At 44.1% G+C, this 288358-nt stretch overlaps 7 protein-coding genes and 1 long non-coding RNA gene across 15 annotated transcripts; 5 read left to right on the top strand and 3 right to left on the bottom strand.

Moving 5' to 3' along the window:
* Positions 1-31876: 31876 nt before the first annotated feature.
* PTDSS2 (phosphatidylserine synthase 2) lies at positions 31877-70511 on the top strand. The gene is made up of 12 exons (XM_032948955.2): positions 31877-32236; positions 39684-39785; positions 42823-42905; positions 48982-49049; positions 54111-54245; positions 54967-55017; positions 55124-55237; positions 57254-57372; positions 58567-58681; positions 59190-59335; positions 60130-60315; positions 65618-70511. The coding sequence occupies exons 1-12, from the start codon at positions 32046-32048 to the stop codon at positions 65823-65825; spliced, it is 1518 nt and encodes a 505-aa protein (XP_032804846.1). The 5' UTR covers positions 31877-32045; the 3' UTR covers positions 65826-70511.
* A 9653-nt stretch (positions 70512-80164) lies between these two features.
* On the top strand, positions 80165-89084 carry LOC116939913 (uncharacterized). 3 transcript variants are annotated; one of them, XM_032948953.2, is made up of 3 exons: positions 80165-80289; positions 80680-80802; positions 85271-89084. In XM_032948953.2, the coding sequence occupies exons 2-3, from the start codon at positions 80784-80786 to the stop codon at positions 85993-85995; spliced, it is 744 nt and encodes a 247-aa protein (XP_032804844.2). In that variant the 5' UTR covers positions 80165-80289; positions 80680-80783; the 3' UTR covers positions 85996-89084. The 3 variants fall into 3 exon arrangements, with proteins under 3 accessions (XP_032804844.2, XP_075921443.1, XP_075921442.1); XM_076065328.1 differs by lacking the exon at positions 80165-80289 and having other exon boundaries at positions 80644-80790; XM_076065327.1 differs by lacking the exon at positions 80165-80289 and having other exon boundaries at positions 80644-80802.
* A 3794-nt stretch (positions 89085-92878) lies between these two features.
* Positions 92879-111000, top strand: CCDC73 (coiled-coil domain containing 73). 2 transcript variants are annotated; one of them, XM_076065324.1, is made up of 18 exons: positions 92879-92935; positions 95367-95503; positions 95939-96091; positions 97834-97905; positions 99679-99750; positions 99981-100016; positions 100467-100541; positions 100725-100763; positions 101591-101726; positions 102071-102150; positions 103305-103433; positions 103792-103851; positions 104167-104271; positions 104783-104893; positions 105547-105687; positions 106176-108231; positions 108879-109012; positions 109653-111000. In XM_076065324.1, the coding sequence occupies exons 2-18, from the start codon at positions 95399-95401 to the stop codon at positions 109872-109874; spliced, it is 3726 nt and encodes a 1241-aa protein (XP_075921439.1). In that variant the 5' UTR covers positions 92879-92935; positions 95367-95398; the 3' UTR covers positions 109875-111000. The 2 variants fall into 2 exon arrangements, with proteins under 2 accessions (XP_075921439.1, XP_075921441.1); XM_076065326.1 differs by lacking the exon at positions 100467-100541.
* Positions 111001-111988: 988 nt separating this feature from the next.
* On the bottom strand, positions 111989-194754 carry LOC142924021 (uncharacterized). Its single transcript, XR_012941154.1, has 2 exons — positions 194668-194754; positions 111989-112771 (listed from the first exon to the last, which is right to left on the bottom strand). It is a non-coding gene; the product is annotated as an uncharacterized LOC142924021 (long non-coding RNA).
* Positions 131223-165109, top strand: NOSIP (nitric oxide synthase interacting protein). Of its 2 annotated transcripts, none has more exons than XM_032948945.2 (9): positions 131223-131350; positions 137604-137691; positions 138576-138681; positions 141815-141896; positions 142092-142239; positions 144324-144454; positions 151602-151789; positions 159361-159469; positions 164119-165109. In XM_032948945.2, the coding sequence occupies exons 2-9, from the start codon at positions 137622-137624 to the stop codon at positions 164188-164190; spliced, it is 906 nt and encodes a 301-aa protein (XP_032804836.2). In that variant the 5' UTR covers positions 131223-131350; positions 137604-137621; the 3' UTR covers positions 164191-165109. The 2 variants fall into 2 exon arrangements, with proteins under 2 accessions (XP_032804836.2, XP_032804837.2); XM_032948946.2 differs by having other exon boundaries at positions 131294-131424.
* WT1 (WT1 transcription factor) lies at positions 194736-227577 on the top strand. Of its 3 annotated transcripts, none has more exons than XM_076065323.1 (8): positions 194736-196046; positions 207507-207644; positions 210879-210993; positions 212602-212689; positions 214861-215029; positions 216974-217063; positions 218508-218600; positions 222403-227577. In XM_076065323.1, the coding sequence occupies exons 1-8, from the start codon at positions 195350-195352 to the stop codon at positions 222522-222524; spliced, it is 1512 nt and encodes a 503-aa protein (XP_075921438.1). In that variant the 5' UTR covers positions 194736-195349; the 3' UTR covers positions 222525-227577. The 3 variants fall into 3 exon arrangements, with proteins under 3 accessions (XP_075921438.1, XP_032804834.2, XP_032804833.2); XM_032948943.2 differs by having other exon boundaries at positions 194737-196046; positions 214858-215029; positions 218508-218591; XM_032948942.2 differs by having other exon boundaries at positions 194737-196046; positions 214858-215029.
* On the bottom strand, positions 227501-246338 carry LOC116939909 (alpha-parvin-like). The gene is made up of 13 exons (XM_032948940.2): positions 246192-246338; positions 245277-245348; positions 244528-244598; positions 240978-241080; positions 240624-240767; positions 239752-239867; positions 238707-238762; positions 237605-237633; positions 237417-237478; positions 234667-234735; positions 232030-232131; positions 229691-229763; positions 227501-228395 (listed from the first exon to the last, which is right to left on the bottom strand). Exons 2-13 carry the CDS (start codon positions 245341-245343, stop codon positions 228295-228297), a joined length of 993 nt encoding a protein of 330 aa, XP_032804831.2. The 5' UTR covers positions 245344-245348; positions 246192-246338; the 3' UTR covers positions 227501-228294.
* Positions 246339-251793: 5455 nt separating this feature from the next.
* On the bottom strand, positions 251794-280476 carry LOC116939908 (beta-parvin-like). Of its 2 annotated transcripts, none has more exons than XM_032948938.2 (13): positions 280303-280476; positions 268569-268658; positions 265916-265986; positions 264961-265063; positions 262745-262885; positions 261361-261476; positions 259957-260015; positions 259165-259184; positions 258193-258254; positions 257832-257900; positions 256355-256456; positions 255338-255410; positions 251794-254220 (listed from the first exon to the last, which is right to left on the bottom strand). In XM_032948938.2, exons 1-13 carry the CDS (start codon positions 280433-280435, stop codon positions 254144-254146), a joined length of 1116 nt encoding a protein of 371 aa, XP_032804829.2. In that variant the 5' UTR covers positions 280436-280476; the 3' UTR covers positions 251794-254143. The 2 variants fall into 2 exon arrangements, with proteins under 2 accessions (XP_032804829.2, XP_032804830.1); XM_032948939.2 differs by lacking the exon at positions 280303-280476 and adding an exon at positions 271571-271733.
* Positions 280477-288358: the final 7882 nt, after the last annotated feature.

Raw genomic sequence — 288358 nt, 5'->3', positions numbered from 1 at the left:
GATGCCCGACTAAAATAATTGGGAGACATTCGAGGAAAGACAACATTGTATTTTAGTGCCTCTGAACATCCCCCCACCAATCTTCAGTACGCATTGGTAAGTATTTCTATACGCTCTTCTACCTAAGGTATGGAGCCATTGCTTTTGCAATGTTAAATCAGCTGTTGCAAAGAAAGAGGATCGTTAGAAATGTGTGGGGTATCTATAAAAGAATCACACTGTTGATGTTTTGCACTGAGAATGTGATGGGCATGCCTCATACCCTGGGATGTGATACAGTATTTACATTTCGATTTAAAGCTTTCGTGGCTGCAGGGATTTATAGTCTTGGTTCTTTCGGTAAAGTCACGTAGAAGGGAAATAATAAAAATAAAACATCATTAAATTATCACGAGGTTTCGATTGCAACACAAGCAATCATCATCAGGTGTCGTTGTAAGAATTTTATTGTTGAATTTTTATAATTTTATTATTTCCCTTCTACGTGACTTTACCGAAAGAATCAAGAAGAGTATTTACATTGTCAACTCTTATTTTTTATGTAGATGTTAATCGGAAGTAATTGTGAAGCACACCCTGATACACATATCACATTATATTATAAATGATCAATTAAGTCCAAGCCAATTAAATGGCCAGTGACCAAATGCATTACAAGCTAATTAGACCTGTCACATTTGGGAGGTTGATCCTTGATTCCAAAGTTGATGAAGATTTCTCTTTTGCACGCACATTATTACGTTTATACGTTCATTTCTTTACATTGCACTTTAAAACCATACGTGTTTTAGTCTATTTACACGATTAGGATCCTAGGATGGAATGCACATAAAAAATACAGAATTCTAATTATAAATTTGAATTATTATCCAGCACTGTAGAGGCGTGGATTGGTGGATTGCACAATGTTCCGATTCTACCTTCCCGTGTGCACGAAGGTGCGATACCCTGACTTGCCAGAGGAAGGTAAAACAACCAAGTATGGACTGATATAATCTGTTCCTTATCTTTGGGATAGAGTGTTGGCCACTCATATCCGTGGTTTTTCTCCGAGTGCTCCGGTTTCCTCTTACATGTAGAAATACTCACTAATTGGCTGAAGACAACTTTATGTATAGAGGACTGTAGCGCTCAGGCAATTGTTGTTGCCGTCTCACTGCCTGGCAGCCTTCTAGTGTGTCTGTAGTCCCAACAACCATTTGCATAAATGATGCTGTATGAAAGTAAAACATTAAATTGTGATGATTTCAAAGTCTTACCTTGGTTATTGCAGGTCAGTGTTTCCTGCATACATTTTACTGCTCAGAGAATGCAATCTGTGAAATTTTTACTTAATTGGGAATTGCATTTTTTTCATCACCAGCCAAATTATAAACTGTATATGCAAGTGTACAAATATATATGTATTTGACTATTGCTTTGCAGGATTGTGATGCAATGGCAATGGCTTGGGGAGGCCTTCATCCAGCAGCGAATTAATCATGGCTCGTGATGCTGTATTTATTTACAAAAAGTGTATCTATTTCACTTTAGTAGACCTGTAATCAATGTTATTTAGACATAGGATTTTGGCCACCATACATTTAATTATCACTGGGTGTTTTTAGTTTTCGTGGCTCTGGGAATATATTTGTATCAGCTCTTGCAAACAATATGGAATGTTCCAAAGTTAAACTCCCCCACATCTGCATCCACCCATTCTGTGTAAACAATTGTCTTCGTCGCACTGAATGTGGAATGCAACAATTATTTTGCACACATGTATTTTGATATGAGAATTATTTTACACAACTCTATATATCTGGCTCTCTAAGTATCAAATGATTGTTCCTCGGAAGTAAGTTTTACTGTCATCTTTATTTTAGTTTTCCTACTGTAAGATTATCCAATTGCATAGTGACATCCCAGAGCACATGGGACACGTTTTTTTTTTTCCAGAAGCAGAGGACACACCAAACAGCTGTCCTCCGGTACATTGTTCTCCGGCAGACGGTCTCCTTAGTGCCTCCGTTCCACAGCGCCGACCTTTGCAAAGTTACCCCCCCCCGCCCCCCCCAGTCTTTTGCCTTGAGGACGACCAACAGCTGATTTCGATCAAACGGAAAAGGCTCCGTGAGAGACAGGATGCGTGCAGTCCCATGTTCATGCATAAACCCCGCAGGAGCGAGGTCTCTCGCTAATTGCACCACAAACAATTTTTTTTTGCACGCGGGGGGGGATGGGGAGTTATGATGGTGGCTGCGATGAAAGTTTTCCTTGAAACCGTTTCATCGGCCTTTTTGTTGTCGTTGCTTAAAGGCCGCCTGCAGTTAACATCTCCTTCGAGTGGGATGAATGCAAGGTTAAAGTTTGTTTTGCAGTTATCGAGTCTTTGAAAAAAAAAAGGCTGAAAAATTATTTTACAAGCCATCGCACCATGAAAAAACCCAACTGGATCAATTTAACCAGTTGAAATATAGGAGACAGCGAAAAGACCGTTCATTGTAGAGTCTTAATTGTTTGGATAGAATTCTCATGACCGTTGTTTGTACAAGCACCGATTTCAGCCAACGTGCAATTAAAAGCCACATTTTATTATTCTAATCGCAGGGTGTGTGCACATCGGCTTTCAAGGGCTTCCTGCAATTTTATTAATTTTAAACAATGGCTTGTGGTATCTCAATAATCAGTTACTGAATCTTCTTCCTCTTTGCCTATTTTATTATCACTCACAGAAGGCTACAGTGGCAGGTTGTATTTGAAGCAAATATAATTACCGGTTAACATGTAACGTGCCCCTTTGTAGCCTAATAGTCCAATAATGCAGATGTAGATTATCACAGTCTGCCTTTCATTACAAGGACAAAATGAATCAAAGTTTGTACGTCATGTGGCTGTTGGCAAAGATAAATTTGGCAAGGGAATTCTTAAATGAATACTGTTTTATGATCCATAAATATCAGCTAAACCTTCAAATGTTGGCAAACAGAGCAATAGCTTTTTCTGTTTAAACTGATGGTACAGTATGCAGCAAGCCCTCGTCAGCTAAACACTTTCACTGCACATAAATAACACCATGGGAAGTCATATTTACATCTTGTTTATCGACAAGCCTTGTGCTGTCATGACTGTATAGAAAATATGCATCAGGAACGAGTACATTACTAAAATCATGAATTGACAGCCCTTCGTCCACCCACTGTTGGATAACACTGCCCATGCCGTGTCAATCATGGGGATTGTTGATATTACTTCACCACGCTGGTCATTGTGAATGAAGTTTGGTCGGGGGGCTCGGGACTAGTTCTGATATCATTCACCACTGATGGTCGAGTGGTCTGGAATCAAACTCAGGTCATCAGTTTAATAGCGCAGTGAGTTAACCACTGTGCCACTGCTCCCTCGATTACAATGCTCCATTTATTACCACAAATTACTGCAGATAATAGCAATTGACAATGCTCTATGAATTTAATTTTCTCTGCTGCAAAACATTTTCGGTGAAAACACGAAGCACCGTGTGCGATGCACCTAAGAATTGAATACACAAGCAAGTGTGGCAGACGGTGGAGATTGTAAATGATTTTATATTCCTGCCATTTTTCGAACACTGACGAGGAAATAATTCAGAAACGTCAAACCTCGAGCAAGGCTGCGATTGAAAATTTCTCTAAGGATCGAACCTCCCCAGTAGAAACAGTCAATTAAAACTCCATCTGTTGCACAGTCAATGCAAGCGGCAGTGATAAATGTCAATTTGCTTGCCGCGTGGAGGCATTGCATTCTTTGGGGAGGGGGACTCCTAGACTGAAAAGGAGGCTAAGGAGGTTAGAGAGGTAGGAGGGAGCAGATGGACGCCATGGTGGCGAGATGTTAACTGCCTCGCCTGATATACAGGAGGTCGTGGGTTCAATCCCAACACTATGCCTGTGTAGTTGGAGTTTGCATGTTCTCCCCGTGGTCACATAGATTTTACTCCAGTTTTTCCTATTTAGAAACATGCATTTAGAGTCATAATAAAGCTTTTGGGTTAGATCGCGTTATTTATAAATGTGTCGTAACCCTCCACCACCCGACACGGCCAATCAGCAAAAAAAGTGTCACGTTGACAAAAGACAAATAGTTCACTACTTTAGCCCACCGGTGTGTTGAAGAGTGAATCCACAACATTTACAGTTTGAATACGACGTTTTGCTGGTAATTGCATCCAGCATCATCGGGCAATTCGCCAGAATGGTAAAGCCCTCACTTGCTCTCGGTCTTAAATAGAACAGCAGGGTGACGTCATCATTTGACTCATTTCAGGTGCAGTGATTTGAGGCGGAGGGGGGGTATTATAATTATATAATCGATTGGTAATCAGTCAATGGTTATGATTAGTAATGAGTTATAGATTAGTAATTAGTTCTAATGTATGTTATTGTGATTATATGCTACATTAGTAACGTTGAAGTGTTGTGTAAAACTATATTTTACTGGCAAAGACTAATTAGAGAAACCATTGAAATTGAGAGGAACAGAAATAACTTTAATCGTTCTGATAGCTATAGGCTTAGTGCGGCTTGGAAGCGTATTATTAAATAATACATATTACAATTCCTTATAGGGGAAACACATAAATTAACGGATTACTAATGTAGCATATAATCACAATAACACACAGAACTAATGTCTAATCTATAACTCATTACTAATCATAACCATTGACTGATTACCAATCGATTATATAATTACAATAACCCCCCCTCCGCCTCAAATCACTGCACCTGAAATGAGTTAATTGATGACGTCACCCTGTTAATCTATTTAAAACCGGGAGCAAGTGAGGGCTTTGCCATTCTGGCGAATTGCCCGATGATGCTGGATGTAATTTCCAGCGAAACGTCGTATTCAAACTGGAAATGTTGTGGATTCACTCTTAAACACACCGGTGGGCTAAAGTAGTGAACTAATTGTCTTTTGTCAACGTGACACTTTTTGTTGCTGATTGGCCGTGTCGGGTGGTGGATGGTTACGACACATTTATAAATAACGCGATCTAACCTAAAAACCTTTATTATGAATAATATTGGTCGCCAAAGCCTATGTGTTAAAATGCATTTAGAGTATTTGGCTACTGTATATATCCACGTGATAAGCCACTTTGTTAAACTATCATTTGTGGTCAGGTCGCTTCTGAAAAAGAGTGATATATCTCAGTGGGCTTTACCTGGTAAAATAAAAAAAATGTAATTTACAATGGCTTTTCAGACATAGGATCTGTTATTAACCATCGTTGTGTGTATTCTAAATTCAAGCCTTGTAGGTGTTGGTGGGATGAAATAGATGCAAGTAATAGCTCATGCTATGTGATCTTATGACCTCTGGTCATTCAGGCCAGCAGTGTGTTACAGGCTTCTGAGAGCCTGGGCAAGTGTTTTAGTGGAGTGCCTCGCCAACATTGACTGTTGCCGTGTTTGCTCGCTCTCTGCCTTCCTTCCTGACTTTGTGTGTTTCAAAGACTTTGTGTGTGTGACGCACGAAAAATCATTCGGAACTCAATCTGTGGCCCCTCGCACCCAGTTACGTAAGAAAAATGTATAAATATTCCTACGTAATAACATGCGTTCTTTTTAATTTATCATAGGAAATAAGTGGATAATTGGTACACTAAATCAGTCCCATATAAATTCCATTCCAGAATTTAAAAAAATGCATTAAAAACACACAAAATTGCCCAACTGTGATTTCATGAACATATTTGGTGGGGTTTTTTTTGCTTACACAATTTCCAAGTGGAATAAAAAGCAGGTGAACCCATTTATAATCTAGCATGTTCGGAATAAGCCCCAAAACATTCTACATTCTTCATGTTTCGATTTACAAGCGCTCGCCCTGCACGTACGCAATCTAGATTGAATGTGCGTGTGCTTGCTCGGTGTGTTGACGACTCGTGAAAAACCACTGCAACATCTGTGACGCGACACGTGGCCTGAGTGACATGGCTTCGTGGCCGTAGTCAGGAAGCATCCAAGCTCCAGAATACTTGTTAAATAAGAACACTGGTAAAGGCCATAGCATATCCTCTTGACCCTAATGAAGCAAAGAGGATGTCCATTGCTGTCAGCTTTTGCTCACTTGGCCTTTCATATATGTGGAGTTTTTTTTCCATGACATCTGCATAGCTGCGTTTAGCCTACATAAATAAATAAACAAGCACTCACGTTATATTTTTCAATATAAAGTCCTGCTGTAAACATTTGATATATAAAGTATATTTCTGAAAATGTCCTTCTGGTACTGACCAATGAATTTGTGGTATTATGTAGGTCCTTTGTTCGGAACAATAAACTGGTATTTATGTACCATGTGTATATGTCTATATGTGTGTGAAATAGTGTACTGGTCTGCCTGTGCAGGTTCTAACAGTAAAACATTATATTGTATATATACATCTACAGTGTTGCATATTTCGGGCAGAACAAATATTTTTACTTGTGCAACTGTGCAATGTAATTCAGCGTTTATTTCCTGCACACATCAGTGTGTTTTGCCAGTTATATTTGTGCTACAAAGGGCCTTTGTGAAACAAAATAACAAAATGCACACTGTACAGCCCACGTTTAGAGTCCTAAAATACTACTTTATTGTAACATTGAAAATGATTGCTTTTTTATTTGTCCAACAGGAATGTGCTGTCAACGTGCTAATAAATTAAATAAATAAACAAACACTTCTGTTTCAAGTCAAAGTTATTAAGCGCAAAGACCGCTACGTGTAATACGAAGTTTATTGTTTCATTGCAACGTGTTTACTTACCTGCATGATACCAAAAACAAGCACCTGCATCAATACGCATTGAAACGTGGCGTTAAATATCGATGGGGGGGGGGGGATGAGTAGGTTCTCCATTGATCAACGTCGCTCTAATAATGAACTCACTCGAGTAAAAAGGACGAGGGGACTCCCCCTAAGGGACTGCCCATGAAAGCGTCCAATCTCTCTCTCTCTCTGGGTATGACGGTGATTGAGCCCAGAGGCAGTGCGCTGTCCCAGTGGTGCTTAGTGGTGGGGGGTTGTCACCCCTCACCCAACCTGGCAGTTTCAGAGAGCCCCTGGGATCCTTGGTGTTTATACTGTGCGTATTGGTGAACTTCTTTCGCACCGTACGTGGCCAACCGTGTTAATCGGAGGTGCGGGGGAAGGACAACAAGCTGAACACTAAAAAGCAGTTATCAAGAAATGAGTTCTCAATCTCGATTACTTAAAAGGGCATAAGCTCAAGTGGCTTCCTAATGTCGGAAGGGAAAGCGTGCCAGACGGCCGCATCATCAACATCACCACCATCCCCCACTTCCTCATGATGCAGGTACCTCCTCAACATCACCACCGTCATGTATGTATGTTGAACTTCTTTCCCACCGTACGTGACCAACCCTGCTAATTGGAAGCGCAGGGGAAGTACAACTAAACACAAAAAGCAGTTCTAAAGAAATCAGTTTTTTTAAATCTAGATTTAAAGGGGGCAAAGCTACCACAGTGGTTTCCTAATATGGGAAGGAAGAGCATTCCAGACGGCCCCAGGAGCACACCTGAAAGCACGCAATGTCCGATGGCCAAGCCAAAAGCTGCTGCGAGGATGACCGGAGTAAGCGTGGTGGTTTGTGCTCCTTGACGAGATCAGCAGGGTGTTGTGGTTCATTTGTTGCAATCGCTTTGTGTGTAATGAGTACGACCTTATGGTGAGGGGAATGGGGATCCCTGAAAGAGATGTCGCTCTAAAGTTACAACAACTGACGTTCGCAATTCAAACATAACGTGACAAACGTATCAGAGCACCTAATATTGCCCTTTTAATGCCCTTCAACTAAGGTTGAACGCATTCACGCATCAGCTCTGTCCGTCAGTCTCTGTCCATCTGTCTGTAACAGGGAGGCGCGATAACTACCTGTACATGATCCAATGTGGATGATGCGTGAGTATAAAGTTGTGTTGCTAGTAGCGATGTACCCTTAATTGATTGTTCACGCTTACGGTGGCTTTCAGACCGCATCCATTATTTTCGTCTCCCCCCTCCTCTTTTCCGAACATAGATGGACTCGTCCATCTGAACAAACTGCCAAATCGCTCTCCGTAGTGCTAACGTTAAAAAAACTGCCACTTTTTTCAAATTTTCTTGCTGTGGTTTTCACACCTGATGATGATTGCTTGTGTTGCAGTCGAAACGTCGTGATAATTTAATTGTTTTATATTTTTATTATTTTATTGTTTCCCTTCTACGTGACTTTACCGAAAGAACCAATAATATGAATCCCTGCAGTCACGAAAGCTTTAAATCTAAAGTGTAAGTTTCATTGCAACGTGGTGCCATGGGGGCGAGATGTTTTCCACCTCGCCTGGTATGCAGGAGGTCGTTGGCTCGATCTTGACCCTGATGCCTGTACATTTGGAGTTTGCGTGTTCTCCCGAATTTTTCTCCAGGTCCTCCGGTTTTTCCCTCCACATTTTAAAACATACGCTTAGAGTATTTAGGTGATATACATTTCCACATGAGAAGCCACTTCGTTGAGCTAACTTTTGTTACCATGTCGCTTCTCAAAAAGAGCTATATAGCTCAGTGAGTCTTACCTGGTAAAACATTTTTTTTAATCATTGATACTAGTTTAAGTGGGCACGGACACATATTAGATGCAAACAATCCAAAGGCAGCTCATGGCCCCATATCATTGCATTCCACTGGGGACCCTTACAAACCCAAGCACCATCCATGCTCATTAACTGAGTGAATTTCCAGCCAGGGGAATGATGCAGGCATTGACAAATCTTAGCAGACCACGCTGGGCCACTTTGTCGTCCGGTGTGCGTTGGTCTTATCATCTATTTAATCCAATTGTCTAACACGGCACCGCCTTTGTCTACGAAGAACGTCGATATTTCCAGTGGCCTTAGCCTTTCAGTAGCCGATTATTCACAGAGTGATGGATGTTCTGATCTCTACCCATTGATTTGTATTCAGATAATCTCAAAGCATAACATAAATGTAACGATATAAGGGGCCGTCCATAAATGACGTCTCGCAATTTTGGACGATTTTTGACCACCCCCCCTCGTCACAGACCCCCCCCCCCCTCAAATATGACGTCACAAAGCTCTGCCCCCCCCCCTCCAAAAAAAAACATGCTTCAAATCGCTTTAAACTATTGTCATTGTAGTGCGTCTGTAATGTGGCGCTGCACTCTGATGTTGTAGGAGAAAACATTTATTAAAAGGTATATTTAATTAAGTAGAACGTGTTGTCTATATTTATTTAAAGTTGCACATTTTGATGTGACGTCACATTTCTCAACCCCCCCCCTCGTCACACATCGTCACAAATGTCTGACCCCGCCCCCCCAGGTGCGTGACGTCATTTTTAGGAACCATTCGCTAATATAACGTGTCCAGCCTTTTTGTCAATCCACTGCTGGATTAGGGTCTACCTATGCCGTGCGTGTCGTGATAGCTGTTTGACTAAACTTCACTTCGCTGGTCAGTGCGGATTGATGAAGGTGGGGAATATTGATGTGGTATCGTGGGGCATGTGTAGTTTTTTTTTACGGCTCTTGCTGTACATGCCCCGATGTTTTCAGGTGTAATGCAGTGGTGTTCGGCACGATGGCCAGCATCTCACTGCATGTACTGGGAGCTTTCACACACATGGGAGAGTGTGACCATAGGACTCCCGTACCACAATGGATTTTTTTTCAATGCCCTCTTGTTACATCAGTATAATAATTATAATAATCTACAGTCCTTTGTCAAGCCAAGGAATTGCCCTGTTGTATCAGTGACCAATGTAGAAGTAAGAACACGGTCGCACGTAGAAGAAGACAACCTGATGATGATGCAGGCAGTGATGAGAAGGAAACCGACACTATTTGGACACATATGTAGGATGGACAACAACAAGATAAATACAATTGTGTTGTTCGGAAAAATGGAAGGAACCGGAAAAAGGAAGACCTAACAGAGAATGGTTGATGACATAAGACATTGGTTCCAGAAAGATGTGTGCACTACTTGAGCATATGGGCACAAGACAAAGGAAGGTGGAAACAAATGGCGAAATGTGCAGTGGACACGTACGGGCTATATGCCCATTGATTGTGATGATGATGATGGTCACTCGTGTGTTTTACTATACTTCAGCACACTGGTCAGTGCGAGTTGGTAAAGGAGAGGCCCAGTTGCAGTTCAGATATCACTCCTCACTGATGTTAGCCATGGCTGCATGATACTCACAAATTGTTCACGGCACCAACAATAATTCTGTGTACAATGGATTGCTATTTTACAGTAATGGCACTAACTTGGTTTGTCGTGTGCCTTTCAGAACAACCACTCTGTTCCTTGGCAACCAACTTCCCATTAAACTAGTGCTGCTCTGAAGGCACGTCTTATCCTGGAAAATTACCCAGTAAATTAACACCCTGGGCCTTCCTGATCTACCACACATATTTCATGGGAAAGTGACGCCAAGAAAATGGGGAGTGGAAAAAAGGAGTTTTTGTAATCGATACAAGATCCAGTTTTAAGAATTATGGCATTGATTTAAGGCCGAGTAACTGAAAAATAACTGACAAAAAAGGAACGGACACATTTGGCACAAAATGGGTGATTGTTACTGCTGCATTGACAGTGATTATAGGGTCCATCGAAGTGGAGTGAACTGCCGAGGATCATTTATCTCCAAGTGCACCGTGTCGGATGGGTGGAGCTGATGACGAAATCGAGCTCCAACCAGGAACTCAAGTAACGAAAATAGAACTCTGTAGAAATCTTGAGTGGCTTTAATTGTACAGTTGTGACATTGAAACTGATTTACCAGTCAATATTATGTTTGGGAGATTGGGGGTGGAGTGTTTAGCCTGCTGTGCTATAAACCTGGTGATCTGTGTTTGATTCTCAATTATAGCCCAAATTCAATGGAACATAATGGCTGAGCAGCCCTTTCATCAATTCACATGACCAGCAATGGAATTGACAAAGGGCTTTACATTGTAAAAAATATATTAATTTTCAACAGGCAATTACTGTCATTTAAATTCCCCACTTAAAATTAGATCCGAAACTAAATATAAACAGTATCCAGATATGAAAGGCAGCAAACATAATTTGAAAATAATACCCAAAAATGTTCACCATCTTAATTGACTCTTTTTTTAAATCATATCGTAATACATTAGTCCTGCTGTATCATATTTTAACCTCTTATAGGCTGCTATTGAGAATGATAGTAAGAGCTGTAAATTATTATATGTTTAGTTTAAATTAAAGTTTTTGCAGCCTTGATTATAATTCATATTCTAACCTTATTCGGCTATGAGTGTGTGTCGTACCCGATTAGAGTCAGAATATTATGCTTATAACACCTTATTTTGATACTTTATTCATAAAAATGTATCAAACCTTGAAAATGTGTTCTTCATCTACTGTTATTTCAATATACAGTATCCATAAATCTATATTTTTGTGCATAGCCTTGCTGATAGCCTGACTCCTATTCTGATTTGCATTTTACAACTCCCTTAATATTATTATCCCAATGTATCGGTTCATTCTTGATAAATAGTTTTGATTGTGTATATTTGTATATTTTGTATTAAGACATTGGCATATAGGAGCTTGCATGACTTCATTAGTTTCCCCGAGTCAATAAATGCCAAGACATAGTAATCATAACAAGCAATGAACATGCATTACAGGAAATTACGTGAGAACTTTGACAAAAACAAAAGTTACGTACAACTGGTCTGCCAATCAAAATATTGTAGTTGGAGGTGCATAAATTAAAAATAGTCGTGTGTATGTATATATACTGTGTACTTAGGGCACTTAATTAAAACTCATTGGGATTAAAATAATGAAATAAATAGACAAGAAGAGTGGGGCGGAGTGCTTTTGAAATCCTGACATTGATTTTTTTTTTAAATCACCATACAAATGTGACCGAGGAGGAGAGTTTTAAGTGCGTATTGCCACCTTGAAGCATTGAACCAAAACATGGACACTTACAAAGAAAAAACGAAACACTGAAAAGTGTGTAAAACATGGAGCGATGCATGATTGTTGTTACAATCGGATACATAAAGTGGAACTCATGGATCAGAGAACAAACCCAAATCAGAGACATGTTGGCTACTGAAACAAAGAAAAAATTAAGAACGAAGGAGGTCGCATGTCTCCTAAGTGGCAGTTGCGGGATCTGGCGCAGGCTAAAAAGCATGGGCGAGGTGTGGAGACAACAATGGCTTCGTTAATGATTTTATGTTGATATTTACTGTTGAGAAAAGTAAGTAGACTTGAGCAGGACACACTGCTAGCAGACCTGATCAATGAGACTGTTGACAGAATGGCGGGCAAAGGATAGAACGTGCATGAGAGGAGGGCCCAATGTGGAGATGAGGCAATGGGATAAGTTGATGAGGCAATGGGATAAGTTCAAGCACAGGATAGAGAAGGCAGTGTAATATTACAAGAGAAGAATGTGGCATGGTGATGCCTTCATCCAGTGGATTTATAATGGCTGTTGATGATATTCTATTTGTCTCATTGGTATCATGTCATGGGACAAATACATTTCCATTTTGGACTCACACAGATAAACAGTGCATCGCCCCATGTTAGAGAACAGCAGGAGGAAGATTGCACAACAGAAATACCTCTTAGATCCCTTTAATTGGAATTTAGTTTAATCCCCTGAAATATAAATACTCACAATGAAGAGAAAACCTATTTAATGTGATGGGGTTTTTGTATTCATTGGTAACCAGGCTGAGACCATCAACTGAATATATTTTACAACTCGGTTAAGTTATGGTTGGCTGAAACCCAGGTTCAGTCCTATGATCCCAGCAGCTCAGTACTCTGACATGGTAAAAAATCCCTCTGAGCCACACAGTCACCACATTAAAAAACACATTTTCAAACATTGTATTATTTCCACAGGAAGGCAACTCGTGTTCTAAAAAATATTGTTGAAAAATCATAATTAAATAACAATAACAGTGCTTAGGTAATCAGAAAGCAATGTAAGTCAAACATCAAACAATATAAAATACTGTTATATGCATGGAGATACACTGATGGAAAAAAGTATTTGATCCACTGCTGATTTTGTACGTTTTCCCACTGACAAAGAAATGATCAGTCTATAATTTTAATGGTAGGTTTATTTGAACAATGAGAGACAGAATAACAACAACAAAATCCAGAAAAACGCATGTCAAAATTTTTATAAGTTGATTTGCATTTTAATGAGGGAAATAAGTATTTGACCCCTCTGCAAAACATGACTTAGTACTTGGTGGCAAAACCCTTGTTGGCAGTCACAGACGTCAGACGTTTCTTGTAGTTGGCCACCAGGTTTGCACACATCTCAGGAGGGATTTTGTCCCACTCCTCTTTGCAGATCTTCTCCAAGTCATTAAGGTTTCGAGGCTGACGTTTGGCAACTCGAACCTTCAGCTCCCTCCACAGATTTTCTATGGGATTAAGGTCTGGAGACTGGCTAGGCCACTCCAGGACCTTAATATGCTTCTTCTTGAGCCACTCCATTGTTGCCTTGGCCGTGTGTTTTGGGTCATTGCCATACTGGAATACCCATCCACGACCCATTTTCAATGCCTTGGCTGAGGGAAGGAGGTTCTCACCCAAGATTTGACGGTACATGGCCCCGTCCATCGTCCCTTTGATGCAGTGAAGTTGTCCTGTCCCCTTTGCAAAAAAACACCCCTAAAGCATAATGTTTCCACCTCCATGTTTGACGGTGGGGATGGTGTTCTTGGGGTCATAGGCAGCATTCCTCCTCCAAACACGGCGAGTTGAGTTGATGCCAAAGAGCTCCATTTTGGTCTCATCTGACCACAACACTTTCACCCAGTTGTCCTCTGAATCATTCAGATGTTTATTGGCAAACTTCAGACGGGCATGTATATGTGCTTTCTTGAGCAGGGGGACCTTGCGGGCACTGCAGAATTTCAGTCCACGGCGTAGTGTGTAACCAATTGTTTTCTTGGTGAGGATGGTCCCAGCTGCCTTGAGATCATTGACAAGATCTTCCCGTGTAGTTCTGAGCTGATTCCTCACCGTTCTCATGATCATTGCAACTCCACGAGGTGAGATCTTGCATTCAGCCCCAGGCCGAGGGAGATTGACAGTTCTTTTGTGTTTCTTCCATTTGCGAATAATCGCACCAACTGTTGTCACCTTCTCACCAAGCTGCTTGGCAATGGTCTTGTAGCCCATTCCAGCCTTGTGTAGGTTTACAATCTTGTCCCTGACATCCTTGGAGAGCTCTTTGGTCTTGGCCATGGTGGAGAGTTTGGAATCTGATTGATTGATTGCTTCTGTGGACAGGTGTCTTTTATACAGCTAACAAGCTGAGATTAGGAGCACTCCCTTTAAGAGTGTGCTCCTAATCTCAGCTCGTTACCTGTATAAAAGACACCTGGGAGCCAGAAATCTTTCTAATTGAAAGGGGGTCAAATACTTATTTCCCTCATTAAAATGCAAATCAATTTATAACATTTTTTGGCATGCGTTTTTCTGGATTTTTTTGTTGTTATTCTGTCTCTCACTGTTCAAATAAACCTACCATTCAAATTATAGACTGATCATTTCTTTGTCAGTGGGCAAACGTACAAAATCAGCAGGGGATCAAATACTTTTTTCCCTTACTGTATACTATATATTTTAGACTCATTACATACTTGAATTTTCATACAAACCCACAGAAGACACAACCAAAAAAACACATGCGTGTGACACAATAGACCGGATACTGTTACTAGTATCTGGACTCTCATGACTTTTTAATGTCAATCATAAAGTCAAATGTCACGCACACAATGACAGCATACCATTCACAATGTGCTGTACGTGACTAGAGAGGAGGTGTCGCTTTTCTGCCTTTTTCATTCTGCTTTCCGGTTAAACGACCCCTGTTTGGGTCGTTATGGTAGTTAAATTAGATTCATCCAGCTCAGTCTTCACTCGATACCTCGGGGTTGCAAAGACTCCGACCCCGCACATGGTGTGGTCTTGCGCGACTTCGTGACAGATGAATCACGCACTCAGAGACGTGAGCCGGAATAGCACCACTGCGTCATGCGTGCCGGCATGCAAAGTGTATCTGTCACACAGGGACACAGATGTTGGCCTCTCGCTAATTCAAAGCGTCAGGAGCCCAGCATCGTCCACACTGCCCGGATGTGCGGTGATCACACCGGGGGTTTTATATGTTTCAGATAACTGTATATTAAAAAATGTGTTGCTGGGTGAAGATGTTTTAAAATATATAGATTTTTACAAAAACTCATGACTTGTATTGTCCCAGAAGTAAGGCTTTATTTCAAGCGTCCGAGGTCCACATTTTCAACAAATGAAATGTGTCTTTGAACACACGGTGAGGAGTGTCCGCACGGTTAGCTAAGACTCTGAACAGAGGGCCCACTGGTGCCTAATTTGGCAGTGGCGAAGGCGGATAAAAGAGAGGCCCTGTGTTCGCTATGGGCACTCGAGCTTTTGAAATAAGATCGGCAGGGTCAAGTGTATGTCACGTGAATGCAAATCATCAGCTGAGATAGTTGGTGCCTTCCTCGCGTTTTTTCCAAATAAATCGGGCTGACTTTCCCCACCTAGGCTCTTCTCGAATGTAAATGTGGCTGAGCAATTCCTGTGCGAACATCACTGCCATGTCCAGGTGACCGTGAAAGAGAATAAACAGACGGTGAAGGTGAGTGGGGAGCTCTCACGGGCTGCGTTGAAGCCAGCTGCTCTTTATTGACCCTCACATTTTGCTCTTAAGGGCTCTGGTTGTTGGTAAGGGGCGTCAACACTGGGCATTCATCAGGGTCATTGTTTGTATTCACCCACGGTGCATCACCGTAGTTACAGCAATTACTTGCAGCTGTCAACGTTTATTTTAAAACGTGATGTTGTGCGAAGCTGCTTTGAAATGTTTACACAGGGCAGTGGGCTAAATAGTCGAAAGAAATGGGTAATGATGATAAAATGATTATTATAACGCCTAATCTATTTATTCAATACAGTAACGTACAATACATTCGAGTGGGCATTGCTTAACATTCAATTTTCCTCATGGCTTTACCTCTCTGTGTGCATTATATGCGCAGTATATTGTGTACATCAGGAACTGCCCAGAGAAAATTGAGAAACTTTGATGCATTTTTCCATCATTGTAAACCTTTTATCAGTAGCTCACACTAAAATGCCTTGCTTGCCTTCTCAACAATCACTTTACAGGAGATGTATCAATCAACAATTGCATCAGAAGCATTAAAGACATTCTAAGCGGCAAGTCATTGTAATATTAATGCAGTTGCTAACCCAAGTGTCTAATTAAGTTAAACATAACGTGGGGAAATGCCAATTTAAAAAAATACACGTCATGGCCTTTAGTAGCCTTAACATTTTACAACAAATGCTACATTGTGCTGCACTAATATTCAAGTACCAGCATTACTGAGGTAAATTAGTGTGCCTATCTCGCACATCTTGTGCCAGTTTTGTAACCACTAAAATTAGAACATTACCGGGTTTCCTATTCAGTCTTTTATCCATTAAAATGATATATTTTTATTTTTAAAATCGGAAAATCTGTTGGGTGACTACAAATATAACCTCTATGAGCTGCCAATAAACGAATAGGATGGAAATGTATTATTCATATGTTGTCATTTTCATCTCTGATGCAGTGAATGAGTCAACAAAATAAGCTACATTACAGATGTTATCAAACTACATTTATAATCAGGAACAAACTAAAAGGATGCATAAAACACAGTGCAAGATTCCGGTAGTAGCCATTAAACATAAATGATACCACTTTTCAAAACTGTAAATGTCACTCAAAGCTAATTGAATGACATCTGAAAATATCATCACCAAATTAATGGCAGGAAAACGGGATTACATTTTGTATTTTCACAAAAAGTAAATTAGAAATGTTGCTTATGTAGTCTCTTCTAAATAATGCATGCAGTACACTGTGTATTGATGTACAAGGCACATAATATGTGCAGTTTATTTTTGTGAATTATAGGAATCATAGCTTAATGGAGACATGACATATATAAAGATAGATATTTCCATCATATGAACACATATACTATATATGTAATCAACCTAAATGTGAGTGTACCATGTGACAATATGTACACTCATATATAAATATAAATACATGTACAACTATCTTGGCAGAGCCAGCAATCCAAATGTTCACTGTCACATGTTCATGCATATTACAAGGTAGTCTTTAACACGGCGACATGAGACCGAGACAGTATCTCAGGAGCCTTTTTTGGTCCTTGCAAATAGGTCCTCCTGCACATGGGCTATAAATAATCTGCTGCCACAACAGACGAGCGCTTGTAAGTCATGAAAGCATGCATGCCCGGTTTGTGCCAGGGTTAAATATGTGTGTTCTCACTCTCTTTTCTGGCCCAGAGGCCATATGTTAACGTCTGCTCCTTCGTTTATTAACATTTAGATTTGGTTTTTTTTTAAGACAAAGTAACGGCATGGGTGACATCTTCTTTATGGGATTCTTAATAAAAAAAATTCTGTACACAGCCAATATAAGCGTTTGTGAACGCCAGAGAGGAAATTGTAATGGAGATACAGTATAAAAATCAGCTCTGCGATTGTGCCCTCCAATGCTGCCACCTCTTGGCGGCTGCTCGAGAAGCCATGCTTTAGACTTTAGAGACTGCCTAATGTTTTGGTTTTGGTAGAAGCTTTTCGGATGATTCTAAAAGTCTGACGTAGATTTTTGGCAAAACCTATACAGTACATTGAGGTAGTGGGGATAAACTGCACTGTTATAATTGTGATATGACCACTATTCCTATATGAAACAAATTATTTGGTGGTGTTGCGTTGGCAATTGTGCACAAGTCCAACTAACGAAAAACTGAACACATTCGTCAATAAATGTCTTAAAATAAATGATATGTAATCGGCGACGTTGTGGGCACTGGCCCTTCTTAATTGCATATAAATAATTTACGTACTGAGTTTTTTTTATTGTAACTGGCTACATGCAAGTTCAACTACACGATTAGTCCATGCATGAATAAAATAAAACGTATACATCTTCTTTGGTTCTTTCGGTAAAGTCACGTAGAATGAGAATAAAATAATAAATTGATAAAATAAAATAACACAATAATATTCTCACGACGTTTCAGCCACAACACAAGCGGCCTTCATCAGGTGAAGGGACGAGACTGTCTGGAGGACAGCGCTGGAGTGAAAAAGCCACGCTCAGATCGCGACCTTTAAGCTTCAAAGCCTCTGCGTCTCCCACCAATGTCAATACGATTCTTAAATATTTTAACACGTCCCTGGTATAACGTAGCCGCTCTGTTGGACATGTTCAAAAGAAAGATAATAGGGTCAGTAGAAATCATTGGGGTATCTATATCTAAATTTTACTGCCTTAAAATCTGTGTCTGGGAAAGATGTCCCTTAACACTTAAGCTCTAACTGGCCCTGTGTTTGTCATAGCGTTGGCTAATATCAAATTGGTAGGGAGCAGTGACACAGTGGTTTACACACTTCCTCCATGAATCCGGCAACCTGAGTTAAATTTTCAGCCACGGCTACCATGAATGGCAAATCATATCTGAACGGGTATTGGATGCCCCATTCACCACCCTCCACCACGAACTCACCAGTGTGGTGAAGTATGGAGCCATATTATAACTTAGATATACAATGAAACCCCCATGACCAATACGATATGGGGAGGCCTTTATCCAGCAGTGGATTGCCAGAGGGGATGTAAATATATTTGTATTATTGGCATCAAATTACAATGTTATTTTTCTTGATTTGAAGCTTTCGTGACTGCATGAATCCATACTCTTTGGTTCTTTCGATAAAGTCACGTAGGTAGAAAAATAAAATTATAAATAATATATCACGGCGTTTTGAATGCAACACAAGCGTTCGTCCGCAGGGGGAAAAAATAATCCAGCAGTGTAACTGCTGAACCAGGAAGAAACACAGCGAGAGAACTGTTACAACAAGACGTCATGTATGTGGCGAAGGGCAAGCAGGCGGGGTCTGAGCTGGAAAGGAATTCCATCCCCCACGCAAGGACGTCAGTTGTGTTAATGGGGGAGATTAGGGAGAGAGATTAGCATGAAATCAGCTTCCGTCGCCACATAAGAGTATCGCCCCCGCATATGCGCACAACAGCAGTGTTAATGGGAGACTAACACTATGTTGATGGGAGATATTAGGCAGAGATATTAGGGGGATTAGCAAGTTAATGTCATGTCTATGTGTAACACAAGCTGCTGCGGCGCTGCCAACTGCGCTGTGAGAGGCAAGCACGTCCACGCAAGAGAACCACCGCAACGGTGGTCGCGCCAGTGAGACACAAAGCCCATCACACAGCCAGAACCATCGATACATCGAGGCTATAGGAGCAGAGGTGGCCATGTTAGTGAGACCCCAGCCCGTTAATGCAGCGGCACCTAACAGGGCAATGCAACTCAGAGAGTCGGAGACAACAGCCAAACGGCAGGAAGGATGGAAGCACCACAGCAAGTTACGACTTTGCTTGGTTAATAACGTCCTTCCAATGATTGCTGAGCTTGTACCCATCTTCTTGGTTTAAATGTTATCTATATATTGTTGAATTTGCCAGATAATTATCAAACAGTTCGATTTAAAGCTTTCGTGACTGCAAGGATTCATCTTCTTTGGTTCTTTCGGTAAAGTCACGTAGAATGAGAATAAAATAATAAATTGATAAAATAAAATAACACAATAATATTCTCACGACGTTTCGGCCACAACACAAGCGGCCTTCATCAGGTGAAGGGACGAGACCCCTTCACCTGATCAATTTATTATTTTATTCTCATTCTACGTGACTTCACCGAAAGAACCAAAGAAGAATTATCAAACACTTGACAGTATAAACACATGATTTTAATATTGAACATTGAAAAAATAAAGTTGAATAGCTTTTCTTGATACCACCAGCCATTATCTAGCCACTGCTGGATGAAGGCCTCCACCACCCATGATCCTGCAATGTAATAATCCACCTAGCGTCTGCACAAGAACTGATTTAAGCTCTCCATCATCTCCGACGCGTCCCATTCCTTGACCGCCACTCCCGTTGTACTTTTGAACGTCGCTCCTATTCGCAACACTGTACAGTACACACAACTAGTAATAAAGTTAGTTTTTTCCTCGACAGTGTCAATGCTTTGCTTGGTGTTCATGTGTTTGTTTCATTGCAGTAAGCAGCACCTTCGTCTCCACGTGTTAAATTATCAGTGCTGGGGGTCAATATCAGTGGCAGCTGCGTCTGAAGAATGTTGTGGTTTGGGGCGATTCCTGAGAGATGATGGATCGTCTCATTCGCAAAACCCCACGCCCAGGAGGGAGGGATTTTCATTAATTCTTCCTGGGAGCGCATTAGCATTGAATAGACACTGTAGTGAAAAATAAGCTTCTTTCTTGCCCTGTGACAAAAAAACTCAGGGGAGTGGGGTGCATGACACAATTGGTGTTAAACACATGTTAAACGCTAAACAGAATGAGTAATAAATATGATCGGCAGTTTAACACGTAGACTTTCGCGACCAATATCATCCATAAGATAGGTTTTTCTGGGTTAGATCGCGTAAAAATGTGTCGTTAAACCCGCCAGCACCCGACACAGCCAACTAGTAAGGTTTGCCACGTTAACAGAACATGCCAATTCGTTACTAGTACAGCACACCGGTGTGTTGTTACATGACAACCCTTACGAATTGCCTCTCTCGGGTAGTGGCGGGTTTAACGACACATTCATATTTATGCTATCTAACCAAAAAAACCTATATGGATGATATCATCTGCTTTTGTTTTGTCATACAGTCTGCTCTAGACGTCACCCCATATATATGTGTGGCCCACCACTTAATTGGGCTAATTTTGCATCAGCGTGTCTTTTTTACTTAGTTCAACATTGCTCTCCTATAAAATCCCTTGAGATGGAAAATTTCGTTTGGAAGATGTCCAATGTGTCGATTAATGCATACATAGAACACACGTAAATGACACGTACACATTTTAACTCTCAAACTTTTTTACAGTTGCAGTGAATATTACACACAACCACGTAATAGACACGTACATTATGAAATGTTGAACACTATTCTCATGAAAGGCATCCTATGCATTCTGGTACGAGTATGTTTTAAATAAAGTTGTGATTGGGTCTGGTGACATGCGAGTGAGTCTGGGAGATCGTTCCATGTTGAAGAAAATCCCACAACATACGCCCGATCCCATTAGTTCTCAGAAGGTAAGCATGGGTTGTGCCTGGATATTACTTGGATGGACGACGACAATCCATAAAACAGAGTGCTGCCTTGTGTGCCGCAGAGGACGGTGCACCAAAATACATTGTTGTACTGCACTATGCCCCCTTGCCTTCACCAACCTCCTCTAAACGATGCTTAATTGACATCCATACTTGGTGTGTACCATTCAAAGGTCAGTCCCCTGGTAGATGGGGGGGGGGGGTTATCTGACTACACTTCACCACGCTGGTCAATGCTTCACGGGTTGGTGAAGGCGGGGAGCATAGATGTAGGAGCATTGAAGCGCAGTCCCACCCCTACTGGACATCTCTGAAAAAGAGTTTCACAACTCATCGAATTCCTCCAGGGTAAATAAATGAATATCAGTGGTGGCTCGTCACATTTCCACGAGGTGGGGCTGTTGTGAGTCACCTGAAAATATGGTGTTCTGATTAATAAAAAACCTTGTCATGTTAATTATTGGCCTTCCGGTGAAAGTGATGTAACTGTCTTATCAACCGATGGTAGGCAATTTATAAACAATACGAAACAACAAAGCACTCAATTGCTATCCCCATGACCCTCAAAGTCCCAACTACACAACCCCTTTGACACTGCCAAAATCCGTGACTTGCTATACAGGGTGCTTTAAAAAAAATGTGTAACATTTATGAGAATTTGCAACAGCACCACAAGAAATGTGCTGCCTCCGGGCTCTGGAGACCACCTGGAGAAGATTCCAGGCACGTGTTGACAAGGATGGTGAACAAGTGGAGACTCTTTGAAGCTATTAACATACATTTGTTATCATGTTACAGTGGATGATCCGTTCTTTTTTCATTAAAAACGAGAGTCACATATAAGTGTTAACATTTTTTTAGCACCCTGTATTTGCACAGTGCAACCTACCGTTGTGACATCGCCATTACAGTCATGAGCGCCTTTTTCACCGCCCTGAATTATTCTCAAACGGCGTGGCTAAAATGCGAAGCCTGATCGCAATGAATGAAGGAGGACCTCTCTCACTCGGACGCCTTCACAGCCATCCCGAGACCTCCCCAAGCCACAAATCAGTCTGGTGTTGCGGCAGCTTCTAATACGAACAACTTAAAATGTTACCTTCATTAGGCAATTCGCGTTGAAAAAACCATTATACGTATTAAAACAAAAATTTGAACACAACAAAACAATTTATAGACAAGTATTTTTTATTAGAAAAATAATTTATCATCTCCAGCTGTTTGGTGGGACGACGCCCCAACGCCCCTAGGCAATTCGCGTTGAAAAAACCATTATACGTATTAAAACAAAAATTTGAACACAACAAAACAATTTATAGACAAGTATTTTTTATTAGAAAAATAATTTATCATCTCCAGCTGTTTGGTGGGACGACGCCCCAACGCCCCTAGTGGACGAACCGCGCCTGATGAAGATTCTGATTCATCTCTTGTCATCTGCAGCAGGAGGACGTGTGTCTGTTAATCATCTTGGCATTCTTGGAAATAGTCGCGAATGAATGAGAGGTAACCATGTGTCGGAATAACATACAGTCAATTTCCTCGGTTTGTTTCATTACGTTGAGTTTTTTTCTTCTTGGTTCTTTCGGTAAAGTCACGTAGCATGGAAATAAAATAATAAAAATAATAAATAATAAAATAAAATTCTCACGACGTTTCGGCCACAACACAAGTAGCCTTCTTCAGGTGAATGAACAGAACTGTCGGGACGACAGCGCTTCAATGAACGCTGCTAAGCTTCGCAGCGTCTTTTAAGCTGGGTGGGAGGAGCAGAGCTCCTTGACAAAGGAGTTTACATATCAACAGAAGAATTTAGCATTGAAATAGCTGTGTTAAAGTGTTGGATTAGCAGGGTGTTAAAGTCAGAAATTAGCATGTAACTGGGAGATTAGCATGATGTTAATGTGAGGGATTAGCATGTAACTGGTCACGGCAGTAGCTATGTTAGAAAACATGTTTTCATGGAGAAATTTGAATCAGACGCCATCCAGACATCCACCCTTCGTCGTTCCCTGTGGAAGAAATATGTGGATGACACTTTCGTCATTTGGCCACATGGCCTCCCAGCTTTGAACCATTTCCTAGACCACATCAATTCCAGACACCCATCCATCAAATTCACCATGGAAGTGGAGAAAGATGGCAAGCTGCCATTCTTGGATGTTCTGTTTGAGAGGAGGACTGATGGCTCTTTGGGACATTCTGTTTTCAGGAAGTCCACCCACACAGATTCATACTTGAAGCCTGATTCCAACCACCACCCGGCTCAAAAGAATTATCTCATCAAAACATTATACCATAGGGCTCATTGCATTTCTGACCAACACCACCTGACCAGTGAATTAAAACATGTACATCTGGCCCTCAAGATGAACGGATACTCTGACCGTACTATCCGCCAAGCTGTTTCTCCCACCATACAGAAACAACCACCTGATACTCCAATGAAAACCATCACACTGCCATACATAGAAGGCGTTACCAAAAAGATTTCCAAAATTCTAAACAAACACAAGATCCAGGTCCGGTTCAATACAGTACACAAAATCCGTGATCTGATCCCATCCGTAAAGGATATCATTCCTGACTTACAGTACCCCGGTGTTTACCAATTGAGTTGTACCTGTGGTGACTGCTATATCGGGGAGACGAAACGACATATTTCTGACCGAATTCGCGAGCACAAATCAGATTTGAAACACGGCAGAACGAATTATTCGGCCGTTGCTGATCATTGTTTCAACACAGCGGGTGCTCATGACATTATTTTCTCTGATACCAAAGTACTATGCAAACCTCCCGGTTATTACCAAAGATTTGTCCATGAAGCCATCCAGATATACAAACATAGACACAACTTCAACCGGGAGGATGGTTTTAAATTGAGCAACTTTTGTAAAGATGTTATCAACCAAGTCAAACTTTAGCTGGCTTATAATTATACAGCCATTTCGTTTCTACCAGGATTTTACTCGCTCTCGTGCAGCACGCCATCACCCTCCCCATGAACCCCCTGGAGCATAACAAAAGGGGGTTGTACCCGCTTTCGTGCAGTGCACCACCGCTTCCCCCGAACCCCCTGCAGCATAACAAAAGGCGCTTAACTTAGCCCTCCCCCCACCCACGTCCCTCCCTGGCTCCTCCCCCCCCCCCCCTTAACCTGTATATAATCCCGTGTGTCCCAGAGCTGTTCTCTTGATACAGTTAACTTGGCTGTGTCTGTTCCACCTGAAGGCGGAAGCTTGTGTTGCCTCCGAAACGTCGTGATTTAATTTAGTTGTTTTCATTTATTTTATTTTACCTACGTGACTTTACCGAAAAAACAAAGAGTATGAATCCTTGCAGTCACGAAAGCTTCAAATCTAGAATACATTGTATAATATCGTATACACAGCCCAATGTAAGCTCTAACATTATGCATTATATTGATATGTCTCCAACTAATTTTTTTTCTACATTACACGACTATACACCGTAATATACACTGCCATAGACAAACCCCACCCTTGAATTATACAATGCGTTACTATACACTACCCTCTACTTTAGACTATAAAATATTAGACTTGTAATATTACACTATGTATTATTCTACCAACCCTACTGTATACCACACTGCTGTATATTCACTATACAATTCCGATACTATATATTGCCTTATGAATTATGTTAAAAATTACACTGTTATACTATTTATTATTATACAACATGCTATAAACCATACCATTGACCGTCGTGTGAAAGGTATTAAGAGGCAGTGCCAGCGAATGGACTTCGGTCTGAAAGTCACCGTAAAATACAATCAATTAAGAACCGAAATGGTTTATAGCGTCTTTTCAATGGTTACTAAGCCAGAATTCATCTTCTCTATGCCCGACCTTATGGAAGAGGTACGTGGATGACACTTTTGTCATCTGGCCACATGGCCGGCCTGCTCTAGACCAATTTCTCGACCACATCAATTCCATACACCCAGCCATCAGATTTACCATGGAAGTCGAAAAAGATGGCAAGATACCCTTTTTGGATGTCTTAATTAAAAGGAGACCTGATGGTTCAATGAGCCACTCTGTCTACAGGAAAGCTACCCATACGGATGCTTACTTAAAACCGGATTCCCACCACCATCCATCCCAGAAGAATTCCCTCATCAAGACTCTATACCATAGAGCCCAATGCATTTCCGTCCAGGAACACATTGCCAGTGAACTCAAGCACGTACACCAAGCTCTCAAGGCTAATGGCTACTCCGACTACACAATCCGCAAAGCCATCACTCCAGCCATGAAGAAGGATCCTCTTGAGGAGCCATTCAAAACCATCACCTTACCCTACATTGCGGGGGTCACAAAAAAGATCTCCAAAATCCTGAATAAACACAAGAACATAAAATCCGTGATCTGGTTCTGTCTGTAAAAGATGTGGTTCCAGACATACAGTACCTGGGCGTCTACAAACTAAGTTGCCTCTGTGGTAGCAGCTACATTGGAGAAACCAAATGACATATCTCGGATCGCATCCGTGAACATAAAGCAGACTTCAAAAAAGGTAGGACGAACACCTCAGCCGTGGCAGATCACTGTTATAATTCAGTGGGCTCACATGACATTGACTTCTCCAAGACGGAGGTTCTCTGCAAGCCATCCGGCTACCATGAGGCCATCCACATATACAAACACAGAGACAATTTCAACCGAGAAGATGGATTCTGGCTTAGTAACCATTGGAAAGACGTTATAAACCATTTCTGTTCTTGATTGATTGCATTTTACGGTGACTTTCACACCGAAGTCCATTCGCTGGCACTGCCTCTCAATACCTTTCACACGACGGTCAATGGTATGGTTTGTTGTATAATAATCAATAGTATAACAGTGTAATGTTTAGCATCATTCATAAGGCTATATATTGTATCGTAATTGTATAGTGAATATACAGCAGTGTGGTATACAGTAGGGTTGGTAGAATAATACATATTGTAATATTACAAGTCTAATATTTTATAGTCTAAAGTATAGGGTAGTGTATAGTAACGCATTGTATAATTCAAGGATGGGGTTTGTCTATGGCAGTGTATATTACGGTGTATAGTCGTGTAATGTAGTAAAAAGTTTAGTTGGAGACATCAATATAATGCATAATGTTAGAGCTTACATTGGACTGTGTATATGATATTATACAATGTAGTTTAGATTGGAAGGTATAACATTGTAATGTATAGTATTCTAGTTTGTAGCATAGTTGTAACGCAACACAGGACAGAGCAGCGCATCGTGGCTGTTTCTCCCCCCTCCTCCGTTCCAAGCATAGATGGACTCGTCCGTCTGAACAAAGCTCGTCGCTTTCCGTGGTGCTAAAGTTGAAAAGAATAAAATGCCACCTTTTTTTTCGACATAGAATTGTAATGTATAACGACTTATTGTTAGTAGCTCAGCTGATTGAAGAGTATATTGAGTTCATTGATAACATTGATGTAGTTTATATTTTAGTTTTTTATCAGTTTACTATATGGTTTTCATTATATAGTGTAGTGTATGGCTTGTTACTTTATGTTAATAGCTCAACTTATTGAAGAATATATTGAGTACATTCATTATATTGATGTAGTTTATACTTAGTTCTTTCACATTGGCTTATTGTATGATAGTTGGGTAGTTGCAGTTCTTTAGCGTCAATATACTAAATGCCTCTGATGATATGTAAACTCTGACTTTAACATAGCTACTTCCGTGACCAGTTACATGCTAATCCCTCACATTAACATCATGCTAATCTCCCAGTTACATGCTAATTTCTGACTTTAATACCCTGCTAATCCAACACTTTAACACAGCTATTTCAATGCTAAAATCTTCTGTTGATATGTAAAAGCCTTTATCAAGGCGCTCTGCTCCTCCCACCCAGCTTAAAAAACGCTGTGAAGCTTAGCAGTGTTCATTGAAGCGCTGTCGTCCCGACAGTTCTGTTCCTTCACCTGAAGAAGGCTACTTGTGTTGTGGCCGAAACGTCGTGAGAATTTAATTTTATTATGTTTTATTTTTATTATTTTATTTCTATTCTACGTGACTTTACCGAAAGAACCAAGAAGATGAATCCCTGCAGTCACGAAAGCTTTAAATCAAAATTTAGTTTTTTTTGCAATTGGCCTTGTTGACGTTATTTTTGTTCATCAGTGATGTGTAGGCGATGGCTGGACCTGTTGGCTATGCGAGCCTAAATAAAGACCCATGATGCAGCAGTGCTCACGTGGCTTTTGCTCTGCTGTCGACCCCTGTTGCTCCCTGCTGCACCGAGCGCTATCCACGCTCAAATCCGCTCACATCTGCTCAGCTTCCGAACTTATTGGGGTCACATTCCGTGTGATTGTATCACAGGTCTCATAGGCGCACACACACACACGGATGGTTGGGTAATTTGGCATTATGCTGTTTGCAAGCATCGATTGTAAATCATCGCGTGCAGAATTTTCGCAGCTATGTCGCCTGCCAATAAGGAGGCGAAACTTCCTACGCACTAGACGCGTAATTCCCTTTTGATTCATTTGTGGGCCAATCAAATGCTATTTTTTATGCTAATTCCTTTGTCAAGGCACCTTGTTTCCTCGCACACAGCTTAAAGGTCGCGGTCTGAGCATTGCTGTGTTTCACTCCAGCGCTGTCCTCGAGACAGCCTGGTCCCTTCACCTGATGAAGGCCACTTGTGTTGTGGCCGAAACGTCGTGATTTTTGTTGTTTTATTTTTTTCACCTACGTGACTTTACCGAAAAGAACCAAAGAGTATGGATCCTTGCAGTCACGAAAGCTTCAAATCTAGAATTGTGGGGAGGAGTTCGAATTTGGCAAATAAAGACGCGCGAATCGTGGTGGCTATTTTGGCCATACTTCACCACGCTGGTCAGTGTAAGTTGGTTAAAGCGGGACGCATGGACACATAGCGTGTGTTTTTCTCCGGGTTCCTCCAGCTGTTCCCCTCCACATTTAGAATCAACGTGCGTTTAGAGTAATTTGACTGCTATAAATGTCTACATTGGCAAGTCACTTCGTTGTGTTGTCAGTTGTGGGCAGGTCGCTTCTGAATAAAAGCTCTATAGCTCAGTGGGCCTTTACCTGATAAAATAAAAAATATATATTTATTGTTGCAGTCACGAAAGTTTTAAGTCAAATAAAAAAAAAGTGTTGGCTCCCACTAGCCTATAACACTTGGTATGCACTATCCAGACTCAACCCTGCTTAGTGTCCGATGGAGACACAGACGGGATCTGGTGCATTTCTGGCGATTTTGTCAGAGCCTCAACATGTAGCCCTAACCATGGCGAATCTTCGATGTTGCACGAGGACCAGGCTGAATCTCGGGATGACATGAAGGATCGGGTAAGAATGAGAAATCTACAAATAAATCGCCCTGCCTGCTCCCATCATTGCAAGCTCCTTCCCGTACGCGACACCACACGCCTCTTGACATCAATACCCAATCGGTAAATTACATCCCACAAACCCTGTCTCTGACTGATATGGCATCGTGTCGTGAGATAAACGTATCCATCCGGATATTCCGCGGAGCAGAACATTCCATCGCGTTAGGTGACGGGGCTCGGGGAAGCGGCTCATGCACGAGAGGGCAGCACTTTCACATCAGCTCTACCACTGTCACATGACCGCGAAACTCACATGAAATTATATCATCGCTGGCATTTGGCCAATCATAGAACCTAATTTAATGCCGTTCGTGCATTTCTTGGCGACTGGGTTGAGACCATCAAACTCACTACACTGGAATTTTTTTTTATCAAGGCAGCTACCTGGATTCAAACCCAGGGGTGTAGTCGTGGCAGCTTTGCACTCTGACCTCTGAGCGACTATGAAACAAAAGTACAGTACTATGGTTTTAATCTCCACAGTATACATCCATCAATTATCCAATTATTTCATCAACAACAGCCCTCTGCTATACACCGTACCTTAGATTCCACCACTCAACTTGCCCATCCACACCATGCCTCGCCCCATGAGGCAATTGAACCACGCACCTCATGGCTAAGTCAAACTACCAATGCTATCTACATCTCTCACACTATCTCCAACGTGAATCGATCACCTCCACATTGCACACACTGACAACTTGCAGTTTTACGCATATGTCTATTTTCACAATGTAACTGGAAAGTGGAAAACTATTCTTATACTAATGCCAATTAATTATTTATCCATCAAAGACTCACTGATTCCTTCGACTGACTATATTTTAGGAGGGTCCTGCATTGATATGTTTGGCCAATATCTTTAGTGTGTGGCTTCACGTGGGTGAAACCCGGAGTCTAGCCAGTACACACACGATGGTTGATTCTCAGCACTGCCATCTCGTGGCAACACATTGTAGCTCCATGCCTGCATCACCTGCAAAGCCCTGGTGACAACCCATTCCAGTTATTAATCAGTCTCCAGCCTGCTTAGCTTTCGAAATGTGATTAAATTTAGAATGATGATAATTATGATTGTGGTGCTGATAATTGCGATGGTGATGTTTGTGATTGTGTTCATGGCGATGATTATAATATTGGTGATTTTGATTGAGATCATAATTATTCTCATGCTAATGAAAATGATCATGATTGTGATCATAATCAATTACACATTTTCAAACTTAAAACATGTAGGAAAGAAATTTACAAACGTTGAGAGACAAAAATAGATTTACATAAAGACCACATCCTGCTGGCCGTACAAAGCTAAATCGTACGTTTGTAGCAAGTTTGCGATGGTGGTGGACAGGACGGTAAAAGTGCGTGGTCGGGAGTCGGAGCCATTTCCTGTTCACCTTGGGGTGCGATAGGGATGTTCTCTGACCCCTGCACTACTTAATACATTTTTTGACCACGTAGTTCCAGAAGCTTTCCATGGCTGTACCTGAAGAGGTTCCATCTAGCATAGATACAATGGGAGGCTGATTGATGCCTAGGTACGGTCAAGGGATGGATTCTTCTTGGTCAACCATATTATGTATGCTGACGACCTGATAATTGCTGCTCACTCTGAAGCAGCAGTTGTAGACTCTACTACTAAACCTGGAGCATGTCACAAAGAGATTGGGCTCGTAATGGTTATATATGGTGTAATGACAAATTCGTTAAGTGGGGTAAAAATGCATTACTTTATATAGAACTGATGGGATGTGGGTAACAGGTGTGTGTTGTTGATTTAAAGCTTTCGTGACTGCAGTAATTCATATTCTTAGTTTTTTCGGTAAAGTCACGTTGAAGGGAAACAACAAAATAATAATATATATATAAAAGAATAAAAAAAATCTCACGTTTCGACCATAACTCAAGATGACCGTTTGAGTTATGGTCGAAACGTCGTGAGAATTTTTTATTGTTTTATATATATTTTATTATTTTGTTGTTTCCCTTCAACGTGACTTTACCGAAAAAACTAAGGATATAGGTGTGTGTTGCTTTGGAATGTGCAATCAGGTTCGTTCGTGGGGTGGTTGATGTCAGTTGGATGGATTGCTCTGACATCCATTTCATGTATTTGACAGTGTTGGTGGATTGGTGTGAACGGTGGTAATTTTTTGGTGCCTGCTAGGTTTAGAATTGTGTAAAGAGGAGAGATGGCTGCAGGTGAAGGAGTATGTTGTTAGCAGATAAGAGATGCATCATAGAAGACCCAAGGCGCAATATCGTCTCGAGTCTGTTATAATAAGGGTGAGTGTACGTATAAATATACATGCCACAAATGTGTATGTGTAAGAGTGATTTCTTTTGCGTGATTTGTTGTGTAAATAAAAGCCATTTTAAGTTAAGTCTTGCGTCCACCTGTCATTCCAAAATAAATGAGTAATGTATTCAATATGGAGGGTCCCTGTTGAAAGTGCCCAGGAGCCTAATCTCTAAACAAAGCCATTGCTTTGTTACATGGGATCCCATCATTTCAATGGAATGCTCGTGCCAAAAAAATATTTGGTACTGCAGCTGCATTAACAAACAAAAAATTAGATTGACCGATGAGACCCAGAAAATCGAAACAGGTCAAAAGTTTGCTTTCTTAAAAAAAAATGCTACATTATAATATTGCTCGCTAAAGCCACATAGGCTGATGGGATTTTTTTTTAAAAAAATATTCGTATGTGGATAGATGATTGCTCATGTGCCCTCTCAACTCAACAGCTCTCTCATCGGCTGATCCAACTCATTTCACAACACTGCTCAACCCGAATTCAGCACGCAGACATTGCACGTTCGATTCCTCATTTTTTTTAAATTTACACATATCCCCGCCGACAACCGCATTACTGTTGAGCGTCACATCCAACCTAAACAAATTATAATTTAATTTTATTAATCTGAGCAGAGCACAGCAAATAATCAGCCGAGACACCCAACAGCAACACACACGTTTAACTTCGCTCACCATATCCCGACCGCGATCCGATTCTACGCGACTCCAATCAGAATCGATCATTCTCACCACCGCACCAACGACGTGCAGGCGAATCGGCGCGCTAATCGATCCTGCCGTAATCGACTCACGCACGTGAAAGTGTGGTGGAATCGATTCCGCAGGTGGCGCGTGTGTGAGCAGTCAGCCCCGGGGTCGTCTCGGCACCCCCCCCCATCACCACCACCACCGCGGTGTCCGTGTCGCCACCTCGCGTCTCTTCTCTCAGTGTGCTGCCCCCCCCCTCCCCGCTTGACATGGAGGGAGTCCCCCGCAGGCGCCAGGCGAGGAGGGAGCACGCCGAGGCGGTGGGGAACGGCAGCTGTCCCCCGGGTGGGGATAGCGGGCGAGTCGGGGGTGCCCACGGGGCTGTCGGCTCGTCGGCCTCCCGGTGCCGCCGCTCGACGGAGTCCGAGGTCTACGACGATGGCACCAACACATTCTTCTGGTGCGTACACGTCTGTCTGTATGTGTGTGTGGGGGGCTGTGTGTGTGGGGGGGGCTGTGTGTGTGTAGGGGGCTGTGTGTCAGTGGGGGGCTGTGTGTCAGTGGGGGGCTGTGTGTCAGTGGGGGGCTGTGTGTGTGGGGGGGCTGTGTGTCAGTGGGGGGCTGTGTGTCAGTGGGGGGCTGCGTGTGTGTAGGGGGCTGTGTGTGTGTAGGGGGCTGTGTGTCAGTGGGGGGCTGTGTGTGTGTAGGGGGCTGCGTGTGTGTAGGGGGCTGCGTGTGTGTAGGGGGCTGTGTGTGTGTAGGGGGCTGTGTGTGGGGAGCGATAGTGTAGCGGTTAGCGCGCTGCGCTATGAACCCGGCGACCCGGGTTCGATTCCCGCTCACGGCCAACACCAGTGACGATTATCTGTACCGGTCCCGGGCATCCCCTAGGTCGACTCAGCCTCAAATGAGTACCTGGTGCGGTGTGTAAACATTGCCACTAGGGAGACAAAGGCGGTCGGGCGTGGTGCTGGCCACCCACCCCCTCGTGTACCGTTCCGGCCTTCAAAGGTGCTCGCTAACAGCACTTGCCCCTACAGTCTGTTAAGGCTATATGTCTTTGTGTGTGTAGGGGGCTGTGTGTCAGTGGGGGGCTGCGTGTGTATAGACGCTTGGACCCCCCCTAATGGAACATCTTCGCCGGTTGGAAACAACGATCCATCCTGGGTTTAACCAGGCTGGATTGTGTGAGGAGCTCACAAATCCTTGAAAGATCTGGGCAAGGTCCCATCGGTGAGCTCCTCCGGCAGGCAAGGCTGCGTTGGCTGGGTCATGTAGCCCGCATGCCCAGCCACCGCATGAAACAGCTTTTGTTCGGCCGGATCGAGGGGGCTAAACGGGCGGGGCACGGGCTAGAGAAGAGATGGAGTGATGTGGTACAGGAGGCACGGGCTAGAGAAGAGATGGAGTGACGTGGTACAGGAGGCACGGGGCTAGAGAAGAGATGGAGTGATGTGGTACAGGAGGCACGGGCTAGAGAAGAGATGGAGTGATGTGGTACAGGAGGCACGGGCTAGAGAAGAGATGGAGTGACGTGGTACAGGAGGCACGGGCTAGAGAAGAGATGGAGTGACGTGGTACAGGAGGCACGGGCTAGAGAAGAGATGGAGTGACGTGGTACAGGAGGCATGGGCTAGAGAAGAGATGGAGTGATGTGGTACAGGAGGCATGGGCTAGAAAAGAGATGGAGTGATGTGGTACAGGAGGCACGGGCTAGAGAAGAGATGGAGTGATGTGGTACAGGAGGTACGGGCTAGAGACGCGATGGAGTGATGTGGTACAGGAGGCATGGGCTAGAGAAGAGATGGAGTGATGTGGTACAGGAGGCACGGGCTAGAGAAGAGATGGAGTGATGTGGTACAGGAGGCACGGGCTAGAGAAGAGATGGAGTGATGTGGTACAGGAGGCACGGGCTAGAGAAGAGATGGAGTGATGTGGTACAGGAGGCACGGGCTAGAGAAGAGATGGAGTGATGTGGTACAGGAGGCACGGGCTAGAGAAGAGATGGAGTGATGTGGTACAGGAGGCACGGGCTAGAGAAGAGATGGAGTGATGTGGTACAGGAGGCACGGGCTAGAGAAGAGATGGAGTGATGTGGTACAGGAGGCACGGGCTAGAGAAGAGATGGAGTGACGTGGTACAGGAGGCACGGGCTAGAGAAGAGATGGAGTGACGTGGTACAGGAGGCACGGGGCTAGAGAAGAGATGGAGTGATGTGGTACAGGAGGCACGGGCTAGAGAAGAGATGGAGTGACGTGGTACAGGAGGCACGGGCTAGAGAAGAGATGGAGTGATGTGGTACAGGAGGCACGGGCTAGAGAAGAGATGGAGTGATGTGGTACAGGAGGCACGGGCTAGAGAAGAGATGGAGTGACGTGGTACAGGAGGCACGGGCTAGAGAAGAGATGGAGTGATGTGGTACAGGAGGCACGGGCTAGAGAAGAGATGGAGTGATGTGGTACAGGAGGCACTGGCTAGAAAAGAGATGGAGTGATGTGGTACAGGAGGCACGGGCTAGAGAAGAGATGGAGTGACGTGGTACAGGAGGTACGGGCTAGAGACGCGATGGAGTGATGTGGTACAGGAGGCATGGGCTAGAGAAGAGATGGAGTGATGTGGTACAGGAGGCACGGGCTAGAGAAGAGATGGAGTGATGTGGTACAGGAGGCACGGGCTAGAGAAGAGATGGAGTGACGTGGTACAGGAGGCACGGGCTAGAGAAGAGATGGAGTGATGTGGTACAGGAGGCACGGGCTAGAGAAGAGATGGAGTGATGTGGTACAGGAGGCACGGGCTAGAGAAGAGATGGAGTGATGTGGTACAGGAGGCACGGGCTAGAGAAGAGATGGAGTGATGTGGTACAGGAGGCACGGGCTAGAGAAGAGATGGAGTGATGTGGTACAGGAGGCACGGGGCTAGAGAAGAGATGGAGTGATGTGGTACAGGAGGCACGGGGCTAGAGAAGAGATGGAGTGATGTGGTACAGGAGGCACCAGGCTAGAGAAGAGATGGAGTGATGTGGTACAGGAGGCACGGGCTAGAGAAGAGATGGAGTGATGTGGTACAGGAGGCACCAGGCTAGAGAAGAGATGGAGTGATGTGGTACAGGAGGCACCAGGCTAGAGAAGAGATGGAGTGATGTGGTACAGGAGGCACGGGCTAGAGAAGAGATGGAGTGATGTGGTACAGGAGGCACCAGGCTAGAGAAGAGATGGAGTGATGTGGTACAGGAGGCACGGGCTAGAGAAGAGATGGAGTGATGTGGTACAGGAGGCACGGGGCTAGAGAAGAGATGGAGTGATGTGGTACAGGAGGCACGTGGCTAGAGAAGAGATGGAGGGATGTGGTACAGGAGGCACGGGGCTAGAGAAGAGATGGAGTGATGTGGTACAGGAGGCACGGGCTAGAGAAGAGATGGAGTGATGTGGTACAGGAGGCACGGGGCTAGAGAAGAGATGGAGTGATGTGGTACAGGAGGACGTGGAGCTGAGTGGACTTGCCGATGACTGGTACCAGCGGTGTCAAGATCGGCCTCTGTGGAGGAGGCTCGTGAAGGACGCTACTGGGCTAGTGCCAGGCTAGGTGCACCTTGAGGCTACTGGGCAGTTGGAGGCAGTCGCCCTCCAACAACAACGGAGGGCGGAGGAGCGACGCGCACAACAACGAGCAGAGCGCCGGGTGGCTAAAGCACAGCAGGTTGGCACAGTAGGGGGCACAGGTGGTGCATCAGCCAGTCATCTCAGTCAGTCGACCCGTGGCACCTGGGACTGCCCCGTGACCTCCTGCCAGCGGGCGTTCGACACTTCACGTGGCCTCAAGGTGCACATGGCCTGGCACAAGCGTCGTGGTGACGTCACCGCCACTTAGTGACGAATGGCGGTTGTTGTTGTTGTTGTGCACGTGTGTGTGGAGGGGCTGTGTGTGTATGGTATATGGGTTACTGTTAATGGGGTTTTCTGAGGGTATGTGTTGAATGTGTATGGCGTGTATATCGGGCGGTTCACGTGTAACTGTGTATCATGCTGTGTGGCCATATCGTGTGCGATGTGTATTGTAGCCCGTAGAGTTTTTCTTGAAAGTGCTGCGTGCACATGACATCTCGTAAGGGGTGTATAGGCGGCCGCTCGGTCACGTTGCCAGCAGAGGGCAGTGTAGCAAAATCTATTGGACTGTACTACGCTGCGACACCCATGCTCCCCGAATATCAGTGGCGAGTGAACTGTAATTGTCAGTCGTGCGTTCACAATGGGTGGGCATCGCTGCTGCGTGGATGACTACGGGCACGGCTTCCCCTGCCATGCCTCGATGTGTTGTGTGGACACAGCTACTGTACGCGTGTCTGCGTTGTGACCTTGTGTGCAGTGTCATGCCATTGCCCCACGTGGCGTGGTGCCTCTAATCGCACACCACGCTGCTGTGGGGGACCCTCTTTCGTAATAGAGCCCTCGGTCTAGAATTCCCGTGCCAATTTTTTTCACATATAAAATACTTGCGCTGGAATTTACACCCTGAGTTTCTCATGATTAAATTAGCACCAACGTAACGATAATAAACAAAAAAATGTATTTGTCCCCCATCACCAAGCTGCACCGTCCCACGTGGTGGAATATGGTACCAAAACAGCCCCATGACCGACATGGCTTGGGGGAGGCCTTCATCCATTGGTGAATTGTTATTGGCTGGAATTAATTGATGTGCTTTGTGCAACCGACTACCGTACTACCAAATTAGCTAGAATACATTCCTTTAATTTCAAGCACATGAGGAATGATTAATGCAATACTGTACCGTATGCCTTGTTTTTAGATACAGCTTTGCCAGGTTAGATTTGAAGATCTGAACTGTTATCTCAATCTGGCCTGGGCCTCCTTTATGTGGACTTAGTCTAAAATGATTCCATGTGCATTTGTGTCAACACCAGCACTGAGGAGGCATTGGTGCCTGCATGTGCTTCATCCCCGGGTGTGCTATGCTGGCCTTAATAGGTGCTCGCAAAATGTCTTTCTCCAATAGTCTAAGATTGTTTTTAAAATGTGGACTAGGAGATGGCAGTACAGCAATGGATTCTTGAATCTATCTGTATAAACTAGTCAATCGAATTGGCCAAATATCCCAATTCGTGACCCTCCTGAACAAAAGAGCTCTGAAACTCCGTAAGGTATTCATCAGTAAATAAAGGGCATTATGTTTGGACGTAGAAGTGTTTTTGTATATTGCTTGCAATTCTAAATAGGGCTTAATAGGAATCTTTGTGTGAACATTTGAATGGAAATCCGTTGGTATTTTTCGCTTTGATAGCAGTGTCAGTGACACTTTGTATGGATGGAGGGTCAGCATCTGCTGCAGTGGGTGAGAGGACGCTGGGGCAGATTATAGGAGGACATAACCGCAGCAGCTGTTAGGAAATTGTGCATCAAGATTGAGCATTGTCACCCAAGGCAAGCCGGAGACAAACTAATGGCCGTGTGATTTTGACAGGCAGCATCCATTATAGCTGCTTCCAAATATAATTTGATCCTCCACTATCCATGCTTCTGAAATCAATACCAGTAAGGTAGCGTATAGCTTCACTGCCAGGGAAATCATTCCTAAGGCTATAAAACCAGTCCTAAGCCGATCATATTATTGCTAAAGCTACCAATGGCATCTTCTACCATTAACTCAAACCATGTCCAAAACTGTGCTCATGGCATGAGCCCAGTCACATTTTGCCGGTCCCCCGGGTTTGTTGCTCGCAAGTAGCTTGGTTTCTGTATTGAGCTCTTGTGTAACAAAAAAAGTGTGCCCATGGCCTCTTCTTTAGCATAATGGGGAGTTGAACAGCAACATTTATATAATCATGTGATGTTAGTAAATTAGCCAGTGGATGGCTTCAGGAGTAACCTGGTGAATATCTGAAGTGCTATCCTGTGACTGGTCAAAGCAGGCAGTAGTGCTATTATGTGGTCCTCGGCTTGATATTGATGACCAACAATCGCACTGTAAACCATTCTTAATTGTCCATTGTGTTCTTGACCTGGCACCAAGAGTCTATCAAGTTTAAGTCATTAGGTTTGCTGCTTGATCTAAGTGATTAAAACAATCAGCTCATCAATAAACCCACACCACCAGTGTGGTGAAATATTGTCAAATAAAACCCCCCTTTAACCACACAGCATGAGTAGGCCTTTCTCCACCATTGAATTGGCGAAAGGGTTAATTGACCAAAGGGTAATTTTAATGTACGTGTTCACGGTGTGCATTTTCCCCAATGTACAGTATACTCTTGTATGAATAAAAAAAATGTTTTTTGTGCTGATGAACAATTTCTTTATCCACATTTTGTTTGCCACCGAATCTAATTTGTACATAACATCAAAGGTTCGGGTTTATAAACCCTTGGCATAATGTCATGGAAAGTTCACTTTGGGAGTGTTATAGAGTTCACGGCTTGCCACGTGCGTGGTTTGCGATCAACCCCCTTGGTAAAACAACTGAGAAAGGAACTTCAACCTAGTGCTTTTTATGTCAATTAGGTGAGGGATCATGTAAGTTTTGATGCCTTTTCTATGGTATCAAAGCTCATTATTGAGTTGAAAATAGCCAAATCATGTTTTGAATAGTAAGTCTCATGCTGTTGGCCAGTGGTGTTAAATTAGTGTTTTGATGTTTTCTAAATGATGCCTGAAATAAAACAAATCTCCTCTCTACTGACCCGACCCATGCTGGACGTCTGTGAAAAAGAGCTTCATTGCTCATCGGATTCTTCCAGTCTAAATAAATATTCTGATTCTGACTTTCTCCTCTGCTCATTCTATCATGTTTACCATCTTTTTTAAATGTCCATATTGAACTTGCCTATTTCATTCAAGGCTAAAAACTAAGACTACCTTTTCATAACTGGGATCGCAGTTTGATTCATGAATCTGTTCATCTTTCTATAGTTATTTGCTGTTTCATTTTAATTGCCTCATGCGGTGTCTCGTACTGTATTGTTCCATTGCCTTGTAACGTTTGCATGCATCTTAAGGAATTGGTTGTCTGTAAAAGTTTATTGTGTGTGGAAGGAACCAGGAGTACTGTACCTGGGAAAAATCCATGCCTACGGGGGGAAGGAGGGGGGGGGGATAACACTACAAGTCAAACACAAACGGGGTCCCGATGGCATCTCATGGCCACCTCACGACCCAGCAGCAGATTTTTCAGTTTAACAAATCTACACAGAAATCGCCAATCCTTGTCTTCTCTCAAAAATGCTGGCTTACAGGCTCAAGATTGCGCTGCAATAAATCGTGTTGATGATGTAATTTTAATGCATACAGATAGTCCCCGACTTGCGACATTTCGATCTTACGATGGCGATACGACACAATTGTCAAATATTTTAAATTTCGCGCGGCAGGCAAACACAGCAGCGTGCTATTTCGGTGCGATGCTGGACGTTGGGACGCTGCCGGGGATGTACGCATCTCCCGCCTTTAGCGATTTCATTTTAGGTTTACCACGATACGATACGTTCAATGCATGTTAAACGTTTTTAGAGCAGATAGGATAGTTTCCTGAAAAAAACTTTCTATTCAATTGCAGTTCATATAGGTAGGCTAAGAATTTACCTTGTGTGTTTTTTTACTTTACATTTTACTGTGCAATACAGTATTGTAATTAATAAATACATACAGTATATAGTTTCTACAGTACGGTACTGTAAATTGCTCTGTTTTGCTAAATTATCACCATTCTTTAAGACTCCTGGGTAGGCTAGGCCATCTTACGATGGGGTCGTCGTAACGCGTCTCCGTCGTAAGTCGGGGACTACCTGTACATCTTTTTTTAGCGCATTGTAAAGTCTGTAAATACTTGTGTACTGCTGCTGTTGTTGTTGTTGATTTAACAGTGATTGTGTGTGCGCGCGTGTTGCCTTTCAACAGGAGAGCACACACTCTCACCGTGCTGTTCGTTCTCATCTGCACGCTGGTCTATGTCACCCTCATAGAGGAGACCCCGCAAGACACAAACTACAACACCAAACGGTAACGTTGATTTGTGTGTGGGCACATGCATTTGTTCGCATTCCATAATTTTAGAAAAATGTGCTCTAAGCAGAAATAAGTCAGCCTGGCTATTTCTGTATCCAGTACTTGCCTGCGTATGCCTGAATGCACGCTGCTCTTTAGTTTACCCCAGTGTGTGCCAATAAAAGTTGGCCTGGCTCATTTTTGCCTCGGTTGCATACTGATAGCGTGCCTCTGTGTATGTGGGCTGGGCAGAAATGTGGTGTGCTGGTTGGTGAAATGCGCTACAAACATGGTGATCTGAATAAAATTTCCAGCCACTTTTAACTCCGTTGCAAATATAGGAATCGTTCCTGGGCATTCCCTTTGGCTTTCAGCCTTAAATGAGTAAGTACCTGGTGTGTTATGTAAACATCAGCATTGGGGAGACAAAGGCGTGGTACTGGCCACTCCACCACCCCGTTTGTGCGCCATTCCAGCCTTCATGTGTACTAGCAAATAGGATTTGCCCCAACAGTCAGCATAGGCTGCACAGGGGTCCTTTTGTATATTTGGAATGCTTATGTGGGTGAGTGAGTGTAACGGTGTGTGAGTGTGTGTTGGCCAAAGTGTTGTAATTCAAACCTTGCAAAAGAACAGATGCCGTTGGTATGCTCTTTCTCAAGGTCATCGCAGCCTTATATGAGTGAGTGTTCCCTGCTGTTTGGTGCTACAAATTTGAAGAAGTCCACATTGGCTTTGGGTACCTGGTGCCCCCACTTAGCTCTTGTGTCACCGTTTGCCCAATAGACACTTGCCAGCAACGTATCCCAGCATTGAAACATAGCTGCCCAAGGATATGAGAGGAAGGGCAGCAACATTTTCCTGCTGTCATATCTATTAGCTGGCAGGCATTACACGTCATAACAGTACTATATAATAGCAGTCCTTTGTGTCCAGAAGTCACGGCAGCTTGATCAGCTACTGTAAGTCATTCATCGTGAGAAACAGCTGCTCTATATTGGCTCAGCCACGTCTGGATTTACCTTCCACAATATTTTTTCTTATGCATCGTACAGTTGTAACACTTTATGTTAAATGATGAGAAACTAATGAGACCGAAGATGTGCATGCAGCATGGAAACAGATAAGAGTAATAACATGCGCAAAAGATGACTTAGAGACTGCAAGAGGCACAAATGTTGCCATTTTATCGGCCTTGCCATCATCCTTTGCGTGTCACATGACATCACCACACCATGTATCTGTGCACACAGCCCTATCCTTGATAACCAAATTTGTAAAAATTGTGGCCATTTAATGAGGAAGCTTCAAGACAATGAAACAACTGTATTGGTTTCATAATTTTTTTGATTCAATACAGTTTTCACAACTTCGATGCTTTTTTGGGTTGGTGGTCTTGAATAAGGCTGTGAATATATGCGCAATATGGTGATATCTCATGACATGCAGGACATGATGGAAAGACTGAACGTTTGTCACAAGTCTGCCTTTTTTATTTATATTTTTTGTTCATGTAAAGGTCATTTTGAATTAATAAAATAGCAAAAATTTAAACAAAAATCAGACTCCTGCACTCCTATAATCGACAGGACATGCTGAGAATAGGCAGGAAAGATGTATTATTTGTTTAATTCCTGCTACAGCTCAATGTAGAGTGATACATGCTTCAGATCATGAGATTAAAGAGATTATACATTTGATCAATCAGAAACCAATTCAAGTCAATCCCTAAAAAAAAAATTATTGTGTTTCCATGTTTTTTTATTGTGTTTACTCATTTCATAATAACTCATGGGTACATTTTATCTTAGAAGATTTATTTTTGCGATGGCATTTACAAAGGTCACAGTGAAAGATCACATCATCGTACAGATGAAGACAATTGCAGGGTTCACTGTGCACACAGCCCTGCTTCTCGTTAGATGTTAAACTAATGTCAAGGGGACCATGGCTGATGAAATATGAACGAGCTGCCGTGAGGTTTAGTGAGGCCTAGATGTTGGGGAAAAAGACATGAGGCAAACAAAAATTTGAAGACACTACTTGGCAACTTGAAGGTGATAAAATGAAGAATAAGGCTTAAGACCCAACGGGATTTTGGAAGTTTGAGCAAAAGAGCCGCCAATGGGCAGAGGAGTTGAGAGAGATGCAGAGCCAGGGTCATAGTATTTGTTTTATACATGCTGGGGAAGTAGAGCAAAAACACCACCTTACTCCAGCAGCAACTGAATTAATTTCAGCATTTCCACAGCCCTTTGTCGAGACATTGCATGGTGATGGCCTCACCTCGCCATGTCAGTCGTGAAGGTTGTTTTGACCATACTTCACCATACTGGTCAGTGCGGGTTGGTGAAGGGGATGCCCAGGACCAGTTCAGATCACTGATGTTGGTACTGTTCTTCACTGATGACGCTGATGTTAGCCCCCCCCCCCTTATTAGCACATAGTAAACTGTTGTGTGTTCACTAAATTTGGAGTGATGTGATATGTATTCTCTGCTTGTTTGCTGGGAGACAACGTCCCTGCGCTAGCCTGGGAGGAATATTTCCAACTGAAACACTGTGAAGGCATTCTCAAGCATGGCATTCTCAAGCATACAGATAAATAAGAATGTTATATTCACAAGAAATGTGAACTTTCAAAAGTTGATGTTAATTGGGTCTAGTGTCTGCTACAATGTCATAATTCTTATAGATTATGCAACGTAAACCCAAGTAATAGCGATGATTTACAAATTAAACTCCTATCTGGCTTAAATGTTTCACTACTAAAGCACAGGTGTATTAAAATCTGAAATCACAAACATGTTCATAATCTCATCCCAGCATTATTAAGAGGATATGCTTGGGGTGTAATGATACATCGATTCATCAGTTTCTGCAATGTTGATTCTTAAGTTCACAATACATTAATTGCATTGCATGCCTAGGTATTGATTGTTTGATACTTGAGATGTATGAATATGAATAATTTATCCCGTAATTACGCTTTTAAATTTGTTGCAAAAGAAACAAGTGAGTTCATTAACTTGGGACTGATGCTTGACTTGCAGGGGCATCATAGCCAGTATACTGGTGTTCCTTTGCTTTGGGGTGACACAAACAAAGGATGGACCCTTCACTCGACCTCATCCAGGTAACTACACCTCTGTGATTTTTTTTTTACTGTGTCATTAAAATAGTGCAAGCAGAGAAGGTGGCCCATTTTACTCATCTCCAGCTCATTCCAGTAACAATCGAGCCCGGTTACAGTTACGTTGTCTGCGAAGTGGCTGGGTTTCGTCATTCAACGAGTGCGTGATCGCCGAGCCATGCGATAGCGTCCTCGGTGGTCATGTTTAGTTGTCGTAGACCTTCGTTGAACTTGATCACTGGACAATTATCGACAATATGCAACATTGCTTGTATAGTGTCACAGCTGTAGTGTGGGTTGTCAAGAAGACCCCAACTGTGGAGGTTGGCTGCACAAAGGCCTTATACCCTGTCTGTAACCTGCTCAGCATGGGCCACTGACAGTGGCTGAAGGTCACAGTGCTGGGTTGAAAATGCTGATATGCAGGATTCGAATCTGGGCACGAAAATAAATTTAAATAACCCTAGCAAACATTTATTGTAACTTAACATAACTTTGACAAACATTTTTTAAGTAAATACAAACACTTATATTTGAACATTCTTAAGTACTTTTCGGCACATGCATCACATTTCCTCTTCTCAGACATAGCAAAAGGCGGAAAAAAAAATCTACATTTTAAGAAAAATTACAAATTTTATTTTAAAAAATTCAATTTCTTGTATCAAGCCCTCCTTGGGCACAGCACGCAGAGTCACACTGCACTTGGAGATTTCCAAATTGGTTCTTTGTCCAGACATTATGGCATTAGCGCACCAGGAATAATATTTGCAAAAGGACAAAATATCTTTACTGGAAAGTACAAATGCAATTTAATTATTTTACCTAAGACCAGGTAACAAGAAGCCATTGATACCAGAAATATATTTTGGAAGGGAAACCTAGGTAAAATATATATTGCAAAAATAGGGTTCTCCTGCAATAATGACCTTTAACAGTAAATGGTATGACAGTGTATCATTGTAGAGTGCTATAATTTTTTTTTAAATAGCCTGAAACATTGTAGACATTGAACATGAATTAACAGCAAACAACAAGCAAAGAGCAGACGCCGTGACGTAACAAAGTATTGTAACAAAGTATTGTATCAAAGTATTGTGCGCTGCTTAGGATAACAAATGTACTCAATTGAGCTGGGACGTAACGCCATTGGTACATATATTTTGTGGACCAGGAATAAAGTTGAGCTTGTAGTAAATCATGGGTTCTTATGCTCAAGATACTTTCCAAATTGTGTGTGATTGAATAAATTATGATTTCTATTAATTCTATGATAATATATTATATGGTCAAACAACCCCTGTGACTAAATTTCGATTTAAAGCTTTCGTGCCTGCAAGGATTCATCTTCTTTGGTTCTTTCGGTAAAGTCACGTAGAATGAGAATAAAATAATAAAATAAGACAATAAAATTCTCACGACGTTTCGGCCACAACACAAGTAGCCTTCTTCAGGTGAAAGAACAGAACTGTCGGGACGACAGAGCTTGAAAAAGGAGTTCACATATCAAAGCAGGAGAATTTAGCGTGAAGAGCCCTCACACTTCTCACCGAGCTTAAAAGACGCTATGGTTTACTTTATAATAGTTGGTATTTGGAGGCCTTTAGCGTCCATATACTAAATGCCTCTGTGGATATGTAAACTTTGACTTTAACACAGCTATTTCTGTCACAAGCTAATCCCTCAGTTTTTTTCAATGCTAAATTCTCCTGCTTTGATATGTGAACTCCTTTTTCAAGGCTCGCCACGCCTCTCACCGAGCTTAAAAGATGCTGCGAATCTTAGCAGCGTTAATTGAAGCTCTGTTGTCCCGACAGTTCTGTTCTTTCACCTGAAGAAGGCTACTTGTGTTGTGGCCGAAACGTCGTGAGAATTTTATTGTCTTGTTTTATTATTTTATTCTCATTCTACGTGACTTTACCGAAAGAACCAAAGAAGATGAACCCCTGTGACTAACTAGGCATGAAGATTGTTGGTAGACCTTCCATCCAGCATTGAATTGTGACAGACGGTTGTAAACTAACCATACTGTACATTTGGGCTAAAGAACAGTAAACATGAAACATTACAAACAGGCAGACAACGGTCACATGATTGCTCTCTTGCCCCTCTGTTAACATGCTTACATAATGCATGTGACATTACAGCAGAGAGTGATGCTGATAAGTGTGACTTTGATCAAGGCAGGACTGGGAGGAACTGTGGCAGCCTGTCGCATGTAAACACTCCACTAGATATGCCTTGGGAATAATGGAATTATTTATTCATGCACCTGTCCCATTTGCTCTTCATATATTAAAGCCTAAAGGGTAACGTTGTATGAAAAGTTAACTGCTGGCTCCTGGCTGAAATCCAGCCCATGTCCATCTGAATAATATTCTAAGATCAACGTTTCCTTTAGTGCACATGGACCTGATGTTATTTTCAATATATGAGTAAATATAATTAAGAGCCATTTTAAAATCCACTGTTGGATGAAGGTCTCCCCCACACCGTGTCAGTCACGGGGGTTGATTTACCCTACTTTATCATGATGAGTAATGCGGATTCGTGAAAGAGACACCCAAAACCGATTCAGATTTCACTCGCCACTGACGTTAGCTGTGGCGGTGAATCCAGCTCTTGGTGTCATCGTGCTAACCACTGTGCCACCGCTCCAGCTTATGTATAGTCTGACGCGTTACATTTAGAATATTTTAAGGTCAACTTACATAAACACATTGGAAGATTAAAGCAAGTTTGAAAACTGAAAGCTGGTTTTGTATTTGAAGAGTACTGTACAACATGAAAGAGAGACTGTTGATACATGCACACACATTATACGTCAAGGTAGGCAGTTCATCCAGTTATGTGAGCTGTGTTTGTACCCTTAACTGATTTGCCACAGCATTCAATACTAAGCTCATCAAAAAACATCAAATTACATGGAGCACCTGTGAACATATTTGAAGTAAAAGAAACATTCAGCGGTGCTTACAATAATTTAATCGTGAAGTTGTGCATCTGTTTAACTCATAATAAGCGTTTGGTAATTTCACAAGGATACTTGAACTGGCATATTTGACAGTGCCGGGGGATGGGCGTCTGTGCCTTTGCAATCATGACGCAATCTTCTTTCTCATAAATTATAACATGAATGTTTTGTCAAGACCTGGGAATTGCTGTCTGATTGATTGCAATGCGATATTTTGGCCATGTATAATTCATCGTGAAGTGTGCACCGAATCCAGCATCAGCAACAGCATAGCCAGTAAATAAAGAGACCCTCTGTAATGCACAGAAATTGTCGTGAAAGTAAACATTGGTTGTGCAGTATTTTGTTTGGGTGATCATGTTGCTTGGTTGAGGGATTTTTTCGAATAATTAAATTACTTTTTTCATGTGTTCTCTATTGTAATTCTTCCAGCGTATTTTCTTAACACATGAATATTCCTTTAATTGTAAAATCTGTCTGTTTTGTATTGTTCTCTAATTTGCACGTGTTAGTGTTAATTTCACTTCACTGGAATTATTCATATTTTTTGTATACATTTGGGATAATGCTGTTCGTTTAAACCAATGTCCAAATAACAAATACATGGGATGGATTAGCGGTACAAAGCATATACAGTGAGGGAAAAAAGTATTTGATCCTCTGCTTATTTTGTACGTTTGCCCACTGACAAAGAAATGATCAGTCTATAATTTTAATGGTGGGTTTATTTGAACAGTGAGAGACATAATAACAACAACAAAATCCAGAAAAACGCATGTCAAAAATGTTATGAATGGATTTGCATTTTAATGAGGGAAATAAGTATTTGACCCCTCTGCAAAACATGACTTAGTACTTGGTGGCAAAAACCTTGTTGGCAATCACGGAGGTCAGACGTTTCTTGTAGTTCGCCACCAGGTTTGCACACATCTCGGGAGGGATTTTGTCCCACTCTTTGCAGATCTTCTCCAAGCAATTAAGGTTTCGAGGCTGACGTTTGGCAACTCGAACCTTCAGCTCCTTCCACAGATTTTCTATGGGATTAAGGTCTGGAGACTGGCTAGGCCACTCCAGGACCTTGATGTGCTTCTTCTTGAGCCACTCCTTTGTTGCTTCGGCCGTGTGTTTTGGGTCATTGTCATGCTGGAATACCCATCCACAACCCATTTTCAATGCCCTGGCTGAGGGAAGGAGGTTCTCACCCAAGATTTGACGGTACATGGCCCCGTCCATCGTCCCTTTGATGCGGTGAAGTTGTCCTGTCCCCTTAGCAGAAAAACACCCCCAAAGCATAATGTTTCCACTTCCATGTTTGACGGTGGGGATGGTGTTCTTGGGGTCATAGGCAGCATTCCTCCTCCTCCAAACACGGCGAGTTTAGTTGATGCCAAAGAGCTCCATTTTGGTCTCATCTGACCCACAACACTTTCACCCAATTGTCCTCTGAATCATTTAGATGTTCATTGGCAAACTTCAGACGGGCATGTATATGTGCTTTCTTGAGCAGGGGGACCTTTCGGGCGCTGCAGGATTTCAGTCCTTCACGGCGTAGTGTGTTACCAATTGTTTTCTTGGTGACTATGGTCCCAGCTGCCTTGATCATTGACAAGATCCTCCCGTGTAGTTCTGGGCTGATTCCTCACCGTTCTCATGATCATTGCAACTCCACGAGGTGAGATCTTGCATGGAGCCCCAGGCCGAGGGAGATTGACAGTTCTTTTGTGTTTCTTCCATTTGCGAATAATCACACCAACTGTTGTCACCTTCTCACCAAGCTGCTTGGCAATGGTCTTGTAGCCCATTCCAGCCTTGTGTAGGTCTACAATCTTGTCCCTGACATCCTTGGAGAGCTCATTGGTCTTGGCTTTGGTGGAGAGTTTGGAATCTGATTGTTTGATTGCTTCTGTGGACAGGTGTCTTTTATACAGGTAACAAGCTGTATCAAAGACATCTGGGAGCCAGAAATCTTTCTGATTGAGAGGGGGTCAAATGCTTATTTCCCTCATTAAAATGCAAATCAATTTATAACATTTTTGACATGCGTTTTTCTGGATTTTGTTGTTATTCTGCCTCTCACTGTTCAAATAAACCTACCATTAAAATTATAGACTGATCATTTCTTTGTCAGTGGGCAAACGTACAAAATCAGCACGGGATCAAATACTTTTTTCCCTCACTGTAGGGAATGATACAGTGGTGTACATTTATAACAAACGAAACCATTTTAATTACAAGTATATTTTTTTTAAACTGTACATTTCAAAAACACTTTTTACATGGCAACTTAGAGATCCAATCGTGTTTACTTGACCACTGTGCAGACTTCCATAAAATAGAATATTATGTTGTAAAACATTGTTTCATTCGAGTAATTTTCATAGCTTAGAGTTTATTTATTGCTAGGCTTTTCAATGCCGCAAGTATGCTTATAAACATCAGCAGCCGCTAATGTGTTTTGTGGAAAGGGATGAGAGTCTTTCCAGGACCTAATGCCATAAATAGTCATGCATTTATTCTGCCTCTGCACATATTGGTGGCACATATGTAGGATGGGCAACAACAGGAAAAGTAAAAAGTCTGTTGTTTGGAAAAATAGAAGGACCTTGGAAGAAAGGAAGACCGAAAAGAGTGGCTTGACGACATAAGAGTTTGGTGTCAAAAGATGGGGCACTACTTGAGCATATTGGCACAAGACAGGAATGTGGACATGTACAGTGGACACCTACAGTCCATCTGCCCATGGATTGTGATGATGCACGGATTTATATCAACCCTTACAAAAATAATTCAGCCTCTGTAATTCATTGCCATTTATATCTTAAACTTATTTTATTTTTGTAAATATGCTGCATCATTCAACATATCCTGCATCTTTGTTTGGATAAGAAACAAAGATCTAGTGATGGCATGTCTTTCCAAAATAGGGAGTACAATTGAGGGCACATGATGGGGATGACAGCACGATTATAGCCACTGGAGCAAGACATTATGGTTACAGTTGGCACAAACATAGAAACACCTTCATCCAGCAGTGGAAGGATATCTGCTGCTGTTGTTGATAATATTGATGATGGTCGTGATTGATGATGTTTGTATCCATGGCAGCGTACTGGAGATTCTGGCTTTGTGTCAGCGTCGTCTATGAACTTGGTCTCATCTTCATCCTCTTCCAGGTAATCTCATACTTCACCAAGATGAGCAGTTATCAAATGTAGCAAATTTGCTGCTTCTGCCAAACCATTATCAGAAATGGTAAAGTGTTAGTTACCATTGTATGTGCAATGCACCTTGCACTTTACAAACGTAAACATTTGTGGGGAGGGTCATCTCGTGCATGACAGCTGCAAAGGGTTTGTCAATCTGCTTTCCTGCAGGGTGCGCTACTATTCACCTGCACACCGGTCAATAATAACAATGTGCAGTGATATCCGCGTAATGTGTATTCATGAAAACAGTCAGTTGTAATCCCTTCTATGGTTCCAGGATGCGCCTCAAGTTACACATGAAAATGGTGATAAATGCTTTCGCCACCCTGAAAGGCAAATTTGGCTAAAAAGTTTAATGTGCGAGTGTTTGCGCTGCACTGTGTCTCTGAGCGTTCGTTATAAGATGCCAATCATTGGGGCTCCAAATCTAAAATAAACACCTATGGCATCTGACTGTGAGCACCTGCCGACAGTAAGTTTAAAAATATATATGTTACATGGATGATCTCGTTTAGCCAGTTTCCAGGCTTTTTACAAGGGAGATCAGTGGTGCGTAAGCACAGCAGCAACAAGACAAAGACAAACATCAATATTGCAGAGAGCTAGTACAGGTTCATATTCTTAGTTCTTTCGGTAAAGTCACGTTTAAGGGAAACAACAAAATAATAAAATATATATAAAACAATAAAAATTCTCACGACGTTTCGACCATAACACAAACGGTCGTCTTCACACCTGAAGACGACCGTCTGAAGACGACCGTTTGTGTTATGGTCGAAACGTCGTGAGAATTTTTATTGTTTTATATATATTTTATTATTTTGTTGTTTCCCTTAAACGTGACTTTACCGAAAGAACTAAGAATATGAATTACTGCAGTCACGAAAGCTTTAAATCAAAATTTAGTACAGGTTCCTTTAGGAATATTTTGAAACTTACAAATGAGGTATTTAAACAAGCTCGGGGCCCATAAGAGATTAAGAGGCCCTGGATTTATGATGAAATTGGTTTATGCCAAAACTAACTGAGATTCATATAATAGAAAAAAAAGTTCATAATTATAATAACAATATTAAAATCATTGTCATTTTAATTCGCCTATTCAATAAGAATAAGAAGCAGAATATTATACTGGAGGAATCCGATGACCATATCAAGCTCTTTTTCTCACATGTCCAGTTGGGTCACCATACAGCTTTGGTATACTGTAATTAATTATATCATGTAGATTGTAGTCTTGGGAAATACTGAGAAGGTTATTTGTTCACGAACCCCAATGGGCAAGCACTGGTTTCAGCCCAAGCCTTTATTATTTCAATGATGACGCTGAATCTCTGGGTCAGGCTTACTGGTTGGAGCTTACAGTGAGGGAAAAAAGTATTTAATCCCCTGCTGATTTTGTACGTTTGCCCACTGACAAAGAAATGATCAGTCTATCATTTTAATGGTAGGTTTATTTGAACAGTGAGAGACAGAATAACAACAAAATCCGGAAAAACGCATGTCAAAAATGTTGTAAATTGATTTGCATTTTAATGAGGGAAATAAGTATTTGACCCCCTCTCAATCAGAAAGATTTCTGGCTCCCAAGTGTCTTTTATACAGGTAACGAGCTGAGATTAGGAGCACACTCTTAAAGGGAGTGCTCCTAATCTCAGCTTGTTACCTGTAAAAGACACCTGTCCACAGAAGCAATCAATCAATCATATTCCAAACTCTCCACTATGGCCAAGACCAAAGAGCTCTCCAAGGATGTCAGGGACAAGATTGTAGACCTACACAAGGCTGGAATGGGCTACAAGACCATTGCCAAGCAGCTTGGTGAGAAGGTGACAACAGTTGGTGCGATTATTTGCAAATGGAAGAAACACAAAAGAACTGTCAGTCTCCCTCGGCCTTGGGCTCCATGCAAGATCTCACCTCGTGGAGTTGCAATGATCATGAGAACGGTGAGGAATCAGCCCAGAACTACACGGGAGGATCTTGTCAATGATCTCAAGACAGCTGGGACCATAGTCACCAAGAAAACAATTGGTAACACACTAAGCCGTGAAGGACTGAAATCCTGCAGCGCCCGCAAGGTCCCCCTGCTCAAGAAAGCACATATACATGCCCGTCTGAAGTTTGCCAATGAACATCTGAATGATTCAGAGGACAACTGGGTGAAAGTGTTGTAGTCAGATGAGACCAAAATGGAGCTCTTTGGCATCAACTAAACTCGCCGTGTTTGGAGGAGGAATGCTGCCTATGACCCCAAGAACACCATCCCCACCGTCAAACATGGAGGTGGAAACATGCTTTGGGGGTGTTTTTCTGCTAAGGGGACATAACAACTTCACCGCATCAAAGGGACAATGGATGGGGCCATGTTCTGTCAAATCTTGGGTGAGAACCTCCTTCCCTCAGCCAGGGCATTGAAAATGGGTCGTGGATGGGTATTCCAGCATGACAATGACCCAAAACACACGGCCAAGGCAACAAAGGAGTGGCTCAAGAAGAAGCACATTAGGGTCCTGGAGTGGCCTAGCCAGTCTCCAGACCTTAATCCCATAGAAAATCTGTGGAGGGAGCTGAAGGTTCGAGTTGCCAAACGTCAGCCTCGAAACCTTAATGACTTGGAGAAGATCTGCAAAGAGGAGTGGGACAAAATCCCTCCTGAGATGTGTGCAAACCTGGTGGCCAACTACAAGAAACGTCTGACCTCTGTGATTGCCAACAAGGGTTTTGCCACCAAGTACTAAGTTATGTTTTACAAAGGGGTCAAATACTTATTTCCCTCATTAAAATGCAAATCAATTTACAACATTTTTGACATGCGTTTTTCTGGATTTTTTTGTAATTCTGTCTCACTGTTCAAATAAACCTACCATTAAAATTATAGACTGATTATTCCTTTGTCAGTGGGCAAACATACAAAATCAGCAGGGGATCAAATACTTTTTTCCCTCACTGTAACTCTGATGTTACGAACTGCTCATAATGACGCTCTTCCCACAGAACGTCAAATGCACACGGTTTAAAAGCATGGCAGGCACTTAAGAGTGAATACTGCCTACATTGGGTAATTGATCCTATTGTTTCCTTTGTTGTGTTCATCCAAACGTAAGGTCTAAGAAATTAGTGCTACGAGCTTGCTTTTGAAAAATGACAGCGAAAGCCTGATTGCGTGCATTTACTGCCACTTACACGTTTGTCAGAAGACCAATGTTTACTTGTGGAAGGTTTTTTTGGCCAAACTCTATTTGTTCATTATTTTTGTTTTCTAAATTGTGTTTATGCTATCAAATAATGTATTTTCTGTGCAGACATTGATGACTGTACTGAAGCTCTACACTTGACACCCCAATTTAATAATTGGTAGCTGCCATGATCTCCGTGCTCCGACCCATGAGCCACCCAGCCACCTCTACTTTAATGATTTTATGCTTTTAACAATTAATTGGGGCCTTGACTCATATGTAGTGGCATACTCTTTATATTTCATTACAGGACTTCCTTTACACCTAGATGACCTTTGATTACCTGACCCTGATGGCAGGTCAGCTGGGTCTTAGTACAATATTACCCCATCAGCAACCTTTCCTTATAGTACCGGTTCAATCAAAGGCCCGGCAACTGCTTGTGTGACACATGTAATATCAAGCTGGTGATATTTCCAACTGCCAGTCTCCACCATGTGCCAGGATATATCAACTCGGTTAACCCCTGCGTGCGTGGAATTTTCAACGTGTTGACTGAGTCCCACCGTTGAGTACAGCGTGTGCCTCCATGTGTCTGAACGCACAACAGTTTATTTTTAAATCCCTTTTACGGTCACCACTTGTATGCATGGTGTTCGTGCTGTTTTGGCAGCGGTTGTTCGACAGCAGCTCTTGCTGGGTAAATTGTGCCTTGTGAAGTCCGTACCTTTAGCAGCAAAGGGGCCTTTAATGTTGATGAGACAATGTGCTTCATCAATAATTCACGCTCTTTCCTACACTCTGGTTTAAACTGCCTTGAGACCAGTTTCCCTCGCTCCATCTATCATCCCCTGCTTCCTGTAGGCAGCATGTTACCTGCAGATATGCCTGCAACGTGTTTACGTTTGCCTTATTTTAAAACGATGAATATGATCTTGTTCATTCTTGTGAATCACAAATAAATTGCACTCGACTTACTGAAAGCTAAAACTCGTGTTATAAACGACGATTGATAAGTAAATGAGATGCATCAGGCCTGTTCTTGCATTTGCCATTCCAGCTTTGATAATTATCTGACTGCTCTTCATAAAACATGGCAAGGGCACATTCACCAGTTGACAAATCTACCCAATGTTTCGGAAACAGTTTCTGGATAAACTCGCCCAGGTTCACGTGATGGCATGAACGGACAATTGAGTCACTTTTCATCACTTTTCTCCAAAAATGTTTTCGACATAAAAAAGACAGCCTTATGAAGAGATAATCTACAGTTGCGGCACATGTGGATCTGCAGATCTCTCCACATCGTTGTTCTTTGCAACATCGCTACCTGCAGCCCACATTCAGGCGGCATCGGGGTTTTTTTCCCACGTGGAAATATTTAAAAAGTTAACACAGTCCCTCTCATGTCATTATTATTTAATTTTCATCACCGTTGCTGGGTACAGTCCCACAGGCCCAAAACATCAAGTGGCCAGCAACAAACGGCTCTATCAAAGTTATAATAGATACGACTTAATGTGTTTCTTGAATGAAGCGAGGTTATATGAACTTGGGAAATTGGCTCTCTGGCAATTGCACAGGACAGCACTGAACTTTAGGTTACATTTTTTCATCTAATCTTATTTCTTTGCTTCATATTAGTGCCTTTTTATTCCTAAATAAACTTCTTTAGGAATATTTTGACCAGTCAGCCAGGTGATTCTAAAAGAAAACCTGACATTCTTGGTGATTACCTCTTCAGTTGCTGCCAAGCATCTAAGGTCAGTCAAGGTCAAGTTTCATATTCATGTGCAGGTGATGATTGTGTGCTTCTTGATTGTGGTTTGTGCCTACTGCTCTCTTCCAGTCGGTGAATGACGGCCGACAGTTCATGAAGTTTATTGACCCACGGCTGGGAGTGCCTCTGCCAGAGCGGGATTATGGTGGAAACTGCCTCATGTACGACCCAGATAATGAAGAAGATCCCTGGCATAACATCTGGGTGAGACTTGGAGAGATAAACTCACCAAATTCTCTGCTTTAATAAATCCTCTGCTTTTATACCACTGGGATGATTTTGAAAATGTCCAATGCTTTCAAAAAAGATATTTTTTAGGGATATTGCGTAACCTGACATTTTTTTTTGTAAAATGTATTTTTAGAAAATATCCATCACATGACTGTGCTCTGCATTATTTAGCGTTCACGCTCAAACCAGATGAAATAATGAACATTATTTGGTGATACTGCGTTGGCAGTGGTGCACAAGCAAAAATACAAAAAAACATAATTCAAGTAATTCGTTCATAATATGGCCTTAAAAAGGGAGAGTATATAAGTGGCGATGTTTCGGGCAATGGCCCTTCTTCACAGCACATGGAGAGGCCACTCCACCACTCCACCACTCTATCTCTCTGCCCTCTGTGCATGCTGTAAAGAAGGACCATTGCCCAAAATGTCACCTCGTATATACTTGTTGTCTTTTTAATGCAGTGTTATTGATGAATGTGGTGAAATGAAATAGGCATTTTAAGAGAGCAGCCCTTTTTGAATGAAGACCTTTTTCACGTTGATTTACAGGGAAAACGTGCTTCATCTAAAATGCAATTATACGAATTAAATATCAAGTGCTACTTAATTTGGCAGCTTTGACATGTAAAGAAAATGTCTTGAAGAATAATTGAAAGGAATTATAATGATGTTTGTTTTTTTTTTTTATGCAGGACAAGTTGGATGGCTTTGTACCTGCTCATTTCATCGGCTGGTGCTTCAAGGTGGGTCAATCGCAGCTCACATCCGATGGGCAGATCTCGTCAAGGGATTGACGTTGCATTTCTGTACAGACTCACGTAAGCGCCCTGTGCCTCTCATCTCGCACAGACGGTGATGATCCGCGACTGGTGGATGTGCATGATCGTGAGCGTCATGTTCGAGTTCCTGGAGTACTCCCTGGAGCACCAGCTGCCCAACTTCAGCGAGTGCTGGTGGGACCACGTATGTACCGCCCACAAGTAGTACCTCTTGTTTAACACGTGTTCTGTTTTTAGCCCGTAATCATATTTTTCACGAAAGATACCTTTTTACTGAACGCATTTGCAAAGCACCCTTTGGCCTTCCCATCTGTGCAGATTTGTAAGTTGTGGATTATGATGTCGGTGTGCATGTACACACCTTTTGTCAATCCACTGCTAAATGAGGACCCCTCCCCAAGCTGTCATCTCTCGTGGTCTCGCAATGTAAAAATCCACATGGCACCTGTACATCCTTGAGGTGGACGTCCCCTCAAGTACACACATGTCCCCTTCCTTGACCGCCACTCCTTCATCATTCCCAACCAGATTGCATGCATTGCCACGTGTTAAACGCGTGCTCTGTTTTTGTTGAAATTTCAAAAACGGACTCCTTTGCTAAGCTCTTTCGCACGGCAGCCTTGTCATCTATGGAGAATTGACAGTTGTGGATTTTCTACCTGTACAGCCGTTTTGGCAATCCACTGCTTAGTTGAGGGCTTGCGCACCCCGTGCAGGTCGTAGATGTTATATGACCATACTTCACCACGCTGGTCAGTGTGGGTTGGTGAAGGTTGGGGGGGTATCATGGACATGGGAGTGTAGAAGTACAGTAGAGCAATAGATGTTGCTGCACTGCCCTCTGCTGTGGATAATTTTGTAGGAACATGTAAATATATTTGTCACACCATGATCATCTCTTTGACTGTATTGACATACCAACCATTGATTTGGATGACAATATAAATTTACCACTTTACTACTTATGTTAACGCGCAGCATTTGTTTTCAGCAGGCAAACTTTGGACCGATTTTCACATTTTGTGGTCTCGTCAAAAATTCTGGATGTTTTGGCCTGATACAGAAAAAAGGGAGAGATGTGTTTACTTAATGATTTACCAAGAATGTTCCACCAAAACGCATTATTTTTTTAATTACATATGTAGCGGCAGGGTATCGGCTGGAAGGGGCCGATACCCCTTTGTGCCAGGGACCTTGTGTTACTGTTGTTATAAATAAACGTGTTGCCTCCAGAGAAGACTTGGTTTCCATCCTTACCCACTACACATGTAAAATATTGCTTTATAAACTGACGGCCGCCCCACCGTGAAGGTGGAGTGCTTTTTCTGATAGCATCTGGAAAGCCAACAGTGCTTGTTTAACAAACCGGACTGCTGATGAGACCAAAACATTTTTAAACCAGTGTAGGCAAGAATTTCCTTTCTTCAACCAATGCTGATGGTTCATATATGACTAGAATGCCAGAAGAGGGTTAGACTGTAACATATTTTATTTCTGTGTGGAGATAAAGAACTGCGGAAAATTACACATGTTTACGCTCCGCATCAGTGCGTGATGAGGTTTTTTGACTGTAATTAGTTTCATGTCTTTAATAATGTTCCAAAAGGTTATTATTGTGCTGAACATCAGACCTGTAAGTTTGCTGGGCAGAAGGGGGAGTTGATTGATACATTAATTGCTTTGTGGAAAACAACAAGCTGAAATTTCACTCAGTTGGGGCACTTATGAAGAAATCTTTCTTTTAAAATAGAAAAATTAATGACAAAGACATTTTCAAATGTAATTTTTCTTTTATTTATTTTCTGGTACAAAGATAAAACAATTATACATCAAGTAAAAGATGGCTTCTATTGTCGCCAAATAATGTATGTTTTTTCCAATCTCATCACCTATTGTATTAAGTTTCTGACCTGTCCTTCCTGGATTCCACCAGGATAAATCAATATTCTGATTCTGATTAATAGATTGTCATCTGCAACAGTAGGACATGTGTCTGTTTAATCAACTTGGCATTCTTGGAAATAGTTGTTCATAAATGGAAGGTACAATGTGTCGGAATAACATAGTCAGCTTCCTTGGCTTGTTTCAGTATATTTAGTGTTTTTACCATTCATTTTGAAGACGTTTTTAATCAGTGATGTGTAGAGGGTGACTGAACCGTTGTTTATGTGAGTGATGAGTGGAGTTTCTCTCTTGTCAGTGGATCATGGATGTGATTCTGTGCAATGGGCTGGGCATCTACTGCGGGATGAAGATTTTGGAGTGGCTGTCCATGAAGACATACTCTTGGCAGGGGCTCTGGTGCATTCCGACCTACAAGTGAGCTCTCGCCAGAATGTGATTTACGTGTTTGTGTACGTGTAGAGCAGTGGCGTAGTGATTAATGCACCGCACTACAAACCCAGCGACCCGAGCTCAATTTCCATGGCTAACTGAAGTGGTGAATATTTTAACTGGTCCTGGATCTCCCCTAGGTCGACTCCACCTTAATTTAGTATCATAGGGGCGCCACGGTCGCGAGATATTTACTACCTCACTTGGTATATAGGAGGTCGTGGGTTCGATTCCGACCCTGAAGTCTATATATTTTGAGTTTGCGTGTTTTCCCTGGGGTCGCGATAATTTTTCTCCAGGTACTCCGGTTTTCCCCCCCACATTTAGAAACATGTGTTTTAGAGTATTTGGCTTCTATACATTTCCACATGATAAGACACCTTGTTGAGCTATCATTTGTGGCCAGGTCGCTTGTGAAAATGAGCTATATAGCTCAGTGGACCTTTCCTGGTAAAATAAAACGTTTTAATGGTTTATAGCTTTTGCAGTTTATATACATGGTGCTGCCCACACTTCCCCCATTTATGCTGTCCTCACTAACATGCAGTACATACATACATACGAAGCAAATAATCTTTGTGTATGGAAGATGAGCATCTGCATTGACAGCCAAATAGTCGGTAAAAAAGTGGCATTTCTGCAACTTTTGCCAAGTTACTCGAGTTATCATGGAAGTAGTGCAGGCCTTTCTCAGCATTACTTCCAAAAAATACTTTCCCAGATATAATTCTGATTAAAGTTGAAGACCGAGTTACAGAATTAAAGGTGCAATGTTAAATGTCAGGTTAAAATGGAAAATAATATGGTCCTTTCACCATCGACATTTTTTATTGTGACAAGGTTTTAGTCATGTATTTCCACTCAGCCTGTATGTATGTTGAACTTCTTTCGCACCATATATAGCCAACCATGCTAATCGGAGGTGTAATGTGTGAAATTCAGGTCAGCCCACGGACAAAAATGTAACTGGTATATTCAGGCTGCAGCTTGAAATGACAGCCAACATGGAAACGTGGTGCTTTGGTGAGGCGGGGGGGGAGGGGCAACTCGTGTACCTAAATGGAGTTCCGTGGCTCCACGGGAATGCGGTATGACAAGTGCAGCACGTGCATGAGTGCCCGCGTGTGTGCCGGTGCGAGTCGTGTACGTTCTGCTGCCGGCGCGTGTGTGCTCGCACAGGGGTAAAATCAAGCGCATGGCGTTTCAGTTCACGCCATACAGCTGGGTTCGTTTCGAGTGGAAGCCGGCCTCGAGCCTGCAGCGCTGGCTTGCTGTGTGCGGCCTCATCTTCATGGTGAGCCAGTGCCTGCCCACGTGCATTCTGTCACCACTGAGTTGTAAACAACAATACCAGGGCTGCCGGGTGGCCCTGCGCTTCCTGCATTCACCCTTGACCTCACGGTCGAGACGGAGGTTCAAATCCAAATCCAACGTCTGTCTCCACTCCAATCTCAACGTTAAGTTCTTCTTGGTGGGTGGTCGTCATTTATTTTTTTCAGCTCCCATAGTCTGGCCCTGCCTTCCGCCAGCCGTATCACTGACTCCCTTATCTTGTATATATGTGTGTGTGTTCATTTGTATGTTCATGTGTCTGTGTGTGTGTGTGTGTCTGTAACCATGACCAGTGATATCTGAACCGGCTCCGAGCCTCCCCTAGGTCAAATCGGTGTTAAATTAGTGCCTGGTATATAAACATCAGCACTGGCCCCTGATAGGTGCTCGCTAACAACACTTGTCCCAGCAGTCTATAAATCTGCACGGAGAATCATTGTCATTGCGTTTGCGTGCACTGATTGCCACAGTTCCTTCTCGCCGAACTCAACACGTTCTACCTCAAGTTCGTGCTGTGGATGCCTCCCGAGCACTACCTGGTGCTGCTGCGCCTCATCTTCTTCGTCAACGTGGGCGGCGTCGCCATGCGCGAGGTCTATGACTTCATGGATGATCCGTGAGTCCACGCCACACCGTGGGCCTCTTGTCCTCCACTCTCTTGCCTTCTCGGACATTCTTTATCCTTCTCACTGTATTGATGCACGCAACAGTATTGTTCGTTGGGTCAGGTTGCGCGCAATCGTATGACTGTGGCTTAAATTTGGCAATGTCGTGACGGATGGCACACGTTCCGTGGCTTTGAATTCAGTGTCCGATTCGCTCACGAGTGTGGCATGTGGTGGCTCGTGCCATCGCTTTCTTTTGAGGGCAGTTCCTCGCCACAACCGCAAGCTGTGTGGGGAAATCCAATGCAATGTGGGGTTTTTTTTGTATAGGATTTATACACTTTTGTAAATACGACCGCATATCAAGACGCCATACAGAAATAGTCGGCATAGTCATTTTTTTATGGAGATGGCAATGAGTCGTAGAAAAATAAGGTATTCAGCCTGGACTTGAACAGAGACAGAGAGTTGACAGCATGGATGGTTGGGAATGGAGTGTTTCGGACTATTGGGGTAGCAGAAGTGAATGAATGACCTCCGACAGGGAAACTTTTACTAGGAGCTTCAATGGAAGGACTTGGTTTGCTGGACTGTTGAGTACGTGGAGGGAGCTAGAATGAGATGAATATGAGATAAGTAGGAGTGAGTCCATTGAGGATCTTGAATACAGTGACTGTGACCTTGAACTTTATTAGGGATTGGATTGGAAGCCAGTGGAGGGATCGGAATATTGTGGCCATGCTTACGGGTGCGAGTGAGAAGTCTGGCAGTGTCACCATGCCCTTCCACGTCCTTCCCTCCCCAGGAGATTCAACAAGAAGCTGGGCCAGCAGGCGTGGCTGGTAGCTGCCATCATCGTCACCGAGTTCCTCATCGTGCTTAAGTACGACACGGTCACAATCCTGAAGCCACTGCCCTTCTACGTGTCGCAGCTGTGGGTGTGCGGCCTCCTCGGCATCCTCGCCTGGACTGTATGGCGCTTCTTCATCAGGTGCGGGAACGCGCACGCGTGAACGCATGAGCACCCACGCCGTCTCACGCATTCGGGCCGCGTGACGTTCACCTGTAACCGCGTGGGTTGGGGCATCCTCTGGAAAGGACAGACCAGTGATCGACTGGCCGTGTTTCTTAATGTCAACAAGTGGTGTGAGGCAATCAGTTTAACTTTGATTTGCATGGGTAGGCTGTCCACGTACAGAGTGTCTACCAAGTCCCAATACAATTAACAGGATGTGGCTCCAACAGCCGCCTCGAACCGTGTTGCACAATGAGACCCCAAACTATGGCTTAGTTTTCAGCTCTGCCACGACAATAATGGAATACACATACACATCCTTACAATTTAGCGTTGGACAGATGCTGTTAATTATATTGGGACTTGGAACAGTCTTTGCATTTGTCAATTCATTGCTGGATGATGGCCTAGCCACACAATGCAAGTCCTGGAGAGTTATTTGACTACGCCACCATGTTGGCCAGTGCAGGCTGTTGAAGGCAGGGAGCCATTGACATTGAGACATTGGATGTGGCCGCACTGCCCTCTGCTGACAACGTATGTGACTTTCATTTTCCTGCCCCTACTGGACATCTGTGACCCACCCCGACTGGACATGTGTTTAAAAGAGCTTCATAGCTCATCATGGGGGACCTCCTTTGCCAGTAATAAAATATGAGAATAGGTTTTCTCCTTTTTTGGCAACAAAACAGCTGTGTTAAGATGTTAAAACACCAAACTGAAACCTTTTACAAGGAATCATGTCTGCATTAACCACAATACTTGTGGTCAGAATGCAAACAAAAAAACACACTCTGACAAATATATGCATTGTCTATTAAACTGATTGGTCCACACCTTTGCCAGTACCAAAATATAATATCATATTTTGGGACTGACAAAGGAGGTCCCATGATGTAGCTGCTCACCCCGAGCTCTCATTACTCTGATAGTGCATTGTCTTTGTGCTGTTCGCCTTTTGGCGTCCTCTGGTCTAACACCGTTTGAGACGAGGCTCAAAAGAAAGCTGTCTCTGGTGTGGACCAGTCAGTTTAAAAGACAATGCATAGATTATCAGAGTGTGTTTATTGTTTGCAATCTGACCACAAGTATTGTGGTTGATGCAGACATGATTCCTTGTAAAAGGTTTCAGTTTGGTGTTTTAACATCTTAACACCTGTTTTGTTGCCAGAAAAAAGGGGAAAAACCTATTCTCAGCTTCATAGCTCATCACATTCCTCCAGTCTAAATAATAATGTTCAAACACCACGTGAATGTTTAACATATAGGCTTTCGAGACCAATATTATCCATAATAGAGGTTTATTGGTTAGATCGCGTAAATATAAATGTGTCTTGATTTAAAGCTTTCGTGACTGCAGTAATTCATATTCTTAGTTTTTTCGGTAAAGTCACGTTGAAGAGAAACAACAAAATAACAAAATATATATAAAACAATAAAAATTCTCACGACGTTTCGACCATAACTCAAACGGTCATCATCAGGTGTGTCGGTTTGCATAAATTTATTTAGAAAACGGCAGATTTATTTATTTATATAAAAATAACGTTTGCGTCACGCGCAACGATTGGCTGTTTGCCAGGACTAGTCCATCTATTTTTTGAAAAGAGGAGGGGGGAGACGAAATTTGTTTTTATGTATGCTGTCTGAAAGCCACTGTAAGCGTGAACAATCAATCAAGAACTGAAATGATTTATCAAATCTTTCCAATGATTGCTAAGATAGAATCCATCTTCTCGGTTGAAATTGTCTCTGTGTTTGTATATGTGGATAGCCTCATGAACGAATCTCTCATGGAAGCCAGATGGCTTACAAAGAACCTCCGTCTTGGAAAAGTCAATGGCATGTGAGCCTACTGAATTAGAACAATGATCTGCTACGGCCGAGGTGTTGGTCCTACCGTGTTTAAGGTCTGCTTTATGTTCACGAATGCGGTCCGAGATATGGCGTTTGGTTTCTCCAATGTAACTACTACCACAGAGGCAACTTAGTTTGTAGACACCAGGGTATTGTATGTCCGGAATCACATCTTTTACAGACGGAACCAGATCACGGATTTTATGTAATGTGTTGAAACGGACCTGGATCTTGTGTTTATTCAAGATTTTGGAGATCTTTTTTGTGATCCCAGCAATGTAGGGTAAAGTGATGGTTTTGAAAGGCTCCTCAAGAGGGTTCTTCTTCATGGTTTGAGTGATAGCTTTGCGGATTGTATAGTCGGAGTAACCATTAGCCCTAAGAGCTTGGTGTACGTGCTTGAGTTCACTGCTTATGTGTTCCTGGTCGGATATGCATTGGGCTCTATGATACAGAGTCTTGATGAGAGAATTCTTCTGTGATGGATGGTGGTGGGAATCCGGTTTCAGATAAGCATCCGTATGGGTAGCTTTCCTGTAGACAGAGTGGCTCATTGAACCATCAGGTCTCTTTTTAATTAGGACATCCAAAAAAGGTATCTTGCCATCTATTTCGACTTCCATGGTAAATCTGATGGCTGGGTGTATGGAATTGATGTGGTCGAAGAATTGGTCTAGAGCAGGCCGGCCATGTGGCCAGATGACAAAAGTGTCATCCACGTACCTCTTCCATAAGGTTGGGCGCAGAGTGGCAGTATGGATGGCGTCAGTCTCAAATTTCTCCATGAAAATGTTAGCTATAACTGGAGAAAGGGGGGAGCCCATTGGGGTGCCCTCAGTTTGTTTGTAGAAAGTTCCATTCCAAGTGAAGTATGTATTGGTTAAACAGTGTCTCACCAGGGGGGGTACCTCAGTGTTTAGTCCTTGATGAACCAAGTCTTCAATGATTGCAATGGTGTCAGGTACAGGAACCTTGGTGAATAAGGAAACTACATCAAAACTGACAAGCAGGTCGTCTGGGGACAGGGAAATACCCTTGATTGTTGATACCAGGTGAGTAGAATTTTGTACCGCAGAGGTGGTCTTTCCAGTGAAAGGACGCAGGATTTCAGACAAAAAACGAGCTAGTTTGTAGGTGGGGGAGCTGATAGTAGAGACTATGGGACGAAGAGGTGTATCAACTTTATGTATTTTTGGTAAGCCGTATAATCTTGGTGGCCTGGCAGCAGAAGGTTTCAATAAAAACTGTTTAGATTGATCAATTAATGCGGTTGAATCAGAAATTATTTTGTTGGTTTGTGTGACGAGGCTGTTGGTGGGATCTCTTTTTATTTTTGTATAACTACCATCGTCGAGTAATTCTTTAATTTTGTTGTTGGACTAAACACTGAGGTACCCCCCCTGGTGAGACACTGTTTAACCAATACATACTTCACTTGGAATGGAACTTTCTACAAACAAACTGAGGGCACCCCAATGGGCTCCCCCCTTTCTCCAGTTATAGCTAACATTTTCATGGAGAAATTTGAGACTGACGCCATCCATACTGCCACTCTGCGCCCAACCTTATGGAAGAGGTACGTGGATGACACTTTTGTCATCTGGCCACATGGCCGGCCTGCTCTAGACCAATTCTTCGACCACATCAATTCCATACACCCAGCCATCAGATTTACCATGGAAGTCGAAATAGATGGCAAGATACCTTTTTTGGATGTCCTAATTAAAAAGAGACCTGATGGTTCAATGAGCCACTCTGTCTACAGGAAAGCTACCCATACGGATGCTTATCTGAAACCGGATTCCCACCACCATCCATCACAGAAGAATTCTCTCATCAAGACTCTGTATCATAGAGCCCAATGCATATCCGACCAGGAACACATAAGCAGTGAACTCAAGCACGTACACCAAGCTCTTAGGGCTAATGGTTACTCCGACTATACAATCCGCAAAGCTATCACTCAAACCATGAAGAAGAACCCTCTTGAGGAGCCTTTCAAAACCATCACTTTACCCTACATTGCTGGGATCACAAAAAAGATCTCCAAAATCTTGAATAAACACAAGATCCAGGTCCGTTTCAACACATTACATAAAATCCGTGATCTGGTTCCGTCTGTAAAAGATGTGATTCCGGACATACAATACCCTGGTGTCTACAAACTAAGTTGCCTCTGTGGTAGTAGTTACATTGGAGAAACCAAACGCCATATCTCGGACCGCATTCGTGAACATAAAGCAGACCTTAAACACGGTAGGACCAACACCTCGGCCGTAGCAGATCATTGTTCTAATTCAGTAGGCTCACATGCCATTGACTTTTCCAAGACGGAGGTTCTTTGTAAGCCATCTGGCTTCCATGAGAGATTCGTTCATGAGGCTATCCACATATACAAACACAGAGACAATTTCAACCGAGAAGATGGATTCTATCTTAGCAATCATTGGAAAGATTTGATAAATCATTTCAGTTCTTGATTGATTGTTCACGCTTACAGTGGCTTTCAGACAGCATACATAAAAACAAATTTCGTCTCCCCCCTCCTCTTTTCAAAAAATAGATGGACTAGTCCTGGCAAACAGCCAATCGTTGCGCGTGACGCAAACGTTATTTTTATATAAATAAATAAATCTGCCGTTTTCAAAATAAATTTATGCAAACCGACACACCTGATGATGACCGTTTGAGTTATGGTCGAAACGTCGTGAGAATTTTTATTGTTTTATATATATTTTGTTATTTTGTTGTTTCTCTTCAACGTGACTTTACCGAAAAAACTAAGAATATAAATGTGTCGTTAAACCCGCCACCATCCGACACAGCCAATTAGTAAGGTTTGTCACGTGAACAAAACATGCCTCGAAGACCGAAACAGGAGAGGATTTCTCCACAACTCTGGCTGTCGCTTGACGATGCTAGTTGTAGTTACTGGCGAAACGTCGTAATCGAATTGTTAATTTGGGTTTACGCTCAAATACACCGGTGTGCTGTACTAGAAACGAATTGGCACGTTCTGTTTACATGACAAACCTTACTAATTGGCTGTGTCGGGTGGTGGCGGGTTTAACGACACATTTATATTTACGCGATCCAACCAAAAAATGTCTAATAAGGACCATGTGAATGTAATATAATGCTCGCCTTGATACTGCAAGTGTAAAGTGAAAGCTTTTTCATATAAAATATTTGTCCATCGCATAAATATGTAACTTGCATATCAGAAAAAAAATTATATTCCCATAGTTGCTTTATCTTTGTTTCTGTTGAGGTTATAATCGGAGTAAAACTGCATTGGAACAGGAAAGCTACATTTGGTGGAATAAACAGTCGCCATTAATGGACAGAAAGCGGCAGGATATGTCACGCATTCAATGACGATGGCATTGAGTACTGGTCGTTTATTCTTCTTCACTCAAAGGGACGTGAAAATGAAATGCCGGGAGATCCGGGCGCAGCACGAGGAGACTCTGAGGAAGCAGGAACGAGGGGAGCTCAACGCCAGCGACACCGCGAGGAGCAATGCCGCTTCCCTTTCCGTCGACTTCTCCCAAGCGGAGCGCCGGGCGGCCAGCGCTATGCAGACGGCCACCGCCACGACCACCACAGTCAGCCGGCGGCGGAAATAGAACACTGGCACAGAAACGTAGCTTCCTGCGTGGCTGGGCCCCAGCTCTGCTCTCTCCGTGGAGCTCCTTGTATGAGCAGCTTTTTTGAGAAATTGCCCAGAAACAACAAGAAATTAAAATTGGTCTTCCCCCAAATACTGTTGCGGTTTTACGAATCGTGAACGCGAGTTTGTGAACCGCCACGTGTGGCCGTGATCGTTGGTGAGCACTGTCGTGACTGCACGTGCGCTACTGGCGGCCTTGTGTACGTGAAGCTTGCGATTGCATTGCCCGGTAGCGTTCGCTGTTTCCTGCCGCCGAGGGCTACGAGCTCAGGAATGAGCACTAGTTTTGTTGAAGCCATGGCAGGTTGCCACGGCTCACGTTTTCTTTCGCCACTCGCCCCACACGATGGTTGCGAGCGTGACCTGGTCGGGTGGACTTAGCTGTTGGCCTCGCTACAGGTGTCCTCAGAGAAAACGTACACAAAGTATTCGCGTTGTTATCGAGTCACAGAGCAAAATTAACGGTTTGCTGTAAGCCTTTAACGGTCACTGATCAAGTTAATTTTATTACAGCACGTGATTGTTGATTATGAATGTCGATGTTAGCCGTGTGCTTGGTATAGTTTTAAATAATATTTGGTGCCGTAATTCAATATCGTTTTAGGCCGCAACCTGTGGATTTGCTTTACCGTTGGTAATGTACAGCAGTGATGTGCAGCAGGAACTTTGCCTTAGAGTCATGTGATCGTACAGCAGTGTATTTCCAATTAACTTGTGCCTCACACTTGGATATGGTTATATATCGACATGTGAGACTTTAACATTTAATTCATGTATTCACAGTCAAACAGCTGTAATGGGTTTTCTATTTCTTTCGAAGCAAACAATTGGGAGCATGGTTTAATATGTCATTGCAAATGCTTGTGCGACATTACCAGATGTATCCTTGATTGTTAAGAGAGTGAGACATTACATAACTGCAGAGATTGCAGTTGATTCAGTGTGCTGATTTTACAAATAATTTAGTTATGAATTTATGATTGGCCCCTGTGCAAATAGACATGTGGCTGTCCTCTGTCTCTATCGGAGATCTTGAACCAGTGTTGGAAATTCCATATATATGGCAGGAATCGTAGAATACCCACTGTAGGCTTCCCAATGGGTAGTTAGTGCGGACTCCAGGTGGTGTGTATTGCACTCACCCCAGATCGACGATGATGTTGATGATAGCCGAAACAAACATTGCAGTTACAAATACCTTGATATTCACAGAAGTATTTTTTATAAAAAATGTATTTCCTGTGGAGTGGTTGTACAGTGATTAGCACACTTCACTGAACTTGGAAACCTGAGTGCACAGCTAACGTCGGTGGCGAGAGATATCTGAAACAGTCCTGTCCCGCCCCAAACTCCCTCCCTTCAAACTGCACTGACCGGCGTGGTGAAGTATGGTTAAAAAACTTCCACGACCAAAAGGCATGGGGAGGGCCTTTTTCAACAGTAGGTTGACAAAGGGCTGTACATTATTATTGTTAATATTCTGTAACAGTTAAATGTAACAGATATAAATGGGCAGAGACTCACGGTTTTAAATGCAATGCAATTAAAACTCTTGTTCGTAGTGGACATCGCAAAAACGAATACCAAGCCAGCAGTGTTATTTGGGGTGCCACGGTGGCGAGATGTTAACTACCTCACCTGGTATACAGGATGTCGTGGGTTGGTTCCCGATCCTGATGCCTGCTATATATTTGGAGTTTGCATGTTCTCCCCGTGGTCGCATGGGTTTTTCTCTCGAGTCTTCTGGTTTTTCTCTCCACATTTAGAGACATGCTTTTAGAGTATTTGGCTCCTATAAAATTCTACATGATAAGACACTTCGTTGAGCTGAAAAAGAGCGATATAACTCACTGGGCCTTACCTGGTGAGATAAAATATAGTTTAGTTTTAGTTCACTTGTTGGTAACCTGAATTCCATTGAAAGCCATGGAGAATTATCACAAAGACATGCAAACCTTCTAAATTGGACTCAAAAATATACAAACCAAATTCTTGACAAGTTTAGTTTTCCTGGGAATTATATGAATGAGAAGAGTGAAACGAGTTCTGTTTTAGGAGTGTGACTTAGCAACCAGAGGCTGGTTATGTTGTGTGGGCCAAGCATCAAATCACCACAGCGTCTATTCAACAGGGAGCGTTGAGCTTCATTGAATTATTTTATTGTTTCCCTTCAACATGACTTTACCGAGAGAGCTAAGAATATGAATTACTGCAGTCACGAAAGCTTTAAATCAAAATTTATGTACACCTGTTCCAATTTCCACAGCGGTCGGTCACCAGACTTCATCTTAATGAGCTCCGAATAGAGGGCCCTCATCTCCTTTCGCAAATCTTGATGCCTATGGAGCCAGCTTTCTGCATCTTGAGTGTTTTACTAGATTATGATTTACGGTAATATTTTGGATGCTGCTGTGGTGTAATCGTGAGCACACATTTGGTCTCCCCAGCATGGCAGTTGAAGCAATGAGAACATTGTCTTAAATCTTTCCACCTTTGTCCACCGACAGACAGATCGAGTGCGGTTGGGTAAAGTGTGGGTATCTCCACCTCTTCTAAGATGTCCAGCCAGCATGGAAGAGTCGACAATAATAACTTCAAGAGATTATCTGCAGAGATCCCTTGAGTGGAGATCGATATATCCCCTAGAGTGGCGTGAGAAAGCAATGGCAGGGCTGCACCGTTACCTTTTACAGTAAGTTTCATCTTAACTTTCAGTCTCCATTTCAAAGGAAATTAAAAATTTTAATTGGGTGGTGGCTATGCACCCCTGTAATCCAGCACTGTGGAGGAAAGGGTTGGTGGATCGCGCGCATGTTATGAAACTCCCTTTCTGGAGGCAGTATAGCAAGTGGACTATTTGTTTCATCTCTACATAGATAGAGTGTTGCCCCCTCGCACAAGTGGGGTTTCTCCGGGTGCTCTGGCTTCCTCCCACGTGTATGAACGTTAATTGGTTGAAAACATCTTACATTAAAAAAACAACGCAGGACCCTCCTGAAAATGAGTCCTATGACTCGGTGGCTTTCCTGGATAAATAAGTATTCAAATATTAGCTTTCCATTGGTATACATTGGATAACTGGTACAATGTGTTTACTTGGGGTATAACGATTAATCGACTAGTTGATTAATGTTGAGTGTTAAGCTCACGATACACTCTTTTTATCGGTGTGTGTTGTATACAATGTGTTCACGTGACCCCTCAATCCACAAGTGGCTGCGACTTTCAACACACTGTATAAAAAGAAGTGTGACCCTGAACAACGACCTTCAGATTCCCATGGGGGAGTGCGTGTGATTCGTTGCACTCGCGCATTTTACCACGCAAATTCACACCTGTTGAACGATAATTTGATCAAACACTATTGAAGATATCAACTGCCAATGCACAGGTAATAGATTTATAAAAATGTGTTGGCCTACTATAATTTTAACTTATGAAATCTTTATTTGGTAAAAACACATTGATGCAGCAATTGGCGGGTGATAACCTGCAATTATGTTGCAGAATTGATGGGTCTTGCATTTCGTATGCTTCGTTACCTTCATCAGATGTGTTTGCAAATTCACACTTCGAACGATGCCTATGAATTACCGTGTAATGACTAGGCAAATATATTCTGACTGTCCAGATGTTGCCTTGTAGCAGTAATAATTGTTTGATTTAAGAACAGAAAATTTACCCAGTAATCATCATTGTTTAATTTTTCTGTTATTAATTCTGTTGATGTCTGCGTCAATGTTGGCCTCAAAAGTCCCTATCCCTGTTAATGTGTTGAACTATATACATTTAGACAAAAATATTTGTAGACTTTATTAGAGCAATTCCGATGCAGGTCGTTGTGTAAAATATTGGTAATATATTTATCATTCATTGAGTTTGAAGAGGAATTGCAATAACGAAGATTAAGTCCATAAATTATGCATATTTTATGTTTGGCACCAAAACATAATTATTTGACTTTTTAGCCATGTGCAGCTTATTTATGTTGAGCAAGTGTACACGTGCTTTGTTGTGAACGCAGTGTAATGATCTGGTGTACGATCAGCTCTCAGTCACCATAGATGTGGGCACTCATAAAAAAATATATAGTTGACCATTATGTACACGCGTTGCCCCACATTGTGTTCAATTTGTTGATGCGCAACTGCAAGCCACTGGGGCTAAAACCAGTCAGAATTTTCCCTATTAAATAAATGGGCACTCTGTTTGAAATATTGTTTTGAACACTTGGATATTCAGACAACAGATCGGGAACCATACGTTTGTACGGTAAATTATAGCAGATTCACGAACTCTCTAACGTTTTCCTTGGACACAAAGTGTCTAAATCTGGTTCATACTGGATGCTTTAACATTCCTCAACATTGATCGTAGTGCGCACTCAGATGTTACATACACAGTGAATCTAAAATCAGTATGGTTTCTGACTTTTGCTGCACCGTTTGTGTTATTGGAAACCCCACAAGCCCTAAAAGGGCCTTGACAGTCCTGCCAGGTTCTGTATTTGCGATTTGAAAGAGTTTATATTAGTTGCAAATGCATTAATGTGGTTGAACACTTGAATCTCAAGCTGTGCCACCTCTTGCCATTAATGTTTTTTTGAAATCGAAAAAATCAAGAGAATACATCTTAAATCTCATGGTTCGTTGCTTGTGGTCATTGTTTTGTCTTTACCCTGCAATTGCTTTCATGATGTTGACATGTCGTGATATGAAGAATCCAATCGAAAATCTCAGCGTGCGGTCGATCTGATGATGAACATCCCACCGAATAGATTTTTTCACAGAACTGAAAAATCATACATACGGTACTGTACAGAATGTTTTTGAAAAAATATTTGACCTGGAATTTAGTCAAATCAAGTCCAAACCATAATTTAACATGGTATGAGCTGGATATAAGCACACCCCTTGGGAACAAGTCCAGGTCCACATCTGAAGTGTGCTCGCAACATGTTGCCCATCACCTTCCTCCCCACCAGCGTAATGAAATAATTAGTTTATACCAGAGCTATGCTTGTTTAAGTCATGATAATATCAAGAGATCCAGCGTCGACTGCATTCTGGGGTTTTGTGTGCAGTGATTAGTAATGTGGCTTGAGGCCATCACCGGGAGAACCCCGGTTTAACCACAGGTGGCTTGCCAGGGATGAAAATGGGAAAAATGTATGGGAATTCATACATTATCCCCCCCCCCCCCAACACTAGATCTGTGCGTGTCTGTGGCTGTCTGATCGTGTCTGTGGGTCTGTGTTAGTCAAGGGGTATAGTTGGGAGTCAAATACATTTTAAAAAGTGAATGATTCCTTCCGGAACACATTCTGGTTCAAAATTTTCACTCCCATCACGACGTTCCGGCTTATTTCCACGACTGGCGGCTGCCCGAATTCGGATTCAGAATCTCGGCGGCCCACGGCTCGGCGCTTCCAAAATTGTCATCCAATCACCTCCTCCATCGTCAGTGATGTTTTAACACGGTTTGGTTAAGTCAGGGATTGTCAACCTGCCGCTTCCCGAGCCGCATGCGGCCCTTTAAGGGCTGCTTCTTGACGTTATTTATTGAAGACCGTCTCGTATTCAGACGTATTGCCGCTCTTGAAATATTGAGCGTTTTACCAAATTCGAAAAGTTGCTGTTATTTTGGTTGCCGACCCCAAGGTTAAGTCAGGACACTAGAAATGACACAATGTTGCAGTAGGTCCCTCATTTACACACCAACTCAATATGTAGTGCGTTGCATCGTGATGCAAAGTTGTAGAAAGAAAATCAAGATTTCCCCCCCCCCCCCCCATACTGAATTGGCATCAGTGGCGAGTGATACCTAAACTGGTCCAAAGCCTCATCCACCCTCGCTTCACCAACCGGCACTGATCAGCGTGGTGAAGTGAAGTTAAACAACCCCGATGCCTGACGCGGTGCGAGGAGGAGGCCTTTTACATTCAAGTGGACTGCACGTGCATATTGGATTTTCGAAAAAAAACACTGACATGTTTTACACCACGCTGGTAAACGTAAAGTCCAATTCCACCCAAACATTTTGCCATGGGTAGAAAAAGTGGCATCCAAGGTCACCAGATAATTTAATTATTTGTTCATAAAATGGCATTGGGATTCATTTAAAATCTCATTGTGTTGGTCAGGGGTGGGAAACCCACGGGCAGTGACTGAATTGTATCTGCCCTACAGCCACATTCGACCTATCTACCACTTAGAAACACACCGCCAACAATATTTATCTGGCACCGCAAGCATATTAGCCACACTAATAAAGCATTCGACTCAAATAGTTTTGACCTGGTAAAAGTGTTCTCATTTTTGCGCGCTAAGCCACTTATCAACTGCAAGAAGCTCTTGCAGAAGTGACTGAGGTGTGCGTGTGCACATGTGTAGTTGTGCGCCAAAGGTATATGAAAGCTCTATGCCGCCCTCAGGAAGATAAATACTCCACACAGCAGCTTTATGCATGTTGAACTTCTTTCGCACCGTACCTAGCCAACCGTGCTAATCGGAGCACGAGTGCTGGGAGAGAAGACTCGGGATGTCAGCCTCCTGGGAACAACTTGGCAGAAGCTCTTGGTGAACCTCCTGCTTGTTAGCAAGGGCCTGCTTCTGCTTTACGACGAGGCTATAGGTAAGGTTTTTATTACGAGCCTACATTTGTTGGCTCATACTGAAGTAGTCGTGCTGAAATGTGGAGGTTCCAAAGTGAAAAAAAAACGTGCACATTGCTGAGCAGAAACAGAATGTGCCCTGGCATCAGTGGTGGTAGGTGTGGTTGGCACGGACCCTGGCACGAGGAATGAGATGTGGCCCCCCAATCCAGTTCCGACGCCCATGTAGATCAGTGCCTGGACCCCTCTGGCCCATGGGCCCTGGTGCAGTTGCACCGCCTGTACACTCGGGAGCCATGCCACTGCTTGGTTTATGAATATGTTTAGGTGCCTACAGCATTTACCAGTGAATTCATTCCACTCGAGTTGTAAGCCAAGAAAATGCATGCTGACTGTTCTATTGGTTTTAATATTGGGAGTTCACGAACACAGGGGGATTTAGCGTTGTCAAATGTAATGCACAATAAGGAAGCCAAAACATTCAGACTTCCCTTACAGAGACGTGTTTGGAACCTTAAAATATGAAGACAGGTTACTTTATTAACATGTAAAGTATTACAGTTATTCATTCTTGTCATTGGGAAAGTTGCATGTCAATATTGAGAGCATTGTACATCCATTATCAACTCCCCACTGTTGGCGACAGTCCACTTTAAGTTGTCACCATCATCAATTCCATTATATTCAACAATGAAATTAATCACCCGTGTTGTTCGCCTGACGTTTCGCTACATGCATTAGGAGCTGCTATAAGAAGTGAATTGAATTCGGGAAGAAAAAAAGCGACACAACGCAAAAGCACAACTGCAAAAGCCTACACGGTAGCATTGCAATTCGCTTACAAACTCTTGAGTGTTTTGGTTGTATCCGTGAGAAGCAGTGGTGGGATTTAACCCAGTGGAACCTTGTACTGTACACTATCAGTGGCAAGTGCATGAATCACTTCATCACTAGGCCATCCAGCCATGCCTGTTAGTACAGTGTGCGGTTTAAAAGGCAAGAATTGTCAGTGCCCTGTAGCGTTTCATGTGGGATGATGAAACACAACTCCAGATACAACCTCAGCCGTCTCAATATTTATGACCACACTGGGGTGTCCATAAGGGCATCATCCGCTATGCAATACATATGATGAGCAGTTCGAACTGGGTTGTTGGAATGGTGCAACCATTTTCCTTATGTACTTGTGACTTTTATTTTTTTAAACAAAACAAAAACCTGAGGGAACTTTTACAGCACATAGTCGAAGCATTATAAACAAACGCACCTGATTTTTTTTTCTTAGATTTAGCGAGTGCTTTAACACATTCCTTTCACACAGAGCACCAGATGCACAAAGAGACATAACCAATTAAATGACTACATGTGTGTCAATGTTATGTGTTGGTGATCCCCTGTCACACCCTCCATATGTTGCGTGTCGCCGACGACATGGTGGGAATGTAGAGATTCAGAGGAATGAGATTTGTGCGATAAATATTCTTGCTGCCAAATTTAGTTTAGTTTAAATGATCAAGCTCAAACTTTTGGCTGGTTTTATATATACATATACGTATATCTATATAAATAATGGACGAGACATTTTAGGATATCTGTTGTCAGCCTGTTTATTAGTGTGATGCTCCTGATTTACTCCACTCAATAATGCAGCTGTGAAGAGTGCTTGTTTGCTTTCTGTTAAGTAATTTAACTTTGTGGCGGTACCCCGGGGTACCATTTCGTTTCAGTTTCATTTATTAGGTACTAGCTGTACTACCCGGCTTCGCCAGGGACTTGGATCCACCACACCCGGCCGCCTTTGTCTCCCCAGTGGCGGGTCACATGACAGATTTGACGTCACAGCTCACTTGCCGTGCAAAAAATAAATGCATTATTGTTCACACACCACAACAGTTACTCGTTTGAGGCTGAGTCGACCCAGTGGAGGCCCAGGACCGGTTAAAATAATCGTCACCGGTGGTGGCCGTGAGCGGGAATCGAACTCGAGTCGCCGGGTTCGTAGCGCAGCGCGCTAACCACTACACTACTATGCGTTACGCTTCCACACACACACAGACAACAACAACAACCGCCATTCGCCACTAAGTGGCGGTGACGTCACCACGACGCTTGTGCCAGGCTATGTGCACCCTGAGGCCACGTGAAGTGTCGAACGCCCGCTGGCAGGAGGTCACGGGGCAGACCCAGGTGCCACGGGTCGACTGACTGAGATGACTGGCTGATGCACCACCTGTGCCCCCTACTGTGCCAACCTGCTGTGCTTTAGCCACCCGGCGCTCCGCTCGCTGTTGTGAGCGTCGCTCCTCCGCCCTCCGTTGTTGTTGGAGGGCGACTGCCTCCAACTGCCCAGTAGCATCCTTCACGAGCCTCCTCCACAGAGGCCGATCTTGACACCGCTGGTACCAGTCATCGGCAAGTCCACTCAGCTCCACGTCCTCCTGTACCACATCACTCCATCTCTTCTCTAGCCCGTGCCGCGCCCGCTTAGCCCCCTCAATCCGGCCAAACAAAAGCTGTTTCGGCATGCGGTGGCTGGGCATGCGGGCTACATGACCCAGCCATCGCAGCCTTGCCTGCCGGAGGAGCTCACCGATGGGACCCTGCCCAGATCTTTCAAGGATTTGTGAGCTCCTCACACAATCCAGTCTGGTTAAACCCAGGATGGATCGTAGGCAGGCCAGCCTAAATGTTTCTAACCGGCGAAGATGTTCCATTAGGGGGGTCCACGTTTCGCAAGCGTAGAGAAGGGAGGGAATGACCGTGGCCGAGAAGACCTGAAGCTTAGTGCGGAGCGACAGACCAGGTAGCTTCCACACAGCGTTACGCAACCGATGAAAAGATATTGCCGCTCGACTGATTCGGAGTGAGACCTCTGCTGTTAAACTGGAGCCAGTCGTAAGCACACTGCCCAGGTATGGGAAACTCTCCACTCTCTCCACAACTGCCCCATCACCGATTGGGAGTTGTGGGGGTGGAGTGTCCGATGGTACAAAATACCCAGGCAGGTGCTTAGTTTTGGTGGGGCTGATGGTAAGGCCCCACCTCTTAGTGGCACGCTCCAGTCTCAGCAGCAGCGTCTCCAACTCCTCCTCTGACTGAGCAGCTATTACCAAGTCATCAGCATACATAACGTGGTTGAGCAATAGGGAGCCATCCCTTGACCGCACCCGGGCATCGATTAGCCTCCCATTATATCTGTACCATATGGAGATTCCCCCGGTACAGCTATTGAAGGCTTCACGAACTACGTGGTCAAAATAGATGTTAAATAATGTGGGAGCCAGAGGACATCCCTGTCGCACCCCAAGGTGTACAGGGAATGGCTCTGACTCCCGGCCACGTAGTTTTACCCGGGCCCGCTCACCATCATGAAGGTCCTTAATGATCGTGAGCAGAGGGTCAGGTACTCCAAAAGCACGAAGAACGACCCAGAGCCCAGGCCTACTGATGGTATCATAGGCCTTGACCAGGTCAATAAAGCAGAGATGTAGGTCTTGTTGGAATTCCCTACACCTCTGCTGTAGCAGACGGACAGAAAATATGGCATCTGTGCAGGACCGCCCTTTCCTGAAACCGCATTGGGGCTCCGCAAGCCTCTCCTCAGCGTGCCTGGCAAGGCGATGCTGAATAATCCTTGCCAGGACCTTTCCCGGCACACTGAGGAGTGAGATGCCCCTGTAGTTGTTACAGTCTGTGCGGTCCCCCTTCTTAAAAAGGGGGACCACCAGGGCATCCTTCCAATCCTGCGGAACCCGTCCAGTGGTCCAGACTGTTGTTATGATGTCATATAGGGCAGTCTGTGCACAAACGCCACCCTCCCTCAGCATTTCGCTTGGGAGATCATCTCTGCCCGCTGCCTTTCCTGGTCTCAGACTCCGGATCGCCTTCAATACTTCATCAGCAGCTGGCACCTCAGCCAGCCACTCACAGGGGGTGACTTCATCCAATATTTGAGGCACCGCAGCCTCAGCAGGGTCATCCTCACTTTGTGCCACGATGTTTTCCTGGCTGAGGGATTTTCCCTCCCCCAGGACCTCACAGAAATGCTCAGCAAATCTGCAAACCTGTTCCTGGGGGTCGGAAATTGGATCACCGTTTTTTCCCCTAATGATGGTAATAGGTGTGGCGCTGCAGGTTACTTTTTTGATGGAGTTAAATAGAGATTTGTGATCACGGGCCACTGAGGCAGACTCCATCTCCTCAGCAACCCGCGACCACCACCCATCCTTGCAGCGCCTCACGGCTCTCCGAACCTCCGAGCGAAGGCTGCGGTAAGCCTCCTCATTCTCTGACGTGGGATTCTGTAGCCGATGACAGTGGGCCTGTCGCTTTTTCTCAACCATCTTGAACAACTCCTCTGTCATCCAGGGTGTCTGGGGAGGTCTGGACCGCGTACCCAAAGCAGCCATTGCAGCTGCATGAGTCACAGTCCTAAACCTCGCCCATTTACCCTCGACATCAGGAGGAGTCGGGGACGATGCCAATCCCAGCCGCAAGCGATGATGAAATTCTCGCTTGCAACTTTCATCAGATAACTGAGACCAGGCCACTTTAGGTTGGAATGGGGTCCTGGGTGTACACCCACCACCGGAGTGGAAGAATGGCAGGCGCATCTTACAGATGACTAGTCGATGGTCAGAGGGCAGATCAGCTCCACGGTAGGTCCTGGTGTCAAGGACATGGGCTCGCATTCGCTGGTCCGTCACTATGTAGTCCAGCAGATGTTCTTGCTTGGACCCGGCATGCATCCATGATGTTGTGTGGATGCGCCGATGCCGGAACAGCGTGTTGGTAATTACAAGCCCATGGGCTGCACAAAAATCTAGCAGCCTCCTACCGTTGTTATTGAGCTGATCTGGCCCATGCCCTCCAATCACTCCAGACCAGGTGCCAGTATCATGACCAACTCAGGCATTGAAGTCACCCAACATGATGACTCTATCCCGAGGGGCCACTTTAGCCAGCACCTGTGACAGGAGGTCATAGAAGGCATCTGACTCATCGGCTTTGCCTGCATCCCTCCACGGATGTTCATCTTCGGTGGGGGCATAAGTAACCACGACCACCATTCCTCGCCTCCGGTTGATGGGAAGGCGAGCCCAAAGTAGCCTGGGGCTTACAGCTTCCCACACCTCACCGCCACGCTCCCACGCCCCCTTCATTCTTTTGTTCAAAAGAAGACCCACACCCTGTTGTTTGGCAGTCTGCTGCCCCGAGTAGAGGACTGTCCACCCCTCATGGTGGCAGGAGCCAGAGCCGGTCCACCGGACCTCCTGAATGCCGCATAGATCCAGGCGGTACCGGTCCAGCTCCCGACAGAGGAGTGGCAGCCTCTCCTCTGCAGTGAGCGTTCGAACATTCCACGTGGCCAACCGTAGTGGCTTTTCGTTGTTTCTGGAGTAGCCCCGAGGGTAGGTATTCAATCTCCTGGCTCCGCCAATTGGGGTTTGGCCAGGAGACGTCATAGACGCCTGGCCCCCCGGGGCCTCCGGCACAAGCTTAGTTGTTACATATTTCAGTTTAATTCGTAGTTTCGAATTACACACAGACACACACAGACACATACACAGCGCGCTAACCACTACACTACAATGCGTTACGCTTCCACACACACAGACACACACAGACACACACACAGCGCGCTAACCACTACACTACAATGCGTTACGCTTCCACACACACAGACACACAGACAGACACATACACAGCGCACTAACCACTACACTACAATGCGTTACGCTTCCACGTGCGCGGGTCACGTGACAGATTTGACGTCACAGCTCACTTGCCGTGCAAAAAATAAATACATTATTGAGCTCCCCCCCCCCCCAAAAAAAAGTTTATTTTCATAATTGTTGCATGGTGTACAGTCTGGAAAGTACCCACATGGCAAATTTCAAGTTTGTTGCATGTCGGGAAGTTCGCTAAACATTTTGAACAGACACACATTCACAACTTTGCCTTTTATATTATTAGGTATAGCCCTGTGAGCCACGAGGCTCTTCACTCGAGTGCAACCGCGACAAACAAAAATGAACAAAGAACATCTTAAAGTGACGACGCGCTACAGAAACATCCAGGGAAAAAAACAGCAAAGTCTTCCAGAAAAAAGCACCGCATATCCACGTGTGTGCAAAAATCCCAATGGGATGCAAGTCTAACAATAACAACCATGATACAATTTAAATAACGTCATACTTCAACAAACAGACATGGCTTAACCGTACGTTTTCGAATATCACCAAAATAAAGCTATAAAAACAATATAACAGTGATCATAGGAACAATAAGCGATGTACATAACGTGTACGACCAAACTTTGCAGCCATAGCTGGCAGCATGAGTCACTTCATACCAGCAGGAGTATCAACATTTTCAATGCACCTTTAATGATCAGCACACTATAACCGAAACTCGAGATCATACTTTGCAGCGAACATCCGGAGTGGTGCATTTGATTTCAGGCCACTCTGCATAGCAGTGGCAGTGGGGGTGCCCAGCTCCTCAAGAGCAGTTCTGAGTGCAGAAATGAGGAAATAACACTTACTACCCAGGGACACCACAACAATTGTTACACAGTGATAGTACTCACTCCCACGCGGGCAGCAGAACTGGAGAATAAACAACTTTTTTCTGTTCATGTAATAACAGGTCTCTGCAGGGTGGGCTGGTGGGACAAGTCTCTGCGCTGTCTATTGCTGATTTTACACCCAACAGCACGAGATTTCACTTCGTTAAAGTATTGAAAGGGGACGGACGGACGCATTAATCTATTGCAGGCTGGTACACTCAGTTTACAACTTCGTTCCTACCAGTAAAACTCAACACGTAATCAATGACGTTTTGGGCAATAATTATTCATAGCACACATGAGGCGAGGTAGATCATAGTTTATGTGGGTTAGAGATCGCACAGCGCCATGGTGCCTGATGAAAATTAAATGTGATTTTTTTGTATTACCAGTTTTTAAGTTGGAACATGAATTGTTACCTAATATTAGCTATTGACGCCTAGACAAACCTTTCAATAAAAAAACGCATTGCGACATTAACGCATTTCTTTCAAAAGTAAAAGTACATATCTGAAGAAAAAAAAATGCCAGCACAACGCAATGTGGAAAGGTTTGTTTTTGTTCCTTGTTGACCGCTGCCAACGCAACATCACCAAATTATTTTTTTGTCTAATCCGTAACTTAGTCCAGCAAGGTGAAGGACGCGCGCCTTTTGCACATTCACCACTTGGTGGTGTAGTATTCTCAGTGCATTGTTTAGGACCCTCACCGAGGCACTGTATATAGGGGACACGTGTGGCCAATAAGTGACCCCCCCACACGAGGGCCTTCTGTGTGCAGCAGCTGTGTGCCCCATATTTGGCGGCGTTCAATCATGCGCGCTTGCATAGCTTGCTCACTGGCCAATTCGGTGCCCCCCTCCCCTCTCCCCGCTGACAGACGCTTCGTTGGGGGGGGGGGTGGGGGGCTCAACGTGTGCTCGGTATGCACCGCTTGCCCCGCACTCTCAAAGCGCCCTGGGGCTGCCCTCGCTTAAACTATTTCAAACACACCCTCCATACACACGCTCAGGAATGGCAGAGGGAAAGAGGTGGGGTGAAAGGCAAAGGTGGGTGGGTGGGTAGGTGGGGGGCGGGTGAAACACACTGACGACCGTGCCCGCAGACGACTCAAACAAAATAATGTCACGGTGTCAGAAATTAGTCCGTAGGTTTTTTTTTCGTGAGCGTCGCGAATCAGATGATGATGATAATAATAACGCATCGCCGCGAAGTAAACACGCGTGTTGTGACTGCTGTGAGTATTTTTTTGTGCATCCACGTGTGGCGTGGTGGTGTTTAGGTTGATGGTTATTGAGTGACGCCCCCCATTCCACCCCATGCACCCCCCCCCCCATTCCACCCCATGCCCCCCCATTCCACCCCGTGCCCCCCCCATTCCACCCCGTGCCCCCCCTATTCCACCCCATGCCCCCCCATTCCACCCCGTGCCCCCCCTATTCCACCCCATGCCCCCCCTATTCCACCCCATGCCCCCCCTATTCCACCCCATGCCCCCCCATGCCCCCCCCATTCCACCCCATGCCCCCCCCCTATTCCACCCCATGCACATCCCACCCCATCCCACCCCATGCACCCCCCCCCCATCACCCCGCCCCCTGCACCATCGCTCTGCGAACTCACGCAGAGGGAAGAGCACAGCGGCAGAAGCGTCTGCTGTGCTGCCACTGTGGATTTGGTGTGCGCGCGCTCTCACCACCGTGGTTCCACGACCATCATCTCAACGCCACCATGGAGGGTAAACACTCAAGTGGGTTCCGTCCCTCTCCAGGGCGAGGTTTGCTCGCCCCTGGCGCCGTGGTCGGCGTGAAGAAGCTCCCAACCCCGAGGTGGCTCAGGATGGGGTTTTTTTTTAGGAGCGCTCTTGTCAACCAGACGCGCAACGTTCGAGTTGATGGGTTTTTTCACGTCTCCTGCGGTGTGGTTTTTTTTGAGTGCCCTCTCCCGGATTATTTAGTCGCTGCCTTTAAAGTTTCTTCTCCGTACATGCAAGCAGCTGTCCTGCTTTACTGCTCGTGTTATCAATTGTCCGCTTTCGCGAGTTATTTTCTGTTAGTTACTCGGTGCAGAACATGTGATTTTGTGCGCGTTTCGTTTGAACGATGTCAACCTGAACGTGTACGATATTCATTCTGTGTTACCAAGTTTAGATAATTGGATGTTGTGCAGTGTCACTTCCCATTCTTTGTTCAGTCAATTATATCCAAATTTTAGCGTTATTAAACAAGAGGATGAACACATTTGGAACTATCCCTGAAAATGCAGAATATCGTATTTGTATACCACATCTACAGCTTCCTAGCTCATTGTTTTTACGTGCTATGAAGAAGGGCCATTGGCCGAAACGTCTGATGTTATTGTTTTTAATGCGGTGTAAATGACGAATGCATTGAGTTCCTGGTTCATTGCTGCGTACTTACCCCGTGCCATTGATCAGATAGATAGGCACAGGTACATGTGTTTTATTAATTACCTCGCCATAATACACCCTTTCATACTTGTACATTATATTTAAATGTCTCCAATGTATCAACTTCTGATTGTCTCCGAATAGTTGATTTAAATATAAATGTTAAGTACGGTGTCGTACTTTAATGCTTGCATTTTAGACTGCCTCGCCACAGGACTGCACTGGCTCTGCTTAACTGGTTTTCAGCAGCCATTTCACAACTTACCCGTACAGTGTCTCCAGTTTTATGCAATTGTACATATGCTACGCGTGCAAACATGTTTGTCGATCAACTGCTGGATGAAAGTCCTCCCCGCACCAATGCAAGTCATCGGGGAAATATGACCATACTTTACCACGCTAGTCTGTGCAGATCGGTAAATGTACTTGCTGCTTAGTAGTTGGTAGAGTAGCGCATTAACCACGGTGGATTTTGCTCCACTGCCATCCGCTGACAAGTGTGCCCCACAAGCATCCTAACAACAACAACTGCTGCTATGTCCGCCGTGGTCACCCATTCACGAAGCACTGACCAGGTTTGACTCCCAAAATCTGACAAGGTTGGGGGGGGGGAGGGGTGCATTCCAGATTATTTAGTCATAGAATTATGTCTCCGCAATAATAATAATTGAAAGGCCTACACGTTTTAAAACTCTGGTAAAATGTTTATGCCCATAAAAATGCACAGAATGTGTTTAATCAAATTCGAAAAACATACATATGTTTGGTCGCGTGATGGCTAGGAGTTTGAGGCATCTTCAGGAAGCCTGGGAGGGGTCAGACAACAAGAAATGCTGTTGCTAAGAGAGCTGCGGCTTCTCAGTTGGCTAATTATCACCTCAAGTCATCAAATCCCTCTTGAGTCAGCAAGGATTGTATATTTACTCATTCCCTGGCATCGGACACAGCTGTATTAATCTACATGTGACACAAGGGGAGTGCTGTGGTCCGTTTCTCTGAGGAACACACCCATGGTGCATGCCTATGCGTTAGTAGGCAACATATCATCATCGTCTGCCATGATCAATCCACTGCTGGATTAACGTATCCCCAAGCTGCCGCCATCTCTAGTGATGCTGTGGTGTAACAATCCACCTATCACCTGCACACGAGCTGATTTAATCGGCTACATCCCATCGGTGGACGTCCTGTCAGGTGTGTAAATGTTTTGGCTGCCACTCCATCATTATTGATCATCGGTCATCATCCTTTCTCAGGGACGTGTCCTGCACCGGTAGCGGTACAGGTCACAAGCTGTTCGTGTATAATGGAAAAGTGTTCACAGCTCTAAATGCTCAATCTCCCAATCTCACAGTCTCAGAAGTCCGTACCGGGCAGTATTGCATGGTTGGAAAATTCTCACCCATTGAGAGCCGTAAGCATGACCAGCCGCCAGCTGCTACTTGGAACGGAAAATGTTATTCGCAGTGTGCACTGCTTGTGTGTGAGACGTTGCGCCATCCACAGACCATGGCCTGGACTCACGGATGCCTTCCCTATGATGAGTATAAGGTCTCCGATATCAAATACTAAACATAAACCAGAGGCGCATGATGCTGGTCCTCAATGGCTGCTACCCTGGCAGGTTTAATAGATCACTTGAAATATCCAACTGCGTAAGGGCTGAGCACAGTGATAAATGACTAATGAACTGTTTAGATTCACTTAAGAACTATCTATAATTGAGTGCCGAGTTATAAGGAAAATCAGAAGCCACTTCAGCTTTGGAGGACCTTGCAAAATCAACCAGCTTAGCAAAAATGTGTAGCATTTTTCAAATGTAGACTTTTTTTTCTATCGAACAATTACTTGCTTTTGTTTACTGATGGATATATAGTGCCGAGTTAGAAGGAAAATCAGAAGCCACTTCAGCTTTGGAGGACCTTGCAAAATCAACCAGCTTAGCAAAAATGTGTAGCATTTTTCAAATGTAGACTTTTTTTTCTATCGAACAATTACTTGCTTTTGTTTACTGATGGAGGTAAAGCACGTTCGTAATAATGTTGTTTTCAACATGTCCTGTAATGACTCCGTGATTACACGCACACCATTATGCAGTCGTGGTGTATTTATGTTGCACAGTTTATACGATGCCGTGGTATGACGCGTGCAATTAAACTGTAAGCGATCTTAATGGCAGGGCGAGTTTAACGCTAATTAAGAGCTTTACATGTTACGTCAGTGTTGTCATGTTGGCAACTCCCTTGCAGCGCTTTATATAAATGTTAGTCACTCTTTTAATTGGCTAAACTTATATACAGTACAAAGAAAAGTTTGCATGTGGTTTACACCATATATTTTCAACAACACAATGTGTATACTTCGTGATTACAGTACTAACAATGTACAGCCCTTTGTTAATACACTGCCAAATGAGGCCACTGGCTGATGGTGCAATGTTTTTATCACGATATTTTACAGGAGGGCCCTGCTTGGCACCCAGTACAAGGGAAATACAAAAGCCGGGATGAGGCCCTCATCCAGCAGTGGATTGGCAGATTTGCTGTATGTGTACAAGGGAAATCACTCAATCTGCTTTCAGTTGGAGCTCTACCCACGTGGCACCTGCAGATGCCAAATCCTTCTGCACTGGTTGTTGGTTCCAGTTAACCAGCGGTTATCTCGTTCTTGGTTTACCATTTTCCAGGAACCGCGTAAAGGGCTGCCACTCCCTATTATCCAATGCCATGCCATATATGTCATCTAGCCAGTTTAGGCAGCGCTCTTTAATGACTGATGTAATTCATAGTTTTTAGTCAATTGACAGTTCTCCTTATATTTGTTATCACAGAAACAGCCAGTCTGACACAATTGCCCTGCATATAGGAGTCAATTATATATAGACAAATTTAATAACGATAATTTACAAGGCCTTTGGTCAAGAATAATAATAGAGTGATAGCCACACAATGGAACACAACCAAGATCAAGAGGGTAGCTACGGAGGAGATGGAGTGATGAAATCTTGTGTGGTGCAGGTGCTGGGGTTGATTCCAGAATCGTGAGAGTTTGCGGCAGCTTGGGGAAGCCTTCATCTCGCAATGGATTAACCATGGCTGATGTGTCACCATACTTCACCGTGCTGGTCGGTGTGGATTGGTGAAGTATAGTTGAGGGGAGCCCACTACCAGTTCAGATATTGAGATACGATATTTAAACCAGCTGAGACGTAAGTTTGACGTTCCGGAAGTGCATAATTTCAGCAGCACCGCTTCAACACACACGAACTCTGACAGTGTCCCACCAGCAGTGCTGTGTTTTCCCGAATCAATGTTGGTGAAAATCCATTTCTTCCAGGCGCGGATCCTCTCTTTACGCTATCGGGTCCTTTTTCAAAGTGAAATAATAAGACATTACCCCATAGCGTAAAGAGAGGATCTTTGCCTGTAAGATTGGCAGTTATCTGACCACGTCCCAGGCCTCCACTGGATCGACTCATCCTCTAATGAGTACCTAGTGCAGTATGTAAACTACGCCACAAGAGAGACAAAGGCGGTCGTGCATGGTGCTGGACACCTACTTCCTCATGTATAGTTCTGACCACCATAGGTGCTCACTAACAGCACTTGCCCCAAAAGTATATATGGAAGATTTTTGTCTTTGTGGGGACTGATCCAGCGTTCGCTTATGCACTTCCTTGAAGGCCGTGTGGCTGATGGGTTGTGTGGGAAATATGTAAGTGTTAACTTCATCTAAGGTAGATACTCTTTCCCCACACGGCACTCCCGCTCAACTCCTTAAACCTCGTCCTCCCATCCCTTTCAAACAGGGAAACAAAGCGTTGCCGTGAGCAGTACCGGGACGACCGAATACGATGACTACGGCATGGCCACGGGGGGCCAAATGGACGACCCGGAAGAGCAGGAGAGCTGTCGAGCGGGGCACCTGGACCCGGAGCCTACTTTGAGCCAGCGTGCGGGCCGGTGGTTGGGCTGGTGGAGCGGCTGGTGGGTCACCTGGTGGCTCGGGTGGGCGCTGGGCTACGTGGAGTTAGGGCTCATGGTGGGCTGGTTCACGGGCGAGCTGGGCATGCAGGCTGGCACGTGCTTCGGAAGGCTCATCCCGGCCGATATGATGGTGTGGTGGCTTGGCCTGTGGGTGAGCGCGGCGGCCGGAGAGCTGGCGGGCTCCGTGCTGCCGCCGTGGGCCGCAAGGAGCGTGGTGGCGACGCTGGGCATCTTCGTGGTGGGCTCGGTGATTGCGCTGCTGCAGCGGGCGTTGGGGCACGCCGGGCAGCTCATCCGCGACACCGTGCGGAAATACGTGCGACACTCGGAGGTGGAGCTGGTGGTGGACGTGATGTTCGGCCTCGTGGTGGGCGTCGCAGTGTTCTTGTTTTCTGTCACGGTGATCGTCTTCGACATGCTCTACGAGTACGTGGGGCTGAGCTGGCCGGCACTGGGAGGCACCTCTCTCGGGTTCTTCTTCGGCTCTGTCTGCTTGGCTTTTTACCGGACGCTCGTCAGTCCCCCGTGCAGCCAAACCAAGCAGTGACCCACTGGGCCCACATCAGGCCATGATACACTAGAGAAGCAATTCCCAAACTTTACTTGCTTGCATACTAACATTGAAAAAAATATATAACTGGATGCACCACCAAAAAGCATTTTCACAATACCCACTCAAGAATGTACACTGAACTTAAAGAATGCAGTATTCATAAAGCCAATGGTTACAATATTTGTTGCAGTATACAAATATACCGTTAAAATATATATACAATTATAAATAATGCATACATTAAGCATGTATATGCGCACATGCAATTACTGCTTACCCGACTACATTTGGACACATAAAATCATATATTCATACACAGCTTCCTGTGTATGTACACATGCATCCTCTGATGCTTACATACAATACATATGTACAATACTAACTATATGGCGTGCCAATGTAAAACATTATGGTACGCATACCGCAGTTTAAGTTTAAGAACCACTGCATTGAGGCAATGTTAGGGCACTTGTCACTGACAACACATTCACTATGAGCTACTGATGCAACTTGTATGTCAGTGGAATAGCATGACAGATCTCCGTCTAAAAAAACGAAAAAATATATTTTGTAGAAACTACTACCGTGAGGACTGCTGGCGATGATTACCCTGCAATTGCCCTTATGTATCATGGCCTTTAATCGTTAATTTCTGAACAAGCCAGGAAAAAACTAACGATAGCTATTGACGTACCGTGATGGTGATTTTTCAAATGAACATCTAAATATTACCTGATGACACGTTGTGCTGTATTTTGTGTTGCTAACAATAATTATTTTTAAATAGAGCAAATGCAACATTAGACTTGTTTTTCTTTAGATCATTTTAACTTGATATGCCGCAATGGAATTTTGATCAACAAATGTCAATGTTAAATATGCCCCCTATTATGGAATGATCATGAAAGTATAGATTTACTGTATATGTGTTTCAACTACTGTAGTATATTCGGGCTATGAACACGTTTGGATACAGTATTCACTTTGGAGCAGTCCGTATATGTTCTTGCTGCTGCGTGGCCACGTGGTGGGCAGCAGAGTCCAAGTACGGTACAGCGAAATCCATTGTTGTATTATACTATGCTCCCATATCTATACATTTTGCCTTCATCCCACACTCTCCATCTTCGTGCACTTATGGTGAAATAGCTGCCATGACCCACATGGCATACCAAGGCCCTCATGCAGCAGTGGATTTGACAATAAGAGCTATACAGTGTATTTGTACATGTGTTTTGTACAGATACAAAAGCACCCATTTTGTTCTCTTCGTGTGTCTAAAATCCAGGATTCATGTGGCAGAATATTCGTGCATGCGCCACTACATAAATAAACCAAATTACTTCCGTCACAAGCTTCAATTCATGAAAGCCGACTCGACCTAGCTTATTTTTTTTATATATTGTTTTGTTGGTTAAAAAATAGATGTTACCTTTTAAGTACTGTGTTGGTATTAAATGGGAACAACGATTCATAACAGTGGATTCGTTTATTTTGGGGCTTTATTAACATTTAGATTTAAAACGTGTTGTGTTGTTTAAGCAAGTTCTGCACCCGCAGTAATTATGTAGTCACTGCAAGAACACCAATGAAGTGTGTATCATGACGCGTAGAGTACTTGTTTGCAATGGTTGATGTGTAGAATATTCGTTTGCATTGGTGTCGTTCAATAAATATGGTGTTTCAGAATGTATGAGGCATAAGAGGCTGCTTCGTGAATTTTAGTTCAACCTCCGTGAGTGTCTGGAGGATGGTTGTCTATTTTTAAGCAACAAATTATTAGGCTCTAACGCAGTTGATCCAATTTGGCTTTTCAACACCGTCTGCGCCAAGTGGGGCCTATTGAATTACAAGCACACCATTATTTGTATTCAATCTTGAGTTACCTCCATCAGCTGGTTCAGGCAATCTCAGAAGGCCACATATACTCTCCGCACAGTCTAGATATTTTCCACATTGTGTGTGGTCACGTGTTTATCCGCCCTTGGTGTCCTATCTCTAAAGAAACTTTACATCGTAACCGGCCTCTCCAGGTGCACTATATATCCTGTAAATACAATACGTGACAATTTGGATGTATGTGACGTGAAAATCTGACCACATCTCCAGATGCAGAAATATAATATGACCACATCTCAGGATACAGAAACGGCAGGCATATTTTGTGTAAAGAGGTAATCAGTCTTAAAATAGGAATGTGTTGAGCATGGACTTGGAAAGGGAGTCGACAGCATTTCACTATAAACTATTTTTTTTATTTTACCAGGTAAGGCCAACTGAGCAATACAACTCTTCCAGAAGTCACCTGGCCACAAATGATAGCTCCACGAAGTGGCTTAGCACGTGAAAATGTATAGCAGCCAAATACTCTAAACGCATGTTTCTAAATTTGGACGGAAAACCGGATTCAAATCCACACGACCATGGGGAGAACACGCCAACTCCAAATATGCAGGCGTCAGGGTCGGGATCAAACCCACAACATTCTGCATAGCAGGAGAGGTAGTTAACATCTCGCCACCATGGCACATGATGGCTGGAAAAGGGCAGTTCTAGACTGGGGGCAGCAGGGGAGAATCAGTTTAACCTAACCTGGACATCATTAAGGATCTGAATGATGCTCTGCAGCTGCTTGGTACTGGATATAAATAATATTTGTATTTTTGCCTTGTGTCAACTCCTCACTGATGTCATTTTAATCCATGTGTGCGCAGCAGTTTCATGTTGCCAGCAGAGGGCAGCAGAGGTTTAGAAAAGCAAACGTGGCCACAGCCAAAAACGTGTCGGACAACGCAACCCAAAAAACATTGCCGCCGATTGAATATACTGTATGTGATTTTAACAGAGACGTTACGCGTCAAGAATTTGTCACATCTTAATTACATTAAAACGTTAACAAGCATTTAAAAATACTTTTAATTTGTTGTGCAGTAAAATATGTAATTACATAAAATTCGGCATGTTAGATGTACTTTTTTGAAGGCGATGTTTTGGATTATGCAATCAATATTTCACATGTTTACACAATTGGAAATGATGAGTACTTCACAGTGAAATGGCAGAATAAACGAGTTTTCACAATGGCAACCCCTCTGTGTTTTTTTAATAATCCCAATTAAAGACAATTTTACCAACGCAATGTATGATTTGTTTTTTAAAGTAATCCCAAGTATTTATTTGATAGCGTACAGGTGAGTGCCAGCCATTGGTGTAGCGTGGCTGGCATGGACCGGTGTAAGGCATGAAATGGGGCCCCCTGTCCAATTTCCTCCCTCTTCGTAGCCCAGTACCTGAACCCCTCCGGCCCAAGGGCCCTTGTGCAGTTGCACGACCAGCATACTCGATAGCGATGCCACTGCTGCTCATTCCATGCACAGCGAATTTAAACCATGCTTCTTTGCACATCATCAAAGTCGCACGTGCCAGCTATTGACACATCCCATTGCACTGACTACTGGTCTCAAGATTTCGCTCACGCTGCCAGCTGCTCTTGTGTTGTTGCTGGAGGAGTCTTGTAAAATGTGTGTGCACACGTGGAGGCGGTAGCATTCACAACACTATATGGCGGTCGAAAGTGGGAAAGAGAACCAAGACAAAGGACACCTATGAGTCATATGGTAGATCTTCGCCCAAGGCCCTTATCCCTGGATAAAATACCTTATGGTAGAACGTCTCCCACTATGATAGAGCTTCTGCGTCCTGGTTGATTGACTTATCCTCTGTATGGGAGGACATCTAACCCAACCCGAATATCCTCTCTCTTTTTAATTGCACGCAATGAAAACGACAGCGAAGTTCATGCGATTACGGATAAACATCTTGATTTGCTTTAACCAATTGACTTTTTTACTTCCTAATACGCACATTTATTTTACAACCTATACCCTATCAAATAATAAGATGAATTACTTTAGGTTATAAAACACTTTCACGACAATATCATCTAAAATAACTCTACGATCACAGCTGGGATAAATGGAAAGATCTGGTAGGGTGGAAGATCCGCCATGGCAAGAAGAGCTGACATATGGAAGTGTATCCAGGTGAAAAGATCTCCCATATGGTAGTTTGTGCAGGCGGATGAGGTGCCGTGCAGAAGATGTGTCGTGGGGCACAGGTTAGAGATCACACCAGCCAGCCAGAGAGGACTTCCAGCTGGATGGAGATCGACAGTGAAGACAACCACTGTTGCATACGTGCCACCGCATCTTCTGTGTGCAGCTCTACTATCACGGCATCTTCAAGAGAGTGCTTTAATCCCACTGCACTTATAAAGATACATGATGATAGCCAGGCGATGCATAAAACTCTGGGCAGGCACTTGACATTCATCAAGTACAAGCATTTAGGTCCTGGGCAGGTCCTAATGGTCTTCCATGGAATTCGTTGTGATGCACGGTAGTGATAACTGAAGATAGCAAATGAAATGTATACACTTATTTTTAAATCTGTAAAACATCGAAGACTTTGATCAGAGTTTGGAGAAGCTTGTGCGACTGTATGAATCTTAGTAGCTAATGCACATTTCAGGATGGAGCAGATGGTTTTCACACAGCACTCTGCACCTGGAGGCCTGAGTTTGATTGCCGGCCACAGCTAACGTGAGTGGAAGGTGATACTGTATGTTACACGGTCATGGGCTTGCCAAACAAATATTCGCCAACCTTCCATAACCAAATGGGACATTTTTGCCAGTATCAAAGTATGTACAAAAGATAAGAACAGCTTTGACCCTTTCCGACAATACAAGAGGAGGTGTTAAGATGTTCAAACACCAAATAGAAACTTTTTGCAAGGAATCAAGTCTGCATTAACCACACGTCTTTGTGGTGAACATCCAGAAGTGGATACGCAAAATTACGTATAATATCTTTATTTTAATACCCATTTACAAATACTTTGTTCATTAGTTCCCTACAGCCTTCATTCGATTTTTAACGAAGGAAAACATCTATCTGAGCTTTCACGTAGATAAATGTGACAATCTCACAGTTCAATGTGTGCATGTGAGCTGGGACATTTTCCAGAACTCAGCCCCGGACAACTCCCGACTGAATTAAAACCCTCCATGCGACCCGGACATGCACACACGTAGATGCGTCTTCACGCTACCCTGTAGTAATGACAGCCTGATAATATCCGTGTGAACGGACAACCATCCCAATCACACAAAGGGGTTTTTTTTTAATATATATTGCAAATGCAGTTGTGAACACACAACCCCGAAAGCAGAGGTTGTGGAAGCACTGAGCAAGTTAACCTGGGATTAATTTGCTGTCCGCTAATAAGACGTCGCTATTACATGACCCAACTCCAAGCCTACTGACCCCCGTCCATCCTTTTAAATCAGATGGCCTAACAAACACACCTGCGCGTGGCTTCATGCATCACCATTCTACTGCGCCTACGGCTAAAATCACCCGGGATCAGGTGTCCGATCTCATCAGATTTCATAAGTCTAAGCAGATATGAGCCTGGATAGTGCTCGGATGGGTGACCACCAACATAGGACCAAAGGGCAGTCGGAGTAGGCGATGTGATCAGTAGAAGGCACTACAGCAAAATCAATTGATCTGCTCATCTTCGCCAACCTGCATCGATCATTGGTGGGGAAGTATGGCCAGATACTTATCATTGTCTACACGGTGTGGGGAGGCCCACGTCCATCAGGGGGATGGACACAACTGGCTGTATTTGTGTATATTGTGCCGGATTAACCATATTTATCAGACGCTCCTGAGAGGACAACGCCAATCCATTAAGGTGCGACCGTCGATCAGTAACGTTGCACAAATAGTTAATAGTTCATTGTTCCATTTATTTGGTATAGCCCTGTGAGCCATTCGGCTCTTGAATCGGGTGCAACCGCAACAAACAAAAACACGAACAAGAAAACATCTTAAAGTGACTATGTGACTGTGCAAACAGAAAATCCAGGAAAAAAAACATCAAAAAAGTAGCACCATACACCAACGCTGTGTGCAAAAATCCCAGTGGGATGCAAGTCAAACAACAACAACCACAAGACAACTAAGATTTAGGCCATCAGTCAAACTCCGTACTACAAGAAACAAAAACATGGCCAAACCAAAAAAACTTTTAAAAATCACCAAAATAAAAGCCATAAATGCAATGTGACAGTGATCATAGGGACTTTGACCGATTTTTTTAACAATAAACTACATAAATAAATTATAACACCAAACCCTAGAGCCATATGCTAAGCCACTGAATAGCAGTGGCAGCTAGGGGTGTACAACTGCTCTAGAGCAGTTTTGAGTGAAGATCTCATAGGTAGTGATTCAAGTTGCAATTCTGGTCGGGCAGCAGATCTACCGGGATTATTCGACGCAACCCTTGAACTTTTACTTGAACTATAAATGCAAAAGTAAGGGGAGAGATTGTTCACGCTTACGGTGGCTTTCAGACCGCATCCATTATTTTCGTCTCCCCCCTCCTCTTTTCCGAACATAGATGAACTCGTACATTTGAACAAACTCTCAAATCGCTCTCCGTGGTGCTAACGTTAAAAATAATCGCCACTTTTTTCAAATTTTCTTGCTGTGGTTTTCACACCTGATGATGATTGCTTGTGTTGCAGTCGAAACGTCGTGAGCATTTTATTGTTTTCTATTTTAATTATATTATTGTTTCCCTTCTACGTGACTTTACCGAAAGAACCAATAATATGAATCCCTGCAGTCACGAAAGCTTTAAATCATTATATTATCATTATATTATCAAGGGGAAGGGGGTTGCGTCTTATAATCCGGCACTTGTAACACTGTGTGAGCGCTCGACCATTCCTTGATTGCCGATTACCATACAAAAAAAACTCACCTTGATCACGTGACACGGCCCTCGACCAATCACTGGCCGAGGATTCCCCCCCCCCCCAGCGTATCGTAACGTCTCGAGCGCTTGGCAAACCGTGGTGGGTATTTATATTTTAAACAATAATAATCTCACGGATTTTTTCACCAAATGTTGCACGTTAAAGAAATTGTACACAAACAAGCTGCGGTGTTTGTGTAACGAAACTTTTAGTTTATTTGTAAATTGAGCATCTGATTTGGTTTTGGTAGAATTGATACGTATGGGCTGAGGGGGGGGGATGTCCCGTATCCGTTGTACGGAATGTTAAAAGAGTAAATGTTCCAATTTAAATCACTTATTGGAGGCTTAAACAATCATAACATTTTGTTTTAAGTTAAACAAAACGTGAACTTTAGCACCCAAATACAAAGATATAATGTGTGCACAAACGCACACGATAGAATATGATAACGTTTTCCATGTAAAAACTCAAATAAAAACTACAATATTTTGAGGATAACGATTCTGTGTACTGTACATGTGTAGTAGTCCTGTCAATCCACTGCTGGTTGAAGACGTCCCCACGCAGCGCGAGTATTTGCTATTCGTCTCCACGCGATAAGCCAACTTCGTTGAGCTGTTATTTGTGCAGCTCAAGTCGATTCTGAAAGAAAAAAAGAGCCCTATAAGCTAGCTCAGTGTGCCTTACCTGGTACAATAAAAACTAATTGTATCGTTTTAAATACTTCACGCCGGTCAGTGCGGATTTGCCAAAAGTCGGGGAAGCATTGGAATTCAGTGGGTGGCGGTGACCCATCCACGCAATGCCCCGGAAAATCCACGCTTGCCTGCCGAGGTCTGGCAAGATCCTGGCACATTGCTGGGAGTTTTTTCATAGGCAAACAATACACTGCGATATTGGCATCGAATATACTAGTTTGAAGGTGCGAGTATCAGCGGGGAGATGTTATACCTTTTTCATGATAAATTAAAATATTTCCAATGCCATAGGAATATCGATGTAACACAACTGCCTCAGGGAGAGTAGAATCATCTGTAACTAGACTGGAGGAATCCGATGAGCTACCAGGCTATTACACTGATATCCAGTGTTTCACAGGTGTCCAGAGTAGCGTCGCAATAGTGCACTTCGACCTTTTCACGAGATCCTGCCATAGAAACGTGGACTTTGCCCTCATGGCTGAGGTCCAGCAATAAGGAATTATCACTCTCCCGTGGCTCTTTGGCATGGGCAAACCAGCTTGATTGAAATCCTGTACCAATATACTGTACTGTACCGTCATGGCCATTTTGCCATTAAAGGTATTATGCCGAATGGTTACCACAAATAGCTTTTATTTTATGCATTTCACAGTTTTAATTTTTATTGCAAAATGCATTTGCAGTATTGACCTGAGAAGTCTAAATTCTGAATTGCCCACAGAGACCAATTGCACATCAAATACGGGGCTTATTTGACACCTTGAGAATCATAAGTCAATATTGATCATTGGATTCCAAATGTAAAAACATTTTTCTTATGCTCTAAATAAAGTTGCCTCTGATTTAGTGGAGTGGAAGAGTTATAAAAAACATTGTAGTATTGAACCTTTTCAAAGTTTCATACATCATGGCCAGAAAATAATAGCAATTGAGAGATTGGTAATCATCCATGAAAGTTTTAATAAAGGTCATAGCTGTACTTTAAAACATTGCAGTAGCACTTACTCATAATTAACATTTGGCTTATCTATAGCGTCAGCACGGAATATGTATGAAGACATTTAATGAACACTCAGATTAGACACACACCTGTCACTATCGAGGGATACTTGTACAAAGATTTATGTTGCACTGACATTTCTATTTTTTTTCTAAATTAGATTTTCGTCTCGTGTTGGTACAATTTTGTTACGTGACTTGTGTGGAAGAAAAGCCAATACAACTTAATATACTTCACAAAATTAATGTACGCCATAAAATAACAATCATGCTGGGCTTGTTTTGTTTTGGTGAAATTAACATTGTGTTAATAATGAAAAGTTTAATATGTCACCAAAAGCACTAGACTGGCTCGAAGATTGTATACTTTAATGTTTAATGGGGCAATACAGCGTGGGCACGCTACCCAAACAGACTTTTAAAAAAAGTGACGTGCCGCATCCAACTCACCCCACAGGCTGTACGTTGTCCTCCCCAGTTAACAATGATGGTGTATGAAGGAATAGCAACATTTTATTGTATAATGTTGAGTTTTAATATCCAGTTGAGCTTCAGGAGACACTAAGATATTACCAGGGAGTGATTGTAATGGACAGTTGCATACGATATGTTCCATAATTTTAAGTTGTTTACCACATTCGTACTGTAGAGTAAGGGACCGTAATGTGCGATTTTTATGAAATGTACACATTGTAACTGGAGTACAGAAACCGATAGCATCTCCAAATTCCATTTAAATCTTGCAATTTGGATCCGATTTGCCTGCTCCCATGCTTCAGTAGGCAGAGAACACAATCAATCAGATGCTATCTGTGTTGTCATTGCAGAATGCTTAACAATCCTAGACTGGGGCCGCAAAATGGATCATACAAGCTCACTTGTGTCTGCATGGACAGCAATGGAACAACCCCATACTTGCCCAAGAGAGTCTCCTCATGGGGCTCATAAAGTTAAAGCATCTCAGGTCAGACCTTTCTTGCCTTTTTTCTGGCCAAAATTCCTGGCATATGTTGGAGTCAAAGGTCAGGTGTTAGTCCTCCCAATTACTTTCCTTTCCTGCACACAAACAAGGCTGGTATCTGGCAACTGTCACAGGATGCAATTCATTATTAATCAAGGCCATATAATTTGGTGATTTCCCATGTTGCAACATGTGCATTTTTTTACAGCAGCATCCATTGATTATATTGTCTATTTCATATAAAAGTTTTATTTATTCACAGTTATCCAAAGTTTGTGTGGGAAATCACTAGGTATACTGATAAAATTGTCTCATGCCTTGTATTTTTCAACAATTATTTTATCCCCAAAATATTCCCTGCCCTAAATTTTATAACCTCTGAACGGTAGTTTTTTGTGCTTTCTTTAACCAATGTGAATGCCTTAACTACCCGGGAAGGTTGAGGGTGAACAGACCAGTGATAGGCTTGGGAACAACGGAGACCTGGGATGTGCCCTTCGGGACCCCGAGCAGAGTCTGTTCAGCTCCGTCCGTCAGCTGCACTTCAAGACCAGCCTGCTGGAGATGGTTGAGGAGCTGAGAATGCGGAGGGTGAGTTGGGCTGGCTCTGCGCTACGCGTCGCTGCACCGGGAGGTTACACTGGGTTCACGAATGGCAGACTTTTCTCAGGTCGTAATAAATGAACCAGCTGTGGTTTTTTTATGCCCTATGGGCAGAGGCTAGAGTAGATTAGTGCTCTACGCAATAGGGGTGGTGGCCGTGAAGTCTTCTCATATGTTTTTTACGTGACACGCGTTTTATCTTGCGCAAGGTGCAGGTTACAGATCTGCAGCTGCAGCCCAGAGGTGGTCCAAAAAATACGTTATTAACATTGTTATCGTGGGCCAGGGCAGCTGGGCATTACGGGCCCTGGTACGGCGTGGGTTTGGGTTTTTGGGGCCGCTGTGCTCCGCTGAATTGGTGATAACTTGACAGCTCGCTTGTAGCAGCGCTTGGTATTTATCATGTGCACAGTGATGTGTTACACTTCAAATAAAGTAGAATGTGCATCTCATTCCATTCTGCATCTGTGTGGTTATCATTTTTGTAAACACCGGCTTGGCATTCACCTCTTGCGATTGTTAACGTCAAGATGGGTTATTTTGTAAAACCTTTATTCTAGACCTTTTTCATTGGCAAAATGTTGGCCTTATATCTTTGGTATTTTGTTTCTTCATATGTGTAGAATCACTGTTTTTAGCAATATGCTTCAGTACTATGTTTCCATATTTTTTCATATTTTATTTTAAAGAAATCAACGTATACTGATATCGTAGATTATGATAGATACAAAATTAAACTTTAGATACATGGTTACATGAATGTAATTGATCAAATAGGCAATGTTATTCCTGGACCTACTAGTTATTTTAGTAACTATCAGTCCAGTTTTTCCTTTTTTCAGCATATGCACAACTCATGTCATAAGTCATAGTCACATAAATGCAGAAGTTTTTGCTTTAGCAGGTTATCGAAAGTACTTGTTTTATTGCACATACATATGTGCTTTTAAACAACATCTACAAATAGCCAAAGCAGTAATCCCCCATTTGTCAGCTTTATACGGCGTTTTATTGAGATGCGCTTCCCAGGACAGCTTTATTGCCACCATACATTACGTTGCAACACAGGAGGTTCCATATATGAGCACACGGGATGGACATTTGCTGCTTGATGCTGCACGAATATTGCTGTTAATCCATCCATAAAGCGTGGAGGAAACACTAAATATTTTGTCACCCTTGATATTATAAAACTTTTTATTGCTCAAAGTATGGTGATGTGCCGGAGCCCTTTTTGCTTTGGCTGAATAAAAGACCCATTCACTTGATGTATGCTCAGTGCATCTCAAATTGTGCAGCACAAAGAAAATGATGACCTATATTATCACAAGGAAGCATATTTTAATTGCTTGGTGTCATAACAGGTCACTTGCATCATTCATATATCTGGAGTCACTTGATGTATACGCCATGGGTCTCTGGCTACATGGAATATTATTTGAGCTATTAATGGTTTATCTACTGTGTAATTTTTCCTCCGTATGCCATGATCTCTGTTTCTCATTTCCCTTGATGGCCTGCAAAATGACAAAGGTTTCTAAATTTAATTTTCATGGTTGCAATAATTAACGTGCATAGGTCTTGTAAGTGTAACAGATATGTATTGTATATATCATGAGTTGTGAACTTGGTACTTTTATAGGAGTGAAAATTAATGGACTTCAGGACTAATTTAATTATTTTTGTTTTCTGCTGAAGATAATACTTTTATGTGTGTGTCCCCCCCCAAGGAATCCGAGCGTCACTTTGAGGAGAAATTCAATCAAATGATTACAGAGAAGCAAGAATTAGAGTGGCAAAAGGTACACCAAGACGTTTGTGTCATTAACAAAAAAATCTTATAGACTCACAAGTCAGCTGGTACAATTTTCTCAGATTAATACCTGCCTATTGTAAACTAGGGGTGGGGAACCTTTCTTAACTGAGGGCCAATTAAGAATTGAAAATACCTTTGGCACGCCACGCATTGGCACGCAGCTCATCTACCTCTGTCACCACAAGAGGCTTTTGCAGTGAGAGAAGTAACCAAGTATACTAACATTACAAAAATGTTGTCAGGTACAAGTGCAGCTGAGATGCTTCAAGTGATGGATAAATATTTGTTGCAGTCTATGTATAAGTAGTAGGCCTTGAGATCAGGGGATGTATTAATTTAATTTCTGGGGCAGCCATGGCCCACATGCCATACAATCCCAACCCCTGTTGTAAACTAGAGTAGAACCATGGTGCATTAGGTGCAATGTAGCATCACTGAAGCTTACATGTGACGAAATATGCCAAACACTAATTAATTGACCAAACATCCCAATGCAGAATCTGTAAAAGAGTCTTGAGACTCGGTGAGGAGCTTATGGGTTAATAATGGGCATCATCTTATGCAGTGCAACATCTTTCAAATTAAATTGCTCAACACAAGGTCTAAAATGAATCCTGAATGAATGTGATATTTTCATCTGTGTGTAGTTAGCACATTAACTCATTTTGTCTATAAATTGGAGTCTTAGTGTCTTTCTATGGCGTGCAGGAATTTGCCGTGACTTGAAGGGCTTGACTTTGCAAAAGTCAAGCTGATAAATGTCTTTGCCTTATAAAGGGTCTGGACTTTGTGGTGTGAAATTATCTATTAGCATTGATGGACAATAAAAAAGCAGTTAACAGCATTAATTACTGACCATAGATAACAATAACCTTTTACTTTAATTGCTCCGTGAAATTTTTATTTATGACAATAATCCATGTTTCTGAAATGTACGATGTGAAACATTTGAGAAATTATCAATAAGGTTAATTAAGTTGCATTAATATAATAGCTGGACTTGACCTGCAATGTTAACTACGTTTGATATAAATCCCGAAGATATATAGATTTTTTTATATTCTGTGTTTTAAAGCCCTTATTTTTTGATAGAGATATTTCCAATGATATTGAACATGAAGTGTATACGGAGGCATTTTCAGGAAATGTTTTTTTTTATGAAGAGGGATTATATTTGTACATCAGGTGCATTGATTACATGTATGTTCTGTATACTGTGTACATTTTCTGAAGTTGTCAGTCATTGCACATTTTAAGTTAAAACTATGAATTACCAGCTCAGTTTCTGTAAACACCTCCCAGAGTAGCACCACAGTACATCATTGGAATTTGTATTTTCTTTAAAATAATTTCACATTTAACTTGAACTTAAATTTGGGTTTGATAAAAACATTCATCTGTATTTGAACGTATGTGTGACCCTTGATTATCAGTGTTACTTATTGAGTTGTGCATTATTTGTTTTAAACTTTTGTAATTTTCACATTCGGATTCAATAGCAAAATCATATTACTGCACAGGCTATACTTATGCAGTGGAAACACTGCATGCTTCATATATAAAGATTTATGACCAGGTATGTGTAGTTTGTATAATTGTTTAGCCCGATATATGCATGTGAAATTGCATGTAACTTGTGTTAATTAACAACACATAACCAACACTTTAATTATTCTTTCTTATTCTTTAACAAAGCAATGATTTTGTATACTTTATATCAATTACACAAACCAATTTAGTATGTTTTGCACTTTTTCAGGAGACGCTGGCCAGTAAACGTGAAAGTTTGTTGAGAGAGCATTTGGAGGAAATCACAAAAATAAACAAGCAGGTTTGCAAGTGGCGATTGGGTGCTTGGTTTCCCACACGTCCTCCCCCCCCCCCAACACCCCTACCCCCAGTGACCCGCAATGTGTCAATGTCTTCCGTGCTTCATTAATTTGAGATGATCATGTAGCACCCTTGGTGCCCGCAGCCTGTAACGCACGCCGCGCAGTGTTAATGACATATTGGTTGGTGTCGTCAGTGTGAAGCATGTTTTCTTTCTCTTTTTTTCATCAGTTTAAATCAAAGCTCGAGAGCCTGGAGGCAGAGAAGGTATTGTGAAAATGCATGGGTTGTATTCATGGCAATGGGGACCATACATGATAAACATGGGAAGTGTGCGCTGGGTCTGTATCCTCCCTCGCCACCATAGCATTTCATTGTCACGGAACCTGTAATGTTCTCCGTGAAGCCCCGATCATTTTAGACACACGGAAATACTCTCTTAGTACCCCTCATGAGTAATGCATTCAGAATGCGCCATTCAATCTACTGCATTTACGCAACCTATTAATGCACCCAGACGGATAAGTATTGCTCATTTGATGAGGTCCCTCTTGCTGTGTAAACGTATAGGTAAAAAAAATAGCAATCCGTAACGACTTAAAAAGAGTCGGTCGTTTAACTTGGTCCAAATGAGGCAAATTTTTGCCACCTTTTCCAATAACTTTTTACAGTGAAAGCGTATTTTCTGTTGATATAATATTTGTATTAAATCCACAGAACAAATTTCAGTTCTTGTCTGAAGCTGCAGAGAGAGAGGTCAACATCTTGAAAGATAAAATTAAGGCACAAAATGTAAGCTTATTTGAGAAATTTACACAACATTTACTTTTTATTAAAACACAGCTGTCGTTTGAATCCTAATTTATACAGAATATAAACAGAATTTTAGCTTTAAAAAAATAGACATGCATCTATTATACATCAAATTCTGTCACTAAACAAATTAAACACATTCAACTATTTTAATTGTTGCAGTTATCTGTGCATTCTTTGGGAAAGAAGCTTGCTGACCAGGTATGTTGTATTATTGTTTTAAGTACCTCAATGATTATCGTGAAAGTATAGTTAATTTAGGTAATGTATACACGAGTCAAGAAAATAATAACGTTTAATAAAATGCACATATACAAATTTTACTTTGCATCACAATAAATTGTACAATATCAAGTGAAAATAAAACAAATTGCTAAACAAAATGAAGACACTCGGAAAGCAGTCACATAAAGCACATTAAAGACACGAGTATTTAGCAATTTACTATACAAGTCACTATTTACTGTTTAATCAAGTAAGAATTATGATTCATTGTCTTCTTTCCAAAGGAGCACGAGTAATTAGTGACATAGGATCACCAATTATTTTATCTTCTAATGATGTAGCTGCAGGTACTACAACCTCTCGAAGGGAATATAATCTCATTAAACGGGAAACAAAATCTGAAAAGTGCCCACAGAAACATGGGGAAATGCACACTGGTTGAAACATAGGGACATAATTGAGAGATCATATTGACTATGAATAAAAGTAAGGAAGATTGACATGTCAGGGATGATGGCCGGTTGTCAAGACTAATGAAGGAGTCGTAGGATAGAACAAGCCAGAGGCAATCCACAGTGGATTGTAGGAGCTGCTCGGGATGATGATGATGGCTTGGGGAGGCCCTCATCCAACAGTGAATAGATAATGGATGAAGATGATGACTAACCTCTACATTGGAAAATAGACCATCGTATTGCGGAATATATTTTGTATCAGAGGAAATTGTAACATTGTATACAGCGAAAGGTCAGTGCTTACATGAATGTTTTCCGTTTTATCTCGTATTTTCAAATCCTATTTAGGATCAAAAGCTTCAACTTCAAATGCTTGGCAGAGAAAGGGTAGTCAGTCAGTTATCAGAGGTTGTTAACTTGCATTCCAGCGTCAGCAAACAGTGTGAGACCTACAGGCAAGCACAGGATATGCTGGAAAGGAATGGTGAGATTCAGCACCATTATTTTCAATACCAAGATCACATTTTACAATTATTTTCCTTTGTGTTTCTTCTCTGTAAAACTTTAGCCTTATATATACTTGTAAACATGAACATATTCTGGATAATGAGACACTATTCCCCCCGGTATTTTTTAAGCGAAACTTGAAGGTGTATATTAAAATCTGGTAGGTGTGTATATGTGTGACCAATTTTAGGATACATTTGTCGACAGTGAGTAAAGTTTTGGAGTGCGTCTTACTTTCTGGAGCATCTTACTTTCCGGGGTATTACATAATCTTCAGAATATGGTATTTGTGACATTATTGTATTTGTTTGACTTGCACAGTCCAAGAGTCCTTGAAATTAAACAAAAAACTGCTGTATACCAACAAGCATCAAGGATGCATAGAGGAGGGGCTCAGGCAGGTAAGCGTATGGTTGGCTGTGAGTTTCCTGAACATCCCTGGTGCCACTTTGACTATTTACGTTCCCGTAACATAAAGTGTGATGGACAAGCTCACAAAACAACAACAACGTATGTAACATAAGTACTCCCCTTGCAATCTCTGAGGCTGCATTGTGTGGGGGTGAGCTTTACTACATGGGTAAGGGTGTAATAGGCATATCTTTGTCTTAGCCCGCAGTGACAAACACTTGCAGAGCGCTGTTCGTCAGCCCCACCTGACTGCGTCTCGTCAACTGCTCTGCTGACCTTCTGTCAGCTCCCCTGCAAAGATTTTAAATCGTTTTTTTTCCCCCCATCTCTGTCTTTCTATTTTTCGAGATTGCGTGCCCTCTCGGGGTGTTATTTTGATTCTTCTTGTGTGTCGCGAGGGATTACTAACGTTTGAACAACGGCCCATGCGCAGGGCGTGACCATGCATGAAAAGCCCCATTAATCAAATGTAATTGAAAATCGGTAAAGTGGTGGAGATTTAAGTATTCTTTATTTGATTGTCTTTGTCATGCATCAGTACAAGCATGGTATTTTTAATGCATTTTCTTTAAAACAGTTTTGAATGTAATATGTCCTATATCATTAATAACTGTCGTTGTACAATGTTTCCTTCTTTATGGTTAAGTATACGAAACAACATAAATGTGTCAACACAGTAGTATTAATATCCACTTCAAAGCCGATTGTAAGCTTTAATAAGTTCCGACAATAATTGCACCACTGTGCCTGTGTAAACCGGTTCAATGGCAAGCACACTGACAATTACGACCCGGTCACTTCCAATGTAATAGTAATCGTTGGTCTTTGAGTATGTAGCCAACACATGGTGTAAAGAACATGATGTTGTTAAATATGTCATTTTCATTGGTAAGAAAAGTAATTGGGCTAGTGCAAAACACATTTCTGATACTGGCCAGCGATCGAGACTAACACTGGAGTGGCAGCCAAATGAGGTACATCTTATGAGAGGCAATCCACCGTGGAGATGGAGTGATGACATCAGGTCGTGTACAGGTATTAGGTGGATAATTGACTCGTAAGACGGTGACAGCTTGGGTCGGCCTTCATCCAGCAGTGGATTGACCCTGGCTGATGATGATGAATCATTGGTGTCCATGTTCAGAAGCTGCAAAAGGTATCTGCGGAATTGCTGCGGGCAAAGATTGACACTCAGACTAAGTTGGAGGAGAGAAAGCGGGAGGTGAATCAGAGGCACCACAAACTGGAAGAGGCACAGCTTCAGCTGCAGAAGGTTCGATACATCTCAGTTTGATCTTACTCTAAACATGTGTTATGTTTTGGGTACATTATGCTCTCTATTTTGTTCATTTATTTTGCTTTAAACCTGCATAATCCATGTGTGTTCTGATTCTGTACTGACCCAGATCTCTTCACTCTTCATCTCAATGGGCTCTCACCTGGTTTTAAATAAAGGTCTACTACTTTGTCTTTAACATATCGTCAGCAATTAGATTTTCCAATAAATTGAGTTTGAGGGATTATGAGTACCATACATTCCACGTGCAAACAGAGCAATAAATTATTTATTTAAAGTACTGTAAAATATACTTTTTCATGATCTTTATAATGTATGTGTCTGTTTTTTAAAGGAGATGGATCTAGTGAAACTTTTATCACAATCGATAACTGCATTACGACAGGAAAAACAGGTAATTAACATAATGATTTGCAATTAAATCTCAGCATTGCATTTATATTGTAAGCCAATGTCTTCACTAGATGCTGATGAGGCGCATTTCATCATGGCATGTTTACAACTCTGCTTTAATGAGTATTTTTTCCAGTTGAGAATGCCTGTCCTATGGCTATCCTGGTCATCATCACAGCAACTTGGAATTTCCACTACTGGTTCAGCACTGTTGACAAAGATGAGCGTCACCCCATGCTATTTAGAGCATGTGGACACCGGCTTGGCCACTTGACTTGGAATTGATCTAAAATTGTGTGTATTTTTTTTAAAATAGGAAACGAACAAAGCACTTGAAGAATCACAAAGACTCATTGAGCGACAAAGTGTGCATGTGAACAGAACTAAAGAAGACAATGTTTCACTTTTACAAGAAAACCAGGTAGCAAATGACTTGTAAACACATCAAACGCTATTCCTTACTAATATACTCATTTGCTTAATTTAATTTCAGTGCAATAAACATAATATCTGTAGATTAATTGATCACATTATTTTTCAGTAAAATATTGTTATTAAAAGTGCTGTATATTTTTTTCCGGAAAGCCACAAGTGAGTCAAAATATTGTATCAGGTCCTGTATTGGGATGTTTGGCCAGTTTGCTTTTAGAGGAGTGTTTTAAATCTATTAGGTGACTCTGAGGTGAGGTGACTAGGAGCTGACAGTGAAACCTGTCAATGGACATTTTGGTATTATACCTTGCATTATTGGGATATCTCTAGCTACACTGTATTTCTCCACAAACATGACACTCATTAAACGTAATTGGGTAAATATTCCAATGCAAAACCCTCCTGAAAACAAACCTCGACATTTGACGATTTCCTTGATTAAATAAATTGTTAATACCATTAAATGACTGCTCAATAAGTATTTTATTGAATGTTGTCAGGCTTTAAAGGATGACAACGAAAAACTAAACGGACGCATGATGGAGAAAGATGAAAATTGCAAGAGTATAAAAGGACGCTTTGAAAACACAACAATGACCCTTGAAGAAGAGGTAACTGCCTGTAATCCATATGGCATATATCGGCTCAAACGCATCGATGTGTTTAACCAGTTTAGCGCATGGCGAGCAGATACCGTGTAGGTATACCTCGAGACGTGTTGGGTGCTTGGGAAGTGGCACATTGGTTAGTGTGCCGTGCTTTTTTTTTTTAACCAAGTAAGGTCCACTGAGCTATATAGCTCTTTTACCAGAAGCAACCTGGCCCCAAATCATAACTCAACGAAGTAACTTATGTGGAAATTTATCGTAGCCAAATACTCTTAAACGCATGTTTGTAAATGTGGAGGGAAAAACCAGAGGACCCGGAGAAAAATCCACATGACCAAGGAAAGAACTTGCAAACTCCAAATATACAGGTGTCAGGGTTTGGATAAAACCCACGACCTCCTGCAGACCAGGCGAGGGAGTTAACATCTGTGCACCGCGGCGCCCTATGAACCCACCAGCCATGGAATCTGAAGCGGTTCTTTGTACCCCCTTCACCAACCTGCACTGACTAGCGTCGTTAAGTATGGTCAAACAATCCCTCTGGCAAACAGGTATAGGGGAGACCTTTATTACTGGATCGAGAAAGGGGGCTATATATTAAGAGACGAGTTGACTGGAACTTCACATATGACTTAAGCTTGCGTCATTGTTTACAGAATAGGAAACAGCAACTCAAGCTTGAGTCATTGCAATTAAAGTATGACATTCTGCAACGCAGCTTTCAGGAAATAGAGGAGAGTAACTGTAAGTTCAAATCGCGAGTAAGAGAGCAGGAACGAAAGATTCAAGGCCTCCAGGTACGTCCCTTTATCATTCACATTTTATTGGAATTGGGAAAGTAATTTTTATATTTCTGGATGAGCTGGACTGGTGTTGCTCAATCCGTGATCCAGATCTCACGATGCAGGTTTGGATGGAATGTGTAACTGAATCGCATCACTTTTGGCTGTACTGTGAAATGAGAGCTGTATTTTTCAGTTACCTGTTATGACTGCACCTGTAATATGAGGAATTTGTAAAGTTAGACTGGTTGGTGACCCCTGCTATCCCACAGCAGTCAGTTCAAACAGTTGCAGATGTATTAGTGTAACCAGATATAACTTTTCCATCTTTGCACACACATTTTCAATACTGCAGTAAGCAAATGAGCCCGTGGAGGCATGTCCTTTTAAAGATATCCGCGAGCATTTATAAAGCACTAATGTTAATTATCCACAAATCCTGTGAAAAGTTTAGTATGAGTGGTCCTACGTTTTTATTTTAAATCCTGTGATTTATTTTGCAGCATTCATTTAGCTACCAAGGAGATGAAAAAAATATGAGAATTGACAGTTTGGAGAGCAGTCTTGCAGAAAGAGAGTTGGAGATACATGCATTCTGCAAAACAAACAAAGAATACTCATCAAAGGGAACGCAGTCTGAAAACCAAACCCTGTGCACTGTTAGTGACACAATTAAAATTATTGACGATGAGGTTTTGAAAAACACTGACATTTTAATTGAAGAGCAGAAAGAATCGGAGCCACGTGTAAATGACGTTTCCTGCGCAGACGCTTGCGTTACAAGCGACAATCCATCAGACGCAAGTCCTGTGCTGTGTGCAAGTCCTCAGTTTTCGGATGCTCAGGAAGAGAAAACAAAAACGCAAAGCCATGTAATTAAAGATTGCATTGCAATAACAAACATGGGAACAGAAAGACATTTGAATCTGCTCGCTCCTGAAAAACAAGTCATGGCAGACATCGGTGAGGTCACGAAAGAGGCAGAGTTACTAAATTTACTGTTGCAAAATACAACAGTAATTAATAGTTCCGAGAATTTATGTCAGCAAAATGTTTCAAACGTACAAACTAATCCCACTGTTAACAAACATAGTGTCGCAATGCCAGAATCTAAAGAAAAAAGAGCTTTATCGTCGGAAGAACAGCACGAAGACGATGTTATCGTTTCTCATGAGATAAGTGAGCAGGGAATATTAGGTGAAAAAAACAAAGCAGATCGAACCGCTAGCATTGATATCCAGCTAATTTCAGCAGGAGCCAGCTCTAAGCTTGCAACTGTTGGGATTGCTGGCAATGTAAACGAGAGCTCCACGGTACCCCATAGGGCCCCAGACTGTGTTTCTGATGCACTTCCGTTTTTAACGAAATCGTCCAATGAGGGGATAGAGAGCTTTACGTCAGTTTCTGAAGCGATCGGCAACCAACTTGTAACCGGTCACGAAGAAAGTTCTACCAGTGTCGAGTCAGGAGCAGCCTCTGTCAATTTACCAATTGTTCACCTAGCCAACATAGCTACCGAAATAGCTACCACTTATAAGGAAATGTGCATTGCTCTACCAGATGCTGATTCTAGTGCCAGTGGTGTGGAAATATGTGAGCAAGTAAGAAGCATGAGCACTGAAGTACAGCTGGCCGTTGAAAGTGACATCGTAGCTTGTGAAGAAAATACTGTTACTGATGCTTCTTCAATAGCAGAAAAACACATTGATTCGCATGCTTTTGGTGATAGAGAGATCAAGGGTCTATCACCTAAAATTAAATTAGCAAGTACAGTTGATGAAATTGTGCATCAGCCATCACAGTCATTGGAGATGGTCACACCTATGCCACTTGAACACGTTGCTGTGGACAGTACAGGGACTAATCCTGAGACTAAAGGCTGTGCTCCAACAGAACTGCCAGATCAGTCACCAATTGCACTTGAGTGTTCCCATATAGGTGAGAAGTATGACGAGGCAGATGGAAAAATCTCCATGCTGGGACAATCCATTACAGATGACAAACACAATGTCTGTTCACCAACTGATGCCCCAAAAGTTGTGACCACTTTATCTTTACGTGAATTTCTAAATGTTTTCTCACATAAACCAACGAGTAGCAGTAACACGGAAAGTAACAACTTGCTAGAAAAGTGCATTGCAAAGGATCCAGCCACAGAAACTGCCAGCATCTCCTCCTTGACATCGTTCCGTGCTACAAATCCTGGTTATTACAGTATGTATAAGCAAATTTTTTCAAGGAGAGAGGACATCAAAACGCCCACTTCCCACACTCAAAGCTGCTCACCATATCTCACATCGACCTCGAATGCGACACAGCGGGACGCGTGTGTTGGGGACAGAAAATATTGGGGGCGTTGCGGTGAGCTGTCTAGCGCAGCCCCACAGATCGCACAGCACAAGAACACCACTGCAGGCACCTGTAGTGCTGCTGCTCACGATACGCTTACGTCTCCTGCGGATGGTGTCACACATCAAAGTACGAAAAGTATCTTACACAATGACCTTTGGGCAAGATCCTCTTCATCAAGCGCTGCTGTGAAACACCAGTTTAATTCTGGTGGGTCGAGTGCAACATTCATACATATTAATTACTGTTTAGACTTTGCTGCATTGTGGCTAAAGGACATTTCTCCCTGCTTAGTGTGGAGGTTTTCTTTTTAGCCTGCATATTTTTTGTAATTTGTAAATCATCTAGACGGCAGTTATATCTCAAATACGTTGTACAAGTAAGGGAACGTTTGATTTCCAGGGCATGTTTATCAGGAATGGCATTAAAGGTTTTTTTTTTTTTTACACGGAGTGAAATATTAAAGGAAATACTGTTTCCATTGAATAAACGTGGTAATATTCCAATTGACCACATTTGAAACATGCAATTTATAACATGGATTTATATATATATATCGCTCGTTCACGCCAGTGTTTAATTCATTAAAAAAATTCCATGCTACATATTTTACAGAAAGGTATCCCATTTAGCATATGTGCTCATGGCAGTTATTTTTTTATGAAGTTGATATATGTCCACGTGACATTGAGATATTTTCGAGGGTGTACTATGGATAAAGACTCTGTGCTAATGGGTGATTTATCCTGGACATTAATAGCTCCGTGCAGGGTGTCTCCATCCACGTAGTGATGCCTGCTTTTTGTCCCCCAACAATTGCCCTCATAGTTTCCCAGTTTTCTGTGCGCCCACCGCAGGTCTTCCTGGAAACCGGCCGCAGGGAATTTTCCCGGGCGACGTGATCAGCGGAGCCAAGCGGAAGAGAGATTACAGCGGGGAATGGAATGCGATTGCAGAGGCCTTTGACGTGGAGCAGCCTTCGTCCAAGCGCGTACGCTAACCACCCCGTACCACGCCGAGACCGCTCAGCATGAGCTCACGCCCCGAGCATGTCCAGCAAGCGCTTGTCTGCGTGCCAGCAGGCATTGGCTGCAGTACTGTGGATGACGACCCTTCCTTTGAAATTCACCTTCACGGTTTTCTTTTATTTCTGAATTATGTTTGTTGCCGTCATGGCTAGTGTGTTATTTAAAGGATTGATGTCGTTTCCAAACTTGATTGATCGGTCACTGAAAAACGTGGCACTCTTTAATGAAAGAATGGATTTTTGGTATTCCTTTTCCACCATACCCCTGATTGAACATTGCTTATTGTGGTGTAGTTATATAAATAATCGTGCTTTTTCATAATTCGTTTATAAAAAATATATATAAAATGTTAAGTTACATTAATTTGTAGTTGGCTGTTATTTCAAAGGTTACATTTTTTTAAACAAGTTTGTCTCAATTTGTTCAAAGACCTTTTTTTTTACAAATGGTAAATCCCTGTATCACATATCCTGAAAAAAAACTGTTCGCTGTTTTTAGTGTTGGATAGTGTTTCTGGACAACTGGTTATTTATCCTGTTATCATGTACTTTCAAAACAGAGTCCATATGATTATAAGGCACAATCTATTTTGGTCTCTTATAGGAATCCGTTGGGAAGAAATTAAACGCCTCTGCGTTGCACGAAACTGCTCCCATGTGTGTGCTTCCTGGCCCCAGTGTGAGACTGGAGGCCAAACACAATGTCACCGACGTGGAACTGGTGGCTTTTTCTGATGACGAAGAAGACAACTGCGCTATAGGAAATAAGATCACAGACATACAAAAATTCTTAAATGTGGACATACTAAAACTAACAAAGAAATGACAAATTCTGAAGCTCAAATATACAAGTAAAACCAAGTTGCACTGCATGTCCTTTACGCATCAAAGTTTAAAAAAAAGTATCGTAATCTTCCCAGCATTGCGCTGGCATAGCATCTGAATCAAAAGTGGTAACGGTCGTTAGAGGTGTTTCAAATATTTGAAATGTTTATTGCTGTTAAATGTTATTGCTGTTAAATGTTAAGGTCTTAACTACAGTGTTTAATACTATCGTTTTATTATAGTAATACAATAAAAAACTTCGCAAATTGGTTATGTTTTATGTTCTACAAATGCTTTTTGACATGTTTAGGTTATGTAATCTATGTAGTGCTTCATTCGTCGTTTTAAACCACTACCAATTGGGCATGCTTGCTATCTTAGTCACTGGTTAAACAAACAACTATTTGACGTGATGTTTCAAAAGCTTTTTAGACTTTTTTGCAATAGTCCACCTTAATGGAATGTTAATGTTTTGGATAAATATTTTAAATAAATTTCCTAACACAAATAGGGTGTCAAATAAAATAATGACACATCGGAGCAGTGCTCATAGAAGTGTAGTAATAGTGTCTTAGCGGAACTGGTAATGTAAGTGGGATGAATCCCTTGTGCTCTCGACTAGTCATATGATTGATCACCTTGTAATTGCATGATTTGTTAGAATATTTATTTGCAATTCGATCCAAGAATATATATTTTTTTCTCTACTATTGTGTATGTATACATCTCTAATATCTGCAGGGTTTATGTGAAGCAATTGCAACAAATGAGAATTTAAAATACAATTTGCATAGGTTATAACTTATTAGATTCGATGCGTGTATAAAGAGTGTCAGAATCATCATTTCGTCAGGAATTGATGCATCTCTACATGCTTCTTTAAACGTTGTTTAATGAGCTTCAAATCCTCTGCTGAAGTTGCAGTGCAATGATGGCTTTTCAAATTCTGTCAAAACACTGCAGTATATTAATCCGTGTCACAATGTAAATGGGTGCCCTGCACACCACGTTCCAGGCACTCTTTTAGGGATGTACAAGACTATATCTTCCACACTGGCTGCATGCTTTGGAGTAGGTCATGTTACTTTAATAAAATGTCATTTACTTCAGTATGTTATCTTAATCCATACACGCCTCTGTATCTCTCACTGAAATTCCACGCATGAATCTCTCTCTGCTTTGTAAAATTTTCTGTTTTCGCTGATTTTTGTGTGTGTTAATGACCATGTTTCCGAAGCATATGTCGGAGCAAGTTGTGCGCACGATTACAAACCTACTGATTGTCAGGTACTTCAAAATAATTATGGCTGAATTATTTTCAAATCTAAATATTTTCTTTTTTACAAATTTCAGTCTTTAGTGTGTTGCCCTTCCCCCGCACCTCCAATTAACACGATTGCCAACGTACGGTGTGAAACTGTGGAAGCCGACGTCCACCTCCCTGCGAGCGGGCGGGGCGCGACGTCCACCCCCTCCACTCCCCCCCCCCTCCTCCTCGTCGGCCGCCTCTCGCCGGGCCCCCGCCGATCGAGTGATCGGCCCCCCCCCCGCGCCAGCGCCCTCTCTCAGAGACATGGCTAAGTGGCTGGCTCACCACCGCCCGGGGTTATCTCCCGCGCGCTCATCACACCACCACACAAACGAACGCGCACGCCCCTGCAGGCGCGTATTTCCATCACAGGCTGGCCGCTGAACAAAAGCAACGGCGGCGGTATGAATATGCACGCGCCCCTCCGAGTGGTTAAGCCCTAATCCGCGTGCACGCAATGCTAACGGAAAAGGAACGGCGGCGGTAGGAATATGGGTGCACGCCTCTATTTTTACTGTGTAAACACGCTGTGTAAACGCGCGCGAGCAGGTGTAATCGCACCCTGCCCCACGCACGCGGCGCTGCAGGCGCGCGTTTTCCCACACACACGCGCGTAAACACGCGCCGCAACCAACGGCGGCCGTATATGTTGTAATACATGCCTCGCCTCGCCACACACACGCTCAAATCACCAACCCCGCTCGCTCTCTCACGCACCCCGATCCCCCCGCGCAGACGCACCACATACAAATCGCAGACACCACGCCGAGGTTCTACCCACACACAGAAATCACACTACACCGATATTCTGAACTAAAGTTTATTAATGGCGTCAATACACTACCTGGAGGAGTATTTTGCGAGGAGAGCCTGGCGTAACTATGCCCTATGAACCCAGCTACTCGAACGTCCTACCACGTACTTTGAAACTGGACTCGCGGCGTCTCACGGACACTGAGAGAGTCGGAGGGAGAAGGGCGAGAGAAGCCTTGCCCAATCACTGTCTCGCAGCAGCAGCACTCGCTGGCATCACACGGATGCTGTGAGCGGCTTGAAGAGGCAGGACGGCAGGCAGAGAGTGGGTCGTGATGGCCCGGAGGTTGTAGACAACTAAACTCATCGTCCCGGGGCTCCCAACTTTATTCTCTCGTGCCCCGTAGTTCGAGTCTTCGGGTCTGCTCTTTATGCCTCCCACCCATTCTCCCGTTCCCAGTAGTTCGAGCCTTCGGTTCTGCTCTTTATGCCTAATCCACCCTCCATCTCCCCCCCCCCCCAATGTTTTGAGTAACTCATTGCGGTTGGCTCGGGGAACCTTTTCTTTTTGCGCCCATACAATTTTAAGCCAATTTAGGGGCACCGCAATGTAACCCGTCCGGTGGGGGTCGGCCAATCTCCTGGCACTGGGAAACCGTGGGACTCTCCCCCTAGGGGCCCTTCGGATTAAAACCCGAGGTGCCAGGCAACCCCCCGCCAGGACACTACGTGGGTGTGCTGCGTGCGGGCGTGTGTTCAGTGCGGGGGCCGGGAGGGGATCGCGGCGTTTGCGGAGTTTCTCCGCAGTCCTGGCACCACCAAAGCAGTTCAACATCCTGTCAATACAAACATCACTGTTAATCGATTGCACGTATACATGTGGATATAATTCCTTTGTGAGAGATAACGTGTGTGGTCGTGCGCATACGCTTGAGAATGCATTAACATTCAAATTCAAACAATGTTTGGGAATGTTTCCATGGACCATATTTTTTGTTGCCGTTTAAAACAGATAGCTGTGTTTGAATACACGGGGGGTCAGTTATCCACATGCAATTTTAAAAAAATACGTTCGTAGCTAATAACTTATCGGCGCTCTGTTGCTTCAGTCGTGCATTGCACTGCCCGGGTTGCAGTAATTATTTTCTTTCCAGTATTCACTTTTAATTGATTCCATATCCTTGCATTTCAGATCCAGTGTTTGCATCCACCAGTACTCGCTGCTGTCACGTGGACTGTGCCATGACGAAACAAGGCGAGTGATAAAATCAACCAACCATTGTATATTCATTTTCTCTTCCACAACATACTCCCTCGTACTTATTTCAAGACATTAACACTCATGCTCTTCCACACAACACATCAGCCATCTCCAATGGCCAAAAGTGGCAGCAACAAGAACCTGGTTCAGATCAAAGACTGCTGGAACAAGTGCTGTTAGCGAGCGCCCATTGAGGCCAGTGCAGTGCCCAAGGGGGCTGGTGTGGCTATCATCCACACCACACCCTGCAGAATCTGCCTCCCCAGTGTATTCATACTGTACCAATACAGCACACATTTAAACTTGCATCAACCGAATGGAGGCAATGGGGACCGGTTCAGATATCACTTGCCAATGACTGTTGGCCATAGTCGGTAATCGAACTCAGATCACGCCGTCAAAAAGAACGGTGCACTAAGCACTGTGACAATACCATAACGTACACACATGTGCTGAGTGTGACTGTAAATCTATAATTCAATGGTCTGATGTAGCATTTCCAAGTGTCTTGTGCCAGAAGAATATTATTTAATTACAGTAATGCTGATGCTTTGCCACAAAACAAAAAGTGGCATTCATAACTTGAAAGAACCTGGTTTCAATCATTTTACCGTACTCAGCTTTTGAGTGCAGCTTAACCTGTACACTATTTTTGTGATTCTGCGTTGGCAGTGGTGCATAAGCACAAATGAAGACAACTCAAAACATGAATCAATAACGCTGCCTTAAAGAGGAAAAGCGATTATAATAGGTGACGTTTTGGACAATGGCCCTTCATTACATTCCGTCTTCAGCAACCTTTTCCTAATCGCTCTTTTTCATTGGAGAGAGATGCCGCGATGAACGAGAGCCATTATGCAAAACGTCACCTGTAATATCGATTTTACTCATCAGAGCCAGTGGTATTGTACACTACACAGTGTGGGTACAAAGTCCCGATGCCCCTTTACCTTTGACAGTCATAAAAGATTTCAAGACGGGTATAGGAACTTCTCGTACACCCTGTATAAGAGACATCGGCACCACTGACATTTTTTATAGAGGACTTCAACTTCACGCGACCAGGTGTGATATAAAACATCCACCTTTCCTAACAACAATTGTTGAAAATATAAATCAATAAACTCCATCACTTGATAACTGTTATTTATCAGTGTTAGAAAGTGTCCCATGTTGTTTCTTTAGGAACTTGTAATTATTTCAGTAAATCAGTGTTTGTATTGGCCCGGGTTCTACTCTTGCTTTGTAAAGGGCTGTCCATGCCACTGTTGGCTTGCGATGATGTTATTATGGGGCTGCCCGCGAGCACTCTCAAAGCTCTGTCGGCGCGTGCAATTTACTCTTCCTGTGGGAGTGCGAGCAACTACAGAGCGAATGATAGACACAGGCGCAGGGTTCAATGTGACCTCTAAACATTGGCCCAACGGCCAGCGAAGGCAGAGAAAAATGAAAGAGGCAGCCAGAGGTGAAAATTCCTCGTGCACATCTCCCAATAGACTCATCTCTCTGGTTTTAATTAAGAGCATATTGCCCTGGCAGAATTCTAACTACTTTTTTTTTATTTGAGACAGTGCAGTGAATCTTCTGTCTTGCTGGCATCAGCTGCAAAAAAAATCATCGCAGCCCTGACAAACTGGGGCTGATCGGAATCTGTGAAAGCACTTGCGCTTAGAGATGAATGTTACAGTTTTGGGTAATTTCTAATTCAAAACAACAACTTAAATAGCTCCCCCATGTGTTTTCAGGTTGTACTGTGTTTATTGTTGCATAATGTCTGACGGTTTGTTCCACATGCTGAAGAAGCTCACAGCACATGGGGTGAAACATCGGACAATGTTGAACAACACGTGGTACATGTACAAGCCAAAAACACATCGACGAAGAGCTGCTGTACAGCTGCAAACGCATATGTAGAATAATCACACTTAATGCATCCACTCAACATACAAAAATTTCAAACTTTTACAAATGCAAAAGTTCCAGATTTTGTCAAGCCACAAGGTTGTGTCAGGTTATTCAACGCTGCCCGCATGTTGACCCTATTTGCGTGGGGATGGAGTACTGTATGTATGCATGTTAAACTTCTTTCTCACCGTACGTAGCCAACCGTGTTCATCGGAGAACAAGTAGTTCTCCGTAAACGCCTCGTCCAGTGGCATAGTAACTAACTACATCGTCCGCTCAGGGGGTGCGGCAATCGCCTACGGGCTCAAACATTTAACGCTGTAGGTGGCGCATCGGCTTTGCGAAATATGGCCACTACTAAATAAAAGCATTTTAATAAAAAAAAATTCAAACCGCGTTATAAAATTAGTGTTTTATTTTTATTTTACACTGTTGAAAACATATCTCATGGTGATTGTCAAGGGGGGCCCAATTCGTCGCTTTGGCCACTGGGTGGTGGTGGAGGGGTGGCAAGGGACCCCCTTGCCCCCACCGCTAGTCACGCCACTGGCCTCGTCCCGTACACGGCTCTCACACACAGCTCCGTCGTATACTGCTTCCTCACCCCATGCACGCCTCGCCCCGTACACGCGCACAAGAGATACCTACACGAGCCTCCCCACCACCGGACCCGCAGCCACGCAGCAGCGCGTCAACCCAAGCCAGGCTGGTGCCATTACATCAGCCGGCAAAAAATAACAAGGCAATGACAGAGCCAGCGGAATTACCTAAGGAGCACTTCCCTTAATAAATGGGTTTTGAAGGTCTTAAAAAGCTTTTTTATTACATGTAGTGAACGTTTGTTCTTCCTTTGGTCGTATATTACCGGCACTTTGTTTTGAGTGTGTAGCAGCACCAATAAGCAAAAGGGGGCTTTGAAGTGCAATAAGTTGTATTTACCACTTGTGTAGAGAAATTAATGTTAAGTTAAACCGAGACGGCATTGACCGTTAAGTGAATGCATTTGTTCGCGTACGTATTTTTTGTCTGATGCTTGAGTATACAGCAAGGGCTGCTCACAAATAAAAACAGATCTGATCTTGCCCAGGCCACGTAAATTATCATCGCGTTCACCGCTACAGGCCACTGCGGGATTACGCCAGGGTTCTTTTGAGTCTTAAATATCAAGCAGGAGGGGCAATTCCTTGGCCTTTCGGATTACCACTTCCACAGTGCTGCCGCTGCTGCACACATGGGACATTACCGTGTGGTTCAAACGGAGGTCACGGGATTCCAGTCCCGCGGTTTGTGGCGTTTCCTACACTCGTCTCATTTGGTCACGTCGCACACGATTTCCCCACACCAGGCTCACGTATCGTTATCCGTTCCATCCTCATCCGCTGTTCGCTCTAAGCCTGCAAAAATCCACTCTCTCCCCACCACAGCAATTTGATGAATCGTCACTTTGAGGTCAGTGGTCCAGCGTGGTTGACATGAGTCTTGGTGCAAATAATTCAATGCTGCCCCCATCCCACTTGCGTCTAACTTCAACCCTCTCTATAGTACAGCATCTGAACCCCTTGGAGCCATGGGCCCCCGCAGTTGCACCGTCTGCACACTCGATATCCATGCCACTGTTTGGGGCCATGGTTTGATTGAAGATTAAATCGTTTTTATTGTCAGCAATTTTTTACCATCGCCTATGTATTGTTTTACCTTTTCTGTCTTGTTTTGTTCACTCCGTTAGGATAAATGTAACACTGGCGTAGCGTTTGCAACGTATTTACATAAATGGAAAATCATCGACTCTCAGGCACATGATTTAATGTACTATCGAGAATAATCATGTATTTTAACCGATAAAACGGTGCATCATTACATACCTAGCTATAACTACACTTGCCAGTAGTTTTTTGCTGTGAAAATGTAACACTTTTTGCACTTCAGTTAAAAGAGGGAACGTCACAATAGATGGTGGTGCTGTAACGAGTCAGGGTGTATGTGTAGTGGATTAACACGCGCATACAGGGGGGGGGGAATGGTAAAGACGCGCGAGTTGTGGTCAGTGGGGTTACGTGGGGCCGGCCACGTGTGGCGGTGGGAAACTGTGCGGTAATGACGGGCCAATTAAGCTGGGGAGCGATGTACGGCTGTGATTGGCTGGGGTTGGTGTCAAGGGCGGAGTGGCGCCGGAATGTCTGGGAATAGAGGGGGGCAAGTAACAGGTGCGGGGGGGGGGGCGCGGGGCGTCGGTGGCACGCGGCCTAATAATTGGTTGGTAATGAGAACGGGGATATATTCGGGAGACGGGAAGAACGAGGGGAGTTGGCGCTGGGACTGGAACGAAGCAGGTCGGGGAGAAACGGAGCGAAAACATAGGAGACAGAACAGGCTAGCAGTAGAGCAGAGACAAGCAGAGACAAGCAGAGAGAGAGAGAGACAGAGAGAAGCAGAGACAAGGAAAGAGAGAGAGAGACAGCGGGAGACAGGGATACAGCGTGAGACGGAGAGAGACAGAGACAGCGGGAGCGAGACAGAGACAGCGAGCGACGGAGGGAGACAGGGACGACGGAGGGAGACAGAGACAAGGACGACACAGAGAGACAGTGAGGGATGGGGGAGGAAGCGGAGTGAGCGAGACGGGCGGCGAGCGAGCTGCGGCTAAGCGAAATGACGGAGTCACAGACGTGATGTGAAGAGTCACAGACGTGATGTGAAGAGTCGCAGACGTAATGTGAAGAGTCACAGACGTAATGTGAAGAGTCACAGACGTAATGTGAAGAGTCACAGACGTAATGTGAAGAGTCGCAGACGTAATGTGAAGAGTTGCAATAAAAGTGGCGTCGGAGAAAACAAGGAAGTTGTCCGCGTCAAGTCGACCACTACATATGTAACATTGATTTATTTTATTGATTCAATATTTTTTGTTTCTTTCCCCAATGTTTTCCCAATTGTGCTGTCAGAAATGACGTCATGAGACAAAGTATGCATTCGGATCTCTCATAGAGAGTGCAACCCTTCATGTTTGAGAACGATCCACGGAAGTGGATATTACAGAACTATTTCTGAGATCCCTTCTCCGCAGAAGGGGAAAACACTTTACCACCCACGAAAGCACTTGAGTAATGTTATTTCTATGACAGTCAAGCCAATATGCTTTTCATTATTATTAGAGGTCGAATTTAGCCAATGCTGAACTTGAGCAGATGGTTTAATCAGTTGTGGTTGCCTGAATTTGAACCAGGTCTCCCCAATGTCACCTCAACGCTCTGATCTCTGAACCACCAGGCCAATTTGATGTGCGTGTTAAAAGTGAATTGAACTTGATAGAAATTACATAAATGATGGCTAGAGTTGGAGTTCTTAACATAAAACTCAAATCTTCCACAAATTGTTTCTCTTGCACAAATCGTTGCTCATTGTCGTGCAAATCTCAATTATTTAAGTGTACAAATTTTACGGAATGTCGTCTGGGTTCTTGTGATGGATTGTGGATAACACAATAAGTTAAAACGGTGATTCTCAACCTTTTTCATTCCATTGCACACTATCGAGCCGGCTCTTGCCGGAACATCGAACCAAAAACTTACCATGGGTCCGAATGGGCGGGTGGGAATGCATTGTAGCTGACAGAGAATTCACGATCCCTTATACATTTTTTTTCAATCGAGAATAAGGAAATCAATTGGCCCTGCCAAAATCTCAACTTTGTAACTTTGTAAATGTATCTGTCTGTGTGTCTCCATGTCTGTGTCTATTTCCATGTCTTTGTGTGTCCCTGTGGGTGTTTCTCCATGTCTTTGTGTGTCCCTGTGGGTGTTTCTCCATGTCTCCATGCCTGCATGTATGTTACCGTGTCTGCCCAGCTGCGCATGCCCAACCGAGGGAGTTTAGAGGGCCGGGGGCGGCGGCTGACGGTTGTCTGCTGCCGTACTGCGCCCTGACCAATGGAGAGGGTAAGAAGTGGGGGGTGGGAGCTTGGGATTGTTTTCTTTACTTTCATTCCGAAAAAAAACACAGTGCTCTTGGGACGTTGCCGGTTGAGAAGCACCGATTTCACAAATAGATATATCAATAAATACAGTACAAAAACATATCAACAGGGTCCTGTTTCAACAGACAACATAAATTAACAACTAGATCCATCAGCCTACGAGCCTTCTGGACCATTTTATTTCTGCAGATTTTTGTTCAACAGGTCATAATCTATCGATGGGGCTCATAAAGTCAAAACTGATCCAAAGTTTTCACATTGCTTATTTTTTTCCTCGATGGGCCATTTTTTGATGTTTCGATATAAATGTGCAAGTTCCACTATACCACAATTAACCAATCCAGGGACATTATGTAAGCCATTATGTAACTGGCAAATCAGTCCATATGTTTTGTTCATCATGTGAATTGCCCCAGAGTTCGCCAACAGTGATGGACTACTTAAATGAATACTGGCATGGAAAATCTTTTTAGCATTTGCAGGCGGAATGCCACTTGAGGAAGCTGCTGTCCCCAGACAGCAAACGTCTCCAGCATGTAACCTTTAGGTTAGTGGGGTTTGTGTACATAATTACCGTTGCAAATTCATGACGGTATATATCGCTTTTTCTACTTGCGAGATGTTAGTACGACAATATTAATTGCCCACGGTGAGACTAGTGATGTCCCTGTTTGGTACCCAAATAAAAAAAAACTTTATATGCATATGCCGTATGTCCCATGATTTGAAGTTTAACAGGGGACCTCTTAACACAAGGATACAAGCATGTCCTCTTTTGAACCTGTATAAAACTTTAATTACTGCTCGTGCCAAAAACATCGGCAGACTCTTTGATCTTTTACGGTGAAATTGCTTCGTGTCTTTTACTAAGTCCACCATGGCATCAGCTATTTGTACACTGCATACAGAGAACGTACAATGAATTCAAATTGTGTTTCTATGCAATTGGGGGAAAAAAACACACTTTTTGTAACTATTGCAAATACTGCACTGTATATTTAATGTGACAGACGTTTTCATAAAGTTCACCGGCAGTGCAACATACAAAATAGGTTCTTATGTACAAAAAAAGCTGGAAAACTAAAGAGTGATTGTAAAGTAATGTAAAATGCCCCAGAGAAAACTACAATTGGAGATTTATGACTTCAAAGGATTGAAGCAGGAACCTCAGAAATATATCCAAGAAAAACATGAGGAAAAGAATTTGATGCCATAAATATTGCAGAGGAAGGGATGCAAGAGCGTTTTTGAGGGTGACAAATATATTGGCCTATGCGGTTATTCATGCAGAGAAGCGAACGTGTGTAAATGCTCTGATTTACTGTTCTGTATGCAAAACTAACTTCTAATGGAACAAACCTCGTTCAAAATGTCATGGGGCACGGTCAATTGAGGCTCAAAGGTATACTGCAAACCGAACAAGTCCATGCGCGTATTTTAACACGTAATGCGTCATCTCCATATACATAAAAGGCAAAGTCGTGATTTATTATTTTAATATAATTTTCTACATGCGTGACTTTACCGAAAAAAAGAAGGCCAATGAGTATAAAAGGCAAAGTTGTGAATGTGTGTGTGTTCAAAATGGTTAGCGTACTTCCCGACATGCAACAAACTTGAAATTTGCCATGTGGATACTTTCCAGACTGTACATCATGCAAAAATTATTTTAAAAATACACTTTTGTATATATATTTTTTTTGGGGGGGGGGGGAGGGGCGCAATAATGCATTTATATTTTGCACGGCAAGTGAGTTGTGACGTCACATCTCTGTCATGTCACCCGCGCACGTGGTAGCGTCACGGAGTGTGCCTGCTCATGTCGAAGGCACACTGCAGGTCTAAGGCGTTCTTCGCGCAGCATTGCTTTATTAGTTCAGTCGTTTACTGCCGCACGCACCCTGAAAGTTGTGTGTGTGTCTGCAGCAAGCGCGTGTATGTGTACCTATGGACACGTGCGCGAGTGTGTGTGTGTGTGTGGGGAGCGGTAGTGTAGTGGTTAGCGTGCTGTGTGTGTGTCTGTGTGTGTGGGGGGAGCGGTAGTGTAGTGGTTAGCGTGCTGTCTGTGTGTTTGTATCTGTGTGTGTGTCTGTGTGTGTGTGGGGAGCGGTAGTGTAGTGGTTAGCGTGCTGTCTGTGTGTGTGTCTGTGTGTGTGTGGGGGGGGGAGCGGTAGTGTAGTGGTTAGCGTGCTGTCTGTGTGTGTGTCTGTGTGTTTGTGTCTGTGTGTGTCTGTGTGTGTGTCTGTGTGTGTGTGGGGAGCGGTAGTGTAGTGGTTAGCGTGCTGTCTGTGTGTGTGTCTGTGTGTGTGGGGAGTGGTAGTGTAGTGGTTAGCGTGCTGTCTGTGTGTTTGTATCTGTGTCTGTGTGTATGTGTCTGTGTGTGTGTCTGTGTGTGTGTGTGGGGAGCGGTAGTGTAGTGGTTAGCGTGCTGTCTGTGTGTGTGGGGAGTGGTAGTGTAGTGGTTAGCGCGCTGTCTGTGTGTTTGTATCTGTGTCTGTGTGTGTGTGGGGAGCGGTAGTGTAGTGGTTAGCGCGCTGTCTGTGTGTGTCTGTGTGTGTGTGGGGAGCGGTAGTGTAGTGGTTAGCGCGCTGTCTGTGTGTGTGTCTGTGTGTGTGTGGGGAGCGGTAGTGTAGTGGTTAGCGCGCTGTGTGTGTGTGTGGGGAGTGGTAGTGTAGTGGTTAGCGCGCTGTCTGTGTGTGTGTCTGTGTGTGTGTCTGTGTGTGTGGGGGGGGAGTGGTAGTGTAGTGGTTAGCGCGCTGCGCCACGAACCTGGCGACTCGAGTTCCATTCCTGCTCACGGCCACCACCGGTGACTATTATTTGAACCGTTCCTGGGCCTCCCCTAGGTCGACTCAGCCTCAAAAGAGTAACTCGTGTGGTGTGTGAACATCGCCACTGGGGGGACAAAGGCAGGTAGTAAAGCTAGTACATTGTAGCAGGAATAATATTAATACCCTTTACTTAACCAGGTAAGAGTCCACTGAGATGATGAAAGGTTTATTTTGCAAAGTTGACATGGCAAATTATACTGTACGTGCACACACCTGTGATCCAGCACTTTGGAGGTGATAATTAGTGGATCTCACGTATGTGCGAAACTCTCAAACCCACTCCACAGTTCAGCAAGTGTATTAAATCTTTGAGCGCTATCCCCTTATATGCATAGGTTTTCTCCAGGTTCTGTACTTTGGTTTCCTCCCACGTGAAGATAAACACTCGTTAAAGGAATTGGCCAAACATCCCAATTCAAGATCACTTAGGCTTTCCTGAATAAAGAATGGACATTATTTTTAACATCATAATCTACATTTAGATTTAAAGCTTTCGTGGCTGCAGGGATTCATATTCTTGGTTCTTTCGGTAAAGTCACGTAGAAGGGAAACAATAAAATAATAAAATATAAAACAATAAAATTGAGAATTTTATTAAAATAATAAAAATATGAAATAAAATTGATAATTTTATTGTTTTATATATTTTTTATTTTATTGTTTCCTTTCTACGTGACTTTACCGAAAGAACCAAGAATACATTATAATCTAGTTATTGGACATTGCTACATTTTCATCACAGCATTTTGGTTATGATGCTATCACACAATTGGCCACTGTTATTAATTGTGATTAAAAAATATATAATTTCTGTTGTGTGTAGAGCCAATAGCCTACTTTGGCAATGTCCTACAGTGCTACCTAGCAGTGGCAGGACTCAAACTATCAAAGTATGCAAACTTATTCAGTTGTGAATGCCCTAATAACCAAGACACGAATGCGTGTATCACTAAAGCTAGTAACCCTTTAGCTTGTAAAATATTTTATTTGATATTTTGTTTTCCAAAAAAAACTGTGGCGATAAATTCCAAAAAGCCCTTGTAAAAAAAACTCTTAAAATATGGTCTTTAAGAATGTACGTGGCAGCTTGAGATTTTTTAAAAGCATGTTTCATAGGCACACCTCACCAAATGTAAGCATTTCCACGGCGATAACGGATGTCGCAGCCCAAAGGTCAGTGTTTTTATTCCTATTAATCTTCATTTTATACCTTCTCGTGTGTGTGTGTGTCTGCCCGAGGCAGCGTTGTGTGGATTCACTTCATTCCTCGTTAATATGGCAATGCCCTCTGATAAAAAGACTGCCGCATTTTTTCCCAATTACCACCATTTCCATCGTTTTTTTTTACTTTTCCATCTGTATACGTTTCCGTCACTCGTCTATCGCTACTACCATGGTTATTGTTCCCGTAAATTTCACTCACTGATTTTTCTACCCATGATGTTGGGAACTCTGTTTCGTCTCATCTATACTGTGGTCACCCATAACACTGCAGGTCAAAACACTTCTTCTCTCTTCTTCCCTTGCACTGCTTGACTTTGGAATTCCCGCCCTCCCCGTCTCTTTTTCCTAATTTCTCATAAGTTTACTCAAAGAAACGTATTACTTATCTATCACAGCTTTAATAGTGCTGTTTGTTGCTGGCCACTTGGCATTTTAGGCGTTTGGGGCTGTTGCTCAGCAACAGTGATATATATGTACAGCATACACATACAGTTACTCAATATAAACTGAATGAAATGTTATTTAAATTGTTTTTCCTTTGTATTTATGATACGTGAACTAATTATACTTTGCCCTTGAACACGATGGATAAAAGCATAAACAATATGAGCAGCACTCCAATCTGTCTTCACATCTAAATAAAACATATTTTTGTTCATCAGCCACTTTCCTGATCAACATTATCAAGCAGCATTTGTTTTAGCAACCAACATTTTGGCTGGTTTTGACCTTGCGGGTGTCATAGCAGTTAGGCTTGTTAAACAAATGGCTCTGGGTTACTATATGTCATTGGCAGAAAGCTTATTCCAGGTAAGATATGAAATCAACTCACGTGCAGGTGAGAGAGCGTATTCCTTCGCATGACCATGGGGAATGACAGTGGCTTGAGGAGCCCTTTATCCAGCAGTGGATTTATGGCTGCTGCTGCTGATGATTAAACTGAGTTCAAACTGGACATTTATTATTTAAGGCCGGGCATGGTGGGGCATGCGTACGATCCAGAAATTTTGAGGCACGGGTTTGTGCATCACATCGGTGTATTTGTGAAACTCCCAAACCGATTCGGCTGCAAGGTGGCCAGGAAAAGGCAGTACAGCAAAATGGTAGTGAATCTATCTCCTCACATGTATGGTGGGTTTTCCGTATGTACTCTGGTTGCCTACCACATACAAATCACTCCTCAATATTGAATTGGCCACACATAACAAATCAGGACCATCCTGAACACTACTTTTGCGGCTGTGAGGTTTTCCTGGGAAAATAAATATCAATATTCAAAACTGTTAAATAAATGTGACTTCAAAACAACTTATAAAAACATGCCATAGACCTGTTATCCTTATAATACAGTAGTTAGAAATTCCATATTTTATTTTAATGGAATACATGAAATATTCTTTGATGCAGAGATTGCTAGTCTTTGTGATGCTTGGAAAATGTCTATGTTGAGTGTTTTCACTTGTGAGAGGAAACCACGGTTCCCCCAAAAAATGCACTTACATGAGAGAATATCACTAACACCTCAGAGATATAACAACAACCTACTTGTTGCACAGCCTATATTTTCAGAGAAATATATGCCACACACAGGTTCCATGTCTACATGATCCACCGACTCGGCATCTGAGTTACAGATGCCGAGTTACATTACAGGTGTGTGCCAACACGCTGCCCATAGATGCAATGTTTAGTTTTTTGCGTATAGATTACACACCTACAAGTCAATATTACTTTCCTAAACTTTACGAGGACAGGATTATTTGTTTATTACATACCATCCCCAATTTGACCTCCATCCGTTGGTATCTGGGGAGGAAGTGCACCCTTATATGAACATCCACAGTAATCAAATGACACAAACGCTTGCTGTTGAGCACAGCTTGTAAAAACACAATTTACTTTTTGTTGGTCTGGGGCAGGGAGTTAGAAAACAGTTCAAGTGACGTGTTTCATTTGCTGTGACAATGTTTTGTTAAATTAGACAGCCGGACCGGTGTTTTGCTAAATTAACTTGCAGTTGCTTTAGCCCTTTGCAAACACCCAAAATATGTATAGCAACTAACTGCAAGTCCGCAACTTAAAAGCACAGCTCCTTTTAATAAAAGTTTCAAAAGCAGCTGGATGTCACATCGAAAGGGCCCTTACTGGCGCCGATAACGACATTCGCATTTAGGATCTCTGTATTTATTTTAATCAGACATGTTTTATTGCATGAAAGTGATACAGCCCAACGTGTACAAGTCTGGACTAGATTATCAGTTTATTAAATTCATGGGTTATTTTTATTCACTTATGACCTTTATATACAGTATATTATCACAAACATTTGCTTTGGGTTCAGTGATAATTAGAATTAAAATGAGTAAACGGTTTAAATAAAAGTGACAGCCTTGGTTAACGTGTCCTCTGCAGATTAAAAACCTGCTGTTTACGACCCCACAACCTGCTCCCAATTAAACACACTCCTAGAACTTGGATTAAAGTCAAAAGTTGTAGAGCACAGCTGAAGATGATCAGCGTGAACCGATAAAATGTGACAAAATGAGGAGTCATCAGAATATCCGCGATGAACGGGAAAACCAGCGGGTGTTTTTCTCTGCCCAAATTCAAGAGCACGGTGCAGCTGCGCTGTAGACAAGACTTACAGCCACACAAAAAAACTGCCTGAAAAACAGCAATAAATTACGAGGAAGCACTAACAACTTAAGTGGTGGAAAAAATAAGTCTTATTCTCCGAAAAGGAATAATACATCCTGCAAAAATGTGTTACCATGTATCACTTTATGTTGGGGAGGTGAATTTGCAAGACAACAAGATCTTCATCACAGCCAATTTTAACATATTAAACATCGACGCTGTGGAGCTGCGTATTCATGGGCTTTTTTGCGATGTATTTTGTAAATGTTCCAATCTTATTAGCTGCTCTAAAAGTGAAAGGGTATCTTTCATGCATTACAATAAATGGACATTAGTGTTATGTTCTGAATGAGAAATTGAAACAAAAATCTGTTTGTCTAACAATACAGTCAAACACATTGTCTTTTTTCCACAATTTATCCCAATGATAGTATTAATGGCATGTAATTGAGTATCCATTCAGATGTCTGCCTTTTAGTTGGCAACTGGTTTAATTAAAGCAACTGTCTGGTCAAGACTGTCAAATCTTAATTGAAGCCATTCAGCTCTATTGGATAGTCTTCGTAAGTACTGTATTTATAAATTAAGTTACTAAAATAATAAAGAGAGTTTTGTTTCAATCCACAGCTAAATGAAGGCCTCCGTATGCCATGTTATCATGGTATTTTTTTTACCATACTTCGCCACGCTGGTCATTGCAGCTTGGTGAAGGAGCTGATCAGAATTGGCTCAAACATCACACACTATTGATGTTAGCCGTAGCCAGGAACTCAATTCAGGCCACTGGGATTTTGTAGCGTAATCACTGCATCACCACTCCCCCCAATGAGTATTTATATTAAACAAAAGTCTAAATTGTCACGAAATCAATTATTTAAACTTACAATGCAATTACATTTGCATATTTAAACCGTAAAAATGTGATTGCACTTCAATACACGATACAGACAGGGAAAAACAAGCACCTAAAGAGTCTGGGATTTTAACAGTGAGGTTGGCCAGAGGGAATTCAAGACTGCAGGAGTACGTTAAAACAAAAAGCACAGAACGGTAACTAGAGCAAGTTTAAAAACATCACTTGGGAATAAAAAAAAATATTTCTATTGCACCTTTTGCTTTTTTCTTATGTCTGTCCATGCCTCCCATAACATGAACAACACATTGTACAAAATTTTTTAAAAACACGCACAGCTCTTATAAGCTGTGTTTTGTAAGAAATAAAAAAATGCACGTATTGGGGATAAGCTGCAGAAACAGAGTTTCATCGGAAGAGCTGAGGGAGATAGGTTATGCTGTTTTCTGCAGCTGAGTGATAATTCTGCGTCTCTTCACCATCACGGAGTTCCCAGCTGTGGACACGGACACTGGAAACCACTGAAAGTCATGCCACAATGCCCATTCGTGCCTCTAATTACCAACCAGGATCTCATAATAGCGAAACTTTGAAATGGAAAATCCGCCAAAGAACAGCCGTTGACAAAAATATCATTCTATATTATTTTGTAATAAAACTATTGCAGGCTTAAAATCATTACTTGGATAAATTGCTCAGCTAATAACCTTTGAGGGTGGTAGCAGTGGTGCAAGAGTTTGCGAAATACAACTCCCACAAACTGTTTCGAGCACAGTTGGTTAGGTTTTCTTTAGGGCAGCTCTTCATTAGCAACACAACTTTATACTTTTGTTAATTTTGAATCATCTCTACGAGAGTTACCATGTCCCGTCCCATTGCGGATGGACAGATAAACTGAGGGCTCTAGCAACCATACTTTCAACTTTGGTTGTAAAGCTTAAAAAAAGGTCTGGAAAACACATTTATTTTTGCAAAACAAATCCTTATATTACATGTGAAAATGAATGCATTTCGACCACAGTAAAAATGGATATTATAATTCTCTCCATATGCATATAATGTACTGCCCTCTCAATTGTAGAGCATTTTAAGATGAGGTTGTTGATTAATGTACTTTTTGACATTGTCAAAATAATTTACAATACAGCAAAACCTTATGCGGCAGGACTAATTGAGGGAAGTCTTTTTCCAGTTACGGGGTAAGTCTGACACATTGAAACTAATTCAACGATGCATACGGTATATGTACCATTTGGTTGATTGTATTTGTTAACGTGGTAAAGAAACATTGAGCCTCAAACTGTTTTAAAAGAATGACCCATGAAGGATCTTAATGAATAAAAAGCAAGTTAAATGCATAATTATAACATTTCAGCCTCTGAGTCGCAAAGACATTCAGGTAATGCACCATTCAAGTAACACTGGCAGGTAATTCTCATCAACACTGAAGCACCAATTGGCACAAAGTCCGATAACCACGTGTACAGTGATGTAGTGCAACATCACAACTACATACAGTGAGGGAAAAAAAATATTTAATCCCCTGCTGATTTTGTACGTTTGCCCACTGACAAAGAAATTATCAGTCTATAATTTAATGGTAGGTTTATTTGAACAGTGAGAGACAGAATAACAACAAAAAAATCCAGAAAAACGCATGTCAAAAATGTTATAAATTGATTTGCATTTTAATTAGGGAAATAAGTATTTGACCCCTCTGCAAAACATGACTTAGTACCTGATGGCAAAACCCTTGTTGGCAATCACAGAGGTCAGACGTTTCTTGTAGTTGGCCACCAGGTTTGCACACATCTCAGGAGGGATTTTGTCCCACTCCTCTTTGCAGATCTTCTCCATGTCATTAAGGTTTCGAGGCTGACGTTTGGCAACTCGAACCTTCAGCTCCCTCCACATATTTTCTATGGGATTAAGGTCTGGAGACTGGCTAGGCCACTCCAGGACCTTAATGTGCTTCTTCTTGAGCCACTCCTTTGTTGCCTTGGTCGTGTGTTTTGGGTCATTATGCTGGAATACCCATCCACGACCCATTTTCAATGCCCTGGCTGAGGGAAGGAGGTTCTCACCCAAGATTTGACGGTACATGGCCCCGTCCATCGTCCCTTTGATGCGGTGAAGTTGTCCTGTCCCCTTAGCAGAAAAACACCCCCAAAGCATAATATTTCCACCTCCATGTTTGACGGTGGGGATGGTGTTCTTGGGGTCATAGGCAGCATTCCTCCTCCTCCAAACACGGCGAGTTGAGTTGATGCCAAAGAGCTCCATTTTGGTCTCATCTGACCACAACACTTTCACCCAGTTGTCCTCTGAATCATTCAGATGTTTATTGGCAAACTTCAGACGGGTATGTATATGTGCTTTCTTGAGCAGGGGGACCTTGCGGGTGCTGCAGGATTTCAGTCCTTCACGGCGTAATGTGTTACCAATTGTTTTCTTGGTGACTATGGTCCCAGCTGCCTTGAGATCATTGACAAGATCCTCCCGTGTAGTTCTGGGCTGATTCCTCACCGTTCTCATGATCATTGCAACTCCACGAGGTGAGATCTTGCATGGAGCCCCAGGCCGAGGGAGATTGACAGTTATTTTGTGTTCCATTTGCGAATAATCGCACCAACTGTTGTCACCTTCTCACCAAGCTGCTTGGCAATGGTCTTGTAGCCCATTCCAGCCTTGTGTAGGTCTACAATCTTGTCCCTGACATCCTTGGAGAGCTCTCTGGTCTTGGCCATGGTGGAGAGTTTGGAATCTGATTGATTGATTGCTTCTGTGGACAGGTGTCTTTTATACAGGTAACAAGCTGAGATTAGGAGCACTCCCTTTAAGAGTGTGCTCCTAATCTCAACTCGTTACCTGTATAAAAGACACCTGGGAGCCAGAAATCTTTCTGATTGAGAGGGGGTCAAATACTTATTTCCCTCATTAAAATGCAAATCAATTTATAACATTTTTGACATGCGTTTTTCTGGATTTTTTTGTTGTTATTCTGTCTCACACTATTCAAATAAACCTACCATTAAAATTATAGACTGATCATTTCTTTGTCAGTGGGTAAACGTACAAAATCAGCAGGGGATCAAATACTTTTTTCCCTCACTGTAGTTTAGTTTGACACATAGGCTGTCGCGACCAATATTATCTATGATAAAGGTATTTTTTTGGGTGAGATCGCGTAAATAAAAATGTGTCGTGAAACACGCCACCACCCGGCACATCTAATTAGTAAGGCTTGTCACGTAAACAAAACGTGCCAATTAGTAACTACTTCAGCACACTGGTGTGTTGGTAGAGGAAACCCAAAACGACATTTACACTTCGAGTACCGTGATGTTTCGCTGGTGATTACAACCAGCTTCATCAGGCGGTTGAGCCAGAATTGTGAATAAGTCCTTTCTGCTATCGATCTTAAATATCTGTGGGACCCTTTTTGCCAGTATCGAAGATGATGAAAATATAAGAATCGATTTTACCCTTTCTGGCAATAAAACGGGTGTTCAGATGTCCAAATGATCACCACAAGAGTAAAAGAACAACCAAGTAAATATTAAATACCCCCAAATACAACTGTCGGCAGTGGCAGAACACGCGTGCCATTGAGGACCCTCAATTTTCATAATGTTGAAGTTCTATGCAAAACTAGTTACGACTTGCCGATACTACTTAGAGAATCCAAAAAAATTAAAATAATTGTATCCGTTAGGATTGCGAAAAACATTGTTTAAATGCATGCCTATACGGGTCACCACACTTCAATAGGGATTACCATTGAACAACAATAGGTACATATTCTTGGTTCTTTCGGTAAAGTCACGTAGAAGGTAAACAATAAAAAAACCCGCCACTTTTTCAAAATTTCTTGCTGTGGTTTTCACCCCTGATGATGATTGCTTGCGTTGCAGTCGAAACGTCGTGATAATTGTATTGTTTTATATATTTTTATTATTTTATTGTTTCTCTTCTACGTGACTTTACCGAAAGAACCAAGAATATGAATCCCTGCAGTCACGAAAGCTTTAAATCAAAACAATAGGTACGGTTATTTAGTGCACGCAATCAACAGGAAGGTACTAGATTACTAGAACAATGGGCTCGCATTATGCGCATGCATAATGTGCGTTAATTACCATACAAATAACCCAACCTGGCAATGGATATCCATAGTGATTTTAATGCATTCATCAATCGGCCTCCCCACTTGGAGGAAGAAGTTGCTCACAAGTGATGTCACCACATCCACCCCTCGACTTAATCATAAAATAATACTTTGCTGGTTGTAAATTCAAGCTTTTTTTCAATTTAAAACAACACTTACAATATTTACGTGATCGAACCCAACAACAAATATAACCTGTATTTTATTTTATACCTACGTGATTTTACCGAAAGAACCAAATATTATAACTTTTATTATTACGAAATCGCGAAACTCCGCCCCCCCCGCCCCAAAACCCCTACGGACGATCCGTAGCTTTAAAAAAATTCCCCTAAACCCCATTTGTATTTCACACAACGGATACGCAGTCACGTCATCTTGAGGGGGGTGGGGGTGTGTGAGGGGGGGGCGAGCCCGGATTGACTCCAGCCGCGTGATCGCTTCCGTCCAATCGCCTTTGGGAATCGCGCGCGTACGCTGTAGGTAATGTAAAGTCCTCCCCCCCACCCCCGTGGTATTTTGAGGGGGGAGGTTTGAGGCCTTCGTCTGCGGCTGAGCGCGCAGTGAGTTGCCCGGCGGCCGCCGCCGCCGCCGTCTCGTCGGTTGCCTCGCTGTCGCGGCGTTTACTTCCCGCGGCGTAAGGCGACTCGCTTGTACCCAGGCGCGCCACCGCCCCTGCCCGCCCCAGCGCGATCGCGACACCACTCGAGGCGGCCGGCTTGTTGTTGTTGTTGTTACAAGGCCCGGGCGGTGACGCCGTCGCGTTTACGGGCTGGGTCGCGCGCGCGCGGGTTCCTGATTTGTTTTTGCCACCAACGCGACGACTGTGCGTCGTGTGCTGTGTCTGTGTGTGCTGTGTGTGTGTGTGCTGTGTCTGTGTGTGCTGTGTCTGTGTGTGCTGTGTCTGTCCGTGTGTGCTGTCTCTCCGTGTGTGCTGTGTCTGTGTGTGCTGTGTCTGTCCGTGTGTACTGTCTCTCCGTGTGTGCTGTGTCTGTCCGTGTGCTGTGTCTGTCCGTGTGTGCTGTGTCTGTCCGTGTGTGCTGTGTCTGTCCGTGTGTGCTGTCTGTCCGTGTGTGCTGTGTCTGTCCGTGTGTGCTGTGTCTCTCCGTGTGTGCTGTGTCTGTGCGTCGTGTGCTGTGTCTGTGCGTGTGTGCTGTGTCTGTCCGTGTGTGCTGTGTATGTCCGTGTGTGCTGTGTATGTCCGTGTGTGCTGTGTCTGTGCGTGTGTGCTGTGTCTGTCCGTGTGTGCTGTGTATGTCCGTGTGTGCTGTGTCTGTCCGTGTGTGCTGTGTCTGTCCGTGTGTGCTGTGTCTCTCCGTGTGTGCTGTGTGTGTGCTGTGTCTGTCTGTGTGTGCTGTGTCTGTCTGTGTGTGCTGTGTCTGTCTGTGTGTGCTGTGTCTGTCCGTGTGTGCTGTGTCTGTCCGTGTGTGTTGTGTCTGTCCGTGTGTGCTGTGTCTGTCCGTGTGTGTTGTGTCTGTCCGTGTGTGCTGTGTCTGTCCGTGTGTGCTGTGTCTGTCCGTGTGTGTCTTAACGACACAGTGGGGGCGTTGGGGGGCGGTCGTAGCAGTTCGCGCGCCGCGCTACGAACCCGGCGACCCGAGTTCGATTTGCCCGCTCACGGCCACAAAAGCTGCTGACGAGTTTCTGAACCGGTGCTGGACCTCCCCGAGGGCGACTCGGCCTCAAATGAGTACCTGGTGTGGTGTTAAAAAAAAAAATCGCCACTGGGGGAGACAAAGGCGGTCGGGCGTGGTTACTGGCCTCCCATCCCCCTCGTGTGCCGTGCCGGCATTCACAGGCGCTCACGAACAGCACTCGCCCCCAACATTCTGTTAAGGCTACACGGGGGAGTGGGGGATCTTTGTAACCGCACAACATCCACACATTGTAGGGTAGTCTAGCTGTAGTCATCAAAATTACGTAGATCTTGGCAACGTATTGCCAGGTGAAGGCGCCCCCCACGGCGTGTGAATCGTGTGGGAATGTTTGACCATACTTCACCACGCTGCTCAGTGCGTCTTGGTAAAGGAAGCGGCGGAGGAGCCCCCGGACCCCTTGATATCGTAATTATAACCACTTTCTCCAGGGTCTGTAAAAATAAAGCCATTTTGTAGGAAGCAATGTATATTGTAAACATATGTTTACAGAAAATAAGTTAATAATTCTGCTCAGGTGGCTCAGCGACTGAGCGAGCGTCTCACAAGGTTGTGAGTTCAAATCCCAGATGGGAGTCGACTTAGCTCATCATCTCCGTGGTCGATAAAATTACCAATTTGTGAGGAAGTCAGCAGTTTAACGGATTAACGCATGAATAGACACGCCGTCATATGAATGTGGAATTCAGGACCGCGGTGGTGAGATGTTAACTACCTCGCCTGGCATACAGGTGGCTGTGGGTTCAATCCCGACCCTGACGCTTGTACGTTTGGAGTTTCCATTTCTCTCTCCCCGTGGTCACGTGGAATTTTATCCGGAGCCTCCTGTTTTTCCTTCCACATTTAGAAATATGCGTTGAGAGTATTTGGCTGCAGTACATTTCCACGTTATAAGCCACTTTGAGGTATCATTTGTGGCCAGGTGGCTTCTGAAAAATTACTACAGTGTATATATATAGCTCAGTGGGCCTGACATGGTAAAGTAAAAATAGTAAAATTTTCACTTCCGCCTCTGGACCATGAGCGAGATGAGCGCCTCTGCTAATTTCAGCAGGAAATTACATACTGACTTTAGAAAATAAGACTATCGGTTCTTCAGAACCATGGGCACAAATATTATTTTACAAAATAGTGTGTAAAAATGGCGAGATTCATGCATTAAATTAGGAACAGGTCGGTGAACCGGGGGCCAATTGTAAGTTACGTGAGCTTGCAAAGGATACTTCAATAGAAAGCATAATTGCCGATGGACAAGGCTAGTGACAATCGCACCAAAAAGAATACACCTGAGGATGACCACTGCAAAGATGAAGCGAGATATCAGTTCATGCACAGGAGCTTGATGGAATGTTGCAATGTAGGCACGTTGTATACAAAGATGGTTTTGGAAGACCACTCAGGAATGAGTGATAAACGAATAGTTATTTTTGTTTAATACTTTTAAATGGATTAGTAAGTTATGGTATGTGTGTGTTCGTTTTCATCAAAAAATTACTTTAATTCTTAGTGAAAATTTTTACTCCATCAATAGGGACGAAACAATTTGAAAGCGTTAGTTTTGCATTATAATGAATGCAGTGTCTGAATTTCCACATGTTGGTGGTTCTAGTGACCGGTGGATGGTCCATGGTCAATGTTAGCATAAAGAACAAGTGCATGCCCTCAGTTGAATACACATCACAGGGAGTCACTGGGCACTATGCTGCTGAAAATCTTTGGCTATGGAATGTTAGTCCAGGGGATTCCTGCAAAATCCTAGACCTTGATCACGGCCATAAATGCTGCACACTATTATTTTATCATTCGGTCATTTAACTTTATAGCATTCATTGCTTTGCACTGTTAAATAATTTTTTTGACATTTTATATTCTTAAAAAAAGGACGATATCGGTGAAACGCAGGAAGTCATTTTTGTACATTGTCGAGCGGGTGAACGTAATCATATTTAATGTGTGACGTTAAGTGTGAAAATGTCAATGTCGCGTGGCTGTGTGAGGGAGGATCACCACTGAGATCAAGGGAGAGTTGAGGAGGGCCACGGGATTTATATTACATTTTGCCCCCCCCCCCCCCACATTATCAGGGACCTTTGTATGCAAATAACCTGAATACAATTTTTGTTTTTACCAAATATTGATAATTCTAAACTATTCGAATAAGTAGTTTGTTTGACAGCAGCAAAAACAGCAATTAAAAATAATTTAATTGTTATTCTGTGTGGACTATAGTGTCCGAAGCGCTTCGTGGTCAGTAGTTATGCTAATTATACATTTTGCACCGAAATATATTGTCCAATATTGGCCGCTGTCCCATCATTTACCAATGCCTGACATGTTGAAATTGAACATTTGGAAGACCTATGTAAGAGGTAATAATTAGTTAAAATACATCAATTCTAAATATTGCCACTATTTAGAGTAAATTAATGTTGGTGTTTAACAATATATAGGGGACTGCTTTTTAACAGTGATGCACAAGTTCAAATAAAAACCTTGGCAAATACATCACGAACATTTCCTTATAACAGAAACATAAAATTGGCAGACATTTCTCTTCATGAAGGACCTTGGTCTGAAACATCAGCCTATTTTTTTTCAAAGGAGTTTTTCGTGATGGATATGGTGGGTTTTTTGTGTGAATACTGGTTATGTTTATAACGATAGTGTGTAGGCTACTACATTCAATTAGGCATCTGTGCAACGTCACTGCTGCTTTTAAGAGTGATGATAATGTTCTTGTGTCTTTTTGCACTACTAATGGCATAGAAAGGGAGTGTTGTGCACATAGTACTGTCTGCAGAGATGAGTTACTTTGTGGATTTAATTTGGCATGGAAAAGGTGCAAGTGCCATACTGCATCATATAGCTGCTCAGTGCCAATGTGTTAAATGCACTCGTATGTTATATTAGGCAGAGGAGTGGAGACAAGGGAGAGATGGTAGGAAGACTAGCAGACCTACGTGCCCCGGGCACCTGCCTGTAACCGTGCCTTTGCAGAAATTTACAGCGTTCGACAGATGAAAATAAAGTGTGATGCACTGCAGACTGCCATGCAAATCTAAATCAGTAGATAACATTTTTTACACTTACATTTGGCTGAATATTAAACCTGTTGCTGTTTTTGTACAATAATACAACTGTACTTATTTTTTTTACCAGTGGTAGTTAAATAAACTGTCTTGCTTTGAAAAAATATTGTAATTCAGAATAACAGTATTCTATAAATATTGTCAGTGTTTAAACTACATTCGTCCATGTTGATTTGACTATTTTGGACTGATAATGAAAGGTAAGCCTTTTTATTGAAAAAACTTTAGTACCATTTGTAAATCGTACTATTTCATTCAAACTTAACAGACTTTAGTACGTATTTTCTAACACTTCAAAAATAACGTGGCAATATGCTGCAACCTTACAATTCATGGCATTTTTAATTACACTCGTTGCTGGATTGACATTTTGAGCCAGAACCCAGCATTTAATTGTCAGAGCCTTGTAGGACCTTTTGATGCGAAATTTGGCAATATACGACTTTTTCCTGCAGCCATCAAACTGGCGCGCTGCAATTCATCTATCTTCCGCAGGGGAGGGCGGATTAGCGTGGGGGCTGGGTCCTGCAGGGCTGTGGGGGGTCACAGACAGCTTGTCCTTTGTAGTGCATCTCGGGATGAAGGACCTCCAAAATTAATGGGCCGCGTGGTCATGAAGTCACAGAACTCCCATCCACCGGTGCAGCGCGGTGTTCCCCCTTTGAACGTCTCCCCTTGCAAGTCGGCTGACCGATCTGCCTTGACGGTATGCAGCTGTCCATGTACACGGTCGGGTCTAAATCCCCCGCTATCATTTTCAGGCCCGTGATTGCTTGCCGTGCTTGTAACTAAAGGTCTCCGCTAAGTGCTGTAGATAAATTAATTACCCGCCTGTGACCGCTCCTAACAGGGGGCAGCAGGAGGCATCAGTTGGGAGTCTGTGACCTCAGCGTTTCCATCGATCACAGGGGTTGCCGCACCTCTCCGATTGCGACAGGAGGAGGATTATCGTGGCCCCTGATTAAATGCTGCCTCTTCTTTCAGAAAGTTGAAACTACCATGTTGGCCAAAGTTGCATATTTTAACACGTGCAGTTTTTTTTTCAACTGAAATGCTAAACCCTTCCACTTGTTAAAAGAGTACACCTTTAGCCTGCAGTATAGTTGATCTAATTTTTGTTATTAGTTGTGAAAACTTTATTTAATTATATTTGCCTTTGCTCTTTCTGAAAATGACAGTGATAAATTACTGTAATAATAATGGCAAAACGAAATCTGAAATAACTTTATAGTCAGAGGTGACACAAGCAAGAGCAATTGCAAATTTGTAATTTGTTGTGATATTGAGCTGGCTGTATTAAAAGGGCCTATTACTGGTAGGAACGAAGTTGTAAACTGAGTGTACCAGCCTGCAATAGATTAATGTGTCCGTCCGTCCCCTTTCAATACTTTAACGAAGTGAAATCTCGTGCTGTTGGGTGTAAAATCAGCAATAGACAGCACAGAGACTTGTCCTACCAGCCCACCCTGCAGGGACCTGTTTTTAGAGTATTGTTTTGCTGTCAATCATTGTAAAAAAAACACACATTTTTGGTGTTTTCTCAGAATAGTTTTAAAATTGATGTTTACGTATGTTGTGATAAAATAATATCTAAAAACATCAAAGCACGTGAAAATACTGTCCTTAAAATTGAATAAAAATATTTAATGCATGCATTCTACTATTCAGCAAAATAACACATGTTGATTAATTAAGATACGGAACATTGTTTTGTCTTCATGGTTAATATCTTCATATTTCGGTGCAATAGCTTTAGCGTAAAAATATTTTCCACAGTTATGTGAAAACAGCTTTAACCAAAGCACACGTAATAACTGCAATATATAATGGTATAACTGTGGGCGAGAAGTGAAATGTAATTTATCAAGGAAATGCGGTGGCTTATTCGTAATACCCTTACTGACGTGCAGTTACATTGACGCCTTGGAGTTTGGAGGCTGCATCGTACAGTGCGCATGCATGCACATTGCGTTCTGGACAATGTGGCCATAAGTGCACGATGGACGATCGCCAGATGCAGTCTCACTCGCACATGTGCTAAGCCGAGTGGTTAACCACGGTATTGTTCACAGGCTGGAGTGTGACGCACCATGACCAGACATGGCAGAAACTGCACCGCCGGTGCTGTGTACACCTACTACGAAAAGAAAAAGGACACAGGTGCGACAGGAGTATGACTGGCTTTAGTTGGGCTGGCAATACCAGCTGCACTTCATAGCTCATCGGATTCCTCCGGTCTAAATAAAGATTCACGGAATTAACATTTGTCGAATTACCAAAATAACCTTATAAGATCTTGAAAGCTAAGCAGTTTGTGTGCATAAAGAAAATTGTTGGCTATTTGAAGGGCAGTAGAGGGCAGTGTAACAATCCACTGTGCCATACTTGTATGCTGCCATGTCCGTGCTCCCCACCTTCAACCCCCGCACAAACCGGGTGGTGAAATGTCAAATATCCCCGCAAGCCACACCGCGTGGCAAAGCCCTCATCCAGCAGTGGATTTTCAAAAGGGCTGTACATGTGCAATTTCTGGAGTAAAGATTACTCCTGCACTGGTTTCACAGAAGATGGAATAAAATGAATCATCTGGCCCACTTCTCTTCAGGGGTGAGGTAGCCCATGCTATACCCCACCAGTTACACTACAGGCGGTTTCCGGGTTACGACGGTCCACTTCACCTGATTTCCAACAATCCACATTTATAATGTTCATATAATGCAGAAGCTTTAGTTACAACGCATCTTCCAACATCACTCCGAATACCTTTTAACAGAGTCAGTCTGGTTTCCGATGTGACTTTGCATGGGGCTTTTGTGGATTGTTTGCCTATTAAGCCCTCTTAAATATGACTGGTAAAAGGGAAAACACATCGACACGTGATGTTTCTACTGTCTGGAAAAATAGGGTCCGGTTTACAATGATCCGATTTACAGCGAAGGGGTTTCCAGGAACACATTGTGTCGTAAAAGTGGGGACTGCCTATACCCAGAAAGCATTAATGTGACTAAACATTTCTCTCATTGATGATTTTTGATGATTTACAGCGGTCTCCGGGTATGGCACCCAGCGGGCCCGCCTCAGCAAGGATTCCATAAAGGACTTTGATTGCTGCTGCCTGAGCCTGCAGCCATGTAAAGAGCCCGTCGTGACGTGAGTAAGATGTGGTTTCCACCATGTAGTAACTAGTCTTGTCGTTTCAGTGCTGCAGAAAATAAACATCAGTGATGAGACCCAAACACTCACAAGCTGAGTCTGTGGAATTGGATTGATCTAAGTTTGCATATTCTTGTAAATACAGAGGAACTTGTCTTATCTGAAATAATGTGGGGGGGCAGGGAGACATGAATAAGATAGTTGCGGCTAAGGGGGCTTTATTCTGATTGTACTGGAAAACACATGACCCATGTTTTATCTTCAGGACAGAGAGATGTGATGATTAAAGATGAAAGCCCAGGCAAATATGATACTTTTCAGTAAGAGAGTTTGTTTTGAGCACCCGTTGAGCAAAAGTATTTCATAAAAATAAAGCTGACATTTGACAACGTAAACCACATTAAGTTTTCTTTGTGGAAGGTGAGTGGATATAAACCAAACTCATGCAACATGGATAATAATGCAGGGATTTTTTACTTCATGTTTCCCAGTTATGATGAACTGTTGTTTATCATAACTGATAAAATACTAAAATTGTTTGCCAAAGAACTCGTACACTGATACTAAGCAGTATCCATCACGCTTAAGTGTTTTATTTACAAGAGTCGTCCAAGCAAAGCAACTTGTTTTTTAAGTAAAGCTGGATAAAATAATGTGAGACTTGTAAACATTTACTTAGGGTATTGCTACTTAAAAATGGTCATTGTTGATTGAGTACACTTGAATGTACCATATTTTGCTGAATGCAATTATAATGTTCATTACACCATGGTGTTGATTACAAGCCTAATGCTTTTGATCCTATCTTGTATTAATGCCGCTGAACAGATTTTTGGCCGAGAAATTTTAAAACACACGAAGAACCATTGCATAACTGAACCACATCTGACTCGCCAATCTGTCGAATTTTGGTTGAAACAGAAGACTGGTTCATCGCAGACTGCGTGGGCTTAACGCTCAAGAGTAAAGACGGTGTTTGGGGAAAGCACCCAGCAGTTTGTGGCCTTCTTTCCCGGCAGCAGCGCGTGATATGTTGTTTCCACATAGCGCACACTTTGGAATCCATACTCATACATGTCATCTGCTAACTGCAGCAATTGTTTCTTCCCGTAAACATTGTGGTGAGACACCGTGCGGTCTCATGGGCGATTAAAGTAATTGCACTTAATGTTTGTTGACAGCAATGTAGACTTGTTCAACTGTTATTATGGTACTCTTTGGTTTTTTTCGGCAAAGTCACGTAGGTAAAAAATGAATAAATGAAAACAACTAGATTCAATCACGACATTTCGAGCGCAAAACACAAGCACCCGTCTTCAGGTAGGGGCAACGCAGCGAAAGCACAACCGCTTAAGTGTGTGTGTTGCGTCCAAAACGTGTTGTGCCCGAAACGTCGTGATTTAATTGAGTTGTTTTCATTTATTTTTTTACCTACGTGACTTTACCGAAAAAACCAAAGAGTATGATTCCTTGCAGTCACGAAAACTTCAAATCTAGAATTGTTATTGTGGTGATCGGGTTAAATGGAAATGACTTGCTTGTAACCAGTCAGAGATTCAGTATTTGAAAGTCAGCCTTTTTTTATTCTGCAGCACTTACTGCAATATAAATTCCAGCGGTTATTGCATCAGCCCTACTCAGAAAATGTTCTTGTCCTATGTTATCTTTTGTGAGTAGGTCCCAGGATGTTTACGATTCCCTCCCGATTCTCTCTGATTCGGTGAATTTGTCATGTTTTGGGGATGATTATTATTTTAAGTTATGGTGATTGTAGCAGCCACTGGTGGCTGCAAGGGTTTTACAGATTTCGATGCATGTATCGTTCGATTAAGGAGCGATATTAATAGATGGACCGTCTTGCTTTGCGCTTAAAACGCTTAACCTGGCATTAGTGTAAATAGAATACACCAAGGTCTCAGAGTACCCTCGCGTAAGTGCGAATTCGCGTAAGTTGGGGTTCGTGTACACGAGTGTATATACAATGTATATAAATGTACGTAAATATTTAATAAATTAAAGTGCTGTACAGTAGATTATTCACATCATCTCTATATGATAAATACGAAAGATGCGAGCAGGGTGGACTCGTTTCTTGCATCGGGCTGATACAGTTACACGCCGTCAAATACATGTTCACATGAATGCGGGGGTGATTTGACTCGCTTCCCGCCCCGTGCGTGAAGCGAAGTGCAAGTATGAATCGGGGTCGGTCGTGTACGAGCAGGTCCCTGTACTCTGAGCCCACGTACTCTTGAGACCTTGCCCTACTGGTTTAATGGTTTGGAAGTTCTGAAGGAAGACCAGCAGAAATGTTTTTGTTGTCATGTTTTGAGTTTTGCACGACAGTGAACTTTGCATCCTACATCTGGCAGGACAGTAGTTGTTCATTTTTGTGTTTTAAGTTAAACGGAAAACTGTTTAAACACTAATATTGGCTTTAAAGAGCCTTATTTAAGATCCCCTTTTTTTGGAGAAAAAAAACTGCCGAAGTGTTACTGTTTTGTTTTCTATATGCACCACAGAATTATATTCATTTTGAAAACATACATTTCTTTACATAGAATGAGTGCAATTAAAATAATTACATGATCGTTTTGGTGCTATAACAGTATTGCGGCCAGTTAAAGTTTTATTGTTGCCCATTTTCTTGCCATATGTTTGATATAAATTTTTGAAAGCACCATGTAAAAAAGGATGAGTAGGAATATATTGTGTATTTAACCCGTCCATAGGAAGAATGGTTTCGACACAAGAAACTGGATCGCATAAGCATTTCTCCAGCATCTGTTACGCATAATCGTCTTGAGTGTAAGGCGTCTGGCAAAACCACTCCCAGACCTCCAGATGGGAGAGTCCCCACAGTCTCATTAATTAACAAATCAAATAATGGAATAAACCACAGCAGGACCACACCTTCGCGGACTATTTGAACAAACAAAAAAACACGTAGAGATTGCCTATAACTTTGTATAGAAAAACCCTCACCTTGATCTGGCCAGAGACAGCTTTAAGGTGGTTGTGGGTAGAAGTCGATTATTATTTTATTGTGAAACTAAGCAGTGTTTATGGGCTTAAAAATAATGTATCCTCCATCTCTCATTTTCTGTGTTCACCGCTGCTGTGATTGCAGGCCAGATGGATTTCTGTACGAGAAAGAGGCAATCCTGGAGTATATTCTTCACCAGAAGTGCGAGACAGTCAGGAAAACAAAGGTACTTTTTATCAGTCGTGCAATATGTTCACGATTCTCAGTTAGTTAAAACAAACGCCATGAATTAAAATGTGGCCTTGGCTTTCACTGGTGCTCACATACAAGGCGAACTTTTTACGATGGTGCATTATTCACACTGTATTGTTAAACTTTTGATATTGTACAGGGTAAATTATTGATTTTGGCTTTGGTGCAGCTGTACGAGAAACAGAAGAAAAAGAAGAGCACAGAGTTACAGGAGTTGGCTAAGGCTGAGAAAGAGTCCAAGGTGAAGGCGTTCCTCGCCAAAGAAGGCTCCATTATCTCCAAGCCCCTCAACCCCTTCGCACCCAAATCTGCTGCTGGTTGGAGCTCGCATTCACCTGCAATGCAGCTGCACAGTCACCTGCACACACTAGCACAGTCATCCACAACAACCGCTGTTCACCACTAAGTGGCGGCGACGTCACTACGGCGCTTGTGCCAAACTCAGTACATCTTGAGGCCACGTGAAGTGTCGAAGGCTCGTTGGCAGGAGATCACGGGACACACCCAGGTGCCATGAGTTGACTGACTGAAATGACTGGAAGATTTCACCACCTGTACTCCCCATGTGCCAACTCGCGTTTTAACCGCCCAGATGATTGTTTTGAGTGTCTCTCCTCTGTCCTCCATTGTTGTTGGAGGGCACCTACCTCCAACTGCCTAGTCGTGTCCTGCATGAGCCTCCTCCACAGAACCCGTTCTTGACACTGCTGGTACCAGTCATCAGGCAGTCCAACCAGCTCCACATCCTTTGATACGGCATCAGTCCATCTCTTTTATAGACCATGCCGTGCCCATTTAGCACCCTCTATCCGCCAAATAGAAGCTGCTTGGGCATTCGGTGGCTGGGCATGTGGGCTATATGACCCAGCAAAAACAGCCTCTCCTGCCAGATTAGCTTACCGATGGGACGGTGTCCAAATATTGCAAGGCTCTGCGAGTTCATAATCCAGTCTGGTTAAACTCAGGATGCATCGTAGGCATGCCGGTCTGAATGTTTCCCATTTCAAAAGCATAGAGAAGGGACAGGGTATAACTGGACCAGAAGACCTGGAGTTTTGTATGGAGTGGTAGGCCCTGCAGCTTCCACACGGCGTTAAGTAGCTGATGAAAGATAATACCGCTTTACTGATTTGGAGTGAGACCTCCTTAGCTAAACCAGAAGTGTCCTTAAGCACACTGCCGAGGCACATAAACTTATCCACTCTCTCCACAACAGCCCCACCTCTTCGTGGCATGGTCCAGGTTCAGTTTTAGCATCTCCAAATCATTCTCAGAGTGAGTAGCAATTATCAGTTACCAGTCACCAGTCACCTCCACACACTAGCACAAACATCTTCCATTTAGCCTTAACAGACTTTTAGAACAAGCGATGTAAGCGAGCACCTATGAAGGTCAACATGCCACATGAAGCGGGTGGGTGGCCAGCATCACGGCCAGCCGCCATTGTCACCCTCTTGGCAATGTTGAGTCGATATAGGGGAGGCCCAGGACTGGTTCAGATATTCATCACTAGTGTTGGCAGTGAGCGAGAATTGAACTAGGAATCCTGGATTTCGATTTCCTAGGAATCCTGGGTTCGTAGTTCAACGCGCTAACCGCTGCACCTCCGCTCCCTGTACACTGGCGTAAACACACTGGCACAGTCTCCAATACACCGAATCGAGTGGTCACTTCTGGATCTGTGCTCTGATAACTGCACATGTGCTTTTGTCAGTACAACACGCATATGTGTCAAAGTGTATCTGACTTTCTGAAAGCTCATTTACATCTGTTCTCTTTAACAAGTGAGGCTTTTGTAACTAATTATGTTGGTAAGGTTATTTTTCTTTTATTCAGTCATGATTATTCAGCACATTTTGGATTTTTAATGTAAAACCTATCATGTCACCTTGGGATGGGCCTGAATTTGTCGTATCTTGTAAGCTAAGGTTTAGCCTGAATAGTACTTTAATGGGTGACCAACATGTACAGAAAGTTATTGGCTGTGGGGATACGTGGGCAGCAGAGGGCAGTGCAATAACATGAATTGTTGTACTATACTTATACACTTCCACATCTATGGTCCCCACCTTCAACCTGTACTGACAAAGTTAATTGACCCCCACGATCCGCATGCCGTGGGGTGGCCCTCACCGAGTCCGAGTAGTAAATTAACACAAGTGGCTTTACATGTACACTGTAATAACGGCCTTTACTAGCCACATGTTTATTCTCATCAACATATACATCTTTACCAATTGTTTGCAATTTTCCATATCTTAAATTTGTGTGTCTATACACCTTCTGGTTGCTACAATAACCTATGATTTAAGGTCGCCGAAAGCCAGTTGATTAACCCCATCTAACGGTGTTTTTTTTTACTGAACGCGATCCGAACTGCGATTGCTTGCACATCTGCCAGCGAGCGCGGAGGAGCCCGCTGCAGGGAGCAGCAGCAGCAGCGCCAAGGCCAATCTGCATGACAAGCAGCTGCCCAGCTTCTGGATCCCGTCGCTCACGCCCGAGGCCAAGGCTACGGAGCTGAAGAAACCTGTGAGTGAGCGCGCGTGTGACGCGATGAAGGCCGAGAGCACCCTGTCAACACCCCTTCCTCTCTTCTTCTGCCCAGTCGTCTTGATTGGGAGCCGTTTAATCAGAACGGTTTAGGATAACTGGTGTAAATGTTTTTTTCAGTTGGTTCTTATTTTCTAATAATGGCAAGCAGCATGCGAATGGGCTTTAGAAAAAAAGTTTGTCACTTTATATTACTGGCTATGGCACGTGGATCAGAAACTTTGACGAGGACAACACGAATTGAACAAAAGCTGAAGAGTGCACGAATAAGAACATGCATACTTGGCATTAAACTGAGAAACAGGAAGAGGAACACATTTGTTAGAGAAGATATGCACTGACTGTTAAGCCAAAAGAAGTGGGATTTAGCAAGATGATGGCTGTTGGATGAAACTCTTGATGGAGTGCCATCAAAAGGAGGAAACATCCGAGGGCATGTCCATCGTGGAGATAGATGTGTCGCGAGACCAAGATAGCAACAGCTTGGAAGGCCTTCATCCAACAGTGCATGTATCTTGGCTGCTATTGACGATAAAAAAAAATTGTGATTGGTTTGAGCTTGATGCACTGGCCATTGCACTGACCACACCCCACGTCTCTTGCACGCACATGGAATTATGTTTTGTGCCCAATATACAACAGGTGCAACAGTTACAACCACATTGGAGCAGGACAATGTCTGTTTGAGTTCAATTCCACAAACATGTTACAGTCTTGGCAGAAACAAGCAAATGTTCACTTTATAAATTCAAAATAAAGAATGTTTACATTCTGTTTTTGGTGAACATGATAAGCTTCAATACTTTACTTTGGTAAGATGTTTTTTTTTCTGCTGTAAAAGATGTAACACGTTTGCGGAATTGACCAAAGATATTCATCGCTGGCAAAGTTTAGACCCTATAGGGCGTATTGCTTTTTATTGTCTTTCAAATAGGAACTTGCATGCTGAGATGTAAAGCAGCATAATTCCTCGAATAGTTTAAAAATATATATCTTTTGCCATAGCAACCTGCGCTTGGGCAGTGAATAATGTGGACACATGCACCTTCCCTTGAACATTGGTGAAGTTGAAACTTGACAAATTTAGGCTGCCTCAAGAATTTGGTCTGATGAATAAATAAGCAGTGGTGCGTTTTTTAGATGCACGTTTCTAACTGCCGTACGGCAACTCATTTTTATGGGGACTTTGTTGCACCCGATAATTTCAACTGTCACGAGTTGTGTTAAGTGCTAACAAGCTGTGTATTGGTCTAAGCAACGAGTGTTCTACACTAAAATAATGTCTTTAACATTCAGGGTGGGTGTGTGGGAGCGGATATGAAGGGCATGGGCTTGTTAAGGGCGCTGGACATATTTATAGTGATGTCAGCAGCCTGAAGTTTCTCACCAAGCTGCACAAATGGGCCTTCTGCAAAAGGAGAGATATGTACTTGGGGCAGGGTGCCAATCCTTCGTAAAATAGCGAGTAAGGGACCTTGAAAGAGGCCAGGAACCCCTGTAAAAAGTGCAGTGGTGTATATCACAGCGGCATATTTATCCAAACACCAGATTATATTCCTTGCAAGCTCCGCGTAGCTAGCGCAGGTGTAAGTTTTCTCAAATGAAGAGGAGTAGGTTGCACACATTTTTAATGGGCATTTCCATGAGAAAAACTCGCTCATAGTGTGTGTTTGCAATTTTTTATAGATATAGTTTGTTCAATGGGAACTCTGTGCCTTGTCTGGCCAGGTGCGTTATCTTGTGTGCTTTGGTTTATGCTCACAAGAATGTACTACAGCAATGATTCACTGAGGCACGGGGGATTATGGGGTGGCATTGGTGGTTTAAGAGGCTACACTGTCATCATTATTATTAGCTATGAGCAATCCTCTACTGGATGAAGTTCTTTTCAAGCCATCACTATCTAGCATGGTCTTGTGATGCACCAATCCATCTAGCACCTGTGCATGAGTTTATAGATGCCCGTAATCACCGAGACCAGTATTGTCTGTGTTGGTCTGCTTTTCTTCTGCATCGTTCGTAAGGGAAGATAAATGTTGTCTTTTTTCAAAACACTTACATCACTGCAGCCATATGGTCCAACCGCTTTTGTGGGGAGGTGAGGAATTTTCACATTGCGTTGTCCCATAAATAAAGGTAATTGTTAACACTGTGTATTGTAATCCTCTATAACATGCATTCCTGCAGTCAGAATGCGTAATTGTGCTAAGGTTCACACTCCCCTTGAATAAATCAGGTACAGATCTGCCATTGCCTCTGTCAGGATTCAAATAAAAGAATATGAAGGAATTTAAATATCAGTTATCCATATAATGGCAGTACAAGTATGTGTTTCATGAGGAGCTATATATAGATGTATTCAATTTGTGTTTCATTTTAGCTTTCAAGTTACTTTTGTCAGATGAAAACCAATATCTGTTTTCACTACCTAAAGTCCGGTGTGTGTTGATGCATTAGAGAAAAATGTTCCGAGTCAGTTTCTTGCACTTGAGGAATTCGAATAAGGGATTGTAAAATGGTGCTGGCTGTGAGCTTGTACTGTGGGTGCCGCATATCGGTGATTTAGTGTATTTAGAATTGCGGCGTTCATGACAGCCTGTACGGCGGGGCTCTGGTGTTTGGGAGCACGGCAACACTTGATTGATGAGCTGAGGCTTAATCCTGCACAGCGAGAGAACGGTTGGCTGACTATCGCCCCTCACAACGTGCTGTTGTTGCCGCTAAAGAAAGCTCGTGTTGGCGGCAACACTGGTAGCCGTCAATATTTGTCAATATCCACGAACAGACTGAGACCAAATCACCTGGAATACGCCCAATTTTGCCCTGGAAACTAAGCAGGCTTTTTGCCTGGCGAGGGCTTATATGGGCAACCGCTATGCACGTGGAGTTGTCACAGGCTGGTTTGGTGGTGCTACACAGAGGGCATTCGGCATCTGTTGTCCTGTACTTCTGTTCTCCCACTTCTATCCTGCGTGCCTTGACCAACTCGCAATCACCATCCAGGTGAAATATTGTCATGCAACCACCACTACCACCATGATTTACACGGCATGGGGAGGCTGTCATCGAGTGGTTAATTGACAAAGGGATGCAGAAAAACTATGTTTTTAATCTAATTGAGTAATATAAAACCTGAAGCTAATATTGCGCTACATCTAGTACAGTGGTTACATTTTGTTTTACTTGCATTGAATCTCAGTGCCAAACTTTAGCAATTCATCTAATTGAATTGTGACTTGCCTGATAAAAGCTGTGGAAGAGCTGGAAGATTGGTTGGTTACGCTGCAAGTGTAGTTGGCGCAAAGGGCAGCTTGAAAGTGCAATGAACATACAGGTACGTCTTGTTCACTCAATGCCTCTGAATTTCACACTGATTTATGTGGCATTTCGGTGTGTTTTGTCTCCGCACTTGTTAAGTGAAACTTAAAATATTGCCGTTGTATCACATGAATGAATTATATTATTAGTGGCAGCTGAGACATGGAACATGCGCTTTAGGGACAAGCACAAAGAACATCAAACGAAGTGGTCATGGCTCTTTTGGTAGATGAATGGATTGCAGCTGCGCATCTGTAGATAAAAACAACAAGCTTAGAGAGGCCTTCATCCAGCAATAGACAGTGGCTGATTATTATTAGTAGCATTACACAGGATACTTAACGTCCTCACTTAAACGCCATAAATAAATCAATTACTTTATACAACAATAAATTACATTGAGACATACAGTGCTATTTCGCACGGTTGAATTACATTGTATTGGCAGAGTTGTCTACGTGCGGTGCAAAAGAAGTTCAACATGCATACAAGATGGTAAATGTGTGTGCAATGGTGGGCTTGAATGTTTAAGCCACACTCCATAGATACATTTTACCTGTTATTTTCATCACGTATAGAATTGGTTCACGGTGGTCCCTAATGCAGTGTTTTCTAGCAATTGGTTTCGCTTGACCCATGTGGCTTCGGTGTGCAGCGGGGTGTTTGTTTTGACTGCTGATGCATTGCATGGGCCCTCCTGACGTAAATTGTCAGGGCTGCTCATCTTGTTTGCTTACACGTAGTCTAAGTGGGTAGATGGCTGCAGTTGGTGAAATTCATAGTCTGGTGGGTCAGAGAATGACTTCATTAACCCCAGTGACCTACGCAAGAATTAAAATTGCCACCCTGAGTTGAGAGGGCCTGTGCCATGTTCTATTGAGCAAGAACCTCCCAGTTTTCAGTGAGGTATTCATGAAGGATATAGTGATACGTAATGATACATGGCATGTCTTACAACATATCACATTAATCCAGTTATGAACATATTAGTTAATTTGTGATTATCCATGTTTTTTTTTATCCAAGTGGCGTATTCTCTTCTAAATAATGATATGGACAATTTGATGCGATACAAACTTTAAATCTACCCCTTGAAATGTAAATGCTTTAGAGCGGTACATCATTGTGTGATTTTTTTTAATCTATGCAATGTTAGTTATAATTTTAATGCTCGAAATGGTGGCCCAAATATGTGTTTACCAAGATAAGTAGAATTTATTTCATTTATAAACGTTCAATAGCTTCGATGATTTTGCTTGTCATTTTGTATTTTCATTTTAGTAAATTCTCCAGAGATCCATGACTAAACAAGGCAGATTTTTGTCCTTAAAATAATAAAAAAAATGTAAAAATATATATTTGTATATCTCAGTCAATGAACGTTTGGGTTCCCCTGCATTATAGGCATTCACATTTTTCATATAAACATATATAACATTGTATTGGGTTAAACAGGGTGTGGGAACATTCGAGCGTAATTAGTGATTTGTTTTCAATTTAGCTTTAAACACTGTCTCATCCATCAATGTTTCAAGCACAATGTTTCATGGCAGCTGACAGTTGATTTAACAAACACGTTGGAGAATGAATGTAAGTGTTTCTCAGCCTTCCCTTGGTAGCTGATGCATTAGAATAGATAAGGCATAATTTATTACCTGGCCCGCTGTCATTGATGGTGTTTTTAGGCCAGTAAATTTAGATTATGCCCATTGAGCCTGTCATTTGCGTGGGGAAATAGAAGAGGTCTTGTTGTTGGTGGAAGTTACTTATCTGCAAAGTGCGTGTTTACACGTGAGTGACAAGAGAGCAGATAGCTGAGGAGGCCACTCACAGTCTCGGAGTGAGTCCCAAAGCGCGATCTGGATATTCTCACGAGAGATGGTTATCGCTCTAGTAGATGCTTGTGATAGATCTGGTCATCACGTGTTCGTATCCACTATCTGTAAACATTAGTTGTATTTTATATAATTACATGAGCACCTATACACAAAATCACATGGAATGGACATGGTTGGCTTGGTTATGTATGTATGTATTTTGAACGTCTTTCGCACCGTATGTTGCCAACCATGCTAATCAGAGGTGCGGGGAAGGACCACAAACTAGACACAAAAAGCAGTTCTAAAGAAATTAGTTTTAAATCTAGATTTAAAAGGGCAAAGCTCCTGTGGCTTCTTAGTATCGGAAGGAAGACCGTTCCAGGCGACTGCAGAAGCCCATACGAAAGCGCGCGATGCAGTGACCGTCCTTGTTCGATGGTTAGCCGAACGCTGCTGCGAGGATGAATGGAATTCACGTGATGGTTTATGCTCCATGACGAGATCAGCAAGATATTGTGGTTCATTTGTGGAAAGCACTTTGTGTCTAATGAGTGCGACCTTATAAACATGTGCTTGGATGGGTAATCACTCGCACAAAGAGGTTGTCATAGGGTTGCGTGTTTACGTGGATGACGGCATATGGCAGTGTACCACAATCTATAGCTGTGCTGAACTTATATTCCCCCCCCATTGATACTCCTCACCTTCACGACCCTTCAATGACCAACGTGGTGAAGTATGGTCGATATAACCTATGGATCTACACTGCACAGGGAAGCTGTCATACACTCCTGCATTGACAAAATAGCTGTACATACATTAAAGACGGCGTGATATAATTTGATATGTGAATCAGCAGTTGTGTTTTGTCTTGTTACTCAGATGTAAGCCCATTACCTCTTTTCTGTACAGGGTTTTGAGCTGCATTTGCCTTCAGAGGGGAAATAAATAGGAATTATTTTATGAGTGACATTTTTATTGTTGAATTAAGACGAGAAGCAATCATTTATAATTGGCTAATCCTAATTTTCTGTACATTTCAATACCAGAGAAAATCCACACCTGAAATAGAGATACAAATATAAAACATGTAAGATGTCCACAGATATTGTGTTAGAATCCGTGTGTCAGCTCCAAATCAAGATAGAATCATCCTTATTGTTCTGAGCATGTTGTGGCTCTTCAGTTGGGTGTCCCTCGCACATCATGGCTTCATTACGTTGCGGTCCACCAACAAATCTCAAAATTACTCCATCCCAGATGTGAACCACAATATGCAATCAGTCCCATTAACTTCCCACATATGAGGAGACAATTTCAGCATCTCCAAATTACATTTTTTGCCATAGGTGCGTTTCAGTTTAACTTAAGTTGATAAGAGCACCCAAGTATTTTACAGTTAAAACTAATGATATATGACTTAACAATGGTTAAACTACATTCTCAGTTGTAGTGAGTTGATTGTCTCAGCCTAGTCACATATGATTAACACTCTATACAGAGAATTAAAATGTATGCCTCTAGTATGGATAAATACACCTACTGAAGTTATTTCGGAAGTAGTTGTGGGACGTCATCTTTTTTGGGGCCAAAATCCGACACAAGACGATGCACTTACAACTACAGGAGTTCTCTGATGTGTTGTTGTGTTGTACTGGATGTTGTCTAGCTTGATCTCTGATGTTTCCCTGCACATGTGTGGGAACTTATTCAGGAATTTAATAGTTCCCAAGTAGTTCTTTAAGAAATGGAATAGTTCCTGAAGAAGTTTGCCGTGGTACAACCTGAAAACGCATCGGAGCTATACAGCACAAGTGCGAACACCTACACAGTAGAGGTGTGAGATTTTCGAATAACTTTTTTCGACTCGTAATGGAATATAATCGTGCAACAAAGGGGAAAAAAAAACAATTACAACTTCTAGCGCCATGCGGCAGATGTTGCTAAAACTAACGGAGCGGTCGTTCTGCCTCCCCCGCCGCGTGCAGGACAAGAACGTGTATTGCCCGATGAGTGGGCGTCCCCTGCGGCTGAAGGATCTGTACGCGGTGAAGTTCACGGCGGTAAATGATCGCGACACCAAGACGGCGCTCATCAGCAAGCAGGAGCGCTTCGTGTGCGCTGTCACCAACGACGTGCTCAGCAACTCGGTGCCGTGCGCCGTGCTGCGTCCATCGTGAGTGCCACAGCCTGAGAGCCCTCCCCCGCCACCCCTCAGCTCGTCCCTCACCCGGGATCACAACACTTGAATGCAGCGAGATCTCCGATTGGCATGGTTGGGTCCGTAAGGTTCAACATGCATTTATATAAATAAATACCTTAATCTGTATGTGTCTCAAAAACCTCTAAGATACTTCCAGACAGGGTAGAAAGCTGACATTTGGTACATATGTAATTTTTAGGACACAACAGGAAAAAATATAAGGCCCCCAAAATCTCGATTTTTAGTGCCCCTATAAACATGTTTGTGCGTGTCATTGACAAATCGTGCAAAACATAAGATTGCGTTTTTTTCGTTTGATAGAGCGTTAAACAGTAAATAAAATGAATGCAAGAACCATTGTTCGATCTTTTATTGTTTTTTTTAGATATTTTGGATTAAAGTGGTTTTGCACTAAAAATATAAGCATTTTGGGATGTTAAAATCTGAATGATTCGAAAACGGTAAAAAATAGGAGCTTCCCTCAGAGTATTCAGTTAATTATTTTTTGTTCTTTCTATAAGAAAAGGACGGAATATTTACATATTGAGCGGTTTCTGATAGGTACGTCTTTAAATATAAGAAGTTGAAGCAATTATGAGACCTTTGCCAGAAACAAGATATAGGAATAGGTTTTACCCTTTTAACTGGCACAAAAACTGACACCTTTATTCAAGGCATCATGTTTGCAATAACCACAACACAAGCAGTCAAAATGCAAACAAAAAAGACAACTCTGATAATAATATGCACTGTCCTTGAATTTGATTGGTCCACACCCGAGACAGCTTTTCTTAGAGCCTAGTCTCCATTGGTGTTGGACCTGAAGACGCCAAAAGGCGTAGGTACGCCTGAAGCAAGACGCCTTTTGGCGTCTTCTGGTCCAACACCAATGGAGACTAGGCTCTAAGAAAAGCTGTCTCGGGTGTGGACCAATCAAATTCAAGGACAGTGCATATTATTATCAGAGTTGTCTTTTTTGTTTGCATTTTGACTGCTTGTGTTGTGGTTATTGCAAACATGATGCCTTGAATAAAGGTGTCAGTTTTTGTGCCAGTTAAAAGGGTAAAACCTATTCCTATAAGTTGAAGCAAGTCGTCAAAAAACATTTTTTGCAGAAAATTACATATTTTTGGAGTAGTTGGTGTTTGATCGTAGAAAAAAAAAAGTAAAAATCATGTCAGGTTAATTAATATATTTAAAACTTTTGCTTGGCGAAGACGAGCTTTATGAACGAGTACGTACTTAAGACATGCATATTCAACCTAAGTGCGTAGCACAGGGAAGTGGAATATTTTCCTGACTGAGGAGTGAATAGAACCAGTGCCAGCCTGCTGACAAAACTAAAGTGCAGGAAGAGACATCACTATTCAACCTGACAGTTTATCGCAGAGGTGGGGAAGTGTTTCCTGAGGGCTATATTGGACATTAAAATATTTTTGGGGTTTTCAACCTGTGTTTCTAATTTACCGTGTTTCTAATTTCACTGCAAGAGGTGCTTGTCAAGTAAAACAAATATTCCCCTCTAGCACTGAATTAGTGCAGCTATGATTCTTTAATTGATGCACAAATATCGTTTGGGGACCGTTTGAAAGTGGTAATCCTCATTTGGACGTCAGCCATGTGAACATTTATTTGGTGGGCTTTTAGGTCCTCCTTTATAGCACCATTCCACCACCTGTGTGGTTGGCCTCTATTTGCTCCTTCCACATGGCAGGACAAGGCCACTGATGGAAATTGGTTGGTCTCAATTGTTTTCACCTACCCAAAACAAAAAGTCTGTATGTTGCACCAAAATCTCAAGCTGGCCTAGCTTTTTCCCTTGTATACTAATTCTAAAAGAGCTGTTTTAACTGTTATCAGCCATCATATAGAGCTGGTATAAACACTGAACTTAAAACCTCTTTATACAATAATACAAATATACACATGAGCAATTAACCTAACCATATCATCAGCCATGATGGAGGTCATTCCAAGCGATTGCTATATCTCACTTTGTTTCAGTTCAGTAATTCATCTAGCAATTTCACAGGAGCTGATTTCATTGCTCGATACACACTGTGCACATCCTCTCGGGCCTCTCTGTCACTAGTCTCGTCCATTCAAGTCCACTTGCTCTTCTTAATGGTCAATATGACAATTAATATATTTAACTTGCGTATATGTGCTCCGATCCATGTTATTCTCCTTACGTCTCACTTTTAACCACACCTCTCTCCATGCCCCTTTGAGAACTTTTCAACCTTTGTTCCACGATCTTTGTCAACGTCCTTGTTTCTCAACTATGTGTCACAACAAATGTTATAAATGTAGAACCTAATATGCAAGCTCTTCACGTTGCTAAGGGCGATGTACATGGACAAACAGCTTCGCGAATGAGAGGGGTTCTCATCCAAATAACCGCAGATTGATTGACGGCAATGTATAAAGGGTTATGGATAAATAATGTTTCCGCTGTACTGGCGTTGAAGCAAGAAGCATGGTATCACTATGAACAAGTAACTTTAAACAATCTGCTGCTAACACGGATCCAAGCTGTACCAAACTGTTATGAACATACTCTAAACCCGCCATAACATTGAACATAACCATATAGCACTATTATCAACATTCACTTAAAATCCACTTATACTAATTCTGAACCTATCTATTTAAGTATGTTATCAACATTTAACATAAAACCCTCATATGCAAATCATGTTTATAGCTATTCACTTTATGAACACTAAACTCATAACGTAAAATTGTAATTCTGAGCTGAAATGCCCAACACTAGCACCATCGCTAACTTTAACATTTACCTTATCCCCTCCACTATTACCCCTAAGCCAAAATGGCAAACACGAGACCTAATCTTATTGCCCTATAACCTTTGCCTCAATCCTAACCCCGCCTGAGAGCCTAAACACTGACACTTAAACAGAAGTTCTTTCTACACCCGGTAACCCTCCCGTGCACAGTACAAAGGCCACGAAACCCACCCCCCCCCCCTAATAATTTGTCATTCCCGTTCAAGGTTTATACGTTGGCGGTGGAGCGCGCGTTATTTTAATGTTGTAAATTAATCCGTAGATGTTGAAAACTGGGGCACTTTTTTCACCTCGGTGGAATGTGGTTTTATAGTGCGGCTTGCAAGCGGCTGTAGCTGTTGGCATGGGCCGTAAAAGGGCCACCGGGGGCTCATTACCGTCAGGCGCATTGCCTGCGCTTGAGGCATAACAGAGCACTTTGTAGCGCAAGCACTGTGTAAAACCCCCTGATGGCCAGCAGTGGTCACGCGCCTTTAACAGGGATCATAGCCAATGCCAGTAGTGCTTTTGTTGTTCGCTTACGGACATCTGCGTTTTGCGCTAGGCAGCCCAAACGCATCTTGTGCAGATGTCGCAGATTTGTGTTCTCTTTGGTGGAATTGACGTTTAACAGGATGGCATTTTAGCGATATTCATGTACATTTAGGTTTAGTTGAACCTGCTCATAGTGAGAAGCAGTGAGTGTTGAAAGCATTTGTTGTGTTTAAATAGTGTCACCTCTCACTGTGCCATAGGGAATACTGTTGTCTGGCTTTAGAGGAATGTTCTTTAAACATTGGGCTGATGTATTATTCTGCAGGGAGCTGGGCACCAAAAAAAAAGTGAGGTTGTGTTCCTTTTAATTAATTATTTATCACAAATTCTGGTGCTTAGCATTGCGATACCATCACACTTTCCGGTCTCCATACCCATTGGAGAATTGAGAGGAAGTTTTAAATAAATTGACATTCTTTGGTTATCAATTTGTCATCCCAGGGATCGCTGCGTTTGGCTCTTGCTACATATTTTGTTTTAAGTAGAGAAGGCCAGATGGTATGTGCGACGAGATTTTAGTTAAAGGTATTAATAGTCACTGAGAAAACATCATTTAGAGACCCAAGACTCTTGTGTACCATCAATCTCGGCTTCATTTTCTTATTTCTCTGCCAACTTGTCTTATAAAGTAAGCAACAAGTAATTCCGTGGTACATGTGTGTGTATGTGTTCTGTTTGGCTGTATACAAAAATAAGTAGTCTTTCATTAAAACTGCTCTTTTTACAATTTGGCTGCATCTAAAATAAGTAATTGATGGACTTAATTACAATTGTTCTGCTTGTTTTCCAAATCAGGCACTAATCTTAGTTTTAAAAGATTTTCTTTATTGTAATGTCAGAATGGGCATGGTAATGATATATGATGTGTGATTGTAGCTGGCCTCGCAGGCATAGCACAGACATCATCATTCTATTCAGAATAATAGCATTTAAGGGAATACAAAAAAATGATTCACTTTTCGTACATTTTGGGTATGAGTTATTTGTCCTTAATGAATTGCAGAATGTGGTGAAATGCACTAATATTGTGGTTTATTAATGAAACAATTTTAACTGCAGCTGTTAAAAATATATGTTGCAGTTGTATTTACTGGAAGTAGAGCAATCTGCTTACATGACGAGGCTTTCTCCACGTTCAAAAAACTTAAATTAAAAAATGAACTAAATTTTAAAAGTTTTGATTGGCAGCTTCTGCAAATAAAATGCCAAAAACAACTTGGCATGCAGTATTTCATGAAAAAGTAACTTTTTTGTGCGGTAAGACCTTACAAATTGTTCGTGGATAAATCTAAAGCTTCCTGCATTTCTGTGTTGGTAGCAGTGGAAGCTATGCTTGGCATGTCTTGCCCGATATCTGCTGTAGGATTCACCATGTTTTAGCAGAGAACCGAGCAACCTCGTTTGGCATGCCACTGCATTCCAGCATAGCATGGTCTCTGTATTTATGGAGTGTGGAGATTTAGTTGCCACTGTGTTATTACAAAAGAAAATAAAAAATAAACACGAGATAAAATGTTTTCTCAATATTTTTCTAATGTGCAGTATTTCTTATCATTGGTTGTTGATTTCTGCATTTTTTTAACTCATTGGTAACTCATTGTACATTGTGGCGACTCTTTGGGGAGGCCATCAACCAGCAGTGGATAGATGATGGCTGCTGATAATAACTCGGTGTATATTAATCATCATCTAAACTTAATTTTCAGCTTTTATCGAGCACTGTCTAAACTGCATATAGACTAATATTCTGTGGTAGTTATTTTATGAACACTTTAAATGCACGCATTTTTTTTCTGAGCAGAGCTCCTTACAAAACCATTAGCAACCATTAAGTCACACGTCTTCAAGTCGTTTTTTGCATTTTACATTCAAAACAGAAATGCTTAACTCTAAATGAAGGTGAATCAGATAAAACACAATATTTTAATTTTTAAAAGTAATTCTAGACCTTTGTAAGTTGACTGTAGCAGTTATGGGGTGTGGAAGAAGAAGATTTCACTCGAGATTGAATAGTATCACTGGCATTAACCGGGATGACCGCATGTTTTTTAAAACTGTAAATACCACTTGGAAACACAAGTGTACATGTCTGATGGGCAAAACATTTTCACTTCACCTTTCTGGCAACTCTTTAGGCCATACATGGGGAAAAAGCCCATCTCAGCACTGTTGTAGGAAAGTAAAACTTGTTTCGGGGGAGACTGTACACGGTGTGACCCTGGCTCATAATCCCCAAGTGCAATAATAAGGGTGTTTACTGTGACATCTGTGCGCCAGTCCACCCTTCCTGGCGGTGGCGGCGGCGGTGGTGGTGGGCGATGGACGGGGGGGGGAAAATCACCTTGGGTTTTACAAGAGCAGTGCTCGTACGCACCTGCAGAATGTCCCTTGCGGGCCTGACCCAGAGAAGCCGTGCCAAGTGCCGCGGCGTGTGATTAGAGTCTTTACTCGAACTTTATTTACGAGCTTTTCCCTGCATTTTCATTTCTTGCTTGTTAATGGCTGTTGGACCCTGCACAGCTTGCGTTCCAGAAATAAGCACACCAATGTCTTTGTTGCTGGTTTTCTAAATTATTGGCACTGACAAAATGTCGCACATTTGAATAAAAATACCCCTTGCAATACATACGAGTTAAAATTAATTTTGGCAAACCAATCATGAAAATGAAAGTATCAGCATATGTTTAATATGCGTTTGGTTTGTTAGCAAAGCTGGTAATGATTTTGCTTCAGAATGTGTATTCTGACTTTTTATTATTATTTATCATCAAGGTAGAGCACAGCCATCCATTTCACAACGCCAGTGCCAAAGACCCAGAGGTTATTTTGCGTTTACAACACCGCGCCAGTGAAAAGTGGCCACAGCGGATCGGACATGCGCGTGGCATTTGCAGTTTAATACGCTGCATGGCACTATCGCATTCAATCAAAGTTATGATCAGTCGTTGAACGTTGAAAGGGCTGCCCTTTGCCTCCCAAGCCCAGTCCCCTATTTGTGTACATCTGCCCCGAATAGCCACGGCGACTTGACCCCAATAGACATGGCAGCCCAGTGTCGCAGATTTATCTGATGATTCAGAGGGGTTGGGGCAAGCGCGGGGTGAAGTGTTTCCGGATGACCGACTGGCAATGCTTTTTTTAAATGTGTAATATATTAATTTACTTTATCTTCGCGGAGCCTGTGCACAGTCTGCCATTTACCCTGACGTTAAAAAAGATAGATAGATGCTGATAGATGTTATATAAAAGGTGAAAAGTGTTTCATCAAAGTTTATAGTGGCTTTGGGACCGATAAAATGTGATGTGCTAATGTAAGGAGGTATGCTGTTGTGTAATTAATCGTATTTTGCGCACAAAGTTGATATAAAACATCTTCGTATAAATGTAATGAAACGTGATGGTCCTGAGACTGACACATTCTCTTCTTGCAGCTGTTTATATCAGGAGAACTACAGCATATATTAAGGAAAATAAGGCTCCAAAGCAGTTATTGTTTTCTAAAGCATTTTGAGATGCAGTCGCTTTCGGGCATTATTTACATTTAAATTGTGCTTGTTATATGGTAGATATGTATCGAGGCTGTGTGTGCTTGTCTTTCAAACAGGTTTGAAATTTGCATAATGAGAAGAACAGATTTTAAATTAATGTTTACACTCCATTGTATCACTTGTGAAGCTACTGCGACATCACTTCCTTTTCACTTGAATTTGCCGTTAATCAGGAGTGTAGCAATGCATCTATTGATATTTTTTTTATTTAGGCTCACAACATGTACGTGAAATTGCACCGTGGAATCGGAACGTTACAACAAGAAAAATGATTTTCAATAAACTGGCATTTTGTAAAAATGTTCTAACAATAATTAGCATTGGGACATTGTGTTGGAGAGCGGTGGTGGAGTGGTTAGCACACTGTACTACAAAGCCGGCCACCTGAGTTCGATTCACGCTCACGACCAATTAACAGTGGTGAATATCTGAACCGGTCCTGGGCCTCCGCTAGGTCGACTCAGCCTTAAATGAATACCCAGTAAGGTGTGTAATCATCAACACTGGGGAGAAAAAGGTGGCCGGGTGTGGTATTTAGCCACACCTCTCTCTCGGATGCCGTGGCGACTTTCAAAGGTGCTCGCTCACAGCACTTGCCCCGACAGTCTGTTACAGCAATACAAGGGAATCTTTGTCTCCCATGTCAATGCAGGGGTGCCGTGGTGACTATGGAGTGTGTGGAGAGGCTCATCCGCAAGGACATGATAGACCCCACCACTGGAGAAGCCCTCTCCGAGAAGGATATCATTCAACTCCAACGGGTGAGCGTTATACCTAGCGTTGCCACGATATTTTCACGGTACATTATTCATTTCCACGACAAAATGATCATTGAGATATCTGTTATCAGGGGCGGAGCCAGGGGGGTGACAGGGTAGACAATTGTCACCCCCGAAAAAAATAAAAATCGAAAATCTGAAACATTCTGCGTATAAGTGTACGACACTCAGTCTGGCGGACTCCATGCAACTGCATTGTCAGAGTGTGTCGCCAACCGATGGCGTCTAGTTCAACTGCCTGACTCTCTAATCATTCTTGAAATTAAAATTTGTTAAATGTCACCCCGGGCTGAAAATCCTGGCTCCGCCCCTGTCTGTTATCCATCACTTTGTCTTCATATTTTATGGTTTTTGTGCTCTGCTGTACTTCCAGTACAAATAAAGATGATTTCAAAGGTCATAGACTGCAGTTCATTCAACATAAGCATGTCATAAGTGTTTTAATAATTGCAACTTTACAATCTACAGTGAAGGAAAAAAGTATTTGATCCCCTGCTGATTTTGTACGTTTGCCCACTGACAAAGAAATGATCAGTCTATAATTTTAATGGTAGGTTTATTTGAACAGTGAGAGACAGAATAACATCAACAAAATCCAGAAAAACGCATGTCAAAAATGTTATAAATTGATTTGCATTTTAATGAGGGAAATAAGTATTTGACCCCCTCTCAATCAGAAAGATTTCTGGCTCCCAGGTGTCTTTTATACAGGTAACGAGCTGAGATTAGGAGCACACTCTTAAAAGGAGTGCTCCTAATCTCAGCTTGTTACCTGTATAAAAGACACCTGTCCACAGAAACAGATTCCAAACTCTCCACCATGGCCAAGACCAAAGAGCTCTCCAAGGATGTCAGGGACAAGATTGTAGACCTACATAAGGCTGGAATGGGCTACAAGACCATTGCCAAGCAGCTTGGTGAGAAGGTGACAACAGTTGGTACGATTATTCGCAAATGGAAGAAACACAAAAGAACTGTCAATCTCCCTCGGCCTGGGGCTCCATGCAAGATCTCACCTCGTGGAGTTGCAATGATCATGAGAACGGTGAGGAATCAGCCCAGAACTACACGGGAGGATCTTGTCAATGGTCTCAAGGCAGCTGGGACCATAGTCACCAAGAAAACAATTGGTAACACTACGCCGTGAAGGACTGAAATCCTGCAGCGCCCGCAAGATCCCCCTGCTCAAGGAAGCACATATACATGCCCGTCTGAAGTTTGCCAATGAACATCTGAATGATTCAGAGGACAACTGGGTGAAAGTTATGTGGTCAGATGAGACCGAAATGGAGCTCTTTGGCATCAACTCAACTCGCCGTGTTTGGAGGAGGAGGAATGCTGCCTATGACCCCAAGAACACCATCCCCACCGTCAAACATGGACGTGGAAACATTATGCTTTAGTGGTGTTTTTCTGCTAAGGGGACAGGACAACTTCACCGCATCAAAGGGACGATGGACGGGGCCATGTACCATCAAATCTTGGGTGAGAACCTCCTTCCCTCAGCCAGGGCATTGAAAATGGGTCGTGGATGGGTATTCCAGCATGACAATGACCCAAAACACACGGCCAAGGCAACAAAGGAGTGGCTCAAGAAGAAGCACATTAAGGTCCTGGAGTGGCCTAACCAGTCTCCAGACCTTAATCCCATAGAAAATCTGTGGAGGGAGCCGAAGGTTCGAGTTGCCAAACGTCAGCCTCGAAACCTTAATGACTTGGAGAAGATCTGCAAAGAGGAGTGGGACAAAATCCCTCCTGAGATGTGTGCAAACCTGGTGGCCAACTACAAGAAACATCTGACCTCTGTGATTGCCAACAAGGGTTTTGCCACCAAGTACTAAGTCATGTTTTGCAGAGGGGTCAAATACTTATTTACTTCATTAAAAGGCAAATCAATTTATAACATTTTTGACATGCGTTTTTCTGGATTTTTTTGTTGTTATTCTGTCTCTCACGGTTCAAATAAACCTACCATTAAAATTATAGACTGATCATTTTTTTGTCAGTGGGCAAATGTACAAAATCAGCAGGGGATCAAAATTTTTTTCCCTCACTGTATAATGCTTATAATGCACGTGCTTTAAATTACAATTATTTGATGAATGAGCTAAATGATGGAGTCATAACTGTCATACCATTATTTATTACAGAAAACACCTTGCAAAGCATTAATTTAATGATTAATAGATATTTACTTCGAACTGCCATTATTGTTATTTTGCTCTATGGAGAAATATTTCTCAAGAAATAAATGATTTTTGAAGAAAGTATATTTCCCAATGATTGATAAACCAAAATAATCACCATACAAAAAGATAGTCTGCAAATAGACAGTATGATTATCTTGAACCGTATGTCGTACCATGTTTCATTGTATCGCCATAACGCAACAACAAGTGATCATGGCATACATAGGTATATGTGCATATGGCGTAGACACGTTCAGGCTCAGTTGTGAGCACCAAAGGGTATTGCAGCAACATACTATTATACTTCTATTATGCACATATGTGCTCCCCGCGTTCACAAACATGCAAAGACCAGAGTGGTAAAGTTGGTAAATTAATCCCTACGCGCACTGCACAACATCCCCTTCATCCAGCAGTGGATTAACAAAGGTCTGTACAGAGTATATGTGGGGATAAGTTGTTCATATGTCAACCTTATCAAATGTTTTTAAGGCACCATACTGCAAGGTGCAATCTTGTCCTCTGAAGGACGATTGTCCAAAATATGAGCTCATGTATTCAATTGTGAGAAGGCGGTTTTAATTATGAATGTGAAATGTGTTGTTTATGTGAGCTATAGTACAATAAGGTCTTCTGTGTCACTGCACAGAATGGGATTGTTATACTTAAATAGTTATTTTGTTTACGTTATTGATGATATTAATAATGAGCTTGTCAGAGTTGCGTGCTGCCTGTTTACAAACAGGCCTCTCGTTTTGTCAGTGAGCCAAATGTAATTTTGGCGAGCACGCGGCACACCATGACCTTTATTCGCCAAGATCCTCGGCGGATCTTCAATATCCGCTGAAGGAGGGCACACAGACCCAGCTTCTCTTCCAGATGGCTGAGCACATTTTGACCCTGAGCCCACACGGATGGTGTGGCCTGGAATGAACAAATCTTTGAGATGTAGACAAAAGCAAAACCCATGGCATCCAGTATTTCTTAGCCTCTACCGGTAGATGTGGCTTCTGCTTAGAGATTGGAATTAAAACTAAACAACGTAATTGTCCTCATGAAAAAAAGGTCGTAATAATGTGATGAACAAAACTTTTTTTAAATGTCAACGCACTCACTTTTCCAACCACGTGGTAAACATCAAGCTTGTTGTACTTGTATGTGATAATAAATTATTTGATTGTGTGCCTGCGTTGTCTTGAGTGTGTGTGTGTGTTTTTGTTGCACATATGCACTTGCGTTGTATTGAGCATGTTTGTGTCTGTGTTGTACTGAGTGTGTGTACCCGTGTTGTGTTTAATGTGGCGGGAGCAGTTGTGTAGTGGTTAGCACGCTGTGCTACGAACAATTTCGAATGTCTGAACTGGTCCTGGTCTTCCCCGAGGCTGACTAAGCCTTAAATGAGTAGCTTGTGTGGTGTGTCAGCAACAGTACTCTGGAAACAAAGGCAGCCCAGCATAGTGCTGGCAAGCCCACGACCTCGTGTGCTGTGCCTGCTTTAATAGGTGCTCGCTAACGACACAGTCGCCCCAACAGTCTGGTAAAGGCCATATTGGTGATCGTTGTTTTGTGTTTAGTGTGTGCGTGTGTTGTATTGAGTGTACGTGTGCTTCTATTGTATTGAATGCATGTTGCACTATTACTTAGGCTTTTCATGAATACATTATTTATCTATTCACTGAAAATAAGTACAATGTTTGCCTCATCTCAGTTGTATTAAATAATATCAGTGCTTCTTTGTATGTTTGGAAGCCGTTACTAATAACAGGGTGTGAGAGTGGAGCAGACAGCCTCAGTTCTGATATTTTTCACTTGTATTAATTAATTTAACCAAACTGCTTCCTGCCTGCTTTTCTTCCATCCACGTCCATTTTCTGGAAGTCTCTTGCCCGTATAGCCCATAATGTTCCACCTTATACACGTATTAAGCTGTCGTCTCTACTCCACACACACAGCTGCTGATCACTGGCACAGCGTTTGAAAGCTAAACTTCATAATGGATCGTGCAACCTGCAGCTCTTCCAGCGGTATTTATTACTCGCGAGCTGCAAATCCTTTTCTCCAGTGGTTTACCATTTCCACGGGGGAGTAGGCAGCTGTAGGGGTGTGCGCGCCACTTTTTATTTACATTATGTGGATTAATGTGGGCGTTTCCCAACAGCGAAACCTCTAAAAGCAATGTGGATGTTTATTTTAGGAGTGCACGGTGTGCATCAGTTCAGGGAGACCTGCATTGTGGTTACTGCTCAAGGTTGCACTGCCCTCACCCTGCAGAGGGGTTGGTTTGATGATGTCTATGTGAAGCTGGAATTAGCTAGAATAATGGGTTCGCGTTCAATGACGTGCGGAGCAAGTGCCAGCAGAGGAACGCAAACTCTTTATTCTGGCCCACCCTGCACGTCCCTGTGGTTGTCTTTATTTTTGTTTTTTTTCCTCTGTTCCCAGGGTGGCACCGGCTTCTCAGGCTCCGGAGTGGCACTGGAAGCACAGGAGGCCAGGCCGGTCATGATGGCTTGAGCGTATGGGGCACAGGAGCTCTTCTGTTTGGACCGCTCACCTTGATTAACAACTGCATTGAACCGCGCATTGATGTTCACACATTTTGTTTTATGCAAGTAACATGATTCGGGTATATTCCAGCTGGTGTTGATGCCTGCTTAGGTTCATGTCGACTTTATGTATCTAAGTACTCTCTCCTATTTATAAATAAATTAAAATAATGATTACAAATTTGGGGGGGACGGAGCGTTGATGCAGTGATTAGCACACTGCACCCAGCTACCTTAAATTTATGCTTGGCCACAGCTAAGGTCCTTGGCAAGGGATATCTGGACCAGTCCTTGGCTCTCCTTCAGCAAGGTGCATTGACCAGTAAGGTGAAGTATGGACTAACAACCTTAATGACTGACGGGGCATGGTGACGCCATTTCTCTGGCGGAATAATTGATGAAGGGTTTAAACATTTGACATTAACTATAAATACATATCTTGTCTATTTCGGTTACATTTTTTTCAGTAATTATAATTCGTTTATTATTATTATTGGATATTAAAGTTTAAATTGAAAAATATCTGAACTGTTTGTTCAATGGGAGAGTAAGATACAATGAATCTACCCACACAAGTAGGATATTGGACCACAAATTCAACCGAGGTTTAATGCACAAAATAGATTAGAGTTTCTGGGTAAATTGAATTCCACTTAATTGGCATTTGTAGTTCCAGTCTCGTAAATTTTAAGTTTATGTACCCACAGAATGAGAGCAGAATGTGTTTGCATATTTTCCTGTTGTGTTTATGCTGAATTAACAACTCTGGGTGTTAGAAAGGTTGTGAAGGATTTCATCCTTTAATTACATTTTTTAAAAATGCGTGTAATCTTGTCTGTATAAACATGAATGCACAGTGGTGTACAATAAATGTGAAAAATAATGTGTTTAAGGTCTTGTGTAACTTGTATGTAAACGCATTGTACTACGACACACTTTAACAGTGTCTTAAGTACAAAGCATGTGCCGTATTTTTCATTAACATCCTTAAGTAAATTGACTCCAGTTAATACTTAGTGGAAAATATCAACGATCAAGTTTCTTTTTTAATAACAAGTTTTTTTTTGTGGTGGGCCAATCCTGCAATCCAAGACAGAGGTGGCAACGGTTGGTGGATCACTCAAATTTGTGACAATCCCCAATACTCTGGGCTGAACGGTGGCCGGAAGTTGACAGTCTAGCATGTGGGTGCTCGAATGCATTTGTGTGGACATTTGAATATTACGTCCTCTCATGCGTGGGCTTTCTCCAGGCATTACGGTTTCCTCCTACACACAAAGCTCCTTAAATTGGTTCATAAAAGGTTTTTTGTTGTTTAGATTACTTAAATATAAATGTGTCGTTAAACCCGCCACCACCCGACAACCAATTAGGTTTGTCACGTTATCATAACATGCTAATTCGTTACTAGTACTGCACATAGGTGTGTTGGAGAGTAAACCCATAACATTTACAATTTGACTTAACTTTCCTGACTGCAAGAATTCATATTCTTTGCTTCTTTCGGTAAAATCACGTAGATAGAAAAAAAATGAAGTGAATAAAACTATCACGACGTTTCCATTGCAACACAAGCGGTCGTCATCAGGGAAAGGGGTTAGCCTCTAAAGGCAAACTGTTTATAAAAGTTTGGAGATGGCCCTAGCCCATCTCCAAACCTTAATAAACCTTTGTCGATACACTTAGCCTAAGTCTATCAGCAAAGCTACGCCCATCTCCAAACCTTTATAAACAGTTTGCCTTTAGAGGCTAACCCCCTTTTCCTGATGACGACCGCTTGTGTTGCGATCGAAACGTCGTGATATTTTTATTTACTTTATTTTTGTTATTTTTTTCCTATCTTCCTGACTTTACCGAAAGAACCAAAGAATATAAACAATTGGAGTACGACGTTTTTCCAGTAATTACAACTAGCATCATCAGGCGACAGCCAGACTTGTGGAAATATCCTATTTCGTTCTTAGAGGGATAAGTGCGATGTCGTCACTTGTGAGCCAATCAGGTGTGAAGGCCAGGGAGGGGGGTTAAGCAATGCATATACATTACAATCAATATCCGTTACCGGTGGGTTTTTCATCGGGTAATCCACATTCATTGTGCACGTACATTGTGCTCTTACAGCCTGCTGTTGTTTGGGTGCACGAAAATCGCAGTTCCTCTTGTCTGCTCAGTTAATCACCATCGACGTATGGTAACCTGTATAGGCACGGAGTTAAACAGTATATTACTTGATGATTTGCTTCCAAGCAGCACTAAGCCTGTAGCTATCAGAACGGTTACAATTATTTTATTTCTCTCAATTTCGATAGATTATCTAATTAGTCTTGGTCAGTAGTAACTAGTTTTGCACAGAACTTGAACATCAAAATCAATTTGGTGTCCTTGTTGGCACGTGTGTTCTGCCACTGCCGACAGTTGTATTTTGGGAATATTTAATATTCTTTTGGTGTTCTTTTAGTCTCGTGCTGATCATTCGTGCTGTCTGACCAACATAGCATTTGCCACAAGAGCAATTAATCGGGTCCACACCTGTTGTTGATAGCTTCAATAACCCATCTTTAGTACCAGATATTAGTTTCTGTATTTTATGTACCATGCCAAATTTTTACTCGAATATTTTGTTTTTTTCCAAAAATCTGGCTAGTTTATCAGTTACTCCTGCAAGGTACGGTATTTTAATAGTTTAATTGCTTGGTCGGTTTCAAGACTTGTGATATTTGATTTTATTTTGGTATGCAATGCCCTGTTGATTTGTCCATCATTGTAACCGTTCAGTTGCAGCACTTCTTTGGTTCATTTCACTTCTCAGACTATCACCATCTGACACTTTCTTAGACCCATGAATGAGCGTCTTGATGGCAAGATGATTTCTGTTCGGGGTGATGGTGTGACTGCATTCAGATAGGCGTCAGTGTGCATTTTCTTTCGGTAAACGATGTGTTTGTTATTTTACCGTTTCCCCCATCTGATCTTCGCACCTGATTGGCTCACAAGTTACGACATCACATTTATCCCCCATTTAAGAACGAAATAGGATTTCTCCGCAAATATGCTCGTAATTACTGCCGAAACGTCGTACTGGAGTTGTAAATGTTGTGTGTTTACTCTCCAACATACTGGTGTGTTGTACTCGTAACGAATTTGCATGTTTTGTTTACATGACAAATCATACTAATTAGCTTCTTAAATTGGAATTGACCAAAAAAAATACCATGCAGCGTTGATACTCAGATTAACTTTACCTGGATACCGGATATGACAAGTTAATTGTAAAACCAGCCTTGGTATTGCAAATTTTACTTGGAAAAAAACCCTCTTACCATGTGAAAAGAGACCAAGTACTATATTCACTTTGTGTCATCGTAAGGGCTGGTGAGCATGCATTGCAAAGTCGCTTAATTGGATAAGTCCAGATAGCATTGCAGACTTTTCACTAACTCTACGTTGCGGGTAACCGCTCCAAGTTCTGTTTACGTGATGTGGAAAGTGCTCGTGAAATGCGTGGGCTTAAAATAAACGATGCTGATCTGAGCACGCGCACGCCCCTAAAAACTGTTGACGTTACAAAACCCGAATATTACTCATTTAAAAAATATTATCCATACTTAGAACACGTGTGCATTACAGTAACTTAGATCACACGTATAATAGAGATGACTGTTGGAAATGTTTACACAAGAAATCTTTACTCATCTCACGTCTTCTACTTTGGAGGGCCCTCGATTCCGATGTTTGGCCAATTCATTTTTTTTTAATTCAACTCTAGAGGAAACCATAGTCTCCAAAGAAAAACATTCAAACTCGGTACAGCAAGCTCATAAAGCCTATTTGCTGTACTGCTGGCGTGTAACCTGCACTTTGGGTCATTGTTTTGCATGTCAGTGAGTACATTGAATTTAGCGCATATCACATCAATAACGATGTATTCATAACGGGTTTTGGCAACAAAAAAATTAATGCCCGACAATATTACAACAATATTAGACGTTTAGTTTACTTCTATACACACCTAACGCGTTTACCAAGCTGGATATAATTAAAAAGAGACAGCGTGTCGTTTCAATCCTTCATCTTACTAAAATAAACTACTTGTGAATGGACAATGGTAAAATCAAAGAGATCATTGCATATGTTAACTCGTCATTGTACTGACGCAAAGCAGACGCTGCTCCATAACACCTACTCAATATCCCGAGTAGTTTTTTTAAAACCGAGGTTTCAAGCCACACTGCATTAAAAGGACAAAAAAAAACCTAAAAGTCCAATTCCTGTCGTGGGCACTCTTCACGATTGCTTTGAGATGATTTCTGCCGCTCAAAAGTGCAGAGGCGTTGTTTTCTTGCAGGCACGTTATTTGTATAACTGCGTGTGTTCCTTCAATCGCTTCGCTTGCACTTTCAAGAGCCTCGTCGTTATTGTAGGATCACTCCAGTGAGCCCCAGACACTTAACATTTCCCCCACGACTACATCAACCTTAGTGCTCGATTCGCTCGCCCGGATTTAGGAGAAGAGGATGACCGGAGGTGTAAGAGCGTTAACGCCCCATACTTCTGAAAGTTCCGCTGTGCCCAGGTAAGGCCAGGCACCGTGGTGTGGATGCTGAATAGTAAACTGCACGATGGATCGGTTATTGCAGTGAGGAAAAAAAGTATTTGATCCCCTGCTGATTTTGTACGTTTGCCCACTGACAAATAAATGATCAGTCTATAATTTTAATGGTAGGTTTATTTGAACAGTGAGAGACAGAATAAAAACAACAAAATCCAGAAAAACGCATGTCAAAAATGTTATAAATTTATTTGCCTTTTAATGAGGGAAATAAGTATTTGACCCCCTCTCAATAAGAAAGATTTCTGGCTCTCAGGTGTCTTTTATACAGTTAACGAGCTGAGATTAGGAGCACACTCTTAAAGGGAGTGCTCCTAATCTCAGCTTGTTACCTGTATAAAGTACACCTGTCCACAGAAGCAATCAATCAGATTCCAAACTCTCCACCATGGCAAAGACCAAAGAGCTCTCCAAGGATGTCAGGGACAAGATTGTAGACCTACACAAGGCTGGAATGGGCTACAAGACCATTGCCAAGCAGCTTGGTGAGAAGGTGACAACGGTTGGTGCGATTATTCGCAAATGGAAGAAACACAAAAGAACTGTCAATCTCCCTCGGCCTGGGGCTCCATGCAAGATCTCACCTCGTGGAGTTGCAATGATCATGAGAACGGTGAGGAATCAGCCCATAACTACACGGTCTTGTCAATGATCTCAAGGCAGCTGGGACTATAATCACCAATAAAACAATTGGTAACACTACGCCGTGAATGACTGAAATCCTGCAGCGCCCGCAAGGTCCTCCTGCTCAAAAAAGCACATATACATGCCCGTCTGAAGTTTTCCAATGAACATCTGAATGATTCAGAGGACAACTGGGTGAAAGTGTTGTGGTCAGATGAGACCGAAATGGAGCTCTTTGGCATCAACTCAACTCACTGTGTTTGGAGGAGGAGGAATGCTGCCTATGACCCCAAGAACACCATCCCCACCGTCAAACATGGAGGTGGAAACATTATGCTTTGGGGGTGTTTTTCTGCTAAGGGGACAGGACAACTTCACCGCATCAACGGGACGATGGACGGGGCCATGGACCGTAAAATCTTGGGTGAGAACCTCCTTCCCTCAGCCAGGGCATTGAAAATGGGTCGTGGATGGGTATTCCAGCATGACAATGACCCAAAACACAAGGCCAAGGCAACAAAGGAGTGGCTCAAGAAGAAGCACATTAAGGTCCTGGAGTGGCCTAGCCAGTCTCCAGACCTTAATCCCATTGAAAATCTATGGAGGGAGCTGAAGGTTCGAGTTGCCAAACGTCAGCCTCGAAACCTTAATGACTTGGAGAAGATCTGCAAAGAGGAGTGGGACAAAATCCCTCCTGAGATGTGTGCAAACCTGGTGGCCAGCTAAAAGAAACGTCTGACCTCTGTGATTGCCAACAAGGGTTTTGCCACCAAGTACTAGGTCATGTTTTCCAGAGGGGTCAAATACTCATTTCCCTCATTAAAATGCAAATCAATTCATAACATTTTTGACATGCGTTTTTCTGGATTTTTTTGTTGTTATTCTGTCTCTCACTGTTCAAATAAACCTACCATTAAAATTATAGACTGATCATTTCTTTGTCAGTGGGCAAACGTACAAAATCAGCAGGGGATCAAATGCGTTTTTTCCTCACTGTGTGCGGTATTTTTTGCAACACATTACGCCTAAAAAAATTTGATTTTATAATCCGTCTAAATGCGGCTGCATCGCGAGGCGGTGTTCAGAAACTGAGGATATTTATTTAGGCAGTCATCGGCAGAGAAGAAAAGAAAGATTCAGCCAAGTTTTGAACGGACAGGGAGTCGACAGCACTGATGACTGGGCAGAATGAATTCTCAGACGAGCGCAGCAGAAGGGACTGAGAATATTGACGTGATGACTTCTATGGGGAGTCTTGGTTGCATTGGTGGAGAGTGAGGGGTCAAGTTCCTTGGTTGGAGCTCCCTGACTTAACAGATGAGAGTGTTATACATCTAATACGCGTACAATATTGAGATTATATTCTTTGGGTCTTTAGGTCAAGTCACGTAGATAGGTTCAAAGAAAATAAGAAAAATCACACGTAGATAGGTTATTTGAACCTATATGTCTTTGAACCTATCTACATGACTTTACCGAAAGACCCAAAGAGTATGAATTTCTGCAGTCACGAAAGCTTTAAGTCAAGATTGAATATTGGGATTGAGCGTAGAAAGGTAAGACGCTTTGAAATAGATATGGTTTGAAACATGTACGGTTCTTTATTATTGTTCCCCGGTCTGGGTTTGGTATCTACATGGATTCAGGGTGCGCATATATGTGACTTACAGGAAATACGGCGATGCGAGGGTACAGGAGGTGGCGCTGTGTTCGATTTTAACAGATGGTTGTCAATCCTTAGCGGTGCAGAAGGCTGTGCCAGTCATGGGTGTGGGGTGGGGGGTTGGTGAAATGTGGAGGTCATGACCCGTTCAGACAACACCCGCCACTGATGTTAGCCGTGGCCAGAAATCGAATTGGCACCACCCCTGTCTGTATTCGATGACATTTAATGGAATTGCTCGGTTATTTTTTTCAGGGCGTGCCTGAACGCTACTCGCCTGAACGCTACTCGCCTTTGCGATCGACACGACATGGCTCATGCCAATAGCGCAACGCATTTCGTGTCAACCTGCCACGCGCCAGAGCCGCATGTGGCTCTTCAAGGACTGCTTCGTCGTAACCGTTGTTTATTGAAGGACCGTCTTTTCGTATTCACCGCGTGCAATTGCGCACCCGGAAATATTAATGTTTTTTTTTCCTTTACTCTTTTTTTTTATACCGAATTCGAACAAAAATCGTGCTTCTTGTTATTTTGCTTGCCCGCCGTTCGTGTAAGCTGAGTAACATTTACTGTTTTTCAAAACGTGGTTGTGTTCCTTGTAGCGGCCACTACTGGCGTCGTGTGTTGTGGTCTACTGGATTGTTACTTTTTTTTCTACAGTGGCGTCCTGATTGTAACCGTCTGCGTTTGGATACAATCAAGTCACGTGCAGCGAAATTTCGGCTTCAATCTCCGTCCATTTAGTCTACAACAAATAAAAGGCCCTTTGTATGAAGAGCCTTTCGACGTTCATCCCGTCCACAAATAGGATTGGGGTTTTTCTTTTGGTGGGGGGGGGGGGGGTGAAGACGTGTACATATTTAATCGCCGCGTAGATTTTACAAATACAATTTAGCAAATGTAACGAACGGCACTGGGTGACTTTTGTGATCATTCCGTGTTGGTTTTCCTTACACGCGTTTGTCCGCAAGAGACAGATTTGCAGTTTTGTTCATTTTGGGTCACGCTTTACGAGTAACGGCGCCCGTCGTTATAAGATAGAAGGACAGATGGAATCAATGCGTAAACCCTTCAACCTTACGGTAGTTGGAACACTTTTAAAAAACTTGACTTGCAAGCCCGGCAAGTGAGGCTTCCTGGATGAAGGACATTGTTGTTAATACCGTGGGAAAGCCTTCAGCAGTGGATTTGACAAGGACTGAAAAAAAATCTACCACAAGGACCTGGGGTCTCTCTTACAAGGGAGGTTAGTCCGGCCAAGCAGCAACACATTACCAGTGACATATTTAATCTATTTTCAGTCTACACTGCCAACGTATAGTCCAGTCGTCTTTGAAGTCATTGGGGCATGTTGACTTGGTGGCTCATGGCGAATGTATTCAAGCGATACAACTTTGTGGAGCGGTTGTTGCTGTTGTTTGTTGATCGTTTAAAGTTGTCTTGTACAAACGCAAAGGTGTCAAGCTCAGCGGGTAATCACGCCTCTCGCCATTGCCTCCTTCCTTCTGCCAGATCACGTAGTTACACGTGTGTTGCGGTGACCCAAGGTGCCCAAAAAACGTCTCATCCATTGTCATAATCTGCCTCCTTGTGAATCCACTGCTGGATAAAGGTCTCCCCGTGCCGTTTCTGTATTTGGGGGATTATTGATATTCCCTCACGCTGGTCAGTGTAGGTTAATGAAGGAAGGCATGGGAGCTGGGAACAAGTTCAGATATCACTTCGCACTCATTACATACAAAGTGCGTGCCCCAATGAACAGCAATACCTTGCTGATCTGATAAAGGAGCATCAACCATCACGTGATCTCCGGTCACCCTCCCGGCGGCTTTTGGCGAACCGTCGAACAAAGACGGTGGTCACCGCATCGCGCGCTTTCAGATGCGCTTCTTCGGCCGTCTGGAACGCTCTTCCTTCCAATATGAGGAGGCCACTGGAGCTATGCACGTTTAAATCGTCTAGATTGAACACTCATTTCCTTAGAACTGTTTCTGTGTGTTTAGTTTGTTGTCCTTTCCCCGCACCTCCGATTAGCATGGTTAGCTACGTACGGTGTGAAAGAAGTTCAACGTACACAATTACCCAGCTGGTTTTCAAAAGATATCCGTGGTGCACCAACAGAGAACATGAACAACAACGTCAGAATGATCCTTACAGAGGAGCAGACAACGCAGCAGATACGCGTTGGAAGTGCAGGCAAAAAGTGTGCTACTATTCTTATCCATGCCCAGAAATCGAACTCAGGTGGTCTGGTTCCTATCACAATTCCCGAACAACTGCGGTACTGTACCGCTCTACTACCACCCTGCGTTAAATAATTATAGTTGGGCAATGCTGTAGTCTTAAGTGAGTGATTGTAATGTTGGGGGTCACGCGTTGATGCATGATAAAGTGGTATGCCAAAGAAAACTCCGAAAAGTGCGCATGAACGTCATCGGCAGGGAACAGAAGCATCGTAATCCATGACAGCCGAGATGATGTCGAACACGTGGAAGGTTGAGAGGGGTACAAACTCACGTGATGAAATCTTCACACTACCACGCGCGTGTGTGTTTGTGTAGTTACATCGCCCTGGCTCAGAGACTGCTTGCCGATTTATAATTCTTTAGCAATGGATGATACTTATTGATGCCCCTGGATTACTGTTGCTGTGGTTATCGGGCACTTTTGACAGCCAGTCGGTCGAAACGTCGACATTTGCTCTCACTGACGGTATTAAAACATAGCTTTGGTGTTATTTAAATGAACATGTTATGTTTTAGGTTACACTTGCTGCGATCACAGCCATGTGCGGATCCCACTCAAGAAAAAAAAAACCCGTGCGAGTCCCGCCCAAAGTCTCTGCTAGAACTAGGATATCTCGAGCAATAGATTAATCGATTTCTCCAACAATTGCCGGTTCAAATACTCGACTAAAGTTGGGGGTAAAAAGTTTCACATCTGCTCCCACGTGTGCCACTGGACGGGAGGTGGTAGGCGGAGCTTGGTGAAATCATCGACGTGGCTTTACAGGGGGAGGGGGGTTTCCCGCTTTCGCGAGGCAGGATATGCGGGCACCCACCCTTCTTAAAGGTCCTCAAGAAAAGCGACCACATTGGAGTCGGGAAGTTTTATTTTTGGTCAATTGTCCGACGTTGTTAACGAGTCGAGGTTGTAGTCACATGACGCACTCGTCATGTGACGCGAAGCCGCGACTTATTGTGACGTGCGCTGTTTTGAACAATGCGGTACTCAGAACTCGCCAACTCTGAAACCACGGCGCTCGCTTTTATTTTTGCCCCAGAAATCACTCGCAGCTCAGGGTAACGTAACAGTTACATGTTATAATGTTACAGTTATGTTAATACACCTTGTATGAATTAATTGTATATATTTTAAGTGATATACACTGCACTGTGTACGTCTTAGTACGTGAGTTCGTCTAGAGATGTATACTTTGTACGCTGCGTGGGGAGCGGTTGTGGAGTGGATAGCGCACTGCGCTACGAACCCGGCGACCCGAGTTCGATTCCCGTTCACGGCCAACACCGGTGACGATCATCTGAACCGGTCAATGGGCATCCCCTAGGTCGACTCAGCCTCAAATGAGTACCGAGTGCGGTGTGTAAAGACATCGCCACTGGGGAGACGAAGGCGGTCGGGCGTGATCACGCTGGTCATCCACCCCCTCGTGTGCCAAAGTGGCGGCTAACAGCGCTTGCCCCAACAGTCTGTTGCTGCTATACGGGGCGGAGGATCTTTGCCCCTTTTGTGTACGCTGCCGCACAGACTTTTAATGACGATTGTGTTTACACACGGGGAATACACAAGCAAGAACAAACGTGTGCTGTGAACAATGCGTACAATTTAGCAGAGACAAGTTACTGGACAGGACTACACGCGCTCAAGAGTACAGGAACGTGAACCGAGGAGACGGAGCGATGGAATCGTCCCGCGTGCTGTTGCTGCTGCTGCTGGATGAGGATTGTTACGTCTTGACGCCGTGAGAGAGGCCTTTATCCAGCAGTGGATCGACCACGGCTATTGGTGACAATGATGATGATGAAATACACTCGTACCGTGGGAAAAGTTACAGCGAATGCTTTCGCGTAGCATCTGTTATATTTAATTGCGTTTATTTAACTGCATTACAAATTCAACCGATAACATGAGCAGGATAGGTCGACCATTCGTCGTCACATCTTTAAATAGCAATTCAACCGGTACAATTAAATCAGCGACTTCGAACGCAAATGACTAATTAGGAGTGTATGCGGACACGTACACTTAACAAGTGTAGAATATGATAATTGTTTGTTTACCCTTTCATCTGGCAACAAAACTGACACCTTTTTTACAAGGAGTCATGTGTCAGTTTTGTTGCCAGATAAAAGGGTAAAAAAAACAATTATCATATTTTGTTACTGGCAAATGAGGTTTCCAATGAAGTGTAGAATATGCATGTATGTAGAACTTCTTTCGCACCGTACGTGCGGGGGGAAAGACAACAAACTAGACTATATGAACGTGGGTGAGGCGGTTGAGCAGTGGTCAGCGAACCCGGCCACCTAAGTTCGATTCTCGGTTAGGGCTGTAACATCGGTGCCGAGTGATGTCTGACCCGCTCCATCCCCCTCCACCCGTGCCCACACCGCACTGACAAATCGTGGTGAAGTATGGACATTTACTATCATTTATCAACATACGTATACGCATGCTGTATGTAATGCAAATACGTTAGCATATCCTTAAGTAGAACATTATTAGAGCTCAATTGAGAAACGGTTTTTTTTTACGTTAAGAACGTTATTAGATTTACGGTTAAAAAACCAAATTAATGCAACTTACAGATCTCTTCGAGCACGTGTGTATGATAGGTGGCCGTTCTGTGTGCGGTGGTGAAGACAGTGCACAATGCATGCAGTCGTAACATTACTGATGCCGTAGCAGCATATGGGACAATGTAGATGTATGTTAGCGAGTAGGAAAAGTGGTAATTGTTTGAAAGTGCCGTAAGAATACTTATGGTAATCGCTTTGGTTGGGCTGCCTTTCACGAGAACAACCACTGGACGATTGCCCGAAATATTCACGTGCGTTTCGCTACCTTGATTGACAATAATTTCGCCATTTAACCAAGTTGTAGTAGTATTATTGTCGTGCTATGCGTATAGACATTCTATGGCATTCATTATATCGACACGAATGTTCATAGTACATACATAAGGCAAATGTAAATTTTAACTGTGTGTTCTGTAGAACACGCGTGTAATTCAACAACGTGAAGGCGAACGACTAGTCACTTTAAGATGTTTTTCTTGTTCGTGTTTTTGTTTGTTGTGGTTGCACCCGATTCAAGAGCCGGATGGCTCACAGGGCTATACCAAACATAAAACTGAACTGGGTTCACCGATGATGTTGAACATGTTGTTTTTTAAACTTGATTTGGAGCTGTTGTGACTGCAGGAATTACTTTTTCGTTCTTTCGTTAAAGTCACGTAGAAAGAAAATAAATGAAATAATAGAATACGACGTTTCGATTGCAACACAAACAATCGTCATCAGGTACGAATGAATGAGAAAACAGACCTAGTAAACTTAGAAATATAATGCAATACAACACAGAGAGAGAGAGAGTCGGCTAACATAACAGGTAGGGTGTTGACTGTTGTGTTAGCCGGCTCTCTCTCTCTCTGTGTTGTATTGCATTGTATTTCTAAGTTTACTAGGTTTGTTTTCTCATTCATTGGTACCTGATGACGATTGCTTGTGTTGTTGTTGTCGTTGTTGTTGTGTTGAGCGCGGACGCGAAAGTACTCTGTCTCAGGCATCTCGTCCCTCTAGCCCAGGAGTCGGCATCCTGCTGCGTTGCAGACTCTTGAAATATTATTGAGTTGTTTTCATTTGACCGATTTCGAAACAAATTACTCTTTGGTCGCCGATCGCTGCTCTCGAGCATCACTAGAACGTCCACCATCAGTCAGTCACCACCACCACCACCACGCACAGCCGATATGTGTAAACACTACCGCAATGCGCACCGTGTATTGTTGTTGTATATGCTGCGCTGTATATACATTAACAGTTTCGGGTAGGGGTGGGGGGAGGTGTATTTAAATATTGAATTAAAAAATCACGGCTATGCGCAAGAAATACATTGTAATATTTGCGTTGCGTGTGTTTGCAATGTAATGATGTAAACACGCAACTTCAGTCTTTGATATGTTCTTATTTTCCTAGGAAGAATACAAATTCTACAGTGTACTGGTCGTTATTCTTAAGTCTTTAGCCACGCTTAGACGCCGACTCCCTTCCAAGTTATTCTTATACCGGATCCCTTTAAAGTGTAAAATTATTTACAGATTCGTGTCAATCCACTGCTGGATTAGGGGCCTCCACACGTCGCGTTGATCACAAGGGGCTGTTCGACCACGAAGCGATTGCTCGTGGTGGTCCATACTTCGCCATGCTGGTTATGGTGAAGTGCGAGTTGGTGAAATGGGGAGGAGGGTCCAGAGTCGGTTCATAGATCACTCGCCACTGATGTTAGCCGTGGCGAGCACTCAAGTTCATAGTTCATAGTTCCATTTATTTTGGTATAGCCCTGTGAGACATTCGGCTCTTGCATCGGGTGCAACCGCAACAAACAAAAACACGAACAAGAAAAACATCTTAAAGTGACTTTGTGTGACTGTGCAAACAAAAAATCCAGGGGGAAAAAAAACCATCAAAATATTCCTGAAATAGCACCGTACACCAACGCTGTGTGCAAAAATCCCAGTGGGATGCAAGTCAAACAACAACAACCACAAGACAACTAAGATTAAGGCCATCAGTCTAACTCCGTACTACAATAAACAAAAACATGGCCAAACCAAAAAAACTCTTCGAAATCACCAAAATAAAGCCATAAATGCAATATAACAAGTTGATGTATGTGTCATGTGTATGTTGAACTTCTTTCGCACCGTACGTAGCCAACCGTGCTAATCCGAGGTGTGCATTGCGCTAAACATTCACGCCACCGCTCCACCCACCCTTTTCAGATTCACGAGGTTATTTTTGTTGCGCTAATCATTGCGCCACCGCTCCACTCCTTGAGGTTTACGAGATGAGTATAGTTGTTGTTTGTAGACACGTGCAGAGACACGACCACCATACCGAGAGACACGACCCCCATACCGAGAGACACGGGCTGCACTCAGACCACCTCCCTCGCACCGCGAACGACGCTCAGTCTTGCGGTTGTGCCACGTGTTGTGTCGTTCGACATTTTTGGCCGACGTTTCGCTCAGCGTGCCGGGAGCTTCAACAGTTTTTTTGTTCTTCAGTCCCTGAAGAATTCTCCCAGCACGTGCGACGAAACGGTGCACGTTCCGGATAAAATTCAGTTCGTGAAGAAGCTCCCGGCACGTGGGGCGCAACGTCGGACATCGGGACGAATAGCACGCGCGGTACAACTCGACCAACGCATCGGAGAGCCACGATCCGAGAGCAGTTGAAGGAGCGCAATGCAGCAAAAAGGCACCGCGAAACCCCTCCGCATGAGTATAGGGTATAACTCACAGCTAAGCACGCAGGTCTAGGCGCGCGACCCCTTAGAAGAACCCGCCAACCAACTGATTTATCCTCACGAGAATATCTTCTCCGGCAGAAGAGCCCCGCGAACACCGCGCGTGAGAGATCCGCTTTGGTGTCCGCGCTCGTGTTCACATCTCTCTCTCTCTGTGTGTGACTCAGCCGCGGTGTTAGGTGCGAGGTATGTTGTATGTATGTTGTATGTATGATGTATGTTGTATGTATGTTGTATGCACGTTGGACGTCTTTCGCACCGCACGGAGGCCAACCGCGCTTAATCGGAGGTGCGGTGGAAGTACAACAAACTAAAAGACGACATATATGAGCGGACACGGGGTGGGGCGGTGGAGCAGCGGTTAGCGAACTGCGTGCACTGTGAACCAGGTCACCTAAGTTCGAGTCTCGATTACGGCTGTAACATCGGCGCCACCCGCGGGGGAAGGACAACAAACTAAACACAAAAAGGAGTTCTAAAGAACTCCTTTTCAATCTAGACTTTGTTTTAAAGTGCATATCTTCAGTCGCTTCCTAATGCAATTAATAACATCGTAGGATCGTATGAGATAACGGCAGCTTGTAGTGGTGGTGGGAGGCTACATCAATCAGTGGATCGACCATGGCTGCTGTATGTATGTAGAACTTCTTTCGCACCGTACGTAGCCAACCGTGCTAATCGGAGGTGCGGATGATGGTGATGAATTGTGTCCCCGGGATGCGCATTTTTCCCCGTCAGTGGGGGAAGAGATGCGATTCACTGCTCGGCTTAGGTCACGGGTGCTGGGCGTGTAGCGCTTAGGTCACGGGGCGGCTGTTGGGGCGAGCGTGAGACGCAAGTGCTCGAGAGGGTGGTAGAGATATAGGGTCTACAGGGTTAGAGTTTGAGCGAGGGTCGCAGGGCTTGAGATAGATTTAGAGGCGATGGTTCAGAGTTACTGCTGCATTCCCTGGACTAGGAGACTTTCCGTCTTAATGGGGGCTCTCAGTTGAGGTCAGTTAACGGCACTTTATCAACCCGCTGATGACCTCCCCACGCCGTGTCGATAGTGAAGGTGATTTGGGCTATGCTTCACGCTGCTCAATGCGGGGTGGTTAAAGTTTCAGATACCACCTGGCCGGGAATCAAACTCGGCGGGGCCGGGTTTGTGGAGTGCGGTAATCATCACTGCTCCACCGCTCCAGCTCTTAGCGTGGTTTTAAGTAAAATAAAATAAAGATTAGTGAACGTCTCATCACGGTGGCGAGATGTTAACTACCTCGCCTGATATACAGGTATATTCTAATCGCTTCTTGCGCTCCCAACGCATGCATCGAATCGCGTGTAGGTCGAAATCAATTATTGATCACGTGCACACACATTGCAACATCGATGCATTGCGTAATCATGTCACACATAGGATAACCGAGCGAACTAAATTATCTAAACGAGGATCAATCCAATCGAGACGGTCTATACGAGACAACATATGCAGTCAGCCTCGGCACTTGAATCAAATCCCAATGATTCATCGACCCACTTCGCCACTCCCCCCTCCCCCCCGTACCGTATCATCACTGCATGATGATGATGATGATGAAAATCTGACATCGTCTATTCATCACTAACGATGGGCATTTAAACAATGGAATATGTATAGAGTCAATATACAGACATTGTATCAGTGTGACTGCATTGCCGATCAAGCGCCCGTAATACAGTACATGCAGGGATATGGATGGTATGTGGTGTTAAACATTCACGCCACACAGAGCGAATCGATTAATTGCTGCGATTGGATTCAAGAACCGATGATTATATTTTGTCTCGATTGTATTGTTCCTCATTTGTAGAGTTTGTTCGCTCTATTATCTTAAACGTAACATCGTAGCATGTGTGTACAGGATACACAAGTGGTAAATACTCGATTATCTTCCACAAGCAATTCGATGCATCCTTCAGGAGCGCAATGATCTATTGAAATCGATGATGCAATGCGTCGCTGCATGCTTACCTAGAATACACAGGCTGGCCCAAAAGTCAGGACACATAGGGTTATTACACTATATTCATTTTAACAAATATTCAAACTGACTTCCTTTAACATTAATGCATGCATGAAATGAATTTAGGACTTTTTTCAAAAAAAGATTATAGGTGTAATCTTTGAACATTCATCAGTTACGTTTTGTCTCAATACAGTTAATTTTAATTACATTGTTTAAATGTCACCTGAAAAGGAGGGAGAAAAATAGATGATGATTATGATGATGATAATACTAGAAATATAATAACTTAAATAATAAACAAAAAAACATTTTTATTACCAGTGTTAAAATAAATCTCATCTTACGTCTCCTGACTTTTGGGCCACCCCTACAATATGTGTGCGAGCTTATCCACCCAAAAATAATGGCACAGCAGCAGCAGCAAAGAGAGTGAATTCGTCCGACACGACGTCACCCGAGGAGATGGAGCAATGAAATGAGCCCGTGTGGAGGTGCGAGGTGATTTCTTGCATTGCAGGACCGTGAGAAATGGCTACGGCTCGCGGATGCCTTCGTCCAGATGTGGATTGATGATGGCTGGTGGTGCTTGTTGATTTGGATTCAATTGTTTTGTGTATCGATAGTTATATTTTAATGTGCAATTTTATATGATGGACTGTGTATTTTTTTGGTGTGGTCTGGGAATTATTTTTTCTGTTGTTGTGCTGCCTTGCCCAAGCTTGGGATTTGGTGTACTTGTGCACTTTGAACTCAGATACTTTATCTATGTAATGTATACTTTTCTTGTGATTTGCTTACCTTTTTTATACTCTCTCGTTTTTTTTGTTAATGTCGCAACTTTTTAACCCGCCCCTACCGGACATCTGTGAAAAAGAGCTTCACAGCTCATCGGATTTGTCCAAGATAAATTAAGATTCTGATTTCGAATGCAAACCACGGTGAGAGAGGCTTCTCGGCTGCCACACTCGCACATTGAGTGGGGGAAGATGCAGCAGACGTGAATTTCGGGTTATGTCACTCGTTGCTCGACGTGTCGTTCCACGCCCTGGGAGCTTCTTCCGGAATTCGAGCCTCTCCCATGTTGCCCCAAACGTGTAACGAAACGTCGGACACAATGCCAAACAATACGCGGTACAACCCGCAGTAGCAAAAATACAAAGATCCCCCGTGTAGCCTTAACAGACTGTTGGGGCAAGTGCTGTTAGCAAGCACCTATGAAAGCCGGAACGGTACACGAGGCGGTGTGTGACCAGCGTCGGGTGGCCCGGTTCGTAGCTAACCGCGACACTGCGGATCCCCACCGCACACAGCAGTAAGCACCATCGCGAGCACCTCTACACAGGACGATGGAGCAGATCGCTGAGATTGTGGGAAGAAAGGGTTAGAGTTGGAATGCGCGCCGCAAGTGAGTGTCGGTTCGAGGTGAAGGGAATGTCACCGGATGGGCCCTGCTCAGCGTCCCCCCCCCCCCCGACGTGGTTCGTGCTCTCACACCAACGCGGCCCAACTCCCCCAGGTGGCCCCGAGGTCCACGCGCGTGGACGTGACTCAGGCCGCAATGCGGAACAACAACAGCTCGTGTAGACAGACGGGGAGGAAGACGTGTGGCCAGCAAGTGCACCACCAACACGACCATCTACAACAACAGCAAACACCAACTGTGGCCACCACCAACAACAACAAACACCAACCGTGGCCACCACCACCACCACCACCAACAAACACCAACCGTGGCCACCACCACCACCACCAACAAACACCAACCGTGGCCACCACCACCAACAACCACCAACCGTGGCCACCACCACCAACAAACACTAACAGTGGCCACCACCACCACCAACAAACACCAACAGTGGCCACCACCAACAACAACAAACACCAACCGTGGCCACCACCACCAACAACCACCAACCGTGGCCACCACCACCAACAAACACTAACAGTGGCCACCACCACCACCAACAAACACCAACAGTGGTCACAACCAACAACAACCACCAAACGTGGCCACCACCACCAACAAACACCAACCGTGGCGACCACCAACAACTACAACCACCAACCGTGGCCACCACCACCACCACCAACAAACACCAACCGTGGCGACCACCAACAACTACAACCACCAACCGTGGCCACCACCACCAACAACCACCAACCGTGACCACCACCACCAACAAACACCAACCGTAGCCACCACCACCACCAACAAACACCAACCATGACCACTCCCATCATCGCCCTAAACAAATTCAAACATCCCCCGTGTAGCCTTAACAGACTGTAGGGGCAAATGCTGTTAGCGGGCACACGAGGGGGTTGGTGGTCAGCACCACGCCCGGCCGCCTTTGTCTCCCCCAGTGTCGATGTTTACCCACCGCACCAGGCATTCATCTGAGGCTGAGTCGACCTAGGGGAGGCTCAGGACCGGTTCAGATAATCATCACAGTGGTGTTGGTCGTGAGCGGGAATCGAACTCGGGTGACCTGGTAGCTGTTCTACGCGGTGCTGGTGTGCATCGACTAAACCAGAAGGCGGCAACCATGCGGCTCTTTGGCTGCCCCCTTTGTGGCTCTTGGCTGCCCCCTTTGCGACTCTTTGGCTGCCCCCTTTGTGACTCTTTGGCTGCCCCCTTTGTGACTCTTTGGCTGCCCCCTTTGCGACTCTTTGGCTGCCCCCTTTGTGACTCTTTGGCTGCCCCCTTTGTGGCTCTTTGGCTGCCCCCTTTGTGACTCTTTGGCTGCCCCCTTTGTGACTCTTTGGCTGCCCCCTTTGTGGCTCTTTGGCTGCCCCCTTTGTGACTCTTTGGCTGCCCCCTTTGTGGCTCTTTGGCTGCCCCCTTTGTGACTCTTTGGCTGCCCCCTTTGTGACTCTTTGGCTGCCCCTTTGTGACTCTTTGGCTGCCCCCTTTGTGACTCTTTGGCTGCCCCCTTTGTGGCTCTTTGGCTGCCCCCTTTGTGACTCTTTGGCTGCCCCCTTTGCGACTCTTTGGCTGCCCCCTTTGTGACTCTTTGGCTGCCCCCTTTGTGACTCTTTGGCTGCCCCCTTTGTGGCTCTTTGGCTGCCCCCTTTGCGGCTCTTTGGCTGCCCCCTTTGTGACTCTTTGGCTGCCCCCTTTGTGACTCTTTGGCTGCCCCCTTTGTGGCTCTTTGGCTGCCCCCTTTGTGACTCTTTGGCTGCCCCCTTTGTGGCTCTTTGGCTGCCCCCTTTGTGACTCTTTGGCTGCCCCCTTTGTGACTCTTTGGCTGCCCCTTTGTGACTCTTTGGCTGCCCCCTTTGTGACTCTTTGGCTGCCCCCTTTGTGGCTCTTTGGCTGCCCCCTTTGTGACTCTTTGGCTGCCCCCTTTGCGACTCTTTGGCTGCCCCCTTTGTGACTCTTTGGCTGCCCCCTTTGTGACTCTTTGGCTGCCCCCTTTGTGGCTCTTTGGCTGCCCCCTTTGCGGCTCTTTGGCTGCCCCCTTTGCGGCTCTTTGGCTGTCCCCTTTGTGACTCTTTGGCTGCCCCCTTTGTGGCTCTTTGGCTGCCCCTTTGTGACTCTTTGGCTGCCCCCTTTGTAGCTCTTTGGCTGCCCCCTTTGTGACTCTTTGGCTGCCCCTTTGTGACTCTTTGGCTGCCCCCTTTGAGACTCTTTGGCTGCCCCTTTGTGACTCTTTGGCTGCCCCCTTTGTGGCTCTTTGGCTGCCCCCTTTGTGGCTCTTTGGCTGCCCCCTTTGTGGCTCTTTGGCTGCCCCCTTTGGGACTCTTTGGCTGCCCCCTTTGTGACTCTTTGGCTGCCTCCTTTGTGGCTCTTTGGCTGCCCCCTTTGGGACTCTTTGGCTGCCCCCTTTGTGGCTCTTTGGCTGCCCCCTTTGTGACTCTTTGGCTGCCCCCTTTGTGGCTCTTTGGCTGCCCCCTTTGTGGCTCTTTGGCTGCCCCCTTTGTGACTCTTTGGCTGCCCCCTTTGTGGCTCTTTGGCTGCCCCTTTGTGACTCTTTGGCTGCCCCCTTTGTGGCTCTTTGGCTGCCCCTTTGTGACTCTTTGGCTGCCCCCTTTGAGACTCTTTGGCTGCCCCTTTGTGACTCTTTGGCTGCCCCCTTTGTGGCTCTTTGGCTGCCCCCTTTGGGACTCTTTGGCTGCCCCCTTTGTGACTCTTTGGCTGCCCCTTTGTGACTCTTTGGCTGCCCCCTTTGAGACTCTTTGGCTGCCCCCTTTGTGGCTCTTTGGCTGCCCCCTTTGTGACTCTTTGGCTGCCCCCTTTGGGACTCTTTGGCTGCCTCCTTTGTGGCTCTTTGGCTGCCCCCTTTGGGACTCTTTGGCTGCCCCCTTTGTGGCTCTTTGGCTGCCCCCTTTGTGACTCTTTGGCTGCCCCCTTTGTGACTCTTTGGCTGCCCCCTTTGTGGCTCTTTGGCTGCCCCCTTTGTGGCTCTTTGGCTGCCCCCTTTGAGACTCTTTGGCTGCCCCCTTTGTGGCTCTTTGGCTGCCCCCTTTGAGACTCTTTGGCTGCCCCCTTTGAGACTCTTTGGCTGCCCCCTTTGTGACTCTTTGGCTGCCCCCTTTGTGGCTCTTTGGCTGCCCCCTTTGTGGCTCTTTGGCTGCCCCCTTTGTGGCTCTTTGGCTGCCCCCTTTGGGACTCTTTGGCTGCCCCTTTGTGACTCTTTGGCTGCCCCCTTTGAGACTCTTTGGCTGCCCCCTTTGTGGCTCTTTGGCTGCCCCCTTTGTGACTCTTTGGCTGCCCCCTTTGGGACTCTTTGGCTGCCTCCTTTGTGGCTCTTTGGCTGCCCCCTTTGTGACTCTTTGGCTGCCTCCTTTGTGGCTCTTTGGCTGCCCCCTTTGTGGCTCTTTGGCTGCCCCTTTGTGACTCTTTGGCTGCCCCCTTTGAGACTCTTTGGCTGCCCCCTTTGTGGCTCTTTGGCTGCCCCCTTTGAGACTCTTTGGCTGCCCCCTTTGTGGCTCTTTGGCTGCCCCCTTTGAGACTCTTTGGCTGCCCCCTTTGAGACTCTTTGGCTGCCTCCTTTGTGACTCTTTGGCTGCCCCCTTTGTGGCTCTTTGGCTGCCCCCTTTGTGGCTCTTTGGCTGCCCCCTTTGTGACTCTTTGGCTGCCCCCTTTGTGGCTCTTTGGCTGCCCCTTTGTGACTCTTTGGCTGCCCCCTTTGTGGCTCTTTGGCTGCCCCTTTGTGACTCTTTGGCTGCCCCCTTTGAGACTCTTTGGCTGCCCCTTTGTGACTCTTTGGCTGCCCCCTTTGTGGCTCTTTGGCTGCCCCCTTTGGGACTCTTTGGCTGCCCCCTTTGTGACTCTTTGGCTGCCCCTTTGTGACTCTTTGGCTGCCCCCTTTGAGACTCTTTGGCTGCCCCCTTTGTGGCTCTTTGGCTGCCCCCTTTGTGACTCTTTGGCTGCCCCCTTTGGGACTCTTTGGCTGCCTCCTTTGTGGCTCTTTGGCTGCCCCCTTTGGGACTCTTTGGCTGCCCCCTTTGTGGCTCTTTGGCTGCCCCCTTTGTGACTCTTTGGCTGCCCCCTTTGTGACTCTTTGGCTGCCCCCTTTGTGGCTCTTTGGCTGCCCCCTTTGTGGCTCTTTGGCTGCCCCCTTTGAGACTCTTTGGCTGCCCCCTTTGTGGCTCTTTGGCTGCCCCCTTTGAGACTCTTTGGCTGCCCCCTTTGAGACTCTTTGGCTGCCCCCTTTGTGACTCTTTGGCTGCCCCCTTTGTGGCTCTTTGGCTGCCCCCTTTGTGGCTCTTTGGCTGCCCCCTTTGTGGCTCTTTGGCTGCCCCCTTTGGGACTCTTTGGCTGCCCCTTTGTGACTCTTTGGCTGCCCCCTTTGAGACTCTTTGGCTGCCCCCTTTGTGGCTCTTTGGCTGCCCCCTTTGTGACTCTTTGGCTGCCCCCTTTGGGACTCTTTGGCTGCCTCCTTTGTGGCTCTTTGGCTGCCCCCTTTGTGACTCTTTGGCTGCCTCCTTTGTGGCTCTTTGGCTGCCCCCTTTGTGGCTCTTTGGCTGCCCCTTTGTGACTCTTTGGCTGCCCCCTTTGAGACTCTTTGGCTGCCCCCTTTGTGGCTCTTTGGCTGCCCCCTTTGAGACTCTTTGGCTGCCCCCTTTGTGGCTCTTTGGCTGCCCCCTTTGAGACTCTTTGGCTGCCCCCTTTGAGACTCTTTGGCTGCCCCCTTTGTGACTCTTTGGCTGCCCCCTTTGTGGCTCTTTGGCTGCCCCCTTTGTGGCTCTTTGGCTGCCCCCTTTGTGGCTCTTTGGCTGCCCCCTTTGGGACTCTTTGGCTGCCCCTTTGTGACTCTTTGGCTGCCCCCTTTGAGACTCTTTGGCTGCCCCCTTTGTGGCTCTTTGGCTGCCCCCTTTGTGACTCTTTGGCTGCCTCCTTTGTGGCTCTTTGGCTGCCCCCTTTGTGACTCTTTGGCTGCCTCCTTTGTGGCTCTTTGGCTGCCCCCTTTGTGACTCTTTGGCTGCCCCCTTTGAGACTCTTTGGCTGCCCCCTTTGTGACTCTTTGGCTGCCCCCTTTGTGGCTCTTTGGCTGCCCCCTTTGTGACTCTTTGGCTGCGCCCTTTGGGACTCTTTGGCTGCCCCCTTTGTGGCTCTTTGGCTGCCTCCTTCCGGGCAGCCGTTTAAATGTTTTTTTAACCTAAATCTTAAAACGCAATTTAACGCGAAGATAATAAGCAAAGTATTAAATATGAAAGGCAATGGGTCACTGTGGAATGTCTTGGTGACAACGAAATGTACAGCAGTTAAACTGCATTGTTAAAGAATAACTGTGGGAGGGAGGGGGGGGACTAAATATCTGCAATTTTATGCATAATAGAAGTTAGTTTTTTGGGTTAGATTGCGTAAATATAAATGTGTCGTTTAACCTGCGCCACCACCCGACACAGCCGGTTACGTAAACAGAATATGTCAATTCGTTACGAGTACAGCACACGGTGTGTTGGAGAGTAAATCCACAACATTTACAACCGGCATCATCAGGCGGCAGTCAGATTGGTTGAGAAATCCTCCTGTGTCGTTCTCAAACAGCCGCAGTTTATTCCATCACCTATTTTGTTTGTTTAAGTCAACTGCTGTATACCTGCTGCTTTGTTTACCGTTTTGCGTGTGATGCGGTTCTCGAGCCATGTTGGTCAAGGATGAAAAAAAAAACAATGATCTCTCCTTCATCTTCTCCTTCTTTGAAAGGTTGCCGACCCCTGAACTAAACCCCAACAACAGCACCAACAGAGGTGCGAGGGGAACTACTTTTGGGTGCTGCTCGTGTGGTCGCCCTCTCGAGGTATTTGCGTTGTTGTTGTTTTTATGGGCGCTACAGATGGGACCAGACCCCATTCGCGGACGCAGTGAACCGTTAAGCACACACGTAACTGGCCCTCTAAATGGCCCTGTCTCCTACAGAATTGCAAAGTAACGGCTCCTCTACATTTATTTGTCTTTTTTTTGTGCGAACCAGCCCTCTCTCACTGCCATTATTGGTCATTTCAGTGCGGCCTAAAGGTTGAACCACAATTACAGAGGTCACCTCCCGCCCCCCGCTTCAAACCCACACAGGCTGCTGGGGCGAGTGCCGTGATGAAGACGGAATGGCACACGAGGGGGTCGTGTGGTCAACCCCCTCCACGCCCGGCCGGTCCTCCACGTGCTCACGTCTCGACGCACACACGCGTGCTCAGTGAGGGGGGGGGGGCGAGTCGCGACGTACGGACTACTACGACGACAACGACCTGGTTGAGGCCTTCATCCAGCAGTGGAGAGATCGTGCCTGCTGCTAGCGATGGTGATGATTGTGCGCAATGAAGGTGATGCACGATCGTCATCGCCAGCAGCAGGCACGGTGCACAGTCCTCATTAGCGGTTAGCGCTACGCTGCGCTATGAACCCGGCTACCCGAGTTCGATTCCCGCTCACGGCCAACACCAACAGTGACGATTATCCGAACGGGTCCTGGGCCTCCCCTAGGTCGACTCAGCCTCAAATGAGTACCTGGTGTGGGAAACATCGCCACGCGGCAGGCAAAGGCGGCCGGGCGTGGTGCTTGTCACCCATCCGCTCGTGTGCCGTGCCGGTCTTTAAAGGTGCCCGCTAACAGCACTTGCCTCTAAAGTCTGTTAAGCTTATACGGGGGTTCTTTGTCTTTGAGTGTAATGGGGGGGGGGGGGAGGATGCTCAGGACAAGTTCAGATATCACTCGTCACGAATCGAGCTCAGCTCGGAGGGTGCATAGCTTGGTGAGCTATTACGCAAACGCTCTAAAACAACGATACGTTATGTACAAGATGTACATATATCCCGTATATACGAGTGGGGAAGCGGTAGCTGTAGCGGTCAGCGCGCTGCGAACCCTGTCACCCGAGTTGATTTCCGCTCACAGCCAACACAACTGACGATTACCTGAACCGGTCCTGGGCACCATTTAAGTCGACTCAGCCTCAAAAGAATACTCTTGACGCGACGCGTAAACATAACCACGGCGTAAACATAACCCACTCAGGAGACAAACAAAACCCCATCAGGGCCGTGCGTGGTAGTGCGAAACACCCCACCCGCTCGTGCGCCGGGTGCCGGTCATCAAATAGTTGCTGCTCGCTAATGACAGCACTCGCCCCGACAGTCTGTTCAAGGCTCTAGTGAGGGGGGGGGGGGCTTCTGAGCCTACATGTTGCTGTAGGTAGTGCGCAATCTCTGGGGAGTACCGTGTCTTCACGCGGTGAGACGCGCGATAATCAGCCCGTGTTGACATTGCGAGGCGCTGCCTTGACTGATGACACCGGCGCTCGAGAGGGATCGCAGCAGCAGCAGCAGCAGAGCCTCGCTTATCGCGCGCTCTTCCCGGTGCCTCTGTCGCCGCTTCATCCCAGCGCTTAGCGTGGGTGCCCAGAGTGTGGCCCCTGAGTGCTGTGCTTCTGCTATGTGTGGGGTTTTAAAAAATATATATATAAGAAATATAAACGACAAGGTTGCGGTTCGTCTTCGCAAGCCTGAACCAGCTGCTCCACACACACCGCCGGCCCGGAGATTCAATTTGGTACGAAACGAATGCTGATGAAATTATTCACTCCCAGAGGGCCTTGTGGTCTGACGGGAAGTCTAAGAAAAACAACTTGTCTTTGCAATCTGGAAGGGCAGATGTACGAATGAGATGTCTGTGCTTATTTGTTTCGAAATAAGAATTGGTTTGTTGGTCTACCCTGTGATGATCAGCGGGTGGCAAAACGAGGTTGGCATGGGCCCTGTTTGCTACGAGGAATTCATTGCTCCCGTCCGGTTTACCATCAGCACTTCTTCGTAGTCCGACGTTTCGCACCCCCCGACCCACCACCGCCCTGCCCCCCCCTGCCCCGTGGGCCCCAGCGCAGTTGCACCCCCTGCACACTCGAACAGTCACGGCGCTGCCAACTTCGCAAACAACTCCAACGATATGGTTCCTGAGATTCATAGAGGAAAACGGACGATCAGTTGTATTTCTAAGCTTTATTATCAATAAGTATGAACACTGCCATGAAAAGAGTCCCATAACTTAGCAGTGAGACGAACACTGGAGGTACTCGGAGGTTTAATTTGGAGTAAAATAAGTTATACGAGCACGTATTCACATCTAAAATACTTATGCGTTCTCTCCTATGCACCGGTGAGTTCGTATAGTGAAAGCACGCACTTCTGTTGTACGAGAGATGCTGAATGTCAGTGGGGACTGCACGTTAATGAGTATTAATATCCGTTGGAGCTGGCGATATCAATCATATGCGCTATCAAAATCTGTTAAATATATTTGGAGTTTTCTCCCAGTCTTCCGATTTTTACCTCCACAATTAGAATCGATGTGCGTTAGGAGAATTTGTCTGCTATAAATTTCCACGTGATAAGCCACTTCGTTGAGCTACACTGTCACAACTTTTTTTTGTTCCTGGGTAGTAAGTGTTATTGCCTAATTGCTTATGCCTCAAAAGTACAGAAAATGGCTATTATTCTCCACTAACTTTGCTTTTGTGACTAGGACAGTGATATTTTGAAATGTACCTATTTTCAATGAAAAAACGGGAGAATTTGTGTCTTTTCGTTCATAAAAAGTCCGAAAAAAACCAACATATGAATCAAAATTTACATGTCGAGGTTGGTGAACGTGGCCAGGAGTAGCCTCATGGCGAAAATCTGAAATTAATCCGGCTTATGATGGAAATGGGAAGTGCTGTTACTACTCTGGGCCACAGTTTGAGTGAGATATGGCCCCATGGAAATTCATAGACTTACACAGAGACCCATATGCATACCCAGAGATTATTTGACTCACATAGAGATCCATATACAAACATAGACACCCATAGACTCACGTGCGGTACTATACTACGTGGTTTTGTCGTTTGAGATTGGTGATACCGTTGTTTCATCTGCCGTGCGATGTTCTGATTTCGCTTTCAACGCAGACCATTGACCGGTGAGGGTTCCGATGAAATGCATGACACAGTCCGAAACATAGGAGACACGGAGGGCCAATGGCCCCCTTGTTTAGGGCTCGTCGGCGAGGCTTAGCCAGACGCACGGTCTGCACGCATGGGTGCACAGCTCGCGATAAGAGCAGGCCCTTATAATTACACTTTTTGGGACCACGTCGGCCACCGCGCTCTGAACTCGGCGTGAACTCTCATTTATCATCTCACGTGTGTTCACCCGCGGGACGAAGCTGATGCTACAACCACACGCATCAGCTACATGTGCACGCATTTGTGTTGTTACTGTATAGACCGATTTGATTTTTTTTTAAACTATACACTTGATTTTTGTTTTACCACGCAAATGCCCACTGAGCTATTTAACCCTTTTCAGAGTCACCTGGCTAAACACGAGAGCGCGTCGAAGTGGATTATTTTAATACGTTGGAATTTATAGTCGCAGTCAAATAATCTAAACGCGTGTTTGTTTCTAAATGAGGGGGGGGGGGGCAAAACAGGAGGAACCCGAAGGAAATCCGCGGATTGAAATTATACAACAATAGGCAACGTCAGGGAGAAGACGAGTGTCATCGGTGGACGCTGCAAACGAATATATAATGATCGTGGACACTGACGCAAACAATGGAACAACAGTTGAAACGACACGCGAAGAGACGCACAATCGGAATCACACCGAGACACGGGAAGGCGAACCCACAAATCGGGGAACGTTACGCGCATTGGGCATTTCACGTGGACTGTTCAGAAAAAAGGTGGCCCCGTGTACCGCTAGAATAGGCGATGGACGACACTGACGACGGGAATGACAGCCACATGGAGACCGAGAGGACGTCAACCGCGGAGATGAAGCGATGAAGATCAGTTCAAGTGTTATGTTTGTGCGCATGTGTTAGCATGTACTGTATATGTGTGTGTGTGTGTTTTATATGGGGCGCGGTAGTGTAGCGGTTAGCGTGCTGCGCTACGAATCTGGCGACTCGAGTTCCCACTCACGGCCAACAGTGACGATTATCTGAACCGGTCCTGGACCTTGCTTGGGTCGACTCAGCCTCAAATGAATACCTGGGCGTGGTGCTGGCCACCCACCTTAGCGTGTGCCGTTCCGGCCTTCATCGGTGCTCGCCAACAGCACTTGCCCCAACAGTCTGTTAAGGCTTACAGGGGGTCTTTGTATTTTATGGTTAACGCACTCCGCTACGAACCCGGCGATCCGAGATCGATTCCCGCTCACCACCAATACCAGCGGCGAATATCTGAACCTGTCCTGGACCTCTCCTAGGTCGACTCAGTCTCAAACGAGTGCCTGGTGCAATGTGTCAAGATCAGTCCTGCGGGAACAAAGGCTGGTGGGTTGTCGTGTGCCGTGCCGACATCCATTGGTGCTTACGAACAACACTTGCCCCGAACAGTCTGTTACAGGCTGTATGGGGCCTCTTTGTCAGTGTACTTGTGAGATTGAGCGGTGAGATGAATTGTAGTGGCATCGCAGGCCCGTGATCGACCATGATTCATGATGATGAAAAAGAGCCTTTAGAGCTCATTGGATTCCTCCAGTGTCAATACATATTCTGATTCTGATATTATTATACATTGTATCGTCTGCCGTTGTGGACTCTAAGGAAATCGGCACGACCGGTTTTTTTTTGCATTTGTAAACATATATTAACTTTGTTATTTTATTTTTAATCGATGAGGGGTGCAGCCCTGCAATTGCGTCTTACTCACCACTGCTAGCGGAAGAGCCCCGACTACAGGGTATTTGGTCTACTCTAACATTCTGCCCAGTCATCTTGAAATAGTGGGGAGTACCCACATTTTACCCCACCGTCCGCAACCTGCCGATCAACTACATGTGGTGTACCCATTTATACTGCTGGGTAGATGTGGGGAAAATACGAAATGTGCAGGGTTGTTTTAACTGCCGAGCCGGGAGATCGAATTGATCCGACGATCACTCGATAGCAAGTCCAGTGGCATACCCATCACAGACTGCGCGTGGACTCTATTGTAAAAGCATGTTTTTGAATTCATCGGTAGTCTAATCATTTAAATTATCTATTGCAAAAGAAAGTTGCGTTCATGGACTCTAGCTCAGTTACTAAAGAAAGTTTTGATTAATTATAGCGTCGAGATAGAGAACATAGTGTAATTTAAATAAAATAATACATTATTTAAATGAGTGTATCTCTGCTGTTACGCCGCGCTTTGTATGAGCCAGGTTCTGCCTTGTGACATGTACATTGAGTCGCAATGGACACTCATTTTCTTTAAATAAAAATCATCCAATCATATATACCCCGCAGGGTTTGGCGGCGATTGGTAAGCTGTTCGAGCACTGCGCTATGAGCCCGACAACCTGAGTTCGATTCCCGATTCACGGCTGGCACCGTGGCTCCAGCGTGGTGAAGTATGGTCAAACAACCCGCGTAACCGACCCGATATAGGCGATGATTATTACTGTTAACTTTTACACACACATAAAATATCATTAGAGTCATAACTTTGTTACAATTAGATGAGCAACTTTTTTTAATCAAAGCAACCTAGCGCGGTTGAACACGTATTAGAACCGTGTGGCTAGCTCGTATTATAACTTATTTTAATCTGGATAGAGCGGATGATGATAATGATGATGTACATCACTGGGAATATACAAAAGCGCCCTTAGGGCTCAGCACTGCCAAGTTTGTTTAAAGATGGACTGGTGTGTTAAATGGTTCTCTCTGATTTACACAGGCAGGTTACTCGCCGTTGCTATGTGTGTGTCATTAGCTACAGGATATATACTATATATATAAAACTTACACATACGTAGAGTGTAAAGGCATTTGTCGTTTTTATGATGTGACGAATGAGAGCAGAGCTCTGAGTAAGCGTGGCGTCACACACACTCACGCACACAAAGACAAAGTTACCCGCGTAGTCTTACCAAACTGTTGGGACAAGTGCTGTTAGCGAGCACCTATTAAATGTGCCTATTTAAGGACATTAAATAACCTATTACGGCCGATACGGCACACGAGGGGGTGGGTCGCCAGCACCACGCCCGTCCGCCTTTGTCTCCCCAAGTGGCGATGTTTACACACCGCACCAGATACTAATTTGAGGCTGAGTCAACCTAGGGGAGGGCCCAGCGCCGATTCAGGTAATCATCACTGGTGTTGGCCGTGAGCGGGAATTGAACTCGGGTCGCCGGGTTTGTAGCGCAGCGCGCTAACCGTTGCGCTACCGCTCCCCATACACAAAGACAAAGATCCCCCGTATGGACTTAACATGCTGTTGGGGCAAGTGCTGTTAGCGAGCACCTATGAAGGCCAAAACGGCACACAAAAAGGCACACGGTGGATGGCCAGCACCACGCCCAGCCGCTTTGGTCTGCCTAGTGGCAATGTTTTACACACCAGGCACTAATTTGAGGCTGAGTCGATCTAGGGGAGGCCCAAGACCGGTTCAAATAATCATCACTAATATTGAGCCCTAGAGCGGGAATCGAACCCGGTTGGCCAGGTTAGTAACCGCTCCACCACCGCTCCCCCCCGCCACACACACACACACATTCATACACACAGACACACACACGCGCGTACTCACCTCCCTCCCGCTCCCCTCTCCGCACGCCTCGCCTCTTTAAGGGCCCCGCCGTGTGGGCAGTTGAGCGGCACACGCGAAAGTCTCTCCAGCGTCACACGCAGACCGCTCGCGTCTGAATAACCTCGCTCTGCTTTCACCACAGCCATCGTCAGAGCGCCGTCAGCCTGTTGCTTCCATCCATGTAGCCGTCGTTCCTACAAACGCGTCTTACAAAGCCCGATAGCAGCAACCTTTTAAGTCCCGTTACTTTTTGTTCTCGTCGTACGTTACACACGAGTTGTATACCGCTCGTTTGTACAGCCACCGAGGCGCGAACGTGGAGTCGCCGCTGACTCCTCGTGCGCTCTAAAACTCCGCGTTACGCAAGCGAAGAGAACACTTGCACACTTTCTGATACATCGGCAACGCAGCGATCCAACTCACGGACACACAGAAAACCAAAAGGGATCTCCATACACGCAGACGCACACAAATACCAAGGACGCACCGAGACACGCACGCGCACGTGCGCGCGCTGTTTCGGGTTGCTGTGCATCGACCAACTCGGCTCAGCTGTGTAAAGAAGAACCTTGAGAGACAGAGAGAGAGAGACGAGCGAGGAGAACGAGAGAGGAGGAGGAGGCAGGGAGGATAGAGGCAGCAGGAGGAGGTGAAGGAGGAAGGGGACAAGCGCTCTTCACGCATGTGGACCCGCTTCCTCCAGGACAACAAAACGTGCGGCGGTGGTGGTGGCGCGGCTCACGCAGACCTCGGCGCTGCCATGAGCTCGGACGTGCTCGACATGAACACCTTCCTGTCGCCCGGCATGCCCGCCGCCTCGCCCTGGATCGACTTCGCGCACCCGAGCGCCTACAACCCGGCCGCGGGCCTTCACGGAGGGGCCCACGCGCCGGCCTTCATCAAGCAGGAGCCGCCCGGGTGGCCTCCCTCGGCGGCGGCTGCAGCGGCGGCCGCGGCTGCAGCGGCGGCCGCTGCGTCCGCGCAGGAGCAGCACGAGGACTGCTTCAGCGCCTTCACGGTGCACTTCACGGGGCAGCTCACGGGCACCAGCGCCTGCCGCTACGGGCAGTTCGGGAACGGATCCTCGGGGCAGCTTCCTGCGTCGGTCGGGTCACAAGTCCCCGCGGCATCGCAGTCGGCACCGCCGGCACCGGCGCCTCCTCCTCCTCCTCCGCCACCTCCGCCACCGCCGCCACCGCCACTACCACCACCGCCGCCGCCACCGCAGTCCTGCAATCAGCCGCAGCATCCAGGCCCCATGGTGGCAGCGGCTCAGTCGCTGTCCTCCATGGCTATGGCCCCGTCGAGTCAAGCCAGGCTGTATCCGGGAGGGGGATACCACCTCAACCCCTGTCTGGAGACGTCGAGCAGAGGGCAGGGTGAGCACCGCGCGGGGTTTGTGGACACCGCTGCCGTCTGTCCGCGGTGTTCGTGCTCCTCTCTCACAGCTCTCCGGCGTGTTGTGGGTTTTCTGGCCGTGCTAACTCACGCGTGTTTGTTCGGCGTTATGTTCCGACGCATGGCCTCGTATTTAGTCGGATTTGCAGACGCGTGGACATGGAACAAACACGTAAATGTACAAATATGGACGCGAACTCAGGGGCAGATGTTTTAATTCACAGACAGACGCATGAACTCACAGATAGGTACCTTGCCCATGCACATGAACTCATCGACAAGGGCGTACATTTTTCGTCCCACGTGCTGTGAGCTTTTTCAGTTGTTGATGTTCCTGAACACGGGGGGTAGAACCCATCCATCCATAGGTTGCCAGGAGATTGCAGAAGCGCATTCTTGCGTAGATCTGTGCGGAGCATTTCGGCCCTTCTACAACTTGAGGTCAAATGGGATTTGCCAAACATCCCGATGCTAGCCCCTTCTAAAAGAGTATACAGACTCATTAAGACTTTCCTGTATAAATAAAGGGAATTATTGTTCATTTGTAAAACAAAAGTATAATTTTTTTTATAATTTTGACTTCACATTAATTTTAGTTTTACAAAGGAATACATGCCTGGGTAGTTACATTTACTCTTTAAGAGTTTTGTTTTCGCTGCGCTTATTTAAACTCAAATTTCACTTTAAAAAATACTTGCGATCTCCTCAATGAGCTTTCACCCGGTCATACATTAATATCTTATGTCCAAATAATTGACTTAAAATATCGATTATATTATCAATATGGAAAATCGCGCACGTTGATAATCAGCGCGCACATTACCTCTGTATAACACGGGGAGCATGCGCGTGTTTACATACGGTGGATCATACATTTTAAAAAGTAAACATAATTTCTTTAACAGTATTTTCTGCCCGGCTCGTTTCTCACTCGTGTGTGAGGCGTCTGCCTTCCTGGCCCCATCTCTCTCTCTCTCCACTCATTCCTGTCCTGGGCCATCAAATTGCCAGATGCAAGAATAGAAAATTAGAATGTCCATGTCCACTCCACCACAGTCCATCACATCATTGGTCTCACCACTTTAAACCACATTTTTTTAGACCTTGCCTCTGAGTCTCCATCCTGTTGCTTCAATGTTCACCATCTTCCTTCTTCCGATATATGCATGTATATTGAACTTATTTAGCACCGTACATAGCCAACCGTGCAAATAGGAGGCACGGGCGAAGGACAACAACCAAAGCACAAAAAGCAGTTCTAAAGAAATGACGTTTAAATCTAGATTTTACATTTCCTAGCTCCAGTGGCTTCCTAATATCGGAAGGAAGAACTTTCCAAACGGATGCATAAGCGCATCTGAAAGCGCGCAATGCAGTGACCGTCTTTGTGCGATGGCTTGCTAAAGGCTGCTGCGAGGATGACCGGATGACTGTAGTTCGCATGATCCATCCCTGCTGCTTCAATGTTTCACCACCTTCCTTCTTCCAATGTGGATTTCCTCTGTTCTTAAGACGTGTCCCAGCCATCTGAGTCGCCCTTCTAAGCGCACACCGTCCATGCATTTAATACGCCTGTGTGTAGAATGTGCCCCAGGGTGTTTGAACGTTTCAAATGCATCGCCGCTTCATTGAACCGGGCATCATCCGACATCAAACTTCACCGACCAACAAACTCTCTCTGCGGGGACTCTCCGTAAACGTCAATGTTTCATAAAGAAGGCTGGTCGGCTGAAACGTCGAGATCGTCCTTTACTCTCAGTGACCGTGAAACTAAAAATAAACTTGACGTTAAGAGTTAAATTAGCCGGTTAGTTTATACCAACTGCATTTTCGCGGAAATGTTTCGCAAGCCTGGCAGGGGTGGATGATGTTCTAGGTACTCGACTCGCGCCCTGTGCTACCAACCCGATGAGCTGAGTTCGATTCCCGGCCACGGCTACCGTCAGTGGCGAGTGATATCTGAACTGGTCCAGGGCCCTGGTCATCACCGACCTGCACTGACAACAACCTAACGCAACCCTTCCCCTACCAGACATTAATTCAACAGTGGAGTGACAAATGATTACAATTGTGTATTGTTCTGTTATTGTAGTTGTTCATAGCTGTCGTAATGCCAGCTGTACGGTTGAGTGTCGTTCTGATTAAACCTCGTTGGCAGTGTTTATAATCAAGTTTTACGCTTGACGGGAGCAATGCGTGTTGTGGATTTGATTTAGACCATCACGCGCAGCGGAAGAATGTTACGTATTTACTGTCGAGTGAACGCCGCAGCCCGATCCACGTCGGTGAATGATATCCCACGCGCACACGACGGGCAATGTACGACACGCGCGTAGCGTGCAGTGCAACACGGAGCTGTGTTACAATTACGACTTCTGTAACGGCGTTTCGAGAAAAAGAAGGAATAGTTCTCATTTCCTACGGCCATCTTGATCGCCATCAGCCACGATCGATCCACCGCTCGATGTGGGCCTCCCCAAGGCGTCGCATCTCTCCTGCACGTGCGCTTTATCTCATCGGTCCGTCTTACCGTTTTGTTCCCCGTCCTTGGGCCGCCGCTCCGTCATTCGTCTCGACCACCGACCATCGTCATCACGTCTACGCACGCGTCTTGTCCATGCGCAGCTTTTTTTTACTTGCCTTAAACATTCAATAGTACAGCTCTCTACGTCGCTTATGGAAGAGAGAGAGAGATACTCTTTGGTTCTTTCGGGTAAAGTCTACCTACGTGACTTTACCCGAAAGAACCAAAGAGTATGGATTCCTGCAGTCACGAAAGCTTCAAATCAAGAGAGAGAGAGAATGAGAGAGATGTTCGCTGAATTGGTTCCCGGCGTTTCCCTGCACTTCACCGAAAAAGAAGAAGTGCAGCGTCTGTTTGGCCATGATGATTCACTGTCTGCAACTCCGTGGGCAGTCAGAAAGCAGATGCAGATGGCTCGGCTAAGTTATGGCTTTGGCCACCAACGTGAAGTCGCGCGTCTTGTTTGCTCGCGTTGTTCAAAGTCCAGCCAGGACCGTTATACAGACGTTCCACACGGCACTTTAAACTCTACCAAGAGCTCGTACATTGATAGACGCCTTCCTCGAAGTGGTCGTGAGTAGGCAATGGGACGGCGTCGTATAAATCTTGTAAATGACGAGAAACCACAATCATCATAACAGAATAATATTGCAGGTCGGGAAAAGCATACATTTCAGAGAGCAACATTACAGAAACGTGTGCGAAAAACGTGCGGCATCTGCGCATTTTCGAAAAACCACCAGCAGTTCCTGAATGCAGGAGAGATCGGTATTAATCCACTGCTGGATGATGGCCCTGCTCCTAACGTTGTGCGGGTCGTGGTGGTTATTTACCGTATTAAACCACAATGGTCAGTGCGGGTGTGTGAAAGTGGGGAGCTTAGACGAGTGAGCATAGAAGGACAGTACAACAATTGATCGTTCCTATAAATATGTGTGATGCATGTGTACGCAGGATTGTAGCGTGTTAACATGGTGGAATTGATACATATCCATTCGATATACGCACTGCAGTATATGTGTATATTGCAGGGCTAAGAGGCGTGATTTTGGGAGTCGGTAATTGCACGAGTGGTTGATTGAGTTGATGCGCACGTTTATTGTCGAGCCTCCGTCACATTCATCGTCGGTGTGAAGTTACCTCTGACACTCATGGATTAAAGTACGGATTTAAAGATAGGCATATGAGCCCATAGATAGACTCATGGACTCATGGATAGATCAATAGACAGATGGACGGACGCATGGCCTTGTTTTTCGTCGCATTTACAGACACGTGAACTTAAACAAACACGTAGACGCACAAATATGGACGCGGACTCAGGCAGATGTTTTAAATCACAGATAGGCGCATTAACCCACAGATAGGTACCCTGCCACGCACATGAACTCGTTGACAAGGGCGTACGTACACTTTTAGACAAGGCGCATCGACGCGCATGAACGTACAGACACGGGCATTGACAGAAGCATGAACTCGTAAATGATGGCGTTAAACTAATAATACGTGGACAGACGAATTAACTTACAGGCAGGCGCATTTCACAGATGTGAGAAATCATGAAAAAGAGTCTACACTCACCGGGATAGACCCTCTGACCGAGAATTAGCCGCACAATCTCACCGAGGGCATTAACAGTCCCCGGAGCAGAGTGCGCGGAGAGCCCGGTGAAGCTCTCAAACAGTGACTGTGCAGCGATTTGACTTGCACCACGCCGGCCTTTGTCTCCCCAGTTGGCGATGTTTTTTTTCACACCGCAAACATTTGATACCGAGTCGACCGAGAAGAGAGGCCCACAACTCGTTCAGATCATTCGTCACTTGCGTTGGCCGTTAGCGGGAATCGAACTCGGGTCGCCGGGTTCGTAGCGTAGCGCGCTAAAACCCCTGCGCGCCGCACACACACACACACACGCACAACAAAAAAACGCAATCTGTTTCTACTAAGACACGTCCACCCGCATCGACGCACCCCAATTCGTCTTTCGTTAATGCTTTTCAGGGGAAAGCGCATGGACGTTGCGTTCATATTCCGACGGGGGGGGGGGGGGGGGGGGGAAGGCGCCCTGTTTGTACAGCGATTTGTCCTGCAACAAAAATAATATGCGCGAGCCTCGATATAATCCATCAACATCCCACGCGCGATCGCTGCACGCGTTCAACGCTCTCAGCACGAGACGTCGAACCTCCGCTTTGGGCGTGCGCATCGCGTGTCCGTCATCCGGCCCCCGTGACAGTCCCACTGCATCTGTTTGGCAGTGCAGCGAAGCATCTGTTGAACGGAACAACGACCTTGCCGATGATGGTCGGAGTAAGAATAAGTCAAACCCGGTTGCCAGAGTTGCTCTTGATTTTGAACAAACGGTAACTGCTGGAAAATATCTGCCCCGGAAGAGGCATTCGTTGGTCGCGGGGGTGAAATATTTGATATGAGAATAAAGTACAACCATTGTCGTGATGTTCGTCATGGGGAGGTTGTTTGACCATACTTCACCCCGCTGGTCAGTGCGGGTTGATTAAAATGTGTAAGAAGGGAGCCGATCTAAGGACAGGTGTAGATATTCACTCGCTATTGATGTTGGCCTTGGCCGGGAATCCGACTCAGGTAGTTGGGGTTCACAGCGCAGTGTCCCGAACTACTGCGCTCTGAACCCAATCCGCCTCGCCACTGAATATTCTACGGAGCCATATAAGCATGCATATCTGCTACATATAATCATGCATATCTGTGATATGCATGATTATATGTAGCACTATAAGTTATTACAGTATCTTCCATTTCTGGATTTGGAAACTCCGGGTTAACTGATTTTAGTAAGTGTTAGATTAATCATGGCTGATGATGATGATGTGTATAAATGATCGCTTCACCAGCGTGGTGAAGTATGGTTAAACTACCCCGCCACGACTGACACGGGTGTGGGAAGGTCTTAAATCAGCAGTGGATTGACAAAGTGCTGTGAGCTCAATTGCAATGCTATACGTATATGAACACTTTGTCGTATATCGAATATACGACTATATGATCGTGTATCTAAGTTATGAGTATGTACGTTTGTATGCCAGTTTACAAAGGTATTTATCATCGATACATGCGTTCTTAATTCGCGACGACTTTCAAAAATTCGTTAAATTGGCGAATCTGATGAGAGTTAAACATTAAAGTAAAACTGCAAAACGAGTTCATCGCAATCAATCGACAACGCATATTTATTGCTGAACGTATTTATTTACAGTAACAGGCACGACACTTTTAAGATAAAATTGCAATCCTACACATGGGCAATATCTTAAATCACGGTGCTTGAATAATACAAAATGTATTTATGATACATATAGGCATAGTAAATGTGCAATACGGTGAAGTGCACTGCGTGACTATGTACAACGTGCAGGATTTTTATCTTACACTTATATTCGCACATTAATTTAATATATCATTATATGTATAGAGTATTGCGTATAGTTTTTACAGGTTTAAATTAATCGATAAAATAATATTGCTATTGGGTTGTGATACGTTTGATAGAAATAGGCTTATCGGAAATATGCCTATCAAATATTAGTCGCGTACTTGATATATATGAACCGCATGCTACTATATTTACGAACAGATGGTTATAATAAACTAGTTCAGTATGTATCAATATACTGTTCAGAAATATCAGATGCGTACTAAATTTTTATTCGAGATACATTTACTGAATACATAATACCGTGTGATAATTGTAACACAGTACTTGTGTATATACTACACATGTTAGTAATATAGTACTTTCAGAGTAACAAACGAGCGTTACTATAAATAATACGGAATCAATAATATTGCTGCTGACAATGTCACGGTATTGGGCTTAGTCGTGAAAGTACGGCGAACAGAAGTCGCTTACACACACACAGGTTTCGCGATCCATTGTGATTTACTCTTATGTAGAGTTGCATTTCTTTCGCACCGTACATAGCCAACCGTGCTAATCCAAGGTTGCGCTTGAGGAGGCCGTCATCCAGCAGTGGATTGATCATGGCTGATGACGATAAAGATCCCCTGCAACAGACTGTTGGGGCAAGTGCTGTTAGCGAGCTCCTTTCACGGCAGGCACGGCACGCGAGAGACCGGTGGGTGGCCAGCACCACGCCCGGCCGCCTTTGTCTCCCCTGTGGCGATGTTTACACCTCCCACACCAGGTACTCATTTGAGGCTGAGTCGACCTAGGGGAGGCCCAGTCAAGGGACTGTGGTGGTGACGAGACGAAGCGAATGTTGTTGGCTCCGGTCCGTGTTTATTTTCCTTGGATGAGCGTGGGTGAGTGTGGTTGTGGTATTTAAAGTCTTCTCTGTGTCTCCCGTGTGTGTGTGTTTTAAGTTCACAGATGAGTGTGCGCGCGTGTTCCGATGCGTATAAACAATGACAAAGATCGCCCTTGCATAGCCTTGCGAGGCGGCATCTTTGCGGGGACAATTACAGACTGCATGGACAACAACATACTGCTAGCGAGCACCGCTGAAGGGTCGGCACGGCACACGACGAGGGGGGGGGGGGGTATGGGTGGCCAGCACCACCCCCGGCCGCCTTTGTCTCCCCAGTGGCGATTTTTACACCCCACGCCAGGTACTCATTTGAGGCTGAGTCGACCCAGCGGAGGCTCAGGCGCGCTTCACGGTGTTGGCCGTGAGCGGGAATCGAACTCGGGTGGTTGGGTTCGAGGTTCATCTCGTTAGCCGCTGCACGACCGCTCCCAACATGGACACGCACACAGATTGCACACGTACACACACACACAGCACGTACGTGTGGTCGTTACCTGTGAAGAGTTGTGTGCTCTGTGCAGTTATCCTTTGCTTACGATTGCCCACAATTGTATTGATTTGTATTTTTATTTGCAACACTTTCGTCAATCCTAATGTCTGGCGAAAGTTAATTTAATGTTAACCTCTGTTGTAAATAAGTGCCGCGTGATGCCATGTTTAGCATTCGAACGGTGTGTGTATATTTTAAAATGTTAATGCAGTCGGGGTATTGATAACTTTGTAATTGGAATCACGGCAGCTTCGTCCCATCGCGGCCTGGGGAGAAGCCTTCATCCAGCAGTGGATAACTCATGGCTGCTGCTGCTGATGATGATTATCATAACAACAGGCACAATTTAAATGTGAATGTAACGTCGAAATGCAGCCGCATCCCGGGACGACGATACGAATCGCATAGTTCAACATTAAATACAGCGCACGATGGTTAAGTTTTACCCAATTCATTGAGTCATGGACTCGTACACACACACACACAAATACATTAACAATAAGACGAATACAAAGGCAGAGTGATTGCGTTGGCAGCGGTGTATCAGAGTCAAAAACAAACGCCTTCGTTCCTCATTAACACCATGCCCCCCCCCCCCCCTTGCTCAAGGCGCATAGCCCAAAACGTTCTCCCTTAATTCTTGATTTGAAGTTTTCGTTCCTTCGGTAAAGTCACGTAGGTAAAAAATTAATAAAAATTAAACACGTTCTCCCTGTTACCGTGTTCTGCGCATTATAAGACGCGCTGACGTCTGAATCGCGACTTGAAGCGGCCACGAGAGTCACGTGACTCCGTTGACGCCGGGTGCACGTTTTGAAGTGCGTCTTATAATCCGGAGAAGACGCCCACGTTTGTCTGAATCTGTTGCACGGCAGTGACAATGACAATCGTGAGTTTAAAGTGCAAAACATACACACCTAGAAATGTATTTTTCGATTTAAAGCTTTCGTGAATGCAGGGATTCATATTCTTGGTTTATTATTTCCCTTCTACGTGACTTTAAAGAAATAACCAATGACTAGAAATGCATTTTATACATCGTGAAATATATACATTGTGACGTATACACGTTGTGACGTATACACATTGTGACGTATACACATTGTGACATATACACATTGTGACGTATACACATCGTGACATATATACACATCGTGATATATATACACATCGTGATATATGTACACGCATCGTGATATATGTAAACGCACACACTCACTACTACACACTCACTACTACACACTACCACACACTCACTACTACACACTCACTACTACACACTACTACACACTCACTACTACACACTCACTACTACACACTACTACACACTCACTACTACACACTCACTACTACACACTACCACACACTCACTACTACACACTCACTACTACACACTACTACACACTCACTACTACACACTCACTACTACACACTACCACACACTCACTACTACACACTCACTACTACACACTCACTACCACACACTACTACACACTCACTACCACACACTCACTGCTACACACTACCACACACTCACTACTACACACTCACTACTACACACTACCACACACTACTACACACTACCACACACTCACTACTACACACTCACTACTACACACTATTACACTACTACACACTCACTACTACACACTCACTACCACACACTCACTACTACACACTACTACACACTCACTACTACACACTCACTACCACACACTCACTACTACACACTACTACACACTCGCTACTATACACTCACGCCTACACACTCACTACACATTTACTGCTACACACTACTCGCTACTACACATTCACTACTGTACATGTGTATGTTTAACTTCTTTCACACCGTACACAGCCAACCACGCTTATTGGAGGTACGGGCTGGGGAAGGACAACAAACTAAACACAGAAAGCAGTTCTAAATAAATTAGTTTTCAAGCTAGACGATTTAAATTTGCACAGTTCCAGTGGCTTCCTAATAGCAGAAGGAAGAGCGTTCCAGACGGCCGCAGAAGCGCATCTGAGCCAAAAGCCGCTGCAATGAGATGACAGGAGAATTAATGATGATGGCAATGTCACTTCACCGCAAAGTGAAAACCTCACCATGCTGTGTCGGCTATGGGGGCCGTTTTACCATACTTCACCACGCTGGTCAGTACGGGTTGGTGAAGGAGTGGGGTTCAGAACCGGTTCAGATGTCAGTCGCCCCACTGATGTTAGCCGTGGGCGGGGATTGGGCCACCGTTTCAGCCCGATCCACACACTCAGTAAGAATGCATGCGTTATTTGTTATATTACTGCACCCTATTCAGTTATTCGTTGTGTTTTTGCCGGTACAGTCCAGAACGCTCTCTTGTGTCATTGTTTAGTCCTCACGATGCGGATGGTCTTGCCATACTATCGGAATAGAGTGTGCAATAATTCCGGATAGGGCGTACCGTGCCAGAACTCTAGTGGTAGTGCCTTACGCCGATAATCCTAACTCCATACGCGATACGGTATCACACACACACACACGCTTCATACTCGGCAGACGCAACAAGGCAACGCAATGGAAGTCCCCTGCAAGGCAATGGTGACGTTGATGGATGGACTTGAGAGCCGAGGTGGCTGCCCAGATGATTAGAGAAAGCGGCGCGTGTCACCACTGGACACAAGGCAGAGCCGAGACGCCCCGCGCGACCATAAACACGGAGAGAGAGATCAGCGTGCGCCTTGCCGTTCTTGCATTGATGGCGACGCAAACAAAGACAACGGTACCCCGTGTAGCCCATCACACCCGGTCGCCTTTATCTCCCCCTTAGTGGCGATGTTTACACACCGCACCAGGTCCTCGTTTGAGGCTGAGTCGACCTAGGGGAGGCTCAGGACCGGTTCAGATAATCGTTACTGGTGTCGACCGTGAGCGGGAATCGAACCATACAACACACACAGCTTATTGACGGATACGGTTATGATGATTTTGATAACTATGCCATTGATGGTGATGATGTTTGGCGATGATTGCGTTTATGATGATATTTGATGATGACACTGATGAGAATGTTGATGATGATGATGACTTCGTGACTAAGGCTTTTTCTTGATGATGAGTTTGTTACTGTAGATTGATGATGATGATTTTTGCATGCGCTATGAAGAAGGGCCATTGCTCTGAAACGTCGTTTAACATATATTTTGTTTTAAGGCAGCGTTGTTGACTCGTGTGTTGAGTTTTTTTCGGGTGACTAAGGCCTCGTGCCGCTATTGATTTTGACCGAAATAATTGGGTGACCAAGCCGTTGTTTGATGACGAAGTTGTGACTGTGCCGCTGGTGATGCCGCCGCCGCTGCTACTGCTGATGATGATCAAGTTGCACGAACTCCGTCTTTCACGTTGGCGTGCACACGGCACAAAGGCATTTTTTTTTAAACGCAAGGATCATCTCTGCACCCACCTTTGCACTGCGTTCACCAAAGCTCCTAGGGGAAAGTAAACAGTATAAAGCGAACACAGGCGGTGGGATAAATGTGGGGTTTTTGCCTTCCCACCTCTCATCGACAGAGACGAAGTGAACTCTGTTGACGAAGTGTTGCAGTAAAATCTCAAATAAATCCAACAGAAATGACAACTTGACTTTAAGTTTGCTTCTATTACAAAACCACCCACAACGCACCGGGTTGAGCCTGGATAGTGCTGTCAATGGTGACCACCATGCACAGCAGGGGTTATAGGCCACTGCGGGGTTACCCCGTGGGGTTTAGAGAGCGTGGGGACGCCCTCATCCACGTGCACGGGTACACTCGGTTCGAACAGACACAGAGTCACAAACATGCGTAATATGTGGCTGTTCTGTTTTCCTATCTCGTACGGATTATGCAAAGCAAGCATCAGCGTGCATCAACGACCCAGTTGTGTAGACATGTGCTGCTGTGCAACTCCCCGATGTGTTTCGGCGCGATGCCCGACGTTTCGCTCCGCGTGCTCTTATTAGCTTCGTCGCAGCAACGTGCAGCGCAAAAACGTGGGCAGACAATGACACCGAGCAACGCGCGGCTACAACCGCCGAAGGGAAACTTCGCCGGAGGGCCGACAAATTGTCGACTCTAATACCCCACTCTGTGCCTCTCACGGCAGTGAACGCCGGCTACCCGGCGATGAGCTACGAGAGCCCGAGCCAGTGCTACGGACCCAACCCGGGACATCCACCGCCGCAGTTTCCGTCTCACTTCTTCAAGCACGAGGAGGCTATCGGGCACCAGCCACCCCCTTTCGGTACCCACGCGATCGTGCCCCCTGCCCACCACCTCTCTCTAGCTCTCTCTCTCTCTATCCTCTCTGATTTCGCAGTCGCAATTGCATAGCTGCCTGCGATAGGATGCCACATGTAACTCGTCGCTCGTTTCCTAACTCGGAGATATATTTACGATTGCGACGATTGCTATTACGGGCAGGCCGAAAGCTATGCTTAACATCACGAGGTCGTTTTGGTGGGTTGTTCGTTCGCATCGACAACTAGTTGCTGGTTATTCTAACTGCGGCAAAACAACAGCAATCTAAGGCTGTCCCATTTTTCGTGAACGCGTGTAAAGGGATTCGCACCAGACCGGTCGGGTCAAAGTTAGCCAACGTCACGAGTTCAAGCACGCAGCGCGCTATTTTTGCGTGGCACCGCAAATGTTTGCGTTTCTGTATCTCTCAAGAAAGTTCACGGGGCCCCCCCATTCGCCAGTTGGAATAACAAAGATTAGTAAGCACGAAATATCTGTCCCCTGCATGTGTAATGTGTGTGACGGTTGTAAGCCAGTGCAGTTAAAAGTGCATACATTAGTTCGTACAATAGGGAAAATGCTGAATATGCCATTGTTTAATCACGAAATAATAATATAATAATAGTGTTCTTGCGTATGGCTGGATGAATATAGCAACTTATTAGTCTATGTCCAGATAAGTTAGGCAGGAAATGGATTTAGTTAGTGCCCGGTTTATTAATAACTTTATAATGATACATGTTAACATACGTTTTGGAAATCCACTGCTAAATGAAGACCTCCCCACGCCGTTCTGGTTATAGGGTGGGGTTGTTTTAACCTGTTTAATCATACTTCACCACGCAGGTCATTGCAGGTTTGTGATGTTGGGGGGGGTTGTCCCTTGACCGGTTCAAATCTCACTTACCACTGATGTCAGCCGTGACCAGGAATCTAATTTGAGTCGCCGGGTTCTTACAGCGCAGTGCACTCGCCACTGCACCACCGCTCCCGTACCCAATGACTGTACAGTACTAGGCTATTACGAATGTCTATTCAAACAGAATGCATTTATTGTAACCACTGTAATACTATATTAAATGCACTGGATATTGTACGTGTGTTAATTTGTAGAGAGACGTTAGCGCATATTCATAGTGCCGTTTGTTGAACGCGTAAATGAGTGATCAGCCGGTATTGCGTAAGTGGGTTTGAACCAAGTTTAGTTTTGAATGTAGTAAAATTAGTAACATTAAAAACCAATGTAATGTGTAACCGAGAGAGACATCTGCGTTTAAGATCATTCACATCACTTCAAATTACTTTAGACCAGGGGCAGTGCCGGATTAAGCTAGTGCAGGGCCTTAGCATATGGTATAAAGGGGCCCTACATTGTTTTTAAAAACGTAAATATGAAAACACATACATTTTTAACTGGCATAGTACAGTAATTGTATTTTTTCATTTGCTATACAGCCAGATAATACGACAAATCGCTAATCTTAAACGCCCAGTCGTTCATAAAAGTTGAAGGAAGTATAGTACTATAGTAATAGAGCAAGTGCAGAATCGCTGAACCGGAATTGATAGCTTGAAAGCATTTAGCGCGGGGCCATTGAAAGTGCGGAGCCCGTAGCACGTGTAGCTACTTGTGTAGCTACTTGTGTATCTACTTATGTAGCTACTTGTACTAATGGGATAATCCGGCACTGACCAGAGGGAGGCAACACGCGGTTCCACGGCCGCATGCGGCTCTTTAATGCGCGCGTTGTCACGTGATGTACGTGTGTAGTATGCATGTACACGCATTGCGGCTCCTTAAATATTGAGTTTTATACCGAATAAAAAACCAAATGGCTCTTCTTGTTATTTCGGTTGCCCAACCCCTGCTTTAGCGTTGAGAAAGTAATAATTATAACAATAACCTTAAGTAGTGTTTGAATATCGCCACGCGTTGTAAAAAAAATCGCCCAACTCATTTCTAAACATAGACGATGATTAAATTTAAATTTGCAATTATGAAACCGATTCCTTACGGACACCACGTATCTTTTTGTATTTGCACACCAAGCTACTAACACCAATAACAATCTGGGTACATATTGTGTGCGATCCGAGATGCGTGTTACGCTGTGGGCGCATTACACCTGTAAGCCGCTCCTGATGTTCATTTTAGGTTTTAGTTTTCGTTGTTGTACAATATTATATACGATTTTAGAGCGAATCGAGAGATATTTAGACTTAGTAGTTAAGAGACCATAGCGTGCACTGTGGAGCCCACTACAGTATTTGTTGTTTTCTGTTACAAGTCGGCCTATGATGATTTGCCCCGCATACGATTCCATTGCCTCAATTTGACATCGCGATTTGATTAAATATCACGGTAGGGTACATTTCGAATTACAGGTTTCCCTCGCTTTGCGCGGGTTTCGTTTTGTGCGATTTTATGCGCTGCATATGCGGATAACCTTATTCCACCCAAAATTTACTCCACTATGCGGTGTAAGTTCACTCAACGAATGACTACGCGGTCGGACCTGGGGCAACATCGTGGTACTGGTGTGCGCTACTCGGCAGGCAGCTCTCTCGTGGGGTTTTTCTTTTGTGCGCCCGTTTTTTTGGAACGCATCTACCGCCGGGTCTGCTCGCTGAGTTGAGGCCTCCCGTGTGTGTGTGGCTCTGTGTGCGTGTGGCTCTGTGTGTGGCTCTGTGTGCGTGTGTGTGGCTCTGTGTGTGTGGCTCTGTGTGCGTGTGTAGCTCTGTGTGCGTGTGTGGCTCTGTGTGTGTGTGGCTCTGTGTGCGTGTGTGTGTGTGGCTCTGTGTGCGTGTGTGTGTGGCTCTGTGTGCGCGTGTGTGGCTCTGTGTGTGTGTGTATGTGGCTCTGTGTGCGTGTGTATGGCTCTGTGTGTGTGGCTCTGTGGGTGTGTGGCTCTGTGTGCGTGTGGCTCTGTGTGCGTGTGTGGCTCTGTGTGCGTGCAGCGGTAGGGTAGCGGTAAGCGCGCTGTGCTACGAAACCGGCCACCCGGGTTCGATTCCCGTTCGCGGCCGGTCGTGGGCCTCCCCTAGGTCGACTCAGCCAAAAAATGAGTACCTGGTGCGGTGTGTAAACTTTGCCACTAGAAAGATAAATGCGGCCGGGCGGGGTGCCGGCCACCCACCCCCTCGTGTGCCGCGCCGGCCTTCATATGTTCTCGCTAACAAGCACTTGCCCCAGCAGTCCGGTGAAGGCTACACGGGGGATCTTTGTCTTTGTGTGCAGCACCGGAGCAGCAGTTCTCCATGGCACCCATGTACGCGTGCCACGGCTCCCCCGAGATGAGTTGCGCCTCCAGCCAGGCCATGCGTCTCAAGAACTCCTCCGCCTCCTACAACGGGTGCGTGCGCGTGCGTCTGTGTGGTGCTGTGGGGAGCGGTGGTGCCACAAGTGGTGATCGGCACTGCGCCTACGAACCCGGCCAAACCAGGTTACATCACGGCCAACATCAAGTGACGAATATCTCAACGAGTCCCGGGGGCTTCACACGGAGGCCGAGTCGGCCTTAAAGGCGTACCTGGTGCAGTGCGTAAACATCAGCACTGGGGAGACAAAGGCGGCCTGGCGTGGTGCTGTTTGGTCATCCACGCGTAGGCATTGTTTAATAGGCGCTCGCTAACAGCACTCGCCCCCGCTGAAGGCTACAACGGTGATGGGGAGGGAAATCCTGGAACGCATTTGCTCGCCACTAATTGGCACGTGTCGTAGACACGTTATTATGTGCCAGTGGTCTTTGCATCGTTTGATATCGCTGCTCCAATATTGTGAATGAATATGCAACACGCGCGACTGTGTTTTATTGTTATTACTGTATTATTATTATTATCACCGAGTGTCGTGTTGTGTTAAGTGCCGCGTGGTTGAACTGTGCTGGTTAAAGTGAAATATTGCGAGATGGGTCGTGTTTACACGATCCGGGTTTACCCTCGATTCCTTCTCGTAAAAATTACATCGTAAACTTTTACTGTGTTCGCAATAGAATACAGCCGACAACATTACATCAATAACGTCCATAAACAGCCCCCAGCCACTGCGCTCCAACTCACTGCGCTCCAACTCCGCCGTTTGCGCGCCTTGGCAGCGGTGCAAAGCGAACGATCTTTGATCGACCGATCGTCTGATCCTGATTATTAAGACGCACCCCCTAACTTGTGCCCGGTGACAATAATGTTATACACATCTAATCACACACCTCTATCGGGTTATAAGACGCATTACCAACCTTTGTGCGTCGTATTATCCGGAAATTATGGTAAAAAAAAATATCCGCTATTTAATAATGGGTCAAACTCGATTACGATTCCAGATTTTTATTTTCTAAACAGCGTCAATGGTTAATAACGATCACAGATACATTGTACATACAATATCTGCACGAATCAATGCATGCTTTGTGCGTGAATTGTGTTACTATGTTGCACAGCAACTTACATTTTAAAGTTTTCGTGGCGTGTACATGTGACTGGATGGGCGTGCGTGCGTGCGTGCTAAACATCGGCAATGGGGAGACAAAGACGGCCGGGCGTGGTGCTAACCACATCAGCCCTTCGTATGCCATTTCTGGCTCTCCATCGGTGTTCGCTAACAGAACTTGCCCCAAAAGTCGATCGGTTATAAGGACGATATCCTTGTCTGTGTTACACCATGGGGAGCGGTGGCGCAGTAGTTAGCGCACTGCACTCCGATCACGTCCACTATGGCGGGTTCGATTCCCGCTCGCGGATAACACCATCTGAACGTCGTATCCGAACCCTTGGTCCTATGCAACCGCTAAGTCGACTCAGCATTAAATAAGTAAACGTTGCCATTACGCATCAGTGCTCGGGAGGCAAAGGCGATCTGGCGCGGTGCTGACCGCACACACCACAGCCGATATCACTTTGGGCTTGCAAGCAGCAGGCTAAGGAGGGATCCGTTGTCAGTAACCCTGCGCTGGTTTGCTTCGCAGCCACCACGCATCTGGGTACAGCACGGACACGACGAGCAGCCAGTTCCTCTACAGCACCCAGTACCGCGTGTGGACCCACGGCATCCAGGTGAGCGACGCGGAGCGAGTGAGGAGCGGTGGCGCAGCAGTTAGCGCGCTCCGCGTTTCATTTCTCGAGTAATATTTGACCCGGTCCGCCCCCCCCCTCCCCAGGGTTGACTCAGCGATAAATGACTAGCTGGTTGTTGTGTGTATACCTACGTGTCAGTGTTGGGAGACAAAGGCGGCCATGCGTGGTGCCGGATGGCCACACTGCACCCCCCCCCCCCCCCACGCGCGATGGATGTCCCCCGGCCTTCATATCCGCCCGTTCGCGGCACTTTGTCCCAACAGTCTGTAAGGCTGCATGGAGGATATCGTGTTTTTTGTTGTAACTTTCTGACCACCCCTCGCCCCTCAACTCCATATTGGACGTCTCTGAAAAAAGAGCTTCACAGCTCATCGGATTCCTTCAGTCGAAAGAAAACAAATTCTGATTCTCATCAAGATTCTGATGTATCTTTGTACACGCGCTAAAGTATAAGATCAGCTGCACGGTGACGGAATTACGGCAATTTGCAAACAAGCAAACGCCATTTGAGAGGTGCTTTAATAATTACTCTACAGTCTCACAGCCGTTCGGTGTGCTACATTAAAGTGCCAATTCCGTGGCCGATATTTCTGCATTGCTCTTGTAATTCCGTTACCGCACAATGTATACAATGTATAAAGTATACACTACTGTACACTTCATCTAATTCTGTGGTTCTTAAAGCTTTTCTGCAGTCTTGCACCCCTTTGGTTCTCAATCGTAAAAAAAATATATATAGAATGTTCATGCATACAGGGCATGGGTTTGACGAAACAAAGTAGTTGGTCTTACGTGCTTAATTTTGTGTTTCGATTATTTACCTTCTAAAAAAAAACATCTGCCCCATGGTCTCACATCCCCAGAAGGGGCATCTCGCACCTCCAGGGGTGCAGCGTGCACCCCCTGGTAAAGAAGAAGAACCACGCTCATCAGGTTTATTCCGCGTCTCCGTTAGAGAATGCAGATCGGTGCTGTCTCAGTAATCCCTCGCCTGCTCAAGCGGCTCATTTTGCTCTGGCTGTAGGCGCTTTGGGAACACTCTCTCCGGCTTTGGCAGTAACCGCTGCTCACATTAGGTGGTGCCCTCAGAAAGCGGGCTTCACCAGTTCACATCAAATTACAATCGCGTGCAAGGCTGTTGATCGCGAAGGCAGTCTCCCAGGAGGGCACCCGAGTGAAAGCTTGATGTAATTGTTTTCTGAAAGCGAAGAACAAATGTTAATGGGGAGGGGGGTTGGGGTAGTTGAGAAAAATGCAACCGCCGTCACCTTTCCAAGTATTTCTGTGTTGAACAACAACAACAACAACAACGCCCTTTTCTTAGCGGCTTTTTTCCTTCTTCTTCTTATTCTTCTTCTCGAAAACAACGCGTCACGCGCTCTTACGTGCGTCGTGAAATCCTGGGGCAATCGTCGATGCCTCGGGGCGAAGATTCTGGAACCTTCGGGTGAATGGGCGGTGGGGGAGGGGGGGATGCAGTGCCCTGAATCGCCGATGGAACCTCGCAGATGGAACCACCTGGAACGCCGCTCCGGGAATTCAGAATCAGAATGTTTAGTTGGACTGGAGGAATCCAATGAGCTATGAAGCTCTTTTTTCACAGATGTCCAGAAAGTTACAACAGCAAACAATAAAAACACGATAGGAGTGCAATATATACGACTGGCGTGCAAGTCACTGTTTGTAAATTCGCATTGTATTACCGTTGTCTTCGCCCCACAAAGACCCACACACTCGCATAAGGAGCCAAAGACTCATATAGGAACCCATACACTAACATGCCTCTATGATATAAACACACCCACAACGCATAAACAGTGGTGGTTGCATTAAGATGCTCCATAAAGCCACATTGTGTTGCATTGTATAGTATAGACGCACACCCACAGACTCACATAAGGGACACACAAAATTCACATAGAGACCCATAGACGAACACAGAGATAGACGGGGGCAGCCTCAGACTCACAGAGAGACATATGACTGACCACCTCTCCGACATAACATTTCGCTCCCCACGTTTCTGCACGGCGTCTTGAGCACCGATAACATCGGTGGCTAGGTGAAATCCTCGCGTGACTGCGATTTGTAACAGCCGCCTGTGTCGGCTGCCACCCCCTCTTTGCTTTCCGCGGCGTCGCCTCCAGCAGGGAATGCGTCGCGTGTCGGGGGCCGCCAGCGGCGCCCTCACCCAGGCCGTGGGGGCTCCGTCCGGCCGGGGCCGTGCCGACAGGAGGCCCTACATGTGCAACTACCCGGGCTGCAGCAAGCGCTACTTCAAGCTGTCGCACCTGCAGATGCACTGCCGCAAGCACACAGGTCAGTGCTCCTCATTGCAAGGCCCCGCCGCCCGGGGGGGGGGGGGGTGGGGGGGGGCACTGGCGGTCTCACGGGCGGCCTTTCGTGCGGCCCCTGACGTGTGCCCCCCCCCCCTCCACCCCACCAACAATGCACAAATGTGAAAATACTCCCCGTTGTCGTCGTGATGTCAAACCCCCTCCTCTTAAATGTCGTGGAGAACACCGACACAGGTGTGAACGTGCGCGTCAACGTTGTGAGATGGTGGCGCCAGTCACGTACGTATATCGTATATGCATCTACGTTCAACTTCAGTTGCACCGTACGTAGCCAAACGTGCGTACGTAGCCAAACAATTGGATGTGCAGGAGAAAGAAAATAAACTAAACACTAAACTAAACTCTACAAAACCCCAACAACCTCCCCTTCCCCCTTCCCGTGCCTATATAAAGCCACAACAGCAGATCATTCTTTCTCACCTGATGACGGACGCTTTTGTTGCGACCGAAACGTCGTGTTCTTTTATTATTTTTTCTACCTACGTGACTTTACCGAAAGAACCAGAGGGTATGGATTCCTGCAGTCACGAAAGCTTCAAATCAAGATTAAACTAAACACATAAACAAGTTCTTAAGAAATTAATTTTCAATCTAGATGTAAAAGTGCATAACTCCAGTGGCTTCCGAATATCGGAAGGAAGAGCGTTCCAGACGGCCGCAGAAGCGCATCGGAAAGAACGCGATGGAGTGACCTTTTTTCAATGGCTACGCAAAAGCCGCTGTGAGGAAGACTCAGCTGTGGTTGCGCGTGTGTGCTCGGGAAGGGTTTCCACCTTTGAGATGCACACACGCACAAGACAAAGGAAAATATCACTTGGAGAAGAAGAATATCTCACAATGCCAGAAAAGTGAAGGGTTACAGGACGTGCAAATTCATAGTCTTGAGCGGTGTTTTACAGTTTTACACAACTTACAAAGACTTTTGATTTAAAGCTTTCGTGACTGCAGTAATTCATATTCTTAGCTCTTTCGCCGTTGGTTTTTCACACCTGATGATGACCGTTTGCGTTATGGTCGAAACGTCGTGAGAATTTTTATTGTTTTATATATTTTTTATTATTTTATTGTTTCCCTTCAACGTGACTTTACCGAAAGAGCTAAGAATATGAATTACAAAGACTTGTTCTGTGAAGAGTTACGGGTTTCCCAGAACAGCTAGCGCTCAATGAGGGGGCGATGCTGAGAAAAGCAGAACAGGTACAGGTTACAGGCGTGCAACGCTAATACTGGGCTAATTCAGAGGTGCCATGCCCTGGTAAAACCGTTCTTGTAACAAATCCCCAGTATTTCCATGCAGACCAAATTGAGCCCATTTACAGCGTGCAATGTAACTGACATTAATTAAATATAGCGAAATTAATACTAATTGCATCCCATAACGCTGTACAATAATTATATGAGGACCAAATCATACATACAGCTACTACCAAGTAAGTGAATACCCGACTACAAAGCAAAAGTAAAAATGACTTTTTTATGTTATAAAAGTGATAAAAACAAATATCAAAGATTTGTTTTAAATCCTCACTAAAACCAACAACAATTACAAGGCAATGCTGGAACTCACAATCCACTAAAGCAGTCGTTCCCGTGCACTAAACGTGCGTGGAGGCCCGCTACAGTGTGGGGATGCAGCTAACAACGAGTCGGAATTGCTCTGCACGCCGGTCCATTTTTTGCGTCCCTCTAAAAACCACATTATATCCGAAACACGGTATTTTTATATATATATCACCGCTCACGCTATTTTGAGGACAGCGTAAATAGCGAATATGTTTGTGCTTCGGAGGGTTACTCGTGCACTGGTACGTAAGTGTCACCGACTTTTGAGACGTTCACCCAAGTGAGGGTGACAACCACGGTGCCGATCGTTGGTGGCTAATGAAAGCTCCGTCTGCGGGTGCAGGGGAGAGGCCCTACCAGTGCGACTACAAGGACTGTGGCAGGCGATTCTCTCGCTCCGATCAGCTCAAGAGGCATCAGCGAAGGCACACAGGTGAGCAAGAACTCGTGGGTTCAAAACACGGCATCGACACAAATATTCAACCCAACTCTTAACAGCAGTCGGATCATCGATCATGCGCGTGTGGTTTATTGAATGCTGTCAGCCTACAGTTGAACGCGTGTACGCAATTATCTCTGTCCTTAATAGCCGGGGGCACGGACAGGGGCCCTGTAATTCTCATTAAGATGATCCAATATTAACTAAACTTTTAGCATCAAGTTGTGTTGCTATGCGGGACTTACCCTGTTGAACATCGGCGGTCAAAGTGATCAAAGCGTTGCCCAAAACTTTGGAGACACAACCCAGATTAAAAAAACAAATCTATTCGCAAATATGCAAAAAAAAATTGTCCTGATCATGATTATATACCTCCCAAGACAAACAAGCGTTGGAAAGCGCGCAACATAATCCATGCGTATGTGTGATTTTTTTTCTCTACATTTTTTTTATTCCATGATAAATTGGTCATGGCAGGACTACAAGATGTTTACAAACACGGTGGTGTACGCACACTGGAATTTAAAGACCCCGAAGCCAAAGTTTCCTCTGTATCAGAGCAAACGGAACTGAATGTGCTGTTAACATATCGGGGCAAATGCCACTGATGGGTGCCTCATGTGGAGCAAACGCATATTCCCGTGAAGGCTACAGTGCCCTCTCGGATATAGCCATTGCTATACAAATGAATATAGTGCAGTGAGCATGGATGAAAATATCTGTAACTTGAATTTTAAAGCGATACGGTATATTCTCAGTTTTAAAGGTAACTTTAAAAAAAAACGAGCGTGGCACAAACGCCGCGGTGATGTCACCGCCACTAAATGGCGAACGGCGGTTGTTGTTGTTTGTGGGTCTGCAGCGCGGTGATCAGTGCACCGCATTACGATCCCAGAGTTTGAATCCAGACCACACGCGACATGACGGTGTCTGAAGCTATCGTGACCCTTAAATAAGTGCCGGTGTTGTGTGTAAACATCAGCATTGGAGAGATCATCAAGGTGGCTGGGTGTGGAGCTGGCCACACTACCCACCTGTGTGGCAAGCCAGCTTGCAAAAGGTGCTAACTGGCAGCACTTGCCACATCAGCCGATGTAGGCTACAAGGGAGGACGTGATATTTGCCTTTGTGTTTGCGCTGGTCACACCACCCAGTTGCATTTCCTGCCAGCTATAATCGGAGCTCACGAACAGTGCTTGCCCCTCCATGCTACAAGGCTTACAGTGGCGAATATTTGAACAAGTCCTGGGCCTCCCCTAGGTCCACTCAGCCTCAAATTAGTAATCTGGTGCAATGTATGAACATCGCCACTAGGGACACAAATGCGGCGTGGTGTGTGCTGTGGTGGTCTTCATAGGTGCTCGCTAACAGCACTTGCTCCAACAGTCTGTTAAGGCTACACCGGGGGGGGATATTTTGTCTTTGTTGTGTGTCACAGGGGTGAAACCATTCCAGTGCAAAATGTGCGATCGCAAGTTTGCCCGGTCTGATCACTTGAAGACCCACACGCGGACTCATACAGGTAAACCAAGTGCGTACTTTTATCTTCTATTCCCCTTGAGCACATTGCAGACACTTCGCTGAATCGAAATACTGTACCGCAGAAGCTGGATATAAGCGCACCCCTTGGAGCAAAGTCAGCCGAAGTAGGGTGCTGATATCAGAAGTTTATCTTTACCTTCTCCCCCCGAACAATGTAATGTAATCATGTGTTGCTTATATGAGAACTGAGAATAGGTTTTCCCTTTTTTTCTGGCAACAAAACAGGTGTTAAGATGTTAAAACACCAAACTGAAACCTTTTACAAGGAATCATGTCTGCATTAACCAAAATACTTGTGGTCAGAATGCAAACAAAAAAACGTACTCTGATAAAATATGCATTGTCCTTCAAACTGATTGGTCCACACCAGAGACAGCTTTCTTTTGAGCCTCGTGTTAGACCAGAGGACGCCAAAAGGCATTCTCACCACAAGTATTGTGGTTAATACAGACATGATTCCTCGTTAAAGGTTTCAGTTTGGTGTTTTAACATCTTAACACCTGTTTTGTTGCCAGAAAAAAAGGGAAAAACCTATTCTCATATTTTGGTACTGGCTAAGGAGGTCCCATGATATATGAGAACTGTGCTTAAATCCAGCTTCTACTGAAACTTTGTAAATACTGTAAGGATTAGGTAACACACTTGTTATAAGTTATAGATCAACACGATGCAAATTAAATATGAACAATATGCACGTATTTTTATTTAACAGGTGGGCTTTCGCGATAAAAGCGATGATTCAGAATAGATTTTTCGTTCAGATCGCACGAGGAGTAAAAGCCATTGTGGGTTGTACAACCTTCCTCCACTCGACGCAGCCAAATAAATAAAGTTATCACGTGACGAACAAACGCGCCACATTTTTGGTTGTTATTGCTTCAGCACACCCATGTGTTAGAGAGAAACCCCACAACAGTTAAACTTCTATAGACGGTCACTGCGTTGAGCGCTGTCAGATTCGCTTCTGCGGCCGTCTGGAACGCTCTTCCTTCTGATATTAGGAAGCCGCTGGAGCTATGCACTTTTACATCTAGATTGAAAACTAATTTCTTTACAACTGCTTTTTGTGTTTAGCTTGTTGTCCAACCCCCGCACCTTCGATTAGCGTGGTTGGCTACGTACAGTGCGAAAGAAGTTCAACACACATAGATACAGAACCTCATAGGAACGTCGGACCAAATTGTTAAATGTTTTGTATAACTCTTCAATATAAGTGATGTGCTGAAGCAATAAGAATTGGCGTCCTTGCTCACGTAACGACATTATTTATTTGGCTGTGTCAGGCGGAGGTAGGGTGTACAACACATACATTAGCATTGTACCCGTGCGATCTGACCCAAAAATAATTTACGAATAACGTGCAGATATTTTGTATGTATGTGGAACTTCTTTCGCACCGTACGTAGCCATCCGTGCTAATCGAATTGTCATAGTAATTGTATGTTTCCAGCTTATTAGGGTCACGGTGACATGGCAACACTGCGATATATTGTACAATATAAGATCGTCGGTAATCGCATCGCCCGTGTTTCAGAATATTGTAATTGTTTTTACTGCCGCTTGTTTAACTTTTCGTAGTACTGTATTTCCTTTCCTCGAAAAATATTCATGAAATCACAATTAAAGTCCACAACAACGATACTAATAATAATAGTCCGAACAAAACAATTTAGCGTTTTATAAAAAAAAAACATGTTTTGCCGTAGAGCAATTAGTTATTTTGTTATTTAGTAACTGACATAACTGCGCTATAGATTGTAAAGTCACAATCATTCGAAGACTCATGATGGTCTATACTGAGTGAACTGCAGTTGAAGAACGTCAAAGTAATCTTGAATTTGTACTTGAAGTACAGTACGGTAAAGCACAAAAACAAAATGATAAAATGTAAAATGCATTTACAAAGTTCAGGGAAACTGATAATGCGATAGTCTCCATATACATGTTATCGCAGCAAGCCTTTGATATCGTGTGTATATATAATTTGTATATATAGCCATATGAATAGAATTAATATATAGTATACTTACATTTATGTTAAATAACGTATAAACACGATTTTATGAATACATATGAATACAATGTAGGAATGTACTATATATGATAACCAGTAAATAATCGTAGGTTCACGCAGGTGAATGGCATCTTCTTAATAAGAATAATAATTATTATTCTTAAATTATAATTTACATTGGTAAGGCGCATTTCGTCCATAAAAATCCCAACACCACTGTGTTTGTAAAGCCAGGAAATAAACAGCACCAGGGTAAGGGGCCAGAACTGTGGGATAAAGGCCAGTTTAAAGAGGTGAGTTTTCAAGACGGCACTTAAATAGCTCGAAGCGACTCCGGTTGCCTTATTACCAAAGGCAAAAAAACGTTCCACAGTCTGGGAGCTGCACTGGCAAAAAGCCGATCACCCCAGAGACAGAGCCTTGTAGTACCGTAGAAGTTTACATTTGCTATCGGTGAACATGTAACTACGATTCTAGATTTGACGCTTTTGTGACTGCAAGGATTCATATTCTTTGGTTTTAACGGTAAAGTCACGTAGGTAAAAAAAATTAATAGAATAAATTAAAACAACTAAATTAAATCACGACGTTTCGGGCGCTTCTGAAGAAGGACGCTTGTGTTGGGCCCGAAACGTCGTGATTTAATTTAGTTGTTTTCATTTGTTTGATTTTATTTATTTTTTACCTACATGACTTTACCGAAAAAAACAAAGAGTATGTAACTACGACTTGTTATCTTCTTCGGTTCTTTCGGTAAAGTCACGTAGAATGAGAATAAAATAATAAATTGATAAAATAAAATAACACAATAATATTCTCACGACGTTTCGGCCACAACACAAGCGGCCTTCATCAGGTGAAGGGACGAGACTGTCTGGTAGGACAGCGCTGGAGTGAAAATCATTGCAGTCACGAAAGCTTTAAATCGAAATACGACTTGTTACTCCCGACATTGTGAGGGCAACGCAAAACGATATGAATAAGAGGGGCTGTGCTACGTTGCGAGCAGTCGAAGGCAGTACAGCAAAATCCATTGTTCTACTGTATCATGCTTCAACGTCTCCACTCCCCACCTGCACCACCCCGCACTCGGCCAACGTGGTGAAGTATGGTCACACGACCCTCATGGCCGGCACGGTGCAGGAAAATTCCCGCCCAGCAGTGGATTGCCGAAAGGGCTGTACGCTCACCCTCCACAAGAACAACCACCATTCGACCTCTAAGTGGAGATGACATCATTCCAGCACTTGCGCCAGGCTAGGGGCACTTCGAAGTGTCAAAGGCTCCCTGGCCACGTGGAGTGTTGAAGGCTTGCTGGCACGAGGTCACGAGCCACTCTCAGGAGTTACGGGTTAACCGACTGAGATGAAACTGACAGGTGTATCATCTGTGCTCCCCACTCATGCACACTTTGTGCGCCATCTAGAGCATGAAGGGCGGGTGCCGCGTGCCCCCCCCCCCCCTCCGCTAAAGTAGGAAGATGTTATCTCCCTCGCCTAGTACGCAGGAGAGCCTGAATCCTGTATATTTAGAGTTCGTGTGTTCTCTCTCTCCCGTAGTCAAAAAGGAATTTTCTCCGGGTCTTCTGGTTTTTTTTTCCCCTCCACATTTAGAATCAACATGAGTTCAGTTCATTAAGCTGCTGACATAAATTCCAACACGATGAGCGACTTCGTTGAAGCTATCGTCTGCGGCCAGGTCGCCTCTTGAAAAGAGCCAATACCTGGCAAATGTAACAAAAAATACACTTGTTCCGTTCGCCTAACGCTGCCCCCAGGCGAGAAGCCCTTCGTCTGCCGCTGGCCAAACTGCCAGAAGAAGTTCGCCCGCTCCGACGAACTCGTGCGCCACCACAACATGCACCAGCGCAACGTCGCCAAGCTGCAGCTGCCCATCTGAGAGCGCCCGGGGAAAGCGGACAGCCCGTTCCCTCGCAATGTCCCCAGCGGGAAAGCCATGCGAGGTGCCCAGCGAGGAGGGGAAGGCTCCTTCACCACGGCTACCTGGAAGGCGAAAGAAGGCGCAAGGCGGAGCCCCGTTGGGTCGGCCCGCACGCCACCTCTTTCGGAAGTTAGTTTTTGTGCGTTGGTGTCAATGAATTCGGAAGAGTTGGGGCAACCCCCCCTCCTTGTCCCCCTCCACACTCCCACAGCAAAATGATTTGTCTCTTACGGCTGTGCTCCCCACTGCGGGTTTCAGGTGCAGCGGTGAAGGGAGGCGGTGTCCTGTCCAACAGTAGATAAAATATATAATGTTACAGCTCTTTGTCAGTCCACTGCTGGATGAACACCTTCATTACGCCGTGTCGGTCATGGGAGTTGTGTGGCCATACTTCACTACGCTGGCCCGTGCTGTTTGGCGAAGAGGGATGGGGGTAGGGGTGGAGGGTTGGAGACAGAACTGGTTCAGATATCACTCCCCACTGATGGTAACTGTGTACAGGAATCCAGCTCAAGTAAGCGGGTTCATACCACAGTGCGCTGACCACTGCACCACCGCCCCCCCCCTCGCCCCCCCCCCCCCCCCCCCCACTGTTAGACTTGGCCATCACTCACAGATGATTGACTTAAAAATAAATTCTCTGGGAATTTTCACTGGCCCCATGATGCCACTTTGTGGCTTGGTTCACCGTGCAGTGAGCACATTTCTTTGCCTCTGTTGGGTCTCATGCCAGGGCATGAGTGTGAGCAATAGCTTAGCGTCTCTGCCAGAGCATTGTAAATAACAACACCTACGCATGCATTATTACCGCTACTGTCGTGACAATGGTTTTGTGTAGACGTCATCTTCCGAGTTTGTTCGTCACGTTTTTGGATCCGTGAATCTGTGAATTCTTCCTGTGGAATCTCTCCGGTGTTATTTTTTTTGCCGAGGTGGGCGGTCTCTGTGTTTGGGCGATAAACATTTGCTCTGTTAACTGGATTTCTCCGACACATCATCATGTTGGTAAACTTTCACACTAGCCAGCCGAAGCAGCACCCTCAGCAGTTATGCAGCATGTGCGTCATCCTCCGTGTATAAAATGTGCGTGTCGGAACCTTATTTTTAGAGCAACGCATATTGAGTCGTTTTCTCTTTAATGCGTCGTTCCGTTGTGGAATGTCCGTTGGTGTCTTTTTGTCCTTTCCTTCATAGGCGGTTCATTGTCTTCTGTGTGGGACAAACAACAGTGCCGTGTGTTTGGCATAAAGCTATGATAACACTTCCTGTAAATGAACAAAGGAGAGGCAATGTGCACTGTGGCTATAGCGGTTCGAGCGAGCGGCCGTTTGACCTTACATATTTTCTCCCGATCTCCTCTGCTCGCTACACTAGTAGCGCGACCGCGCTCAACAGAGGGCACTGCGAAAGGAATGTGAAGCAATGCGCTATCGTGGCCGATAGAAATACTCGGCAGGTGGCCCTTCGCTTTGTAAAATATATATTTTTATTTTACACATCGACAGCACTACACTTTTAAATTATCAGACACCGCGAGTTTCATTTACGTGACGCGTTGTAAACAAGTCAACATTGTTTGTTTGTTCCCGGAACAAAATAACAACGAGAAGTTGTTGCGCGCTTGTTTTGTATAGTAAGAGAATGGGCACTTCCGTGGCTTTCCGTTGGCCCTGGTCACGATGCACATTATAGCTGCCGAGAGATAAATTGTCCCTTAACGAAGTTATTGGTATGGCAAGCATGACCCTAGATTCCTAGCGAAAGTCCACACCTGCAAAGCATTACTATTGGAATGTCCATCCCGAGCACAGTGGAAGGATGAGTTGGAGGAATGAGGTATTTTGCGCTGTGGGAATTTATGCTCAATTTTACACAATTGACGTCGCTGCTGTGTGTCCGTTATTGAATAGTCGTACACGACGCATACCGATTGTACGCATCGTAACAGAACACGGGTCACTACGTGAAAGCGGTGTTTTGTTGCGATGCATTTGATTGGTGCACGGGAACTGACACGGCCACGCATGTGGCATTTATTGCCTAAGTCTGTCACCCACGCGCGGTTAGTGCTCACGAATCGGCACAGTTCTAGATGGCTTCGGTCAGTGTTATTCCAGAGCGTGCAGCGGTACACAGAAGTGGCCGTGTGGGCCCAGGTGCCCCGAGCACTGAGTCGGCATCACTGAGAGCCGCCTTGGGTGGGTTTGAATCCTGGTAGCCACCCATGATTTGAAGCAGGTCCTCAAGTGTAATGCGTTGATGGTCACAGCCTGGCATCATTGACTACATTTGGTTGTGCACTTAATTTGACAAAATTAATTAGGAATATCAGTTTGACTTCCACACCATGAACATTTCTCTGTACGTGGGGAAAAAAAGTTCAGAAGTAGTTCTGTGATATCTACTTCTGCAGGACATTCTCAAGGACGGGGCGATGCGCTGCTTTGCGAGTTTTTTTCGAATGAACACGTAGCCTCATGACAAGGTGTCGTAGCATAACTGGAATATAAAATTAGTGGGAGTACAACATAAGCGTGAGTGTGTGGGAGAAATGTTGCCACCTCACAACCTGGCAGCTCCTCTAGACCAGGGCTTCTCGACCTCGCGACCTACAACGGAACACCTTTCTTGTGTTTACCAATCTTCGTGCAAGTACAAACCAGGGTCGAGTTGCACACCGTATCGAGTTGCACACCGTATGCACCTCACGGTTGCCGCATCAGGATACACGGCCAGTTTATTACTTTGTCTTCTATAAACACGACGCGGTAATATTCCGATAAAATCACTGGAGATAATTCTGGCTTTTTAGAAATCAACTTTAAATAGAGGCCGACTTTCTACATTTTTTGCCTGTCCACGTGTTAAAGTTTTTTTTTTGCTTTGTCTCAATGAGCTCTCGTGTGTTTATAAAGTTCACGTGTAGATGCACCCAGCCGATGCGAGCCCTTCTTATGGACGGGGTGAGCGTTCATCTATGCCACAACGCTGTATAAAACGAAACTACATTGCACGAGTGACCCGATGCCTCATGACGATTCTCCACACACCATCGTCAAGTTGGTCCAATAACCCAGATTACCCCCCCCCCCCCCCCCCGAATAATACTCGCGTTGAAACTGCGTACAAACGAGGGAAGCAGAACAGCAGCCACGTACTTTACAATAAGTGGCACTGCAGTGCACAAAGAGCCAGACGATTGTCCCGTGTGCCCCTCCCCACACCCCTTGACCACCGTGTACATCCAGCCGTGGGTCAGGCTGCAGATCGAGTTGAACGCGCGATGCACGGGTCTTGTGCGTGCCCTGTTCTGGTTAACGATTCACCCAACCAAGTGGTGATGGCTGTGTTCTTGATGTGGAGGTCGCACTTACAGAAGAACCTCCTGATCCTTGGCCCGTTTAAATCGTTTTCTGCCGTAATGTACTGCATTGGTGAGTGATGATGATGATGTTATTATTATTTTGAGATGTCACAGTATATGCCGTGTGTAGATTGCACGCATTTCACGGGCTCGTCGCACTGAATGGAATTTTGACGTTGTGCCCGGAATATTTCCGCTCTTAACAAATGGATGAATGGTGACTGCCGAAATAAAATCGCAAATGAGGGCATCGTTAATGGTACCAGGATACATTACATGCGTCGTTGAGGAAGAAATGTTCTTCCATAAACGTTCACCTTTTGCTTGCTCACCCATTCATATTTACCAGCGGCAATCAGACTGCAACTTATATCTGTTGTGCACATGTACAGCCATTTGTGTCGATCCACTCCTGGATGAGGTTCCCCCCACTCCGTGTGGGTCGTCGCGGGTTATTTGACCATACTTCACCACTCTGCTCAGTGCACGTTGGCAAAGCGTTGCGTCAATAATCCAGGTAATGTCCCTGAACGATAACGGTGCATTGTTCCTAAAATACACCATGGCAAAAGATGCTGATGGATTGTATTTGTTAGTATCAATGCACTATCAATTTGTTTTTTTTTTGCCCAAATATTATCTCACACTCATCTTGTAACATTCTAGCATTGACAAAATTAGATCATAATAATAATACTTTCAGTTTGTAATGCACCGGAAGAGCTCAGAGGCATGAGGGACCCACGAAAAAACGTGGAGGCTGCAGCAGCCACGGCAGTGAGCCAGCTCCAACAATTGCCCAAGTTCTGAGATCCTCTATATGTTGTGTGATTGGTCAATTAAAATGAGATTGTGATTTAGATCTGAGCACTGTTTGAGTTGTATTGTTCTCGTTGTGTTACTTTTTTTATCGTGTTGTTTTTAAACATTATTGCTGTAATATGTAATACGTTAGAAGGATCGCAATGCGTTTATATAATTCATAGTATTCAGCAGCATTTGAAAACCGACATTACCATATTAATACGATGATTTACTGCAAATGCACTACAAACACAAGGAGGAAAGCTACATGCGTTAAAAGTATTGATTTTTTTATTAAGCGTCATCAAACATTTTAGTTTCTCTTTTAATATAATTGACATGTAATTTAGTTGTTACTAAGTCACTTATTTTTTAAAAGCGCAGTTCCTACGTGTATCTATTGACACTTAGTATGCGTCTGTTGTAGAAGCCGTGTCAACTACCACACTGGTTTTGTGGTTACTTAGATGACGTAAATGTTATGCATTATATTCCAGAACCTAATGAGACTGTACCAGGCTGGTCCAAAAAAACCCAAGGCATTTATTGTTAAATATATTTTTAGAATTAATTTTCGTCTGATTTGTTTGTAGTATTTGCAATTTGTTTTCTTATTATTAGTCAGAAGGCTACGTGATGTAAATATATACTGTTGTGTACCGTTTTTTTGGGGATATTCTGCTTATATTGCTTTGTGTTGTAAAAAAAAAATTGAGAAATAGCTTATATGATTTGTAACCGAGAACAAAACACACGTAGACTGGAATCGAGTGGTCGTATCTGTTATTTGACGTGCTGTGTCGTCCCGCGTAAAAGGCGCAATAAACTGTGTCGTGCGTCAAATGTGTGCGTTGTGCCCTGAATAGCCACGCACGATTCACACGTTCAACAACAACACACAGTGTCGGGGCTACCACAGCGTCATACTTCACGGTAGCCGCGAATGTATACAGACAAATACAAAGATCCCCTCACCCCACATAGCCTGAACAGTCTGCTGGGGCAAGCGCTGTTAGCGAGCACCTATGAAGGCCGGCACTGTGGCACAGGAGGGGGGGGGGTGGGTGCCCTCGAATTTGGCGCCCCATTTAACTAGGCGACCGCCTAGTTCGCCTATATGGCCCGGGCCACCCCTAGGTGGGTGGCCAGCACCATGCCCGGCCGCCTTTGTCTCCCTAGTGGCGAAGTTCACACATTGCATGAGATATTCATTTGAGGCTGTGTCGACCTAGGAGGGTTCCTGGACCAGTTCAGATAATCGCCACTGGTATTGGCCGTGAGTGAGAACCCGGGTCGCCAAGTTCGTAGCGCATCACGCTAACTGCTACACTACCGCTCCCCACACAAGCACACACACAACTACACAAGCACACCACCAGATGATGGGTCCAAGCACCTATCCTCCACCGGTGTGTCTGGGTGATGGCATTTAGACGCCCCGGTAACCCCGGCCACTGAATCTCCTAAACCACATTTCGCGATTACTAAACATCAGGTACGTGCAGCTAGTAGGCGACTTGATTAGGTGATCACGAAAGAGCGCCGTGGCTGCGGGAGGAGTCACGAGGACTGGGGTTGAGAAGCGATGCTCGAGGCCTTGTGCTTGTTGTAGAGAATGTAGAGAATCTTCATAGCGGCTTTGGCATCAACGTCCACGATCTCTGTAGGGAGAGACTCGCTCGTGACGGCTCGCCGTGGGAAAGCGGAGAGAGAGAGAGAGAGAGTGGCCTCTCCCAGCGTGGGGAGGGGGGTGGGCGCAACCCGGCGAAAAGACTCGAGTCGCCCCGGCCAACGCACATCCGAGGTGGAGACCTCCGTCCGTTCGCCTGAGTCCCACGTGGAAATTTAGGGCAAATGCCCATTTTTGGAGACTCGAATGCCATGCAAGTGCTGTGACCGCCAACCATCGGGAGCTTAACTTCTCACTGAATTATTTTCTTGGTCACTGGTAGACTGGGAGTGCCCACGTCATGTGTAGCTGCAGCCAAATTGGGAGGTGTACTGGATGTGGTGTGATGGCCTGGACAGATCCAGCTCAAATTAAACTCTGGCCAGAGTACGTGTAGGTGAAGGTGAGATATTTTATAGTCGAAGGCAATCTCAACTGAACTATCTATGCCTTTGCACTTTTTTTTACACTCATTAATAACAACAATGTGATGTATAAATCTTAAAACTGACTCATTGGAATGTTTTAGCTTTGCATGTCAAATTTGTGCCAGAAAGGCACCACATGTTAAACCAAATATAAACGGACTCGACTATGTTTGGCCAATTCCACTTTAAGGACAGTATTCCATCACGTGGAAGAAATCAGGAGTAGCCGTAGAAAGATAACATGCAAATGTCTGCACAGATGGGTTTACAGACACACTTGCTGTGCTGCCGTGTATTGGCCACCTTGTTGCCAAACGAATTTGCGCGTCCTTTCACGCAAATCTCAACGGTGACCACCAACCATCTCATTCACTCAGCACGTGTGTAATGGCCGAGCCGTGCGGTAGTGTTCTCGGCGGCCATGTCAAGAACTACCAGCTCGGTGAGGTCACCACCTCCTTGTACTGTGGCCACGTGCATTCACACTTGAACATTGTTTATAACCCACTTGAGACGAGAGTAAATTTTGCAAAGAGACAATGAGAGTGGAAACAAGGGGCGGTAAACAAATGAAATATAAAAAATGTTGAGAAAAAGTATTATAAAAATCCGCACCACTGTAATGTTAGGCACAGTCGGTACATTTTTACAATGTTAGGCCCAGAGTCGTGTCCTGATCAAATATCCTCAACACGTCGGTGTTGCAACCTGTCCGCCCCCAATTGTTTGTGACAGAGACGTCAGCAGGTTTTTTTGCAACAAAAAAAAAGGTTTCCGAAAAGGCGTTCGGCTCTCCAAGTCACCGAATGCAAAGCGTTTGTGTGTCCCGTGCTTCAACGTCTGGCCCTGCTTGCGTTACCTTCCGGCTGAACGGGTGACATTGGGTTCCCGTCGTCTTCCATGAGTTCCAGTGCCAGTTTCACGTTGTGCACCTGCGGCAAAAAAAAGATGTGGGAAGTGGGCAAATGTTCTGGGACCATGCTTCAGCTCATCGTTACCATCGGTTATTATCTGTCCACTGATGGGAGATGAAAGACTCCTCATTTGCCAGCATGGTGTGGTAATCCACCTGGCATCTGCACGCGCGATGTCAATTCACCGGTCAGTCTCCTCAGATCGTCTACCCTCCGACCCGTTCCATTCCTTGGCTGCCTCTCCGTCATTATTCTTGACCCAAACGGCCATTGTCTCCTCGAGCGAAGTGTCCTGGCTAAGCACACGAGTACGAATGATGCCATTAAACCTGCGTATGTCCTGACTTAAAACAAAAAAAAAGGGCCAAAGCCTCGAATTCAGTGCCACTGATGGACCGGCAATGCGTGTTGTACCACGGTGTCATACGATTATTTAATTGTGCTACTCAGTTTACGAACCCAGCAATCTTGCCTTCAATCCCAGGCGATGGCTCTGCTAAAATCAGTGTCGGACAACTTCTGAACCGGTCACCCTCCTCCACCTTCACCAACCCACACTGCGATATGTTTAGTTATTTATTTCATACTCTTTGGTTCTATTCGGTAAAGTCACGTAAAAGTATAAAACAACAAAAAATAAAAATAGAAAAAATAAAAAATTCACGACGTTTCGGCCACAACACAAGTGGCCTTCATCAGGTGAAGGGACCAGACTGTTTCAAGGATAGCGCTGGAGTGAACACAGCCAAGCTCAGACCGCGACCTTTAAGCTTGTGTGAGAGGAATTTAGGTGCCTTGACAAAGGAATTAGCATAACAATTAGCATTTAATTGGCGGACTTAGCATGATGAACGGTGTAGAGGGGGTGAACATGTGCAGACCGGCGAGGGGGGGAGGGGGAGTTTACCTATTGATGGTGTGAAAAGGGAATTTAAGCAGCTGCGAAAGTTTGGGATACCACTACTTGAAAAAATATACTGTACCATTGAAAATTAGTTTAATGTTTGGTTCGATTTCGAACATCTTTCCAATGGTTGCTTAATTTGAAACCATCTTCTCGGTTGAAATTGTGTCTGTGTTTGTAAATCTGAATTGCCTCGTGAACAAATCTCTGATAAAAACCCGTGGGTTTGCAAAGAACCTTGGTATCGGAGAAAATTATATCGTGATCACCCACAGCGTTGTAACAGTGATCAGCTACGGTAGAATAATTCGTTCTGCCGTGTTTCAAATCTTATTTGTGCTCGCGAATTCGGTCAGAGACATGTCGTTTCGTCTCCCCGATATAGAGTCACCACAAGTGCAGATCAATCTGTAAACTCCGGAGTACTGTAAGTCAGGAATGACATCCTTCACGGAAGGGATCAGGTCAGGGATTTTGTGTACTGTATTGAACCGGACCAGGATCTTGTGTTTGTTTAGAATTTTGGAGATCTTTTTAGTAACGCCTGCTATATATGGCAGTGTGATGGTTTTGATCGGAGTATCAAGTGGTTGTTTCTGTATGGAGGGAGAAACAGCTTGGCGGATGGTGCGGTCAGAGTATCCATTCCTTTTGAGGGCCAGATGCACATGTTTTAATTCACTGGTCAGGTGGTGTTGGTCCGAAATGCAATGAGCCCTGTGGTATAACGTTTTGATGAGATAATTATTTTGCGTCGGGTGGTGGTGGGAATCAGGTTTCAAGTAGGAATCTGTGTGGGTGGGTTTCCTGTAAACAGAATGTCCCAATGAGCCATCAGGTCTCCTCTCAAACAGAACATCCAAGAATGGAAGCTTGCCATCTTTCTCCACTTCCATGGTGAATTTGATGGCGGGGTGTCTGGAATTAATGTGGTCTAGGAAAAGGTTCAAAGCCGGGAGGCCATGTGGCCAAATGACGAAAGTGTCGTCTACATATCTCTTCCACAGTGCTGTATTTAAATCAATGGGGCAAATAAGATGGTACAAGACAGTAACACACGAGAAAATATGCACAAACAAGAGAGTAAAAACAAAGCATAAAATTAGATTTTTCCTTACGGAGCTGTGACCTCGAAATGTGACAATTTTTCGAATGTGAAGTATTACGTTCCTCTTATAAAGTACCAACATAAAGACTTCATGTCATAAACATTTCAACATTTGATATTTGCCCCAGGAAACGACACCCATATAACCTTTCTTGAAAGCAAAAGAATCACTCGACTGAGATATCACCAACCATGTGGCTAAAACAATTATTTACTGTATGTGTACATTGTTTGTGTAATTTCTGAGTGGCCCACACAGTGAGAAACGTCACCTTTTGCTCTCTTGACTCAGGGCTCAGGTAGTAGCTGTGGAGAGGGACAAAGTACCCACTCAGCTGGCCAAGCAGCAGCACCAGCATCACTCCATCTGCAAACTTGACGTGGACACGGTCGCACCAACGTAACAACAACAACCGCCATTCGCCACTAAGTGGCGGTGACATCACCAGGGCGCTTGTGCCAGGCTAGGTGCACTTTAAGGCCACGTGAAGCGTCGAACGCCTGCTTGCAGGAAGTCACGGGACAAACCCAGGTGCTGTGGGTTGACTGACTAAGACGCAGACACACATGCATACATGCACACACACAGACATACGCCGACATAAAGACAAAGATCCCCCGTATTGCCTTAACAGACTGTTGGGGCAATTGCTGTTGGCGAGCACCTATGAAGGCCAACACAGCACATGTACGTGACTTTACCGAAAGAACAAAAGAGTATGGATCCCTGCAGTCACGAAAACTTCAGATCTACACAGGAGGGATCATAGGCAGGGTAGCCTGAATGTTTCAAACTGGCACAGATGTCCCTTTAAAGAACTCCACGTTTCGCAAGCATATAGAAGGGCGGGTATAACGGTGGCTGAGAAGACCCAGAGTTTCATATGGAACGATTAGCCAGGTAGCTTCCATACAGCGTTATGCAGCTGATGAAAAAATGATGCCGCTCTACTGATTCTGAGTGAGACCTCCGCTGCCAAACTGGAGCTGGCCATAAGCACACTGCCCTGATATGGAAACGTCTCCATTCTCTCCACAACTATCCTATCACTCGTGAAGAGTGGAGGAGGGATGGGTGTGGTGGGAGGATTATAATTTATGACAAAGTACCTAAGCAGGTGCTGCGCCATGGCAGCCGCATGAGTCAAAGTCCTGAACCTCACCCATTTCCCCTCGGCATCGGGAGGAGGCGAGTACGATACCAACCCCAGCTGCAAACGATGGTGACATTTTTACTTGCAAGGTTTATCGGCTAGCCAAGACCAGGCTATTGTGGATTTGAATTGGATCCGAGGTGGGCGCCCATTCCTGCAGTGGAAGGATGGCAGGTCGGTGGGCAGACACACATGCACAGAACCAGATATATACAGTACATACATACAGGCACACAGACAATCAATCATACGTGCACAGACCCAGACACACAAAGGCACCCGCACACACGTGCGCTTGCACAGAATCACATAAATAAATACCCGTCAAAAAGTGACATCGGCCACTGACTCTTAAAATAAATATAAAGCCTCACACTTGCCAAAGGACCATTTGGAATCTTTCTCTTCCATGTCTGCGTAGTAACTTGAGAATAACTTACTCCGGTGTTTTCTTACATGACTGTCCTGCAACGATGGTAGGTGAGGATGTCTAATACATTATTCAAATTCAATGTGCAATAAATCCAGACATTTTTATTTTTCAATATAATTTCACTAGGCAGAGGAAAAAAAATATGTATGCTTAACCAATAAGATTTCCATTGCGCCCATCTATTATGGTTCTGTAGTCACATCTGCCCAGTCTTCACCAATCACAACAGAGCAGTGGTGTGATGTGTGGTTAAGTAACCCCTACAACCCGCACGGCACGGAAATGCCATCATCCTGCAATGGATTTGGAAAAGGGCTGTTTACGTGTGACAGTAGAACAGGTGTTTAACAGTATCATTCAATTCTCAAACACCACTACAACATAACACCCAACAATATGTACAGACTCCTGAAAAAAAGGACGCTCAGTGGCACCCCTAAACTAGAAACTAAACTATATTATTTGGGTCCATCGGTAGTCACGTAGATAGGTTCAAAGAAAATAACAAAAAATAACAAAACTAAACTGTATTTAATTTGACCAGGTAAAGGCAACTGAGCTATACAGCTCTTTTTCAGAAACGGTAGTTCAACGAAGTGGCTTATCACGTGTTAACTTCTCGCAGCCCGAAACTCTAAATGCATGTTTCTAAATGTGGAGGGGAAAACCCGGAGAACAATCCACGCGACCACGGGGAGAACATGCAAACTCCAAATATACGGGCATCATCAGGGTCGGGATCGAACTCACGACCTCCTTGCATACCAGGCGTGGGAGTTAATATCTCACCACCGTGGCGCCCACCCAGAGGTTCCTGGAGGACAGGGACCGGAATTCTACGCGGGACCTCCTTATTTCACCGTCCAGAGGCATCTCCTGTGGCACTGTTTTGTGCGAGGCCCGGGGCGTACAGTATTGCCCCTTTTGGCACTGCCTCTGGGTGACCGTGCATACTGCCTCGCCATCGAACACTGATGGTTAACACATGAAGGAGCATAAACCATCACGTGAACTCCGGTCATCCTCGCAGCGGCTTCTGGCGAGCCACTGAACAAAGACGGTCACTGCATCGTGCGCTTTCAGATGCGCTTCTGCGGCCGTCTGGAAGGCTCTTCCTTCTGATATTAGGAAGCCACTGGACCGATGCACTTTTAAATCTATATTGAAAACTTCATTTCTTTAGAACTGCTTCTTGTGTTTAGTTTGTTGGCCTTCCCCCGCACCTCCGATTAGCGCGGTTGGCTACGTACGGTACGAAAGAAGTTCAATGCACATACGTACCTTGGATACAAATGCTCACTCGCCCCTGCTGGACATCTCACCTGAGTGACGAGATCTGTGATGTCGAGATGCAGCCCGGCTAGGTGACCGTTTGCGAAGGCGAGCAGCATCTGAAGACACACCTTAGCTGGTCAGCGCAGGCAAGGGATCGGACTCACTGTGGGAGGTTGCAGTGGTTGTTCCGGCCTCTCGGAGGGCCCTAAGTAGAGATTATTCATGGGATGAGGGGGGGAGGGGCTTTGGATTTATAAACGCCTCGCGACGAGACAGAAGGGATAGAGTTGGATGAAAGAAGAGAGATACAGATGAGACACGGATGTAGTGATGATATTCGAGAGATGTATGCAAAAAAACTAAGTTTGAGTTGTTATTACAGAAGGGGAGATGTAGACAAGATAGGGATGAGAAAGATTAATTAGCTTTATAAATGTTAATACAGTATGATTTTTCTGTTCATTAGGATTTTGAATTGATCTCATATTTGGTTCGACCGTATTTTTGTTCGCATTCATTTTGGGCCCTTTCAGCTGCTTGGGCTCTGAACGTTTGGCTTGGTCTGCTCTCGGCTTCGTGCCACCCCCGTGTGGGTCATGTTTGATGAGGCAGGAGGGTAGGGTTCAGATCTCGTGGTGTCCACAAACTTTAAAGTTCACCAATTGACCCAAAACCCAATATCTGCTCTGGCGTCTCTGTGCAGTGGATATTGTTTTCCATAAAGCGCACTGTGTTTTACACAGAAGGACTAATTCAAATCACCACCACTGTTTAATCAACAAAGGTGGCAGTCATTATTTATGGAATCCACCTTTATCCCCTTGAATTCCTCGATTTTCTCCAGGTACTCCCATTGCAAAAAAAAACTCATCAAATAAAAAATTGTCCAAACTTCATTACAAGAGTCCTTGCTGAATACAGGGCAGTGACATGGGCGAGCGGTAGCGCATCTGCTGCTAATTTGCAGAGGTTCGAGGTTTGAGCTCAGCGGCAGCCCTGGTTAATACTTCCCAGGTGTACTGACCAAATACGTGCCATCTACTTGCACAGCGGACGTTAAAGATCCCGCGACGTTATTCGAAGAAGAGCAGGCCATGTGTGCCAGCGTCACGATACAAATTTAAAAAAGTTGCTCGCAAATTTTCTAATTGGAAAAAAAAACACACATAGCGACATCACCTCCAACTGTAAAACTACGACAATACCATACTTGTCTGTGAAACATAGCGCCTTCACGATAGCCTCGCGCTAAAAGAATGGTACCCATACCGAATTAGCTAATGATATGATTTCATGATCACATTCTATTTCAAAACTTACAATCTGTACCATTTATAAAGCAATGTTAACCGAAACGTCGTGAGAATTTTATTGCTTTATATTTGTATTATTGTATTGTTTGCCTTCTACGTGACTTTACCGAAAGAACCGAGAATATGAATCCCTGCAGTCACGAAAGCTTTACATCAAAATGTTAACCGACTTACATTTTCATGCATTTCTGTCTGTTGCTGTCAGAATACTGTTGGATTTTTTCATAATACAATAGACCGCGACAAATCTCAACCACACCTTAGCAACGGTAGGGCCTACGCTCCTGCTGAACATTTTTCGTTGGCTTTTATCTAGTTCTCTGTTGTAATAGACTTAACGGTGAGAGAGATGCTGCGTAATATATCAAAGCTTCAACACGTTTCTAAAAGTGTTCTCAACATCTTCTGTCAACAGATACTTTTGTAATGTCAACAAATAACTTTCATAATCAACCGCGTAACATGACCTTCCTTGTTCAGCGGTGGAGTGGGGTGGCAATACAAAAACTCCTGATGGAACTGGGGGGTGGGCACGCCACAGCCAATGTTAAACAAACTCGAAGCAAATGTTGAACGCGAAAACAGAATGAGTAACGACAATCTCCTTTTGTCTATCATCCACCCTGCTCGATCGAGCTCTCGCCCAGACGTGTTGGTGCAACGGCTCTGATGCCCAATGCTCGATCGGACTAAAATGTAGCATTTCGTCCATCTCTGACCACCCAACATTCTCTTGACTTTGACGATAAGAATGTAAAAGGTGTCCTGAGCTTTCAGCAGTGGGGGGGGGGGGGGGGGGATCGGCTCCCTCCAGGTGCCCACACTTCCCCCCTCCCACCATCCCCTCCCACCTTCCCCTCCCACCTTTCCACTCCCCACTTCCCCTCCCACCTTCCCCTCCCACCTTCCCACTCCCCACTTCCCCCCACCCACCTTCCCCCCACCGCCCACCACCCAGACGCTATGGGGTTGGCTTTGAAGGGATTTTTGGACACGGGAATGGCTAGCCTGGCGACTAGCCTTATTTAAGATGCAGCTTTGGGTATGTAACGCCACCCACTGGACAACCCTTGAGTTCAGTAGCATTTTCGAAAGCCCAGTTGTGTACGCGGTGATCGAAATATATTATTCAGAGTATCCAGCCCTTTGCGAATCCACCACACTATGGGAAGGCCTCTCCGCACGGCATGTCAGTCATGGGAGTTGTTTAACCACACCGACAGTCCTCGACTTACGAACGGAATCCGCTCGTAGGTCGAGGACTGTCAGAACTTGATCATAACGGAGAGTGAGGAGGGCTGAGAAGGCGTGGTGGGGGGAGATCTGAGCCGTAGCCAATTGAACCGAGGATCTCCAGGTTCATTGGGCAGCGCAGTGCTAACCACTGTGCCACCGCTCCACCCCCCGAATGTTGCATAAATAAATGTGTAAATGTAGACCCTTTTTAATTCAACTGTCATGACATTTGAAAGGGATTTATTTACCTGTTCAACCTGAGGCACTTTTTCCGGCGAGACTCTGAAAATGACGTCGATGGGATTGTCGCCTGTAAGATATTTGTGGAAATTAAAGTTGTGTTCATCGAAACAATTTTAAAGGAGTGATAATAATGGATTTTATAAATAAATGCCAACGGTTCATCTTTGTGTACGACTGTCAATGTATGACTTACTGCTCGGACACCCTCTCTCAACTTGCAATCTTGTGAACAAAACGAGACAATTTAATTAGCAACTCCATTCATGACACGTCATACGTCGCATATCTGGATCTATGAGGACTGAGCTATAGGTGCATACGTGAAAAGGTCAGGTATGTGAACGTCTACAGGACCATTACATGATGCACAACCACTTTAACCAATGTCCAGAGCACAATTAATAAGCACATTTCCTTGTCAGCCATTCTTCTCAAACACATCGTCCATTCCGTGAGCATGATTGTCTCCTGGTCTGTGTCAGGTCTATGACACACCTTGGGTCGCCACCTCTCCTGGATTTCCCAGCATCATCCTCTGTTTGAGGTAGCTCTCCTGGGAAACTCGTAAGCCTTCCCAGGACAACGTCTTTGTTTTTCTCCGTTGCATGATTATCATACACCACTCAAGACAATGCACACTCGGGTAGTTGCACCACTCTCCCCTGATCGTGAGTGATATTCTTTACCACAGTGTTCTTCACAAATATTCAGAGGGGGCTACTTTCGCCGGTAAGACATCAGTACGAGGGCCGCCAAACATTTGAATCCATTTGGGTTTGACAGCACGATGATGCTGCGGGGTGTTTTCACTGTTTGTGTATTGACGGGGGCCGCATGCCAGAGGCCGCACTAAAGGCCACCAGGGGCCGCCAGTGGCCCCCGCGGGCCTTGCGAGGAAGAACACCGCTGTACTTTTTCTGGAAGATTTTGCTGTTTTTTTTCCTGGATTTTTCTGTTTGCGCATAGTCACTTTAAGATGTTTTCTTGTTCATGTTTTTGTTTTTTTGTTTGTTGCGGTTGCACCCGATTCAAGAGCCGAATAGCTCACAGGGCTATACCAAATAAATCAAACTGAAACTGAAAACTGAAATTATCCCGTGAAATGCCTCAGTATCCATCAAAAAGGTTTTTTTGCGTTAGATCGTGTAACCCACCAAAAAGAACCTGTGTTATGGATGATATTGGTCGCAAAAGCCTACGTGTTAAAATGCTTCAGTATGTTTGTATGTTGAATCGGCATCCCTAGGCCCACTACCCTGGTTTGTGTGCGTGCGTGAGATCGTGCGTTGTCTCACTGATTTGGAGTCAGCTCTTCCATAACCTGCTCGGCCTTCAGTGTGTTTTTCCCTTTCTGAACCGCACAGAACAAACGTTGGATTATCGTGAGCTTGACGATCTCATTACATTTTTTTTTTACATTATCGTGTCGTTTCTTTATGCAAAATTAAACTAAATTGCAGCAGGTGATGAGTGCGCATCCAGCTTTCATAAGTTGCTTGAATTATACCCTGTTAAGCAAAATGGTCCTGGAAACTATTTTTGTATTTTGCCAGTGTGGCAGGCTCCCATGAAGGTTAGCTACGAAATTCACTGTGCCTGTGCATATATGCGAATGATACCTGTCATTCGGTTGATGAGATTGTGTCTGGCTTACTATATTATTTTGGATAACCTGGAATAGGCAAATCGGAATTGATCAAACCAGAAGAACGGAGACTGGAGCCGCGGTGAGTTTGGTGAGATATTGGTCTCCGTTCAAAATGTTAATTACCATCTTTCCCAGGTGTGTCACTCATAGATGTGTGTGGATAGACACAATGGCACACGAGCATTGACACAAAGACAGACACACACACATCTACGTACATCCATACATACATAGACACACCCACAGGAATACGTGGGGAGATGGACGGGCCTACGTGTAAGGATTGAATGCAAGCAGGTACTATTCTCCTCTGAGCGTGGCATTATTTTGGAGTATTTAGAGTATTTGGGTGCTATACATTTACACGTGATAAGCCACTTCGTTGGGCTATCATTTGTGACGTTCTGAAAAAGAGCTATATATCTCAGGGGGCCTTATTTGGTAAAATAAAAAAAATATAGTTTAGTTTATAGTTTATGGCAAATAAAACACTGGGTAGACAATACAACCTACTCATACCGGACTCGGATTTTTGCGAGACTAGACTGAGGTCGAACAACCTGCAGCGCTGGGAGCCCTGAGGATGTATCCCATGTCCACATCTCTCCACGTTATTCTTCGTGTAAAAAAAACTGTCGCAGAAAATATAATTGAAAATCATCGATTCGTTCCTAAGCGAGATGCGACCTCACCTCCAGCAGGTAGGCTTTGACCGAGACTCCGTGGGGCAGGAGGACTTTGGGGGAGAAATGTTGAACCATGCGAATGAGCAGGTGCATCGTGGCGAGGGTGTTCTTGCTGTGGATCGCTGCACGGCAAACAGCCATTGCATCGTCACAAATGTGTGCATTAATCACTGACTTAAGAGTAAAAACTTCCATTTCGGCAAGGCAGGTGCGGATAGGTGCAACTGCAACCATGCGAACCAAACTAAGGACCGCGTGGTAAACCACTGTTGTCTGCGCTCCTGCAATGGAGTAGGAACAGCAAAGAACTACACAAACGCTCTCCCGAAGCCCTCTCGTGGCCGGCAGACCTCGACATTTAACTCCTGAAAATATTGCTGCGATACGCAGGAAAAGAATGGGTGAAGATTTCGACACATCACGTATCCACGGTAATAAACACATGACTGGCATTTAGGATGGACAACAAAGGAATATTTAAACTGTGTTGTTCGGAAAAATGGAAGGAACCTAATAGAGAGGAAGGCCTAACACAGAATGGATTGGCGACAAAATAGATCGGTGCCAGAAATATGTGCACTACTTGAGCATAGTGGCACAACACAAGGGAAAGTGGAAACAAATTACCAAATGTGCAGTGGACACCTACGGGCTATCTGCCTATGGATCGTGATGATGATGATGATGAATGAGCCTGGCTGGCATGAAGCCTGGCTGATATTCCATAACACCGTACAAAAATACATTATGCACTGCATTTGGCGCTCTGTTGGTAATACGCAAATTAATGAATAGTCAAGGGAATGTTCTGCCCGCCAAACAAATGAACGTTCTCATCGGGCAAAATCACTGCTCGCGGAGCCAGTGTCTGCACTCACACTTGACGGTCCACTTGACTTTGCTTGGATCCTGGGCACAAAGCTGCTTGTCGAGGTTCTGCAGGATGAGGTTGAGTTTGTGGGTCTGGATTTCCTCGGAGAGCGCAATCTCGGGCACGGCGAGCTTCACGCGGCCCAGCTTTTCTGCAGAGCGAGAGGTGGTGCTGTGAACGGTGCGATTTCCACTGGGTACTTTCATGTGCGTATGTTGAACTTCTTTCACACCGCACGTAGCCAACCATGCTCACACTTTATCTCTCTAGACATCGGGTTTATCAACCATAGTCACACCATGGGTACGTCCACCTCTACAGACACGTGGATTTCTGTCCGTCTGCTCGACTAGTCACTTACCCAGGAGATGCTGGAGCACCAGCCCATCGAAGAAGTCGTCCTTGACGGAGCGGACTTTAACGTTCTCCTCTCGCAGAGTGCAGTTCACCCAGTCCAGCAGAACCTGCGAGTGACAGAGGAGACAGCGGATGCGATGCGATGCGACGCGATGCAGATTCACACGGCATCCAAATGTGACCGCATCTCAAGACACTGTGTATGAACAGTGGGCATGTTTACAGTATTTTATATAGAGAAGGAGGCAGTCGGACATAGGAAGAGGAATAAAGGAAGACATTGGATCCGGATTTGAACAGGAGCAGGGAGTCGACAGCACAGACGTCTGTGGGAAGATAGACTTTGGGGCAAGCACAAGAGGATTATCGACCTTCCACTGAGCGACACAGAGCCTTGAGGCAGCAAGTGCATCAAACTCAAACCCCCTCTTGCCATGCATCATCGTCCAATATCCACTAATCTAACAGTGTCTGGATAGCTCAGTCTACAAGTTGCCTTCAGTTGTGAGAGAGTGGGGAAAAAAAGAGAGAGTGGGAGCGTTGTTCACTTTTGTCAGTCCACTGCTGGACGAAGGCCTCCCCATGCTGTGTCAGTCATAGGGGTTGTTTGACCATACTTCACCGTGCAGGTCAGTGCGGGTTGGTGAATAGGGCTCCAGGATTGGTTTTCACTCTCCTTAAAGCTACAAACAACGTTACCGTGATTAAGATCATTTTCTAAAAATAATGAATGAATACTAGATTGTAATTATTCATTGAAAAAAAGGTTAGGATTTTAATCCGTAATCTTTTACAGTTTTTATTGAATACTAGCGGGAAGTACCCGTCGTTGCCCGGGGGAATATATATGTTTTGCTAACTAAAGGGAATGTAATGTGGGAACACACTAAATATAATAATGAGTAACAAATGAATAATTCGCTCATAGAGCAAAAACTCCAACATGATAACCTTTGTTAATAGGTTTTCCCCTTTTTCTGGGAACAAAACAGGTGTTAAGATGTTAAAACACCAAACTAAAACCTTTTACAAGGAATCATGTCTGCATTAAGCACAGTGCTTGTGGTCAGAATGCAAACAAAAAACATACTCTGAAAATATATGTATTGTCTTTGAAACTGATTGGTCCACACCAGAGACAGCTTTCTTTTGAGCCTCGTCTCAAACGGTGTTAGACCAGAGGACGCCAAAAGGCGAACATAGCACAAAGACAACGCCACTATCAGAGTAATGAGAGCTCGGGGAGACAACCTTTGTTGGTGTGGAAAAATAGGACCAATATTATTTGTTGCCAAATGTACACCGTATATGTACTAAATATAAACGTGATGTTGAAAAATTCTAAACTATGAAACGGGTAATGTTATTATCATCTTGTTTTTGTATGAAATGGAACAGAGCGTTATGAATTTGTTCAAGCCTGTGTGTCACACAAGCACCACACACGCTGCGTGACTACCTGGGCACAGAGTTGAGATTACCACCGTATCACCACCACCCTAGTCTTTACAACCACATAATTAACCACATCATCATCAAACATCATCATCATCATCATTAGGCATGATCTCTCAACATCAGGTACGATAGATCAACTACTGTACTGGATAAACACAAGCTCTCAAACAGCACAAACATCTCAAGACAAACCTGAGAGAAATATATTAAGGCTACACGACTAAACACACAATTATGATTTTAGAAAAGGACAAAAAACTATGTTAAAGGAAAACATTTAAACCCTCAAAGGAACAACAACAATGATTAAGAGCATGGAGTTTTACTCATGTGGCATGGCAGTGTAACGGTTGTGGGTTTGTGTTCGGGAAGTGAAATGTAGCACACACATGCAATGCCTATTAACAGAAAATGTTTGAGTAGTTTTTGTACGCAACTTTGCACTGCGTTAATGAAGCCAGTGGCAGATCCAAGGCAGGTGGGGAGAGGGATCTCTAAAATTGGTGCTAACATTACCAGAGAAAATACGTCGGAATGTTTTTGTTTTTATTAACGTTGATCCCTTTAAAAAAAAAACTCGAAATTTTGGTAGCCCTTCGGAAGTAACAAGATCTCCCAGAGGCATTAGTTATTTATACATGAAAGAAAATACAACAATTTAGCTTTTGTAAAACCAAATCAAAGTGACGTATTTCTCAAAATGTAACCACTTGTAATGCACCATAATGAGGTCGATAATTATATATTAAATTTTAAAAAAACGTTGCAACAAAGCAGTTTATTGTAAGCAGAAAGTAGGAAGTGACCAGTGGACTGCACCATTTCACCACAGCCAATTCTCCCCTTCTCTGGGATTTGGTGTGGTCCTTGTGGTTGAAATGTCTGCCGGTGGTCTGGCGAGTGGCACAGGCACTATCACTCATCTCGCCTCCACGGAGCCTGGAACCAGCAGCTAATCTACCAGCCATAACACTGAACTTTCCTAATGTAATCCACAGCAGCGCTGTACATTAAACAGCACACACACACACAAGACCCACCAGAGGTTGCTTATCCCTCACCAGGTCTGACAAGAGCAATGGCCCTGGACGTTAGGCTGCCTACCCCTGTTGTTCTGAAACACGCGGATTTTAGTCTAATATTGTGACGGCGCTTAAATTCCAAATTCCTTGCCCATTACATGGATGCCCATACCTTCATGGTTCGGAACTTTAAAAAAAAATGTTTTTAAACATATTTTCCTACAATTTTATCCAAGCATTATGTCAAGGGGTGAAGTATCAATTCGGACCTTTTGCAAAGTAATGCAGCTATTTGCTTGAGAGTAGCAGATACCACAGAACTACCGAAGGGATCCCTTCACGTAAACTCTGGTCAACACATAACCCCACCGGCTCTGCCTCAGAGAGTAATGTTCGTCACATGACAGTAAAGTCGATATTTTTTGTTATCTCTCAGAGCTGGAATTTAACCAAATTAAGTGCAAAACCAAAATGTGTATGCAATTATATTATTGGAGACCTAGCAGAGGCCATAAACTTCGTATGCTTGAGAAGCCGGTTTAATCACAGGTGCCTGCCTGGATTCCAACCCAGGATCTCAGCAATGCCAGCTAAGTATCCCGACTTCTGAGGCACCTGGCCGCCTACAATGTGATTATTTTAAATGTTTCATGCCACCTGGGAGTTACACTTGCGGTCAGCTAATGCTCCCAAACTGCACTGTTCACAAAACGGAGAGCGGGAATGGTTTTGTGAGCGAATTGACCGTTTTGTGGACATAAACCCAAAACCAGGGCACACCACAATCACGAAGGACAAGTGCAATTATGGCAACTCAATTTGATGTCATCAAACATTTTACACGAGCGGCTTGTATTTTAACTCTAAATTAGATGTGATGAAAAAATACACAACTATATGAACAAACTTTCAAATGCTGCCAGCGTAAAGTGGGGAGAGAAACGTGCAGTTTGGAAAGAGCTTCGATAAAGGGAAATACGAAAAGGGTCCTGAAGATGAATGTGGGAACTGGTTTGAATGAGGCAGCGGTCCGAACGGCCACCTCATCGCGCCAGGCCGAGTTGGAGTGTGCACCTCAGACAGCTGGAGAAACTGTTCATCTCGATACGCGTTGGGCTGTATCACCAGTGTCGTCTCATTTTCGTCTGAAGTGGCGGGGTGGGGGGGAGAGCACCACAAAATGCTGGTTTAATTTTTCTTCATCAATAACCACATTTAATATTCCTGTTCACTGTATTAACAAAGTGTTGTCTTTGTTTAGACAACTTATTTTAAATGTTTCAATCATAACTCGAGCCTTTAATTTGCCCAATAAATGCTCAAATGAGCCTTCGGCCTTTTTTTTCATCAGGGTCCTGGCTTAAGATGTTTGGCGAACTCCAAATTATGTTTTAGTGTAGCGAGGGAAAGCATAAAACCTGGGGACTTCCACGCCCTGCTGTTGTTGCTTTGAACTTACGTGCCGATACGACAGTGTGTTTGACCAACCTTCACGCTGGTCAGCGCAAGTTGGGTAGGGATGCCCTCATTCAGCAGTGAATTGGCAATGAGCTGTGCACGTACATTTACAGTAGTGGGTTGAGAAGAATACAAGACTATACCTCGAGAGCTCCTGTGCCTTTAGAAATACACATGTGTTAAAAGAAGTTGGAGCTGTGGAGTGCACATGAACTATATGGGTCACGTAAAAAGCCCAAAACACATCCATTGCCGTTGCAATTTGTCTAAATATTGGTAACGGACACATTGGTACATTCTTGCTACAAATCCGATAGAAATAAACATTTGTCAAGACTTGAATCTGACCCCATTTATCTTCATACCCAGATCGCAGTCTTCATCAAGTTGTAGATCTTTCATGAGATCCGACACGTTCAAACTCGTGGCCATGGTCTCTGAGCATTCACACAGCATTCATTAGAAAGCACTACCATTTACATGTTCCTTTCCGAAGCCAAAGGTCCCATGACTTCATGGGGTTGGCTGATCAGTTTCTCTCTCCATGTGCCTCTAGTCTCTGTCTCTTCTCCGGTCGCATCCCTGCATCTCTTTCTACCACATTCCTCTCCATCTTACCCTCAGTGTCCCTCTACTTATTCTGCTCTGCACCGGTGGCATCTCCACAGTCCTAATTGCATCTTATTTGTATCTTATCAACATAATTGACATCTTCTCTCAAGTGCTCTATGTAGGGCCCTCTCAAGGCGGTATTAAAAAAAATGTGTGTTTCTGGATCTGAGCAAATATTAATTCAACTCTTGATGTGGTCGACCAAACACTTGGATGCTCATAAAATACAGCACAGGTGCCACATTTCACACCTTGTGAAACACGGCTGATTGCTGGCACTCATATTTTTGTTTCTTTCGGTAAAGTCACGTAGAAGGGAAATAATACAATAATACAAATATTGTTGTATTTTTATTATTTTATTATTTCCCTTCTACGTGACTTTACCGAAAGAACCAAGAATATTAATCCCTGCAGCCACGAAAGCTTTAATCGAAATTTCTGGCACTCACTTTACGAAACATGCTAATGCCACACCCACGGGTAGAATTCCGCCTCAAGCATCGGTATCACACAGTGCAACATTTCCTCTCCCTCCCCGAGTCTCACTGTTCGACATCGATTATCCCTGCCTGTTCTCAGTAATCCGGCATTCGTCGATTGCTACGTCCATATTCCCTCGACAATGCATAAGCCTGACATAGCTCCGTGCGAAAAATAACGCTTACCTCTTATTACACCGAAGGGTTGCGACGGCGAACAAGTTTATGTTATTCGCTTTGCTGCAGAAAGAGCGACCGTAGCCTGAATGTGTCATCTGCGCCGTGACGACAGTGCCCGGGCGGGGACACCCGCGCGCTCGCACGGCAGCAGACGGGAAGTTTTGGGCCACGAGTTTCCCCTTAATCGCGGCGCTATCTGCCGAACCAGAGCTCACCGCAGCTTCACGAGGCATGGCACGCGCGTTCACGCGTCCGGCTCGCAGGCTGCAGCTCGTGAATTTGGTTCACTTGAGTCGCGTTGAGTGTTTGGAGCATTACCGAGGGGGGAGAACCTTTTTTCCTTAACCGAGAGCCGAATGGAACTTTTAAATACATCTGACGGGGGCAGTGTTATTGACGCACACCTCGGTTCACTGCTGTCAATGGAAGAGGCCCCTTGCGGTGACAGAAGTGTCAGAAACAGTGCTGTCAGGCGTAAAATCGTCCCCTCTAGTACCCAAGTAGTGCGAATAAAATGCAGTGAAAGAAGCAAGCTAAACGTTAGAAACACGGTGTCGAACAAATCAATAATATGGTTCTCTCGTAGGAGATTAGTACAGTTATGTTGCTTGTAGTGACAGATCAATATTGTTTGAAGACTGTTCCACAGTAGTCAGGCCTCGTGTGGTCGTGGACTGCATGAGATGAAGTCACGGGCTGTGTCTGACCAGTTGGCTGTCGGTCCCTCACCTCTGTTGCATGACCTCAACACACAATAAGCGCATACAAACTACAAAGTAAAAAAACAACACGATCGGCCGAACAAAAATATTTCACTTCAAAAAACGCACAAAGCGGTTGAATGTAATAGGTGGGATTAACTGGGTGCCACCTTTTTTTTTATTTAATATTCACCATCCCCTGTGTTGAATTTAACCAAAACAATATTTATACTTGACCCAGCTTTCATGAATGGAAATGCTGATACAGGCCCATACAGGATAGTGAGTGCTATTTGAGGCTGTAGCTGTCATGTAATTGCCCATACAGTATAACACTAATGATGAAATCAATTGAAACTATAGAGTATCTCTCTCAGACTCAGGGTCAGCAAGCTGGCATCAGCAGTGATCCCTTTCGGGCTTGGGTATCAAACATTCATCTCCTGATACGTTTAGTTCGGCCTGCCCATGTTACTGAATTAGCATTTCATTTTTTTTTACCCCACTTAGAAACGTTTTATATACAGGAAGAAGCATATAACACATGACTGTTTAATCTTGATTTGAAGCTTTCGTGACTGCAGGAATCCATACTCTTTGGTTCTTTCGGTAAAGTCACGTAGGTAGAAATAAAATATTATTTTGTGTATTGCCAAATGCTGGGTATTTTATTTAAAAAATAACTACTCGTAAATAAAGTGGTCAAGTGCTATGTAAATATCCCCATTGCTGTGGGTATACCATTGAACAGATTAGTTGAGAATATAATAATACATTCGTTGCTGCGGTTACAAACGTTTTGTTTTTAGTATTTTAATTGAAAAGAACTTGGCACCACAGACAGAAGTCTAATTTGACTCGAGAGTTTTGTAGAAAGGCCTTGAGGTTGACTGTTCGTGTTCCACATGCTTCCCCGACTCCCAGGTGCTCGTTGTAGCGATCAGGAGGATAGATTCATGGCCAAGCTGTGGAGGTCCAATTAAATGTGTAAGGTCTCCATTGCCTCACAAACGAGAGAAATAGAGAGGCAGATCTTTCCCATGGGAGAGATCGAACACGAAATGAAAGTGTTTGTACATTTCGACGATTCACAATGTGAATAGTCTGTTCTCTTATTACGCCGTAGTTGCGTTCCTGAAGCACACCGCGTATTGGAAATAGCGCGTTCTAATAAATATAGAATGTACGGTAACACGTGAGATGCGTATTCTGGCTGAACAAAGACTGAGGCGCGTGGGTAGCTTCTGGAAGCATCCAGCAGCATCCCCAATGCCTCGTGTGATGCTACGCCGAGGCAGCCGCACAACCACGTATTCCTACTCCTACAACGTTCTTCCGTTCACTCAATCGCGTTATATCCAATCGGCCTCCGCGTTATTAAAAAAAAACGCGTTCCCTCTATACACGCATCGCGTTGCATACAATTCGCTTTATGAAAACACGCGCTATAGGAGAACGGATTGTATACATCCGCGCATGCCACCGCTGAACTGTGAGCAGAACAGCAGTGGCTCGGGGCACTGCTGTGTGGTTCACGTCGTGAGCCCGAGCGCGATCGCTCGTGCCCTTGGAAAGTGGCCCCATCATCACGAGACGGAGAGGCACACACCGCTGACTGAGCGTGCAATGTGAGTGGAAGCAGTGCCGGATTAAGCTGGTGCGGGTTCTGTAGCATATGTTCTAAAGGGGCCCTAGATGGTTTTTTTTAAACACAAATATTAAAGCACAATTTTTTTTACTTGCATAGTGAAGTAATTGTATTTTTTCATTTGCTATACAGACAGATATTACGACAAATCGCGAACCTTAAATACCCAGTGGTTCATAAACGTTGAAGGCAGTATAGCACTATAGTGATAGATAGAGCAAGTGCAGAATCACTGAACCGGAATTGATAAGCTTGAAAGCATTTAGCGCGGGGCCATTGAAAGTGCGGGTCCCGTAGCTACTACATATGTTATATGTACACATGTGTAGTAGTAGCTACTACTACACATGTGTAGTAGTAGCTACTACTTGTGTAGTAGTAGCTACTACTTGTGTAGTAGTAGCTACTACTACATATGTAGCTACATTTTGCTACGAGGATAATCCGGCACTGAGTGGAAGGCAGTGGCGAGGCAGAACCAGGACAAGCTGTAAAGAAGATATGAAAAGATTGGACGTTGTTGAAGAGTGACCGTGCAAAGGCTCGTCGGTGAATACGTGGAGGTCGGCACGACTCGAAGATCCGCGAGAACATCGAGCTATGCCTATCAAGTCGTGACTCTCAACGAACACGAGCTAATTCGTGACTTTACAACTACGAGTCGGTGGACTATCGTCGCGGTGAAGAGATCTGTCCAGCTGTCACCTGATGGGAGTGCCGCGCCGTGCTAACGCCCACGTGGAATATCGTACGCCCACGTGGAAGATCGTGCGCCCACGTGGAAGATCGTGCGCCCACGCTTCGACAGAGTTGAGCGCTGACAGCACCGCCTCTGCTGTGCTGCCATCAGCCGCCCGCGGCGATTTACTGTAATCACCAAGACGGGGACGGTCGTTCGTCAAGCTGCACAGCTGCCGCCACGTGTGGCTGTGTCGCTGCAGAGTCGCGTCGTTACTATTTAACAAAAATATATATTTTTTTTATTTTACCAGGTAAGGCCCACTGAACTGTATAGCTATTTTTTTCAGAAACGACCCGGCTATCACAAATGATAGCTCAACGAAGTGGCTTACCACGTGGATATTTCTAGCAGACACATACTCAAAACGCGTGTGTTTATAAATGTGGAGGGGAAAACCGGAGGACCCGGAGAAAAATCCACACGACCAGAGGGAGAGAGACATGCAAACTCCAAATATACAACAGGCGTCAGAGTCGAGATCGAACCCACGACCTCCTGCATACCAGGCGAGGTAGTTAACATCTCAGTTTAACACGGAGGCTTTTAATCTAGGCTTTTGCGACCAACATCGTCCATAATACATCTCGACACCGTGGCGACCCAAACATCGACGTGCACTGCACCGGAGGATGCATCGTGCGCAACTCCTCCTACAGGCGAGAGAAGACGCCTGCTTATCGACTAAGACCAATGATACCAGACAGTGCTGGAAGTCCATTCGTCAATAAGCATCACAACTACTTCGGGTCTGTGGTATCAAGTCCTTATGAATTTTGAGTCGTGTGTACACATTTTACTCCTTTTGATATTGGACTGTTTTATTCTGTTTGTTTTTATACGCAGATCATTGCCCGACTGATTTTCTTTTTGATTTATACCAATACCTTCGGAACAGTTATTCCGGTCACCGGTTACATACTAATGATTGGCAATCGGGCTTTTAATTAAGAAAATGCTGGCTTGCATTGAAGTCCTGTACCTGTGGGCGTGGTTTACCAGGTGTGTTCAACCATTCCGTTGCATGCGACGATATCAAACGAAATCTGGTTATCCATGGGTCACCTGTCATTATTCACTTATACCCGAGAAAACCAAACATCCAAATGATTGATAAATTACAAGTGGGACGGCACCACGTACACTAGCGGAGCACGGCGCCCTATGAATCCGGCAAACCCGAGCTTGCCCATTGCCATCACCTGCGGCGAGGTGACATCTGAAGCCGTCCTGGCCACTGACCAGCACGGTGAAGAGAACCACACACAACAACAACCGCCATTCGCCACAAAGTGGCGGTGACATCACCACGGCGCTTGTGCCAGGCTATGTGCACGTTAAGGCCACGTGAAGTGTCGAACGCCCGCTGGCAGGTCACGGGGCAGACCCAGCAGGTGCCATGAGTCGCCTGACTGAGACGACTGGCCAATACACCACCCTGTGCCCCCTGCTGTGCCAACTTGCTGCGTTTTAGCCACCGGGCGCTCCGCTCGTCGTTGCGAGCATCGCTCCTCTGTCCTCCGTTGTTGCTGGAGGGCGACTGCCTCCGCCTGCCCAGGAGCGGCGTCCTTCACGAGCCTCCTCCAGAGACACCAAACCAGCAGTCGACTGACAAAAGGACCGTCGGTTAGGTTGCTTGGTTTGTTTAGTCGAGAGAGGGCGTCTCACAGGCCGTTCGACACGCGTGATTGCCACGACACCGTGAATCGAGGCCACATCCCTGCCAGTTCAGTCACCTCGCTTTGGTTTTTGTCAATGTCTGCCAGTATTCCGGTAATCGTTGAGTCTGTCACTTCCCCACGGTTATCGTGCGAGCCTTTGACTTATGTCATCAAAATATTTAGAATACAAGACATCAGCACAGTGTATCCTCAAGAATTGCTTTTCTTTTTGGTCACAATGTTCGAGGTCAAATGCTGTCTTTGCTCCCATGAACCCACAAGATACATACAGCTGACAAAGCAGATGAAACCGATATATTAAAGTAAGATATAAAGGAAGTGTGTAAGTAGTGGTGCACCATATTGTTTACATGCCTCATCACATTTGGTATTAACTTTGCCTTGTATCATAAACATTGAATAATGGGCTAATCAATGGTCGATATGAAAATATAAAGAGCTCATTGTTTTTACATCAATGATTGTATTTTACTTTTTATGTGCATAGAACTTCAGACAATTTTCCCCCATATAGCCTTTAACAGACTTTTGGGGCAAGTGCTGTTGGCGAGCATCTATGAAGGCTGCTGCTGTACACGAGGGGGTGGGTGGCCAGCACCACTCCCAAACGCCTTTGTCTCCTCAGTCGAAATGCTTACACACTGTACCAGGTACTTATTTGAGGCTCAGTCAACCTAGGAGGCGGCTCAGGACCAGTTTCGATAACCGTCACTGGTGTTGGCCGTGAGCGGGAATCGAACCCGTGTCGTTGCGTTCGTAGCGTCTCCGCTCTCCACATGGACCATCACACACACAAATAATTTTCTTCAAAAACAGCATTGAAACTGAATCCCTCAGCTCAAACACCAAAGTAGTCACTTTTATTACTATTGTTAAGACTATAAGCACATATCACGTCACATACTGCACTGGAATGACTTCGCGATGTTGATACTGTTGTCTTCCTCAGGGTCACCAATCACAAGCCCCTACCACCCAAGCAGTGTTTAGCATATTACTTGTTTATTTTTAGTGCATAATTTTCCAACAGAAATATTGCAGGGGTTTGCATAAATACACTGGTTATTTTTTTTATTGCCACTCCTGCAGCACAACGTCCTTAAATATGGCAATCATGGATAAACCTGTAAACGTTTAAAAAAAAATCTCACCAAAAGTCCTGATAAACGGGCAGCAGTGGATGCTCAGCGACCCGTACTTTTTTAAAGGCACATTGTAATTGCGTTTAAAAACGTCATCTAGGCAACGGGGTGCAATTTTATTTTTAACGCAAGCTCCATAAGGAAGGCAATTTCCACTCAATGTCTCCAAACGAAGACACCTGGCAGCGGTCACTGAGCATCTGCAACCCAGGCATTTCCCACAACTCTTTGTCAACTCAAATCCCATCCCATTATATCATCAAAAGCCAGCAATGGGATTTCACAGACGTAAATAGCAATTTCAGAATGGCCCACAGATCACACGTATGCCACGTGGCACCACTGCACTGGCTCTTGATTTATGTCGGTGACTGTGTGCAACTTCAACCGCGCGTCAGGACGGTCGGCGGAAATTTACATTTCGTGCGGATTTCGCAAATTATACGGTAATCAACCTTATTTTTACTTATTTAGTGTTTTTTAGATTTAGCTGAACAAATGTCTCATGACTGCAAGCAGTCATATTGAGAGAGGCCCTCTGCTCACAGCAACTCTGGTGCTGGCTGTAACCTTCACAGCGCATGACGCACAGGACAAAAGGTGCCTTAAGGCCCATCCACAGCCGAGCGACAGTGCGCAACTTGGTCACATGCAAGTTGCCAGTGGCGCAACAGGTTGCTCAAAGTAGAGACGGATTTTTTTGAGTGACGTATTTCACCACGTGCGCAAAGATGGTCATTTCACTTACACGGTGTAGGTGGAGCTAATGATACAAAAAAAAGTGGAGCTAACTGTAAATGGAGATTTCGAGAGCGATTTGGTTGCGCAATTGATTGCGCAAGCGTGGACGAGCCTTCAGAGAAAATGAGGAACATTCAGCTTTGGCTGAGTGGAGATGAGTGGGCATTTGTCTCCCAATGGAATGCACATGAACTGCAGTAAAAGGGAATCATCAAACAAGTGCATGCCCCTCGATGAAATACAGGGAAGACGTTTAAATAAGGTGAAATTACCATTCAATCTTTTCCAATACAGTCAATTGTTTCTCAGGGGACCAGTCAAAACGAATGTTCGATGTGGGAAAATGTTAAGTTGGGGATGTTTTTCAATGTGGATATTTTGTGGGGACATTAAAATTATGTTTTACAGCATAGATTTCATAAAATAAGAAAATGCATGCCTTATTTAGAAATAATTACTATATAGGTATCAATCATATAAATTGTATGCATAGTATTCTTTGGGTCTTTTGGTCAAGCCACGTAGAAGAAAAAAAAAACTTAGTTTTCATTATTTTTATTATAATTTTTCTATCTACGTGGCTTTACCGAAAGACCCAAAGAATATTAATTCCTGCAGTCACGAAAGCTTTAAGTCAAGATGTATACATAGTCATGCCTGTATAAAACGTCTAATCTTGTGTATTTTCACCAAATTTCATTGCATGTAATAAATCTTTCAACAAATGCGGCACCGTCTTTAGAACAATTTAACAACAAGAACCAAACCCATGCGTATCTAGAGCGTGGAGCTACAAAATAGCACGTGCTTGGGACATTGGTTAGATCTCTGCAATTACTGGCCAAAATGTGTCCATCACACATCACTGAATGACAAGGCATGAGAATGCTTCATCAACACGGGCTTACAAAGCTAGAATAAAACCCCAAACATGATCTTGATATATTTTAAACGATATTAATAATACTGATATACCTCATGAGAGCCCTAATGGTCAACTAATTTTCAGTATTTGCTAAATTGTAGATCGCGCTGACAGAATGTGGCACATTTTAAATTAGTAAACACAAACAACAACAAACAAAAATACCCCTACAAATAATCAAGTAGTAAAATGCATTAATTGCATCCCGAGTGATACACATCAGCAACAACAACGAATCCATAGAAACACCAAATGTGTTGAGAATCCTGCATTCGAGCAAGCGGCCATTGCGTTCTGCGAGAGCAGTGAGTGGATCCGAATCGCAGTGGTCCTGTCGGATCATATTCTAGCCTTCCACGGTCAGACTGCAGCATGGCATCTCACTCCATGTGCTTGTACTTGGTGAAGAGATTGTACAAGACTCGCAGGGTGGATTTCAGGTCCAGGTTTACGACATCTGAAAGTAAAAACATATTGAAAAAAAAAACATTAAGGGTGATGTTCTGAAAATCAAAATCAGAATCTTTATCAAGACTGGAGGAATCCGATGACCTATGAAGCTCTTTTTCACAAATGTCCAAAAACAGCAAGTCAGTTAAATGCCTATTTTGATATGGAGTGGCTGCGTAGCCTTGTCGTTGAGGAATGTCTTATCAAGAGCATTTTAATGGGACGGTGAGAAAAACAGCAATTTCAATATTGCCCTCTGCTGACAACATAGCCCAGCAGCAGCAGCTGCCTACGACACCTTTAATGGATGGTGATAACCCACCAAAGCACTATCCAGGCTCTAACCTGCTTAGCTTCCGAGATCTGATGTGATCTAGGTATATCATCAGTGATTCTGTCATCGGTGTTACATTAAACTGTGGCTCAAACTTAATTAATAACCCACGTAATAATCCACTAACATCTCACTAAATATTTACCAGGGCATGAACATCCACGTGTTGATCAGTGTAAGAGGCCAAACCTTCAAAAGGTGTTGTCATATTTGGCACAATTTATTTGTGCCAGGAACATCCAATTAGTATATCTCAGTTACAAGGATGTTCGTGCATCAGGTCTCTGCCAAATTACTCAGAATGGACCTGATCTTATTAGATCTCAGAAGATAAACTTCGATCGGTTACCACCGTGCAGAAAAACACAAATTCCATAGGCTGCTGCAGAGCTACGTTGTAAGCAGAGGGTATTGCAGAAGATTCCATTGTTCCGCCCTGTTAATGCTCCAACATCTACAGTCCCCACCTTCACAAACCCTCGCTGACAAATGCGTTGGAAGCATGGTCAAATAACCCCCGCTACCCACACCTCGTAGGGAGGACCTCATCCAGCAGTGAGGGCTAATGAGAGGGCTGCACTTGTATATGTTACTCATTTACAAGAATATCCGTATCTCGGAGAGGAAAGCTTGATGTATCTCTGTACAATTCACTTCTTTTGCACCGTACGTAGGCAACCGTGCAAATCGGAGGTGCGGGGAAGGGCAACAAACTAAACATTTGACGATGCGGTAACCACATCGCAGCGTTCGTGAAAGCTTAGTGGTCCAGTGGCGAGGCGAGCCTGACCTTCGGGACGCGCTTTGGGCTTGTTTAGTCCCGCGTCCTGCATCAGCTCGAACGCAAACGACACGTTGTGCACCTGGAACAACATGGCACGGTCACTTCCAATCGTGCCGCCGGCAGAGAAACCGGCGCTCAGCAGAAACTAAACTCTCCACCCCGTTCGTGTTTTCTTACGTTGGCAATCAAGACTGGGATATGGATTTTTCGACATCTGGTGACGAGATGCTATCTACCTCGCCTGCTATCCAGGAACTCGTGGGTTCCATCCCTACTCTGACGCACGTAGATTTGGAGTTTGCATCTCTCTCTCCCCGTGGTCAAGTGGATCTTTCTCAGGCTGCTCTGGTTTTTCCCTCACATTTTAGAATAAAGGTGCGTTTAGTGTATTTTGGCTGCCATAAATGTCCACGTGATAAGCCACTTCATTGAGCTATCATTTGTGGCCAGGACACCTCTTAAAAAGAGCGGTATAGCTCAGTGGGCCATATCTGGTAAGATCAACATTGTTAAGTCCAGTTTATAAAATAAATAATAAAATATACATATGTTGTTGTGTTTTTGAGCAGCAAGTAGTGTGTGTGAACTTCGTAGTTTTGTGGCCAACAGCAGTAACTATTATCTGACCCAGTCCTGGGCCTCTCCTAGGTCGAGTCCGCCTTAAAATGAGTACCTGGTACAATGTGTAAACATCATCACTCGAGAAACAAAATCAGTCAGCCGGGGTGCTGGCCACCCTCCCCCTCGTGTGCCATGCCGGCCTCCATAGGTGCTTGCTAATAGCACTTGCCTCAACAGTCTGTTCAGGCTATATTGGGAATCTTTAAGTTTGTATGAATGTGGGAGGAGAGGTGGTGAAGTGGATAGCGCACTGCTCTACAAACCCAGCCTCCTGGGTTCGATTCCCAGCCACAGCTAACACCCGTGGCGAGGGATATCTGAACTGATCCTGGGTCTCTCCTGGGTCGATGCAGCCTGTGTATGCACCTTTCGAGTATTCAAATTTATTTTTCACCACATTACCTTCTGCTCGAAGCCCTCCGGAGTAAGGTAGAAGTTATGCAGCGGCACAAAGTAATCTTCCAGCAAACCCATAAGCAGCACGAGGTACACTCCATCTGCAAACTATCACCGCACAAAGAGACAACACGTGGTATCAGTTTCATGTTTTACTTTGGGAGGTACAATTCAAGACACTGACAGGTCAGCAATGTTTGCGGTGCTCAAACTGCCTGACACGTCTCTCTGCCACTTTTCTCCTTGGTCTTCAACCCTGACACTGCTCCACCGTGATCAGGTAACGCTAATTCACGAGCTTTGTGTGGGACCACCAATTACTGGGTTTCTAATTGACATTCACGTCAGAATGAGTACCGTTCCAAAACCCTTTGTCAATTCACTTCCTTGTTGAATGCCTTCAAAACGCCATGACGGTCGTGGTGGTTGTTTGACCATACTTCACCACACTGGTCAGCATGGGTTGATGAAGGAGGGTTCCAGGGACGTTTCAGATATCAGTCACTACTGATGTTAGCTCTGGCATGGAATCAAACCATCATTATTGGGTTCATAGGGCAGAACACTAACCACTACATCACTGCTTCCCAAAGTATTGCTTTATTTGATTAAAAATTGTAACATTGATGTGACGACAATTTATCCTGCTTGTGAACAGCATAAAAATGAATACCTCCTTTCTATGTTTACTCTGATAAATGCCTTTAGGATGCAGTGAATGAGGCAGGTAGACAGTTATAATAATAACCAAAGCATAAATCACAGTTAACTAGCATTAGTGGGCATTTAATCAGAATTTATTTCGCTTTTGGTAAATGGAAAGCCACTCAATTTACAAGGGTTGCGACAGTGGTTCCCGCACTGCGCTATGAACATGAATTAAATTTCCGCCATGGCAAACATCAGTGCCGAGTGAAATTTGAACCGACTACACACTCATCAACAAGGGGAGGTATGGTCAAACAACCCCCGCTTACACTGTATGGGTGTTGGGGAAGCCTTCCCTACAGCAGTTGATTAACAAATGCATGTAAATAATTTTATTCTCCTAACATCTTAATGAAAACCCAGTGATTGTCTACTAGTGAGTGACATCATGGCAGTGACATCCACAGTGCATGGGACTTGGAGAAATGGGTGTCAGTAAATCCTTCCTGGAATAAATGTAAACACTGCATCCGGGAGATAACATGCAGTGATGATGAGGGAAATGCAGTCAAATAAATGGAAAAAAAAGTATGGCCCAGTCTCGACACTTGTACGTTAAACCCCAACATGGGAAAAAAAACACACATCCAATGCAGAGAATGTCCCTCGCGTATTTTGCAAAAAAACCCCTTCGTCGAGTTTACATGGACTTCCAGCGAGTCACAGGCAAACCTTGCCTTACAGCGGCTTGGATGCGTGGCGCATGGAGAGAAACGTCTGAAATGACGCCGTTGTGGCCGAGGTGCAAACACAAAACACAAAACACGACTCTGACCTGCGAGTCCAGGTCAGTGACCTCAAGGTTCAACTTGTTCAGCTGCTTGTTGACAAATGTGATGAGCGACTGCAAAAAAAAATTTTTGGAACAAGTAAAAATAACATTCCTCAGCGCAGCACAGCACTGCCCCTTTGATCAGTGCCGGATTAATGTTATCAGGGCCCGCACACCAGAAAGGTACGAGCCGGAAAGGGATGTTTAGGAGGAAGAAGCAAACATGTTTTATCCTGACAGCTAAGGCCTAAGCAGCCAAAGCCTTGATCTGTCTCGCCAAAAAAAATTTGCCAAAGCGCAAGTTTGTCCAGAAGAAAATCGGCGAGCGGGAAGAATGGGATGACGAGACGCAGCCTCCGGATACCTTCTTAACGACGTTGAGTTTCTCTGGGGCGTGATCGAAGAGCGTGTCGAAGGCGTCGCGCTCTGTGGGTTCCCACGCCACACACGCATCACAGAGCGCCCACTGTACTAAGGCGTTCATCTAGGAGCTCGTGAAGCTTCGAACAAATACGGTCACTGCATCGCGCGCGCACTTTCAAATGGACTTCTCCGGCCGTCTGGAAGGCTCTTCCTTCCGACATTAGCAAGCCACTGGACCGATGCACTTACAAATCCAGATTGAAAACGAATTTCTTTAGAAAATGCTTTTTGTGTTTAGTTTGTTGTCCTTCCCCCACACACTCCGATTAGCACGGTGCCTATGTATGGTGCGAAAAAAGTTCAACATATACACAAAAGTGCAAAGTCGTGCACTTTCAGAACGCAGTCTGATAAGCCACAAGCAGCGCAGCACGTGACTGTCGCGAGCCGACCTGATCTCAAATGCTCCACCGTGCTTGTCAGTCATCACAGCCAACTACAATTCCTTCATTTAAGCCAAACGTCCGACAAGTGCATGAGGTCGACTGCTGTTGATTTTATTTCTCTCCGTGTGCTTGTACCCTGTCCTCGTGTAATATTTGCCATGGAATTTTGACAAATGAAATATGAAACAAACATCGCTGTCCCTGCAACGGCTATAATTAACCAGTTCATTACAGAAATACATTTCATGAGTTCCAGGTGTGTAACAATGCAGATTCATTGATTATAATTAATTCCTACGCGAATGATGATGCATGCATTGGGCTCTGTGTCTACGACTCCGTGTTCTGATTCATATTTGTTGCGTGGTACGAGTCCTCATGACCCCAGCTGCAACTCGAGGAGCTATATTCACCACGACATAAATTTTAAATAAACATTTGCTACTTGAATCAAATTATAACAATTTGTTGAATAGCGACAGGGAGGTGAATGCACATGCATAAAAAAATAATATTCAACAACTCACCATATTTTCCAGTCATGTCTCTGTTGGGAAGAAAACGTTTAAGGATTATAGAAATTCACAATTACTGCATTTTCATCTGGCGCTACTCACTTCCATTAACTTTCCCGCTTCAGCGACCAGGGCTTCCTGCCAAAAAGCCCCCAGTCAACCTTCGCTCAGTGCAATCTTTCCTGCTGCCTGCACAGTGTGGAACTCCCTTCCTCCAGACATCCGTGCTGTAGGCTCCTTGCCCATATTCTAGTCCAGCCTCAAGACTACTTTTCCCGTGTCTACCACCGTCTCTTTCGCTCTATAAAATAAATATCAAGCCACGGTGCGAAGATGCTAACTTCGTCGCCTGGTATACAGGAGACCGTGTGTTCGATCCAGACCCTGGCGTCTGTATATTTAGAGTCTGCATGTTCTCCCCGTGGTCATGCAGATTTTTGTCCGGGACCTCCACGTTTTTCCCTCCACATTTAGAAACATGCATTTCAAGTATTTGGCTGCTATACATTTCCACGTGATAAGCCACTTCTCGTTGGGCTATCATTTGTGGGCAGGTCGCTTCTGAAAAAGAGCTTGATAGCTCAATGGGCCTTACCTGGAAAAATAAAAAAATAGTTTAGTTTAATTTTTGTTTCATTCCCAGATGTTGTCGATGGAGACTCATGGGTGAATATATCATGCCCAATTTTTCCCAGGATTCCCAAGTCCCACTGCTTGCGCAGCATCTGAATATGCTGCTGCATGTGGAGACTCTATATATGAATCTAAATCGCACTGCGCGTGTTGTGACGTGCGCTCACTCACTCGGTGGTACTCGTGATCTCCTCTGTTACTCTGTGGGAAGCCAGGCAACCGTCCCTCTTCTGTGAAAGTAAAGAGACGTTTACTAATAGCCTACAAAATTAGACCAGTACTCATTTGTTTGAGGCCGATCTGGGTCAAATTAAATACACCATAAAAATGCAAAAAAATATCACTCATAAAAATAATTAAAATAACATTAATATGCATTTCAACAACGATTCCCAAGTGAAAAGAAAAGCAATGCAAATTTGAGAATTAAATCATGGGATGAAATAGAAGAATGTGAAAATGTATTGGTACAATCTAAACATGTATTTAATAACAAAACTAAAAACTGCTACTTCAATTGTATTTGAAATTCAGCACGACCATGATTCCAAAACAGTGCAACATCCAATTACACTGCAGAGTACATCCTAATGAAATAAATGTTGATCAACTCTTTATATGGCCATGTAGATGAATAATTCTCGATTTTTTTTTTTTACTGTGGCAACCTTGTTAATTTTCACAGAAATGCAGGTTTGTTTTTTGCTATAAAAGCTTATACACAACCTTTTCAAATGAGCCATTCCACAGTGCCTTATGAAAACCAAATAAAACCTACCAAGAGAAAAATAGATCTCGAAACATTAAAAAACGCATCAAGCTATGTAATTAATGAAATGTAAATAATAGTCATGATTCCGGGCCACACAATTGACTTGGTAAGCAAGTTTCTTAGCTTAGGGCTCAAGAAACAGGAACCCTGATGCCCAACATAATTTTAGCTTGAGTCAAGAGTGGCAATGCAAGCAAATAAACCAGAGGTCTAGGACTATTTCATTAAATTAATAAATATTCCATGGTAGCTGCAGCATAAATTAACGCGGTGCCACTTAAAACACAGCGCTCTGTCAAAGTCCGCCGCTAATGCGCTACTCCCACAAAGCGTAAAGCTGTCATTATAATTTCACAAAGGCGTGCATGGGAAGATGTAGCCTCCACATACTTCATAATCTCCCCGTTGTCTCACAGGATCTGCATTTCGACTCTCATCAGACTCTGCCATTCTCAAAAAGTGCGACGTACCATCCAAAGAAATATTCCTCTCAAAAACGACTGCAACATTGGTTGTAAATTAAACATGTCACCCTACTTCACAAACATAAAACAATTACATAAACCAACGAAAAAAATATCTATCCAGCCTAACAAACTCATAAATCCAAGTTGTAGTTTTGGCATTTTAACCTTATGATGCAGACCTGAAATACTTTCCACTGTTCCAGTAGTCATTGTCTGGAGGACCTGTGCAAGCAAGCATGTGTATTTGCTCACAAAAGATGACTTTTTTAATCCTTTGGGTTTCATCCTCAGGACAATCATAATATTACAACTACTACAGCAAAACAGAGTTCTTACCTGTACAACGATGACCTGGACAGACACGTTCTCTGGCAGGCGGATTGGTGCATGGAATTGTATGGCGAGTGCCACCAGCAGGTGAAGGATGCCCACCAGGTTTTTGGAATGAATCACTGCAGCACAGAGAGACATATCAACGTGGTCACAAATAGTAGTGGCCAGGTCAGCAAAGTGGTCAAATTCGTTTTGCCACTAAGTCTGTGTGCATCAAGTCGATGATTCAAGTCCTGGCAAATGCCTGGTGAATTATACGTGAATTATAAGCATGCCATCTGCTGTAAAGCAAACGTCTAAAAAACACACTGCAACATTATCATGGGACCTCCTTTGCCAGTGTCAAAATATAAGAATAGGTTTTCCCTTTTTTTCTGGCAACAAAACAGGTGTGAAGATGTTAAAACATCAAACTGAAACCTTTTGCAAGGAATCATGTCTCAACAACTGTTTTGTTGCCAGAAAAAAGGGGAAAACCTATTCTTATATTTTGACACTGGCAAAGGAGTTCCCATAACGTAGCTGCTTACCCCGAGCTCTCATTACTCTGATAGTGGCATTGTCTTTGTGCTGTGTACGCCTTTTGGCGTCCTCTGGTCTAACACCGTTAGAGACGAGGCTCTAAAGAAAGCTGTCTCTGGTGTGGACCAATCAGTTTCAAAGAAAATTCATATACTGTCAGAGCATGCTTTTTGTTTGTATTTTCACAAGCATCTGTGGTTAATGCAGACAATAATTCCTTGCAAAAGGTTTCAGTTTGGTGTTTAAACATATTAACACCTGTTTTGTTGCCAGAAAAAAGGGTAAAACCTATTCTTACACTGCAACATCGCTTTCCAGAGAGGCCACTTATACAGCTGGCATAGCCAACAAATAAAAAGGCGCTGAAAAGTGCACAAAGAAGCATGGAGAGATGCCTGCTTGGCATTACACTGACAGCGATGAAGAGGAACACATGGATTAGAGAATATACTGAATTTAAATACATCGTATTGATCGGGCAGGATGCCGCTGGAAGGGATGATGGCTTGTGGTCAAGACTAATGATGTAGTAACCAAAGGCGGGATCACGCCACCTAACATATGCATGTGAGCTACAACTGCCTTGTGTGCAAGTGCTGGGTGGATTGATATATCATAGGACCATGGGGAGGCCTTCACGCAGCAGTGGACAGACTACGGCTGAAGATGACAGCCAAAAATACCCAACTTTAAACCAACCAACAAAAAACTCAACGATTACATTAACAAACAAACAAAAAAAACGACCACGCATTTTCCACCTGCCCTTCTGTGACGGCTTAACCACCAGCGAGAAAGTCCCGGTCTCACGCGACCGCGCAGTAGTCCTAGCGCATTGGCCCGCGGCATCCGACGGTGAACTCACGCTCCACGTTCCACTTGATGTTCCAGTTGCGCGGCCGCAGCACGGTGCTCACGGCCTCCAGCACCGTCTGCAGCTTGTGCTTCTGCGCCACCTCTGACTGCGTCACCTCGGCCACGTTCAGCTTCTGCTTCCACAGTTTCTCTGCACAGGCGCGGGCAGCACCGGGTTACCGGCGTTCCTCTCCCCCCGTGGACGGATTCTCTGTGCCAGAGATGGCGACTCAACCGTTGCTGCCACGGGACCCAACTGAGAAAATGAGGCGAGTCGTCTCACGTGCTTTTGCTGCCCCCCCCCCCCCCCCCCCACCTGCGGTTAACTGATTAAGGTTGCAGTGTGAAATATACCGTGTGGGTTGTGAGGGGTTATTTGACTTTACTTCACCGCGCTGGTCATTGCGGGTTTGCGAAGTGGTTGTTGGGGGGGGGGGGGGAAAAGGGGGTTGGATGGGAGGTGGGGAAGTTGGCCAGGATTGGTTCGGATATCACCCGCCATGGATGTTCGCTGTGGCTCAGAATCAAACTCAGATTCACCTGGGTTCAGGGTGCAGTGTGCGATCCACTGTGCGAATGCTCCATCTCCCTTGAAAATTAAATTTTGGGCTTTTGTTTGTAAACCATTCTCACCCACATTACAAATAACGACCGAAACATTATTATCGCGACTCTGAAAAACGCTTACCATTACAATTGATTATTCAAGTCAAGGAAAGCTTTGAAGGTGCCTTTGCTTTGTGATCTTCTGCAGAAGTTCACTGCCATCTAGTGGACAAGTTCGCTAAAGTGCGGTTTACCACCAAGTCTTACCGCCTGTGGTGAATGTAAGGGTCGGATGAACCCATACATACTAGCATGCAATATAAATGTGTACGAATAAAAACTACGAATTATTTACGTGATTCAATGCACGTATTGCGACCTTAGTAATTATATTCATGGATGCGTAGTTACTATGCCCCTATGGTGAACTATAAACGAAACTTGACCAGATAAGGCCCACTGAGCTATACAGCTTTTTTCAGACGCGACCTGGCCACAAATGATAACTCAACGAAGTGGCTTATCACGTGGAAATTTACAGCAGCCAAATACACAAAACACAGGTTTCCAAATGTGGAGGGATAAACGGGAGGAACCGGACAAAAATCCACGCGACCACGGAGACATGCAAACTCCAAATATACAACAGGTGTCAGGGTTGGGATCGAACCCATGATGTCCTATTCATATTCTTGGTTCTTTCGGTAAAGTCACGTAGAAGGGAAACAATAAAAATATAAAACAATAAAATTCTCACGACGTTTCCGACTGCAACACAAGCAATCATCATCAGGTGTGAAAACCACAGCAAGAAAATTGAAAAAAGCGTTCTGTATACCAGGCAAGGTAATAACATCTCGCCAGAGGCCCCATGTGAGCACTATACCCCTCCCCCACCCCCACTGTTTATTTTGCCAATTGGTCACGCAAAAATAACAGAACCACATGGGATTTTATTGGGGCGATACAACATCTGTTTCAGCTTTGCACTTTAATAGAAAGAAAAAGGGGAAATCGTCCAAAGTTAATGACGGCTTTTGGCTCTTGCAGTCAATAAGCGGCAGCAGCAGGCCAAGTTTATCCGAATCCAATGCATACTCGCGGTATCCATTAAGCATTTTAAATACCGAATACTGCCACCGGGACAGCAGGGAAACGTTGCATTGCAGGGTTCTGCTGGTAAGAAGATAATGATTTTGTGTAGCTCACCGATGTGACCATTGAATATTAAACTGAAACGCCAATTCTACAAGAAGCTCCCAGCACATGGCGTGACATGCCATCTACTTCTTTCGTACGGCTGATGTAGATGCAGAGGAACAACGGCAATTTCACATTCAGCTGGTCAAGCCAGATAACTGTCAGGAGCAGTGGAGTGGATCGCCCTGTCGCCTTCATAATTGTGGATCGGGCATTGCGTTGTCATACGTTGTACAGTCTCTGTTCTGGATGACCACCAGTCGCAAACTACTGGAGAGTTTTTCATTTTAAAATTGTGCATCATGTATCCACATTTGGCATGATTTGTGGAGTGAAAGCGGTTTAGGGTGGACCATGAGATTCGTGGAAAATCAAACAGGGATCTTCTGCAACTTGGGTCTTTCATGTGAAATGCCAAACGAACAACACGCGGCACGACCCAAAGACGTGAAACCCCACGCAGTAGTAACGACAACTTACCCAGGAGCTTCTGAAGAACCTGCCCATCAAAAAGATCATCCTCGAGGCTCTTGACGATTATCCTGTCTTCTGCAAGCACGTCATTGATCCAGTCTATCAACACCTGAGACACACGGGCAAACACGTAATGTCACTCGCATTCATATTTCATACAATCTAGACACGTGGCCACCATGGCGTTAGCTTGCAGGCATTAATAGTGCCGGCCCTATGTTAGGAATTTTATGTACAAAGGCCTGTTTGTGCTTTAGACCGTCAATAACCAAATACAACATTTTTAATTAATATACTGTTTAGAATGTTTATTTAATTTTGTTAAATGGCAGCAGTGCTATACTATGCTTGTATTTTTCTTTACACAACGTGTACAACTTACCACTTGTTATGAAGTTTATTCTAAGTATCATAAAGGTGCCTTCGTCTGACTCAGTGAACCTTGGGCAGTAACACTGAACCATGAGAATTCTAAAGCTGCCATTAACTCTAAGCCACTGGCAATTGCATTAAACCCAAAGAATGTTCACGGTGAGAGTCTAGCGTTCCACGCACGATTGAGTCATTTGATGTGTGAGTGCATGTGTGTGTGCGAACACATAATTTTATCCCTTGTCAATGCGCCGCTGGGTGAGGCTTTTCCATGTCACATCCATCATGGGGGTTGTTTAACCATACTTCACAAAACTGGTCAGTGCAGGTTGGTGAAGTGGATGCCCAGGATGGGTTAAAATATCCCTCACCAATGTTGTCAGCCATGGCCAGGAATTAAACTGGGGTGACTAGGTTCATAATGCAGTGCACTAACCAATGCATTACTGCACAAAAAAGCAGTTAAAAATGTAAACAAAAATAATGTACCCGTATAATGATAGTTGCCATAAATGAAACGCAAGGCAGTGAGTTCCATATAAAATTATCGTCATTACAACACAGTACACAAACTGATGCTTCTACAGACCTTAATCAGCTCCTGCAGTTTCGGGTCCCTCTTGGACTGCGCGTCGATCATGGTGCGCTCCTCGTTCTCCTCTGAGCGAGAAAGACAGCGGCGCTTCAACAGCATGACCCGGGGCCACGCGTGCACGGCCACGTGCGCATCAGATCTTGAGCGCGGAAATCAACGTGCGTGCGAATGGCTTATCCCCAATGCGGGCTAATCCGCACTCACTGCGGTTAAAAATCAATATACAGTATTCACTCTTCCTTCCGATATTAGGGAGCCACCGGAGCTGTGTACTTGAAACAAATTTAGGTTTACAACTAATTTCTTTAGAACTGCTTTTTGTGTTTAGTTTGTTGTCCTTCCCCTGCACCTCCGATTAGCGCGATTGGCAACGTACGGCGCGGAAAAAAGTTCAACATACATACATAGGGCGCAACAGCAGTGAGATGTTAACTACCTCGCCTGGTATACAGGAGGCCATGGGTTTGATCCCGACCCTGACATCTGCATATTTGGAGTGTGCATGTTCTCCCCATGTTCGTGTGGGTTTTTCTTCGGGTCCTCCGGTTTTTCCCTCCACATTAAGAACATGCGTTGAGTATTTGGCTGCTATAGATTTCCACATGATAAGTCACTTTCTTGAGCTATCATTTGTGGCCAGGTTGCTTCTGAAAAAGAGCTATGTAGCTCAGTGGGCCTAACCTGGTCAAATAAAATGAGTTTAGTTTATAGTTTTACATAGGGGCATTGTAACCATCAATCGATGAATATAATTACTAAGGTCCCGATATGTGCATTGAATCGCATAAATAAGCCATGGTTTTTATTCATATTCATTTATATTGCATGCTTTTATGGGTTTATCCGACCCTTACAGCCACCACAGGTGTTGCCATGTACCGCAATGTTAAGAATAAATTATGTAATTGAATCGCTATCATAATTCTCAGCAATTCATCATAACGCCCCAGGGGGAGGGGAGGCGTAGGGGGTTAATGTTTACTCCTCTCGTGTACAGCAGCAATAGCAGTCGGCAGTCATTTGCACTCAGGCTGCATAGCTTGCGTTGTAAGCTTTGCACCCCAGAGAGGACTTTGACTCGTTAAATAAACCACTCCAGCAAATGGAATGTTCCATAGCCCTCTTTGGTGAGCACGGGTGCTGCCGGTTGTGAGGACTCTGCCATCCAGAACGTATGGAGGGATAACTCAAGAGAAGGCCATTCACACACAGATAGTTCCCAGATCAAGGCTGAGGGTATTTCTCTCTCCCACACGAGCCAAAGAAATCAGGTGGGTGTGAATGAAATACTGGTCAGAGACAAAATAGGTCATCAATTACACAGAATATGGTCTAGTAATGTTTCTAAATCCACCGGTACTTAATATTAAACAGGACAGTTTTAGTATATCAAACATAAAAGCAAATACATTTATGGTTAAAATACTTTCATTTTTGGTTAAATGTGTACTTTGATTTGCAGTTCCTCTTGATACTTTAGAAAAGTCTTCAAAGTATCAAGAGATCAACTATACATTCTTGATGAGGTCAGGTGGTTCAGAGGTCAGACCAATCGGCCAGAACTGGTGAGATTCTCAGTTCAAATCGAAGATTTGCTTGACTGACACCAGGTTTTCAAGTGCAGTGACTTGATGGTCTCATCACAATGACCAAAAAAGCAATGCCATTAAACCTTGTTCCGCATTTAATTTTTTTGTAAGTTCCAGCTCTGATGATAAAAAAATCCTCGAATGTGATGAACATTACTTTCATATGCAAACCGTGTGGGAAAGTGCTGGCCTCGACTCGAAGTACAAGTGGCAAATTGAAGGGATCTCAGAGGTAGCATGGTGATATCTGCTTCCGTGGGTCGTTTTATAACATGACTAGTTGCACTGCTTTGCAAGAGATCTAAAAGGACGTTTTTTTTCCAATGACAACACCACAAAACAGGATCAGTTTGCTTCGTTTTGAACATTCCAATTTTGCTAATAAATTAAATAAATTGTCATTTTTGCCCACGTGATCAGTGGCCCTTTCGGGTGGTGTAAAATTATATAAAAATGTATAATCATATCAACACGATCTAACAAAAAAAGAGACAAGTTATGAATCACGATAGACATCTGCTCATATAACAATTAAAAGCCCGAGTCTGCACAAACCTTTTGTCAGAAGGATCCTGTTGGAGATTTTTCAGCAATGTTTTGAACATTTTCGTGCGTGGGAGGAAACCGGATTACCCGGAAAAAAAACCAACAATTATATAAAGGGGACAACACACATACGTTTCTGTGCCCCAGGAGATGGCTGGAGGTATGACCCCGCACAAGTTGCCTAGTGTGGTTGGCATGGGCCCTCATAAACGTTAAAACAGTAAAGAGGCAGCCCTGCAATTCCTTATTTACGACACTGCTGGAGGCTCTTCACGAGACAGAGCTCTAGAGGGACCCCTCCAGAGGCTATTTTGCCTACTCTTCCACACTGACATGGGGCGCCTGTACAATTCCCCCCACCCCTCCCACCCTCTTGGCGGCCCAGTGCCTGGGCCCAAACCTGCTCGTGGGGTCCGGTGCAGTTGCGCCGCCTAAACCCTGCATAGCTCCTGCCACTGGGCTGGCAGGCATTTAGCTGGGCCGGCTCGACATCAGACGATTCACTTACGCACCAAGGAAGGTGTCCTCCGGGCGGATGTCGGGCAACGTGGTGGAGAGGGGCGAGTTGATGGCATTCTTTCCTTCCTCCTGCAGCTCGTTCACTGCTCGCGGGGCAAGGAGAGAGAGAGAGAGAGAGACGGAGCAGTGGGCACAAATAGAAAGCGACGTCAAAGTACGGAGTACACGCCGCAGGTTTACCATAGCTAAACGGTGCGTTTAGTCTACCAACCCATACATGTACATGTGCAGCTTTCATTGATGCACTGCTGGATGAGGGCCTCCCCATGCCATTTGGGTTGTAGCGGTCATTTGATCATTACTTTACCATGCTGGCGAGCGCCGGATGGTGAACACGAACCATTCACCCACCACAAAGCAGGTGACTAGAAACTTCTTATTCGATATCAATTACGATAACATAGCTTATATTAAATAACGACTGGAATAATAATTTAAATAATGCTGAATAAAGACCTCCTCCCCGCCCCCCATGCCATTTCAGTCATGGGTTATTTTGTTTGAAGCATACTGCACCATGCTGGTCATTGTCAATTGGTGAAGGGGTTGTGCCCAGGACCAGTGAAGATTTTATAATAATGAATTGTATAATAATAATTATCTCATATATAATATAATTAATTTCTTCATCCATGGAAGCCACACCGAGTCATAAAACTTTTTTTCAGGAGGGTCCTGCATTGAGTTTTCATTAATGAGACGTTTTCACCCAATTAATGCTGAGTTGTGTTTATTAATATACGAGTGGGGAGGAAACCAGAGCACCCAGCGAAAACCCACGCACACGAGGAGACAACACTCTATCCCTATACAAATGAAAACAGATGGTGATTAAAGTTTGATTGAAAGCTTTCGTGACTGCAGTAATTCATATTCTTAGTTCTTTCGGTAAAGTCACATTGAAGGGAAACAATAAAATAACAAAATATATATAAAATAAAAATTCTCACGACGTTTCGACCATAACACAAACGGTCGTCATCAGGTGTGTCGGTTTGCATTAATTTATTTATTTTTAAACGTTGTATTTACTTATTTTTTAAAAAAACGTCAGCGCCACGCGCAGCGATTTGGCAGTTTATTTATAAGGACTAGTCCATCTATGTTCTGAAAAGAGGAGGGGGGAGACGAAAAATTAATGTATGCTGTCTGAAAGCCACTGTAAGCGTGAACAATCAATTAAGACCTGAAATGGTTAATCAAATCTTTCTAATGATTGCTAAGCCAGAATCCATCTTCTCGGTTGAAATTGTCTCTGTGCTTGTATATGTGGATAGCCTCATGAACCAATCTCTCATGGTAGCCAGATGGCTTACAAAGAACCTCTGTCTTGGAAAAGTCAATGTCATGTGAGCCTACTGAATTATAACAATGATCTGCCACGGCCGAGGTGTTGGTCCTACCGTGTTTAAGCTCTGCTTTGTGTTCACGAATGTGGTCCGAGACATGTCGTTTGGTTTCTCCAATGTAACTGCTACCACAGAGGCAACTTAGTTTGTAGACACCAGGGTACTGTATGTCCGGAATCACATCTTTTACAGACGGAACCAGATCACATTACATAAAATCCGTGATCTGGTTCCGTCTGTAAAAGATGTGATTCCGGACATACAGTACCCTGGTGTCTACAAACTAAGTTGCCTCTGTGGTAGTAGTTACATTGGAGAAACCACACGCCATGTCTCGGACCGCATTCGTGAACACAAAGCAGACCTAAAACACGGTAGGACCAACACCTCGGCCATGGCAGATCATTGTTATAATTCAGTAGGCTCACAAGACATTGACTTTTCCAAGACAGAGGTTCTTTGTAAGCCATCTGGCTACCATGAGAGATTGGTTCATGAGGCTATCCACATATACAAGCACAGAGACAATTTCAACCGAGAAGATGGATTCTGGCTTAGCAATCATTGGAAAGATTTGATTAACCATTTCCGGTTCTTAATTGATTGTTCACGCTTACAGTGGCTTTCAGACAGCATACATTAATTTTTCGTCTCCCCCCTCCTCTTTTCAGAATATAAATGGACGAGTCCTTCTAAATAAACTGCCAAATCGCTGCGCGTGGCGCTGACGGTTTTTTATAAATAAATAAATCGTAAAAAAATAAATAAATGCTAACCGACACACCTGATGACGACCGTTTGTGTTATGGTCGAAACGTCGTGAGAATTTTTATTGTTTAATATATATTTTATTATTTTATTGTTTCCCTTCAACGTGACTTTACCGAAAGAGCTAAGCAGATGGTGATTAGTCCACGTCCTGTACTGCCTTCTCTTGGCGAGCGTGGGTATGGCATCTACTAGACACCTGCGAGGAAGGGAAATTTCATAACATCTGTGTGCGATCCACCAACCCTTGCTGCACTACAGGCGTGCATCACCACTGTCCCGGCACTGGCCACTGATGTTAGCCATGGCTAGGAATTAAACGTAGCTAGACAGGCTTAGAACACAATGCATGAACAACTGCAGCACCGCTCCCCACGTGCTGTGTAAGCGCAGGTTAAATCTATTAAATGAGTGAAAATGAGAAATGTGAATGATGTATAGCTAACACTTAATTATGTTGAGGACACACTATGAATGTGTCATTGTTTAATTACAGTACAAATCGAAGACAGTAGATTACAACCAGTAGATCTCCCGCACCTCTGGTTAGCACGGCTGGCTATGTACAGTGGCGAAAGAAGTTCAACATACATACAACCAAGCATTGCTTGTTGACTTTTGTAGATTCCTCTCCACAGGAACCGTTTTTTAACACCACATATCTATTGCTTGGGCTCAGACAACTATGAAGCTTAGTCACCCAGTTTGAACACGTTATATTATTTTTATGTTAACTATCAAAATGCAGCATTCTACTATATCCCTTAACAGCAGTCCTCATTCCATTTAACAGCAAGTGGCGAAGCCGATCTTCCATCATCATCAGCAGCCTTGATGTATCGCGTGCCGGATGAAGGCCTCTGCAAGCAAAAGCTTACCTGCACCCTTGGACTTCACTCCTCCAAACAAACTGGTCATCTTGGACACCCAGGGCACCACCGTGCTAGCGACTACACGACGCAAGGCAGCAACTAGGCTAGGAGCTGGGAAATTAAGCGAATGGTTCTTTATAGTGAGGGGACCCTGTGAGTGTGAGCTGCCAGGAAGTATACGCCCAGGCTCGTGTGCCCACTGTGGGATAAAACGGCTGGGAAAACGAGCAGCAAGGGCCACGCCTGCCCCTCCAGATACCGGGGTGTCTGCAAGTGATGCGGCCAGGAATGATATGCACTTTGCGGTTTGCACCGTGGATCGCACTCACGCATATAATCCACAGCTATCGAAGGGAGCAGACGTATTTAAACAAGAAATAATGTTGGTAGAGCTGCCATGGAAACAAAAGCCGATATACTGCACTTAGAACACGACAGACAATAGACAGATGAGTTATACTATTTGCGTAGGTTTCTGCTGTCGTGCTGCACAGCTCCCTAATTCGTTTTAGGGTTGTTCCCGCATATTGTTTGGCGAGATTGTCCAACATTTCACTCCACATTCGGGTAGCTTTCAAAACCCCACCATGCTGGTTGGTGTGGGCTGGTAAAGGGTGGCAGTACCGAGGACCAGTTCAGATATCACCTGCCAGTGATGTTAGCTTAGCCTGGGCCAGGAATTCAACTTAGGTCCACACGGTGGGAAACTTTATTCAGCAATTCCTGAAGAAGATCCCAGCACGAACACCCCAACACATGGTACAACCTGAAAATGTGCCACGGACATAAAACACAAGAGTGATAAAACACCGGGGAGTATTTTAATTATTTCTCTTGTTGTGGGCATTCCCCTGATAATCTTGAAGACTTTGTGGGTTTTTGTTGAACTTTTCATTGGCAAATGGAACTTTCTGGATGGGGGGGAGGGGGAAAGAAAACACCCGGGTTTAACATGTGGGTCACGATTCTGAATTTACTTTACCAGTTCAGCAGAATTGTAGGAAATCTGGGAATGATTTAGGGATCCCGTTTCCTGCGGACCACTCTCCAAGAAGTAAATGGGATGATTGCTCTGCGTGCAGAGGAAACACAAGTGAGACACATTTCACCGTCCACTCAAAAGTTTCTTTCCACCCTCGTGTCAGATCAAACACATGGCGGCAGCTGACCACACTTACCGACGGCGAGTGCTCAAAAAAATGAGCATCGCGGGGTTTAGAGTTTACATTCTAGAGAATGAACTCTGCAAAAGTAGCTTCAGAGCAGAAACAGGAACGGCGAGAGCCTCCGAGAGCTTAGCTTTGAAGATGCCCTCCCTGTTTTCCGAGTGGATGTTTTAAAAATGTCATCTTGCATGCAACTTCTAAAATGCGTGGATATAAGCTACGCTTTAACCTCCCTCACTTGTGGGTAGTCATTGGCATTAAGGGGAGAATAACCACAAACAGAAACATTCTATCTGGGAAACACCGATATTGAATAATAAACGTCACACACGACAGTAGCTGTGACAACTATAAGTGACAATGACTTGCCAGACGTTATCGTAGCAAAGTGTTTAAGTTCATATTATACAGCACACTACCACATTACTACTATTGAAGGCACACAGACATCGTGATTGAAATACTGCAAGCTGAAACAGAAAAGAAATACGTTGGGGGGAAAAAAAACATAAATAATTAATTAACCCCGCCTACAATGTAACAACTAATTAAAAAAAAATGAACTGTGAAGATGCAGCTCTACACTTTGTTCCTCACACCACGAGAGGGAGAGTTCTGAAGAGCTCCTCCTCCGAGAGAACAAGAACGTTTCAGAGCTCAGCCTTTTTCAGTCGTTGGCCCTCAAGATTTTGAGCGGCTCTGTCTGAAGAACTGCGCATGAACACCGATATTCTCCCATTGCCAAATAAACGAAAATGCTACTTATGTCTGAGGATATGTTGGTAAACTGCAGATGTGCGGGGTTTGTTTTGTATACATTTTACTATGATGCTCTAAAGCCCTTTTGCTGAGGTCTGCTGCACATTAATGAAGACTAAATTTTAAAAAAACGTAATGTTTTAGCCCACTCTGTCCACGCTGTTGGCCAGGCATCTTGGAAAGGTAGGAGTGCCCACATTTGACCCCACCACGTATAACTTGCTGATTAAGCAAATGAAAAATATACTGACAATCTGCTCATTGTAACCAGCTACAGTATTCAAGGACGGTCTATCAATTAAACATTATGAGGGGGCAGATAAAGAACAAAGATTTATAAATATTTTTATAAAACTAAGTCACCCATGCGTTTCCATTAAAAGCTTGGTGCAGGTTGACAATGCTCAGCAGTAGCCCACTGGGCATTAGTTTTGGTAAATGATGAGCAACCTGCACGTCCTTTGCACGTGTGCCTCCCACCAGCCCAGCAAGACTTTTTTTCGAACATAGTATAAAGCCAGGAGAAAAAAAAACAACAAAATTCACCTTCACAGCAGTTTTTCACGTGTATTTTCATTCCACTGTTTAAATAAAAAAAACAACGTATTTTTAAAGCCCCATTACAAGGAAGCTGGCAGGAGGCGGCTAGTTCGCATGGAGTAACCTTGACGAAGCGGGGGAGGCGACACACCAAGGAGCTGGGGGCTCGTCTGGGCGGCTCCCGCAATGCGGCTGCCAGAATTGGCAAGGCCAGACGCGTCCTCAACAAGCGGCCAGAGACGAAAACCGCAAAACGCAAAGTTTGAACTTCCGACTGTCCCCAAGGGGTGCTCCAAAAACTACGTCCGCTCCCCGTTTCCAGCTAACCTTGACTGTGATGTACCGATTACTCAGACAATCGTAAGGGGGTAGGGGGGTGGGGGAAGACACGTATCCGCTCCTCAAAGCCACAATATTTTCATCTTGGGTGACATGATGGTTACTTTTGAAATGTGTTTCGTGTGATGACAGCTGGCGACGCTCCTAATAAAGAATTCGATCACTGTCAGGCGGAGCTTGGCGATCGTTACTCTGGAGCCAGATGCATGCATACTCCCACCACCACCATCGCTACTGCACCGTTCGTTGCAGCTTGATCATAAAGAGGGCTTATTGCACTGTCTGAACGGTTTGACCACAAAATGGGCTAATCCACTTGCACTCAGATTAACATCAATCTACACTATACAGTGCGGGTATCACATGCATTCAGTGCATTGAATAGAAATCCTATAGCTCACCACACATGACTTAATAATGTATGAATCCATGGCTTTGATTTTCTATACGGTTCGTTATAGGCAATGGGTTCACGTGACCCCTGAAGCCATTAGGGGAGCTGCCATTCTACGCAATGTTAAAATATAATTGATTCTTGAATCAGATTGCAAACCAGCATCACGGAAATTAATGAAAACACTGGAGGGATACGTCTTTACACTCCTAGTATAGAGAGTAAAGAGCAATGTTCATATTTCTCTGGCCATTATGCATGCGGGGGCGCGGTGCTGTTGTGGTCAGCACACCGCGCTATCAGCCCGGCAACCAGAGTTCGATTGCCAGCTACAGCTAACATTGGTGGGGAGCAGAATCAGAACCGGTCTTTGGCCTCGGCCTCGGCCTCGCCATTCACGAACTCTCACTGACCAGAATGATGAAGTATGGCCAAACAACCCCCATGACTGACATGACATCACCTCCGATTAGCACGGTTGGCTATGTACGGTTTGAAAGAAGTTCAACCTACACAAGTTCAACATACATAGGAAGCCTTCATCCAGCAGTTGAATGACAAAACGAAATAATCATTAAATACTGTTATTTCATACATTCAGGTGTTTTGTTAGTCAGCCGATTGAGTATAAAATCCTTAGTACAGTACTGTACTTAACTTAATTTATGGACAGCCTATTATTTTTATAATAAACTTTATTTACATATTGTAGCATGCATTCCTAATGTCAGTTTACTTTTACTTGTTCCATACAGTATTAATTGGGTATTTTATTCAAGGTTGGTAAGTCAATTCTAAATATTGTATATTTCTATTGATGCTAATTTTTCATGGTCTGCAGGATATATGCCTTTCCCTAATTAATCAAATCAGAGTTGACGTGGAAAATCCATTATCTAATGTACCATGGTGGGGCCTTGGATGTGGGATTAAACTTGACATGCCAACGGAAATCTGCTTAGACAGCAGGGTACGGCATATACGCAGTTTGCCATTGTGGTATCGCAGTGGTTCTCAGAGTGTGGTGCCTGGACCACCGGTGGGTTGTGAAGGACCTTCAGGTGGTCCGCGGGGCTGTGATGCAAATGCAGGTTGATCCAGACGATAATGACGTTTATACCTTCTGTTTCGATAGTTAATTAATATTTTACTTGTGATATTTAATTACCAAAAAATTAAGTTAAGTAAACTACCCTGATTAAACTACCCTAACCCTACGATCTAAATGTCCCCCCCTCCCCCGCCCAAAAAAAAATCATCTTATCACTACATTTAAAAACAATGTTTTTATGTTTTGATAAAATGAATCACTTTGTATTACTGGCATTTAGAGATGGGGGGCTAGGTGGTCCGTGGAAATATTTGCATCGGATGAGTGGTCCGTGGTGCAAAAAACTTTGCGAGCCACTGGTGAAGCGCATGATGCTTCGGGTGTCAATCCCTCTTGAGAGCTGCCATGGTGAATGCCGCTTCAGCAGAGCAGATGGCCTCAACCTAGCTTGGTAAAGTAATGGAAAATGTATACGTGATGTATGCACACGCATCTCATGCTACATCAGTTCTTATTGTATTACCATCTCAGTGTCAAGCGCGTATGCCATGCCATACATGCATTTATACAGCACGTGCATAATCACCGGTTGTTATACGGTCGTGTCTGTCTCCATCCATGTCTCTCTTTGTGTCTCTTCATGTCTTTCCCTGTGTGTACAGTATCTCTCTCAGTGTCCCTTTGTGTCTCTATGCCTTTCTCCAAATCAGTCTCTTGGGTTCCACGTTGCCTCACCCCATGTACACGGGACCCCACTGAGTACCGAGAGGGCCCTGTATATCAATGCTGCCCAGCAATTTGTTAACGCCACTGCTGATAGAAGGACCTCCCTCCACTAGAGAGAGCTCTAGAGGGGTTCTCTTAGAGGGTCGTTGTATTTTGCCAATGTGAAGTGTGCTGCTGGGTGGACAGAGGTGAATCGATTAGAGATCAAATTGAACCCATGTCCTCTGGATTAAAAGTCCAGTGTGCTAACGATTACACCTCGAACAGCATATTTAGCATTTGTAAACACGGCAGCAAATGTATACAAGCACGTTTTAGTGGCGTAAGCAAGCATAGCCCTTTAACTGACATTGTCTCACGAGGTCAGAACTCACTGGCATTAAGCACTAACTTTGAAGGACAGCACACTCCAAACGCGCAGTTCATTCGCAACACCTGCTGTCTCAAGTATTTTAAATGTATTTCACCCCATCCAATTTAGTTTACAGCTGAAACTACGTTTCTTTCCAAGCAAATGGCCCTTCACAAAGATGGCACCCTCTCTATGCTATTGTGGCCCCGTACGTACTTGGCCTTGCCTCTCGGCAGGTGGTGGTTTTAACAACTTACGTGGAATTTAGTTTATAATTTTAAACACTAACTACTGTCCTGTGTGACGGGGAAAATCCAGGTAAGGTGCTTTATGCAACTTTATAGATGTCAAAATTCCCTTCACCACCTAGCATAGTGAAGTTTGGTCAAACAACCCCATGACTGAAAGGCAGGGGGAGGTCTTCATCCGTGTGTGGATTTGATAAAGAGCAGTTCAATTAATAATGTATGTAGTTAATTCTTCAAAATCCCTTGCCTTGTGACGTAAAGACGGCTTACATTTGGTCTGTGGATTGTACCTAAACGTGGTCAGTGACAAAGGAAAGAAACAAACGCTGAAAAGTACGCCAAGCAGTTTTGAGGGGTGGATGCTTTTGTACTGTAATTAAACTCAGATACGGAAGAGGGACAAATAAGATCATACGCAAGTTAGAGTCATTGACTTTTAAGAAAGGTTAGTTCGCTTGGGCAGGAGACGTCGCTGGAAGTGATGAAGGCCGGTGGTTGAGACTGGTGATGGAATGGCAGCCAAAGGAGTGAACACACTTAAGAGGACTTGAGGCTTTCATCCAGCAGTATAGATCTCAGCTGCTATTGATGATGATGATGAACTTAAAGAGACGCAAAGCGTATTTTTTAAAGTCCAGTACAGCATAAAAGGGCACTAAAATCAGCCGAAAATAACCATAACAGTATAGCTGAACAACAATTTGGTCTTAAACTTAAGATTCAGATACACCAATCACTGTTTACAATGAAAACAAAAAAAACTCTCAAATTATAGTTGGAATACTTATCTCATGAAAATCTTTATAACTTACTTAAAGGCACTCTATTTTATTAATGACATGCTCAATCTGTGGATCGATAATTCCTAGAGGCAATGTTTATGGAACCTATTGGCACGAAGTTTTTTTTCCTGTACTGTGTCATGAATTTAAACGCTTGACTGTATATCACTTTGAATTAACATACTGTACCTGCAATTAAAGCAATTACGTGCTTTATGCTGCTCCACAGTAATCGATACACTGGATAAAATGACATGCTTAATCTAAGGATCAGTAAATCGTAGACATTACATACTGTAATTCCGTTTCTTTACGAAACAAAATCAAACAAGACTAAGATCATGTGTTGCCCCTGTGTTGTCTTGAAGTTGAACAAACTAATAAAACGAATTTAAACACATTCATAACCACATCTCTGCACCAAAAGCGACAGTGTGCATGTTATGCATTGCACTGACGGATTTATCAACAATATAAGACATTGTGGGAGTCTGTAATTGTATTATTTTATATCAGGATCCTAATCACGCGAGTATTTGTATTGTTCCTGCATTGCCGTCCAGGTAATTATCACAAATATCATACAACACTATATTGTATATAAAATAGAAACATCAACATTGAAGAGCGGTGGTGCAGTGGTTGGCGCACTGCCCTCTGAACCCAGTCACACGAATTGGATTCCTGGCCACGGCTGCCATCAGTGGCAAGTGTTTATCTGAATAAGCTCTGGCCACTCCTTGCCCCAGGTGGGGAAGGGTGGTAAAAGCACTGTACAGTCAAACAACACTCAACAAAGACAAAAGACCCCCCCCCCCTGTATAGCCTGTAACAGACTGCTGGGACAAGTGTTGTTAGCGGGCACCTATGAAGGCCGGCACGGCACACGAGGGGGTGGGAGTGGTTAGCACCACGCCCGACCGCCTTTGTCTCCCTACACACCGCGCCAGGTACTCGTTTGAGGCTGAGCCGACCTAGGGGAGGCCCATGACCGATTCAGATAATCGCCCACCGGTTGTTGGCCGTGAGCGGGTTCGTAGCGCGGCGCGCTAACCGCTGCGCCACCGCTCCACTCACAGCTCTCGTGATCGACACCAAGGTGGAGGTCTTCATTCAGCAGCAGATATACAATTATTTCAACACTGGTACAATGTGCGCATCTAGAATTCCTCTACATGATGACGCCGTTGTGCTTTCGTGGAACCAAACCCCACGACGACACTTGTATTGTTGCCGTATTTGTCTTTAAGTCCAGTGAAAGAACACGACAAACGAGCACACAAACACATCCGGTAGTCTTACACTAAATGTTAAAACACACCCAGGCCATTCAATGAATGAATCCCGTACAATGAATGAATCGCGCAAAAGTTGAGACAACCACGTCCGGCTTCTTCCGCTGCTCTTCCCAGTTTCAATTGCAACAATGGCACACAGACAAAGATCCCCCGCGTAGTCTGTAACAGACTGTAGGGGCAAGTGCTGTTAGCGAGCACCCTATGAAGGCCGGCACGGCACACGAGGGGGTGGGTGGCCAGCACCACTAAAGACACACACACATACGTAGATGCACGTTACACACACAGACACACACACACAAAGATGCACGTTACACACAGATGCACGTTACACACACAGATGCACGTTACACACACAGATGCACGTTACACACACAGATGCACGTTACACACACAGACACACACACAGATGCACGTTACACACAGATGCACGTTACACACAGATGCACGTTACACACAGATGCACGTTACACACAGATGCACGTTACACACAGATGCACGTTACACACACAGATGCACGTTACACACACAGACAGATGCGCGTTACACACACATAGATGCACGTTACACACACAGACACACACACAGATGCACGTTACATACACACACAGATGCACGTTACACACACACAGACGCACGTTACACACACAGACACACGTTACACACACAGATACACGTTACACACACAGACACACGTTACACACACAGACACGTTACACACACAGACACACGTTACACACACAGACACACACAGACACACGTTACACACACAGACACACACAGACACACGTTACACACACACATAGATGCACGTTACACACACAGACACACACACAGATGCACGTCACACACACACACAGATACACGTCACACACACACAGACACACGTTACACACACACAGACACACGTTACACACACAGACACACACAGACACACGTTACACACACAGACACACGTTACACACACAGACACACACACAGACACACGTTACACACACAGACACACGTTACACACAGACACACGCACACGGTAACACCGATAACAGCCCGAGGGCCCTGCTGCGTCCCTGCCTGCCTCCTCACCTTCTTTCGACTTCTTCTTGCGGGCGAGGGTGCCCCCGAGTTTCCCCAGGAGGGAGGACGAGGACGAGAAGGAGTCGTCCCTCCTGGAGCGGGGAGTCTGCGGCGCTGGGGAACGCAGCGGAGACGCCGCCATGGCCGCGGGTTTGTGGCGTCACACAGACTGGGGGTGGGGGTGGTGGGTGGTGGGAGGTGGTGGTGGGTAGAGGGGGTAGGGGGTGTAGGGGGTAGAGGGGGTAGGGGGTGTAGGGGGTGGTGGTGGGTGGAGGGGGTGGGGGGTGGAGGAGGGGGTGTGGTCGTCATTCTCGCTCCCCGCTTTGCCGTGGGTCATTTGCCAGGGGGTAGGGTTGGGGGTGATCAGGCCAAGGGATAACCATAAGACCAGAATAATAATATGTTTTACCCTTTCTGCCAATAAAACAGGTGTCAAGATGTTCAAACACCAAATATAAAAAAACACACACTTTGGCAAGGAATCAAGTCTGCATTAACCACACGCGGTACTTGTGGTGAACATTCAAACAAAAAACAAGCTATGATAATACATGCATTGTCTTTGAAACTGATTGGCTTACACCAGAGACAGCCTTCTTTAGGGCCTAGTCTCACCACCAGTGTCAGGCCAGAGAACGCCAAAAGGCGAACAGTACAAAGACAATGCCACTATCAGGGTGGGGGTGGAGGGGGATGGGGAGTTAACAGCTACAAAATGGGACCTTTTTCCAGTATTAAAGTATGAAAAAAGGATAGGTTTTACCCTTTGTGGAAATAAAACAGCTCTTAATATATTCTTGGTTCTTTCGGTAAAGTCACGTAGAAGGGAAACAATAAAAATATAAAACAATAAAATGCTCACGACGTTTCTTAATATGTTAACATGTTTTAAGGATAACAGGGAAATTGAGTTTTCAGCTCCATAGGGCGTACAGCCGTTTCAATACGGACCAAAAAAACGAGTTTTGTCTATGTGTTTCTCACTTTATAGGATGAACTTTGAGATGTATAAGGGCACGGGGTGACCAAAAAGGTCTGAATTGGTCTGTAATAAGGTAGGCATTAATCAGGGGTTGAAAGGTATGAGATGGGGCTTGTTACATTGCACGGTGGTTTCGTTGAGATGTGGTAGTGCAAGGCGGCTTACAGAGACCATCCAGGAGTGAATTTACCATGGCTAAAGATGATGCATTTAAATGCAATGATTATGCGATGACTATGCATTTAAATGCATAGTCATCGCGATCCGTGGGAAGATTGCCCCTAAGTGTCCCACTGCACTTCCATCATTTGTTTCCACTTTCCTCTGCCTTGTGCCACGATGCTCAAGTCGTGGACATCTTTCTGGCACCAATCTCTTATGTTGTCGTCAAGGCATTCTCTGTTATTACACGATTTTTATTAACTCACTGTAGTTGAAACCTCGAATCTTGTAACTCAATTTTAACCCACTTCCCAATGTAGTACCGACTGCAAACTTGGTATACTTATGTCATATTGATGACAATAGTATATTCTATCATAAAAATGTAAATATATTTTCAACATTTTTTTGTATATGTTATGTTTCGGCTTGGGTTTAATTGTCCACTGTCAACTGACGTTGGCTGTAAATCACCACGGTTCCTTACGTTGTGGCAAGCTTCGGGGCCACTTCCTGGAGTCGTGGAGTTCTGCCATTACTAGTACATTTGATAAAAGGGTGTTTTAAAAAAAAAAGTTTTTTTAAAAAATATTACTTATTTTTTCCCGAACAACACACTTTTAATGTTCCTGTTCTTGTGCATCCTACATGTGTGTCCCAAATAGTGCCGGTTTTATTCTCATGACCGCCTGCATCATCATCATCAGGTTGTCTTCTTCTACGTACTACCTGTCTTACTTCTTCTACGTTGGCCACTCTTCGGGTCCAGTTTTAGATGCAGTATTCGCAATGAAATCGGTGTTATAATAAGTGTATACAATACGTAACTGGATACAATTAAATGTATGTCAGCGTCTGAGTGCAAAACAAATATCATGGCATTTTACAACAGATTCATATTAATCAGAATATGTATTTATACTGCAGGAGGAACACGATGAGCTATAAAGCTCTTTTTCGCAGACGTCCAGTGGGGGCGGGTAAGAACGTTACAACAACAAACAATACAGAAACACGATAGTCGTGCAAAGTAGGTAGGTGGGTTCATAGTTCATTTCATAGTTCCATTTATTTGGTATAGCCCTGTGAGCCATTCGGCTCTTGAATCGGGTGCAACCGCAACAAACAAAAAACATGAACAAGAAAACATCTTAAAGTGACTATGTGACTGTGCAAACAGAAAATCCAGGAAAAAAACATCAAAATATTCCTGAAATAGCACCGTACACCAACGCTGTGTGCAAAAATCCCAGTGGGATGCAAGTCAAATAACAACAACAACCACAAGACAACTAAAATTAAAGCCATCAGTCTAACTCCGTACTACAATAAACAAAAACATGGCCAAAACAAAAAAACTTTTCGAAATCACCAAAATAAAAGCCATAAATGCAATTTAACATGGTGATGATGGATAGGAGCTGAAAAACAGTCAAGTATAAGCGTAATCTATTTCTGATAATGCGAAATAGGTTGTGAATAGAATACTGTAAAGTATTGTGGTAGGGTGACCCCTTTGTTTTTTTTGTAAATACATTGGAGGTGTCTTGGACAGTTTCCAAACTCCTTCAGGCGAAAAGATCTATCAAACGAATCTCATGAAATGGCTGGATGTCGCCAGGTAGACTTTCTGAAGTCGTAAAACATGTCACAAGATGTACCATATCACACATAGTACGTTGATGCAGCATGCCTAATAGATGCATTTGGATCACTCATAAATCCGTACCATGTCTTCCTCCTAGAAAGTCGCTCTAGATGATTTGTCGCTCGTCGCTTTGACATGTTGCAAGGGAAACCCCAACAGTTGCTAAGTCTAGCAATAACATCGCTAAGTTAGCAACACCAGCATCGAAGTGTAATACTGTACTGCAAAATACATAGTCTGCAGGAAGGCACGTGGAGGATGCAATTTATGCAAGTTGCACATGGCATTAACAATGTGGGTTTAAACTTTATTATTTTTATTTTGCCAAACATATAACATTTTAAATACAGTTGGGCATACGACTGTGCTTCCATATTTCATTGCATACACTCCATTGTTATATATGCTCGTGACGATGTTCATATTTAAATCAATAAAAATCTTACATAATTAGAAATCAAGCACTGTACTAGAGTTTAATGTGTAAGTACTGTAGTTGATGCGAATATAAGTTAGGTTTGTCTGTAGAAAGGCAGTTAGTGACTTGCACTACTGGATTTTTTTCTGTCCCCCGCACCTCCGATTAGCACGGTTGGCTATGTACGGTGCGAAAAAAGTTCAATATGCATACACTATATTGCTACGTCGGTTTCATTGTCAGTGCAAATCATAGTTGCTCCCATGCTTTGTCACATTTATATCCTCCAGTCACAAAGGGACACTGTCAACATTGCCAGACATGATCATCATCCATGATCTATCATTTTTATTGTTATGGCTTATGGATCAGATACATGGACAATGATAGATTAAATGAAACACAAACTGAAGGATAAAATGCTCCTGGAAAACATTGTTCCAGAAGGTTGAATTTTATTTAAAGTGTATTGTGCTTAAACTAGCATTCGTCTATTATTTTATCAGACAATTGATAATTTAAAAAGTTAGATGGAGTTGATATATTTTGTACTGTTAATCCACTGCTGGATGAGAGCCTTCCTACAATGGCCAGTGCGGGTTGGTCAAGATTCGGACCGTATACTTTGGAGCATTAGTACAGTAAAGGTATCCTGCGATGTACGGAACAGATAAGTTCATGAAAATTGTGTCCGTAAATCGAAATTCCCTGTATCAAACGCTCTTTTTCCCCATTGACTTCTATTAGATATGTACGTTTCCCTAGGGGGGGGGGGGGGATTTGGCATAATAAAATTACACTTTGAAAAATGTCGCAACCTTTTTTTTCAATTAAAGGCGTAATCAACCCAGGAAAACGGCACGAACACGCCCCAAGGTCGGGCGACGAGGGCTCTTAGAGCGCGGGGAACGAGTGCGGCTTGAAAGGCGCGCGAGCACTAACAATAAGACCGTGCATTTGATGGATTTCCCACCACCAAAAATGTATACTTATTGAGATTTTTGCTAAAACATTCCGGAAAAGCGAAATTTAACATAACATGCGCATCACATTGCCGCCACCGTGTTTACAAGTTACGTTCTAGCGAAATTCCGCATATTGAGATGCCGCGTAACGGAGGATGACGGTACAATGATGTATGTTTGCTCCAGTCTTGATTTGAGAACCAGAGAGTATGTTTGCTACACTTCCCGCTGCTGACAACATAGCCCAGCAAACAGCATATGCGTTATAAGGGAATACTCCAGGGCTAAAGTTAAACTCTTTTTGGCGGGGAATTTAGGAGAGAAAAAAAACACACAATGGTGTACTAAAATCACTAAACTACAGTACACAACATCCCAGGTCTGCATATTGGTTGTCGGTAAAGCTAAACATTGTATTGGTATTTTACCATGTAAAGGGCCCACTGATATATATATAGCTCTTCATCAGAAGCGACCTCCTATCTCAACGAAGTGAATGATCAAATTCGTAGCCAAACTATTGGTCGTAATTCACACAACGAGAACTATTTTCATACGAAACACCTCACACCAAATATTCCTCGTTCAGCTACCGGTTGTGGTACAGGGAGAGAGCCACGGTTGACCTGCTCGTCCTTGAGACTTGAGCGTCTCTGTGGTCAGGGGCTCTCCTCCACATTTAGAGATCGCCCTCCGCTCACCCGGGGAAACTCATGTCGCTGTCTATCCACAGGGTGCTGACTGCCACAGCCTTCGAAAATAGCAATAACATTTCTATCGGTTTAACACGTAGGCTTTCGCGACCAATGTTAATAATAGAGGGATGTTTTTTTTTTTATGGGGTTAGATCGCGTAAATGTGTGTCGTTAAACCCGCCACCACCCGACACAGCTAATTAGTAAAGTTTGTCACGTAAACAAAACATGCTAATTCGTTACTAGTTCAGCACACAGGTGTGTTGGAGAGTGAACCCACAAAATTTGCAATTGGAGAACGACGTTTCGCCGGTAATTAGAACGAGATCTAACCCCCCCCAAAAAATCTATAATTACATTGGTACAGTGTTATTACTGATTAGATGTTTGGTGAAATACATATTTTCATTTTATTTTGACCACTCGGCGAGAGACAGGTAGCTTCGAGTTTGATTTTAAACATGCCTATTTTTCTGTCGTCGGATGCAAACATTGCAAGGTGTTTCCACACGGGCGATGTTTTTATTATTACACGCTTTTATTTAACTCACTCTGTCTTGTAACTCACTTTTAACCCACTTCCCAATGTGGTATCGACTGTAAACTTGATATACTTGTCATACTGATGACAATACTAGATTATATATATAAAAGTATGTTTAAACATTCATTTGTATATGTTATGTTTCGGCTTGGGTCTAATTGACCACGGTCAACTGACGTTGACTGTAAATCACCACAGTCTCTTACGTTATGGCAAGCTTCTGGGCCACTCCCTGGAGTCGTGGAGTTCTGCCATTACGAGTACGGTACATTTTATTAAAGCGTGTTTGTAAAAAAATATTTTTTAAATATTACTTATTTTTTCTTGCTGTAGAGCGGCAAGCTCTTATCTGCTAATGTTACATTTCACCTTCTGATGCGTTTCGCCAACAAGCGCAAAGTTAACGCCACGCGACTGACATTGTTGACATTGCTGCTGCTGCTTCTGACGCTGTTGTGGAATTGCGGCCTCCCCCTCCAATCGCCTGATTGACAGGAGATTCAACGGCACCTATGATCGAGTGCATTTGATTTGTAACAATTCAGTACCAAATCTTGACTTAAAGCTTTCGTGACTGCAGAATTTCATATTATTTTGGTCTTTCGGTAAAGTCACGTAGATTTGTTTGTTATTTTCTTTGAACCTATCTACGTGACTTTACCGAAAGTCTCAAAGAATATATCACTACCAAGTAACGTTTAATACATCAGATGATAACTAGCAACAACAAACATTTATAATGACTCGTCAATGAAATCAATTAGAATTGTTTTTAATTAATTACAAATAAGACAGTCGTGTCATTTCGATTCACAGATTTTGGAATCTTTCTTGGGGCTGAAGTCGACTCTATTTCGGAATAGCAAATCCATTGTTCCGGGTTCGACTTCCCATCCCTACTTTTCATGTGCTATGAAGAAGGGCCATTGCCAGAAACGTCTTTTAATATATATGTTAATCCCAATACAAATGCGAATATACGTACTTTTTTGTAACATCATTTGGGTCAATTTTTTTGGTTTATATTTTAATGTTTTCCATAATAGAGGTTTTTGGGTTAGATCGCGTAAATATATAAATGTGTCGTTAAAACCCGCCACCACCCGACACAGCCAACTAGTAAGGGTTGTCACGTTAACAGAACATGCCAATTCGTCACTAGTACAAACAAAAAAGCTCTGTTATGGATGATATTGGTCGCGAAAGCCTACGTGTTAAACTTTAATATGTTTATATCGTGTTTATTTATTTATTAATGTCTCTCTGCTGGCCGAATCGCCCTTGAAGAAGAGCTGCATCGCAAAATGGATAATTTAGTCGGACAATAAACTTCTGGTTGTGAATCCTTTGAAGGTCACACACAGTGTTCATTGTTTTTTTCGGTAAAGTCACGTATGTAAAAATACCATAAAATTATATTAAAATAAAATAAATCAATTCCGACGTTTCGACCGCAACACGAGCGATCTTCATCAGGTGTAAAAAAAAACAAATAGCACATAGGGTGACATCAACGCAACACATAGAGAGCGTTAAACTTGCACGGAGGTAAATACAACAAGAAGATGAGAGACGAGAATTCAACAAACCTAAGAAAAAAATTTACGTGATGCAAAACCAGTCAGGCCAACGACACAGTTAGACACTTGCCTGGCAGACCACGAATTTCAGAAGAGTGCTAAATTGCGTGTTCATCCTGTGGGTTGAACATACCAGCATAGACAGAGTGAACAAATACGAGGTATAAGATAGCAGAAATACATATACAGGGACACAGGAGGTAAGAAGAGGAAAGACGGACAGAGAAGTAAGAAAAAAGGGGTTGGTGGGATGAACAGACAGAGGCTTAAAATAAGTAGTAGAGGTGGGAGGATGGGGCCGAAGAAGCAGAAGAGGGGGGAGGGGCAGGAAAATGTAAGGGGACGCAATTAGTTTAGTACAGAATTGTAAAGGTAACTTCCCCGTAGAAGTGTGTTAATAAAGAATTAAAGCTTTCGTGACTGCATAAATTACTCATTGTTTTTTTTTCGGTAAAGTCACGTATGTAGAAATACCATAAAATTATGTTAAAATAAAATAAATCAATCGCGACGTTTCGACCGCAACACATTTGTTTTTTACACCTGATGAAGATCGCTTGTGTTGCGGAACGTCAATCACGAAACGTCGTGATTGATTTATTTTATTTTAATATAATTTTATGGTATTTCTACATACGTGACTTTACCGAAAAAAACAATGAGTAATTTATGCAGTCACGAAAGCTTTAATTCTGTATTATTCACACACAGTGTTGTTGAATTATTTGAGTTGCGTCTTCTTGTCGTACGGCTGATGTCGACGCAGAGCGACAACTACAATTTCACATTCAGGTGGTCAAGCCAGACAACAGTGTCAAGAGCAGTGGAGTGGATCTCCGTGATGTCTCCTTTGTATTTGTGGATGGGCCATTGCGCCGTTATATGTTGTGCGGTCTGTTTTGGACTGACCACAGTCGCGTACTGGATAGTTTTTAACTTTCCATATTTTGTGCATCGGGGTTTCGCACCTGCCATGGAATGTTGTTCAGTGGATGCGATTTCGGGTGGACCATGAGCTTCGTGGAAGATCAAACCCAGTGGGATCTTCTGCTGTTGGGTTTTTCACAAGGT

Source organism: Petromyzon marinus, chromosome 7, assembly GCF_048934315.1.
Source record: "Petromyzon marinus isolate PM22_M1 ecotype Great Lakes invasive population chromosome 7, UKy_Petmar_22M1.pri1.0, whole genome shotgun sequence".
NCBI lineage: Eukaryota > Metazoa > Chordata > Hyperoartia > Petromyzontiformes > Petromyzontidae > Petromyzon > Petromyzon marinus.
Note: the sequence above shows the minus strand (reverse complement) of the source record. Positions and strands in the feature narration are given on the sequence as shown.

What these genes read in the sequence shown, in the direction of transcription:
- PTDSS2 (XM_032948955.2), top strand. Translation starts at nt 32,046, where the DNA reads ATGGAGGGAGTCCCCCGCAGGCGCCAGGCGAGGAGGGAGCACGCCGAG. An exon ending in CTTCACTCGACCTCATCCAG is followed by an intron (nt 42,906 to 48,981) that starts GTAACTACACCT and finishes TATCCATGGCAG; the next exon opens with CGTACTGGAGATTCTGGCTT. An exon ending in TGTGCGGCCTCATCTTCATG is followed by an intron (nt 58,682 to 59,189) that starts GTGAGCCAGTGC and finishes TGATTGCCACAG; the next exon opens with TTCCTTCTCGCCGAACTCAA.
- CCDC73 (XM_076065324.1), top strand. Translation starts at nt 95,399, where the DNA reads ATGGATCATACAAGCTCACTTGTGTCTGCATGGACAGCAATGGAACAA. An exon ending in AAGAATTAGAGTGGCAAAAG is followed by an intron (nt 97,906 to 99,678) that starts GTACACCAAGAC and finishes GCACTTTTTCAG; the next exon opens with GAGACGCTGGCCAGTAAACG. An exon ending in AGCAGCCTTCGTCCAAGCGC is followed by an intron (nt 109,013 to 109,652) that starts GTACGCTAACCA and finishes GGTCTCTTATAG; the next exon opens with GAATCCGTTGGGAAGAAATT.
- NOSIP (XM_032948945.2), top strand. Translation starts at nt 137,622, where the DNA reads ATGACCAGACATGGCAGAAACTGCACCGCCGGTGCTGTGTACACCTAC. An exon ending in CGAAAAGAAAAAGGACACAG is followed by an intron (nt 137,692 to 138,575) that starts GTGCGACAGGAG and finishes GATGATTTACAG; the next exon opens with CGGTCTCCGGGTATGGCACC. An exon ending in TGCGCCGTGCTGCGTCCATC is followed by an intron (nt 151,790 to 159,360) that starts GTGAGTGCCACA and finishes ATGTCAATGCAG; the next exon opens with GGGTGCCGTGGTGACTATGG.
- WT1 (XM_032948942.2), top strand. Translation starts at nt 195,350, where the DNA reads ATGTGGACCCGCTTCCTCCAGGACAACAAAACGTGCGGCGGTGGTGGT. An exon ending in GCACCAGCCACCCCCTTTCG is followed by an intron (nt 207,645 to 210,878) that starts GTACCCACGCGA and finishes CTTTGTGTGCAG; the next exon opens with CACCGGAGCAGCAGTTCTCC. An exon ending in TCCTCCGCCTCCTACAACGG is followed by an intron (nt 210,994 to 212,601) that starts GTGCGTGCGCGT and finishes TTTGCTTCGCAG; the next exon opens with CCACCACGCATCTGGGTACA.
- LOC116939909 (XM_032948940.2), bottom strand. Translation starts at nt 245,343, where the DNA reads ATGGCCACGAGTTTGAACGTGTCGGATCTCATGAAAGATCTACAACTT. An exon ending in TGATGAAGACTGCGATCTGG is followed by an intron (nt 244,599 to 245,276) that starts GTATGAAGATAA and finishes CCGCCACTTCAG; the next exon opens with ACGAAAATGAGACGACACTG. An exon ending in AGTCAAGTGGACCGTCAAGT is followed by an intron (nt 239,868 to 240,623) that starts GTGAGTGCAGAC and finishes TTTGCCGTGCAG; the next exon opens with CGATCCACAGCAAGAACACC.
- LOC116939908 (XM_032948938.2), bottom strand. Translation starts at nt 280,435, where the DNA reads ATGGCGGCGTCTCCGCTGCGTTCCCCAGCGCCGCAGACTCCCCGCTCC. An exon ending in CCCGGAGGACACCTTCCTTG is followed by an intron (nt 265,987 to 268,568) that starts GTGCGTAAGTGA and finishes TTTCTCGCTCAG; the next exon opens with AGGAGAACGAGGAGCGCACC. An exon ending in TCCAGGTCATCGTTGTACAG is followed by an intron (nt 260,016 to 261,360) that starts GTAAGAACTCTG and finishes TTACTTTCACAG; the next exon opens with AAGAGGGACGGTTGCCTGGC.